The sequence below is a fragment of the Tripterygium wilfordii genome, chromosome 22, assembly GCF_013401445.1.
Source record: "Tripterygium wilfordii isolate XIE 37 chromosome 22, ASM1340144v1, whole genome shotgun sequence".
In the NCBI taxonomy this organism is placed as follows: domain Eukaryota; kingdom Viridiplantae; phylum Streptophyta; class Magnoliopsida; order Celastrales; family Celastraceae; genus Tripterygium; species Tripterygium wilfordii.
In genome coordinates, this window is record NC_052253.1 from 4,991,939 (window position 1) to 5,262,766 (window position 270,828).

Genomic DNA, 270,828 nt, shown 5'->3' on the forward strand with positions numbered 1-270,828 from the left:
AACATATTCTCCACTCTAGATCATGGAATAGCATGAATTTTTTTTCGTGGATTTTGTATTGATTTTTAGGCTCAGAAAATACGCTCTCGTGTGAGAGGTGATAGGAATTTGCTTATATACCACTTAGTTGATTTAATGTCAATCCAACGTGGATATTAATATTGAGAAAGGAGAAAGGAGCAACATGTCATGGTAGGACAGGAGGAAGATATATATATATATAGTGGTGTAGACAGCAAAGGAAACACCCTTGATTAGGATAAGGAGCAACAAATTTTCATGGTAGGACAGGAGGAAGATATACATCATTAGTGCATGTGAAGGATCCTAGATGGCACACATTTCATTTTTTATTTAGATAATTTAACATATAGAGAGAGTTTATTTATTTCATAAGCCAGTACTTCCCAGCCCATTCAACCACTTTTTAAGTATCAAATCAACATCATACAAATTATCGATTTCCAAAGAATTCTACGCTACTATTCATGCATGAAGGAAGCCACAAAGTGTGTGAAACACGAATTATGATTTTGATGCTTAGCTAGTTACAGAAACAATGGATTTAATTCAAATAGGATTTGCTGGAATTTTAAAATCAGTTAGTGAAGCTTAAAGTTCACAAGGGGAAAAAGAAGTGTTCAATATCGGTTTCGACCGATTTTTTTTTACATAAATTTAACCGATCAATCGATCAGTTATGAATGATTTAATCAGTCTTTTCAATAACCAACCAATTAATCAATTTAGCGATCTGTTTGGTTTGACACGGTTTTTTTTGGACAACTCTAAAAAAAACGATCGAACACAACAGAAACCAGGGCCACAAAATGGCCTATGATTGATAAACGTTGAGAAGTCTAATAATTTTTCTTGACATTCTGTACAAAAGCTCTTGGCCAAAACATAAGGCCGTTCGCAAGGGCTATCAAATGTTTGGTCTACAATGAGAATGGGCGAGTTACTAAATACACAAACCCTCAATTGGATCTAAATTCTCAAGGTGTCCTATGCTGTTGAAACTCCACTTCCAAATTATCACTTTAAAGATATAAAACTCTCACCTCAGAAGGAGGCATCAACATGGTGAGAGACGTCCAAATTCCACTTTAACTAACCCGGTTTGAAAGAATTACACCACCTCTGGAGCACCGCATGAGTTACCTCCACCAGAGACACATTGCATAGACGCACCAGAAGCAGAGCTCGAACCACACAATGACTCGGGATTGCATAGTGCAATAATAGTTTGAGGAACTCCAGTATCAGATTCAAGATGCTTTGAAGATTTGACGTCTATCTGAGTCCTCCCAGATATGGAATCCTCATCTGGAGAGAGGGTGTTAGTTTGAGCTGCAACAGGTTCTTTTTCCCGGTCAAGTTCACCACCCACAGGAACTTCAGTCGAATCTAATGTGATGTCCCTGGACCTCTGTGATCCATTTATTCCAGGCTGTAGACAAGATTTTTCGAGGGCAACAGACCCACATGCAATATGGCAATTACCTTCGTGTGTTGGAGGGACAACTGCATCAGGACATTTCATATCATCAATCTTACACGAGCTGCTGTCATGAACTGATGCTGGAGATGCAACTCCTGGTGCTACAGATACATACTGATACTGATAAACTTTGTCACTTTTCATTTCATGGGTGTCAAGCACCTTATCATCAGTGACCTGAAATTCTTGAAAAGCCTGATGATTGGTTATCTTCATGTCCTCTGATAACTTAGCATCTAAATCATGCCCAACAGTAATATCTTCATGAGAATTGCATGAGTCTTTGACAATGCCAACTTCTATTTTCACTTCACAAGCAACACTTTCAGTAGCACCCCTGGAGACACATAGAAATTGTTGTTCGGAATCACCAGCCTTGGTCCTAATATTAGCTACCATGAACGATTTAATTTCCACCTCAGGAACACCAAGCTGCTTTGGACAGGAATCTAATGCTTCAATCCCGTTATGAGGAGGGGGGACACCTGAAACCATAATAGCATTATGTTGTTTGCCAATATCCCCAGCTTGTTCAAAAGCATCACATGCATGACAAAGAGTATTAACAATAGTATCGACTTTCTTCCCAAGATCATCACTCAATTGAACAAGAGATTTTGAATCAGAAGCACAGGGACTAGCTGGTAAATCAATGTTCTCACTTGTTATGTCAGAAGTATCATGCAAGGGGGCAGGACGAAGAAAAGAGTCAGATTCATGTGCAACAGGTTCATTGCATATCTTAGCAGCATCAGGTGTAGTAACCTCACTAGAAACATTCACATCAACTGCCGCTGAAAATCTGTCATCAGAGTTATTAGACTCATTCGTGATTTGATGCTCCTCTAGTTGAGCAGACTTCAAACCTACAAAAACTTGTGTAGGTTAATGGCTAATAGAAATCAGAATGAAATTCAAATACTCTGAATGACCAACTTTATGGCATACCTTCAGCAGCAAGCAATGTTTCTCGAATGCTTGATATCGGTTTCTGTAACATGTCAACACCAGGGAACACCAACATATTTGTATTTCTCACTTTTTGCTTAAGTGATGCTTCAACAGGCTTAAAGCCAAAAACTGAAGTCCACGTTTCCCTCAGCTCTGAGATAGCAGGTATCACCAACTTCTCAACATCTAGGGCACACAGAGCCTGATAATAGACTAGGAATAAGATGCCAAGAAAACAAAAAAAAATTATATAAAATGAGCAGCCCCAGCAGCTTAGTTCTACTTAACTAAATTTCAAGAATTAGCCCCTGATAACAATAAGAACGACTCTGAAAATTTGCAACTTACGGCTTCTGCTTAATCATGAGGGATTCTAAGTTTATAAAAACTGTCAAGCGTGTCGTACGTCAAAGTTCAGACAGCCAGCTTAATTCAATCCTAGGGCAATAGGGAAAGTAGCATGTATCCAAAACAATTGGCTTTAATCAGCTGAATGGAAAAAATCAATGTTATGTAAAAATATAACATCGATTCCCAATCTTGAGTACAGATGTGACTGAGGATAATATTTCTTTTTGATGACTTAATGTGGCATCTTAATACCACAAGAAACATAGGAATTATGAATTTCTTAGAGCTCAGTGATTGGGCCAAAGTACATTTACACGAAAGCAAGAAATTAAAATTTGAAGGTATGATACAATGTTAGTCGGTGGTTTAGGATACAGGTAGATTCAGCAGTTTTGAGAACACAATCATGTAAAATTGCTCCTTAGAATAACTTGGATTTTTATATGAAAATCGTGAAAAGAGAATATCAAGCAATTGACGTAGATTTTTCTTGAGAATAAAACTTAAGGTTGCTTGTGTCACACAATATCACAGCAGAGAATAGCTAATTTTCTCCCTCGGAATGGTTCATTCCTTAATTAGCTCCACAGACATGTAAATTTTAGTTGATCATAGATGAACTCAAAACTCCCGATAAAAGACTAATAGATTAAAGCTACATCAGGAAAACTAACACATTTTACATAAAGAGTAATGAAACAACTAAATCCTAAAAGTCTTGGACAACTGAAGCACAAGTCTAGCTTTTTCAGTCCACTCGGCCCCAAAATATCAAAAAAAACCCAAGCAAATAGGACAAGCAGCATACTTTAAAACCAATTTCAATTTTCTTAATACACTATCCAAAATAAAATAAAAATTGAAACAATCAATTTACTCTTTCCGTAGCACCTCATCCTATACATCATCTGTAATTTTATCATATCAAAAGAAAAGGTCAAGTAATTTCTATTGGTAGAATTAAAGGAGCTCCCATGTTTTCATCTTTGTTCATTTACTTCTACTTATAAGCATATACACAAGTAAACACTTCCTCGCTTGTCCATTTTTTTCTTAGATTGTCATAATATAATTTCGCCTATTACTTTCTCCGATAGTCAAAGACAGAGATTTAATTATGTTTAGATGCACTCATAACTATGACTTCAACAGCAAATCATTAATTTCTATTTAAGAGAAAAGTCCCTTTTGTCTAAATCAAAAAATTTGTCCTTTTACATACTCTTCAAAATAAAAAATAAAAAAAACTCTCAGGAAAAAGAACTTGACGCTCAACAAAGATCATGTCTAGAAACATCTATTAAATGCTGGAAATAATTTGCATTCTTGTAATCTCAATGTAAAATATGTCAATATAACATAGAATTAATCCTGATCATAAATGTATCTGTATTTATGCCTGACAAGGTATCGAATTGGGATCGATCAAGGTAAAGACTGAACAAAAAGGATATAATCAGCTTATTCATTGCACATTTCAGAAACTGCTCCATGTCGTCCATATGCTGACGGATTTAATTGAACCAAATACAGTTGGATATTTTATTTCTTGATATGAGTTCTGTGAAAAAATTTTAAAGCAAAATAAATCTTAAAGTTGTATACATATTAGCAAGAAAACCATACTCGTCTAGAAAAATTTAAAGTGAAAACAATGCATATCTATAAAATTCAATCCACAAACAGAATCAATATAATTATTAAATTATGAACTAGATAAACCCATGTATATTATAACAATGCAAGAAAAGACAAGTAAACAAAACTCATAAAGACATAAGGACAAAAGTAATAGCTAGATTTGCATTCTTCAAAAATTAATATAACTAAAAGCTGCAGACAGGATTCTCATTCATTCGGAGCTAGCCATGTCTATTTTTAAATTGATAGTCAGCCACATCCTACTAATCATATCAGATAGGATCAAAATCCAATCCTCAACAGGAGGCTGTACCTGTGTACCATGATTTTTATGGGATGAACAAATGCATAACAATTGGTCAGTGGCATGCAGATAAATAGCAACATCTACATGCATCATGCTCAACATTAAATCAAGAATAATTTTAAAAAGTTCATTGAAGAAAAAAATAAATAAATATTCCATAGATGGTCTCTCGTATTGGAGCACCAAGATTTTTTTTGGGGTGGGGGGTGGGAATGTTACATAGATAAATAGAATGAAAGGAAAGATCTATCTAATAAGGAGGAATGAATGAAATTATATGTCAAACTGTAGCTAACTTGCATTCAAGAGAATGTATAAACACAGGAAATGAGCGAAAAGGGCATCAGACATTGAACATACATTTTCAACTCCACTTAAAAGCCGGCGGCACATCCCTCGACGTCTATATGAATAGCGAGTCCCAATAAATGGCATCTCTGCTAACTGGTTCCCATGAATCCTATTCAATTAAAAAAATGTAATGTTAGTACCTATGCTCATGCCATGTGTACAGAGACAAATCGAACATCTACCCTCCAAAAAAAGGAAAAAAGCAAGAGCACGAAAAAAGGGTAGAGAAACTCGAGGGTATGAAACCAGGAAACTCTTTAAAAGTAATAATATGACTTGACTTAATATTCAATACATATCTATTGACCTTTATCAAAATAAGTATCATCTCATAGCCCAGAACACGACCATGAAAGAAGCCAAAGGAGAGTAGACATTTCATAGTAACATTCATTAGAACAACTACAATCCATAATATATATATTGGGGGCAAACAACAATGATGCAGATTCATTTTCTTGCATCAAACAAACAAAAGGAGAATCATTTAATGGGTTATTAATGATAATCGGTGCTACAACCATGTATCCTCTAATGCAAGAATGACATTAATACCAAACAAATACATCATGATATGTCACATTCACACAATAATGTCAACTTTTACTAGAGAACATATAAACTATGCATTTTGATATGTTCGTGCCATTAAGGATTTAATCTTGATCCCAAGGGCTGAAAGTAATTTAAGTAACAAATAGTTAGCCAAAAAAAAAAGGCAGGCAATTTTTCAAATAAAAAACTAAAAAAGCAGCCAGTCAGTCAAGAACGCCATCTCCTACAAACAATCTCAGTATGTAAAACCACCTTCCATTTAGCTTTTCGGTTATTCAAATTACAAGGTTAATGACTAATGATGTCGTCCAAGAAACAAAAAGGGTTGACATATTCAAAAAATTTGGAGCTAAAGAAGATATACTAGCATTGGCGGTGCCCCAATATGATTTTGCGAAACAAATGATGAGAATACTTTAATGGGATCTAAGCATAATACTAATTAATGTTGCAAAGTAAAACATGAAATTATTATAAGCAGAAAGATACCTAATGGATGCAGCAGCAACAATCTCATCATCCTTCTCCAAAATTGCAGTAACAAACCCAACATAATTTAGTCGCTTAAAATTAGACCTGCAAAATAAAAGTATAATTTGAGATAATAAGCTTATCGAACTTCAACTAGCACATATGACCAATTAGAGAAAGGCGGAGTCAGATAAGTAGAGAAACCATACAAGCATACAAGCCAAGAAGCAGATAAGCAGAGAAAGCAACAGAGACTAACACTAATGTAACAAGGATCAATAAATTTAAGTGCTTTGGGTATCCTACTATCAAAAGTTGCTAATGAAAAGCTGGTGATATACACACATGGCATGTCGGCCGCGTAAATCTCATTTATGCGTATACGTAACAAACGATAAAAATAAAGTAGGATCAAACAAACTCAAGATTCACATGGCAAACAACCAAACCAAACATGTTGATGCAAAAATAATGGTAAACTTATCAAGGAAGTGAGGCAATGAAATTTTTCTGTGGAAGTTATACATAGATCATTCCTTACCCAAAATGACATGAAAACATGAACAATTGCAGAATATAGATGCTGCAAAGGTATACTTATAAATCCAATTAATTTTTGACTAACGGAAAAATACACATACTTAGCATACTAGTCTATTAAAGGACTTCATTAAAGATTCAGAATGCTACATTTTTTAAGAAATAATTTATATGGGAGAAAGGGTTTAAAGTTACCACTTAACTCATAATATATCGGCCTCTAAAGTTAGGGGGTTCCACTGTTTTCTAAATTTTAGAAAATTTCTCTCCTTAATTTGGATGGAAAGATCAGTTCTGGCAGTCTTATCTCTTCCGCTATTTGTTATGCATCTCCTATATCTCCATCCATATCTCCACTTTAAAGGTTTGATTCTGCATACAATGTGCTTCAATAATCACCAGCATCATCAAATATACTAATTTTTTAATGAATATAAGCATAAAATTATACATGCATGTGTATGCATACATGAACAAGTGTTTTTGTTTAAACTCTTATTATAATATGTAGCTGTATGTGCTCAGCATCCTGAGTCCTTCATACTAATCCAACACGTATGAGAATCTTATAATGTTCGTAGCCATGCACCTACAGTTCCTCAGATTGGTCATAATGCATAAAAGTATTTTGAACACTCCAAGGAGGAAACTAAATAGTGATAAACAATGTCTCCAACCTTGTAATTATTCATTCAATCAAGTACCATAGAAGTCGCTACGTAAATTTTCCATCTTGTCCAAGAGTAAAGTAGACTCAGTTATGTGCATTCCTCATGGCTAAAGTTACCACTTCAAGCAAACCGCTGGTTTAGATGATCCCCTCCTCCCAAATGTGCAAGTTACAACAAAAGGCATATTGTGTTTGAGCCACTCGCAGGGAAAGCAGCAGTAATACAGAAGAGATCTTGACAAAAAGAATGGAAATTACAATAAAGAACTGGGATTTATGCTAACTGCCAATACAGCACATTTTTGAAGGATAAACCACTTGATCTCACTTCTCCTATCTACAAGTCAGCCAGATGCTATTAATGTACAAAGGTTTTCAATGCATTCCAAATTATACAACAAATACAATATTATTCCTTTCCATAAAAGTTGTAAACCTGAATCCCTACCAAAGGCATGTTAGTCACCATAAATCAATCTAGTTTCAAATTAGCAAGTTGGTTTATGCAAAGATTACATAAATCCACTTAATCAAACAAAAAATGTGAGACTCTTTTGTTGAGTGCCCACAATATATGCACGGGTTATGTTGCTCATCCCTGAAATCATATACTACATAGCATAGCATTACAACTAAAGAGAAGGGGAAAAAAAAGTGTCAGCAGTAATTTAAATGAAATTATAATTTGGCTGTCTCTTTTTGGATTGACAATCTCTCAAATCTGAACATCTGCAGAATATTAAGAAGAGCTTTTATGCAATGATCTCCTAAACTGTTTTCAGGTAATCAAGTATGATTCCAAAGGCAACAGGGAATTGCAATTAAACCAAATCTGACACATTCAACAGCATTTATCATAATACTTTATGTAAAAAGATAGAAACTCCTGCCAGTCAATAAAACCACATTTGCAGCAACGTGGCACTAGGAACGACAGCTATAATCATAATAAATTTCTCTTTCATTCAAAAGATAAATGAATGTTTAATGATAGAAAACCTTAGTTTAGTGGTAAAAAGAAGAAGAAGATTAGCAGCCTTTCCTGTTAACCAGTAAGAAGTTCAAGCATCCTTACCCATAATTATAAATAATATTGCGAATCAGATTGACTCCACTTCTGTAGTCAACCATAGGCAAAAAGCACTCATCCATTACATACAGTGCAACAGCTAGCTTTGAATTACATTCAATTTTCTGAGATACATCATCAAGAGACCCATCTGAGTCAACATCATATCGGCGAATGAGACTCCATGAAAAGCCTTCATCAAGATCATGTTTAACACCAAGAAGACTTTGTAGTTTCCCATTCAACTGACAAACCAGAAAACATTGATCAACTCTAGTAAACAAATGCATGTGCTTGCAGACACATACTCATACAATAAAAGGGAAGGGGAAATTACCATGTTCAATTAGGAAAAGAAAAAAGAAGTAAATAATCTTAGCCAACTTGAAGACAATATTTTATCTACATCGCCAACTTTTAATTTTCTTTACTGGCATTTAATGTCCCAAAATATAAACAAATAGCTCTATCCCTTATCTTTGGTTTACTGAATAAAAAAGCAAAATGTTATAATGTTACAGTTCTTAAGATTAAAGAGACATAGTGAAAAATCCTTTTATAATAATCATTTTCTTGTATTAATCGTTATCCTGGCCAACTATGGTACCAGCTCGTTCCTCCTAAAACCTTGTTGATGGCCTTACAAGCCATCATCATCATCAAAGCCTTTAGCCCAAAAGTTTGGGGTCAGCTACATGAATCTACGAGAACATCAAAGGGAAGCCACCACGAGTATTCGTTTTCTCCATTCATTTCTATCGTAGAGCATACATTCATCCACTCCTACTAACTAATTTCATATCGTTTCTTATTACTCCAAGCCATCATGAGCAAAAAATACTACCAGTTATTCCATTCCGAGCTTCACAAGCATTTTCTCCATATCTGATTCAACCACCATTCTTTCTCGTTCACCTCTTCAGTAACTACACAATATATTTCTAACTTGATAACTACTAGTCATCAGCAACCATGAAACATAACTAAAATGTTTCAATTTGAAAATTATTTTGGAAACCAAAAAATCTTAATACATTGCATTCCTTAATATGCGGATGTCCACAGGGCAACAGATTCCGTCGGCTCCCATTTATAATGACACAAATTATTCCACAGATCCAATATTTTTAATTCAAGTACATTACATTTATTGTAATCTCACAGTTCTCTCCTGCCCTACAGTTCTTGCCATAAAATTATATCAATATCATGATAACAAATACTAAACCTAAATTAACAACCACATCTCAGAAAGGTCACGCTGCATAAATCATGAGTATTCCGGGAAATTTTGGCATCGAAAGAAAATCTTTTGTATTTCTCAAATAAGCAATTTTTTCTTTAATATAAATATTTATTAACAGCGATTAACTTGCTTTTGATGTTTAGATATGGATCAAGAAACTGTAAGTTTTAGTCCCTTTAGTCATAGGAAAACACATTTAGATATAGTCAGGGTGAATTCATGCTTTTACATGACAGGGCCCTCAAAATGTAAGTTTCAACAATATAATACCCAAGGACAAGAAAAGTTTTATCATGTCAATATATTGACAGTGACAACTGCAGGCACCAACTTGGTCATATTTTTTTAGGAAATATCGCTGCACAATCAAACAAGATAACAAGATGCCCAAATTCATATTTTAAAGCAGTAGATATAACTCAGATTACTGAAGTGGCCAAAAAATTACCTCTTGGCATTTGTTCCCACAAAAAGACGCACAAGCAGAATCATCATTGCCAACATTCTTTGCCTGAACACAAGAATGGTGATCTACAACAAAAGAGATCTTCCGTCATGTATATAAAACAGTATGGCTTTGATTTGTGAAGTAAATAATACAACTACTATGTAAATGACTAAATGTCCTAGTATGGATATTGTTACAATTATAACTATGACTAAATTTTTTGTTTGAATAATGATAATTAATCTTATTCCTGATGATGATAAATGAGATGGCAACCAAATAAATGAATTCAAATACTGTAAAGATAGAATCAATACATTTCTCCTCGCACAAGTAGCATGTACGAAATAAGGTGGATATGCAAGCAGCATTATTGTCACCCCTCTGACATGTATTCCCACTGGCCATCCCACAAAATTTGCATGAGCAATATAAGCAACACCAGTCACCAGAAGGAAACTTCTGCAAACACAGGGAAAAAAACGTTAATAATGATCCAGAGTAAACGAAAGATTAAACATGTCTAGATCAATAGAAGAATAGATATATCTCTAATGAATGACCCACAACATTAACGGCATTCTTTACATTTAATAATTGCATTTTGTAGAGAATAGTTCAGCAGAATGTTTCTACCATAGGCTCTCACTTCCTTTGTTTCCCCCTTTTGCTATGAATATTTACAACACATTGTGTATAATGTCCAACTTGGTGAATTAAATATACCCTGCAGCTATTATTCAGATCCATATCTGGCCGTAATAAACCAAGGCCATAACGAAAAACACTGCAAGGCTAGAGTACCATTTATTAACGTCAAAGCAATTCCAGGAAAGGTGACCAAATATCAGCCACTGCCCGAGCAAAAAGGAAAGTTCTAAAAAATCTTCAAAAGAAAGAAAGAAGAAGGAAAAAACTAGATACAGTAACAACTTCATATCCTGTAAGAACAGAAAGGGAGGGGAGAGGAAACATTATGATTAGCTGTAAATGCAATTGGAAAAAGTATTTTATGTATACATAGTTACATACATTAATGTCCAAGCAGCTTTGATGGAATGTTGACGGACAACCATCACAACAGATCAGGTCCCCACCATCTCCACAGATACCACACGTATCATCGTTTGGGTCTTCCCCATGAACGTCAACGTAATGGTACCCTCTACGTTCAGACTCATCTTGTTTATTCCACGAGTCTAGCAGACATTGCAAGAGGGAGCATCCAGTCTCCAAGTATATATTTTGAAACGTTTGCGAGCCGTCACCACCGGCATGAGTTTGAAATTGTGATACTGTGAAGATTTTATCACAACAATCACAACAAATGCCATCTTTCATAATTTTACCTTCAAGCATTACTGTTGTCTTTCTAAAGTCAAAGCACCGAACCTTTCTATTGATTGGAACAGCACCCAAGTCTATCATCCAGGCTAGAACAGTTCGCTTCCCATTGTATAGTACATAACCATCACTATCAGATTCTGCCCCCTCCTTGGAATTGCGAACCATCAGAGCACATCGATTTTGATTATGAGTTTCTAGCTGCTTGCGCATTCTGGCCAGCAATGGTTTTCCCCCATGCGATGGACCTGCTGAATTATCTTGAGCATGAGTCAAAATTTTGTTTTTCAGTCTACCCTTGAATGGTGTACCACGTGAACTCACAACAGCATTTAGTTTTTCATTTCGCAGTTTTCTGTTGCCCTGTTTCTTACTAGTAACTCCTTCAGCTGTCTTCCTGATAATCATTTTCTTCCCCTTTCTGCTTACATTTTTATCACATCTTTCTTTAGAAATTACTTTTTTCAGTACACTTAGTTCTTCATCTGGTATAGGAATAAATTTGAAACCTGTCCTACTACTCTCAGAATTACCATTGTCATTACCATTTTCATAAGACTCCTTAAGCGTCCTGTAAGCCAAGGTAACTGACCAATGAGTTTTGCCTTTGGGATTAACATAAACAGCATCACTGTATTCTCTGCCATTTCTCTGTCTGAATTCAATTTTCCAGCCGGCACCGAGAAGCAGTTCCACGATTCGATCTCTCACTGCCTGTTGTATAGCCCTACGCTGTACTCTTCTTTCCGTTCCTCGCACAGGCTCCCCATTACGTTTACTTTCTGAAAATGATCTACTAGTACATGCATCAGTCTCCAAACTATCCCTAGACCTCAAAGCACTCTTGCTATCCCTCATTGTTCCCATCCTGTTTTCCTTCTCACACTCCACCTTCAGAACCCCATCAGTCTGCTGCATTATAGAAGGCCTCCCGGGCTTTCTTCCACGTTTCTGTTTCAACTTCTTCCTAGAATAACCATCAGACTTATCACTTTCTTCAATTTCCACCTCAACCTGCCTCTTGGAAGGTCTCCCACACTTTTTCCTGGGACTTTTTCCCCCTTCATTCCTCAACTGATCAGTAGATTGATCACTCTCTTTCATTTCCACTTCAACCTGCACCTTACGGGGTCTCCCTCGCTTTTTCCCGAAACTTCCTCCCAATTTCTTCCTCATCTCACCATCAGATTGATCACTCTCTTTCGTTTCTGATTCATCCTGCATCTTGGGGTCTCTCCTGCTGTCACCCTTTTGTTTCAAAATCTTCTTTTCCTCACCATCAGATTGATTACTCTTATCAGTTTCAGACTCTGCCCTTTCCTCCTCAGGGTCATCACCACAGCAACTCGTTTTACCAACAGCACCATCTTCCAACTCTCTCCTCTCACCATCACCTCTGGCCCTTTCTTTCTCAGCAGATTGATCACTCACTTTCATTTCCACTTCAACCTGCACCTTCCGGGGTCTCCCTCGCTTTTTCCCACAACTTTCTCCCAAATTCTTCCTCATCTCAACATCAGATTGGTCACTCTCTTTCGCTTCCACTTCAAACCGCGCCTTACGGGGTCTCCCTCGCTTTTTCCCACAACTTTCTCCCAAATTCTTCCTCATCTCAACATCAGATTGGTCACTCTCTTTCGGTTCCACTTCAAACCGCGCCTTACGGGGTCTCCCTCGCTTTTTCCCACAACTTTCTCCCAACTTCTTCCTCATCTCACCATCATATTGATTGCTCTCTTTCGCTTCCACTTGAACCTGCACCTTACGGGGTCTCCCTCGCTTTTTCCGGCAACTTTCTCCCAACTTATTCCTCATCTCACCATCAGATTGGTCACTCTCTTTTGTTTTTGCTTCACCCTGCATCTTGGGGTCTCTCCCACTCTCACCCTTTGGTTTCAAAATCTTACTTATCTCACCATCAGATTGATTACTCTTTTCAGTTTCAGACTCTGCCCTTTCCTTCTCATGGTCATCATCACAGCGACTCATTTTACCAACAACATCATCTTCAAACTTTCTCCTCTCGCCATCACCTCCGGTCCATGATGCTGACCTTAATATCCTACCTGCAGTCTGCATTTTGGTATCTAAACCATCTCCCTTCCCCGCCTTCTTCTTCTTCTTTTCAACACCGCTCTCATCGGAGTTTTTACCTCCATCTAGCTGAGTCCTTTTCCTTGCATTCTCAACAAACTCAAACGCAACTTCACCACCATCCACATTGCAATCTCTATGGCATTCAGCATTCTGTGACCCCTCTTTCTGCTCAAGTTCAACTCCTTCGTTTGGAGAAGATGCATTATTATCTTCTTCAACGCCATCTCCTTCCTTCAGAGACAAGACCATGGTCCCTTTTTCAGGCTTGGAACCACATGAAATCTCTTCTGCGTTTCTCTTTTTGTTCAAATCTTTACCCCGCTGCAAGGCGCTGTCCAGTTTCTTCTCAATCAGCTCCTGAAAATTCGAAGCCTCTTCTTTCTCAGGTTCAATGGCTACCTTTGGAGAAGATCCATTACTTTTTTCTTCCAATTCAACTGCTTCCTCCAGACAAGATACATTGGTCCCCTTTTCAGCCTCCGAACCAGCGTTCCTCTCCTTATTCAAATCAGAACTCTTTTGTCTTGTATTATACACACTCTTTTTAGCCAATGCTGGGCTATTCGAAACCTCATCTTTCTTGGAACGAGCAGCTGAATTACCAGATCTCAGACCCTCTCTCATAGCTCTCCAAAACCCCACAAAACACCAAAATTCAATAGCCCCTCAAAGAAATAACTCCTCTACAGCCAAATCTATATACAAATAAAACCACTTAAAATTTGTATTGCAAAAGTACCAGCTCGATCTCAATAAACCCCAAACAAACCCTAAATTTGAACAACCTACGAAAGAAAAAAAAAAAGAAATTGAAGAAAAAATCAAAGAAATCCTCGATATATTTTCAAAGAAACGTGATGGCAGACAAATCACACCAAAACCGAGAGTGATCGTAGAAGCTCACCAATGCAGTAAACAAGACATGCATATACGATCCGAAAACGTCGTTCGGTATATCAGCCACCAACCTTGGAAGAAACAACCATGGCGTTTCTGATGAATTGGGTTTCAAGCTTTCAGCGAGACAGAAGGAGATGGTTTAGCGAGGGAGAGTGTGATTGGGGGATTTTTAAGGTTTGGGGCTTTTACGTTGTATCTTCGATCGTTCCGTTTTTGTCCTGCTTAATTAGGAATATTAGATAGGATACATATGGGCATTTTTGTCATTACCGATCAGCCGGGATTTTCAATTTCCCTCCATCTATCTCTATATTTTTATTCCTAAATATAAATTTATACAACGAAACCATTATCCAATAAATTTGAATTATATTTTAAAAATGGAGCCTATCAACTTCGATGCCAAACAAAAATGCATTTCTTTCATAAATTGACATGCAATTGTCAATCTCTTTTTGTTCTTCTATTGATAACAATATCATTAGACAAACATGAATTGATGAAATCAAATTTTAGGCAAATCCACATTGTATGAATCATAAATTAGGGATGATTGAAGATTGAAGTGAAAGCAATCTTGCAAATAATGAAAGAGGTTGATATCATAATTTTAGGATTATTGGTGTTTAAAATGATATTGAAAATGCTACATTTCGAGTTAAGTTAAAGTCGTCCATGATTTTGATCATGTCATGATGCATTTCCGCTTTAGCCTTTAGTTCAAAGGAGATTAGTGAGCAATATTCTTATGATCACGCGAAGTGCTTTGATTAAACTTACTCTGTCGTCAGATGAAAAATTTATGTACATATGCGTCTGAGGGTTGAGTTTCAACTCATATAAAATTATAAAATGTTTAAAAGATAGAGATATCGGTTAAAAAAATTTTAACGAGATTAGTGGAAATGCTTCGGTCTGGTCTTGCGGACTAATATGGACCCTTTTCAACAAGTTGTGGGCTAGCTCGTTAGCGCCTAGCGGCACAGTGTACTTTTCAGCCCCGCCGAAGTCTGATGCCATAGCCCCACCTCGGCACCTTCAACGATAGCGTCAATGGCTTATTAAACCTTGGGCTTGTATTTGGTCCTGATATTGCACAACAGTTACCTCCAGGCCCCAGTGTGATAAAAACTAAAAAAGGCCATATCTTGACGTGGATAAAAACTCTATAATATGACACACTCGACTTGCAATTAATCAACGTAGTAAAAGCATAATCAATTTCCTTGAGACCTAGCCAGTGAACTGCATTACCAATTTTTTGTTACTTGTTAATCATTTCAACAGTCAATTAATTACAAGAATTAATTTGTTCTTTTCAGCTTGATTTGGGGGTTTAATATTACATGAATTTTATTTTAAATAAAAATGACGTCGATGTCAGCATAAACTTCAAATTATTGAACCCTCGTTACAATGTCATGCTCTCAAATCTCAATTATATATTTTATGTAAAAACTTCTCTCTAATTGATCATTTTGCATTAAAAAAAAAACTTAAGGTCCATTTCGTTTTCTGTTTTATATTTTCATAAAGGAAAATTTTATCTACACACCACAAAAACACTATGGGTCTGTTTAGAAACAGTTTCCAAAACATTTTTTTGTTTTCAAAAATTGTTTTGGTTTTGAAAATTCGTTTTGGTGGGTGTTTTCAGAAATTATTTTGTAAAACTGAAAATTGTTTTTGTTTTCAAAAACCAAAATTGTTTTTTGATGTTTTATACAATTCTTTCATATTTTCTCTTTTCTCTGTCATTTTTCTCTGCTCAAAATTCTATGTCAAATGAATTTTGTTTTCAGTTTTATTTCTTAAAATCAGTTTTTGAAAACAATAAAACCAAAACCATTTTCAAACAATCCTATCTTTACACCACTTTTTAATTTTTTATAGTTTACATAAATATCCTTGTATACAATGACATATTAACCCTTAAACTAAAAATTTAAAATAAATAATTTTGACATATTTAATTAGAGACTACTAAGTTTACATCAGAATTTTTCAAAGAAAAAAAACAACACATCATTGTCGTTTTTTTGGAAGAAACTGTTTTCTGTTTTTGAAAATTCAAACGGAATTGAAAATTCGATTGGGTGAGTATTTTTAGAAACTGTTTTGTAAAATTGAAAACCGTTTTTGGTTTTTAAAAACTAAAAAACCAAAACTGTTATTTGAAGTTTTGTAAAATTCTTTCATGTTTTCTCTTTCATCTTTCCTCTTTCTCTGTGCAGAATCCTTTATCAAATGAATTTTGTTTTCATCATTATTTCTTAAAATTGTTTTCAAAATCTAATCTTAAAATCAATTTTTGAAAGCAAAAAACCGAAATCATTTCCAAACACACCCAACACATGTTCCTGTCTTTTTTTGGAAGAAAAACAACATGATCCTATCAATTTCTGGAGCGAAAATCAAACCTGGTTTGTTGATTTTCGCTTCAACAGTTTTTAATACAAAGTAAGCACATGGAATACAATTATACTCATCCACTAATGCTATGTAACAATTACTTTACCGATCTTGTTTGATTTTTTTGTTTAGAGATTTTCTGAAGTAATATACATATTAGAGAGATTTACAAATCAAGAGTCTTTCCTCTACTCAATCCCTAACTGTTTGACATTGATATTGAAACTAAGATCCTCATCGGAGCTTGTTGGATGGAACAATGTGAAAAATGAGATATGGACACATGCTATTGGTAGAAAATTTTCTCCAAGCAAATAGATCTCCTTGAGTAAAATTTTATTGAAAATTAGTTTGATCCTCTCTCCTTCCATTACCACATAAGCCCATTGAGATTTGAGAGAGAGATTGAATTGTGGATTAAATATGTATGTAAAATTAACACTAATATTTTTAATATTGTATAAAACAAGGGTAATTTAGTCTTTTCACTATAATTTTGTGGATAGATTTATAATTTTTTGGTGTAAACTTATCATATTCAAAAAGTGGTGTAAAAATGATGTAAAGATAATGTTTTTGTGGTGTGTAGATAAAAATTCTCTTTTATAAATTGTCTCTCTCTTTTCTCTTCTTCTCTTTTTCTTTTCTTTTCTTTTTTTTCCCTGTTTTCAATTGGTTTTGTGTTTTCCGTATTTTCTAAAATGACAGATAAACGTGTTTTCCGACTTGTACCCTAGCATTGTGTGGGTGGGTCACAATGTGCATCGCTGCATTTGCTTGGCAAGTTTTTCAGATTTTACTGCAATTTGCAAGTTTTCTTTTTTCTTTTTTTTTTATACACGTTATCTTGTTTTCTAGATATAAATGATGATGGTCGGGTCCTTCGGGATCCTTATCCATTTTATTGTTGTGTTTCTTATTTGTTAACATTGATTAGACAGGGTCCATGCGGACAACCACCATGAAAATTCGACTTCTTATATTTGGTCTTATTTTTCTCATTAATTTTGAATTGAAAGCGAAAGGAAATATATTAGTCGTTGAAAGAAATCTTATAGAGCCAATGACATTGATTGCACAGCTGGATCCTCATCTACCTCTAGCTATCCATTATTGACATATTAGGTTATTACTTTGTTTTAGACCAGATATAAGGAACATACATAGGTATATAATTCCTACCTTTCACATGTCACTAACCTTCAATATAAAAATAATAATAAGAAGAAGAAATAGAAAAATCAATGCATGATTGTTGACAGTAATAAACTAGCAAAATTTTGAATTAGTAATCATGGTAGGTAGGTGATGATTTATAAAATCCTAAATGAATCCTAATCATTTGAATATTCAAAATATATTAAGTGTGAATGGACAATGGTGTGGTTTGGGAGTTACAATCAAAAGATTAGTTGTCGAACTTAAAAGGGATTGACAGAGTCGGTTCACAACATTTCATGTAAATTCATAGCTACTAGATTTGAAATCTCCTGCTAATACTTTGCGATCACACTCTTGGTAAGAATACCAACCAATTAGCGAATTACCTTAGGAAAACTTTTGAGGATGCAATATACAAGTCCGAAGATTTATTTTACCTAGGTGGGCCCAACGAGCTCTACCACGATTAAAAAAGAAAAAGTAAAAGATTAGTTGTGGGCCTGTGGCATATTTGACTATGAGTACTTGTGTCTTTAAGCTCGACATTTTTATGCCACAATTAGTCTTAATCCTGTTGTGTATTGGTAAAATAATATAAGCAAGAAACTACTACAAGCAAGGTATATCATATGCATATGTGTGTGTTTATATAAGGTATATCATATGCATATGCGTGTGTCTCTATATATATATATATATATATATAACCACTTGGTCTGAAAAGATAAGGTAGAAGAAGGATTCAAAGGATTACCTACCCAATTATTCCCAACATTTGCCTCTCACACTTCCTTGTTCTCAATAAACTCTGTAATTATTTCTATATATCTCGTCACTCTTCCTTTGGAAAACTGGTTGCAAATAATGTGGAATCGTCTAAGTGGTTCCTTCAATGCATCTGCAAAGAAGAAAACGAGAGATGTGGTTATGAAAAGTAATGCTTTGCCTGTTGAAACCTCATTCAAGCTTCCCTCTCCATTACCAACTTGGCCGCCAGGTACTCATCTTCTCATTCAGAATGATTTTCAAAGTTGCTTGGATTTTCCTTCCTCTGAATTCTTGTGGTTGAGTTTGCAACAGGTGAAGGGTTTGCAAGTGGAGTAATTGATTTAGGTGGTGGATTACAAGTGCGGCAAATTTCAACTTTCAACAAAATCTGGACTGTCCAGCAAGGAGGACCTGATGACAAGGGTGCTTCATTCTTTGAACCCTTTCCAATTCCAGAAGGGTTTTCGATGCTAGGCTGTTATGGCCAACCAAACAGTCGACAGCTTTCCGGGTGGGTTCTTGTAGGGAAGGATTATACAGATGATGCTTCGAATGGTGCCTTGAAGAAGCCAGTTGATTACACTCTTGTTTTGAGCAGTGAGTCCTTGAATATCAAAAAAGAAGGCAATGGCTATTTCTGGTTACCTGTGCCTCCTGATGGGTACAGAGCAGTTGGGCTCATCATCACCAATTCCCCTGAAAAGCCGTCTGCGGACAGAGTCCGATGTGTCCGAACCGATCTCACTGATGAATGCCAGACTGAGAGTTTGATATGGGCATCATCAAATGATTCAACTGGAACCAATTTTTCCAGTCTTAGGCCTAGCAATAGAGGAAAACAAGCAATGGGAGTGAAAGTGGGCACATTTGCTTCACAGAATTTAGCATCTATTGTTTGTTTGAAGAATATCAAATCCAATCTCTCTCCCATGCCTAATCAAACACAAATTAAGGCGCTAATGCAGACATACTCTCCATTGATATACATGCATCCTGATGAAAAATACCTTCCGTCTTCAGTAACATGGTACTTCACTAATGGAGCATTACTATACAAAAAAGGTGAGGAGTCAAGCCCAGTGAAAATTGAACCCACAGGCTCAAACCTTCCTCAAGGTGGTTCAAATGATGGCACATACTGGTTGGATCTTCCCCTTGATAAAAAAGCCAAAGAGAGTGTCAAGAAGGGAGATTTGCAGAGCTCACAGGTTTATCTACATGTCAAACCAATGCTAGGAGGAACCTTCACAGACATAGTTATATGGGTCTTCTACCCTTTCAATGGACCTGGAAGGGCAAAAGTTAAATTCTTCAATGTTTCATTAGGCAAAATAGGACAACATATAGGGGATTGGGAGCATTTGACATTAAGGGTCAGCAATTTCAATGGAGAGCTCAAGAGTATCTACTTCTCTCAACACAGTGGAGGAACATGGGTGGATGCTTCTCAGCTTGAGTTTCAAACAGGTAATCCTAACACATACTATTATGATTTGGGTTAATGGTGATTCTCTTGTATAGGCTTTGCCCACTTAATCTATTTATTGCATTACGAAGGTCTATCTATATCAACAAAAGCTGTGGCTTATGCATCTTTAAATGGGCATGCCATGTATGCAAAGCCTGGTTTGGTTTTGCAAGGAGATAATGGAGTAGGGATCAGAAATGACACAGCCAAGAGTGAGATGGTCGTTGATACTGGGTCAAGATACTCATTGATTGCTGCTGAGTATCTGCAGGGTTCTCCATCAGGAGCTATTGTTGAGCCACCATGGTTGAACTACTTAAGGAAATGGGGTCCTAAGATTGATTATAATCTTGCCGATGAGATCAAGGCGGTGCAGAAACTATTGCCTTGGAAACTGAAATTACCAAATGAAGTGACGGGGGAAGACGGACCTACTGGTCCCAAAGTGAAAAGGTACTGGGATGGAGATGAACTCTGAGAGGAGTTTCTCAGATTGTGTGTTGATTCTTACAGAAAAAAAACTGTCGAGTGTAAAGTATAACAAATATTGTGTAATAGTTAAATGAAAATAAAATGTTAATGTGACGCATTCTTTTTCTGTTTTTCTGCTACTTTAATGTGATGCATGCTTTGAGACATTTTGTCGAACACATACAAACATGTGGCTGAGTAGTAAAATTGTAATGATGCAACTAAATGTTACGGGTTTAATTCCTCAAAACATCTTTGTTTGCCATTTACCATCTCCATTTGGTGCGGTAGATTACAACACAATAGTAACTAACCCTACAAAATCACGAAATGCTTCGCAGGACATCAATCTAGCAGTGAAAAGGCTTGATAAATAACACAAACTCAGCGCGTTTTTTCTTTTGCATTCGACACCACAATTACCGCAAATATAATAATAACAAAGGCTTCCACCACAACGCACAAGCATTAAAGCCAGATTAAAAAACACTAACCGAGAATATACTTATATAAAAGAACAATTGCATACTCACAGCGAATTCCACTCCAACTAGTCGTCCCACTAAGAAGAACACAAGTAATCTGGAAAACTTTTCAAGATAGGAAAGTAACAGAACCCCATAAGACTTTCCTTTCAACTTTCAAGGAGATCAGTGGAAATGCCGTCTGGTCCAGTGGACCAATGCGGATCATTTCACCAAGTTTTGGGCTAGCTCGTACTGAAAACGTGGCCCATTTTGACAAGTCCTGGGCTAGCTCTTTATCAGAACAGAACATTTTCAGCCCACCATTGACCGAAGGAAGATAGGTCCATCCCGCAGTTTCAATTATATTCCCAGTGTCCGTGGATAATTTTAAAAATAGCATATATATTGTTTGAAATGTTCATAGTTGTGGATGAGAAAAATGACTCATGTCAAGTGATAAGAAAGCTACGTATTCCTGAAAGTTGTGCGATGAATAAAGAGTTGAGAGAGGATAACTCTCAACTTCCAAGGTATATCCCAGCCACACTCAAGATAATGTCTAAGGACGCCAGGAGATTACGATCAAGGCATTTGATCCTATCATGACACCCCAATAACAATAATGTCAAGGAAATGTTTCGTCTTTATCACCAGTCGACCCTTATATAAAGGAGGCTAAGGTCGACCTAAGTTATGCATGACAATTTACAATCAATTTATTCGAAGTCCTTGAGAGTTTGACATTGACTTGAGCATCGGAGTGTCTCCAAGCCAAGCCACGAATTTATCAATGAGTCTCAAAAATGAAATTGTGTTAAAATTTCAAAATGCTACCCAAAATGACATTGAAATTGTATTGGACTGATGAATAAAGAAAATAATGTTTGATTGGTGAGCAATAAATAGCATATATGCTATTCAAAATGGTATGCCTCAATGTGAAACACTAAATGAAATATAATTAATTTTTACCTGGTTTTTTAGGATTTAGTTAGATAGGTTAATGGTAAACCCTAGCTTCAAATAGTCTCTGGCCACTCAATCAATTTACTGCATTATTCAAATGATTAAATTAAGAAACAATGAACTCCCTCCAAGTTGCATGTTTCAAGTGATTTTAATGTCACATGATTAATGCATGCCAATATATATTGCTATAATCCCTATAACAATGAACTCCTAGAGACCTAACTATGTAGCCCAACACCGAAAACCATATGAATCTCAGCCCATGAAATTTGTTTGTTTTTTAACTAAAACATTCAGGCCTTTCAATAGAAATCCTTACCCTATTATATATACTTGTAAATTCTGGGTGTTCTTGCACAACTGATCATCTGATTCTTTCATTTCCCCTCTTTCACACATAATTAGTTCAATTTTAATTAATATTTAGCGAGAATGGCTTTGAAGAGGGAAGCAGCCGTAGGTCTTGGATTCATGGTTTCTTTGATGGCTCTTTGTGGATCCAGTTATGGTGCCGTTTACAAGGTCGGTGATTCTGCCGGATGGACTGATCAAGGCGGTGTCGATTACAAAAAATGGGCTTCCTCCAAGACCTTCTATGTTGGTGACATTATTGGTAATGTTAATTACCATATTATATTTTAATATTTAGTTTTCGAAATGTAAAATTTCATTTACTCTATTATATATAATATTATGATTTTTTTATCATTAAATCTAAAGTAAATGAAATTTACAAAAAATTATAATTTTTTTAATCATAAGATAATAATTTAAATTTTATTCACTTTAAAATATATTGTAATTTATACTTAAATAAATTATACTTATAAATTTTTTAAATTTATATTTATACTTATGAATATTTAAAAAAAATTACAAACAAAAAACATAAAACATTTTTCACTGTTTATAAATTAGCATGACCTATAAATTGCCGAATACATGACAACTTATTTCACAGTTGATATATTTTACACAGTTTATAAGTTAACTTATTTATCTCCAGGTAATTTATACTAAACGGCGCTTATTAATTTGTTTGTTTGTGCAGTGTTTGAATACGACAGAGGCCATCACAATGTGATTGAAGCATCGCCTGTACGTTTGTTGTCCTGCGACATCTCAAAGCCGCGGAAGACTTACTTTACTGGCGAAGACTACATCACTCTCTACAAGCCAGGCGTCTTTTCCTTCACATGTGGCCTCCCTGGCCACTGCAAAGCAGGCCAAATCCTCACGGTGTTGGTGTTACCACCGCCTTCTATGGGCCCAATTTCAAGGCCAACTCCAACTCCGTCTTGGGCTCCTAGCCCAGACCAATTCATTGGTTCACCTTCTACGGGCCAAATTTCAAGTCCAACTCCAACTCAGTCTTGGGCTCCTTACCAATCCAGCGATTCGACTTCTATGGGCCCAAGCCCAGCCCAATAGAGTGATTCTGCATCTTCGTCAATATCCTCTATAATTAATTAGACTTTGAGCTTCTATTTTAGGTTTTCCTATATGTACTTGTGTTGGGACTTGAGGGAGGCATAAATAAATAGTAATATTTAGTATGATGTTGGGCTTTGAATAAAAGAGTGGGTTATGAAAGAATTGTGATGATTCATTGAAATAAAACCCTAAATTGCTACTTCTTTTTTTTTTCTGAATATATACGTATACTTTTTCTTTTTTTTTTAATCGTGTGAAGAATCAATAAAATGAAAATGAGTTACCAACTTGCAGACGAATTAAAGAATACTCAGCAGATTTTGTTGTTATTCATGAACAACCTAACAAGCATGTTAGGAAGATTCAATATAAAATTCATATAATAGGGGTGGATGCAGAAATTTATGTGAGGGTGGGTAAAATAAAGCGGAAAGTCTGGGGACAACATCCTTAATTTTTTTTTGGATTATTTATTAATTATGCATTCGAAATATAGAAAATAATACTAAAATCATATAATAGCAATAAGTAATAATTGAAAGTTAATTTACAAATATTCTCGACGATTTTTCATATTTTGTCTTTGGTCTTTCTCTGTCTCCTTGTGTGGTTGTGTGAGAGCCTGACAAAGGGGGAAGACCAACTGGTTTTACGAGAGGGGAAGAGAAGAGTGGAAAGGAAATGTTAGGTTGGGTTGGACTAGGCAAAGCATAATAGTGTGGGCAAAAACTAAAATCTAGGGTGGACAAAAATAGTCTAAAAGCCTAAAAAGATTAATCTATGGTCATTTTTTTTTCTTCGAGGGTGGGTTTAGTCCACCCTTGGGTGAGGGATTATCGTCCTTTGTGGACTTTGTGTAAAATCTCAAAAAAAAAATTCAAATATGGTAATTTGTTTTTCAGATATAAAAATAGCGTTTATATGAGGATCTCTAGGTTTAACTTTTAGAGTGTGTTTGGATTGAGAGATTTGGGGAAGGGAAGAGAATGAAAGGGAGAATATATTTCTCTTTATCTTGTTTGGATAGATAAAAAAGAAAGGAAAAAAAAAGTGATTTAATTTACTAATTTATCCTTATTTTTTATGTTTAAGTATCATGAATAAATGTATAATAGGTTTTTAACTTATAAATAACTTAATTAGTTATCTCTTCCCTCCAAATGATTCCATTTTGGAGGAAAAATTTTGACAAAAATTTAATAAAATCTTCCTCCCAAATCCTCCTTTTTAAATTTTTTATAAATTTTCCAAATAAGAGAATTAGAAGTAAACTTACTTTCCATTATCTTCCCTTCCTCCAAAATCCCTAAATCCAAACATACTCTTAAAAGCCAGATGAGAGGAAATAAAACATCACATGTTTCATAAGACCTAAACGCAATAACCATATGAATCTCAGCCCAAGTAATTTGTTTCCAAGACACAATGACCACCTTAGCTTCAAGAACAAGAAAATCAACTTACCCACCTATGTGTTCTAATATTCCAGTATTCAATATTTCTTAATTAGTGTCCTTAATTATAGAATTAGCAAGAAATTAATGGATTTGAAGAGACGAGCAGTAATCCTGGATTTCATGGTTGCTTTGATTGCTCTTTGTGGATCTTGTTCTGGTTCTGTTCACAAGGTTGGTGACTCTATTGGGTGGACGGCCATTGGGATAATTGATATTCTCTTTTACAAGAAGTGGTCTTTCGCCAACACCTTCCATGTCGGAGACACCATTGGTATAAAAACACAACTCCCCCCTGCTCCTTGTGCAATATATATAGTCTGTTTTAATTACTTTGATTCATATAATTTCACTATCAAACTTAGTGCATAATATAATAGAGCCCAAAATTCTTAACTAGCAACAATCGGTTTCCTAGCTAGTTCCGGGAGGACAAAATCGTGCGGATTTCTGTTCAAAACGGATAAATTGTTGCTAGTACGGAGAAACGGGTTGATACCATATAATTGATATATGGGATTGTAAATGTGCAGTTTTTGAATACAACAAACAGTACCACAATGTGATTGAGGTGATCAGCTTCTATGATTTTCACTTCTGCAACACTTCATCTCCGGTGGCCACTTACTCCAGCGGCAATGACTCCATTACCCTCAACAGGTCCGGGGACTTCTACTACACCTGTGCTTCCCCCGGCCACTGCCAAGCAGGCCAAAAGGTCCATATATTTGTCCACTCTGCAACTTCAATGGGCCCAATTGGAAGTCCAACTCCAGGTCCAAGCCCAAGCCCAAGTTTAAGTACTGCTCCTACCCCGTTTTAAGAGCGGCTCATTGGTTGTTCCCTCTTGGAGTCTGGGTATAATTGTTGTATTCACCGATTACCAAATTTTTCCTTTTGAAATGGAAAATGGAGGATTCGAATATTTGTTATCAAGATGATACACACCATTCTTACCACTCTAACTAATGACTTTGGTTTGGCTATGATTACCAGAATAATTTACTTTGATTATTCTGGGGTTCCAATAATTTCAAAAAAAAAAAAAACAGAAGAAGGTTATGTGAATAAATTGTAAATATCCAATAATATTAAATAGACATGTATATTTGGATGTTGACCATTCTTTGTAAAACCTACAAATTCACTTCAATTTCCCTAATTAATATATATGCGTAGTTTTATTATTATTATTATTTTGGATAAATATTATGGAGATTTCATAAAATCAAATGGAGTTACATCATAATTAAAGGACATTCAGGATATGATGGATGTCCTTCTCATGAAAAACAACACTTCATCCTTTGCCCTCACTAGTTGAATCTTTGAAATTTATTTTCACGCGTCGATGCACAGATCTCCATAACATTAGTTTAAGGATGAAAGTGTATTTTTGGTATAAAACTAAAAAGAAATTGAATTACACACTCAAGATTAAGGCGAATATTTTGTATCTAACATGTTGCTCCAACCTTCATCCGTAATTGAAAGCTAGACAGGCTCAACCCCTTTTACTGGAGTCAAAGAATTAGTAGATCTATTATACCCAAAAGGGAAATGGACTAGGGTTATGAACTTATATGATGATCGAGTCGATTCCATGATTATAAGTTCTTCAAACGGAACGAACATAGATAGAATCAGACCGATTCCCTAAATGCCTTTCTGGATATTTCTCTATGTCCCGGCTATTCGCGAAACGTGAGAATGAGATGAATAATCATATGCTTCCGGAAGAAATCAAAATTTTTATTTTTAGGCGGCGGTTTAATTTTGAATCCAATGACTTAATATTTGACTAAAACTCCAATATTTTTATTTATGCAAATCATTGTATGACTATGGACTCTCATAAAAAAAAAGTAGTTGGAAATAAATTTTACTCCATAATAGAATTATCACTATGGACTCTCATAAAAGAAAATTAGTTGGAAATAAAATTTACTCACATAAGGTTGTTAAAAAAAAAACTGCAGAAATAAATCGAATGAATAATCCATCGATTGGTCGGTTATTTTCAAAACAAATAACTGTCAATTGGTTATTTTCGATAGTTATTTGTTTTGAAAATAACCCTAAATTTCTTAAGCACAAAGGATGAAGAAAAGACAAGAAAGTTAGAGATATTTTCGAGAAATTGCAGCTGTAAACTGCTTGACTAGAGAGCAAGATACCCCCTCCACATAGGGCGGCAAAAAACAAAACACAGAATAAACGGGATCAATGATGACATCTCCTAGGCTAGCCAAAAAAATAAAGAAAAAATCACATTTTCCATACCACCCAAACCAATTACAACATGAGTATATCAGACCATACCTGTAACTTGTTTGATTCCAAAAACATTCACCTCTTAATTACATTTTCTTCTTCTTCTCCTCTTTGGGCTTTTCTTTAAGCATTAATGGCTACAACAATTCTGGTGTTCATGGTTTCTCTCATGACTATCTGTGGAATCTCTTATGGTGTTGTCTACAAAGTTGGCGACTCTGATGGTTGGACTTCCACTCCCACTATTGATTACAAGGACTGGGCCTCCACCAAGACCTTCTACGTCGGCGACGTTATCGGTACGTACACATAATAATTAAGCTTCTCTTCAGGGTTCGCCTTAATTATTTTGGTATCCATAACGATACGGTATAATTGTGCCCTATTATAAATAAAAAATCACAAAATAGGACCATGCTCACAAAATTCTTATACCAAAAGTAACTTATTTTTGAATTGGGAGGAGGTAGATAAGAGGGTGAAGACAAAGAAAGTGGTTAGGTTTTTTTTGACACCAGGGACTTGCCACCCTAACAGGTAAAGGGCACTTGCAATGGTGCAAGTGTTAATGTCCCTAACAAAATTAATCATGGGTCCCACCTCTATTACACAAAAAGTTAAGTCAAACACGTATTTTAATACAACCACATCAGCAAAACACAAATTTTTATACACTTTCTCTTCCCATCGACATGGAGGCCAATAACATTTCATTCCTCTATATTATCTACAACAAAACTATACCAAAACACAAAATATCAATACATCCAGATCAGCAAAACACTTCTCCCAATACAACCACATAAACAAAAAACATTTCACAATACAACAACATCAACAAAAGATAACATTTTTGTTGACCCAATAATTACATACCATTGCAAGTGCCCTAATTTTAAGACTAGTTCCTAAGTTGAGAACTTGGAGGGAGCGTCATCGGTTGGAAATCAGAACATTTGCGTAACAAAAATCATTCCTTAAATCACAGTTGCAAAACAACCCATGCCCTTAATAGATTCAAGAATGATGATTTCTTTCAGCTGTGGCATACGCGTCCAAAAAACGCGTTAGTTATGTGAGAGGGTCTAGACCTTTACTTTTATGTCGTTCGGTTGTGTTATGTTAATTCGATGTGGGATAAAGTCTTAACATCGCGGTTGTATATTTTGTATGCAGTTTTCGAATACAAAAAAGAGGATGACAATGTGGTGGAAGTGAGGCACCATGAGTACCGGACCTGCAACACTACATCTGCGGTGGTGACTTACTCCAGCGGTAAAGACTCCATCACATTCAAAATGCCAGGCCACTACTACTACACTAGTGGGTTTCCGGGCCGTTGCCAAGTGGGCCAAAAGGTTAATTTTAGGGTCCTTGCAGGCCAAAGCCCAAATACTCCAAGCCCACCTCTTTCTGGATTACAGCCATCACCATCATCATGCCCATGCAGTAAGAGTGATGCTTCGTCTTCTGTGTATTATTCCTCATTCGGGCCGTGGGCCTTGTATGTTCTTGGGCTTTGGGTTTGTATCTTTGGTTACCAGAACAATTTCTTTAGCTAGTTTTTCGTGGGGTAAAGTCCAAACAAGCCACTAAAGAATGGTGTTTGCAATTAAGTCACTGACTTCAAAACATTTGCAATCGAGTTACTCAATGTTTCAAATTACAACAAATGGATCACTCTAGTCCAATTCTGACCAATCAACCATCAATCAAACATGACATGTCATAGATTTGCCAAGGTGGAAAGGGATGACGTGGAGTGATTATAGTGATCTACTTGTTGAAATTTGGAATATTGAGTAACCCAATTGCAAACATTTTGAAGTCAGTGACCTGATTGTAAACACACGTATCTTTCAGTGACTTATTTAGACTTTACCCGTTTTTCGTGTGGAGAGTCGATACTAGGGGGTATGGAATTTGAATGTGTTGGGAGAAAATTTATAATGAATGAGTTTATGTGGTGCTAATCTATGTAATTTGTATTTTTTTTTTTACTTTCTTAATTTAATTATTGTGTGTTTTCAAGTTTCAATTAACTCAAGACTCATATCGATTTTAAGGGATTGGGGTATGCTGCACCTCCTTTAAGGTATAAAGTGAGTTTTTAAAATCTCAAAAAAAATATGTAAGTCATTGGATCATGTATTCAACTATTAATTTTTTAAAAAATAAAAAAAATGTCCCACATTTTGCACTCGACGGTTTAGAACCATTTAGATTTTACATACATTTTCTTTGATGAAATTGATTTTTTTATTCAACATAAAATAGAAATTATATTCATTATTCAAAATGGTTGATACTTATAACTTTTTTAGACATTTAAATTTTTTTTTATAAGGGTAGAAGAGATTGTATCTAGTGATGAAGTCATGTTATAGTGAGGAGGGTCAGCTGACTCCCCCTTAATTTATTTAAATAAGTCTACTATATATATAGTAATTTATATAAAAGATCGTCTGAATTCTCAATTTAGATCCCATTGTTATAGAAAATCATGTTTACCGTTGAAATAAGAAGACATGTGACAATTATTACTTATCATATTTTATAAATTTTTGTTTTTTAATACTTTCGAATGTATAATTAATATATAATCCAAAAAAATTATGGGGGCAACATCTTTTCTTTGCCCACGCAGACCTAAAATCTTTTGTCCATCCCTGAAACCCCCCTCATATGATGACCTGGCATCGCTATTGCTCGTACCCTGATCCGATTTTGAGTTTATCCTTCCAATTTTCCCACAAATCACTTGAGTACTTTTATTCTACTGATTGATTGATAATTGATTCATTTGGATATTTATTCGTAACATTTACTCTATTCAAACCAAGAACACATAAAGGGTCCTTGTAAAAAAAGACACAAAACGCACATAAAGGGAGTGAAAAGTTACCGGTATGCACATTTCATACCCTTTACACTCATACCAAACCCAACCTTAAAAATAAATAAAACTCATTATTCTTGAAAGAAAAAAAAAAAACAAACCCACCTGTTCTCTCAACTAACGTGTCAACCATGTAATTTGCTAATTTAATTAATTTGGGAAATACTTGTCCATTATGGTAAAGGAGATCAATCACAAAAACTTGTCATAAATCAAAATTTCACAAGGAAATCCCAATAACCCTAGAATTTGAAGAACCCTATACTATATATACATACAAACACTAGTCTCTCCACATTATTTTCACATCGTTTTTTGCTCCTTCAATTCTCTCCCCATTTCTTCCTCTTTTGACATACTATTGCTCTCACATACTTCTTTTACTTAAATCTTTCGGCAATGGCTTTGAAAAGAGGAGTTATCATAGCTTTCATGGTTTCTTTAATGGCTATTTTTGGAGCCTGTTCTGGTGCTGTTTACAGGGTTGGTGACACTGCTGGATGGATTGCCACAGGCGCTGTTGATTACAACAAGTGGGCTTCTACCAAAACCTTCCATGTCGGTGACACCATTGGTATCTATCTTCTTCTCTGTCTATTCCTTTAATTTTTGTTTCTTTAGTCTTTTGCAAACTTTTATAAACGTAGATTCATATACTTATGAATATATATATATTCATGCTGAATATATGCAGTTTTTGATTACAACACACAATTTCACAATGTGAAGCAAGTGAGGCACCAAGATTTCCAGACCTGCAATGTCACATCTCCTATGGCCACTTACTCCAGCGGCAGCGACTCGATCACCCTGAAGAGGTCTAGCCATCTCTACTTCACCTGTGGCTTCCCTGGCCACTGCCAAGCAGGCCAAAAGGTCGACATCAGGGTTCTTCCAGCTTCTATCGCCCTTACCGGAAGCCCAACCTCAAGCCCAAGCCCAAGCCCAAATGATCTTGCTTTTGGTTTTGGGTTACCCTCCATCACAACACCCTCTTCTCCAGCCCAAAATAGCGCTGCCAGGCCCGCTATATCTACTCTCTTCTATTCCTCACTCGGGTCGTTACTTTTGGTCGCTCTTGGATTATGGATGGCTGGGTTTGAACAGTAGTATTTTCTAATTCTTTTTTGTCGATTGGATATTTTCTAATTCTCAAGACTTCGGAATTATGAAGGAAATATAACTTTCATCGCAAAGCCCCCCCTTTTTTTTTTCTTTTCACCTGATTTGTCTGATTTGTCTTATACAAACACTAGTTTATTTTCTTCATGAATCAATACGTATGAGAATCTGAAATCGATTTCAAAGCCTATACAATAACAATATCAAACACATGACAAACCAGGTCAATAATCAAATAAATGTGCCATTCATGGAACTTTATCCAGTTTTTGGAATCAGAGCAACTAATAATAGACTAATGGCCTTATTTTATTGCAGCTATAAGCACACCTGCACAGCCTAACATACAATCTCTCAAAAAACATATTAGATGGTTAAATTTTTTTTAATCAAACTGCTGAATTCATAATAGACAAGAATTTTGAAGGGGTCATTACTCATTACAACCTCAAAGGAAACACAAGACACTACAAGTCTACAACTCTGAGACAATCGAAGAAATCATCTATTATATATTTGCATGACAAAATTCAGTGAGCAAAGCTACGCCCTTTCGAACAATCTTGTCCCTAAACTCAATTATTCCCAGCCTCCATCACGAACCTGGGGGTTACTGGAAAGAAGTAATTTAAAAATTATACTACTGGAAATAATTACTATAAAGTTCAGACCAACATCGTTATCCATTTCAATGAGAGAAGAATACAAAATGTGATTTGTGTTTATGTAAACAATCTGATTAACAGACTATTTTAGTTCCCTTCCAAGCTTGAAAAGTTAAAAGTAACAACCTACTACCACAACAAGAAACCAGTGGGAATTTTGAAATAGGAACAAAGCGCTCCATGCTTCAAATTATGAAAGAGATTATCAAACAGTCACACTTTGTTGAGGTAATAGCCTCCCCTCTTTTTCTCACCTTAAGCAGCAATGTTAATGCACTAGTGCTCTTCTAAATTCACACACAAAATCTATTCAAACTATTCATTTTATCTAGCTTGCTCTTCTCACCTCAATAAAGGACTAATAGAGCTGGGACCAATCATCTTGAGGAACTTAGTCTTAGTGATGTGGAGTAAGCACTGCAAAGAAAAAGCCAAAAAGGGGAATAAGATATTGCGTTATGGAAAAACAACCCAAATTCAAAGCCATATATCTTGAGGAATGCGGGCACCAAATCTCAAAGCATGAAGTAAAGTTAAACGGAAGTTGCAAAGTACGGGAATGATTACAGCTATGAATGGAAGTGATAGAAAGTTCATAGCTCTTTGTGCTGGTGGTGGTGGTCTGACACTGTTTCACATCTTCATCAGAAAATGATTTAAAAGTTCCAACCATACAAGTAATAGACACACAACTCACAGCAAAACAAACAGGTTAAAACATTCAAGGACATCACAACACTAATTGAAACTATTCCAGGAAAAAGTCTCCGGTTAAATTAAAAGGACTTACCTAGTCCTATAATTCTAACGAAATGTCTTGCATTAATTGTTTTTAAAGGAACTCCTGTAGACAAGCAATACCAATTCCTGCTAACTAACGCGATTACGCGAATAACAAAGATCAATGCACATTTACACTAACTCGTATCAGTAACTAGTAAAACTACTACTCAAAATAGGAATTAGAGATGGCACATCGGAATCAATTAATCACCGGAGACAAAATTTTGATTTTCACACTGCGCCAACCAATTGCTTTTAAGCTGATGGGGTGTCCGCATTATTCGTACCCCACTCTTCGTCAGCCTTGTTACCATTAACGAGGACAGCACCATCTGTAGAATCAACATCCACCACAACAGCCTCCTCTTGCCTCTCTTCTCCATTCTGCTCCTCAGCCTCCTGTTCTTCTCCATTCTGTTCTGTCGCCTGTGACGAAAACAATACACAATAATGCCCTTGCAATATATACTATGCATGCCACAAATAACTCTTAAGGGCATGAACTCCTCAAATAACAGGCGAGTCAAATAATTGCATGTCCTCAATTTAGTGCGTTCACCATATGAAGAAAATTGAAAACTGACACCTAACACTAGCTAAAGCTACTGTTCGAACTCATTGGCAGCTTAATGCTGTAGTGGTCAGCTTTATAACATGTAGAAATTCTGTTAGAAAAGGCTTCAAATGAATGCTGCAGCATTTTCGGAAAATGGCTTTCATCCGTTCAAGAAAGTAGCCTTACAATTTCTTCACATTCTTCATGTATGTTAGTTTTCACTTGTTCCACTTATTTCTTCTATTTCCTCTTTCTTGTAAAGTTTTGGTGGCAACCCCTAGGTGCCCTGCAATAAAGTTCTCTTCCGTTAAGAAGAAAAATGTAGACCCTGAATTATCCACCTGTAAAACTAAATCCCCTTTACCTTAACTAGAAGAGAAATGCAAAGTCACTGCACTTAAACAATTTGAAATTGTAATGAGTACAGCCGTACTGTACTGTGTAGGCCAATAGAATTTGAGGTATATCCCCTTCCCCATATACCCATGCCAAAAAAAAATCATATTGGAACTTATACACACCTCATGATCATATTCTCCATTTTCAAGAGGTTCCTCTTCCATCTGCATATTTCTGAAAGCCTCCACAAGGGTCATGTGAGATTTATCAATGTGATTTATGTAGTCCTCGGCAGGCGGAAGCACACCTCTGCAAAGTAATTTTAGAGATAAATAATAAGCAAACATCTACCATTGCCTCACAAGCAGACACTGACATTCATATTTATTGATGCAGCTTGTCATCATAGACTCATAGTGCCAACAACTGAGACAAATCTCATAACATACAACTTTCCACTGACAAGATAAAGGCCAGGCAACTGAAATTTTAAGTAAAAAGAAAAATGTCTGTGAGATTGCGATCTAATTGAAGCGACAAAGAACCCACAAATAAATGCAGACAGATTCAAAGCTATTGTAGTAAGGATGGAAATAATGAGTGTGTATCTAAGTAAATACACGGATGTAAATGTGACTAGTCACTATATCCATATTGATACCTTGTCTCTGCAACTCTAGATTCAACAGAGAGAGCAACTTGCCAGTCTTCGAACAAATTTGGATACTCTTCAGGATCAGCCAATGATTCAGCAGCTTTTGGATTGATCTGTAAAGTTTGGAAAATCAGATAAAATGAATCACAGCATAAAACTCAAATCGGATTAAAGTAACCCTATATAGTTTGAAAACCCATAAAAATGATATCTTGTAATTAAAAAGGATTTCCTACCTGTTAAACTGGGGCTCAAGGAAAATAGACAAGTTAAATCTTTAACTTTAAAACTTTGACCATTCAATGACATGGAAACAAATATATCTAGTCTCATCTAGCTTTTAATTGGTTCATCCAGGGTAGGAGGAACCATTGCTCAAGGAATGTTACAGTGTTACTCAACTCCATCAGATGGAGATTAAAAATGAGGAAAAGAGATCATGTCTCAGTTTACTATATGAACTTCCCCCATAGTTTCTACGAGTAAGGTCCTTTCCTACATCTAGACACTTATTGGGTGAAAATATATTTCTTCTCCACATCAAATATTTTGAGAACACCACACATGTATCATAGAGCATATCTCCAGAGAAGGTTCTTCCTCACTTTCTCTAGAGCATGGCTTGTCCATTCACAATCAGAGGACTATGTAAGATTTAAATGCCATTAAGGTCTGCACTGACCCAAATCAAACTTTACTCAGCCTCTGGGATATGTAACCCAGATATCGAAAGAAATGTTTTATGTATGATTGGTGCCACACTGTGTGATATGACAAACACATCTAACAAAATTTAAAATTTTCCGATACAACAAGGCGATATACACTATCCTCAATTTTGCACAGATGGCGTTATTGTATGATTTTGATAACCACGGTTTCTTGGAAGAAAATATGAACCATGTTGATCATCCCCCACACATGAATGATAGAATAACAATGACATCAATAACGTGTAGGTATATATATTCCTAGATCCATAACCCAAGCTTGAAAGGGAAAATAACAGAAACAAGCTAGTGGATATAAAAAAAAAAGGAAAAAAAAGTGACCTTATTGAGGTCTTTTCTCCAGATTGCCGCTATCTCTGAAACCTTGCTAGGAAGATAAGACCGTGCCATTAGAGCAGCCTCGGGTATCCGATTGCTGAAAAACAAATGCTTTAATATCGAAAACTATAACTGTACGGATTTGTGTTCTTAGATGTCAAGAAATCAGAAAATGATTACCTTTCCACCAACAGCTGGAGGCACTCCTCCAATTTCCCCAACATGAACAAGCAAAGGAATGCAACATTGTTCTTGCCTTGATCTTTTGCAATGGATGCAAGTTTTGATATCCCTTCAGCATCCCCTAATGAAGAATAGAGCAGCAACAAACCACTCAAGTCCATTGCATGTTTCAGACACTCCTCAGCCATTTCCAGCTGCAACATCAATTTTCACAAGAACGATAACCAAGGATAAGCAACTGTAAACATGTACATATTAACAATTTGAATTGAAAAGTTAAACTGCACATCAGTAAAAGCACAATTTTGTAATTTTAGCTGAGTTTTACAAATTATTGCATGAGGCAAAATAAATGGTCATTGGAGTAGGGGAGGAAGGGATGGGATATTTACGGTCAAAAGCTATTATAAGGTGTTAACTGTTAAGAAGTAAATACGAAGGGAATGGTGAAACCAATTCCCCTTGAAGAGATGAAGATAAATAAACAATTTGAGGCAACAAAACACCTTTCCCGTGGACATGGCTAATTCTCCCAACTGCTTCCACTTAGACTCACTCTGCACTTCAGTTGCAATTTCCTGTGCAACCTCTAGTCTACCCAGCTGTATTGCTAGTTCAAATCTGTAATCAGGATCTGTAGCAACTGCAAGAGCTTCCTCAATCATACCACGTGATTCCAAGAACCGAGCCACACTAGCAATAAAACCAAATCACAGAAACCCAAGAAACATCTCAATGCCTAAAATAAAGCATAAAACAAATTTACAAATCTGAAATAATTCACTACAAAAGACAATGCTGCTTGAAGGAACCAATAAAGTGAGGCAAACAACTTTCACAGTTGCAGCTTGCAAGCATGTTATTAACATAGGCATCCGGTAAAGGTTGTCATTATCGAAAAAAACTACAACAAAATGGTAAAAAATAAAAGAAAGGTTCGTCTCATCAAGTTTTCCAATAAGAAAAGGTTTACTGACAATCAATTATGTCTAATAGCATGCAATTCCAAACATACAGTGGCGAGGGTGATTAATTGACCCCACCTCAAAAAAAATTATGTTCATCTTTTATGGCAAACAACCTCTTGTGCACAAAGCTCCCACGTGGGGACAAGCGGTATGTAAGCAGACCTTACCTATTTCCAGAATTTAACCTGTGACCTCTAGGTTGCACCCATGCAACTCTACCATTGGGTCATATGCTCGCTTGTAAAAAAAAGAAAACAACTTTTCTGCACAAGGCTCCCGCAGTGGGCGGGGTTGGGAATATGCAGGGTGTATGGAGACTTTACCCCACATAATTTGTGAAGAGACTATTTCCAAGAATTGAACATGTGACCTCTAGGTTGCACACCTACAAACTCTCCCATTGGGTCACATAATATGTTTATATTTTATCTTAAAGTTTTAACTCTCTCTATAATTAAGTGAAGTAAACTATTTTCTTGACCACCTTAAAAAATCTATTGACCCTCTCAAAAAATTTCTTCCTTATATTTTAATCAAAATTATCAAAGTTTTCAATTATTTCTAATTGTATTTATTTTCATAATTCCATGATATGATATAATCCTTATATATTTCAAATATAGAGATGTATTACTTAACAAGTATGTTGCAATAGAAAATTTAACAAGTATGTTGCACTAAATAAATAAATAATTAATTATAATTATACGTATGACCTCATTGGGAAACAATGCTGGCTTCGCCCCTGCAAATTTCCAATCACTTCATACTACGTTGCAATAGAACAATTTAACAAGTACGTTGCACTACCCTAGATCCTTATGCTAGAAAACATGCAGTAAATTCCCATACCATTCCTTCCAAAAGATCATAGGTAGCATTCCATTTCACTTATTCTATTATATGTACCTATTATGATGCTCTTTGGGAATAGAAGGTAACAGCTCATTAGCGCTCTCCAAGTCTCCACGCATCACAAGAGTTTTGTACTCGATTAAACTGAGAAGTAAAGTGTATCCCATGACGCTGCACGATAATAGAAGATGACAGAAGAATTAATGATATATTGAGATAAATACATCTTTCTACTTTCAAAACAGCGAGTAAAACTGTACTTGAACTGCTTGTCTATCAGATACACCCTACTTTGACTGGCAAGATACCCCAACAGGTACATAGGGCGGTCCAAATGATACATTGTGGTAACCTGAAAACATCACGTTCATAATCAAGAGAAAACCAAAAACTACAAAGATATGGACAGTAGCTAGATATGTTAAACATACAAACTTCATATACCTCACCACCAACACAGTAGTTAAGTCTCCAGGAGGAATTGTTGTAAATGAAACAATCCCCAACCCAAATTCCAGTCCTGACACGCTCATTGGTTTCATGGAGAAGCTCGAATGCATCCTCAACACCTTCTTCATCCACTGGTCTTCCACTATTTAAATGGGAGGAAACTATGTTCCGCTGCAACAGTAAATATAAAACTCAATGATCCAAGCAGGATAAAAACGTAAAATTCAGAACATTTCAGTCAAAATATTATAATACTTAGAGAAATGACCATTATCGATGAGGAACCTCACATTGTATTTCAGAACGTAGAATGATGTATCACTAGCAATTGCCACAAGATCGCCACTGTCAGCCCAGTATACATTCTGTTCCCAAAGCATAAAGTCAACCATCTATGGAAAGCAAAAATGGAATACGATATAATCGTGACTGATAAATTGATTATGAGAATGTTGTTTCTTACTTTCACAGTTACATCAATTCGCCGAATCAACCTGCAGTCAGCCCAATCATAAAAGCAAATGAAATCATTTGAACACATTGCCAATAATGTTCCTCCATAAATATGCTCAGCTGAAAATGTTGGACGGACACTCTTCTTTTCCTGAAATGCATAAGCACCATCAAACTTCAGCATCTTGCCCAAAAAGAATGACAAATACATCTCTATACCAGTCACAATATGACTACAGAGAATGCTAGGATACAGTAGTTTCCATATATTTAGAAGCTGATGACCATGAATGGTACATAATTTAAGGGACACCAAGATAAGATAAATTAACATGCGTGTCTAACACTAGCAAATCAAAATGCTTTTTGAATAATAGCCCAGGACCACTGCCGGATTCACTGGAGCCATATCATCTGATGAGCTGTAAAAGAATTATGAGAATTAATCATTGAAGGCTTTAAGCTCACCCATCTAAGGCTACTGGTGAAGCACTATCCTATACAAGGGAAAATCCTACATGGTTTTTGCCTTCATATTTACGTCATAACATGATTTGGATATATCTTTACATCCAACTTGCATAGTGATATTGTAATTAATTTCTCACATTTGGTTTTGTGTAAGATTCCAACATAAAACTTGGACCGTCACTTAAAAGTGCTGACAAGAATTTAGGACAATGCAATCTAACTTCATACAAAAAATGTATCACATAAAATATGGTACAAACCTGGAAATTTTTACTGAAAATCTTAATCCTTGAGGAACTTTCTCTAACAGCATATTCTCCATCTGAAGACCAAACAAATTCCAATGCCGAACCAAAGGACCTATTCCTCCATGCCAAAGCAGTATATATGATGTACTCACCATCTCCGCATACGACAACAAACCTCCCATTTGGGTTGTGCTTTAAACTCTGAAAGGAAAGCAGCAGACATCGTACCAGTATTAGTTGTAGCCGTAGCATCATACCAGTATTAGTTGTAGCCGTAGCAGCAATACAAACTGCTATGGTAAGCACAATAATACTAACACTAAGATGAATTAAATACGTAAATAAATACAGGAATTGTGAGCCAACCAAAAAGCAGACATGGATGATACATACTTCATGAGATGCTAGGTATAATCATCATTCACATGTTAATGTAGAGGTTGTTAATCTATGTGTCTAGGCTCTAGAAAAGAAGACATCTATGACAATCCAATGAATTCATCTAGCCTTAATTTTCATATTCTTTGGACTCTAGTATAAGTGTACAACTATATTCCAGAGGTTTCACTCAAGTATGAACAATAACCTATAATTGAGGACTCAGAAAAGTTATGGAGAACTTTGATAACAGGAATCACTCCATATAAATTCATAGCAATCATGTTCATAGTCAGCCATCCAACTTAACCATTTCATGGAAAAGTACACCTTCAGGCATGAAGGAAGAAAAATCTAGAATATAAGCTGTCCAGAGGATAACAACCGGAGAGTAAAAGGAATATAAGCAAGCAGGGGGTAAGAGGCAACCTACAGTAGCAAACTAGCGAAATCAACAAATCTTGTCTACTAGGCCATCTCTGTCACGGAGACATGCCAGTTGGACATACTCTTACCAGTCCCTCAGAAAATGCTCATCTAGTCCAGATTATAATATAAGAGGAAATAACAAGCCTCAGATAGAAATACCTGTTAAAAATAAAGGCTATCTAGCTTACAAGTTATACTTAGAGTTAAATTGGATGCATGATTTCCAAAAGGTATATCTTATAGATAGCCTTTGGGATATTTGAAAAGGCCCAACACATACAAACAAACTGGAGTCATGACACGAAAACCTGAAATTAGGCAAGAAGATTTCCAACTCACTTGTGGGTAAAGATCACAGTTTCCCAGTTCCTTTACAGACAAGGGCAATCTTTCCCCATCATTGACCTAATAAGTAAAATCAATTATGAGTCAGCATCAACTGCAGGAGAATACAAGGTAAAAAAAGGGGAAAAAAGTAAAAAGTGTTGAATCAAATGCAAAAGTTTGTGTGATTTAGGTAAACCTCATAATCTGCGCCCACACTCTTAATGTTAACAGTTTGAATTTCGTTATGCTTAGCCCATATTATCTTCCCACTGTTATCCATGCTAGCAACAGGAACTTCACGCCCAATTTTGACCATTATTGTTCCTTCATCATAACCAATAACAATCCTGTACAGAAGGAACTTATTGTTATCAACTTATCGTGCATTCATGCTATTAATTGCAGTGTAGAAAATGAAGACTTAGTAAAAAAGAATTTGAAGGAATATTCCAACAAAGAGTAAGAAAATCTAATTCTTCGGTCCATATGCTACTATACTAAGAAAAAAAAACACAGAGATACTTAAGTTTGGAATGAATGGAGAAGGAGAATACTTGAAGCGGACACCAACTAGTTTTAACTAAATATTAAAATAACCAACTGCAAATATTAGAGGATTAAGGCTCAGAGCCTATGATTGATTAATTAGAAACTTAGTCGTATTACAATGCACGATGATTTATATCGACTCATTCCTCTTGCTGACATGTGACCAATAATATCATCCCATGAGCTGCTTAAAAAATATAAAAAGGTACATGAGACCACCACAACAAGTTGCTAGATCAAAATTGAACAACTCCAAATTCACAAAAAGAATAACATTACATGTAGTTACACGGGAGAATGAAAATGAAGAAACATACCGGCGAGAACCTCTCATGCATCCAAGGGCCCAAACTCTTTCAAAACCATAATTCAACGTGTTCTCAAGCCTGCCAGTCAATAAAATGTAATTAACAAACTTAAAAAGAAAGAACTTGGTGGAGAGGCTCAAAAAACTCAGTGAATTAACTTTAGAAAATTAAAAAGAAATGAAAACTTAAAGATGTTAAAATCAAATATTTACACCCAGACAAGAAAGCAATGTCAGAAAAATACAAACAGGACAAGTCATTCATATATAAGTTCCAACATTTCTTACTGATACCCGGAACCCCAAGAAAATTTTAGATAATCTAAATTACTTGATTTAACCCTTAAACTGTCTAGGACATTAAAGAATTTTCTCAATTTGAACAATATTCACCAATATCATAAGTGACTGAAACGAACATCCCACATGGCCACATCGCTTAGATGTGGGAGTTGTGATCTATTGATAAGGAGGGCAAATGCCTTCCTTAATCAGCCAAGGGTTTTCTGGGTAGTAACCCATTGGGCTTGTTTGGCTACTAGCCAGTGATAGAAACTCCCACATCAGAAAGATAGGGGAGTTAAGTGCTATTTATAAGGAGGGCAAAGACACTCCTTAACATGTCCAATAGGTTTTCACAAGAGCCCATGAAACATTGGCATTGTGGAGGCCCATTGGACTACAGCCAATCCATGGGTGCGTGCACCCATGGATGCGGGCTGGGCCTATTGGACTGTTAGGGTGGGGTTTGGGCCTGGACTCTCCAGAGCCCATGAAACACTGGTATGGAGGATTCCTTATCACCCAGAAAACCTGTTCGCTGATTAAGGAAGGCATTTGCCTTTCTTATCAATAGATCACAACTCCCACATCTAAGCAAAGTGAGATGTTCATATCAGAGAAGCTGCATCTAAGTTTAAATCTTGATTTAACTGGCTTAAAGTAACTGGTTAATTTGTGGTCATTTACAACCAGAGTCAAATTCCGATGATAGCAAAGCAGAGTTGAACCAGACTGGTACTATTGGATAAAAAATACATTGAAACACATAATGCATCAAGTAATCAATCCAAAATTCATGTGAAAAACAGGGGTCCCATGTAGTCTACAAAGGTACTTCAAATCAAAAAATTTGTACACATAGATTACCTGTAAGTGGTTGCATGCCATATACGAACTGTCCCATCCTCAGAACCTGTTATTATTATAGGAAGTTCAGGATGAAAACATGCTGCAGATACATTGTGTGTATGGCCTTCAAGTGTCTGGACACAACTTTTAGTTTGATAGTCCCACACCTGCTCATATAATATTTATACAGTTACAGTAAGCCTTTTGAATAAGCAATAATAACGCTAAAAAATGAGCAGATATTTACAATCCTAAAAGAAAGAAAAATTGCAGATGCACCTTGGCAGTGTGATCATCAGAACCAGTAATCAGGTATGGTTTATCACCACCGGTAAAGTAATCGACACAATTTACCCCTTTCTGATGGGCATCCATAGTAAAATTTGGGTCGGGTGAGCCCAGATTCCATATCTGAGATGGAAAAAAATAAGCACATAACAATAAGCATGATTTGATGAAATGAGGCAAGAAATGCACTGCATAACAAAGGTAAATATCTCCTGTACCTTTATGGTGCGATCAAGAGAAGCACTCGCAAAAGTATTGGTGTCTTTTGGATTAAACGTGACTTGCATCACATAATGAGAATGTCCCTCAAATATTTGAGTACAAGCCCAACCCTTTTCCCAATCCCAAAGTTTTATGAGCATATCATCAGATGATGACAGCACATAAGGGAGGGTAGGATGTACAGCCACACACCTAATGTAATCTGTATGCGCCTCAAATACTTTAATCTTATCCATCGTATTGTAGTTGTATACACGAATAAACATATCATCAGCTCCAGCAACAACCCATTGCTTGCGTGCAATAAACTTGGCTGACCTAACTGCAAGATTAGAAGACAGTATTGACATAATAAAGTATAAAAGGGCAAGAGGAAAAGAAAATGTATTTAATCACTATATACATGGATGAATGAATGTACAATGCATGTGTGTTTTAGACTTTTAGTATGTATGTACATAGGTGCGTGCATATGGTGTACCTGGTAAATCAGTGACCTCAAAACTCTGCGCCATTGTCTGGATAAAGAAAAATAAATTGGGTTAGCATTATTTAGACTTGTCCAAAAGACCAAGAAACCCAAGCAACTGCAATAAAAAGGGGTAATTTTGTTTGGGGTGGGGTTGGGTTGGGGAGGGTTTGGAATTCACTATTCCTCTACCGTTTTGACATAGGAATATATAATAAAGTTTTGGCATGCTTCTACCATATGTGGTTGCTATGAGACTTTGAAGAGGAAAATTCTTGGTATACAGTGCCTAAGACTTTGTTGGAACTCCCATTTATAGTCTGCTCCAAGAGTGCAGCCCTTAATTAACATAAGTTTTCCTTGAAAGTATCTTAGTAATTACCTTTGGGGACTTATGCTACTACTGAAACACATTAGACGAAAGCCTTGGAAACAAGGAGCAACCCTCCCAAGAATGCAAATCAACTATTCATTTCTCCAAGTGCACACTCATTTCATTTTTTTATAATTCAAGCAAGTACCATAATAGTAGAAAAACAGAAGAAGATGCATCAAATTAAAAATTTTATTTCAACGAACTCATACAAAATAACTTGCAAACATCGGAGGTTCAATCCCTAGGAACAACCACTTCACATATTATGTGGGGGTAAGGCCTACGTACATCTTGCATGTCCCTAACCCGCCTTAAAGTGCAAAAAAACCCCCGACTTCATACATATTTGATAGGACTAAAATTATACTGTTCTGTAACGTATTTCTCTAACAATAAACCTTCCTGAAAGTGATAAATCAAAATATATGATAGAGATTATCAAACAAATGATAGTGAATTTTTCATTAATGTCATACATCGAATCTATGAAGCAACTTAAGTAACTCCAACATTGTTAAGTACAATAACTACTATTAGGACGTCCAGTAGAGACCAAGGTTCAAGTAGGTCCAGTTACCATTGAAGCTACATTCTAATCATTCTTAGAAAACACAAGAATACTGAAAATTCCATAAATTATACTCATATGTTTTTAATACATACCTGCGACTGGTAATTCCAGATGCATACAGTTCCTGAATACAGACTTGCCAGAATCCTGCAGTAACGGATATAATGGCCAGATATCAGTGAATCAGACAATGCAGAAAACTAATATAAGGTCCCAACCTTTGAACATAAATTTCATTTTTCCCCTTCGAGAAGCATTAATCAGAATTTCTGGAAAAAAAACTCCAAAATGTACATGAATTCTGTAAAATTACCATGGTTCTGTTGGATGTAGATCCACAGATTTTACTCTCTCCGACCGCTGAGCAAGTTTCCTCTGTCCAATATTCACAACAGGATTTTTTAGTTTTTAAACAACTCCATAAATCACCTGTTGATAACAATATGTGGTCCATAATTCAACCAAATAGGTGAAACGAATAACAAACCTTGATTTCGAGTCTGAGAGGCTGTTAACAAGTGACAGAAACCAAAGAAAATATCATTAGTTCAAACAAGTAAAATCGAAATCGTACATAACTCAAAAACCTCAAACTCCATATAGTTACTAAGAAAACGAATGGAATGAAAAATCAGAATTTCAAGGCAAATGAACATTTCATCAACCAATGTTTCCCCGCAACCAAAGAATCCCGCATTCGAATAAAAACATAGAGAAAGGTTCAGCTGGCGGCGGGAATTCACATGTAACAGATAAAAAAAAAAACAAGATCTACAAACAATTCCAACCCCTATCATACTGTTTAGCAGCTAGTTAAATGTAGACAAAAAAGCATTCTCGAAACTTCAAACCAATCAGAATGGTAGCGATAGATCAAGGACTCACCATTTTCGCGAATTATAGACTTCGACAAACAAGATACGATCGAGATCCCAATTCGCTAGCCCCAGAGATCCAGGTGATCTAGCTTATGGAGAAACAAAGAAGGGGGTCGTGATGTTATGTATTGGCGTGAACTGTGCACATCGGAGAGGAGCTTTGCAGTTAAAAGGCACAAATATACGGAGTTACGGACTACGGAGGCAGACGGGCCATGCCTCCATGGGCCTGTCTTGGTTTCTAGCATCATGGATCCATGGGCTTGTACTTTTTTGGTTGAGTTGGGCCTCCAAAAAGGAGGCGAACAGTTCAACCCTCCATGGGCTTGTGCTAGCATTGATGTGCCAAATATATACATACATTTGCACATCATTTACACATGAGTTCATCCCCCCATTTTGAGTTGTTGATTAAGAGTTGATATTGCCTAAGAAAAGTATATTTGCATATTGTAGGTGCCAAGGCAAGAAAGAGAGGAAAATAGTGCAAAATGAAGATTTGGAGTCCAGAACTGATTTCCGATCGATCGGACCTGCCAAAATACCCAAAAAATCACAGCACGCGCAGTTTCGCGAAAAAGTTCCGAATTCACTTTTTTTAAGCCAAAACGACCCCAACTTGTTTTGAAAACGACATAAGAGTTTGAGGAAGTATAAAAGGGCATAAAATAGGGTTTTGGGGGAGTTCTTGGAGGGTTTTTCATTCTACCACCATTGAAAAGTTTGGAGCCACCATTGAAGCTTGGAGAAGAAGAGGGTCTACAAGGAGGTTTTCTCTCTCCTTTTCTATCCTAGTTTTTATGGTTGATTTCCTAGGGACTTAATGTAACCAAACCTTGAAGATTCAATAAACTTGGTTTCCTTATTTCTTGATCTCTCTTGATTGTCTATGGGTGTGATTAATGCTTTTGAATGTTTGGTCATCATTCAATTGATTTGTTGCCTAGATTGAGACCGGAAGGAGATATCTAGGGTTTGCCTCAAGCCATAGATGACATAGGGTGCATGAACCATAGGAATATAGGTTTGTGACTTATGCAACCGCAAAATGATTTCCATAGTTCTTAATGGGTTTTTGATATATTAATCCGATTGTTAGGAATAACATGGATTTATGTTGAAAATACGTTTGATGTATCTAAGAATAGAACATTGAATAGGTTGGGAAATTGATTGTCATTATAGAGAAAGGAATTGGGGATTAAGGGACCAAGGGAATTGAATTGGATAGGTGAGGTGACGTTAAGTACCCTAGTGCTTTCCATCCTTGATTTCATACTTGTGTTTGATTTGTCTTTGTTCTTTTGCTTTGGTTTAGTTTAAAAACAAGACCAATCTCGAATTCTTTTCCCCAATTTGCATAATTGTAGCTTGTTTGACATTGATTTCTATTGCCAACACATCTCTAGTGGAAACAATAATTTACTCATCTCTATATTACTTGTGCGATTTGTGCGCTTACAATTAAATCCATATCAAGCATCAAAAAACAAGGTCTTATTTCTTAAGCCCAAAATTAAACGAATTGAAAGGAGAAGTATGCGAGGGCCCTTACTTAGAGTCTCACAGAAGCATTCCACTGCTTTGGAGAAAAAGAATCCAAGCTAGAGAGCCGTCTGCTTTGGTCTCCTCCAGTTGGTTCTCTACCGACTATAGCCATGAAGAGGAATGTGATTTTCAAAGCAATATGTGTTGATGGCAAAAGAGGTGCAATTTTTTTAGTAAAAGTCGTGATCTCAAGCACCTGTGTAAGCTTGAGAAATGAGAATGGTTTCTTATGAAAGTTTATTCCAATTTCTTGAAAATTTCCTTCTCTTTACATGCAACGTGATGCTGCCTTTACCACTCAAAGTTAATAATAATAATAATCTTCAATTAATTAAGATTTCTTAACTTTCACGTCAGGTTCCATTGAGAAGCTCATCTTGTTGGATACTTCATATATATGCTCAACAAGATTTACTCTTTTGTGGTGGGTGATGAGGAGTTTTTGCCAATAAAAGAAATGTTTGCTTGCAGAATATTTCAGTTAATTTGATTCATTAGTTATTATACTCGTATCAGTTATTATACTCGTACACAAGAAGAAGGTAAAAGGGGAATTAAAAGAAAATCTTGACATGAGATTTTTCTTGTTATCATAGCAAGAAGTAATACACTTCCAACATTCTATACCTAACCTTATTAAGAACTGATCATTATCTCTTACACAATCTGCTCTCACTACATTCAAACCTATTTAATACTATTCTACAGTTTCTAAATTATATAGATCCAGAGAAAGGGAAAGGAAAAAAAAAAGTTTCCCAACTCTTAGGAAAATATCTTGTAGGTTTTGGCTGCACGAACAATCTCTCTTGCTCCACCTATAGGTGCAAGGATTGCTAACAAAACACCAAGAATGATTGATATCTGCCATCAAAACACCAGAAAAAAAAAAAGAAAAGAAAAGAAAAGGGAGTGCTGAGTCAAATGGGAAAAAAAAAACAGAGGACTCAACAACATTGTATATATAAATGACTAGAAGAGGATTACCCATGATGCAATCCAGTGAAAGCTCCATCTCTTGGGTCGGTGGAGGACGAGCCACATGACGCATGGGAGCTGCAAACCAGTTAGTCAATCAGATGTAAATCAACAATTAATCAATCACAATGTTATGGCAAAAAAGTTTTAAAAAAAATGAGGTGAGGATATGTATGTTTGCTTACAAAATATGAAGTTGATGAGAAGACAAGTCCACCAAAAAACCCTAACAGTCCTCCAAAAAATGGAATGCACATCCCAATAAACCCTGTCAAAGCTGTTCGCAATGTTCTCAACATAAGACTTCATATATATATACGTAGGAAAAGCCAATACAACTTGATTAAATTCTCATTTTTTCCTATAAGCAGGGGTGCTCTGTTCATCTACCCTGTCAAACACTCATAAGTCATATCTATAAGCAATAGCTCCTCTTGTTCTCTTCTTCTTGATCAAAATTTGCGTCAACTCATAACATTTAATCAACTCACCAACATATATACTACGACCGACAAGGCGAAGGGGTAGTCCAGGAGTAAAGTGTAGTTTGTTTAGCATGAATGATTCAATCATATCAAACACTGGCATAGCAAATACCTGCATAAGAAACAGAGTTACAAATTCTAGTATGTATGATTATATGAGTGTTGTGTAATCATATCTACGCATATAATTACCTGATAGCTTCCAAGGACATGAAAAAACACCATGAGATTAGCCGTGGCGATAAGCCAGCGAGGTTTCTCCAAGGAAATTAGAACATCATCCTCAACATCAACACCAAAAGCCCAGTAACCTGACACTGCAACTGTGAAATAGCAGAATGCAACAAGGACATAAGCAACCACAACTCCTTTCCACATTGGTTTCTTTGATGGCTTCTCTGGTGTCGAAGGGATTGTGGCCTGAATCTCCAGTGCCACACTGTGCCCCGCAAATGCAAATGCTATTGTTCCGAGTCCATTTAATGCATCAAACACTATGCTTGCTGTTGTGTGTCCTCTAACCCCATATTTCACTGGATGCTGGTGGTGACCATTGTTTCCCTTTATCACCGATGCCACGAAAGCCACCATTGAGTAACTGAAAATGATCCAGCCATCATTCATTAAATCTAAGACTAATAATAACAATAATTGAGACCGACAATCTTTGCAGAAAGATCCATGTCAATAGTACCAGAAAGACATGACTGCAGCAAGTAAGGAGATTCCTTTCAATGAATTGAAATTGGGTACTTGGGAGAGTATAAGTTGTAAAACAGCAAATATGAGGATGAAGTATGTCTGTCTAACATGAATAATGCTTGAATCAATCAGATATGCAAATTTCTTCAATGACTTCCCTCCTGTGACCATGTAAACTATGTCTGTGGCCACCTGAACAATGGTCTGCTGAGGCATAACCATCCAGTACCCTAGCTTAGGCCCAAATGCATGCTCTCCCAATTCCGGATATCGATCAAAACGCTTTCCAGGCACCACTTCATGTAATTCAACAAGTTGCCACAGTGAATAATAAGTGATCAGCCAAGAAAATATTATTGCCAGGATTCCAGGAGCCCTATACAATTGTAAACAATGAAGAAAAAGAATTGAGTATGTTAACCTAGACCAAAAAAAGATCTTTCACCCTAATTTGGCTCGTATGACCATTCGATGCCTAAGAATGTATCAAGTTATCCGTTTTATGACAGCAAATCATGGTCTAGAAATGACGATCAAATGACACTCTTGTAACTTAGATTCTACTACTATTTCTTGGCAGAGAAAAAATGGTTATAATTTGGCTTCGTCAGATGACAGTATGATGCATAAGAATGTGTGACAGAAAAGTCCATACAACTCTGCTAGTTGGAACGGAGAATACATACCAGCCAAGTTGAGAGAGTGCATAAGGCAATCCTAGAACTCCTGCACCCACCATTGCTGTCACATTGTGGAAAGCTGAGTACCACCATTTCGCCTTTCTTGATGCAGTTATGGGTAGCCAATTATTAAGGTCTGTCGCTTCTTTCCCAGTTACATTGCTTTCCTGAACACAAATTGCATATCAGATAGATATAAGAAATCTCAAATGACGACACCGTCACATATGTAAATTAAATACACAAACACACCACCATTGAAGCCTGTGGATTGCCCATTCTTTCTCTGCCTGAATATTCTGAGAGAGACGAGTCAGTGACTGATGGATTATATAGTTAATGAGGTAATCTAAGAGGATCCGGGATTAGTGGGTCTTGAATTAGTCACTGTAAGAGAAAACTGTGTGTAGATCAGAATGTGGAGGAATAAAATCTAGACAACCTTTTCTTCGGTCAAAATTATGTAAAATGTCCTACATATACTACAACGAGTGTTCTTTTCCTTAGCAGCAATGCCTCAAGGAAGTTGAGAAAGCGAGGTTCACTTCAGGATAAATGTTTATATATGAATGTACAGTTTTGGAAGGTGTCCAGAGATCCTGAGATTGTGGTGCTGAATTGGTCAAAATTAACCAAACTGTAAGTAGAAGGCAATAAATCTGCTAAATTTTGAGAACTTCCAGGAAAACCAGATAACAAACCATAAGATTCTTCCTTGGCTTCATGATTTTTCCCCTAAAAACTCATGTTTCTTGAGGATTTATTGTGCTTCATGTTTCTTGAGGATTTATTGTGCTTGCTAGTATTTATGTCAAATTTACCGACACGTATCCGTATGACCCGCCTCAAATCAGATGGGTCGGGGGCTTGGGAATGGGTATTTGTCGAAATCCAACCCAAAATGTATGCGCCTAAAGGTTTGAAGTTTGCAGGAATTAGTATTAGTATAGCAACCACAGCAACAACAAAAAAGAGTAATAACTAGGCTATTGTTACTGTGAGGTTTGAAGCGGTCATATAGCATAGACATTTTTGAGAAAGTTAAGGAATACTAATATAACATTAATTGTATCATGTCCGTCCATGGGATAGCTAGAATAAAAAATACTATTTGGGATAGTTCAGACAAAAAACACTAATCCCTAAGACTACTCATTGACATATTAGCCCAAGTGCACAATATGACTTCAAAAATTGATGTAGTTTTTGAACTATCGATGTAGAATTTGTGTAGGATTGAGCAACCAAAACCCTAACCCAAAATTTTAAGAATCCATAGAAATTCACAATTCTCAGGTCTAAAATTAGAACAAAATTCTTGAATTTTTTTGAATCAAACAAAAAGTACCTTGAATCTCTTAGGTATGTTGGATAAACTCACCTTCTCCTCTTAGCCTCTCACCGAGCATGTCTAAGGAATCTCTCATATAACAAATTTGTATAAAAACTCTCATTATATTAATTCATGACTTACATCCATATATATAATCTCCTAGTAATCCTAATTACATAAGAAGTTTCCTTCAAATAAAACTAATCTCCTAGTAATCCTAATTACATAAGAAGTTTCCTTCAAATAAAACTAGGATTTCTAAAAGTAAACTAATATATATGACTCCAATTATAACTATGATTTGACTTAGGAAAATAGCCTAATAAAATACTCATAAAACAAATAACTAATACTAAATTCGAAATTCCAGCATAACCTGAAATTCCGACAATACCCTTATTATGAAAACTAAAAGAAATTTAATTAAAATAGACCCGATAATAGACTAACTTATAAAAGAATATATTAATGGTTCCCCTGCATCAGAAATAATTGTACAACTTTTGAGTTAACAGTGAATTATGAAGAAAGAAAGTGGATACATTACAATGCATGTGTATATACATACGAGGCTTCAGCCAAATCACCCTTTTCCTCTATGCACAACACTCCCTGTCCACAAGCAGATGACCAAAAAGAAAATGCGCACAAGATCCTTCCTTTTCACTAAATAGACAACTTTGAAAACAAATTTCACTGCAAAAGAATCTCAAATCTCCACCCAATTTAAGATGATCACCTCGTACCGTTCCATGTCCGCAGGATAGATCATATCACCACTATGTCAGTAAGGAGATTCTCAGTGAGGTGAAATTGCATATGCAAGTCGGGGAAAGAACAAGGTGATGGAGTCGACAACTTCATGACATTATTGTTCGTATTTTCCTCGATTATGTGGCAGAACGTAAACCCTGTCAAAGTTGTTTTTGGTCCCAGACTTCTCAAGACGGGCTTTACGTACAGCGTGTTGAATTTGTCTCTCGTGCTCCTTGAGTAAGTCTTCTATGTTTCCTCCAGGGGGCATCAATGGTCCAGAGTAATGGATTCTGTTTTTCTTAGGAGCATACCCCTGACATGACAAAAATGCTATTCAGAACCCGAGAACTATAGGAAACGAATCACAACTTTTCTAAGCAAAGATGAAATGCAAGGAAAATAGAATGAACTTAAAAATTGAAGGATAGCCTGCAAAGCAATACAAAAATCAGAAAATTGGATTTCTCAACAAGCAAATTACAAACTATGTCAGGCATGCATCTAAACGTGATTACAAAACGAACACATTTATCCGGAAAATTATCCAAGAGACATGGATAGAGACAACGACAAAGGATAGAATTGTGCGGAACTTATTGCTTTGGATGAAGTAGCATTCCTTGAAAGTTGTAAATACTTAATAAAAATAGAGAAGTAAATTGAAAAGGTTAAAATTTATACCCCTGTAGAATCTTTGACGAACAGTCTATCGTCCTTATTGAGAGAGGAGGCAGACAAGTCCACTGCTGCTTGAGGCATTTGATATCTATGAGCTTTCAACTCTGCATTACTTCTTCCCGAGCCTACACTCTTATTCCATGATGATCCAACTACACTGGGATGAATCATTGAATTGGAATGAGAGTAACCATTTTGCAAAGATCCTCTTGGTGGCTCAATTCGGAAGCCAGAACCACTGTCCTGTTGCAGATCATATTTATGACTGGAACTGGTAGTTTTTGGCTGTCCCTGAGCGATGAATTCCGGAGTCGGTACTCCCTTAATATCTCTTGAACCCCTTCTAACAGATTCAGGTCCACGCCCTTTTACAGTTTCTGCTTTACGCCTGAAATCAAATATACAATGCGTAAGTAAAGCCGAAGAAAGGAAAATTTGTTGAGACATACATGTATTCCGATACATCTAGGCACCCGCTGTGTTTGACGGGCCAGTGAATTCAATCCTTTCCTTAGGATTTGTGGATTGGCTAAAAGCTGGAAATCTGACCATGACAGTTGAAAATTAATGTAGTTTCGGAGGGCAAATAATGCCATAAGCAGTTTACCTTTTTGCTTCCTCATCACGAAGCTTCAGGTCTAGTTCCTTGCTTGGAGGATATTTTGGTAAACTTGATGGATCACAAGGAAGGGGCTGGGTTCTGAAGAACTGAAAACAAAATACCATTAGTAAACATGAAGCTCCAATCATAAAGTGGGGGCTCGACAAGTGATTAAACAGTGAACAGTTAAATATAGCATCGTTTACATTATTCGTCAGAACCTGATTTCAGAACTGAGAAAGCTACCACTGGTGTCATGCAGCAGAGGAACAAAATAACTAAAAAATAAGGTGAGGAACACCAATTATCAAAATACTAACAGATAAAGACGACGAGACAATGCGCCATTGTAAAAATGATCATCATCAATTCATCATCGTCAAGCCTTTATCCCAAACAATTTGGGGTCTGGTACATGAATCCAGAAGAGAAAATCAATTAGAATCCAGCAGCTATTTCAAAAACGATTTGGGAAAATTTTAACTTTGAGCGATGGCTCTTATCCAGTTAATACATACATTTGGACATCGGAGTCTGCACATATGTGTGTGTTCGACATGCAGTGTTCATTATCTAATCCAGACTATTTTAAGGTTATTGATAATAAAAAAAAACTAATGAACTTTTGCACCAAAAGGGTAGGTTTTCAGAATCTGCGAAGCAAGAACCTTGTACCTTCTTAAAGCATGCGGAAAACAGAGGGAGAGAATGTTTTCCATTGATATAGAAGTCAGAGTACTCATTTAAAAACATCAAAGGATATTTATGGTTTGCCAAGACCAAAATCTCAATGACGTGATTTCAGCAAGTTGATGAAAAATTTACAAACAAAGATGGTACAAAAAAAATCTAGAAGCCATATGGTACGAAAGGGAAAAAAAACTCGAAAGTACCTCACTTCCAAGTGCCGAAGCAATGGTTCCCCGATTCTCTGGTTCCATTGCAAGGAGTTTATCAACAAGAGCCAATGCTGAGGGAGGAAACTTTTTAAATGTCTCAGCAACACAACGCTTGTAGGGTTGTTGAGGTTTGAAACTAGTTGCATGTGGCAATTTAGTCTTTTGCCAGTATTCCTCTGAGGGCGAACCACAAAGCTTGAATATTTTATGCATTTGCTCCACCTGCAAATAACCAATATAAATGTTACAAAAAACAAAAAAGTATTGCAAAATGGAGGGAGATGTGAGGAAAAGCTAAACTAGGATCTCATTAATAAGCATCCAAATTGAAAATCAACAATGAGATGATTAAAAAGAAACAGAAAATGGTGACTATTTTGGCATATTCTAACTATCCTCGCAATTAAAGCCATATAGGAAGAAAATAAATAGAAAAACACACAAATAGGAAGAAAATGAATTCCTTGACTGTTAGGACCTTGTTTGTTCCCAGGAAACATGGTGAATGGTGAAGGAAGTAACAATTGACGATTGAAGGAATTTGACAACTGTTTTGTCCATATGATAATGCAGTCAGGAAGATATTGAAGCAGTCAATCAAAAGAAAGAACCTCCAAGGAACCATTGCTCAAAAACTAAAATATTGTCATTAAAACGTTTTGCCAGCAGAAGCCCACGAGATGCTTCAGCAACAATAATATGAAAGCGAAAGAAAGTACCTCCGTCCTTCCAGGCATAATAGGCTTCCCAGCAAACAGCTCTGCCAGGATGCAACCAGTGCTCCACAAATCTACAGCAGGTCCATAGTCTGTAGCACCGAGCAAAAGTTCGGGTGGCCTATACCAGAGAGTTACAACGCGGCTAGTCAATGGCTGATTCTGATCAGGCTGATAACAAGTTGCCAGACCAAAGTCTCCAATTTTGAGGACTCCATTGTCGTTAACAAGAAGATTTGAACCCTTGATGTCTCGGTGCAGGACACCACGACTGTGGCAGTGTTCAAGCCCACAAAGTAATTGCTGCATATAACATTTGATCTGCAAACCAAACAAGTGAATACCCTTAATGATAGACCCATATTAGTTAGATGACAACAATACATGAACGAAAAATGCTCAACTTCATTTAATTTAACCTTTGGGTCTTTGTTTACTCATACCTCATTTCTAAACATATGTTGAGGAAAAACCTCATGCTTTGGAAATTGAAATTAAGAGGAGAGAGATGTCAAGGAAAAAGTGGATTCAAGAACTTGAACATAATTAATTATTGTCCCCCAACCCTTCCAAATGCTTTTTTGTTTTTAATCTGTCGAAAATCGACATCTCATTTCTTTTTCTGGCAAACTAATCATAACGAGAGTCAGAAAAATAAAAATAAAAAAACTACGTGATTTATGTATAATGCACCAAGTATATTGTGGTTCATAAACAATTAATTAAACTGAAGATTTCCAGCATTTCATACAAATCTCACTAAAATCCATAGGTTTAACCCCATGCAGAATTAACTCGTAATAAAGAGGGGACCCAAAATGGCATGTGAAGGAGGAAGGACCTGAGCTTCAGTAAACTTGATACCACGGGTTGCCGCAAGTCCAGAAAGGTCATGCTCCATATAGTCAAAGACAAGGTGTAAGCTACCTGACAACCTTGAGGTGACTAGACCCTCCAGCTTCATAACATTCGGATGGTCAAGTTTCCGTAAAATATAGATTTCCCGAGCCATGAAGCGGACACTTTCAGGATCCATATTTACAAACCTCACCTTCTTCATTGCAACAATTTTACCAGTTTCAAGATCGCGAGCCTTATACACACTGCTGTAAGTTCCTTGTCCAATCTGCATATACATCATTCCACATTAGATTTATGCATGAAGTGTCTCAAATTAATCAGCGCCAAGCTATTTTAAAATATATGTCTGTATATTGTCAATCACTTGGGTTCAATTTTTCCCGCCACTAAAACTGATTTTCAAGAAGTCAAAATTCACTGAATGATAGAGAATGATGCAAGCTGTCACACATACATCAACTACATATGCATATCCATACAATAAGTTAATCATAGAACTTCAATGTAATACTACATATGCATATCCAATTATCTATACAATAAGTTAATCATAGAACTACAATGCAATACTATGATATTTCTTCTTCTATTCTACCGGCTCTTAAACCCTTGACATTAAGAATGGTCATTAGCATCCTCTTCCTTCTGATCCCCTTTTCAAACTTAAGGGTGGTCCTAATTCACTGGAGTATTTCACCATAAATGGGACAATGACAGAAAATCGACGCCAGTCATTCATCAAAGCATGAGTATGGTACAATTTAGGACTTTCATTATAATTAGATATCCAAGTAATTGCAGTTAACGATGAACCTAAAAATTCGAGAGAACAAAAGAGTTTATCTCAAACAATAATAATATCCAACACTCAAGACTGTTGGACCATAGGTCCTACATGTATAATTTTGATGATTCACCATCTCATGCTATTTGATTATTTAATGAATTTATAAATATATCAAGCAAGTGAATTGATATGTATTGATAATCATGCTTAATTTTTAAGAATATATTATTTGATCAAGATAATCATGATTCATCATATTTTACGTGACTTGAGTGATTTGGAACCTGATATGTATTGTGCATATAAAACTGCTGAAAAGTTAGTCTGCGCAAGCTAACTTCCAAATGCCATAACTTAGTCATATGAATTCTGATTAATGTGTTTCTTGAACTAGAATTTAATTAATACATAAATGAACACATCTTATGCAGAGTAAATGATCAAATTTCACCTCCTTACTTTTCAATCTTATGTTCGAAGTTGCTGTATCTGTGAAAAACCCGAAACTGTGTTAGTTGAGCTTTCTCTTCTATATTGAATGATCATATGAAGGAATATTACTTTGAAATTTGACATGGACATTCTAATGTACTTATTATGATTTATCATACATAAATTAAAATTTGTTGAATCCAATTTCTATTGATTTACCTAAGTGCAAGGCATGAAGCTTTTACAAGCTTACAAGCCAAAATGAGGTGTCTATACACCAAACTCTTAGTAGGTACAATGTGTTGGGAGTTCAGTCATGACCAGGACTTGGTTCTAAGGAGAAATGTAATCCAGCTACCCAAGAATGGACTTGGTCCTAGGACATTCTGGAGCTGCACATTCAGCTATAAAGGCAAGATTTCAGACCTGGAATTTACAATATTGGTTGAAGTTCAAATTTGTCTTAAATTCAAATGCAAAGAGAATGGAGCTAAAATCTCTTGGAGAAACAGCTGTCATCAACGCCATCTCTATAAATGTGCCAACACCATCAGTAAAGTCCTTGAAGAGGAGATATTTTGGAGCTTATTTCGAGACAAACGGTTATATATTTGAAGGATCAGATTTGATAAGTTTTACATCTTACGGTCTATGATTAAAGCTAAGTTGGAGAGTCCAGATTAAAGAAATGATTATGATCTAAAGGATGAGCTTGTGACAACACATGAATGGAAGAATCATTTTGAAGACTAAGCATGCTCCCAACGGCTATCTTATGGAAGGTCATAATTTAATGATATATTTGTTTCAATGATTCAGATTAGCATGTGAAATTGAAGGCTGAGATTGAAGATTAAGACTAATCCAATGGCTGAGCTAGTAAGAGAAAAGTGCATCAAAAAGGGATTCCTTTTCTTCTCCGGTTGGTAGAAGCAATCATTAAGGTGAAATTTTTTTTCTTCAATCAAAAGGTGTGAAATCCATTTTTAATCGAGAGTGGTCATCATAAAATCTTTAAGCCTCTACTCAAGAGGTAGTGCTGAATTTAGCTATAGATTTGATCATTCATTCTTCAAGCCTTCTTACTTGAAAATCTACTAAAAAAAAGTTTGAGAGCGCCATTTTTCACCTAAATCCTTACCAGTGAGCATTCATTGTTGAAAAATCCTTAAGAGTTCTCTTATTGTGTGATTCTAAACACTTTCTTAAGAGAACCTAGAGCTTAACCACTTATCCTTTCCGTGTGAAAGTTTTTGGGTTTTCTTAAAACCTTAGTGTGGAAGTTTGGGAATTAGCTTGAAATTCCTAGGTTGGGGGTAACCTTGAAGCCCTTGTGTAAGCTTTTGTGGTGAGCTTGTGAAAGCCACATCTTTAGTGGAAGTTGGAAAATCCTAGGTTGGTGAACCTAGGTAGTAGACGTAGGAGAAGGATCTCCGAACTACTATAAATTGTTGTGTCGACTTTCTTGATTGTCTTGCTTGCTTGTTGATTGATTAAGTGTTTAATTGCTTTCTGAACTATTTTTGGTCATTGCAAGACCTTACATTAAAACTGATTTTCTGTCCTTGTGTGGTGATAATTTGTTTAAGGTTGTAAATTGCAGTAGTTAAGGTTTCTCTAAACCATTAGGTTAAGTGTTTTGATTGTAGAATTTTCTGGATCACAAATCTGTCCGTACATTGTTCACATAGCTAGACTTTGAATTTTAATCTGAATTTTTGATATAGTATTTATCAAGGTGTTGTGATATTTCACATAAAATTTCGTTGCATTTCGACATCGTTTGATAAGTGAAATCTGTGTTGCAAAATCTGTGCGCAAGGTGTTATTTAAAAAAAAAAAAATAAAAAAAAAAAAATCTGGTTTTTGGAATTCTTGATTATTTGATATTCAATCATTCAAAATATTGCATCACATTGTGCATTGGATTGAATCTTGATTAGGATAATTATTATAGTCCAAATTGTGTGCTATTTGTTAAATTGAGATTAATTTGATTGAATTTTTAAAGGGGATTCCTAACTTGGAATTTGGGGACACAATTCACCCCCCCTCTTGTGTATGCCTAGGTCCATCAATTGGTATCGGAGCGAGGTTAGCTAAAAGTAGGATTAACATCCGAATTAGCAAATTTGATGGCATACACACCTTCTAGCTCATATTATGAGGTCGAAGGCCTTTCCATGAATAGACCTCCACTCTTCAAAGCGAGAGACTATGGTTTTTGGAAAAATAGGATGAAAATTTTCCTTAGGTCAAATGATTTGAACTTATGGAGGGTTATTGAAAATGGACCATTTATACCTACGAAAATTGAAGAAGGAAAGGTTGTAGAGAAAGATGAAAGTGAGTGGACAAGTGAAGATGATAAGAAAGTATCCATAAATGAAAAGGCTATTAATCTTTTGCATATTGCTTTGATTCGTAGTGAGTATGAACACATTTCCACATGCACAAGTGCACAACAAATTTGGAAGATGCTTGAGTTGAGGCATGAGGGGACCTCCCAAGTAAAGGATTCCAAAATTAACATGCTTGTCACTAAATATGAACTTTTTAAGATGAATGATAATGAGTCAATTAGTGATATGTATGCTAGGCTTACTTGTATTTGTAATGAACTTGCTTCTTTAGGAAAGCCTTATTCGGATAAGGATAAAGTTCAAAAGATCTTGAGAAGTTTGCCTAAGGTATGGAATACAAAGGTCACGGCGATAAAGGAAGCTAAGGATCTTAGAACATTGAAGATAGAGGAGTTGTTAGGAAGTCTAATGACTCATGAGTTAGAGATGATGAATGAAGTGGAAGAAGATGTTCCTAAAAAAAAGGGGATAGCTCTAATGGTTGAAAAGAGTGAGTCTAGTGACTCAGATGATAGTGAAGATAATATGGAAGGGGTTGCCTTTCTAACTAAACAATTTAAGAAGTTCTTAAAAAATAAGAGAGGTGGTTTTAAGAATAGGAAGTTTTCAAAAGACAAGGATAAGGAGAAAGAGAGAAAGAAACCTACTTGTTATAAGTGTGGAGAGGTAGGACACATAATAGCCGAGTGCCCTAAGATGAACAAAAAGAAATTTAAGGGTAAGGATAGGAAAGGAAAGAGTGAGAAGAAGGAGAAGAAAGCTTTTAAGGCTACATGGGATGATTCATCTTCAAATGATTCATCAAGTGAGGAAGAGATGGAGATAAGGGCAAATTTTTGTCTTATGGCAAAAGGAGAAGAATCCTCTTCTCCCACGGATGAAATGGTAACTTCTAACTCTCTTTCCTTTGATGAATTGCAAGATGCTTATGATGAGTTATGTGATTCTTTTGGTGATTTAATGTAAAAATACAAGCTTGCTAAGAAAGAGACATCCAGACTTAAGAAAGTTGAGCATGAGCACTTAAATGATTGTGTTGACATGCATGCAAAACTTTGTAAAATAAATGCTCGGTGTGATGTATCCTTGAAAGAAAATGAAACACTTAGAAATGAATTGAGCATGCTTACTTCAAACATCTCCAATGATGCTGTAAATGTTACAGTAAATGACCTTACATTATCCCTTGATGCCTTGATTGAAGAAAACAAATTTTTAAAAGGGAAAACATGCGTGTTTGATTTTGATGCCTCTGGGACAGATCTGAAATTTTCAAAATTAAATGAATATGATGAGCTTAAAGCTAGGTTGCATGACTTGGAAGAAGAATTAAAGACATGGGATGAACATAAATGCACACTCATGTCTAATGCATTTTCTTTGCACAATGAACTTGATGTTATGAAATCTAAGAACAAGGATCTTGAATTGCAATTTGAGAAATTTTCTATGAGTTCCAAATCTTTGGATATATTGCTTGCTTCTCAAAGACATTATTTGGATAAAAGTGGATTAGGATATGATCCTATGAAGCTACATGAGACTTTGAATGGCACAAATGCCATGGTCAAGGATGTGGCTCTCACGGGTCACACTTCCTTCACTAGGGTCACACACCCTAAGGTCAAGAAAATGAAAGTAAAGAAGTTTTGGGTTCCTATGAATTTAAAATATGAGGAAAAGAGAGCTTATGTAAAAGAAACTTTTGATGTGAATGTTCATTCTTTTGTTGTTGTGCTCACTAACCTTCAAGGATCCAAGGCTTGGATACCTAAGGTATCTTAAATTTACATGTTTAGGTGTGCTTCAAATCACAATTTGAACCATGCAAATGGTACTTGGATAGTGGGTGCTCAAGGCATATGTCCGGGGATGTCTCTCTCTTCACAAATTTGGTGAGAAAGAAAAATGGAGGATATGTCACCTTCGGGGACAATTCTAAAGGTAGGATCCTAGGTATTGGATCCATAGGTAACTCTTCCTACACTCTTGATAAGGTTCTTTATGTTGATAATTTATCATTTAATTTAATGAGTGTTAGTCAACTAGATGATAAAGGTTATGAAATTAATTTCAAAGGCTCTAGATGTGTGATTAAGAACGAAAATGGTGAAGCTATTTTATTTGGTAAAAAATGTGAAAATGTTTATGTGATTGATGTTAAGTCTTCTTGTAGTGAAAATATTCCATGTTTGATTGCATCTAGTGATAGTACTATGTATTGGCATAGGAAATTAGGACACATTGGTATATCTACTTTGCAAAAATTATATGCAAAAGACTTAGTTAGGGGGCTGCCCAAACTAATTTTCAACAAAAATGATATGTGTGATGCTTGTGTTAAAGGAAAGCAATGTAAAGAGTCTTTTAAGTCTAAAGATGTTGTTAGTACCTCTAGGCCTTTACAATTGTTACATCTAGACTTATTTGGACCTAGTAGAATTAAAAGTTTAGGTGGGAAACAATATGCTTTTGTTATTGTAGATGACTTTTCTAGATTTACATGGTGTTTATTTATTGCACATAAAAATGATGCTTTGCATGTTTTTAAAATTTTATTAAAGAAATTGCAAAATGAATTTGACTTGCATATTTCTAAAATTAGGAGTGACCATGGAGGAGAATTTGAAAATCATGGATTTGATGCATTGTGTGACTCATATGGTATATCACATAATTTTAGTGCTCCTAGAACACCTCAACAAAATGGAGTTGTTGAAAGGAAGAATAGGACACTTCAAGAATTGGGTAGAACTATGTTGCTTGAATATAATTTACCTAAATATTTTTGGGCCGAAGCTATTAATAATGCATGCTATGTGTCAAATAGATTATCTATTCGAAAAATATTAAATAAAACTCCTTATGAAATTTTATATGGAAAAAGACCAAAAGTTGATTATTTTAGGGTGTTTGGTTGTAAATGTTTTATTTTAAACACCAAAGATAATCTTGACAAATTTGATGCAAAAAGTGACATTGGCATATTTTTAGGATATTCTTCACATTCTAAAGCATATAGAGTGTTTAACACTAAAACTAAAAATGTTGAAGTAAGTGTGCATGTAAAGTTTGATGATATGACCTTGTCTAGTCCAAATGTGCTTGTAGAAGATGAAATTTCAGGTTTTGAAGGACTTGATCATTCAAAAGAAAAAGAAGACATTGCAGCCCGTGAGGGTCTAGTTGATCAAAATGCTGCACCATTGGTGGAAGGCATGGAAAAGATGAGTATATCACAAAATAAAGCTACTCCAAGTGGTGAAGAATGGATACAACCTATAGAAAGCGATACACCTCAAGAAAATACCAATGATGATCAAGAAGAACCAAGTGTAGGTCTTCATCGGTACAAAGTTATGAAATCTCACCCTAAAGAACAAATCATTGGTGATTTACATGAAGGACGACAACCAAGAGCAAAAAGGGTTTCGACGGTCAACTCTAATCTTAACTCTTTAAATTCTTTTGCTTTAATTTCTTTGGTAGAACCTAAAAATATTAAAGAAGCTTTGTTAGATAATGGTTGGGTATATGCTATGCAAGAGGAACTTGAACAATTTGAAAGAAGTAGGGTTTGGAAACTTGTTCCAAAACCCGAAGACCATACTATTATAGGAACCAAATGGGTATTTAGGAATAAAATGGATGAAAATGGAAAAGTGACTAGGAACAAAGCTAGGTTAGTAGCCCAAGGTTATTGCCAACAAGAAGGAATTGATTATGATGAAACCTTTGCACCGGTTGCAAGGTTGGAGGCCATTAGATTACTACTTGCATTTGCTTGTCATAAAGGTTTTAAATTATTTCAAATGGATGTTAAAAGTGCATTTTTAAATGGTGTGATAAATGAGGAAGTGTATGTGAAACAACCTCCCGGTTTTGAAAATAACAAGTATCCTAATCATGTTTATAAGTTGGATAAAGCCTTATATGGATTAAAACAAGCTCCTCGAGCTTGGTATGAAAGACTATCAAACTTTTTGACTTCTAGAGGTTTTACTTGTGGAAGTATAGATAAGACTTTGTTTGTGAAGTATGATAGTGATGATTTGCTTGTAGTACAAATTTACGTTGATGACATTATATTTGGAGCAACTCGTGAATCTATGTGTAATGAGTTTTCTTCTTGCATGCAAAGTGAATTTGAAATGAGCATGATGGGTGAACTTACTTACTTTCTAGGGTTACAAGTTAGACAAACATCTAAGGGAATTCATATTAGTCAAACAAAGTATACAAATGACTTGCTAAAGAGGTTTGGAATGGAATTATCAAAAGGTTCATCCACACCTATGGGAGTGGGAATCAAACTTGAATATGACCTTGAAGGCATAGAGATAGATCAAAAGTTGTATAGGTCTATGATTGGTTCTTTATTGTACTTGACAGCATCTAGACCAGACATAATGTTTAGTGTTTGCATGTGTGCTAGGTATCAATCTAATCCTAGGGAATCTCACTTAGTGGCTGTAAAAAGGATTCTTAGGTATTTAAAGAACACATCTTCATTAGGGCTTTGGTATAATAAGGAATCTCCATTTGTCTTACATGCTTATGTTGATGCTGATTATGGAGGATGTAGAATAGATAGAAAAAGCACAAGTGGTACTTGCCAATACCTAGGAGAGATGCTTATTTCTTGGTTTTCCAAGAAGCAAACTAGTGTTGCCTTAAGTACTACCGAAGCCGAATATATGGCTATAGGTAGTTGTTGTGCCCAAATATTATGGATCAAGCAACAATTGTTTGATTTCAATATGGCATTTGACCACATTCCTATACATTGTGATAATATAAGTGCCATCCATCTAACTAAAAATCCGGTTTATCATGGAAAGACTAAGCATATAGAAATAAGGCATCACTTCATTAGGGATCATGTGCATAAAGGTGATGTGGTGCTTGAGCATGTAGAAAGTGAACATAATATTGCGGATCTTTTTACTAAACCTTTAGGAAAAGAACGATTTCTCAAATTGAGAGGTGCCTTAGGAATGAGAGAAGCACCATAATTGCATGAGTGTTGGTCTATTCTATATCTTTTCTTGTCATAACCAAAGTTGAGCATGATTCTAAATTGTTTTTACTGCATAAGTCCACCCCTATCTTTCACTCTCCTTTTGATTAATTACAAAAAGGGGGAGAAAGGAAATGATGATAACTTTAAATATGTGTTTAATATGTATAACTTTTGAAATGATGATAACTTTAATATTTATAACTTTTTGAAAGTTAATGGGAGAAAGGAAGTCGTTTCATATGTATAACTTTTGAAATGATGATAACTTTAATATTTATAACTTTTTGAAAGTTAATGGGAGAAAGGAAGTCGTTTCATTTGGTGTCAAAGTTGATTACTTAAGGGGGAGTGCATTACTTGAGGGGGAGTAAATTTTTTATTTAAAAAAAAAAAAAATAATAAAAAAAAAATTAAAAAAAAAAAAAAAAAAAAAAAAAAAGAGTGTGCATTAGATAAATGCATTCATTACATTTGGTATCAAATTCAATTGGTATCGAATAGCTCTTTCATCATTTAGGTTTTGTAAATCATCAAAAAGGGGGAGATTGTTGGACCATAGGTCCTACATGTATAATTTTGATGATTCACCATCTCATGCTATTTGATTATTTAATGAATTTATAAATATATCAAGCAAGTGAATTGATATGTATTGATAATCATGCTTAATTTTTAAGAATATATTATTTGATCAAGATAATCATGATTCATCATATTTTACGTGACTTGAGTGATTTGGAACCTGATATGTATTGTGCATATAAAACTGCTGAAAAGTTAGTCTGCGCAAGCTAACTTCCAAATGCCATAACTTAGTCATATGAATTCTGATTAATGTGTTTCTTGAACTAGAATTTAATTAATACATAAATGAACACATCTTATGCAGAGTAAATGATCAAATTTCACCTCCTTACTTTTCAATCTTATGTTCGAAGTTGCTGTATCTGTGAAAAACCCGAAACTGTGTTAGTTGAGCTTTCTCTTCTATATTGAATGATCATATGAAGGAATATTACTTTGAAATTTGACATGGACATTCTAATGTACTTATTATGATTTATCATACATAAATTAAAATTTGTTGAATCCAATTTCTATTGATTTACCTAAGTGCAAGGCATGAAGCTTTTACAAGCTTACAAGCCAAAATGAGGTGTCTATACACCAAACTCTTAGTAGGTACAATGTGTTGGGAGTTCAGTCATGACCAGGACTTGGTTCTAAGGAGAAATGTAATCCAGCTACCCAAGAATGGACTTGGTCCTAGGACATTCTGGAGCTGCACATTCAGCTATAAAGGCAAGATTTCAGACCTGGAATTTACAATATTGGTTGAAGTTCAAATTTGTCTTAAATTCAAATGCAAAGAGAATGGAGCTAAAATCTCTTGGAGAAACAGCTGTCATCAACGCCATCTCTATAAATGTGCCAACACCATCAGTAAAGTCCTTGAAGAGGAGATATTTTGGAGCTTATTTCGAGACAAACGGTTATATATTTGAAGGATCAGATTTGATAAGTTTTACATCTTACGGTCTATGATTAAAGCTAAGTTGGAGAGTCCAGATTAAAGAAATGATTATGATCTAAAGGATGAGCTTGTGACAACACATGAATGGAAGAATCATTTTGAAGACTAAGCATGCTCCCAACGGCTATCTTATGGAAGGTCATAATTTAATGATATATTTGTTTCAATGATTCAGATTAGCATGTGAAATTGAAGGCTGAGATTGAAGATTAAGACTAATCCAATGGCTGAGCTAGTAAGAGAAAAGTGCATCAAAAAGGGATTCCTTTTCTTCTCCGGTTGGTAGAAGCAATCATTAAGGTGAAATTTTTTTTCTTCAATCAAAAGGTGTGAAATCCATTTTTAATCGAGAGTGGTCATCATAAAATCTTTAAGCCTCTACTCAAGAGGTAGTGCTGAATTTAGCTATAGATTTGATCATTCATTCTTCAAGCCTTCTTACTTGAAAATCTACTAAAAAAAAGTTTGAGAGCGCCATTTTTCACCTAAATCCTTACCAGTGAGCATTCATTGTTGAAAAATCCTTAAGAGTTCTCTTATTGTGTGATTCTAAACACTTTCTTAAGAGAACCTAGAGCTTAACCACTTATCCTTTCCGTGTGAAAGTTTTTGGGTTTTCTTAAAACCTTAGTGTGGAAGTTTGGGAATTAGCTTGAAATTCCTAGGTTGGGGGTAACCTTGAAGCCCTTGTGTAAGCTTTTGTGGTGAGCTTGTGAAAGCCACATCTTTAGTGGAAGTTGGAAAATCCTAGGTTGGTGAACCTAGGTAGTAGACGTAGGAGAAGGATCTCCGAACTACTATAAATTGTTGTGTCGACTTTCTTGATTGTCTTGCTTGCTTGTTGATTGATTAAGTGTTTAATTGCTTTCTGAACTATTTTTGGTCATTGCAAGACCTTACATTAAAACTGATTTTCTGTCCTTGTGTGGTGATAATTTGTTTAAGGTTGTAAATTGCAGTAGTTAAGGTTTCTCTAAACCATTAGGTTAAGTGTTTTGATTGTAGAATTTTCTGGATCACAAATCTGTCCGTACATTGTTCACATAGCTAGACTTTGAATTTTAATCTGAATTTTTGATATAGTATTTATCAAGGTGTTGTGATATTTCACATAAAATTTCGTTGCATTTCGACATCGTTTGATAAGTGAAATCTGTGTTGCAAAATCTGTGCGCAAGGTGTTATTTAAAAAAAAAAAAATAAAAAAAAAAAAATCTGGTTTTTGGAATTCTTGATTATTTGATATTCAATCATTCAAAATATTGCATCACATTGTGCATTGGATTGAATCTTGATTAGGATAATTATTATAGTCCAAATTGTGTGCTATTTGTTAAATTGAGATTAATTTGATTGAATTTTTAAAGGGGATTCCTAACTTGGAATTTGGGGACACAATTCACCCCCCCTCTTGTGTATGCCTAGGTCCATCAAAGACTGCACATGGATGCTAAACGGAAAAGCAATGTAAAGTTGTAAACTGCGGATTAAGATAGCAATCAAAGAAAAATTGACAACCCAAACAAAAATCTGAAAAGACAGAGAACAAAAGTGCAGTGATAAGTTGCAAAGAGCAAGAAGCTGTTGTAAGAACTAACTTTCTCTAATTTCTCAAAGGAATTTGCCCGTCGAGGCACCCACCCTTTGATGGCCTCTCCCGCGACTGAAGTTAACCAAGATGGCCACCCGGCAACGATTTGTTCCCCTTCAGCACCATGTGGCATGCTTACTAATCTAGTCATATGTGCTCGCTCTCCACTTTCTTCCAAATCCATTGTTGCCCGTCTCTGGGGATGGCCTTTCGTAGGCCTATCCACAATTTGTGTTTTCTCCTCTCCCCCTTCCAATGGAGCATGAACAGATCCCTCATTTGCCTTAACCACTGGACGGACAGATCCATGCTTGCTTCCACTCACATTTACTACAAATTCGTCTTCCCTCTTCGAGGAAGCTGGGGCAATCAATTGCACAGAGGACTTGCTTAATTCCTTCCCTCTCTCATTCTCATCGACTACATCATCTTCGGCTGCTCCTTTTGAGCAAATGCAGCCCATAATCTATCCTAGTAATCCCCTATCAGAACAAGCGATCTCCACAAACAACCCTTTGCAAAGTTGCAACCATTAAACAAATGGGTACCCAAGCAGATATCCCGGGAATTCCGGGTTCACCATTCCATCCAATTCGCACAATTAGCATAGCATTTACATTAGAATTCTGAATCTGCACATCCTCTGTTTCAACAAATATCAATCATGATACAATGAAATCAAGATTTTATTTTCCTTTCAGTTCCCAATAAAGGCAACTTTGTACCACAAAGTTCACAACCCCAAGGCCCTTTATATGTCTCCAAAGATTTCAAATTGCAAAAAATATCAAACTTCAACAGAAGGAAGAAATAACTCAATTGTCGAAAACTCTTTCAAAGGATTAGAAAGATGATGACCTTTTATGATAACTAATCGCAGCACCAGTGCACAATTGACGAAAATGCCGTGATAGAATATGGTGAAAAACCCAAAAACCAGACTAAGGATGAGGCAACCAAAAACCCAGACCAGAAATCCTAGCAATTGACATAAATAAGAAAGTGTGAATAAATTTTCTGGGAAAAGAAAAGAAAAACACGTTCTTTAATGCAGGAATTCTGGCCGGCTTTCCTGGGTTACAGGGTTTTTCACTGGTATTTTTATCAATCAAATAATTGGAAAAAAAAAAGGAAAATAATCTTCTAATATTTGTGTTTCTCCTTTATAACGCGAGAGATTAGAAAGTGAAGGACAGACAGGAAATGTTTACAAAGACTATACGTCGTTTAGATGTTGGAATGCTGTGTCGTGGTCATCGTGCTGTGAATAACACGATTTGCGGATCTGTAAGTTGGGCACGACAAACGCGCGATGCCGAAGATTTTTGGGTATTTTGACAAACTGTGCTTTTGCTATGCATTGTCTTTCCTCCCCTTCCTTCCCAACGGATAACCCACTTCCTTCCCCTCTCTCTGTTCCTCTCCCTCTATAGCGCGTAAGAGAGAGACGGTGGGAGGGAGAGAAGTTGCAGGAAATTTTCAAACGGAAGAGAGACTTGGAAAGATTTGAGTAGACGTGCAGTGGTGTTATGTTTTGTGGGTCATCGCCATGTGGCACTACCAAAGTCAAACTTCTTGTCTTCTACTCTTCTTCTCGACATGAAAGAAAACACCTTGAAAACTGAACAACCTCTAACAAGTAACAACCATAAAAAATTAAAAAAAATAGAAAACTTTCATTGATTCTGGTTTGAATTCAGTACCAAAACAATTTTTTATGAGCAGTACGAAAACATTTTGATTGAACCGATATCCCTAATAATTTTATCATTCAAAAGGCTATCAATGATTCAATGTAACTTATGATGAACAGAAGTAATCAGTTTTCACACACCTCTTAACTCTTTAAAAGAACTACCTTCCTCTGTTTTTTCGACGGCTAAGATCAAGCGTAATTCTCTACACTCCTCAAAGTTAGTTTGTGAATTGGGATTTTACTTTTTACTTTAATTACCCAGACCAAAGAAAAGGAAAAACAAAACAAAAGAGACTAAAACCCTAATCCGCCCTCCATTCGTCACTATACCACCTCTGCAAGATCCACGTGTTTTCATATCTTCGATTGCATGCAATCATGGTGTTGATAATTCATCACTATACGTCAAAACCCACACACTTTCTCTTCTTATCTCCTCTTCTTCTACTTCTCTCCTCTGTTTCACTCTGTCTCAAGACGCACTGAGAAAGAACATGGATTTGAGGAAGTCCTTGTTGAACTTGGTGGTGCCTCCGGCGAGTATGGTGATGCTGGCCTGCGCGTGGCCTGCCTTGATTTTCATCAGGAGTTGTGAGTGGATTTACGGTTACTTCAACAATGAGAATATGGAAGATAAGGTCGTGATCATCACTGGTGCTTCCTCTGGCATGGGAGAGGTAATTAAAAAAAAGTTTAATTTCCGGCTAATTGTTTCATTTTGTACTTTTTTTTATTAAATTATCGAATATTTCTGAATCAAAAATGAATTCAGTCCAAGTAGAGAGGAATCAATTTCACATTGTCAAATTACAAGAATGTGGAGGAGAAATGTCAAAATATGACTTTTTAATCTGTTTAACCTTACAAAGTTGATAAAAAAAAGGAATGACCATGAGTATTGGCAATGATGTAGAGTTTCTGCGGTTTGTGAGTGCAGCAAATCGCATACGAATATGCAAAGAGGAAGGCAAAACTTGTATTGGTTGCAAGGAGAGATCAGAGACTTCGATTGATCAGCGAGAATGCGAGTCTTCTGGGTGCAAATCATGTCATGATCGCCGCCGCAGATGTGGTCAAGGAAAATGATTGCCGGAGCTTTGTTACCGAAACCATAAACTACTATGGTTCTGGTATGTCTATCATGTCATGATCTCATACTTGAATGTCAAATTTAACCCCGTATTGTATTTTCGCTTAGTTCGTGGATAATTTTCTCTTCTCAGTTGTGACATTGAAAGATTTAGACTAGACATAGGTTTTGGATTATCTATTTCATGTTCTGATTCTATAATGCTTGTCAACTTTGTTGATCAATGTTATAAATTTTATTGATCAATGCATACAAAATGGTTTGGGGTAAGATTTGATGATGGTTCGGATGATGAATGCATAAAAGCTTAGACAGCAAATCAGCAATGACAATATCCAAAAACTTTGTGGCTGCAATGTTATAGCGATTTCTGCTTCCTCGCAAATGTATATAACATGGTTTTATTGCTGCAGTGGATCATCTCGTGTTGACGACAAGTTTGGGGCACACATTCTACATTGAAGAAGTGACGGACACATCTGTGTTCCCCCATATTCTGGTAAGTCTATAGCATTTTGTGAATCTTTTAATGGATGATATTCGGCATGTTTCATACTACATTGATTTTGTCTTTGATGTGCAGGATATAAATTTTTGGGGAAATGTCTATCCAACTCTGGCTGCTCTTCCATACCTACATCAGAGCAATGGTCGTATCATAGTTAACGCCTCAGTCGAGAACTGGTTACCTCTGCCGAGGATGAGCTTATATGCTGTGAGTATATACAAATCGACAAATTTGCTGCATAACTTGAGTATGTGTTTTAATGTTTATTTCATTAATTGCATGGCTTACTTTTTCCTTGCTCTCTCTCTTTAATTTCTCTTGCAATTTAAAAGAAAGTTATTATACTCGAGGATTGCTAATATGTTTTTGCTTGTATTATGTAATTAATATATATTGGCTAGGCTGCAAAAGCGGCTCTAATAAACTTTTACGAGTCGCTGAGATCTGAGCTGAACGATGAGGTGGGAATAACAATTGCGACGCACGGTTGGGTTGGAATGGAAATGAGTAGAGGCAAGTTCTTGCTTGAGGAGGGTGCAGAGATGCAATGGAAAGAAGAAAGAGAAGTAAGATTCGCAGACATTGAATTGTTTATATTTGTAGCGAAAGTATATGCATGTATCTCAATATTGTATATATTGCTCGGTCTGATCGATTTTCCTCACTTGGGGTATCTATCCTAGGTACATGTGAGCGGTGGACCGGTGGAGGATTATGCAAGGATGATCGTTGATGCAGCTTGTCGTGGAGAGGCATACGTAAAGTTTTCAAACTGGCATGATATATTCCCCCTTTACAGGGCCTTTGTACCGAACCTTCTGAACTGGACACTCCAGCTGCTGATTGCACAAAATGGTACAAGAAGAACCTCTTTGATCGGCACGGGAAGGCCTCTTTTGGAGGGTGCCTCTCCAAGGAAACTCCTTGTAAGCCCTGCTATTTCCCATTACAGTCCCCAGCAGCAACAAAAAATGGAATGAAGAAGCCTTTGGCGAATTATTAAAGAGTCTTTGTAATTTTTTAGTTAGCTTTGTTTTTGAGAAATTGTGTTTTATTGTAGAATGCACTTTTGAGGGATTTTATTTGGCTTGTAATGAGGTTGAGAATAAGTGAAACCTAGGTTGACTAATATGAATTAGTCAAACACAAAAACTTGTTCTTTGCACATCCTAAAACAATGTCAAACGAGTTTGTCCGATTTAGATGTTTCTCTCAATAAAAATTAAATTAAGGATCTTCTGAGTCAAAACGATTTAATTGATTAAGTTTGTCCGATTGCTCTTTGTAGGAATTAAATTAAAGACCTTCCGAGTCAAAATGATTTAACCTCGTAAAGATTCATCGGCTAAGCTATAACGTACTGTGACTGTGCGTCTGTTGGGTCAAGACGTACGAGGACACCTTTGCCTACAAAGAGCCCATATTTTCATAGTCAGAAACATGGAACTAAATTGCAATGATGATATACATTCGGGGGCCCGAACCTGCTTCAGCGATGACGGTGTCGGTGCACCAATGGGTCAAGGGCATAGACTTGTGTGTGTCTAGGTACATTAGTTCAGATGCAGTCCTTTCAAATCACCAGACCTAGTAAAACTAGGTCGGCTAGATCTGTATCCCGTATCTAATAGACTAATACCAATATTATAAGGTCAAAAGTGTGGTAGACCAGTGTAGATCCCCGTCGGTGGGATCGGGTGTGGTCCGTATTGGCGTATTATACTTTCATATCCGATCGAGTCAACAAATTAATTATAGGATCTGAACCAAAACGCTCCACTTGCTCTTGCGTAGAAAATCTTGGATTACAGGATGTTGGACCTACTCACACGTTGTAATAATGGATTAATCAATAAGGCTAACACTTGGGTAAGCACAATGTTAAACCCATCACTTCAGTAGATGTTGTTGGTCTATTTTTGTTCTTGCACACACTCAATGTATACGACGGAAGAACTCTGCCATTCAACATAGTCAATTTGCATCTAGAAAAAATATGATAAAGTGATGTGACACATCTCCCAATCTATTTGATATATAGGCTCCGTTTGATAGAGTAGAAAGTTTGATTTTCAATGTTAACGGAAATGTTGTAGAAAAAAAACTGAGATTAAAGCTGTTAAATATGTTATGAAATGTTTGATGAATTAAAAATAGTCGCTAGCAGAAAAGTTATTGAGTGAAAGTATTATCTTGAATTTAATAATTTTTTAATCATTTTATTATTAAGTTTAATCTAATAAATATTTTAAAATTAAAAATATGATTTTTTTTATGTAATATGAGATTAAAATTTGTTAAGTAAAAAAATAATATAAATATTTTTTTAAGTAAAATTGATAAGGAAATGTTAATAAAAAATTGTTAAGTAAAATAATAATATAAATTTTTTAAGTAAAATTGATAAAGAAATTAATATATGTAATAAATGTATAAAGAAATTAATAAAGAAATTTTTTTAATGCAATATATTAGTAAAGAAAGTATTATAAAGGGCCCCACGATTTAAAAAAAATATTATTTAGGTATAAACAATGGGGTTCTCTGACAACTTTTAAAAAAAGACAAAAGAATTTTAATAATTATGTAGATCCCATGATTTATAAAAATCATAAAAAAAATACAGAATCCGTTGTTCAATAAGCTCCAATATAGAGCTTATTTTAAGCCAACCGACCGTTGCCGTTTGTGCAGTGATTCCGCTACAAACACTAATGCGTTTGGTAAGGCGAAGGTCGCCAATGACAAGCAGAGCGTTTCCGCTGACGCCGCCACCTTACCAAACATGCACTAATTATAGACTTTGAAAAATTGGAGAGCCCACGGCTCCCTCGAATTTACAACGAGTTAAAAGATCACAATTTATATTTCCAGGAAAAGAACATATAATAACTAATAAGAAGTGATGCATAATATCATATATAATGCCTCCATAAATATATATATACCATGATCATACAAAACCCATTACAGATTGATCAGTACTTCTATAGATAGTCTTCAACAGAAATGTTCAAGGCCTCACCACCTTCACTTCCCTGAGCTAACGTCCCTCTATAATCATCATCACCACATAAACCCATCTCCAAACCATGATTAGTCACTCCACCATGACAACTACTACTTCCCTCCTCGACCTTCACTTCCTTCTCTGAGACCATCCGTGCATCAATCGCCATGCCAGCATCAGATGCAGCTCTCTGCACTGACCTTGGAGACATATCCGTCCTAAGACCAGCCGGAATGGTCGTCGGGAAGTTAAGACCGTCGATAGAATCCGGTCCACGTAAGCAAAAGAATGCAATGTCATGTGCCACAGCAGCAGCTTCAGGTGATGAGTATGTGCCTAACCACAGACGTTCTTGACTGCCCGGAACCCGGATTTCCGACACCCATTTGCCCCATTTTCGACGCCGAACTCCCTGGTATTTCTTCTCTCCTCTTGAATTATTGCTTGTGTTGTGGTTCATCTTGTGAAGGTGAAGGTGGTGCAGAGAAAGTGATTGGAAAGAAGGATTTATATAGGTTGAAGATTATTGGAAAGTCAAAGGACAAGACATATGAGAGAATATACATGCATGTGTGGCTTTTAAAGTTATTGACCAACATATTTCAAGTCATAATTTTCAATGGTCCAAGTGGAGAAAATCTAGACCTTCTTTTTATTTATGTGGAACAAGTGGCCGGTGGTTTTGTGAACAATCCAATCCAAGTTGATGAATAGGATTGCCGGCTAGTGGCTACCACTAATTAATAATTATGACCAACTTTTTTGGCCTAATTACAAGTGTTTCACCCCACCAATTTTTAAAAATTGTTTTGGATTAGCTTGTTTAAATGGAGTAATTGGGTCCATTTAGTTTGCCCTGTTTCTATTTTTGGAAAAATTAAAAATGGGTATCTTCCTAGGATTCAAAAAATGGTAAAAATAAATAAATCATGTACCTATAAGATTCTAACAAATTGTACAAACCTTTATTTAAATTGCTTTTAATTAGTTGGATTACAAAAACACATTCTGGGCTAGTGATGTGAATGGTCTTGAGTCTTGACTTTTTTTGAGAATATTTGTTATTGAAACAATCACGTGGTGTAAAACGTGTGTTACTATTATGATATTCCCATTGCATAGTTCAGCTTGCCCTTTCGATTCTCTCAAGGACTAGGGTCTGAGTTGACCAGCCGGTCAACCTGAAATTATTAAAATCCGAAAGTGCAACCCTGTTTTTGCTTTCATGAAAGGACATGCAACAATTACTCGAGTGGTAGTTTAGTAAGTAAATCTCCATGAGGTTAAATTGTATAAACTCGGAGATTTTGAATTTGATTTTCACTTAGAGTAATATCATTATGACCACATATTGAATTTTAACACAACTTACACTATTGTCATCAGGAGAGAAACTTCCGTGTATACTACAAATCTGATATCCAAATTTAGATTCTTATCTGATGTTCAAAGAATAAGCTCGTATGAAACAACCAAGAAAGCCCAAGTTGTAAGATAACTTGGGTTCATGCATTTGCTATTAAATCTCCAAACATTGTGGTTGCCGCTGAAAGTGACTTGATTCATGAACAGGCAGGCATTTGTTAGAATGGGAAAAAAAAAACTTAAAATAGGTACATGGCCGTCAATCCATACTGAAAATAAGTAGAAGACCTTCATTATCATTTGCATCTAAGTTGAAAAACTGAAATTTTATTGTATATAAAGACTAAATAGAGCTATCAAATATACAACATTAGATGATATCAAAAGACTGAAGAGATGGTACAATTCAATGTGTTGCAACTGAACAGAGAAATAATCTTCCGATATTCTTTTCACCAGTGAAGAACCATGATGTCTAATTGAAAGCATTTGAAACAGAGTAAATAAAGTCCAAAAAGCCTGTTCCTTTTAGAAGACCTTTACCAGTCAGAAGCTCGAAATCTATTAATAACAGGAAGCCGATTGCAGCAGCCTTTCCATTTATCAACTCATTTGCTCCGGTGAATCCGAACCCCCCTCCATCCTCATCAACAATCATTTTCACCTACAATATATCATAAATAAAACAAGTCAAAAACAGAAGGAACTCAAAGACATAATTACGATTTTTTATTTCAGCGGCATCCAAACTGATAATGCAGTAGTTACCTCCTCCACATTGACATCAGATGCAGTCATTCCAGGTTGAGCTTTCCCACTGAAGACAATCTCTGCCAATGCATCGGATTTTTCACCTCCTCCCATGCTGATGTAAATATTTTGTTCGTCGGTTTTTATAGGATAAATGTAAAGTGTCCTCAGGGAAGGTGTTAGGGCTCTCAGAACAGGGTTCTTGGGATACCATTCTTTGACTTCTCCAGTTCGAAGATCAAATGTGCTGTCTGTTGACGGGCAGACTATACAGCCATCCTGTCCAGGTTAAAGAAAGCAAAACCATGAGGCTTCCAGCTCTCCAACCATCATCGACAATATTATAAGAAATTGCAATGCACATTATAAAATTCTCTTCTAAAAAATTATGCTTTTGGGTAATAGAGGTTCATAACTCAGCAATCTTGATGAAAATTGACACGGATAATAAAGCTTGGACCGTACTCTAATACTCTGAATAGCCATGGACTCTAACAAGATAACATGTTCTTCTCCATATCAAACATGGAAAGTCAACCTACTTTTTTTAATGAAGATATACTATTAATTTTAATGTTTGTTAATTGAGCAAGTAGGAGATCCGATCCTTCAACCTGTTCGAAATCCTAAGCAGTGGCTACCACTAGACCAAGAGCTCATTGTCCAGATAATGCATTTGAATCCATAATGAGAAAAACTAAAGCGAAATAGTTGTTCTCCGGCCAAGTGGAATTCACTGCACAAGCTAGCCAGCTAGCACATCCATCTACAATTCAATTCCATATTAGGAACTCCTAACATTTAGAGGACACTAGGAATTTAGTCTATTCAACAATTATCAACAGACTAACAGTTAAGCTAACCATGATGCAAACCAGCATCCAAGGCCCAGCCCGCACCCACATACGTATGGGCCGACTGTAACCAAGGCCCAGAACCAAGCCCAATCTCTAGGCTGGCCCGAAAACCTTGGCTGATGGGTTAAGGCAAGCCTCACGCATATATGGCGCAAAGCTTGCTCCCACTCTTCCGATGTGGGATAAGGGAAAGCTCCAGATCACTGCATCATTCCCTCCGTCTTCACAACGACACGTGTCCCACGTGACACGTGTCCCACGTGCAGGATTAACACGCCTGGGCACGTCTCGTGACCCGGGGCGAATCACTCGCCCACCCGCGGGCACACATGCACCCACACACGGAAGCGAGCCTTAGCTCCGATACCAAATTGATGCAAACCAGCATCCAAGGCCCAGCCCGCACCCACATACGTATGGGCCGACTGTAACCAAGGCCCAGAACCAAGCCCAATCTCTAGGCTGGCCCGAAAACCTTGGCTGATGGGTTAAGGCAAGCCTCACGCATATATGGCGCAAAGCTTGCTCCCACTCTTCCGATGTGGGATAAGGGAAAGCTCCAGATCACTGCATCAAACCATGTTAAAGCCACCATTTAAAACATTTCACAATTCCCAGCAGCCAAATCTACACTTGGTCAAACCATTCTACAAAAACAGGACAGCATGCTGGATACTCTCAGAGTCTCTGCCACAGTATTGTATCTGTCTAGATCTTGGTTTCACCGTATTCAGATACCCATTTTGCTCTATTGCTCAAATATTCCGAATAAAAGAGAGAAGTATTCATTTGGTATGCTAAAGAAATTGTTTTCTTAAGAGTTACAGACAAAATGACAACATTAACTAACCTGTGTGAGCTTGGCATTGAGCAATCCTTCAGTGTAAGCACCCTCAGCAGGCGACCGATTCTCAATGGCGAAAACCTGATCCTTGTACCACAGCAACAGTATCTCCTCTCCGTCCTGTATTATCACGCGCCGCTCCCCTCTCGGCAGCGCCGCCAAAGGCACCACGGGGACCCAGTTCAACTCACCACTGCCGCCAGAAGATTGAGACTCTTCATCACTCACAGAAGAAACTTGGGCCGCTTTACAAGTCAATTTGGCCCTCTGGCTATTACTGATGGCCGTCGTCCACGGAGGAGTGCTAAAATGGTGATTTAATGGGAGAGCAGGGAGAGAATGGTAAATTGGGCGGCGATGAGGTGGCAAGAGTTTATGGCTGGTGAATGAGAAGCGTGAAGGGGTAAAAGTGTAATTTTGGGTCAGCGGTGGAGGTGTGGTAGCCATGGTGGTGGAGAAGCAGGGAACGAGAGAATGCGATGAGTTTGGAGGGAGAGAAAAGAAAGGCTTTGATCATGCATGGACGTGTCATGCGCACCACCACCACAGAAAGTGGATAATGGAATGAGAAAAATCAAGGCCCATGTACCTAGACGGCCCATGATCGAGCTAGTCCATGGGCTAGTCTGCGGATCTTGCAGGCCTGTCAATACCCTATGGACTGAAGGCACACTTCAATTCGATGTCTCAAAACAGAGATTAGGAAGAGGTAAGAAGCACAAAAAAAAAAATGTGAGAGAGGTTTGATACAAGGAACCAATATTTACACACGAGTTTGATCTCAATTCTCAATGCACACATGTTTTCTTTAAATATTTTAATTTACCAAATTATTTTTAAATAAAATTACTATAAAACCTATTTATCTTCCTTATTAGTAAAGAGGAATTGATTTTGAAATAAATATTAAATATCTTTTAGTTGTTATCAAAGCAAGTTGAGATATATTGGAGTTGCTTGGCCTAGGCGGGTCTTGCAAGTAGATGTTTAATCCTGTGATTTGTCTGTGGGTATTCCTCCTCCCTAGTATTAAAAAAAAAAAAAGGAGTTGAGATATATATATAGATGGGGAAGGGTAGTTTAGGATTTTAAATGTTATATGATTAATATGTATGAAAGAGTTTTTTAGGAAATTCTATGTGTATCAAAAAACAAGTAGGAGCGTGTTAAATAATTGTGTGCATTGAGTCGAAGCTCGTGTGCAAATATCGGCTCCCTTGATACAATCCAATTTATGAAAGGTATGTTCGCTTTGGGTCAAAGCCCAAAGTAAAAAAAGCCACAAATCCAAATTTGAGAAAAAGGAGTCGGGACTACTTCGGTCCTTGATTTTTCTATAATTTGATGAATTTGAGAGAGATTAGAAAAAGGAGATGAGAAGCATAAAAAGAATGCGAGAGAGGTTTGACACAATCCCAATCCACTAGAGGTACTGTTGGTTTTGGGTTTAAGGTCAAAGACCAAAGTCAAAAAAAAAAGCCACAAGTCCAAGTATGAGAAAAAGGAGTCGGGACTACTTCGGCCCAAAGACTAAACCGGGCCACTGGACCATGGAGGCTCGTTTAAAAGACCTGCAAACCATGTCACTAGAAATGTTAATTTTCCTTTGCTTTGTGCAACCTTCAAAGTTGTATGTTAGTGTTGACATTAGTCGTTAAAAGGAAAGTAGTGTCGGTGTCTAAAAGGCTCTGCTCTTGATTCATTCAGTGAATGACAATGATGACCAAAATGTTTCGGACCCTTTGTAAGTGTCGGAAGACAACAATTGGTGTATTTTTTATTTGCTTCTTCATTTTATAAACCCTAATGTTTTATACTTCAATATTGGATCTTATAAATGCTACTTTTTTTTTTTTTTATGCTGGTTGTGTTATTCATAGCATGAATAGGTGAATAATTTCTGGTAGGGCAAATTGGGTTTTTATAAAAAAAAAATTAGAAGATATTCTTCCTTTTTATTTTGTGACATAACTATATGTGTGTATATATCTCATAGGATAATCCTCCTATACAGACGCACATACATTTTAAAATTTATAGACGTCTCGTCTTAACCGATAAATTTGACAGACGATTAAAATTAAAGATAATTAAAAAAAAAATTAAACACGAAGGTTTATTCATATTTGGATTATACTAGATATGTTGGTTTTCGATGACTATTTCAATTGAAAATTGATTGGGGAAGTTGTGTCTTGTCTAAACGAGTCGAATGGTACCGTCGGTAGTTAAAGGTGGCCTAATTGGCGATAGGAAGAGTTGACGGTGCCATGGATTCAAGCTCAATTTCTCAACATGAATTAAGTTTTGACTAGTCGATAAAGATTTGTGACAGTTGAGAGATTCATTTTGATAGGTGGATGGTGTGAAATTGTGGCCAAACAGTGTTTTTGGTATTGGGATACCAACAGAGACGTATGATGTGTATTTTTATAATTAAATATGTTTATTGTTGAAGCTTAACATGATCCAGCTGTTCTCAAATTAACTCATGATGGTAAATTTGGTTATATGGAATTTTTTTCCCAAGTGTTGGTATCAAAAAGTTGAAAGCTACAGATTTTGACTTTGCGTGGACAGTTTTGTTTTCTTTGTTGGAAATTATTTAATGGGTGCCTGTCACGTGCATCTTGATTGTTGATCTAATCGGACGGATGGGACTCTTCCTGAGAAAAAAAATTTTGATGTAAAAAGAAGAGTTATATTTTAGCTAGAAGACAAAGTAGAGGAGATATAGTGATATACATAAACAAATATAGTATAAAATAATATAGTAGTCAATGCTGACTAGAGACCTAACTGGAGTGGAGAGGCTTACCAATAGGGAATCAAACAATACGCACGTGCAATAAAAGGATATATAAATGATAGAAGAAAACTGCTAGTAAATTCAATTCAAACACATTAAAGTGATATTATCCACACATATTTGTTCTACTATGTCGTCTCTGAAGTACTTAGGTTGGGAAAATGCATTATTTATGTGAGAGGAACTAAACCTTTGCTTATATATATATATCACTTGATTGAAAATTTTTAAGTGGGGGATTCCTCACTTTATTTAAAATGATTGATACATCTAACACCATTTATTATATGTAGGTGTGATCCTCACACGTGATGAGACCTACGTGTGAATGATGTTAAATGGATCCCGTACTTTAAATGAAGTGTGAGATCCCGCACCTGAGAAACCCTTATCACTTGATTATGTTAGAACAATCAAACGTGGAGCTACTTATAAAAACACAAATGGCTATGTATCGATGTCCAGTCCTTCAAGGATTAATTAGAAGAAAACTCATGACTAAATAATTTTTATTACAATTTCCATGTAATTTTTGTACTATCCTTAATTTTGAGAAGCCACAAAGTTAATCTTATTGGGACAACAATCTTTGTCAACCTTTTGGGTCTAACGCGTTCGTGATCATAACATTGAACACCGCATAAGTATATCTTCCATTAATGCATAAGCCCAACACAGAAGAACCGTCTTTTCCCTAAGAAAATCTAAAATCACTTTTCAATAATATAAAAACTAATTGCTCAATCCATTAAAATTCGTTGCCACGTTTCGGTTAGATAAGCAATGGTGCAAATCCACCTCAACACACAACCATAACTGGATCACACTACCAACTCTGGAACCTGTGGAAATCTATCAAAACTATGAATACGAGGTAATAAAACTATGATTGACTCAGCGATAATTATACATTTGTGTATTGCCACACCTAACAAAGATAATTACACTTTCAATGGTAATTTTTTTAAACTTCACGCCTTCAATGACTAATCAAATTGTCTTCTGGTTTACTGGGTTTTTAGATTAAGTTGAGTCGATGAATTAAGCAGAGCAAAAAACAGAGCATCCGAGAAAGTGAGCTTTCAGAGCCATTTCTTCGAACACTTTTTGATCATATTAACAGTGAGATCACATCAGCTTGACTACATTAATCTAAGTTTCAGAGCCAAAAGAAGTATTAATAATTAATTTGCAATAGATTTTGACATGGAGAAGGAACTCTTGCGTATGGATATTGGGTGGGGTCGGAATCTCCTTTGCCTCATTTTCCTTCAAACCGCGTCCCTAAACAGGAAATACAAAGATTTTTTCTTTGATCCAAACAAATTTTGGATGAAAACCAAATTAAATAGATAATCCATAAACACACACTTGTCACTGGGTTGAGTGGGATTTTCCATGAAAACTCACTGAAGAAGAACAAGCGACGAGCATACCTACCAACATCGGCACCTCCCCACGTTTCAATGATCAACAATGGAGCACTATCACAACACTTATATATACACACACACCATACTTAACTTGATCACACTACCTCTCAAAGAAATCTCATTTTCTGTTTTATTTTCATTCATGGAACAACACAACACTAATCTTAGTTATACTCCTCCTCCTCCTCCTCCAAGTAGCGTTGGAGCTGCCACGTCAAGTTACAGGGGAGTCCGGAAGAGGAAATGGGGCAAGTGGGTATCTGAAATACGCGAGCCGGGTAAAAAGACCCGGATTTGGCTTGGATCCTTTGAGACGCCGGAGATGGCGGCGACAGCCTATGACGTGGCGGCATTTCACTTCAGGGGACACCAGGCACGACTTAACTTTCCAGAATTGGTGACCAATGGGGTTTTTCCTATGCCTGCCAGCTCATCCGCAGAGGATATTCGGATGGCGGCGCAAGAAGGCGCATTGAGGATTAGAACCACCACGTCCACCAGTGTTGTGGGTGGTTCAGAAGGTGGTGTTGCACCTGTCACGGTTAGGCTGTCGCCGAGCCAAATTCAGGCGATTAATGAGTCTCCATTGGACTCGCCTACAATGTGGATGGGAATGGCAGAGGAGTCTATGTTGTTCTCTGCCGGTTATGGTGATGAGAATGAATGGGGTTATGTGGAAAATCAAACCGACTCTCTTTGGGTTCCTTAATTTTGATTACCTAATATAATATAGTAATTAATTTACGAAAATTTACTTAATATGTGTTTCCTTGTTTTTTTTTTTTGGGTCATGTTTCGATAAGTAGGTAGGAGAATATTGTGATTTGTGAACATGTAGTCTGTCTCTAAATGAAATTTGATTACTCCTATTTTGTTGGGTGTATTGTGTCATGTGTGGAAACGCCAGAAACTAAATAACAAAGGCTGTTGACATTAATTACTCTCAAACACAATTAAATATGGTGAGGTGTCAAACTCGTGGCAAAAAAAGTAAAGAGGATAATTGTTGCAGGGTCAAAAAAAAAAAAAACATTGGTGACTTCATTTCTGCCAAAGCCCATTAGAGTTAAGGAGCCTATAGTGGTAGTCACTATAGTTTTAGTCACGAATATTCAATCTGTTTATCAGATTGGGGTCACACAATTTTTGAATTTGATAAACAAACTGAATATCTACTATTAAAATTGCATATATGCTATTAAAACTGCAGTCACTTTTACGGCATAGCCTCATCCACGCCCTTCGACCTAACACCGAAATGTGATATGACCTCAACAGACTGAAAATGATCTCCCTCTGCCAACAACAACTAGTAATACAAATAATGTAGATTAAGCTTTTGATAATAACACTCTCATCTTGTTCCAATAACGACGGATGATTCAACAATTCCCAATCCAGCCCAGCCCGGCTCGAAACCAATTTTGTAGATTGCTCTGTCGAGAAAAACAGAGAGAGTACATTGCTGGTCTGAGGAAGGAGAGGATCGGCCATTGTTAAATTAGAAGGAAACCAGAAACTGTACAGCATACTGGTTAGTAGTAAGCAATATTAGTTAGATTCTATATAGGACTGAAAAAAGAGAGGAAGAGACTGTGTGACTCAATCATTAACTTTCGTCTCATACAATAACATAATACCAGAAAATGAAAAAATCTCTGCACTGGAAGTACATTTAAAACTTGTTGGCCAAATCTAGAATACCTACAGAAGGAGAAGGCAATGATACACTACTTGTAACAAGAGAAACTTGTATGCAGTAAACACAACACTATCTTCAACGCATGCAGAACCAAACATTAAGTTCAATAGAATCAATGAAATTGAAAAGAAGCTATAAAAAAAGGTCACAAACTCCAGCAGAAAAATGCTTTTGAGCTCATTCCAAGTAAATTTAAAATCTAAGATTACAAAACTTCAACATTTAGGCCAATGGGGTAATAGTACAGTTTAAATAATCTAAGATGAAAGTCATCCAATATCCTTGGTCAATTCCAAACTGAAACTAGAGAGCCTGCTGTTTAGATCTTTAGCCAAATCTTCCCTGCCTGACTTCTGTAGGTGCTTCAACACTTTTCTATACACACGATAATATGGTCTTACATCTTTATCTATCATTTCATACAAAATATCCAGGGCAGCAACCAGATTTCCTCTTTTGAGATGAAGACTTGCAAGCAAGCTGTAGTTCATATTGCTACAACATTTGTACTTCTTGCTTGAATCAACCACATAATTGTAGGCTTCCTCATATTTTCCTGCTTTGAAATACTCCTTGATAAAGATGGCGTGAGTTGTAAGCCGAGGTTCAACACCCCTCTTCTCCATTTGGTCTAAAAGACGAGATGCAATGTCTAACTTTCCAGCCTCGCAAGAGTGACATATAAAAATCTCAAAGGTTATTGCATCTGGAGGACAAAATCTTTCATCCATGTCTTCAAGCAGTTCAGAAGCCTCACCGAACTTATCATTCTTACATAAACTACTTAGCATGTAATTATAAGTCTGCATGGGTGGAGGACAGTTATCCTGCCTCATCTCATTAAGTATCCCTTTGGCTCCATTGAAATCACACCTTCGACACTTTTCCCTAACCAAAATATTGTAATAGGATACCCTCCTCCCTGCTTCCTTGATAACAGAGAGGGCCATTTCAAAGGAATCCATGGCACTAAGCATCTCGATCAAGGCAACGATCCCCGAAGCTCGAGAAGACCCTCCAACTTTTTCCAACACATCAACCACTATCTCAACAGATTTCTTCAGTGATTCGTTACTTGAGACCAGGACAGGCAAAAACCTAAATGCACTTTTGTTAAGACGAAAACCTTTCATTCTAGTAAAATCATTTAAAAGAGATTGCATTGAACTATAATCTCCTGAGCAACCACAATTATCAATCATTAAACTGCAAACATCAGAATTACTGTAGAATTCCGGCTGCCAATGTCTAATCCAATGAAAGAATCGCAATGCAGACACCTTCTCGGAAGTCAAGACCTGGAAAATCTGAGTCACGGTGGCAATAGATAGATAAACATTCATTGAACTTAATTTGTTCTCTAACTCACTATCACCACTTCTAATCAATTCAATAATCTGGTAAACATGTTTCGAAGTAGCATACATTCTAGTCCGACCAATCCCAACTTCCTTCGATGTAGAACTTCTAATAGAAGATGTTGAATACCATCTAAAGCACGAATCACTGTGAATACTAAAAATACCGGGATTAGAAAAAACTGAAGAAGTTGCCCCATTCGAATGAATCAAGGATAAACCTTTACAACCACTATACCTATAGAAATGTGAAAATTCTAAAGAACGAGGAGATGGGTTTGATTCAGAGAAAATTGCGGAAGAACCAGTTGAGGGATGCGAAGTGTGGTTTGTCTCGGCTTGATCCGTGACGAATATTGCATTAAAGGAGGATCTACGGGAAATTAGAGTTTTTGAAAACGGAAATTGAGAGCAGGGAGAGAAAAGACTGTGACTGCAGTTCCATAAGTACCTGAGCTTCTTCTTGGTGAGGTTTGAGAGTTCCATTTGTGCTACGAAGTTCTCGACGACGGCATCGACAGAAGGGTTTGCAAGGACGACAGAGGCGTTTTCAGTCCTTTGTAGAGTCGATAACAGGAGATTATTTTGTTGGGTTGTGGGCTGGATTTTAAGAGATGGGCTTGGCCTATGATCAAATCGGGCTTGAACCCAATTACTAATAGAGTCGAACTCGAGAACAAACTTGAGCTTCGAATAAGCTAGTTGTTCGGCTCGGCTCGATTACACCGGCGGGTCTCTCTCGAATATTCTAAATTTTGGTGGAGGAAAATAACCCAATATAATAACCGAACGTTAACAGTACGACGTGTAGACGTCTTGAACCAAAAACAACAAAAAAGCAGGAAACAGAGAAAGCAAAGTCGCAAAAGGCGAAGGAAAGAAATGGCGTCGTTCGATCAAGCTCCTCCCGGCGATTCAAAGTCTGGAGAGAAGATCTTCAAGACTAAGTGCGCTCAGTGCCACACCGTCGACAAAGGTGCCGGTCATAAGCAAGGTCCGTATCTTTCCTTCTTTTCTTTTCTTTTCTTTTTTTATTTTTTATTTACGTTGTGGATCCGCAATTCGTTGACTAGATCTGATGTATTGGAACGTTAAACTTCTCATTACCTTTTGTTGTCGAATTATTTGATGATAAATATTGGAGTTAGCGATTATATTGTGTTATTGTCTTGCGTTGTTTGGATCTCTGTTACGTATATCTTTTGTGAGCATTTATGTGCGATTATATTGCGTTATTGGCGTGCCTTGTTTGGATCTCTGTTACGCATATCTTTTGTGAGAATTTATGTGAAGTAATTAGTAGATCCAACCTAATATTAGGGCGATACTTTGGTTTTATGCATACGAGTTCGTGTTTCCCTTTGTAGAATGTATGTAGTTTGATTCGAAAGTGAAAAATGAAGGTTGGAAATATATATTCTAGGTTTGTGCTTCTTTGTATATCAACTGCGAAGAACTTTATTTAATCAAAAGCAAGATGCCTCTGATTTGGTTTTTAAGGAAACATATTACGTAGCTGTTGATGATAAATCTAAGGAAGAGAAAGGCGTCTCTGATATGGTTTAAAGAAGCATATTACATCAAGTAGTTATTGATGATAATACTATAAGAGGTAATGAATAAGCTTGTTTGAATGTTATTTTTTTTGGAAATTTTCCTGCAAGCGATGTTGTAATCACTCATGCATGATCTTTTAGTTTGATATGGTTTAAAGAAGCATATTACATCAAGAAGTTATTGATGATAATAGGTACGGCATAATCGTGACTGAATGTTTCTTTTTTTGGGAATTTTTCTGCAAGCGATGTTGTAATCAGTCTTGCGGTCTTTTAAATTGGATTGAACTTATAACTTCAAGACTAGAAATATTTTTAAATTGGAAACTTCCCGGAGGATTAGGAGTTAAGTGAATGTGTAGGCTTCTCTTTTAATTTGGATTGAACTTGTAACTGGAAATATCTTTAAATTGGAAACTTCCCAGAGGATTAGGAGTTAAGTGAATGTGTAGGCTTCTCTTTGGAAACAACTTTAACAGAGAAAGTAAGAAACAAGGGGACTATTAATAATGATTGAATAGAAACAAGACCAATGATCTCCGAGGTTGAAAAATCTCTCGATATGTATTAATATGAAATGGCTATTTACATAGTCTTAGAAGTCTATATGTATTAAGAGTTGCGGCAGCTCTTTTGAATCACAAGTCACAACTTGATTATTGATGAAATCTAAGCAGTCTTAAGTGATTTAGCCCCGTTAAATTCACATGCTAGTAACATGATTTTGTCGGAATATAACTCTTAACCTAGCCTAAATTAGTGCAAGTTCTTTGGTGGAACTGGATGTTGTAGTAGAAACATGCCACATTTATTAGTAAGAAAATTGGCTCTGAAACCTTTGTGAATTGGCTTTCTGATGTCGATTATTCAAACTTTTGAACTTCAGGACCTAATCTGAATGGCCTGTTTGGAAGGCAGTCTGGCACAACCCCCGGGTATTCTTATTCTGCTGCTAACAAAAACATGGCTGTTAACTGGGAGGAAAAGACGTTGTATGATTATTTGCTGAACCCCAAGAAGGTATGATTCATTGATGTCTTCATTCTCAATGTTATATTTGTAAATTTATGGTGTGCCTGTACTGTTGATTCACTTGTAGCACTGTTGCTACTTGAACATCATGTATAGCAGTGCCTGCAATGACTCACAGTATAACAAGTCAGTGATACATGAACTAGGTTTGACTGTTTGGAGGGTTAATGCATTGTTTTTTTTGTAGTAGTCGTAAATTCGTTTACCTTTATTTGTTTTGAAATGAGGAAAATCAAAAGGATGTTTTGTATTGAGAATCAGTTGTTTATGAAAATTCTAGTCTTGTCTCCTTGAGGGTGCCAAGATGACTTTGCTTGTTTAGTTTGATATCCATGTTTTCGAACCGTGATTGTGTATATGTTGTTCACTCTTAGATGCTTATTCGTGTTGCAAGTGTACGTTGCTAACTGCAATTTTCTTAATGCAGTACATACCTGGAACAAAGATGGTATTCCCTGGATTGAAGAAGCCACAGGACCGTGCTGACCTTATTGCTTATTTGAAGGAATCCACTTCACCTTGAAACAAACCTTTTTGCATATTCGAAGGTATCACTTCACCCTGAAACAAATAAAGGCAAAATTAGACCATCTAGGTCGGCCATGCTCTTTGCACTATGAGGACTCGCTAGTCATTTTTTTTGGAAGAGGTTACTCTTTGGGGAATGTAGCATTTGATTTAACTAGTTAATTGACCTCATGCTTGATGATATGTTGGTGAAGCACCACTTCTTGCCAATGATAAATTCTTTTTTGGATTTTTAATTTTTTAGTCGATGTTTCGTTTTATTGTGATATTATGATGAAAAGGTTGTGTGATGGGGTTCGTCTTTTTTCGCTTCCGAGTAGGCCCGCCCCCGCCCCGGCCCCGGCCCGTTGCCACCCCTAATTTTTAGTCGATGTTTCGTTTTATTGTGATATTATGATGAAAAGGTTGTGTGATGGGTTTCCTCTTTTTTCGCTTCCGAGTAGGCCTGTACAAAGCTGGGGTCAGGCCGTATTTGGGCCAAGCCGAGAGGGAAGTTGAAGCCGTAAATGGGCTGGGTCCGTTTATTGGCAAATCTATTTGCCTAACTCCGGCCCGTGTGTTGATGTGACTTGGGAGTTGAAGTGTTACGAGTCAGAGTTAAGGTAATTGGGCAGAGCGGGCTGCAGAAAGCTAGGGCTGGGCCGGATTTGGGACAGGCCTGGAGAAATGTTGAAGCCATGAATGTGGTATGAGACGGATTGTTGGGCGGATATATTTATCTATGTCCGGCCCATGTATTAATGTGACGGTTAAATTTAATCGGGCCAAGTAGGATGGGCTTGAACAAAGCTTTTGGTATTCGACTCCTGAGTCCTAAACGCTAATCGAGTTTAACCAAATTGGGCCTTGCATCAAACATAAGGTTTTCCTTTATAGAGTCCAGCCCATGGGCCTCATTACCTGTCCAAGCCCCCCAAGAAAGTAGGCCGGGCCAGATAGACCTTGGCTGAAATGTTGCCCCATATTTTCGAGGATTAACCCACCTAGGGGAGGACAACAATTATGTTTTTGCCTTCGGCTGTAACAGGTCATAACTTCCAACGGATGGATTTTGGTTTGCATTCATTTTGAGAAATTTTATGCCAGTTACAACGCAATTTCAGGCCCATGTCGTTCAACCTAGCCAAGGACGCTGCCAAGAATTTGTGTTTCCTTTGGTTTTCCAGTAATACGCCTGAGTTGCGATCCAAATCAATAAGAAAATAGAGGGGCAAAATTAATTCAAATATGGAGCATTAAAGGGATAAGATTTTGGAAAGAATCTGTAGATCCACACTTTGTTCTATTAAAATCAATTGAGAGTTGATATGACCCTAGGGTCATATTGGGTATTTTGGGGTAATTGACACATGTTTGTCACGTGGGTTTGTTTTGCTTTTAAGGGCAAAGTCGGTTTGTAGCGTCTCAGACAGCATTAAATCTATTGCATATTAGGATGACTCATAATTAGTTCCGAGGATTTTCACAATTCTTACTTTCCAAGCATAATAATGCCCGGAGTATGTGTTTACCAGCTTGCGTAGACATGCATATAGCTATAAACAGCAACTGTAATTGTTCTGTTCACGTACATAAACCTTTTGTATTCTAGGATTATGACGAACATAAGCTTTCACGCACGGCCAAGTGCGGTTGAGAATTGGCATTGTTAAGTTCTCTTACAGCGACCTGAGGACGTGGTAACTCAACAAGGTTGAATGGTGAGAGTTGTGATAGGGCCTCAAACATTGAAGATGCTTTTGTGTTCAAGAACAAAATACAACTCCAGAAGGGAAAATTAATCAACTGTAATGATAGCTTTGACATAGCTCCCAAAGCATGATCGCACTATGTAGCACATAGGCACCATTATATGGATGGTGTTGGTAACAAGTAATTATCAAGAACCTAATTCAATTTTGCAATTGTGAAGGCCAGCGTATACCTGGTATCTGCAACATGAAGTCAAGTAGATATTACTACGTTGTATATACTTACCACTTACACGTTAGGTGTTTTTCTGTGCCATATATACAAACCTCAGCTCCATGAGGCCCAATACGGTTGCGTGATATGAAGTTGAGTATCAGTGTTGCAAATTCATCAGGGACGTCTTCCTGCAATCATGTCAGACAACTTCTCAGTATTAAAAAACAGTCATCTTCTAAGTATTGAAAAACAGAGTCAACTTCTAAGTATTAAAAAACAGAGTCAAAGAAATAGGAGTATAGCATGCAGGTATGGACCTGTATAGCATGCCCAGTATGTCTGACAACCACCATTTGAAACTTCCCTTGCATTTGACCAATTGTGAGAGTTCTGATGCAGAAAAAAGTGTGAGCAAAGTTGCAGAATATCAACCCTTCATATCCAATACTATCATCACCAACCTTGACAAGGGCTGATCGTAATGCTTTAAGTGATTGGTAAAATTGAGGAAATCCATTCACTACTTTGTGATTCTGTCTTATAAAATATTGTAGAATGGAGATTACTGAACAGAAGTAGATTCAGTATATTGCTAGCTTTTCCTGTGAAAGGTGTGTTTAACCAAGACTATACTTGATTTAGCATTTTATGGCAGGAATTGACACACATTATTTAAGAAATTATCTGAAACCACCTATGTGATTTCACTTAATGGTTAGAGGCATTGAAGAAGTTCCTGAAACCAATGATTCCACTCCAAAGTTATACCAGTATACAGGCAAAGTTTGGATTGCTAATGCGGTTAAATATTAATATCTTGATCACAATTTTAGACCCCAGTTGATAAAGTTCATCCAAACTTCATAATATCTGTCAGTAAGAATATTATGCTTGTTATCTTACTCCAATTCGTAAAGGTTTCATGCAAGCACAAGTAAAATTTCGTTAGAAGAACAAATCATACCAGAACATATTATGATGACCTTAATTGACCAACAAAATAATATAAATTTTCAATAGACTACTGAAAGCAAGTTCAGAAAATAAAACCTGTCCAGTCTATCTGTCCCTGCTAAAAGCAAGAGCTTTGGCACAGGAGATGATAGAAATTTTTCGGAAAGTCCTTCATACCTGTAAAATAAGCTACTGATCATTATCTGATTGGGTGGCCAAAGCCTTTGTGCGGAAAAAAATTTGCTTGATTCAAAACCATTTTCCTCAACGCCCAAAAAATGTTAAAATAGAAGATGTGGAATAAGTCACTTCCTTCAACAGTTATCAGGATTAGCTTAATATACTCAAGCTAAAACTAGATATAACACCAACTAACCTAGGTCCTAGAACAAAATCAGGTTTAATTAAATGAGGATGTGCAAGAAATAGATCTGAGTGAAGTATCCCAACTATTTAAAAATTGGAAACTTATTCAGAAGTTTTAATTGCAGTAGTAAGTAGTAACAGAGAGATATGCGTTGGTGCCGTTTCACAAAAGAGAGCAAGAGGATAAAAAAGTTAATACCAGCCTTTCCAATATTGTTCAGTTTCTTCCAGCTTTGCCCGGTGAACATAACTACAAGATAAAGTGGGAGTACTATCACTTACTATACAATAATGTCAGTGAGAATTACACAAGACAACTTAAGGGCTGTGAAATGGTTGAAGTTTTTAAGGAGTAACGATATTGATAAAAAGCGCATTGATTCAATTGTATAAACTTAAGATAATTCTGCTTAACATAACAAAAGTAATTACCATTTCTTTGATTCATCATACTTTAATGTTGTAGGAATCGACACACGAGCAGAATCAATGTTGCTTAGAGATCCACTCTTAATGGTCCACTCAATCTGTGTAGAAAATATATTCTATAATGTGTTATGGCTTCAAAAGTTCAAAATGAACACAAGCTTAGCTCATAAATATCAATTCAACATTGCAGCTTCTCACAAATTATCCTAGCTGACGATGATGTATGGTAGAAGGTGCAACATGAAACTTTTAAGTTCACTCCAACTCCATAACGATCAGTAACAAAGTATAATAGAAACTAGATCTTTAGTCATTAGATGTAGCAATTACATATCTGATAAACCATATCCAAGAATCAGCAGCAAACAGAGAAAAACAAACATATGAAGCTTTTGAAGAATGAAGGAGCCACAATATGGGAAGTAAAAATTGATTCAACTGCACCAACGTTTCCTCAAGTCAGTTTGAGCTATGCTATGGTCATGGATATTTTTTTTTCCCAGGGTGGCCAGTTTAATGATTTCCAAATTTAATTGTATGAACGTTAAGACGGAAACTTTAGTACCGCTTTCTCAATGCTAGAAAAGTGCTGCATCTTGCTCGAGAGGATTTTCTGCATATGGCTCAATGACGCCATAGCAGTTCCCTGAAATTCTTAAAGACTGTCAGTGCTCATGTCATTAATATGCAAATCATCAGAGACAACAATGAAAAAGGCTATACTATATATGCCAAACCTCAACAACATCCACAACAACCACTCCTGCCAAGCTCGGCAATTTCTTCATGGCAGCAACATGCACAGCAATTGAGCCACCCATGCTGGTTCACAATAAAGTCAGACAGAAATAGTTTAGACAAAGACAATATTGATTGATACATGTATAATGTGATCTATTAAAACACAACTATAAATCTACGATCCGATCTAATGCAAAAATTTTAAGTGTTCTTGATCTATCAAAACAAAACTACAAATCTATGATCTAATCTAATGCAAATTTTTTAAGTGTTCATCTGCATACTACTTGTTTGCTAAGGTTATTCACTTTGCTACGGTGCTTATTATCCTTTAATTGCTTATCATAAAAAATATCAATAATTGACAGTACTTCCATTTTCCTGTCACCTTTATTGACACCCTACATCAATGCTAGAAAGGCAGTTCACACTCTGAGGTTTATAAAACCATTATAATTCCAAGTCTTCCATTTAATTAGAGATTCACCCCAGGGCTTCATCTACTTCCCCCAACTTACGTTTGGACCAAAGAGTGAGACTGCATCCCTCCAACCCAGGGGTCACAAGATCGAAGTTCAAACCATGAAAAATATTGCTCGGTTAGGTTCCCTAAAATTTCCTTTACACCACCACTGCAGAAGCCTGGTACACTAGGTGTTATAACTTATAATCATTTTACCTAGTTAGGCCCATTTAACCCATTACTCTTCCTCCCGATTTCTAGCAAGGGACAACATAAAGCTAAACCATGAAATCCACCTAAAGAGTACAAAATTGTATTCCGGTGAGATACTGAAATCTAAAGTCCAGTTCAAGACCCAACATAACATTCACTGATTATGATTTAGCCTATGCCTCTGCCAACCACATACCTACAGGGATTTAATTTGGATGCACAAGAAAACTAGAATAAAACCACCGAAACAAAATACGGCTATCATGAAACCATAACACATCATAAAGTTTGGGAACCAACAAAAAATAAAAGTGGTGGTCATAGTCATGGCACAGGAAAAAGCAATCTGGAAGTCACTTAAGCAGAAATCACTCCATAAGAGAAAGAAAGAGACCTAAGTGGTTGGATAATCCACGATGATTGGTGGTTTTGTAGTTATCATCTTAAAAAGAAACCGCGAATGTAATGCAGTATAAAGAAGTTACTAAGGAAAGTAACAGATCAAAAGCACCAGACCTGTGGCCAGCAAGCACAATTGCAGGAGGAGAATCCCCATATATTGCTTTCAGTACAGCGAAAACGTCATTACACATAGTCTGCTCATAAAACACCGGGTATTAGTGACATATCTTTTGAATGTAATTTTAAATGTGGGTTTCAGCAACAGATAGAGCGAAAGCATACTGACAAAAGCTATCAAAACTACCAATGAAGATGCAAGTTCAGCTAAATATGTAAACCATTATCAAGCATAAGTACCTCAACAGATAGGTCAAGATCATTCTCCGTGGTTGACTTTCCATGTCCTCTCAAGTCCATAGAAACAACTCGAGCTTTCTCCTTAATCATTTCGGCTGACAGAGCAAATGAAAGCCTATAAAAGAAAGTAAGCATTGGTTATAATTTCACAATTACAAATACAATTATAGACAAAGTATAGCCTTGCCTCTGTCCATACTGAAAACTTAAGATCTGTTAATTAAACACCAGCAACATTGGATATTCTAGTTCAATGACAGTATTTACCACAGTAGATGGTACAAAAAGTAATGAGTTCGGTAAAAGCACAAAGTAACTGACAATATTAAATGAACAAATTATACCTCCCCCATCTACTATTAATCAAATTTTCACTAAAAAAGGGAATAATAATTAATGCACAGCAAAGAGTATATTAACCTAGTTAAGACTCTTACAAGAAGAACAAATTAATTTCTTGTAAAACATAACCATTCAAGAATAGAGGAATAAGCATCTAACATCAACATCATCCCTAAAGTATTTGTTCTAAAAAATATGTTGGGGTTGGCTACATGAATCTATATGAGACATTAGAAAGAATGCACGACATGAATTTTTGTTCAGCGTTCTTCATTCTTATCAAAAGCTACACTCTCAACTGATCCTATAGAGTCCATGTACTTTATTATCAGGTCCATACGTCTTTTTAGGTTTTCCACTTCACTTTTAAGTATCCCTTACTTGAATTTTTTAAACTCTACACCGGACTACTTTCTTAACACACAAACCATCTAAGCTGATTTCCTCGAATCCTATCTTTGATTGGTACTTCCCCAGAGCTAGATCGAATAGTCACATTTCTCAACCTATCTTCCATTGTTTTTGCAGCATATACAAAGATCTAAATCATATTTATAAAGTACTTGTGGATAGGTTGAGTGCTTGATGATTAGTGAATACATTACTTACCCAGAATAACCACCTCCGTGCAGACAAAACACAACTGGTCCTTCAGTTCCTGCCATATAGACATGAAATACCTATAATGATAAAGGAAATTAGAATAGATTATCTAAATGCAAAACATAGGGAAAGAGAAGCGTATGCGATCATATGAAAACAATCCCCAACTAACATCATTTGTGTCTGGGATTTTAATATCGTCCTCTTGATCAAAGTAGTCCTTCCAATCCAAAGGTGAGTATTTCTGTAAAGAACTCCTGCATTCACGTTTGAAAGAGAAATAGAAGTCACAGTTGGTCCTTCAAAAGCCACAGTATCAGCATGTCCGCATGCATATCCAGTTATCTACATACAAGCGCATCAAACATACTAGAGAAACATAAACGCGTACCAAATCAGAGCGAACATACTATCCAAAAGACAACAATCGTAAGAAAGAAGAAAAAAATAATAGAAATAAAAAATCAGAAAATCGAAATTGAACATGCTTTGATCGAGCAGCACGGAAAGTGAATGCAAGAATTGATAGAGAGAGGTTCCTTTTGGTTCTTTTTAGCGGGAGCGAGCTGAAGACTCACTGAGTGGGAGGGCGACGAGGGACAGAAGCAAAAGCAGAGGCTACTTCTTGTTGTTGCTGTTGGTTGTTTTGTTCTTCCGAACTTTCTTCGGGAAGCGCAGCGAGATTCGACGGCTCCATTACCACGATCGCCTTCTCTCTCTCCCTCTTGGAATTCAGAAATCGAAGACAAAATGTGAACAACGGCGAGCGATCTCTCAACGTTTTTCTCAGATTTCGCCAGTGAAGTTCGTTATTGGATGGGTTAATGGGCCTAGATATCTAAGTTTGCTAGTGATTGGGTTGTGGACCTACGCACACACTAGTCTGACGGTCTGACAGAAGTATACAGATGGGCCTGGGCCTGGTCCTGGGTCAGAGTTCTTTGCACCAGACCAAACAGGTCAGACAATTTTGGCCCGGTCCAACGAGGATTAAGCAGGATTTATTTATTTTGCAAGGGTTTAATTTGAGTTTTAATATACACCCATATAATTTCTATTTATGTCCAAAAATAGAGAAAATATAATTAATCATAGTGCATTTAGGATCAATGCATATAAATAAACCATTTCTCTTTCTCTCCTTTTTTTCTTTTTCCCTTCTTTTTTGTACTTGTTTATTAAGTTGTTGCGCACATAATTTCATGTGCATCATGTATGATATGAGAAACCTGTGAATTCATTTGAATCCTATACATCCAACTCAAAAGTTAGGATAACTGAGATACCGACTGTTGAGATCTTTATCATTTTCGATCATCATTTAGTTGATCACTATGGGTATGGGGTAGCTTCATGTTTTACTTATAGTTATTTGCAACTAGTTGATCCCTATGAGATTTCTATAATATTATTCTTGAAATTTTTAAATGAACTGCTATTATTGTTTTGTATATGGTAATGGGATTAAGGTTAGTAAACGGTAATGGGATTTAAGAATAGGGCATTAAAAAAATCATTATTAGTAGGTAGAGAGTGGAAAAGGATGAGTTGATGATTGAAAAAGAAATGTAGAGAAAAAGAAAGCATATCCACCTCAGGCTTTTGAAATGCGTCCAAATGAACGGCTTAGTGGATATTAGAATTTAGAAGACTTAATTTCCAAACAACTGAATTTTCATTAGCCCAATCAGACACCTAATCACTTCTCTTCTTCCTCTCTCTCTCCCCTTCCATTGTTGCTTTTCTCTTTTCGTTTTATTTCTTCCGTGTAGCAGTTCCTTCCATTTCAGGTTAGTCCCTTCAATACCCAGCAACCATTTGAGGTAGTTTGAAGTCTTAACTTGGAACATTTTTGTATGTATAGTTAGTTTTGAATTTTAAACTGTTTGCATTGATGATAAGTGTAATTCTCAATTTCTCATGGGGAAGTTATCTCTTGACACATGAACAATATCAACTCAAGCAAAATTTGTTTAGTTAAAGCAGAAGAAATACAAGATTACTTGTGCTGCCTAACTGTTTGAAGAAATATCAAAATGAAAGGTGACAACTTTGTCTCAATTCATAATATGCAATCCTTCTTTATTTCTCTGTCATAATTCATAAACTGATATTGTAGGCATGATGGAGAATGGTTTGGAGGAAGAGGTTCAAGAAAAACAAAAACAGCCTTGCTTTTCTTCTATGGATAAGGTATATATGGTATGCTAAATGAATTAGGAAATTATGCTTGAAATCATGTGTCTTATGTAGTGATGCTAAAAGGGTGTTGCAGGTGAAGGGCCTTAAATGATAATCTGGCTTTATGATCTGAAACTAGATTAAAAGAATCAAAATGTGATCTAGTTTTGCGATTTTGGGAAATCCAGTATCGGATTCCTTTCCTGACTCAGTTCCACAATCCTGACCAGTTAGGTGCACCTCTGTAATTATAAAATAAATGCTATGGAGTCAGGAGATTAGAGTCAGTCAGGAGAGCAAAATACAATTGAGCAGAATGATGAATATGAGTTTTCGTTCTGCTAACTTTGAAATTGAAACTCATCAGGTCGATCAAGGGGAACCTGCTTCACTTACCTGGCAAAGGAAGTTGAACGACAATGCAAAGGTCCCTCCGGCTTTCGCTCTCAGTTGGCGAGACACTATGCATTTGGTATGTTTGCTTGCTTCCCCATACGTGCTTTCTCCATTGGTAAAAAAGATAATTCTTATGAGATACTCTCTCACTTCAACATTTCCGGTTTTTCAAAGGCTCCATTAGGCTTCCGGTTGTGGCGTCATACCAAGAAAGAAGAAGCAAAAGGAAGAGTAATACATCTTACACTGAAATATTTACTCTCTTTTTTTCATTGATTGATGTCCTCATTGTTTAAATAATTATTTCTCGTTTGATTAGAAAACATAACACCCATTTCATTTATTTTCTCAGGCGTCAATATTTGATATTTTCAGAAAGCACACAGTCACTGCTGATCATGGCATTCCTTTAGGTGGAATTGGGTAGGTCTTCATTTTGTCAAAAAAAGAAACTTTTTTCCCTTTTGTCACTTCCTTTATGATACCTTAGATATTTGGTATATTGGATTGCTATATCTAGATCCTAGAAAATCTGCATTAATCATCAGATACTACACAGCATCTCTTTATGTTCACAACACATCTCGAGACTTTATCTGGTTCTTCTATTACCTTGAAAGAACGGTTATAGTGCAGGAAGCATTGGAAGAAGCTTCAGAGGGGAGTTTCAACGATTTAAACTGTTCCCCTTGATATGCGAAGATAGCCCAGTTCTGGCAAATCAGTTTTCTGTAAGTTTTATCATTTCTTGGTACATCTAACTAATAAAGCTTCAAACTTTCTCTTAATTTCCTCCATTTTCATAGTCTGGTTACCTCATCTAGGTTTTTGTTACCCGCCCAAACGGTGAAAAGTTCTCAACTGTTTTATGCCCTAAAAGGCCAGAGCTATCCAAGTAGGTCATATTTGTCTATTAATTCAGTTTGCTGCCATTCTCTGTCTTAAAGCCATCGAAGCCGATCAAAACTTACTCAGCTAATTGTGCATCTTTGTACAGAGAAACTACTGGTAGTGGAATTGAATCTTGGGATTGGAATCTGAATGGGGAGAGGTGTAGATACCATGCTCTGTATCCAAGGGCTTGGACAACGTACAATGGTTTTGTCTCTTCCCTAAGACTTAAAATTTGTCACAGATTGGCAAGTTTGTACATTTTGTAATGATTTTTGCCAAAGCAGGTGAACCTGACCCAGAACTTAGAATTGTTTGTCGTCAAATTTCACCTTTTATTCCCCACAATTATAAAGAAAGCAGCTTTCCTGTATCAGCATTTACATTCACGGTACTACAATTCTTGTCAGAAATCTATGTTTTTTGCACTATTAGTCGATCTCCAGCTTGTCTTTTGCCTAAGTTTTGCTATATGCCTCTTTCAGCTATCGAATTTTGGTGAGACTTCTGCGGATGTCACCTTGCTCTTCACTTGGGCTGTGAGTATCAAAAGTCTATATTGCACATTGCATTACAATTTTCCGTATCTGTGTCTCATTTAAGGCAGTTGAAAGGCTAATAATACATGTGATCTATCTTTATGTTATATACTTGAAGATTTTATGCTCTCTGACTGTAATACAGTGGATATGATAACTAAAAGCCTGCACTTAATTTCCATAAATTTTGTAAATGTTCAGAATTCTGTGGGTGGGACATCCGGCTTCTCTGGCGGTCATGTCAACAAAAAAATGATGTAAGGGCGTATTTGTTGGAATCACTTTCTATGAGTTCTTTCATTTGGTAGATTAGTCCATTCTAATTATATGTTGATTTCATTCACATAACAACTTTTTCCCATTACAGGACGAAAGACGGAGTGCGTGGAGTAACTTTGCACCACAAGTAAGTTATTTAATAAACTCAAGACCTTGATTCAAGCTCCTTTGGCTTAAATATGTCCACTATTCCCACTGGATTTTGAAAGCTGTTTCTGGTATTTCTACTGATAACCACAATTTTTTTTCCTTTCAGAACAGCAAATGGACGTCCTCCTATTACATTTGCCATTGCAGCACAGGAAACAACTGATGTTCATGTTTCTGAATGTCCTTGCTTCCTTATATCTGGAAATTCCCAGGATATCACCATCACGGCGAAAGATATGTGGCATGAGATTAAAAAGGTGGATCTTCTCCTCCATTATTGGCTATCCATGAACTTTGAAGTAATTTAGAGTTAATAGTTACTTCTTTTTTCCAAAATTTTGCATCAAGCCTGCCATGAAACCAGCAGTAAATATCTTGGTTTTCTCCGTTCATCTTTCACATGCAAACTATATGGTAACTTCTAGAATCACTTAGATAGAATGATACCAAACAATCAAGAGCATTAAACTCTTTCATGGTTTTTTGAAGTCAGTTTACTTCTCTCTCTAAAATCCATTACAACTCCAGTACTGGAGGCTAGTAAAATAATTTACATAACTATCCATAATTTTGGATACAATGGCTGTGAGGACAGTACTATACCATGCACCATTCATAAAATCTTTGGTTCCAAGGGACTCCACAATCTGATTCTAAAAAAACTGGAATGCATGACCTCACAACTACTATTGATTTCTATCATATATAGTATTATCATCTTGATTCCTTTTTCTCTTCATCGTTGTAGCATGGGTCATTTGACAAACTTGACAGCAATGAAAATTCGCCATCAGATCCTGGATTATCTGTTGGGGCAGCTATAGCAGCATCCCTGACCGTTCCATCTAACTCTGCTCGAACAGTCACATTTTCATTGGCATGGGACTGTCCTGAAGTTAGATTTGGCGAAAGAACCTACCACAGGTGGGTTTTCCCTGTCTCTTAACACTACCATGACTAAATCAGCTTCTAATGTTTTATAACTTTTTACAGGCGCTATGCAAAATTTTACGGTGCTGCTGGAGATGCAGCAATGAATATTGCACATGATGCTATTATTGGTAATGTAAACTAGATATGAGGTTCCTAATTTTAGGGAGATTCTCTACTGGTTCTGCTAATGTAATTTAACATTGTTAGCTTTAGGCCTTAAGCATTCTCAGATATCCATCAAGAATCTGGTCTCATTTTAGCTACAAGATTTAACTTTGGGGAATTCATAAAATATGTTCTGGTATCTGTCCCACTGGGGTATGCTACTTTTCATGCACTAAGAAACAGAGTAAAACCTTTTTATTTTCCATAAAAAATCCCTTACATTTTCATGCTAGTTGAGATTTTAGCTCTTTGAGGGGCTAAATGGTGCCTGGCATCAAATGAGAGACAAACTGACACATTTCAGGAATGGTATATGATTCGTTTAATTGAATATTTTTTCTTTTGATTATCTTTTAACTAGAGAACAATAATTGGGAATCCCAGATAGAAGCGTGGCAAAGACCAGTTCTTGAAGATGGAAGACTTCCGGAATGGTGAGATTAAATGATCAATTTTTGGGCTAGAAGAAAAATATGCTTATGAAGTCTTGTGATATGCTGAATAATGTTTAATGTGAGAATTTTTCTGTAGGTACCGTATTACTCTCTTCAATGAGCTCTACTACCTGAATGCAGGGTCGACTATTTGGACAGGTATTTTTGTAGCCAAACATATATTTGTAGTAAAACCCATCTGTGATATATTGAAGATAATTTTATTTTTCACAGATGGATCACCTCCAAAGCAAAGTTTTATAACAATTGGAGACAGAAAATTTTCCCTTGATAAGTCCAGGTCAGATGTCGGAACTGAGAATGAGGTTGCTTGTAAGGATGGTATTGCTGTGGAAATCCTTGGAAAGATGTCATCTTTACTTGAGCAAGTACATAATCCATCATCATCAGATGCTGCTCTTGGGTCCTATTTACTTTCAAATGGAGAAGAAAACATTGGTCAGTTCCTTTATCTTGAAGGGACTGAATATCTGATGTGGAATACTTACGACGTCCATTTCTACTCATCGTTCACACTGCTGATGCTATTCCCAAAACTTGAACTCAGCATCCAGAGAGACTTTGCAGCAGCAGTGATGATGCACGATCCTGGTAGGAAAAAAATCATGTGCGATGGGAAGTGGGTTCCACGAAAGGTTCTTGGTGCTGTTCCCCATGATATTGGGCTCAATGACCCCTGGTTTGAAGTAAATTCTTATAACCTGTTTAGTACAATAAGGTGGAAAGATTTGAATCCCAAATTCGTTCTTCAAGTCTACAGGGATGTGGTTGCCACAGGTGATAAGGATTTTGCACAAGCTGTTTGGCCCTCGGTTTATGTTGCAATGGCTTATATGGATCAATTTGATAAGGACAAGGATGGGATGATTGAGAATGAGGGGTTCCCTGATCAAACATATGATGCATGGTCCGTTAAAGGTGTGAGTGCCTATTGTGGTGGGCTCTGGGTGGCCGCCCTCCAGGCTACTTCAGCCCTTGCGGGCATAGTTAGCGACAATGAATCTGCCACTTACTTCTGGGTTAAGTACCAAAAGGCAAAATCTGTATATAATACATTATGGAATGGTTCGTACTTCAATTATGATAGCGAGGGTAATAGTACGATTCTGGCTGATCAACTGGCTGGGCAATGGTAAGTAAGCAGATCCTCTGAGCCTTTACATTGCTCTTCATCATTGTGCATATATTTTTTTTACTGCCAAATCATTAAATCATATCAGTTTTGGTATGAGAACTTCTTGTTTACATCAGTAATTCATATGGCGTATTTGAATTCTTTAATGGCATGCTTCCTAGTAATTATACCGATATTAACGTATCATCTCATGTCATCTCATCTTGCATTCTCTTTCGTGAAAATATTTGCGTAGGTGTGATCAGAATTCGTTTAGTTCCTCTTTGTTCACTCTGCAAATTTGACATACGTGACAGGTATGCTAGACTATGTGGCCTAATGCCGATTGCTGATGAAGACAAAGTGAGAAGTGCACTCAAAAAGATTCATCAATTCAATGTCATGAAAGTGAAAGGAGGAAAACGGGGAGCGGTCAATGGCATGTTACCGGACGGAAGAGTAGATATGTCAGCAATGCAATCAAAGGAAATATGGCCTGGGGTCACATATGCACTTGCCGCTTCTATGATACAAGAAGGAATGATGGACATGGGATTTCAGACTGCAAGTGGTATTTATGAGGCAGCCTGGTCCAAAGAAGGTTTAGGGTGAGTCCTCATTTGCTCTGAATACCAATTCATATAATTGGACAGGAAAAGCCACTAATCAATTGCTGGTTCTGTTTGTTCTAGTTATTCTTTTCAGACCCCAGAAGGTTGGAACATAGATGATGAATATCGGTCTCTCTGCTACATGAGGCCGTTAGCGATATGGTCAATGCAGTGGGCTTTGTCAGAGAAGCCTAAGCTCGAAAGGCTCGAAAAGCAAGAAATGAGCCGTGATGTCAATGAACAGGACCCTGCATATTTAAAGCACCATGCAGAATTTACCAAAGTTGCAGACCTATTGGAATTGCCAAAGGAAAATCCTTCCAAGGGCTTCCTGCAGACTGCTTATGATTTCATTTGTAGAAAATTGGGATGTTGTTGTTAATCTTCCATGTCATTGAATGTCTCATGGAATTTTTCTGTTTGTTCTATCGGCTATATGGCTGAAAAAAAATGTCAAGACACATGGAAATTCAGTTTATTTCTAGTTAGTAAGCAAAAAAATAATCACAGTACTTCCGTGATTATGGTGTGGTTGTAATGTTGTTATACTCCAAAGTTTAAATCCAATCTTTGTTATTTTCTTACTTTGCCATGTTGTGGATCAAATTCTTCAACTTATTTTACAGAACTGGGATTTCCTAACCTGTCCAATCCCATATTTATATGGTCTAAATGGGACTAAGAAACCATTGAAATGCAAGAAGAGAGCAGAAAAAATTCAAATGTGAATTGAACGTCCATCTTCTGCGTCCATTTTAGCTTAAGACACTAATTCGCTAAGATGATTTAAGTACCTTTAGTGCTGTCTGGTGCCTGAAATTCATAAAACATATTCAGACAATGGAGGAAATGTCTGCCTTTTATTCGGTAATATTAAAGGCATGTAACAGTGTCTATGACACTGATGCTGAAGAGGTTATCAACATACCCTGCCTCAGAATCACGAATGATTCCTATAAAATCTCTCAGGGATCTCAATCTCTGCAGTTTAGATTGAGATACCAAAACAGCAGTAGTCAAAATAGCACAAGTAGAAAAGACGACCTTGTAACTTCTCACAACTTTCTAAATGAAAATGCCAGGCAAGAAAGTCACTAGATATACCATCTACGATCAAGGAAATACAGAAGCAACGACAAGTTAGTATCATCCAGACAAAAAAACAACGGAGATTCGTCGACAGTCTGAAAATAGACCTAAAAAGTAAAAACCATTGGATAATTTATCAGATACATTAATCACTGGCACAAACTCACCTACAAGCTAAATCAAAATTTTTATTGAGGTGCAGCATACATCTGTGTTGAGTCATACTGAGGATAACCAGGTTGGGGAGACACAGTTTTCCCATAACTAGCAGGCGCATTAGTTGGAACAGCAGCATAACCACCTGATGGTGCAGCAGACTGATCATAACCTGGTTGAGCAGGTGTTGATTGAGCATAAGCTGGCTGCCCGCTTGGTGGCACACTATAGGTTGCTCCAGCAGCACTGCCATAAGCTTGATCTTGTGCCCCTTGATAACCATAGGCTGGAGTGGCTGAGACTGGCTGCTCAGTGTAGCCTTGTTGTGAAGATGGATACTGTCCATAAACCATCTGTCCATATGCAGCTGCCTGCTGTACGGGCTGAGCGTAACTAGAGACTGGTTGTCCCCCCTGCACCGGATAGCCAGGACCAGTTGCAGTAGGTACTTGATTATACCCATCAGCTGCAGGTGCTGAGCCATATGAAGGATATGTTTGCTGCATGGGAGCACTTGATGCATAGGGGTACTGTTGTTGCTGTTGCTGTGGCTGTGGCACATTTGCACCATATGAGTGGGCGGATGGAACAGCACCATGATAAGGCATGTCCCCAGGCCCAGGTTGAGTAGGTCTCTGAGGGACGTGCGCTGGAGGCCCTTGTGATGGCATTGCATATGATGCTGGCTTACTATACTGCTGTTCTGCTGCATAACCTGGTTGACTACTAGTTTGTGGGTAGATTGGCTGAGAACTTCCATGTCCTCCATAAGTATGCTGTGTTGGAGCATAATTGTCATACTTCGGTTCCTCATATCCATGACCATGACCATAGCTTTGCTGTGTATGCGCAGCCTGTGAATAAGGAGCTGGATGACCATATTCCGAATCTCGAGCCTGTCCATAATTGTAATTAGCCTGGGATGGAGGTGGGCCCATGGAAGAGGCAGGGGAATGACCAAAACCATGCATGGGATTCGAAACTTGACTGGGTACTGAATGATCAAATGAGCGGGCTCCCTGTCCGCCATAGTAATCATAGCCACCACCCCGTGGAGGTTGCCCCTGCATGCCAGATGGAGCTCTTTGTTCCCAACCAGAAGCAAAGTTATTTCTTGGTGCCATTTGCTGTGGGGGATAATTGCCATACATTGGATGGGTATACTGTTGATTTTGGGATGGATATGGTCCTCGTTGATGATAATCATATGGCGTTGAGTGGGCAGCATGGGAAGCCCTGGGTCCCCATTGATGCTGAACACTGGGTCCACGTGATCGATAGGCCTGCTGGTTAAAAGTGCTGGAGTGAGGTGATGGTCTCACAGTCTATTCCAAGACAAACAGAAGACAAGGGTGGGTTAGTAGAAGCAATATCATTTATGTATAACAAGAATATGAAAGAGTTCAGGTTGTATGAAACAGATATGTTGCTGACTAAACTCAAGTAAGCACATCCCCTTTTCCAAGCCAAACATTGCAGACATTCCTGGATATCATCTTTACTAAAGGAGAACCAACATTGCAGCAACCCACCCATTATATAACAGTTACACAGTAACATCTCAGAATAAAAAAAAAATCCCACAGCAATAATTAGTTCAAAAAAGATGGTATAACTGTCTGCTACTACTACCACAAAAACAAGAATCACTATTCTACTTGCATGTGGATCCCAGTAACCAAATCATAGCACCAAGACAATACATACATTTATCGTAAGTTGAAGGCTATATTCAATAAGCAAGCAAATATGAGAGAAGATCAAGTGGGGCATTCAAAAAAATGTAGGCAAAAATGTCATCAACATGTTCAATACACAAACAACTGATCTCACCATCACATCTCTTCCCTCCAAACCAAGAAGATCACAAAAGAGGGAAGTTAATCTCAAATTCTAAAGCACATCCCTCATTTCTATCAGCATTAAACTTGAGAGCTGCCTAACTGGTCTTGCACAGTCCAAATGTTGCTTCAGAACTACTTCTACATTTAGACAATACGGTAGATAATCACCTCATACTGCCAGCAACACAAAACGTAGCACACAGATTGCATTAAGAAGTTCCTATATATTTAATAGCCAGTCAAAACTTCAAACAAAAGTGAACAATGTTGCCAATAACCAATACCATGGCTGTTAGTAACCTATAACACCTGAACTGCTTGGTATCTTCCTTTACCAGTCAAATTCAAGATTTTTTAGTCAAGACTATCCAAGTTCAAAACATATGTATACAGAAAAAATGGATATCCAAAACCCCACTCACCTCCAAGGCTCCAACTGGATTGAGGCCAAGAACAAACCATATCAAGGGTTCAAAAGTTCCTGCCTGAAATGATCCTGTTTGTTTTCCTTGGACTAGTTTCTTAGAAAAAAATAACATCGTAACAGGCACTAGAAAACACACTTTTAGCTTACAAAAGAATCTTATACCGGCCTGTCTAGTCCACAACTGATCACCCTCGACGCATCATAAAACAGCAGCAAACCCAAGTCCAAAATTTTTAATGCTACACACTTCAGAAGACAACCAGAGGTGGGGGAGGCCGGTGTTTCTCTTCAATTGTTAATCTCCAGCAACATGTCATTACATCCAAGGATCGAATGACAAAACAAAAGGCTAAATTATTGATCCATGGAACTGGGGCAAAAGATACCAAGTCACTCCCATAGCACAAATCATTTAGTTTCCAGCTCATCTCTGCAGGGCCATGATAATCAAGACAACCTGACAACGTATACAGTAATACAAATCTAAAATTAAGGGAATAAAATTTGGGAACTGAGAGCATTACTGCGATGCCAGCTTGCTAGTCTACATAACTGAATGCCAGCTCCAATTTATACACATTACAATCTTGAAAAATTGCATCTAAAGCATCTAGCAGAAGTGAAATGACTGGAAGTGCAACAAGATGTTTTCAATCTCTAAGGGCAACCGATAACAAGCTTTTGTCGCAATTATGGTGGACCTCTACACAAATCAGATAACATATGCCATACTTTTAAAATGCTTCACTAGCTAAAAAAAGACATGCACTTATATACAGTAACCCCCATATATAATTTTTATACATATGATGCCTTCAGTAGTCATATTACTTCCCCCCAAAACACATCTTATACATGGAACATCTGGTGCTACAAAGCACGAAGCTTAATGCAACATTCTTAACTTTGAAGTCTCAAAGTAGTCTTACCAACTATTAACATCCTTCAATTGCGAGATTTAATGCCTGATACCTCTCTTCGACGGATAACAGTAAAAAGTGGTTGTCTATTGCTACACCATGACAGCAATGCTGACCCCATGGGAAAGGCAAAGGCCAGATCTGCATTTTTAAAGTCAAGCAATTCGAAATCGGCACCTTCAACATAAATAAACCATGGCAACCGACATCTTGGAATGTACATATCATCTTGCTAACAGAATTCAATTGACCTTGGCATGGATGATTTATTATACCACACGATTTTCATAAGTCATGTAGTCCATCTCTAATTCTCATGGCAAAACTATAAAAAGTTTCTTGACATATTGAACGTTGCAGTCATAGAAACAAAAGAAACAGTACTCAGCCAAATAAATATAGTAGAAAAGGCATCTTTTAACCAATCCCAGTAAAAGGCAAGAAAGAAATTTGCGACCACTAGGACCCCAATACATTGTGCCCTAAAATTTTCTCGAGAGATAAAATATTACATTCACAATTTTTTACATTCTCGTGATATGTTCCTGGAAAGTTACATTCTAAATACAACAAATACAATCCTACATATTTTTACGCGCTATCATGCATAATTTTGTAAGAGCAAATGATACTAGAGTAATAGGGTAAAAACCCTTTTTTAAGACTTCTAGACAATAGCAACATGCTAAGCCACGTGATAGAACAACTTATAACTCTTGAACAGATTATTAAAAGTAAGAGCATATAAACCGATTTGTTCAAACAATTGCATAACATGTTCCTAGATATATGATCTAGTGACAGAACACAAAAAATACAATTCACGAAATCCTACACAGGAATTTAAAAGAAAGATAACAACTCAATTCATGCATATACATGGCACAATATTGAAGATATGATTTAATCATAAACTACATTCATGATCATCCTTCACTCCATTCATCGTCTACACAGGGTTCATCGAGCAGTTACAAGGACAACCTTTCAGCAAAATAAACTATTCAAAGTATCCAACAGCAGCAGTTAAATTCAATCACCAAAAAACAATACTTATTGCTCAATAAAAAGAAGCATTAGTCAAAAACAAACCTGATTCATAACTTCCTCTATCATTTCTCTAGCCATCTCAATCTGCCTCTTATCACCAGTCACTCGTACAGTCCTTTCTTTGGAACCATCCCCTTCCGGAAGATGCTGAGGTATCAGCTAAACAAAATCGGACTGTCAGTATTCATGATAACATATTTTAAATAATGAAACAAGGCATTATGCCTTTCAAGCACGAGTTGAATTTAACAAGCAGCGTAGATTGAGGCATATGATATCAACTACCTGGATACGAGCTCCTGATCTGTTCTGCAAACCTTTAATGGTATCCCCACCTCTACCAATGATCAAACCAACCTGAACAAGAAACTTACATAAGGCCTGGATAGAACATGCATAAGCCTGAAACTCGGTAGATGCACTTTTACCTTCTCATTTGGAACTTGAATCTCAATTTGCTCTGTTGGGCCAGCAGTCTGAACACTAGGAAGGCCCCTAGCTACAAGGGAAGGGGAACCCCCAGCATCAGCCTACAAAAGAAAAAATTAAGCAAATGCCAAAATTAAACTGGAAAAGGAAAGGCATATCAGATTCAAGGAAGCAAATTTAATCAGAAATATTTACAAAATATGACAACAAGAAAGTATTTCTTTGGGTGACCAAAATGAAAAACGATGTATCTTTCGGTGATCAAAATGGAAGTATGTTTACTCCGGTGTCCACGTCATCAATTCCGATGACTGAGTGACCTCCGTAATAATTTTTTGTTCATTGAGTGACTAGTTTGGGAGAGAAAAAAAAATCTTCGGGTGACCAAATTGGAAAATGATATATCTTTGGGTGACCAAAATGATAGTTTACTCAGCAAAAACACAAAAGAGGCATGAAGTGAAAGATAATAAACCTCTGCTATAACGGCATTTATAAGCTTTTCAGCCTTTACAATACAGCTCAAAGTCCCTATTAATTCCACAGGCCTTGTTGTCAAGTTTGGATCAGCCTCAGCATCCCTGGTGATTTGGATTTTTGCTCCCGAATTGGTCTGCAGGAACCTTATCGTGTCCCCAGCCTTACCAATAAGAACTCCAACCTGCACCAGCATACTCACAAAATATCAGTCTGATACTCATGTCTGATTTTCCAAACTAAATTTTCAAGGATTTCCAATTATAATCAGCAATAGAGAAATGCAACACAGAAACGCAACAGATTGAGGGGATATAAAACCAACATAGCTACCATTTTTTGGATAAGCAAAACAATGGGACAAAAGGATGAGAAAGAAGCATATTTTCATCTTTGAATAGTAGCTTGCTAATTCTGATAAGTCAACATAAATCACTAATTCACTACTACAATGTTGGGTTAGCAACAAGTCAATTTATTCATAAATAATACGCCATTCTGCTAGTGTTATCTCATGTTAGCAAGAGCATGAATCAGCTTCTTTAAAATTGTTCCAATAAAAAACTCTTACAAATTTGTGCTAACCACCCAAGCGGAGAAAGTATTCACAAGAACTGCTGGCACAGAATCAATGCCTAGATCCACCATGTTTGCAATAGGGCTCAACTTACTAAATCCTGAGACAGACTACTACTCTAAGTATAGGTGAAGGATAGGGAAAAATAGAGCAAAATCTCATTGGGTTTCATGCATTAAAATAGGTTCCTGCGAACTCTCAAATAGGATGGGTTTACCAGCAAAAACAACATTTTCATTATATTACATTTACCAAATGATTTTGAGAATAAAAACAACAAGAATCATGGCAAACACTGTCACAAAAGTGGAGACATTTGCCTTGCGTAAACAGGAAGGAATCCAATGGACAACAACCATATGACAAAGATTGGCATGGTAATATCAAACAGGCTGGTGGCTGCCACAGATCAAGGTATAAACACCAAAATTCTGTAGCAGCATAACTTCCAATATCACCAAGTCTGCAATGGGAAAATTCCAGAAAATTTGCAGATTTTGGAGACAAATGGCATGGAATGCAGATATCTCTAAAAAGATGTGATCATGATTCATGCAGAACAGTCATAATGGCACCTTTTAAGTCACTGGGTATTAGGTAAGCATAAAAAAGGTAAACTCCTTCAGTGCACAATCATACTGAAGTGGGCGGGGTCGGGTATTACGTAACAACAATACCTTGTTATTAGGGACTTCCATTTTGCGTGATGTAGTCTGCCCATCATCATATGTGGGTTGTGCTTGCAGTGCAGAATCATCAACCTCTTGTTCAGGAATCTTTTCAGGGGATTTCTCGGTCTCGGCTTTAGACGATTCAAGAATGTTCTCCTCCTCAGAGCCATCACCAGATACTTTCTGGCTATCTGCAGTCTCATGATCCTCAGCAGCGGGCTGTTCATCATCTATTGTCTCTTGAACTTCCACAGATGTGGGCTCTGTATCCTCCCTCTGCGCACTCACCACATTCGGCTCTACAGCATACTCCTTCACAGGCTTCTCATTACTATCTAATTTGAACCCATTTTCACCAGCTGTAAACAATATGTTACAAAAAAAAAAGTCACGACTCGCCAGCAGCACAAGATAACAATATTTTCCACATAAAAAAGTACTTCACCATCTGAAAACTAAATTCATAGTCCATAGGCCGAAGTTCGCCCTAGAACATACTAAGCAGCAAATTCCAAACTAACAAGTTCAATGGAAAACCAAACAATATTTATTTCTCCTCTTTCATACTGTTTAATAGATTATCTTTCACATGGAAGATATGTGAAGAAAAAAATAATGAATATTAGCCATAGATTTGAAAAAAAAAAAGAGTACTCATTTTAAATTACAACAAAAATAAACCACCACCACTTATATTTTTCTAAAACTTCATATCTAGTATTCAAACATAAAAAAAAATTCCACAAAAATCTTAAATCCACGACGGCATATAAATAGCTAAAGCTGTTTAGTCATTCCTTATTAAAAACTCATGCTCCAATAACAAACAGAAATAAGAGTAAATCAATGTCTAAATATACTGCCCATTAACTTGAAAGCAATCAAAACGTGATAAAATCCGGCTGCAAACGAAGCATCAATAAGAAGCAACAGAAACCCTAAATCATTTAACAAATTCAAAATCAAGCGCAAAAATACCTAAACCATCGGCTTTCTCATCAATCCTAGCGCGCTTGGCCTCGGGAAAATCGGCGCCTGCCTCGACACTGTTTTCTTGCTCATGTTCCTCGGGTTTCTCTTCGGAGTCAGCTTCTGGCGGGTCAGCCACGGGTTCGGTCTGAGTTTCAGGCTCCAGCTCCTCGAGCTTGCGCTTGTGATCTGAAGGCGCGGGGCTGGCCTCTGGAGAGGACACTACCACTTGTTCCTCCGCCATTAAATTAAAAAGCTAAAAGAAAGCAAGGAAGATTAGCGGTTTTGGGGATTTTGGATACTAGATGTGTGTGGCTCTGTGTGTGCGCATTTATCAGGGACGGAAGAGAAGGTTTAAGGCATTATATAGTGTGTGAGATCGCCGTTAGATTGGGTTTCGTTATCGATATTTTAGGTTAGGTTTGGGCCTTTAATTGGGCCAAACCAAGTTTGAGCATCCAGGACCAGCATAAGAGAATATACCCGTACGAGCCCTAAGTGAATCTCGATGGGCTCGACTTGTCAGTTGTCTCCATTTGTCAACATGAATCGTCCATATGAATTGTGAACCAATACCACCAAGACGGTTGTGTTGTGAGCTATCAAAATATGGCCCACAAAATTGTTGGCCTTTAATATCTTTCAGCCCAATAATTGTTAGAAAGAAAATGTCACAAAAGAGCCGAATTTAAATGCAGACCAAATAAAAAGGAGAGCAAGACATCTATTTTTCTGTATTTGCCTACTCCTTCCTCCAAAGTCAGACTGTATCTTATTATTATGTACAATACTAGAAACCCTCAAAATATCATCTCTAAAAGTCCCCTAAATTTATGTGGTTTTAAAATAGTCATCGATTAAAAACACATATGTAGGGCCCACTTCACATCCAACACTCCACGTTAAATGGGAGTATTTTGGGAGTCACTTTTTTAAGAGTTTCAAGCGTTATTCTATTATTACTGACAGACCAGCTTTGGATTTATAGCACATTTTGCCATCAAAAAATGACATATATTTCAATTTGCACATGAAATATATGTTGTGCCAATTTTGATACCCAGAAGTTTGAATTTGTGTCAAATAGACGAGTTGAATGATCAAAAGTATCAAATTCGGACCAGATATGTAATTTGATGCAAATTCATACTTCGAGGTATCAAATTAGCACAAAACATATTTTGATGTGCAAATTAAAATATGGATCATCTTTCGATGATCAAATGTGCTATTAATGTGCTATTAACCCGACCAGCTTTCAAACATGAATAATTTTACATTTTTTTTTCTCCAAAGTTGCTCATTGTTTGTATGTTTCTAACTCCAAAAAATTTCTCTTGCAAGTTCGCTGAATGGATAGCAATGGAGACAAAATGGAAAGCTTCCTATTGGTCGGGTTAACTTTATACATTTAAATTTACACTCTAGTAATGTGGCTGTCAGTTTACAACTCAAAATTATATTTTCCATCCACTTAAAGCTGGGTAAAGACAACCGCTTCACTGTCTACTCAATGTCTTTTATAGCATCCTGCAGCAGAGAAAGGAACTTTGTCAATACAAGAAGAGAAGTTTCCTTACTCACAGAACATATGATTAGTACATTCAAAAAGAAAATAAACACCATACATGAGAGAGTTATCTTAAATATGTGAAAATGCCATCATTTTCTTTTCCAGATGAAGAGACAATACCTAAAATGGATGAATAGTATTCAATAATTCATGGGCAATATTTACAATACCTCACATAAACTAAGAAGGGAGATTGTCATTAAGCTGAACATAGACAAATTCAATCCAAGAAATTCGCATCAACGGGAAATACGGAGGGTTTGACTTACACAGTAACTCCTACATTGAAAAGACTTATCATCGTATCATGGCAGGAGACAGGAGTTCTTGGATAAACTTTTTCTACTATTGCTACTTAGTTCTTCCAAATGAATGTGATTTTTTTTTTCCTTTTCAGAACGGGCTCGGTAACTTTCGATAAGAAAAGACTTTGAAGGTGGAAACTAGTGGCATTACCTTTGCGATCAAATGAGAAAATGATATATTTTTGTGATAAAGAAAGCTACAACCATGGCATTACCTTTGCGAGTCGAGTCACATAAGCTGCAGCCAGTGCTGTGGCTAACAGTCCCAGTCCCAGAGTCAGCAGCTGACCATTACCTCCAGGCAAACCAACATCAGATTCTTCTTGCTGAGGAGGTAAAAGAGAAAAGAATCAGGCAATAAGATAGAATCATTGTCATCATTTATCCATAATCTCACTAATTTGCAGTTGGATACACGAATAAAAAAGGTAAACAACTCCCGCCGGTGACATGCAAGATGTACGTACACCTTACCTCACATAATATGTGGAGAGGCTATTTTCAGTAACTGTTACACCCCTACAACCCTACCACTGGACCTCCTATTCACTTGTGAAGTCCACTACAGGGATTCATTGTTATTCTAGATTATTCTTGCAATCATTAGACACATAGGGAACTAATGGGAACTGGCAACCAAATTCCATGAAGTACATTTTTGTAAGGTATTCATTAAAAGCACCTACAACTACATTTGCAATAAAAGAAAAATAGTTGAACCACTTAAAAGTTAAAAGACATTTATAGTTCACAAATAAAAATAATATAAAACAAAAAATGCAATAACAATGACAATAATATACTCACAATAATTGCTCGCCCAAATGCTCCAGCACTCACATAAGCCCAAGTTCCTGGAAGCATCCCCAACCAACTGCATGATAATCAATTTTCAAATGACTCAAAATACGGAAACCAATTTACAAACTTATTTTTTTTATTCTTTCTTCACAAAAAAAAAAAAGAAGATATAATACGTAGGCAACTCTCTTAAATGATAGCATATAGGTTTATCAATGCAAAAGTCACTAAAATATCACTGCTTTAGGATGTTTTTATATGAACAGGATTCATACTGCACAGAATTTGTTATACCAGATTTTACAAAATCAACATACAGACTCCTTTCCATTGAAATCCAAACAAAAACTTAACAAGTGGAACCCGACTTTCTAAATAATTAAACTACACAGTTTGACTTTGGTACTCAAAAATTTTCAGCCACTTTAAACACTGGTTGACAAGTTTTACTTAGAAATACAACGTTGCTTAATAAGAATATCATATAATTCCATTGGTTAGCAAAATGATCACAAACTTTTACCGCTAATGATATTTGATAACTAGAAGTGTCATACTATAAGCAAGAATTTACCTTCCCAAGACATATGGTACAAACTTTACAGATGTCAATCCATACAAATAATTGCCCAAAGAAAATGGAAGCAACGGACTCAGACGAAGGAGAGTGACAACTCTGAACCCGTTTTCTCCAATTGCCTTGTCAATTGCAAGGAACTTTTTGTTTCCTTCGACTAGCTTGAGAATACGCTCACGAGCAAAGTATCTAGCAATTAAAAAAGCAATGCTTGCTGCCACCTAGAAAGGGTATAAAGAACAATAGAAATCAAGTCACACATGCACTGCCATAATTTTATCTGAAACCCATGATTCACTATAAAGTCCTACTAACCGTCCCACTAATCGAGACTATGATAGTCCCAATTAAGGAGCCAAAAAGAAGACCAGCTGACATAGTCAACGGAATAGCTGGAATCGCAAGGACCTAGCAAACATGCATCATTTAGAATCAATTTCAGCAAGCTTGAAGGACAAAAATTATCTCAAAAAATCTGGAAAAGAAAAACAGTATAGCACTGGTATTGCCAAGCGACATTGTATTGAGTGAAAATATAGAAATTCAATACGTCTCAACTCAAAAGAGCATCAAACACATACCTCCAATCCTGCATAAACCGCTACAAATAAGGCATATCCAGAAGGGCCATAACCTATGCACATAATGAGCAATTTTCTTCAAGAATAAGAATCACTCACAAGTCACAAGAAAAGAAAGAAGAAGCACTACAACTTTACTTAATTATTATTCAAAAAGCATGTCCCAAAAAGTGCTAAAAGGGAGCAAAAAAATTATGGGTAAAATAACATGCTACCAAAACCAGAACAAGTCTAAAGTTTTCTATAAGGATCTTTCCAGCAATGAACCAAGTATTTTACATTTTTGAATGAAGGGAATCCACATTCACAAATACTCCAAGCAATTGCATGGGTTTTCTCTGGTATCTGACAGGAGAAAAGAGAAGCAGATAGAAAGGCAGGTGAAGGATCTTGTCTGAAATGCAAAATATCCAAACAGAGCAAAAATCTGAGCATCGCAAACAATAAAGGAAACTCCTTCAACAAGGTGACAATTTAAGTTCAACCCTTATCAACAATCTCTATGGCCTGTGCTCCGGAATCCAAACAAAACATGAAAAATCTTAAGACTTTGGGCAGCAATATACTACAGCAATTTGAATGACTAATCTCCAACCCAGTCAAATGTAGATAAATCATCAAAGTTGATCCTCATTTAAAATAAGAATTATAATTTTCTTCATTTCTTTGATTGTGATTCTTAAACCATACCAATTTCACTCCTCCCTTGTCTCTAATGAAGAAAAGGAGTTGTCTGACTCTTTTTGGGCCAACTCTGAACCGATAAATTAAACCAATTAAAAGATGCATGCAGACACTAGATGATTCCTTAATTCACGTAACAAAGATTCACAATAAGTAAATTTTCAAGCACCAACCAGCAAATCTCAAGACAGCCTCAAACAGGCCCAAATTCCAGAGAAAAAAACTCAAATTCCAGCATCAAATAGGAAAAGAAATTAGAGTTCCCATCTCATTCGCATTCAAAAAAAAAAAAAACCACCAAATCCCAATAGCAATCATAAAATACATCCAGAAAATTCACTTCAAGAAACAGCCTATCAAGCTCACGAAAAATCACCTTCAATGAATCCCGAGAACTGGGTTAAGAATGCATTGATCTGGTCCTTGTAGACAAAGCCAACAGTTCCAAATCCACCGACAACACCCACAAGCAACACTCCAGCCAAAAGGGTACCTTTCAAAGCAGTTTCTCCATCGAGACCGCCTTCACCATCAACATCTCCCTTACCCTGATCAACACTATCATCATCTTTATCATCATTTCCTTTTGGATTCAACCACTTCAAGCTCTGCGGGGCCCTGCTCTTCTGGAGAGTCTGCTGTTGCTTCTTCGTTTGCTTGAGAGAAGAGCATGGCTTGAGGAAGTGAAAGCGCTTGTTTGTTGTAGGTCTGAAGCTGTAGAGCGATGAGTTGCAATAAAAAGAGGACGGAGAAGGTGATGATGACGACGTCGACGAGGACGACGATGGAAGAGAGAAGATGAAATTGGAGGTGAGGAGGGTGCGCATTTTAAGGGGAGAGACGGGTGTAGGATAAGAGAGGGAGAGGCACCGCCAGTGGAAGTGCTTCTGCTACTGCTAACCAGAACCCGTTGTGGACGATTTGGCCATGTAGAGAGCATGTTTCACTACCGTGAGTATTTGGGAATGTTTTTCTAAGAGGCTTTTCTGTGGTTAAGGTTTCGCTTCGGTGTCTCATTTTTTATGACCAATGGATAATAGATTTAAATAAATAATAAAATCATTATTTTATTTGCTTTATTTTTTGGAAAATCAATTTGATCCAAATAGATTGAAAATGGTAAATTGAAAAAATTGTGACCATTTTGTTGTTCCCATGAAGTGTCACATTAGATTATGTTGAGACTTTTTGAGTTTTATACAAACAAAACTAAATTAGTAGAGTTGATTGACTAAATATCTGCCTCGATTAGTTGACTTGTAAAGTAGGCCATACGTTCCAACAGATTCAAAATACAAACGTGAAATTTTCTTCACCCCTGCAAATTAGAGGTGGAAACCATAATAATAGGATTACGAGGCATGAATAATTTTGGAGGAAGAGAAAATAAATAAGTAAAAGTAGTACAACGGAAATGGGGTGGGTCGAGGGTGGTGGAGGTATTGAAAATTGTAAGGCTTAGTGGCACATATCCTAGAATTTAGATACAAATCCAAAACAAATCCTCCTACGGCCGCATAAGAAACGCAAAAGTAAAATCAGCAAAACTATTTTCCTATTTCCTGTTTTTATTTTTTGTTTTTATTTTCATAATTTTTTGAAGTGATACCAAACAGAACATAAGATTTCAACACTCTACCACAAAGGAAGTAACTTGTGGCCGCATATTAAGTAAAAAAAAAATAGCTCTCAAGTCCCAACCAATATCACCATTCACCATCCTAAATTAACATACACAATGTTGACAAAATTACAAGAAAAAGGGGAGAGAGGAAGAGAGAGAGCTGACAATTAGATCAAAATGAGGGCCAGCATTACGGCCAATTATGATGGGGCACCAAGATAAGAGGCAAGCCTCAATATGTCACTGAAGATGCCACCAGCTGTGACTTGAGCCCCAGCACCAGGCCCTCGGACTATCAGAGGTTGCTTCTGGTACCTAGTGGTTGTGAAAGCTATGATGTTATCAGAACCTGACAGCTGCGCAAATGGGTGATCTTTCTTGTACCTTCGCAGCTCCACACGCCCTTCTTCGTTGATCACGTCCACAACCCCAACATATCTCAACACCTTCGAATAACAAAACAAAGTGAGAGCAGTTATCAGAGTGTTAGATTATAGTTTATTACTAACAAAGTAACAATGACTTGGCCAGGAATTAGCTCAACCGGTCTGGAGGTTGGGTAAGACATTGGAATCAAATGGAACCAAACAGTAGAAAAATACAAAAGAACAAGGATGAGAAAAGATACCACCAACTAGTGGTCAGTCATAAAAACATAGACGAAGTTTCAACCAAATCTAATTCAACTTTCGTCTTTCAAGAAACAGAAACTTAAGTACATTTTTTTATGTTCCATATATGTATGCACTAATAATTTGCTGACTTTAACAGATACTCCCTTTTTTACTTGCTAATTTAGGGAATTAAACAAGAGCCATTATCACAATATGAAGGGAAAAGTTGGTTTATCATTCAGTCCCAAGGTCAAAATTTCTCATGGATGTTTCGTGCAATATGCAAAAACCCTAAGACATTCATTTTCTGCCAGATGTCATAATCTGCCATTGTTATCACCTACCTTGTAATTTAATAATAGTTAAACCATGATCTGATTAATTTTTGCAGGTATCTACGAGGAAGAAGGAAACGGTTGGGTCCCAAGAAATACTCACTTCTCCAGCATCCTCAGCCTCTTGCCTTTGTTTGGACATATCTTTGTCAAATTGTGGTAATTGCTTCATGAATTCTTCGGCAGATGCACTAGCCTGAAAAGGATAATTGGAATAGTTCATCAACTGAAATTTCTAACATCTCCAGGCCAGATTATTATTGACAAAACTGATTCTTACCTGTAATGGTTCTGGCACAAGATTTTGAACAGGGAGATCAGAGAGTTCCAACTTTAAGCCAGATTCTCGTGCAAGAATTATAACCTGCAATTTTTATGGACTCGAAATTATACACTAGCTTCTGGAGACGAACAACGCAATAAAGAAATTAGGAAGCACCAGAGTTAATCACTCATCTTCCATATTCTTACTACATCAACCCTTTTTGTTTTTACATGCAACTATATTCGGTACAAAGGCCAATAAACAAAACCATATGTATAAACCTTTTATTAAAATCACACTATTGCTATTTTCTTCCCCTATAGAAGACTCTACCAAGACTTTTGATTCCATGCACCATAGTTGCCTCATGGCATAATAATAAGAGTCCTCTTGAAAGGCAACTTGAGGAGATGGTCGACCAGGAAATTTCCAACAACTGGGAGCTAACTTATCAGAATGTTAAGTGAGTTAACATGCATGATACCTTTCTGGCAACATCTGTACCAGATAAATCATCCCTAGGATCTGGTTCAGTATAGCCCGACTCTTTTGCCTCCGCAACCACCTCACTGAAAGCTCGTGTACCAATGAAATTGTTGAAAATATAACTCAATGTCCCACTGCAACAACAAATTATAAGAGGAAAAATCATCATGAAAAGATGCATAAGATAACCTCATTCACATATTTCAGTTATTTGAAACTGCAGGTATGCCAATGAGTCAGGTTATATGATACGCAAACATGACTGACCTGAAAATGCCTTCAATGCGCAATATTTTGTCTCCAGTTTCTAGAAGACCTCTTAAAGTACTAACAATTGGAAGGCCAGCTCCAACAGTTGCTTCATAAAAGTAATGTGTATAAGATTTCCGCTGAAGAGCCCTCAGCTTTAAATACTGCACAATTTCCTCACCAAAGACTCAAAGTGAGATACAATGAAACAAAAAAAAAACATATATAATTTATTCTACAGCATGTTTGACAGAATGGTACAGGAAATTGTTTCACCACACTCCGATGAGATTTAATTTGATATTACCTTATCAAGAGGTCCTGAGTTCGCCTTTTTATTTGGAGTGATCACATGAATCCCTCTCCGCAACCAATCATAGTAATAGCTTGCAACACCAGCATCTGCTGTGCAATCTACCAAGACAGTATTTGGAATGAAGTGATTTTCATGCACATTTTTAGTGAATTTCTCCATGTCAGCCACTTCTCCTCTCTCCTTCATAAGTTCTCTCCATCTTGTTAATTCAATTCCTCTATAAACCGAGATAAATGTGCAAGAATTAAAGAACACAGCCATATTCAAGAGTCCCACAAAAAGTAAGAAATGCAGCTAACATTAACTGTCTGTTTCATGACCTAATAACAAAATATAAATATTGTGACAAGGTAGGTTTATACACTCAAGCATGTAAACAATGAGAAATGATGGTCTTAGATAGAGAGAGAGAGAGAGAGAGAGATGGAAGCTGCACCAAGTTGTAGGAGTGACGTTCCTAATGATATAATAATGGTTACACCAGAAAAATGGCCCATGTTGGTGAAAAACATGTCCTGGTAGATATTTTGCATCCCATCACTAATGATGGATAGAACTTCGATATGCACTTTTACCTCTTGGAAAAGGGAGGATAAAAGAGCCGTACATAGAATGCTCAGTTTAAATGAACTTACATGTCACTTAAAAGCATGGTTCTTGAGCCAATCATTCCCATAACACGCAGATCAATGTTAAATTCTTCCTTGAGAACAGCTGCCTGCCGGACAAAATTCCAGTTACAACCTTTAGCAATATCATTCAGTAATAACTGATTTCTCAAAGCATCTTCAACCCTCAAATAGTAAATTGCTGGGCAGAGGCTGACATGTAAACACAATAATGAAACTAATGAGAGATTCTCTGTGATAATGCACCTGATCCCTAAGCTGGTCAAGCAATGTTGCACCAATCAAACCAGGTCCAATAATCCCCATTGCTATTGTGGTCCTTGAAAGAAAAAACTTTGAATGTACAGCCCTTAAAGCCCTCACACAGTCCTCACGTTTGACCACCACAGTAACGTTGTATTCAGAGCAACCTTGAGCTACGGCGCGAACATTGATATTAGCCTGCAGTGAAATTGCTTCAAATTCATTGAGAAAGGGACAAGAAGATTGAGCAAACCACTGCAACAGATAAATGACTTTACCTTGGCCAAAGCATTGAAAAGAGTAGCACTGACCCCAGGAGTACTAGCCATTTTCTGGCCAACTGCTGCTAAAATGCTACAATTTGGAATGACTGCAACCTGAGATGAGTTAAGTTATTTGAAGGAAGTGACTAATACAGGCAAAAATAAATAAATTCAAGAAATATGGCAAATGATGGTCATAGTGATCAAAATTCAAAATATACTTTACAATAAGATGACGGGCTAGGAGGACTTCAATGGCAAGTCAGTGAAGCACAAAGTTCCTTCTGAATGACAGAACATTGTTGCCGAAAAGCAACAAGAAGGAGCTAATCCTTTACAAGCATTTACAGAATAGAGATATCTATCTCATCCAAGCAAAAAGCAATTTACTTCCAAATATTACTTTGAAAACATGATCAAGACATAAGCGAAACTGACAGGTACATCATACATCAAAAATAAAGAGTTCTATGAAATGATATTCTGCATTGTTGGCATCTCCACCTCTCTGTAAAAATGGTATAGACGTTGCACTTTACAACCGATGAAATCACAAAACATGAAAAGGGCAGCCCTCATAAAAAACTTATTGCAACTTCAAAACTTGAGTATGCATTAAGCAACATTAAAGAGAATCGTTTTCCATACCTGACAAGTATCTCATGGAATGATGAACTTTGGGCAACTAGCGCTTTTAATATTCTCATTTTATTACAGATAAGGGTAGCGAGAGAAGTGTATCATAAGCTGTTCAAGCTCTAAGACTCCTATGTAAATTCTTAAAACATTTTCTTTGGCAATGGAAATTACTGTTCATTGGTTCAAGAAACAATATCCTCACTTATCCAAAAAAAAATCCTCCATCAAAATAAACTATCAAGGCCAAGAGTACAATTAAATTGAGGAGAGCACCTGGGAAAGACGACCAGCATCTAAAGCTTGGTGAAACCTAGCCTGTAAAGCCTCGGCAACAGCTTTAACTTCCTTTTCAGGAACGGCAAAGCAAACGGAGTGCTCACTGCTAGCCTACACAATAATCAATCACTAAGCATCCATTTGTACGTAAGAAACCTGCAAAATTGGAATTAGTGGATGCATGTACCTGGGAAATCATAATGACATTGGCTCCTACATCTTTTACAGCACCAAAAATGGCGCTAGCTGTACCGGGAACACCAGCCATTCCAGTTCTGCCAAAAGCGAGGTAATATGAATGGAGAAGTAAAAGGTTCTCAAATGTTCTCTTAACAGACACTGAAGTTAGATGCAAAAGGAGCAGAAAGATTAAGAGGGAGAAACAGAGGCTTACCCTTCAACATTTACAAGAGCCAAATTATCTATTGTTGCAAAACCTTTAACAGGAGTGTCCAACTTCTCATCATCTCCATTTTCATCAATGGAAGGTTGGCAAATCATTGTTCCAGGTGCAGAGAGATCGAAAATATTCCTTATTACTATTGGAATGTCATACCGCATCACTGGAATAATGGTGCGCGGATGTAAAACGTTTGCCCCAAAATATGACTGGAAATTCAGATCAACTCCCCATGAGCGATGTATTTTGCAAATTTATACAATTTCGACAGATAATGGATGAATGCTAAAGCTCACCATTTCCCAAGCCTCTTGGTATGACAGTGTCTTCAGTATCACAGCTTCACTAACTGCAACGAGAAAAGGAAACATGAAACCACAGTTCCAAATACAGAATTCAGAATAAGAGGACAAGCTACAAAGGTCTATGAAATACAAAATTATGAACTCTCAAGATTATGTTCTCAAAGTATTGGAGCTTGCAAGAAACAAAACAAAAGATGAGGCATCAAATATGCCATCATTATTAAAGATCTGGCACAAACCTTTTCTAGGATCTGCACTATAAACCCCATCAACATCAGTCCATATAGTGACCTGACAAGCTCTGACTAGAGCACCCATAATTGCTGCGGAGAAGTCACTTCCATCCCTCTTCAAAGTTGTAGGGATATTTTGAGGTGTGCTGGCGATGAAACCAGTTGCAATAACTGTCTTAGAGGAATTTTGAGAGAACCACTTTTGAAGTCTTCTTTCAGATTCCTCAAAATCAGGATCGACTTGATTAGAACTAGTAGGATTTACAACGATTACATCCCTTGTGTCCATCCATTTGCATTCGAACCCAAGCTGCACCAATAACCAAGTGCATCAGATCAAGTCAAAAAATACCAACTAGAACTATCCTTGACAGATAATGTAATTGATTACTGCACCTTTCTCACAACACCCGATAGCATCTGTGCAGACCACAACTCTCCATGTCCTACAACAAAATCTGAAAAGGATTCTGTTGCATGACCAGCTGAAGAAGAAGAATCACTTTTAGTGTTAGTAAAAATCTCAATAAGACAGTAAACAGACTGGCATCTCTTCTTATAATAAACAAGAAACCGAAGTTTGGTGGTTATATAACAGTTTACTTTGGAATGCATAGACATGCACACCAAAGAATCTTGAGAAAGAGAAAGAGATGTACCTATATATATTGCACGAAGCATTGCTCGAAGGTTATTAACATCATGGTGTAAACGGGACAAAAAACTTGCAAGTTCTTCACCATCTAATAAGTCCATGGCTGTTGATTTGTGCTTTTCGAGCACAGCATCCAGTGCAGTTAAATACAAATCGTCTCGTGATTGAGCCTTGTAAATGAGCTCATACATCATATCGGTCACCTTTGACATTGCCGACACAACGACCAATTTCCCTGCAGAATTATCATTGATGATAATCTCTGCAACATTCTTGATTCTCTGGGAATTTCCCATGCAAGTGCCACCAAACTTATGAACAGACCACGTGTCGCCTTTTGGAAGGTCAACTCTTTCCATTGACTTGTCCAGTGAAACATCTGTTTAGATAATATCAACAAAATTGAAAATCTCAATCTAACAATCAGAAATTAAAAAAACAATTAAGATGGTTTCAGTTTTAAATGACAGAGCAGGTGATGAACCTGTGACTGAAGAAACGACTTGGACACTTGTTGATTCATTCTTTCTCAACTGAGAAACAACACCCAATCTGAAATTAAATTATAAAAAAAAGGTATAAACATTTCAGCAGTTGGCTCCAAACGTAGTTTTATATTTCTATTCAACAATCAGTTTCAAATAAAATATTTATATATGCCACACACAAATAAACACTTTTGCAACTTTATTTGAGCAGGAAAAAAATGCTACTAAGAAAGCAGCTCAAAAAATCATATTCACAACATCATAAGATCACTTGCCAGATCGGCATATATATCCAATATTATACCCTTTATGTCAGATGGATAATCATCAAGAAGGCACTATAAAGGCCACTCCCATAATGATTTCACAAAAAAATAAAAGTATATTGAAACTATGAACTTAATGACTATAATTAAAAATGATGATGATAACAACTACATGAGGGGTGTTTTGTCATTTTCTCTCGGTTTCTTCCCCAGTTTTCTAAGTAGACAGTCATCATCATCATCATCCAAGCCTTGTCCCAATTTGCTTGATTTCTCATTAAATAAGTGAAATGAGTAAAATGAAGGTTAGCATTCGAAGGAATTACTAAGACCAAATAGCTAGGAGCTAAGCTCTCAAAACAAGCTTAAAGGATTTGGAGAGATCAAGAGCAAACTTAGAATTTTCACACTTTTTGTCCTCGTAATTCAATATAGAAGACCAGCAATTTTAGTAGTACTTCCCTTGGTTTCAGAAGCAACAATGTCATACTAAAATCAATAGTTCTTGTGCAATCAATCAAAAAAGGCAAAAGAACAGCAGTAGTCAAGGAGGTACTTCCAAAATGTTAACCAAAGAGCACTTAGGGATGATCCTTATTATCCCGTCCCACAAATTCTAAATCATAACTTTGCACAAATACACCAGGCATTGTATTCCTTGTATATAAAGACAAGTATGCATATCAATGAAAACATAAATACAGCAGCATATCATATAGCATCGATTATATACACAAAGGCTCTCTAATCTTTCCAATTTTTTAAATCTCAACACCACACACAGCATAAAATCAAAATCATTGCATCGTAATTTCTCTTGTCGTTTCTCCCACTCCACTGAGAACACCATCAAGAAAATAATCGAAACAAATGCAGCAATCATCTCAGAGAAAAATTAACGCATTGATTTTAGCTCTTGGAAGCGAAAAGAAAACGAGAAACAAGTGATCATAGCTACGATCCGAAAATTATGTTTCTCAATTCTCGCATACACAACAACAAATAGTAGACATGAAATGAGCAGTACCGGCAAATAGGAGAGTGTGCGATAGTAAGGAGCGGCCCTCCGCAATGAGAAGGAAAGAAACAGATCTTCTTCTCCTGGATGGGCTTAGGCTCGTAGCAGCGAGCAAATGCAGTGGATGAGAGAATGCGCGACGAGGAGTGGGAGATCGCAGCAGAAAACTCCATCACCTCACCTCCTCTTGAACTCAGCTGAGGCGCGGAGAGCAGCAAGAGGTAGAGATATTACGGTGGCTCTTATTTGGCGGCTTAGCACGATGATTAGATGAGTGAGTGTTGTTGGGGGCTTGAGAGGGATTATAATTTATATATTGTTGGAAATATTTTGCTCTACTCGCAGAGTCGCACTGGGCCACTGGCTCTTACGTGTCTTTCAGCTAAAGCTAATTAACATAATGATTAAACGAACTGTTTTTTTAATGTATTTATTTTGTTTTGCTTAGTCATGAAAAGAAACGATTTGGGTGGGGATACCTTCTAGAAGAAATTGATGGGTTGAATACATGTGGACCATATGGTAAATGTGTTTCGGTTTTGTGGGCGCGATTCATGGTGCACTGTCACAAGTGGACCCTGGATGAATTGAAAACCAATAAATTATAGTAAATGTCTTGAAACTAAAAGTTTACTTGGTGTCAATGTTAAGCCCCTATTAAGGAAATATCTATCTTAAGCATACGCATGAAATCACTTCATTTTACTATTATAAGCAAGCAGTATTCCCAAAAGGATTAGCAGATTAGGACATGGTTTTTGCCAGGGACCTACATTTTAAAGAATGAGTTATCTCTGAATAAGAAATTCGAAATTTTCCATTACTTTCGGATTGTGAGTTCTTGATAATAGCTTCCAATGGACTCTGGGATAAAATATATACAAATTGAAACTAATGCAGATCAACATTACATTACACACAGCTCGTCCTTTCGTACTAATAACACTTCATATGTTGTTGATCAGTTCATACAGGCCGACACAACTTTGTCTTCCTTGGCCCAGCAGTACTAATCCATACTAGTTTGATCCCAGTAAAAACATTTGTTACTAATTTGAAATTTTCGTTTATCATATTTTGCACTTCACATATTCCTCCGAACAATGTGGGACAAGAGATTTACGGGGCATTTGGTTGATGTTTTATGGGGGGAATGAGGGTGAGGGTATGATTAAATATTATATTATTTGGTTGAGTTTTGAAGGATAGAATCTCAAACTTATTTCATCCTCTATTCTCCCTTGTGGAGAATAGTCAAGCTCACTGAAATGGCAATAATGACTATTCTCCACAAGGGATAATGAGTTTTGATGTTTAAAAGACTCTTTTATATTTGTTATAAAATATTGTTTTATTTTCTATAAAAAAAGTAATTAGGAAATTGTACTATTTATTCTCATATTCATATTCACTCTTTATTTTATACCAAACATGATCATGCTCACCCCGTACTCACCTCGCACTCATCTGCTCCTCATATCATACTCACCTCACACAATTATGAATCAAATGTCTTGTTAGTCCCATCATCAATCGGTAGTTCGCTCAACACCACCAAACTTGACATTACAGAGGTTGATGGTCTTGCCCACTCGAATTAGGTGCTACACAAAAACTGTCATGCTAACCTGGATCTGATTCTGGCAGGCCCAATTAAGAATTAGGCCTGGCCCATTTTAAATATACTCAGGTTTGGCCCATTTAAAAAATTTTGGCCGTTAACTGAACTTTTGCCGCGAAGTTTCACTGCCTTTCATTTATTTTCACTCTCCCCAGTAAAAGAATTTTGAGCATATACAAAAAAAAAATTAAGCAAAAACATTGATGTTAAACCTTGAACATCCTGATAGGCTGATGTTCAAACCATATAAATAATCTCCACGTAATAAAAATTAATTTTGTCTCTCATAATGATAATGGTGGGGTTAATTCGTGAAAAATTACTCAAGTTCGACTTGTAACGCTACTAATTGTAAGACACATATTGAGCATGATTGAGAGTGCTGTCAATTGCTGTGAAGTGTTGTACGGTACTGTGAGTTATAAAAACTGTGGTGCTGTGAGGTGAGTTGGAATGCAAAAACTGTTTGGCGCATCACTTTTAAAACTGTGGTGCGGTGTTGTGAGGTGCATTTGACGTATATAAATTACGGTTATATTATATTACTAATAATATTAATATAAAACCACTTAACGTTTATATTGTACATTAATCTAAAATAAAATAATTGACCTAATTTGATTACGTGGGACAATTCAACATATATTATAAGCGTTTGGGAGTGTGGTGTGGTGAGGTGAGGTGAGGTGTTGTGAAGTAAAAAGTTGTGGTGCTGTGAGGTGAGTTATGTTATAAAAGCGTTTGACGTGTTACAAAAAACTATGGTGCTATGAGATGAGGTACAACTAAACGCAGTAAAAAGTACTGCCAAACATATACAATTATGTCTACACTATTCGATGTGAGTTTGGTTAATCAATAGTAAATCAGTAACGATATAGATCCCATCAACTGGTATCCAAGTTATTCCAATTATTGAGTTATATATACACACACAAGATTTCATATTCATTATGTGGGACATATAGAGCTTACGAATTCATTTGAATAATTTGCATACAATTCAGCAGCTGAGATATCAACTACTGGGATCTTTATCATTTTCAATAGTAAATATAGCCTAAAAAACAACCCTAAGTTAGCTGGTGATCATATCTGTCGATGCTAGATTTGCACTGAAGTATAAAATACGTATAAAGTAGAAAGCTTTAAGAAAATAAAGACACAAAATTTACGTGGTTCGGCAACTTGTCTATGTCCACGGAGTCTGATCTTTTATTGGAGTAGAGTTTCTAATATTCCCTTACAAATGTGGGAACGATATGTATTTATATGCCTTGGAGGTTTGTCAGTTGATGCAATATTCCAGTACCTAAGACAATTTAACCGCCTCTGATAACCTCCTGTTGTAACTACTCCTGCCTAATTGTAACCGTCGAATAACTAATCTGTTTTGGAATTGCTTGAATTGTCGGATGAACTGCTTCTGGATAAAGCTCTTTTGAATGGAGCTGCCAATATTTTGTAACCGTACTGACATATATACGTAGTGTAATAATTTGCTCCACAAATACCCCAAGCCTTTTATTTACCTAAATAATTTTAGGATAAATTTAAAGGTTTTTCATGTTTATCAGCAAGTAGTCTTCTAGTTGGATTAAGAGAGGGGACTGGGGTCCGACCCCTTTCTCAGATCCCCTAGTCGGAACCCAACTCCCTGGAGGAGCTGGGGGGTTCGGCCCCTTCGGGAGCTCTTACTTCCGAGGGAGCAAGAATCCAACCCCCGAGGGGGCTGGGGGTCCGGTTCTCCTGTCGGACCCCAGCGTGGGGTTCGGCCCCAGAATATTGGCAGCTTCAGCCAAAAGAGCTTTATCCAGAAGCAGTTCATCTGACAATTCAAGCAGTTCCAAAACAGATTAGTTATTCAACGGTTACAATTAGGTAAGAGCAGTTACAACAGGAGGTTACCAGAGGCTGTTCAATTGTCTTAGGAACTGGAATAATTGCATCAACTGACAAACCCCCAATGCATATAAATACATATCGTTCCCACATTTGTAAGAGAATATTGGACACCCTACTCTAATAAAAGATCAGACTCCGTGGACATAGATAAGTTGCCGAACCACATAAATTTTGTGTCTTTATTTTCTTAAAGCTTTCTACTTTATACGTATTTTATACTTCGGTTCAAATATAACATCGACAATATAACGTATATTCTCATGTGACCATATATCATGTAACCTGGTTATTTTTGCCAACTACTTCAGGTAACTCAGCAGGAGGCATTTGGTCATGCAAAAAACTTGGTAGATATATATATCTTGCACCAGAGGCAACGTGGATGATATATATTAGGGTGATGGTGATCAACCTTCTTCGAAATTTTGTATCACATGCATATTAACATATGTTAATCAAGGTTGAGATTCTGAAAACAATTTCCATTAATTAGATAGTTGTAATTGGCAAACGTGGCTATTTACAGTCAATAGCCTTTCATTAGAGAGAATTTTTGTAAGGCAAATTTTGAATACAGGCGTAGAGCTCAGCTGATAGAATGTAAATCGAAAATAATAAAAAATCTCAACAGTTAATATCTTAGTTATCTCAGCTACTGAGTTAGACGCATGTGATCTAAGTGAATTCATGAGCTCCACATGTCGCACATGATACACACTAAATCATGTGCATACAACTCAATAGCTAGGATAGTTAAGATACTAGCTGGTGGATCCTACGGAATGCAATATAAATGGATGTTCAAGAATTGGGTTTGAATTCTTGTATGGAAATTTTTTGTTTTCTTTTTTGAAAGTGTGAATAATGGTGCGGTTTGACAGTGTGTTTGCATTGCGTTTAGATGCATCTCACCTCACAATACCACGGTTTTCTGTAACACGTCAAACGCTTTTTGTCATCAGAACTCACCTCACAGTATCACAATTTTTTACCTCGTAGCATCTCATCTCATCTCACCTCACAGCACCCTCAAACAGACACGACGTGGAAATCTCTTACCAGGATATGGTTTACCAGGTACGCATGCCATGTGGTTCAACTTATTTGGCGACTGCAGGTGTATGTCTCTCTCCCTCATTAAATTCTTATTAAATGAGTTGCATGAGATAGACATAAAGAAAACAAAATTAATTATATCTTTGAATTGAATTGTAGTGATTTCGTTTTCTTTTATGTGGATGTAGTTTAACGTAGCAACATACGTTATTCCCTGTGACCATTGGCATTAATACGCTACAAGTACAACTATCCCATAACCATAACCAAATTGAATGCACTCAGTACTCTTATGTTAGAAATTAATTCACTGATTAACACAATGAATATTAAAAATGTTCAAATATAATTGTATTGTGAATTCTGTTTGATCAAATCCCTTTCAGTTTACTTTGTCCACACAAAGTCCCAAGACTTTATAAAAAAATAAATATCTCAAGCTGCTGTCGTTTTCTGCTCTAATTCTTTCTCGCTCTTTCAACTTACATGTCAAAGTCTCATCTGATGATAGAATGTGAAAAGTCAAAGAATTCGTCCATTAAAACAATGACGATAGCAAATGAAAACAAGCCACGACTTCAAAGTACTATAATTGTCACTACGAAGGGGAGGAGAGGATCAACTACCTTCGTTTGTGGGTTATACCAATAATCAATGCGCCCTTTTTCAGCTTTCCCTGTGTCGTTGCCGTCTTCCTTCCGGTTCATTTTCTCCATTTGCGGGTAGGGTTTTTTTTGATAAACATGGCAGGAGAGGGTGCTAATGAGTTGCAAGACTGGGAACTGCTCCACGATTCGGAACCAATCCTGGTGAACCCGATCAGTTTGAACGAGGGTTCGGACTCGGAATCGGACCTGGTTAAATCGCCAAATTTGGCCGGAGATTTCCGGAGTTTTGAAGGAATCAGGTCTGATTACTTCGCTCTGGACGGTCAGAATATATATGCGAAAGCTGCTGATGTAGAGGCCGATGGGAGTGAATTGGGCTCCGTGGAGTCGGATAATCCGAGTTGGATTGATCCTGTGTTAGAGACTGGATATAATAGAAAGCTCTCGGGTGAGTTCTGGTCGGATTCGGGCAGCGATCGGTCTGATGAGCGGAAATTGAGTGAAAACGAGTTGGGGTTTGTGGAGAAAGCGAGAAGCCAAATGGTTCTTGAAGGGTCGGGAGAAGTGGACACTAACAGTGAAAATTCTGGGAGATTTAATGTTTCTGAAGCAAAAGGTGAGGTTGGCTCTGGTGAAAACGCAAAAGGCGAAGTGGGTTTTGAAGGATTCGGTGAGATTCCAATAAAGGATAAAGATTCAGGCAACTTCTGGTCCGATTCTGGTGGAGATGGATTGGTTTCAATAGAGTTTGGTGATCATACGAAGGCACCAAAAGAGCGCTCTGAGATGCTTGGTGAATCTGATGTTGGAGATGGTTTGATGGCTGCTTCTGAGGGTGGTAATGACGATTCAGATGTCCCAATTGACGAAATGAAAGACAATGTGAAACCAGGCGGTGAGTTGGAGAAGAGGAAGGTGGTGTGGTGGAAGGTTCCATTTGAGGTGTTAAAGTATTGTGCCTTGAGGATTAGCCCTGTTTGGACTTTCTCTATGGCGGCGGCTGTTATGGGATTTGTTATCCTCAGCCGAAGGTTGTACAAGATGAAGCGCAAAAGCAGGAGCTTGGAGATCAAAGTTACCATGGATGATAAGGTCAGTTTATGTATAAGTTTGACTGTCATAGTTGACAATATTTACCATTTCTATTGGATTTTGGTATTGAATTGGTAAATGTGCTCATAATTCTTTTTTGGATGACTTTACTAGTCTCATTTTGCTGTGTAGAGTTTATGTAAATTATAAATTAACGAAGTAACTAACGGTTTATATTTTTGCATGTGGTGCTTTAATTTATTTGCTTTGTCTTTTATGCTTTACTGGAGTTTGAATTACTTGATGGAATAATAAGTGACTTATGATGTGCTCTGGCTACTCCACTGCATGCAAAATGAACTGTTTATTCCTTGTTATTCTTTTGCTTTTTGTTTTCTTTCAATATTCATATAGAATGTGGGTCAATTGAGCTACTAAAATGGCCATATTAGGTTTCTAGCAGTAACTTATTTCAGTTTATCATCTAATTTAGTTTTTTTGTTGGTTTGCAATTGATACATGTATTTTAATTTTTAATGTTAGTCTTCTTCTTTTTGTCTTCCGGTTGTCCTAGATTGTGATTGTTTCCTTTGTTTAATGTTGGATCAATTGCACAACTAAAGCCTGCAGGAAATACTTTTTGGATTAGGTTTTTAAATTTTTGGAGGTCTGAAGGGGAGAGATGAGATGAGAGTAAGGAAGAACTTCTCTTTCTCATGTTTGAGAGGAAAGAGAAATCAGTGACCTTTTCTTATGTGTTGGAAAAGGACAAGCTCTGTAGAAAGACAATCTTGATTGAAGGGATTACTTACTTGAGAAACTTGGCATTTGGATACCAAACCCATCCATTTTAATACTTGCTGAAAGTAATCAATTGAGAAAATCTATGTGCTGTTAAGTAGTATTAGATTAGCTCTGTTACTTAAATGTTCCTTGCAATAAGAGTATTGACGACTGCATTTTCATTTTGTGCCTTCTCCCCTTCGGTTATGCACATTGAGAATGGATGTATGTCTCTGTTTTCAATTTGCTTTATGCAAGTTATAATTGATTTATGTACACTTTTATTATTAATCTCAACAGAAGGTGTCTCAGTTCATGACGCGTGCTGCTCGTCTCAATGAGGCATTTTCAGTCGTGAGAAGGGTCCCCATACTACGGCCTACAATGCCAGCTGCTGGGGTGAATCCATGGCCTGCGATGATTTCACGGTGAAAATATACAGTCGGATATAGACATCAAATGAACAGTTTGTCCACAGGGTCTCACGTCCTAATTAAATATTTGTCTTACTGTGCTCTGTATTGATTATCATATTTGTAGTTTTTCCTGTTTACGGGTTTCTGAACTTGTCCAAATGTGTGTATAAGCACTGTCTGTTTGCCCACAGTTTCATGTTACTACTTCTATTTATAATAACGAAGATGTGTGTCCATTTACCTTGATGTGCTTTGTGATTTCTAATTTCTATACTTGTCATCTTTGACAGTGCATTGACACAGATTGCTTGGTTATAGTCTATTATATTGAATCCTCCTACACATCACACGCGATGTGTATAGGTGGATCTAGATGGTTATTTGCTTGAGATAAATCCGTGAGGGAGGGTAGAAATGACCATATAGGTAGTTCAGAGCGGACAATACCTGGATGCAAACAATACTTCTATCTTTTCAATATTTTTTTAAAATCAGGGTATGGTCGGTCGGTCCGTCCTATCTTCTTTTATAATGAGGGGATATTTCTGGAGTTTGAATACCAAAAATGATGTAAAGAAATGACGAAAGTTCCAGATTGAGAATCTGAATGAAGGAATGCTTGCTGAAAATTTTCAATCAATTGATTATTTAATCAGGAAAAAAAAACAACAGAAACTCGAGACTACAATTCAAAAGCTGATGAATCAATCAAATTGACCAATAACAGCGGAACTAAATTATTTAGAAACAAAACAAAATCCCGCACGACGTCCGTCATGAAACAAAGAGCGAGAGAGATTAACCACCGCGAGCCATGGCCTTGACAATAGCTGCAGCGACAAGGGAGGTATCATGGACCTGCCTGTTCTGGTTCGACAATGGAGACCTTCCTCTAGAAAATCCTCTCTCGCAGGACCTGGCCTCAGTAGCAGCATCGAATGTGCCTTGCTCTGCATACTTATAGTCACCTTTGGAAATAGCTTCAATGGCTTCAGGAACATCTCCTCTCACAATAACCCTGTACCTCTCTGCACAAGAACGCAGTGCCTCTTGCGTGCTCTGGTCCATACCACTCTGAAGAAGTTGTCGGATATGACGGAGTGTGTTGGTGGCTGTGGAATCGAGTTCGTCCACCATGATCTGTGCGAGTTCTTCAATGTTTGCATTGTGGCTTCGTGGGTTTGATCGGAGAGTCGATACACAGAGATCGTAGTAAGGCGTTTGTCTGCAAGTTTGCTCAACTATGTTGCCGCTGTCGATAATACTTGGAATTGAAGAAGAAGAGTGAGCTGGAAATGTGAACAATATGAGAGAAGTGAACAGCACAGACATGACTGTGAGAGTAGTCTTCTTCATCTTGCAAAAGAGCAGCTGCTTCAAGAGTTTGAAGGAAGAAAATTGATTGGATGGATGATTAATTAGCTCTATGTCTCTGCATCGATCGTGATCATCTTTATATAGGTTTTTAGGGCCTCCTTTCCCAGAGATCAAGGCAGAAGAGAAGCAACGACGCCATGACCAAATCGCGTATAGTGTGCTTAGTCAAAGTATGCTGTTAAGCTTGAGACTTGCCTGCAAGTGAGGAATATCTTAACAGTCCTGGTTTGGAATATCTTAACGGGCTATTCTGCTTTTGGGTTCATAAACTGGCCCAATAGGTTGGTTTTGAAACTTGAGCCCATTTTAATTAAAAGCCCATTCAATTTGTTGGCTGATTTGTTGAACGATATACAAGTATACAACCCATTTCAATTATCGCAGCTAGGGGTGAATATCGGGTCGGGTTCCGGGTCACCGGGTCGGTCCGGGTTTTGAAACCCGATGAACACCCCTAATCGCAGCTCATTTCAATTTTTATCAGCCCATTTATTATGAGTCTTACAAGTAGGGCTGGACCGGGTGGTAAAAAATCCGTTCCAAATCGGTTTTGGGTTGGACACATCACGTGTTTACGAAATATTTACGTGTTCAAACCTTAATTCGGATTGGATTTTGTACATACTTAATTTATCAAATCCGGACAATAACATAATCCGGATTAGAGAGGGTCCAGACAAGTAAATTGAAAAATATTTATATATTTGGATCCGGATTAGGTTTTAAATTGAACAAAAATTTGTGTTTCAACCCGAATTTCAGATATATAACTTATGTTCAAATTTAGTTTAATCCGAGTCGAACAAATTCGATCATCCGAACTACGGACCTGACAAAGTATTACCACGCCTACTTATAACCCTTTTTTTGGAAATATATATAAAAAATTTTGTATATTGAGAGGTGCTGGAAAAAGAGAGAGCGAATTTATTTATTTAATGGGAATGGCTAGTAAGGAAGTATATGATATCCACTGACATTTGTTGCTTTCTTGCTACACTTTTTTGCAAGGGCTTAATGGAGGACCACATAGACAATCATTTCCAACAAATGAACTTGCTGGGAATTTCGTTGCTGGCAGCTGCCCACACAAGTGATTAGAACTCACATTCAACTTTTCCAATCCAGTAACCTCTTTAGGTACATTTCCATACACCAAATTCTTCGACAAATCCAAGTGCTTCAGAGTCTTCACAATCCTCAGTTTCCCCATATCGAATTTCAACTGGTTATTTGAAGCCCAGAAGCCAACCAAATAATCGGTCCGGTTCAGCAACGACACCGGACTCCCCGAGATTTCGTTATCGGAGAGATCTATGTAGTCGTAAAAGTATGTCTCTGTCGGCTTCCAGTCATTTAAGTTCAGCTTAAGTCCACAGCCCGCGAGCTTGAGAGAGTAAATAATCGGGGATGTGGCGACCCATGGTGGGATTTGATTCAGATGCAATCGGTTATAAGACAAATCCAGGGACTCGATACCCTTTACATTCATTAAAGGGAATGGATCCACAAGAAGATTACGAGAAAGATCAAGATTGAATATTTTCGTGAGATTTGCAAAACTTTTCGGTACTGTTCCCGATAAACGATTTGATGATAGATCCAACGTGTCTAGTTTCTTGAACTGTCCAAGAAAATCTGGGATTTTTCCTGTCAAGGAATTGTGACCCAGTTCAAGGTAAGTCATTGTGGGTGCTAATGATGAAATTGATGGTGGGATTTGACCGGTAAATTTGTTGTAAGAAATTTTGAGAATCCTAAGTTCGGTAAATGAAGAGAAAAAATCCGGTATGGGGCCAGACAACTGGTTATGGTGGAGATACAATAGGTCCAAGCTTTTGAGATGCTGGATCCCAACTGGTATGGTTCCAGTGAGAAGGTTTTGGCTAAGGTCGAGCTGGGTCAACTGAGTTAATTCGGCAATTGAATTCGGTATTGAACCAGTGAATCGGTTACCGCCTAAACTCAAGGCACCAAGTTGGGCTAGCTTACCGATTTTTTCTGGTATCGGACCCGAAAGCTTACTGTTTCGAATGTATACGAACTGAAGTTTGGGTAGTCCAAATAGGAGATCCGGAAACGTACCCGTCATATTTCTCAAGTCCTGAAAATAAATCCCATCTATATTTTGGACCTTTACTAGAGATGGAGAGATGGTACCCGATAAGAAACTGTTGGGTTTGTCCGGTTGCCCGTATAGAGAGATAGTAGTCACACGGTTTCCAATCCGACATTCGACACCGGCCCATTTGCAGCAGTCAGTACCCGGTTTCCATGAGCTGAGCATGCCAGACGGGTCTTGGGAAATGCCAGATTTGAAACCCAGTAGGCCTGCTTCATCATCCACGTGGCAAGCACCCAATGTGCCTTTGAGACCCTGTAATGTTGCGATAGAGAGGAAGAGGAGGAGGATATGGGAAGATGAAGGGTGGGTGAGAGAGGAAAGATTCATGCTTGTTCCTTCTAGAGTACCGAAAGGAGAAATGGCAATTGCTTTGCATTGCAAGTGTCGATATTTATAGGTTACAAATGACTACAATATGTATTGTTTTGAAGTCCAAGTCAAAAGGAGTGAAGGAGATGCAATTTGGTACTCTGCTTTCATGTTTATATTTTTAGTATATGTGTATTTAATACGTTCAGAGATATAGGAAAAGTGAGATGGCCAAAGTTGGTACGTAGGATTTGTGCGGCAAAGCTGAAGAGGAGGAGACTTGGGTGTACCTCAACTACACATAATAAACTTTAGAGGAGGAGTATTTGCACCCCCACTTAACTAAGCACCCCTCATTCTAAATAAACTCTAACAAAAAATATAACATTTATGAATACACCGCAATTTCATTAATTTTTTCAAATTTAACAATCTACACCCCATAATCTCAGTTGTTGGATCTCATCAACGACTGAGATAAAATAAAATTTTTAAATAATAAAAATAAAATTAGACTTTTATTGCTCTACTCCTTGTTCTTCATCTAAACCCTAACCTTGCATACCTGCTAACCCAACATACATGCGATCTTAACCAACAAACCTTGCAGCCATGACTCAGCCGAGAGACTAAGCCACCTTCACCGTCCAAAGCCGGCTGCACGCCCCATCCCCCAACTTCTGAGCCGTCTCTATGGTTCTCATCTATAATAATCTCGGCTAAAGATTGAACAACTTCATATTTCCTTGAACTTGGAGATTGAAATAGTAAAGTGGAGCAGAGACGAAGGAGGAGAGAAGGAGATAGACTGAGCTCTCGTCTCTGTCTGATGATCATATTACTCCGACGAAGACTTCATGGAAGATGCCGTCATAATTAGGGGTAAACGTCTGTCAGGAGAATGAAGGGAATTAGGACAAAGAATGGAAGAATTAGAGAGATGTGATAGGGAAAATTGTGGTATTTTCAAATTGAGATTTTTTTTTCAATTTTTAAAGTGTATTTAATTAACTTGATGATGCAAATAGTTCTATCATAAACTTAACCAGTCAAAGATCAGGAGGAATGAATGGAGCCACGACCTCACCACGCAATTGGTGAATCGAGGACGCGGTGCGGTGGTCAAGCCTGTCGGCTACGTTTCTAAAGTCAAACCCCCCAGTTGGACACCACTGAGGCACTGCTACATAATAAAAACCTGCCACTTCACCCAATACTATTTATCACCATGTCTATTTTTGCAGTATTTTTTGGACCGCATTAGAATTCGATTGATTGTGATCGAAAGATAACAAGGACCTAAGATGACCCAATATAGAGGGATAGAGACAGAACACTTTCTCTGGTGTGTTCTAAAGTTCCAGTTCCTATATTTCTACTACCTAGACCTAGTCCTTTTATCTTGAAAAACCACTAGGATGTGCATGTGCATCGATGTGAAATTTAGTGATTAACAGTTGATTGGGGATGATTAGATGGGTTTGACATTCTGTTGTGGTGGGATTTTCAACTTTGAAGAATATCTTAGATGGGTCTTTATTAATGAACTGGTTATTGTTGATGAGGGTTTTAGTTCGTCTGTTATCAACGCTTTCGTGCCTCGAACCCTTACACCGAACCCTTACACTCGGTGTAAGGATTCGAGGCACGAAGACATTGATGACATGCGAACTAAAACCCTAATCAACAATTATAACAGCACAATTGGTGTATGATGTGATGCAAAAATAAACATAAGTTTCACTATGGACACCATGGTAGAAAAAATGTAACTTCCTTTCTTGCCTTCATCATTGTTGTTCTTACTGACCGACTCTCTGCATGAGCCTTTTTTCCCCCCCTGCAGGCTCGAGTCCAAATTTATCCATGACATCGTCGAAGAGACATTGGTTAGATTGGGTCAGACATTCTCAATTGCTTCCAAGGAACTAATTGGAATAGATTCCCCATATCAGGGAAATTGATTTGCGTCTAGAAATGGGGCTGGATGGTCTTCGGTTTTTAGGAATCTGTGGGATGAAAAGAACTGCCAAGACAACTGCTGCTCAAGCTGTTTGTGACAGTTTATCTCGTCAATTTGAAGGCAGTACCTTTTCTTTCAAATGTCAGAAGTTTCTGAAAGATTATCTTCCTTCTTTACGGCAACAAATTCTTTCTGAGATCTCCAAGGCAATAAATATGAATATGAGCGTATGGAAAGTCGATGGAGGTTCTTCTGGTTGTTGACGATGTGGAAAATTACTACTAGAAACTTGGCTGGAAACTGCGACTGCCTCTGCGAGGGAAGCAGAGTCATCACAACAGCTAGGGAGGGACATCTGCTGATAAGGCATGGCGTTGATAAAATATACAGTGTTGAGAGTTAAAATCATTGACGATCGATCACTTCCAAGTTGTGACACAGCTTGAGCTAACAAATAAATCAACCGGTAATCGGGAAACAACCAAGTACCCAACTTCTAAGTCAATATCCATCAAAATTGCAGGTTCCAAAAGACACATAACAAGAGTGTAGTAGATGAGCAAAAACAAATCAGCTATTAGGATCTCTTTTCAACATCATAAACATAAGTAGCCTTCACCATAAATGAAGAGAAACACAAAATTAAATAAGCAAAGTACCACTACTAGTCCAATCTAGCTACATGATAAACAACACAGAGGGAGCAAGATACAGCTATCAAAATAATATAATAAAACAATACAACAACCACCATACAATTAGTCTGCCTTGAAAGTTCTATCTCCCGAATTTATATAAGACGTTTCAGTAAGAGGGGTCTGCAATTGACCTATTTATATCATAACGGTCTGAACTAGCATGGGTAATGCTATCCAATGTTGCCCCAAAAACTCTTCGACTGTAATTATTATTATTGGTATCACTGAAAGTTGATCCATAACCATTAGATTGACGTGTGACACCAGCAGGAACTGGCACTGAACCAAAAAAGGAATTGTTTAGCAACTACGAATTGGAAGAGCCAACACTATGACTTCTTATCTATTAAAAGAAGATTACGCATGAGAATAGAATAATGGAAAACAAAAAAAAAAAAAAAAAAAGAGGAAAAGGAAAACAATCACCTTGGGAGTAATTTACAGGGTAAGCTGAAACCCTATATGGTCGTGACAACCTCGAGCCATGAGAATTTTCCATATTCTCAACTGTCACAGGATGAGGCCTTGGTTTGTGTGAAGAATTTGAAGCAGGAGTTGATGTTGTGGGTAAATTTTGTGAGGGCTTGTCTCGACTAGAAATCTGCCAAATCAAAGTCTATCAGAATCAGAAGCTTAGGAACATCAACACCAACCCTTCATGGTATCCATCATGATTGATACGATACAGGAAAAAAGATGGTGCCCCAGACCAGGGTTCTTAAACATTGAATCCCACAAACATAACCTCTTTCCATCTATAGTTGCAAATTGCAAAAGCGATAACCCCACTGAGCAAGAGAAGGCATCTCACCACAGTCAAACGTCACCCACATCATAAGTGATTTATCTCACCGTTTTGATGAAATGACATAAGCAAGTCTTAGCATTTTAAATCATGAGACAGTACATATTGGAAAGGGGTCGGAAGTGGAAGTGTTGAGGAGCAGAATCCTAGCCCTAAAGAGCCCAGTCGAACTAAAAATTAGAGTTCCACAGACACTAACCTTGTAGATAGTATAGCCCCAAATAACTATGTCTAGCTGAAGTTGTATCTTGAGAAGGGTAATCATGTTAAGAATACGAGCAATAAGTTTCAAGTATGAAAACTGTACACTCACTGCAAATTTCAGTGTTCGATTGTAGAGAATCACAAGGCCAGAGAAAAGCCTGACAGCATAATCTGCAATCTCTTCAGTTTCATACTCTGCAAAGGCATAACCTTTAGGCTTATCGGTTTCCTTGTCACGAGGAATATGCAAATCTACAACCCTCCCAGCTTGAATCAAAATATCGTACAAAACCCTGTCAGTCACTCTCTCATCCAAACTTCCTGTGTCAAACATATATTATGATTAGACCAGAACATAGCTCCCTTGAGTCCTTGACCATTTACGTAAATGCACACAACTGAAAATATATGCGTGCAATTTAAAAACATTACAAATAAGATTAAGAAAGAGAACTACTAAGCATCCTCCTCCTATTTGACCCTGGAAGAACAAATGACAACCCCAAACCCACAGTGGTGTAACAAAAAGCAAAGCACTAACATAAAATCAATGGTCCATATGATGTCCCCAAACATTAACTTGAATCATGAAAACCAGTCATAACAACAAATTCATTACCCAGAAACAACCTATCTCCAATAGATTAGAAATAAAGCTTTTCACATAAGATCATGAAATCTACACATGCGAATTAGCTCATCATAGCCACGCACATCAACGAAGATATTCAATATCAAAAACATATTCAGAGAATACTAAGTAAGCAAGTAGAAAGCTATGATTCACTATTTAGAAGAAGTACCCTGTCAACAAATCCTGCCTCTCAAACAAGGAGTCAATTATCAACAAAGAAGTCATTCCCTCTGCTCTGCAGAATACATGAGCATGCCAACAGAAGTACCCCATCAACGCTTCCATGTATCCCATTCCCATATAAAACAAAAAGAAAAAGGAGAAGCAGCTCACAGCAGGAAAAGGAAAAGGAAAAAAAAAAGAAAAAGATCGCATCTTATTCCAAATCTTACATGGATTTTCTAGTAATTTTTTTCTCCAGAAAAAGTAAATTTTACGAAATTTAAAAACGAAGATGGACTATCAACTGCAGGTAGTGTCGAGAACCTCACTTATATGTTTATCAAAAAAAGAACTCACCGACATAAACAGTACAACCAGTGGTTGCAGCCATATTCGCCGTGCTTGGATTGATAACAAAATGAAACCCTAACCAGACACGTCGTCGTTCTTCCACTCGGCCTTCCTCTAAAGAGACCGAGACGGACTATAAGATAAGGCGACGGAGGATATTTACAATTACAGCTACCCCTGACGCCGCTGTAATTTCATTTAAGGGCTTAACAAAAAAAAAATTTAAAAATAATTAACGTGTTTTGATCAGTAGTAGTCAGTACAACAATATATTTTTGTTAAAAAAATGAAAATGTTGTACGGTTAAATATAAATCTGAAATATTCCAGGTATAAACAACTTATACAGATATTCTCGTACATTCCAAATTCTGTGTGCTTGTATGCAATGAGGGTATGCCATTATGTTAAGAATCCGACTATACAAACAAACTTTATAAAATAGGGTAACACCTGAGTCACTAGTTAAGAAGACAAAAATGATATGTATAACCCTAATGATCAGGGATTTAATCCCCTCTACCATTTCAAAAAAGAAAGACTATTAGTAAATATTGCAATCGAAGTACTAAATGCAGTTTTGAGATCGTCACCTTTCACTTCGTAGTTTCATGTTGTTCTACTTTTAGTGGGATTCAAGACATGTTTTGAGAGGAGGTTTTTTATTTTTAATGGTAAGCATCCAACATATCAGCAACAGAGGTCCTTGTGAAAATTATTCCTTTTATCACAGTATTGTTGCAAATCCTTTCAGCTTTTGATTTTGATTTTTGTTTATAGGAGGGGATGGAGATCAGGTCTAGCAGTTCAATGGAATCAGTGAGTACTGGAAATAAACAACCAAATCAAAAGCCAAAATAAAATACAAATATAGACAAGACATTCATTCCAAATCTGGTGCGTAAACGAAAGAAATAGCACAAGTACCTTACCTCCTCTCTCCTCTATGAGAACATATGCTGTTGGTGGAGTAAATGAGCGTGTTGGAGGAGCAGATCAGATGCAGAAAGAGAATAGAGACGTTCCAAGAGAACGGGCACGGGCAGATTAGTGATTTGCATGCTTGCAGGGATGAGGAAAACAACTTCCCATTCTGTTATGGGATGCATTTTCTCTATGATTACATATATTTTCTGTTGACTGACGTTTTGTTTTCTTCAACTGCTATAACATTCCTCGCCCAAACAGTAGAAAATCAACAACACATTTTCCAAAACCTGAGTTTTCATAAAGCGAGCGGAGCCTTAAATGTCTCTTGATTTCTCGACACTAGTTGCATGCTCGCGCTTCGCGCGACACATAATTAATTTAAAAAATAAATATTTTTGATAATTTTTCGATACTTTATTACCATAATGAATAACAAAGCTTGAATTATAGAAAATGAAAATAATTATGAGATGAACAAATAACTACAATACATTTTTCTCAATATGTTAATAAATAATTTTCTAAGAATGAGCAAAAAATTTGATGCATAAAGAAAAAATATGCTCAGAGTTTAACAATTATTTTTTGCGTTGGTTTTTTAAACAAAGTTGTAAAATAACTAAAAACATCTCATAAATTATAAATTCTATAGAAAATATAGCGCACCTTCTTTATCTCATAATTTTTACATCTCATTTATTATTGCTTTTTATGTCAGCAAGCCACAATTTTTCATACTATGTCAATATGCATATATAATATATAATTTGTTGTACTATGTATCTCACATTTGATTAAATTCTTCATTTGTATGATCATCCACTAAGGGATTATCTTATACGGGATCATTGGGATCATCCTCTATGAAATCTCCTAAGAATGCATCCTAAACTGGATCTTTTCCATCATCATTGGTTGTTGTTTGACAACTAATTCCATGATTTGTAGGAACATATCGTTAGGAATTTTGTTGAAATTGTTCATTTTTTCCATGAAGTTTTTGTAGTATGTCTTAGAACTTTATTGTGATATTATATGTTTTTGTGTGTTATTTTATATTTATATTGTGAATATGTTTCATTTAAGCTTTTATCTTTTTGTTTTTATATGCAATTAATAGGTGATAATTGATATGACTATTTATTGTATTATTAAATATCATTTTAAAATTATTTGTATATTATTAATTGTATGTGCTTGTGGGTCTTAAAGTTATTTAATATATTTAATTTTTTCTTTTGTTTTTTGTGTAGGTTTTTTTAGATGCATCCACGTGGCACCAAGGAGAAGCCTTTTGGATCCTCCATTATATATATATAGATTGATATAACTCACAATCTCTCGACCATCATGCCCTAGCAAGGCATTTTCTACCAAGACTTCTATTCATAAGCTTACTTTTGGGACAAGTACAAAATTAAAAAAGAAACTCTTACACTGAGAGAGGAAAACTTGGATTCTTAATTAATACTTAGTGATACAACTCATACAAGGACCTAACCCTCTTTAGGTCAGCAATGGAACTTACTCTTCTACTTGCAACAAATCAAAAGAGAAGAGGAAAGAATCACTTTTCTTAGGATACAACAAAAAATTAGCAGATAAAGACTAATGAACTCGATTTTCAAACTTCTACTAAACAACCCCTATTCATAAGCTATCTAACGATCAAAGAAACCAGGACCTGCCCTTGAAAGAAGTTCCTTTCCAGCATCCTTTCCAATCAAAATCATATCTTCAAGAGCATAAGGGCCTTTTCTAGAAGTTTCAAGGACTGTTCCCAACCAGAAAATATATAGATCAGTCTCTCAGAAGTTGGTTATGGTAATGGAATGGATAATGAGATGGAAGAAGATCAGAATTAAGTGGGTTGCACAAAACATACCACTGGTTCCATCAGGGGATGCGATCAACCCTCTGAATATGCAATTCCCATCCTCATTTTTGCACGCATATCCAGCAATGGGCGTGCGACAAGACCCATCTAAGGTCTCAAGGAAAGCCCTCTCGCAGGCAACCGCTAATCTTGTGTCCTCATGATTCAATGAAGCTATGTAATCGGCCTGCAAAGAGAGAATCAACAGGACCAGAATGTAAATGCTTGTGAGTCCAAAGAACTTGCAGAAAAACTTGGTTAAGCCCAATCCTTCAAAAATGAAAAACAAAGTTCAAAGCAGAGACAAAAAAACATTAATCCACACGATCAACTCAGCACATTGACAATATTTAAGCCCAACTCACACTGCATGAGCCTGTGATAATTCACTAATGCTCTGCTGTCTGACCTAAGAGCTAGGGAACAAAAGTTGAAGACACTCATGTAAAGATGTTTGAAAGAATCTTTCAACAATACAAATCCTCTTTTAACCCTCTGGCATATAAATCAATAATGGGATCAATCATTAAAGCCCCATCAGAAAAAATGAGACTCAAGTCAGCCAACCCACTTCTAATTCAATATCAACTGCCAGTTCACAAACTCAACAAAAGTAACCAAGTTCAAGAATCACCAAACATGCAGTAGCAAAAAAATTGGAGTCAGATTATTTCACTAATTACTTCATATCAATATAAGCATCTTATATTCAATTTAGAGAGTGACCTAAACAAAAAGTAAAACAAACCATTTTATTGTCGTTGCTTCTACAGGCAATTCCAATTGCCCCTTGAGCAACAGCCGGAAGCATCTCATCAATCGATAGAATGGAAGTCACATTCTCCGTCATGTTTAGGCGCTTTAGTCCAGCTAATGCCAAAAGCGTCGCTTGGACCACACCTTCATTGAGTTTTCTCAACCGTGTCTGGACATTGCCCCGAAAGTTCTCCACCACCTGTTTAGAAATGTGGCAAAGGGATTATAACAATATATACAGCTCAAATGTCAATTAATGCGCACTGCCAGTAATTTGTTGTAAAACATAGCATGCAGTATAGTAACTCACACTAAGTGATGGAAATCTATGAAGTATTTGCGACTTTCTCCTGAGCGAAGCTGTCCCAACAATGCTGCTAGCAGGAAGCTCAGCAAGAGAAACAGCACTCAAGGAAATAAACGCATCGCGGACATCCTCGCGCTCAAGATTGCAAGGTAAAATTGTTTTTTCGGGCAAATAAGTGGGAACATCTTTCATTGAATGGACCGCAATGTCAATATCACCATTGATCAGTGCCTCATCAATTTCTTTAGTGAATAGGCCCTTCCCACCAATATCTGCCAGAGGTTGAGACAAGATCTTATCTCCCGTAGTCTTTATTATTACAATTTGAATTGCCCCCTCTTCGGCTAAGTCTGAATGTGTAGCAATGAGCTTATTCCGAGTCTCATGAGCCTGAGCTAGCGCTAGTGGGCTGCCCTAATAAGAATAGGATCAGTGAACAAAACAAAGTATCCGAATAATTTTATGGACATATGAATTGATGCTGCAACTTTGGTTGTCTTAGTCTCACACAAGAACCATTGATAAGTAAGTTCGATAACCAGCAGATTTTTGGTAACTCATTGGCTCTTCTTCTCCATTTTGATCATAATTTACTGATAATATGTCAGCTAAATCCTTTGTACATAAAAACAAGACTTTAAGACAACTATAAACCGTTTGATGAGTTGCTTTAGAGAGAACTGTGTGTAATATAAAGATTGGGTTCACAATAACCAAAGCACCAATCTTTCCAAATATAAAGATACTTCCAACCTGAAAGGCTGAAAGTTTATTGAAAAGAATATTTTGAAAAAAAAAATCACTTTGCAACAGATAAAAGAGTTTCATGATTAAAAAGTGAGAAATGAATGGATTCAGAAGTAAGAAAGCATTTGGTCAACTGAAAAAGAAGCTAAATCTGCTGGATTGGTGCATCACAGCACACCCAATACACGAATTTCGGCGAATATACAACAGATACAAATGTTCATTAGCTCCTAAAGAGAGAGCAAGATACGAAAGGAACAAAAACAAATACACAAAGAGACCTTCCACGAGTGCCAATTCTGATGATAGCGACTTTGGATTTCTGGGTTTGCTGTTGAACAGCTACAGAGGCCTTTGTGACACCTAACCCCCGTTTCCTGCTGGGAGAAGCTTGGGTCTTTATGCGTGGAAGAGAAAACCCAAAACCGGTGCGGAAAAAGTTGACCGGGCAAGGAGAACGCAATGTAGAGTGACTTCTATAGGGAGAAGATGAAATCTCCATCGAAAAGAGCGGAGAGAGAAAGGGAGACGGAGACTCGTATCGGGGAGGCGATTGATAAAATGGCCTTTTCGAATCTGGATGGATTGTGGATATACTTCCTATCCTATAGGTTGGTAAGGTCGTTTTTACGATTTTTTTACAGCACTAACTAAATTTCGTCCCTGTCTAGGTTTTCTTTTTTCTCTTCTTTTCCTCTTATTATATTCTGCTTGCAGAAAGATTTTCATTAAATATTTTTCATTTTTTACTTAAAGGTTTATTTAGTCATTATCACACTACTTGTTCATCCATTATGTATTTATAGGTGGTCAATAATTATTTAATTTTAAGCCAAAAAGAGAAACATAAAAACTCAGATCCTCCGATTGATCGTAATATCTCCCACGTATTAGGGTCGAAATCACGGGTTTATTTTTGTTACCCTACTGCTTATATGAATGAGAGCTATTTACAATTGCAAGTATTTAATTCTATTGGCAATATGCAATTAACATGTCTTAATTTTTCAAGGTTGGCACCGTTTGTGTTGCCTATATACGCATGCATATGGCTGTTTATTCCGATTGCTATAAAGAAAAAATCAAACATTTCAACGAGATGAATCATCCTATGGTGACTGCTCATCCTTTTGCCATAAAAAATAATAAAAATAATATCAAATTTAAAAAATGCCGTGAATTATACAGACTTACAGAGTGAACCAATACGAATTGGAATCTCTACTTACAAGAGAGACGCATGTGGAGATGTATGACAAGCAAAAGAATGTACCAAACGTCAAATAGTATTATATTAACAGTAAGCAAATCTATGTAATTGGGACGTATACAAGCAAATATGCTGCAACATCCAAAAACTGTAGAAAGAAAATGAGGAAAATAAAAATAAACATAGCTATTAAATGGAAGAAAGATATGGTAGCTACCAAACGAAAAAAAAAAAAAGTAAATGGAAAAATATGATGAGTAGATTTAAAGAAGCTCTCGAATCCAAAGTTCCGAGTCTCCTGACATCCACGCACGCTAAGAAAAAACAAAACTGATTTACGAAACCATATTCTTATGTACGCACGTCTCCATTCTCTTTCTACAAATTTTAGTGTTAAATTTACGAAAACAAAATGCTCCAATCATGATGTGGGCTCAAGACCGAATGCACCCACCAAAAATGCAGTAGTACTTACTTGTCAAGCAAAACCTGTCAATAATCTAAAAATATTTGGAACCAGATTGTGGTGGTGTAGGCGCTACTCGATTAGGAGTACGACGGCTGCTGGGGTTTGATCTAGATCTCTTATCACTGTTCTGTACTGCATCACTGTAACCATTGGATGAAGCCGTAGATGAATCACCATAAGAATTGTAATCAACAGAACCATTTGCAGCTGCATCAAATGCAGATCTCCAGTCGTCACCTGTAGCAGTACTGCTAGTCCTTGGGCTACTTTCTGCAATATAAGGTGATCCAAAGATTTAAACCACTGAAGAAAAGAAGAAATGTAGAAATATATAACCAGACGCCTTTGAAACACCAATATCTACAGATTCAAAGGTAGGGGGAAAAAACACTAAGGGCTTGCTTCTTTATAACCACTCATGAAATTTGATGACCTTCGACCAATGACTAAGCTCAGTGAAATAACCATGGACAAAAAGTACAGGATAGGGTTATAACCTAGTATACATACAGTCAAAGACAATATTTTTTCTTACTAAGCCATCAATCCTTTTCCCACTGATACAAAACAAATGGTTACCATAACCAAGCAAATAACAAGTTACCACAACAATGATCAATACAAGACTACCAGTATAGAAAACCTAAATATATTAAAATAAAAAAATTTCATATATTTTCAAAAAAAACACCATAAAGAAAAGATCCATCCTAGCGTCATACGTGAATGAGCACATACAAAAAGCTATAGCATCAAACCTAGTCTCCATTTCTGTCTTTAAACATACAGTACATTTCCAACTGAAATTTTTTTACACGAAAACAACTAGTTTCAGTTTGTTTTGTGGAAAGCAGTTCGTTGCTTTCAATATTCCCTGAAAAGATATTTAATAATCTAAAATTTTGAATGATAAGTCCAAAGTTTAGTTCGGCAATTAGCTTTTTCTTTTTTCGGTAGACAGGGCTGTGTCTGTGTGCATGTGCAAGATGGTGACTCGTTATCGAAACTAGAAAACATGATATAAGCGGAAATTCATCTGCCAGGATGTGAGTAAGCCTATCAATTATGGAATAAAAAATAATAATTTTGAAGCTCCCTTATTGATTCATGATACAATGAGGCTTTTTATGTAAAAAAAAGGTTTTCAGTATGTTAGCTGGCAAATAAACTGTTATACCATACTAAATAGAAGTCAACATCATATCAAGTGCAAAAGGCTCCCGCTAACAATGCGACATCTAAGAATGACCTATATATGCAGCCTTACCATATGGAGAGGATGTTTCCATGAATAAACCAGTGCCAACTATTTTGTAGTTTAGCAACTTCTCCACTACTACACAATTAAGTAAATAATGGCAACCTTCTCATTGAGCAAGGTTTATCTTAAATAAACACTTTCTGGCTACATACCTGATCCAACACTACCATTAGACCAGCCAGATACAGCAGCGGCTCGGTTATCATGAATGCTGAGTTGGCGTGTCAGTTTTGATAGGAGAGAGGACTGCTTGGCATAACGTTCCCTCCTTCGCTTCACATTATGGTCCTCTTGAAGCAACTCTTCAATCCTTTGTGTGCTTTGAGCACTAAAAAGGTCAAATATGTAAGCTATGATTATAAAGTTCTTTTTGATTGGCTTGTTACATGAATCTTAACACAAGAAGGGATGTACAACACATTTTATATTTCAATTGCTAACATGTAGCACATTGATGGCCAATCAAAGTAGCATAGAGAAATTAATGATCCGGAAAGTAAGAAGCCCATCTGGGCTGCCTGTGCAGTGACAGGACTTGGTTCAGATATGTAACAAGAAAAAACAAATGTTTATATTATGAAAATTGTGGTGAACCTGATAGAGCTGTATAATTGGTTTAACATGTCTTCCTTAGCCTTCTCAACCTGACAAAGGACAACTGCCTGCTCACCAAATTATAAAGTGTGTAAGAAACTATATACCAGTAGCTAACTGTAATGATGAATGGGAACACATTGAAGCAAACATACTTTTGGAACATTAGCTGCCAAACTATTCAAAACTGCTTCAACGTAACCACGTACTTCTTGTGACATCCATCGAAGTTCTTCTTCAGGGTCAACAGGTCTTCGAGCCATTGTGTCCTGCCCATAAACCAGCACAAAAGCAGATCCATCAATTGCAAGATTAAATTAACTCAATATACATCCCAGGTATATCAGAAAGTCATAAACTCCAATAAAGCACGTGAAAACTGATGTTTAATGAAACTCCACATAATAGAGAAGTATAGTTAATATTTCGTTTTCATATTTTGAAGATAAGAAATATAGCCAATCCAACCTACAACAGCTGCTGAGTCAAATAGTAGATGCACCAAGATAAGGTATCAAGACAATACATCTCGAAAATCATCTCAAACATTTAACTGACAGCAATCAATACATCAGAACCATAGAAGAATACACACACAACTGGGGGAAAACAAAAGGCATAAAATCAGAAAACTCACAAGAGATCCATCAGAAAGACTCTGTCGCAAGGGAGGACCCCCTTCAGACTTCATCTGTCCTTTTGAAGGTTGAATAACATTTCTTATCTTACTCAACCATTCAACCTTGTCAGTTGCACTCTCAGCCTTCAAAACAACAGCACTGTGGGCTGCAGGATCAATAGAGATTGAGTTGAAAATGTACAGTATTGTTCAACCAGAATTCAATGTGAAAGTATCTGCCAGATAAGCTTTAACAGTTACCTTTAAGAACGGTTTTATAAGGAACCTTGCTCGTTATCTTGAACACAAGACTAGGTGCTTTCTCAGTCCCATTTGCCTTCTTGTCCTTTGAACTTTTTGAGGGCGGTTCTTCATCATCCAAAGCTTCTTCAATGTTACATTCCTGCAAGTAAATAGATGACATGGGAGATCAGCCTCTGTTACCATTTCCTGTTATAATTTCAAACTAGCTTTCTTAAGGATGTGCAAGCATGATTGCATGGGAGGTGTATGTGTGTGTGTCAATTGATAATGGAGAGAGCCCTCTCAATAGTAGGGAGAGGGAGATAGCCAGATAGGACAAACACTTGTCTTATCAACGTAAATCCCAGTGAAATTTGGATAAAGATCCACAAAGGCCCAAGACATCAGCAATAAATTGAGAATTCCAGGCTCAGGAATAAAACAATGATGCTTCACCATACCTCCAAAGCAATAACACCACGAAAAAGTCTTTCCTCCTGCTTTTCAGTGTAGCCAAGCTGCGAAAAAAAAACATAAGGGAGATCCCTAATGTACAAAAACAACTGATGGCGACATATTCTATTAGTAAAAATCTTATACTTAATGGTTTAACCTTCGAAAATTGAGTATGGGTTTGTTTGAATCAAATTCAATAGAAGGCATAATCGAGTGAAGCCACTGGAATTTCTGGAATATTTTGTTTAGAAGTTATGTCATAAGATCTAAATAATCAAAATGCTTGTGGCTGATTGCTGTCACGGTCTCTATGCTTTGGGAAATATGAAAATATGTCTGGTTCTTAGTAACTATGAAAAAGCAAAGAGAATAGTAAGTAGTGAAATCAAAATAGTGAAAAAAAAAAACAAAAAAGAGAATTTTTCAATGCAGAAAGAAAAACCTGCAACCAGTGAAGACTTGGAGAAAATAAATCTTAGAGATAAGCCACAAAATAGAAAAATGTAATTTAGTATCATATCCATATTGTGTCAGCCGAAATCTCGACTTGTAGTGTGAATTTAAAATTCAAAAACTTGATACAAGAAGTACAAACCTTTCTTGTCTTCTCATTCAAAACAAACCATCGCCTGACCCATCCATTAGTTTTCGCACTTTTCTTTAACAGAAAACCTGCATATGAAGAATTTGATAGTGTGTTAAATATCAATCAAGAATAATAGTCTAAAGGGAATCAAGGAATCAAATTCCTCTGTGGCCCATGATCAAAGGGACCCCCAAGTCAGCTTTTTATTTGGTCTTTGCCCCCGTCCTAACAAATTTACACTGCTAAAAACAATTTTAAGTCAATAAGATTAAATAATACACATCTCCCGGTAATTACACTTTATTTAGAACATGGATCAAAGAAACTCACTTAATAGGAGGGTGGATGGGGTAGAGAGGAAGAGATAAGAGACTCCTATGGAGTTACCACCCACTGAAGTGAAGATGGAGAAACGACACAGGACTTGGGAAAGAATTGAATACCATATCTCATAACGACATGATAATGAAAACCAAAAGGTCCTTCGATCCTTTTCTTAGAAGATTACACCAATAAGGAAACTGCTATCATCCAACGGAGGACGGCTGAGAATAGCATTTCCCAATTCCCATATCAATGACTGAGAATGGCAAGCCAACTTAATAAAGAGCGGAGCAATTCCAAATCTTCAGAAGCTCATGGATCTCTCAATTTTCTTATGAAGCAAAGATGGATAGCTTCTTCAACAACCATGAAACACTATTTGAGTTGTCAATTTATATGCCCTAAATAAAAACTAACCGTATTTGAAAAACGACACATAGGACTCATCTTCGAAAAACTCATTATTAGAAAACCCAGCAACATAGCATACATGGATTATCAACACGAACCTGCCGTTATCTCTCCTTCAGGACCAGCAGTCTTTAAAGTTGAGCCTTCCTTTTCTTCTTTCTCTGCCTGACCCGATTTATCCTTCATCGATTTCAAGCTTCCTCCAGTTTGCTGACCAGCAGTTTGAGGGCTTGTAGCCTAAATTGAGGATGGAACACGTTATAGGGCAAGGAAAAGAAATCAATAGTAAAGAATTATAGGCAACAAAGCTAGTATATACACAATGCACTCATCTTCCAAAGTCACTCCAATTTACAACAAATGAAAAGACTGCATACCCTGTTCAATGTAGCTTGCTCCATCTCTTGTCCTTTCTTGGAGGATCGGTTCTTCAGCTCTTCTTCTCGCCTTTGCCTTTCCATCCTTAATATACCCAATAAATAAAATATAAGATTATATGCTGAGAATAAACTTCCGCAAAACCATCAGTATGATAAAGCTAAAACAAGCTAGAAAGATCTCTCTTGTCATTCTGTGGAGAACTTGGACGGAAAGGAATTCAAGGGCCTTCGAAAGAATTGAAAACCAAGTTCAAAAATCTAGGGATATACTGTTTCATTCTTCGGCTACTTGTCCAATTGTGTCAAATATGAATGAACATCTGTTCTTGAAACTAGTTATCTCTGACATACCCAGGCGGCACTCCCTTGGTGTCTTTCTAATACATATTCTTCAAAATAAAGAAACAAAAACAAATAGACAAATGGCACACCCCACCCTCCCAGAGAGTGACGTAGACAGACATAAATAAATTTCCTTTTAGCTTTTGAAAAAGAAAAGTACCTCCTTTGCACCAGACGTATGAAGTGTTGTGGAGGCACAAAAGCTCGCTCCATGTCAACCAATGCAACAACCATTTTCTTTGCTTCATTCTTAAATTCATCTAGAGCAGCACTTGCAATGGCAACAACCTTTTATGAAATCAAAACCACTTGAGCAGTTATACTTTATCATCAGAAGATAATTCAAAACAAGGACAGTATCTAATTAGTGAAGTAGACAACAAAAAAAAAACTGAGACAACAAAGATGTACAGAATATGTAGGCATCATACCTCTCTTTTGAAAGGTGGGTATCTTCCCAAACCTGGAGTTGCATTTGCAGAAGCAGAAACTATATCTACCAGGACCCGGTGTACCTGTTTTATCAGTCAGCTTTACCTCTATGAATGGCACGTTATAGACCCAAGAGTTCACAAATAAATTTCCAAGCACAACTATCCGCATTCCGCACAGCAAAATAATATAGCAAATTATCAATTGTTTTCGAATGCCGCAGATTATTAACATTTATAAATTCATAGGCTAGTTCATGGTTGAAAAGGAATGAATGCTCAGAAGTCTTAAATACAGAACTGCAAAGTTCAAACTCAAACAATATAATAGGAATATATTGACAGCTTTACCTCATCAACGCAAAGACGAGATGGATCTTTTGCCAGCTCCAGCACACCTTTAATTAAAGATCTTAAACCCTTCTCAGGGGAAATAAGGTATGGCTGATAACCATCTGCTTCTAACACAATCTAATAGTTCATGAATAACAAAAAGGGTCATAGGAGATACAAAATCTTTGAAGCAGCAACAGCTGTGCCACAGGAACAGAATTGCTGAAAAGAACCATGCGGAACATACTCTCTTGACGTTATTTATATCAAAATGTCGGTCCAAAGGCAGCTGCTTAATCCTATTTGGAAAATTTCCCTCAAAGCTGGCAACAATTTTCCACCCAGCACCCTGCAATAGAAAATCATTATTGCCATGGAATCTGAAACAAGACCATTCTCAAGCCCCATCACAATTTCATCAATAGAATGCACCCATGAATAGTTTCAGTTACTCTCAAACGGTAAAAGAAACAAATGACAGCAAATTCAAACAGGACACAAGCAAAAAAATATGTAAGTATTAAAAGAGGAGATTATTTCAGTTCTGGTGCTGATCAGTACTTGAATGCCGACTTATTGTACACAAGCCTTTTTTATCATCGTACTTCCAGACTTGAATCTTTGACTTTTATCCTAGGAAGCATCTTTAAGTTTGTTATGATTAGTTAATTTGCCATTTAACCCAATAAAGTTAACTTGTTGGATTGAGTTCACATCATTTAAGCCCCTCACGTGTAGGCTTGGCTATCCGACGACCCAACACGTGCACAACAAACGAGGCCAACACGTGGGCTACTCTCACACAAGGCCCTCACTTGGGGCAACAACAAACACAAACAAAGGCCCACACTCGGCGCAATAAAAAAAAAGGGGTTTAAATTGCGCAAACTAAAGTTTGAATCCAAAACCTCTTGCTCTAATCTATGTTAAGATTAGTTACTATAAGTTAACTTGTTGGGTAGGGACATTTCACGTCATTTATACATATTCTACCAAAGTTCAATTAAGAATAGGATTAGTATGATAGGGGAATACTGTGTTTAACACATATTAGAGCCCATATAGAATACTGAGAGGGATTCATTCATATCATTCTCTATTATATCTTAATTTGAGTTCTCTTCCTTCAACATTGAACATTTGTAACCATATAGCTTCAGATTGGCTTTGAGACAACAAAAATGCAAGCAAAAAGACTTGTGAATTTTAGAGGCCAAAGAGCAGAATTGAAAAAGTAACTGTCTCACCTCACCGGTTGCAATATGCTGAAGAAATCTATCCTCAAATTCACGGCAAAGTTCCAAAGCTATGGCTCTTGTGCCCTCAGCACTATGCACCATTTGCTCACCAAGCCTTACTAACTCATCCTGAACTATTTGAGATTTCCCTTGTAACCTACATGAGCATACATTGATGAAAATGGTAGGAAATTAGACTTTTTAAAGAATGCAAAATCACTCTAAATTTGCTTGCAAGCTGGTCTACCATAATTCCGGAAGAGGTTGAAGGTCAATTGATAATAAATATGGCACTTTTCATGATGGTTCAATTTTTAGATTTCATTAATCAAAAGTCTCCAAGATTTAGCCCAGCAAGATCAAATTAATGAATAATCTTAACGAATTAGTTAAATTTTGGCATGTAATTGTCTTCATGGCGTCAATGCTTTCAATTAGCAAAACAGATAATAGCAGGCAAGAAAGGGGACAAGGAAATGGAAGCTAAAGTAAAATAAGCATTCAGATAAATTGATAAATGTCAAGACAGAAATTTAGAAACCATTACCCAGAAAGGAGGTTGGGAAGCCGCACTTTCATGCGCTTGCGTATCTGCTGCGCCAGAACCTCAACCAATGCTAATCTGCCAAGCTTGCTTTGAGGTGCTCCAGTAAGTATAGATTTCAGGCTTTCACTCTCTGCCCTCCATGCAGTTTCCAAAGAGCTTTCAGATCCAGGTTGTGCAGAAGCTATTGCAACTGATTGACCAATTAGAGCAACAAATGGTATATCTGTTGTTTTTGATGGCCCCTGATTTAAAAGGAGAGCCTGTACAGCTGCAAGAGCTTTCTGATCTGAAGCAGCTTGATCTATCTTACTAATTATGCCTATAGTTCTGGTACCTGAAGATGATTCGATGCCCATATCATCATTAAGAGAGAGGAGCAAATAACAAAAATGAAGACAAGATAATACAATACTATCATTTATTTAATGCATTCCTCTTCAGGGACCTCATCACATGTTATCCATATAATGAGTAGTTATGATATAGCATTCCATTAACTGAGTAGTGCTAAAGGCATCTAATGAAGGTACTAAGTTAGACGAAACAAACGTGAGAGACATAATCAATGGTTCAATCCACATTTCAAGACAAACACATGTTAATCTCGTGCTTATGTTTTTGCATGTTATTCCCTTTAAATAAGCAAAAAATGGTTCAGAGACAAATTTTCTTGTAAGTTGTAACGCTATTTTTGCATTGACTTTGTCATTGATAGCTACGACATAGCATACACTAGGCAAGTAGTAAATGATTATATCTCCCAGTTCGTTCATCTGTCACAAATGACATCTCTCAATTCTTGCATATTTACAATATGACATAAAATGTTAAAAATTAAGAAAGCTAAAGGGTACCCTCCACTCCTACCTCCCCACCCACCTAAAGAAAACAGAGTAAATACAATACAAGATCAATAGTCATTTACCTTCTCCATCGTATTCCTTTGCAACTTTGAGGGCTCGAGAAGAAGCAATTTCAGATGCTTGGGCCGCAGGAATTATAACTAGCAAAATGGCATCGTTGTGCTCAGCATATTCGCTAACCTATGCAAGGAGGTCAAAAAGACACTACTTAATACTTTCATTTACCAAAGTGACAAAATTAAAGGAAAAGAAAACCTGATTGAGCCACATATAATTTTCATTATGCATTATGAAAACAACACCCACAGGAACAATAACATCTGTTACAACAGATTTCAAAAGTAAGTAAAGCTATGAAACACTCCAAAACTTACCACCGATTCATCCATGAAACGTTGATCCAGTCCAGGTAAATCAATTAGCTTTAGTGGAGGTGCTGGAAAAAAAAATCACATCAGACAACAATGCGAGATGCACGATGAAAAAATTCACTTTTCAACTGCTCAAGTTTTCCACGAAAATGATGGAAAAAAAACAGGTTTGACTCCAATGTTCAAGAGACTTGAAGACTATCATTCATGAATGAACCTGTGCTAGTACGAAGCTTCAAATATATTTCATCACGGCCTTTGATTGAGCCACCTTTACTTAGCCTATCCTGTAAAGAATGCCGTAAAGCACCTGCACCACAGCATCAAATCTTAAAATAGCACATCAAAAGGATCTTATTGAGAACATAGCATAAGTAGCTTAACAAACCATTCCACGCATCGTAGCTTAGTTGCTGATGCCACAGCCAGCCTCATTGAGTTTAGAAATGAACTATGGAAATATTATTTTTGCTAAATATACTTTTTCATCCCAAAAAGGCATTAACCAGTTGAAAAGCTTTTTAGATCACCGGGATTAACTAGCTTCTCCAAGTGATAGGTTTTGATGTAGCTTAGATTGATGCCTTTTAATTCCATTGAGTTCTCCACTTTCTTCACTTGTCTCAATTTCTACACCTAGGATTGCATCAGGTTTGATGGACACTGGCATCACAAAGTTGCACCGTGGGGAAATTAATAGTAGCATTAATTAAGGCAGGCATTGCATTGTTTATGATTTAATGGTTTCTAGAGTTGGTCTTATTAATATTAATCTAAATCCAAAAGAAACTTAAAACGAACTATAAGTAATACACAGAAAACAGTGGTTACTGACTTGCAGAAACTTGTTGTGATTTGTTGTCAATTTGCAGTATAATGGATTTGCTGCTCAGAGAGCCATCCTTCTGTAGACCAATGCTTATGGGAAGCCGAGTAGCACCATTTTCACCAGTTGGCTAAGTTCAAAATTGTTAGCACATTTAGGAATTCAGATCAAACTCTTGTTGAGTTAAACCAAAAGGAAGGTACCACTCAAGAAAATAGGTGAAGCTTAGTACAATCAACTTACCAGGATAGGATGCCCAATTAAACTGTTCAAAACTGCAGATTTACCAGCACCCTAACGAAATTTCAACAAATAGGAGAAATGAAAATCAAGATCTCCAAACAAACAAAAAATTATCAGAAAACAACATAATCACTTCAAACCGATGTAAAAATAAAAACAACAGGTCCGTTTAGATCTTTTTAACAAATATGGATTACAATAATTTTTACAACTACTGAGGAAAAAAGTGTGTGCGCATCACTTTCACTTAGAACAGCTGAACCACAGTAGAACACAAGAAAAATCAAACAAACTGAATACAATCTATAGGTACACAAAACAGTAACATATATATATATATATATATATATAATACAAACATGATTACAAATACGAGTATATGAAGCAAAAGGAAGGTAAATGTGACATACAACGTTGCCAAGGGAAACAACATTGAGGAAAGTGGAGGAGCGCCTAGAAGTGGAGGAGCTGGATTTTTCATCAACATCTTCGTCGGCCAGCAACGCCGCCGCTTGCCGCATCGACTCTGACAGCTGAGTCAACTCCTCGATCGCCTCCATTTCTTGTTACAACAATCAGAGGATCCGATCAATTAGAAACCGATCGAGTATACAGAGAAAGTTGAGCGGGAGATCGATTGATCCGAGTCGAAAACCCTAAAATTCGAGCTCTCACGGGATCGATGAGATCTGCAGCACTTATTAAAATCTTAGAGATTAAGTTTCAACGATTTGAAATACGAGAGAAAGGAAATGTAGTACTAGAAGAAGACGGCAAGACGCTGCTCCTTCTCTTTCTCCACTTCTCTCCACTTTCTCTCGGGTTTGAACTTTGAAATTACCAGAAGTATTGTATTACCTGACATGACTAATTCAAAGTGGACATGGACGCATGGTTAGGCGTATGCCGCGTATGACTCTGTTAAAAGTTAAAACATAACTTGACATTGGGCTAACTAATTCAAATCAGGACCGACCTGCTTTCCTTAGTGGACTCTGTAAACAGTTGGAATCTGAGGCCCAAAATCCCACGATCAAATTTATTTATCACATTTTCTTTTTTCCTCTTAAGTGAAAATGCTTTGATAAAATTAAATAAAGGAGTTTAAGACTATGTTACAAGTTAACTATTACGGCAGTGCTACGTATCTCTAACAAATTCAGTTATAATCAGCCATAACATGTAATTAGACAACGTAATAACGAAAGTCAAGGTAATTAGACAACATAATAACGTAATTTAATGTAATTAGATAAGATAATATTGTTATGGGCGATTATGAAATAAATTGTTAGGGATACAAAGAGTTTTCGTAACTATTATTATTATTATTATGAACTTGAAATTTCTCCACCGCAAACTACAAAGTCAAAAATATATACAACTTAACAATTTAATAATCAAAACGACTTGCCTTAAAAAGAAAACAAAATTCTCTGTAAACCAAAACCTCTCAACTCTCATATTCAACAATAATAGAGGACGAGAGATCCGACTCTTCTCCTCCTCCTCCTCCCCCATAGGATAAGATAGATATGCACATTTTTGTTATCTAGATATATTTTTCTTTTATGTTTGTGTGTTATTTTACAAGATTTCTCTTCTCTAGCTCTAAATCTTCTTCATCCGTCACGGATCTTCAATCATCGTCGGCGTTTCAAGATTGCTCTGACGACATATATTTGGTTTCTAGTAATGAGATTCTCAGATCTGAGAGAGATTGACCTCTCTTGTTGAAGGAGATGTCAAAATCATTGATGTAGACAAAAAAAAAATGTAAATTATGCGATTTTTTTTGTTGAGTTTTTATAAACCGGTGGAGTGCTAAATTGTTCAGCGATGTCCGGTGATCCGGGTGTAATACGGTATTATAAATTCATCATGGTCGTCTTTTTTTTTTTAGTTCTTTTAATTGTAGATTAATACTTTGGTAGTTTAATACAATTTAAAAAAAGAAAAGAAAAGAAAAAGATAAACTATGATGTCTCTGTGCAGTTCTGCCGAGCCAGTAGCCACCGCCATTTTCCTCTTTCGAACCTTCCAACACCAAATACCGGACAGAGCGTCGCAGACGAAAAAGAAGAGTAAAGATTATATATCTGTTTTCATTAAATTTATATAGACATAAAAGGAAAACGCAAAAAATGTTCAAAAAGGCGGTGGAGGCTAAATCCCACCGGAGGCTGTCAGGTGCGGACAGGAAGAAGCTCCAAAGAACGATCAGCGAGAGTTTCCTAGAGCCTCTGATGCCGACATCGACGCGTTATTGCCGCCTAAGGTGCCTTTTTCATTTATTTTATTCAGTGTTTTGATCCTGTACATGTGAAGATTAGATTGTTTTGGTTTATGAATATCGGTGTTTTGACTGTGATATGCGGGACATTGCTTTTGGTTTGGCTATATGATGTTTTTTGTACTTGGTATTTGAATTTGGATGTTGCCAAGGGAAATTCAATTATTTTGTTATGTATTGTGTGGAAGGAGCATATTCTGATAAGATCTTAGGTTGTTATCTGGGTGTTACCGCATAATTTCTTTGCGAAACTGTACTTTGATATACGAATGTTGATGGGTGTACAGCTAACAAGCTTGTTTTTGGGATGGTCATTACTTGTCTGAGTTTTGGTAATTTAACAGAAGAAGTTGAAGACCATGTACGCAGATCATGTTTTCTTTGTTTGGTGGGAATCTGTGACTTAGGCTGCGTTTGGTGCACAATATATTGCATTTGAACCATATATTGCATTACACAAACAAACAGCAATTTTGTGGTACAAATTTCAAAGCAATTTAAACACAATAAATGATTCTTTTTGGAATTGTGATATTTTCTACCATTTCAAGACAATTTCTTCCCTTGCTAATGTAACTACCCTAATGAAGTCATAAAATTACACAATATGCCACAATACTCAATTCACACGAGACTTTTCTCTGCTCTTGTAAACCCTTCATTTCTTCAATTTTCATCTCTGATATCAAGCTGCGGCAGACCAGCAACGGCGCAGTGTCTTCAATCGAGTTTTGCGACGAAGCTTCACACATCGGTAATCCCCTCATCTTCTCCTCAATCCTAGATTAGTTCGGTCTCTCTTTGTTTTCTTCGTTTAGAGCTTCTGGGTTTTGATCTCTTTTATGGGTTTGTTCCAAGAATCATTTGTAGATAAAATTTTTGGGTTAATTTTTGTAGTCAATATTTTGTTTGTGTAAAATCTGGATGCTGGAGATTGGGGCAGTGTCTTCGATTATTACGATGGGATTTATATGCTTTGTTTATGCTGGATTTGTTTTCATTCCAATATTAGGAGGTTTTGGTATTTATGATTGTCTTGGAAGTTCATTTAGCTGGGTATCAATCTGGTTTTTACTTGCTACTGCTTCCCCCAGCTGAAACACTAAATCTGGTTTTGAATGTAATGTGCAATTTTCTGTAGTAATCACGCTTTATGAAAATGAGTGTGCAATGCTGAAGTGTTATCTGTATAACAATAGATATTACCAAATATTGAACTTTGACTTTGAGTCTGTAGAGTGTAAAAGGAACCAAGACTCATCAGTGCAACTTTTTTATACATATCACAGATTCAACATTAGTCTAGTTTAATGTATTGATCAGTCTTCTTTGTTAAACAGGACGAGAATCATATCTCATTCAATGTATTGATCACCCTTTATATGTCCAACGTGTTTCAATGATTGAATTTCCAAATGTTTTATTCTATGACTGGTTTTTTTGCTCACCATCTAATTGCATAGCTCATCTTGGTTGTGATATGTTCATTTTAACTTACATTTGACAGCAATATTCTCTCATTGTTACTAGTTTAGGAAATGAGTAAGAAAGGGAAAGAAAGTTTGATAGAGGGAGATGCACAATTTAAATGGGATATTCAAACCACCAAAATATTCCTAGATATGTTGTATGAGTGGAGAAAGAAAAATGCTGGTCAAATGAAGTGGGATAAGATTGTTGATGAATTTAAGGTTGTAAGTGGTAAAAATTGTACCATGCAAAAATTGAAAACGAAGCACGACAACATGAAACAGAATTGGCAGTTGTTCAATAGACTGATGACTGTTGAGACAGGTTTGGGGTTCAATTTTGAGACTGGAAAGGTTGAGGCCACTGAAGATTGGTGGGCAGCTAGAATTCAGGTGGCTGTCATTTATGTATGATTATTTATTTCATAATGTCAATCTAAAAATATGTAATGCGATCCTAATTTATATGTCCAATTTGCAGGAGAATATCAACTTTAAGAAGTTTAAGAATGGAGGCTTTTAACTCCGTGGGGAGCAAGACAAGCTTTGGGGGGGTAGCTCTGCCAATGGTGAGAACTGTGTATCTCCACATATCGTATTAGACAATGACTTCATACAGTCATTTGGAGCTGATTGTTACACTCCAAGTCCAGTAGACTCAAGCTATGATAGGTTTGTTGATGAGTTCTCCACTGGTTCATCACCAGTGAAGGCTAGCACACCCACCCCTGGATCTACTAATACTGGGGGAAGCAGGAAGAGGAAGAGAATGACACAAGATACCATAGATCCTAAGTTTGACAAGTTGTTCCAGCAATTGCAAATGGTTTCTGAGAAGCAATTTTCTTATTTATCTACAAAACAAGAATATTATGATGTGAAGAAAGAAGTTGCAAAGAAAGTTGAAAATGTGCATCCTATCCCAGTTGTGCAACCTGTCCAGCCATTGATGCCCGTGGATCCTTCATATGATGCCTCTATTAAGGCCCTGGTTGATATGAACATAGCTGCTGAAAATCCAGCACTATTTTACTTTGCTGTCCAGCTGTTTAATACCAACAGTCAGAGACAACTTTTCCTTGCATTACCAGAGAGCGCACGACTTGGTTATATTGAGCTACTATTCAAGCAGCATGATGGAAAAGCTCCAATTGGATGATGTATTCTGGGTTGAGATCAATTATTTATACATGTAATTTAGTTGGTTAGATGAACTTGTTAATGTCATTGAAGACAAATTTCGATTTTCAATTTATGTATTGGACAAATGCAGTTATTTTATGTTATGTGAACTGTGATGATTTTATTCATCATTTAAGTACTAGATGATTTTATTTACATCTTACTTGGTAATGAAATGACTTCATATGACATCTTACATTAATTTCTATTTTTCCACGTCGCAGCGATGAATTCAAGTTCAAGTTCTAGTGATGATGATGACGGTGTTAACCTATCACAGATTTTGTTACTTCATTTCCTCAAGCGCCAGTTTGAGGATAGAGGGTCGATTTCCCGGTCACGAAGAAATATGCAATGTAGAACCTGTACCTTAACAGGCCGTGATTGGGTGGCAGATGTACTTCAAGGTCATCCAGTTCGTTGTCATGAAGCATTTCGAATGCCGGTTGAGGTATTCCATGCTTTATGTGGAGTTTTACGGGATGATTACGGATTGATTGGGTCTGATAATGTTGGCATTCTGGAGATGGTAGCGATGTTCGTATCAATCTTGGGTCATGCTCAAGCAAATAGGGATATACAAGAGAGGTTTCAACACTCGGGGGAGACAATCAGTCGCCTTTTCCACAAGGTATTGCTAGCAGTATTGAAACTATCTAAGGATATCATTCAACCTAGGGGCAACTCATTGCATGAAACGCCAAGGTATATAAGGGAGCATTCCAAAATTTCATATCGTATATGTTTCAAGGATTGCATTGGGGCACTGGATGGCACTCATATTTCGGCAATGGTCGGACCAGAAAATAGACAAAGATATATTGGGAGAAAAGGAGTTGCCACCCAGAATGTTTTAGCTGTGTGTGATTTCGACATGATGTACACTTATATATCGGCAGGATGGGAGGGATCGGCTCATGATAGTAGGGTACTGGAACATTCTTTGCGTGTTGAGCGTATGAAGTTCCCAAAACCGCCACGAGGTGAGAATTACGTGTGATAAGTTGTAAACTTTATTTTATCACAAGGATATTTATAATTTTTTTTTAGGAAAATATTACTTGGTTGATGCCGGATATGCAAACAAGACAGGCTTCCTTGCACCATACAAGGGCGAGAGGTATCATGTTCCTGTATTTCAGAATGGAGCACCCGCTTCAGGACCACGTGAAGTATTCAATAAGGCACATGCTCGGCTATGGAATGTCATCGAACGAACATTCGGAGTGACAAAGAAGAAATGGCGGATCCTGAATGCAATGACTTCGTATGACATTAAGGTACAGGCGATGATTGTGATAGCATGCATGGCACTTCACAATTTTATACGCATCCATGCTGTCAATGACGTTGATTTCAATGACATTGGTTCTACGTCTACTGGGGGCGATCATTCGGTGTCGGATCCTGTCCATGAAGTTACGGATAATGGAGTTGATGAATATTTGGTCATTGATGATGCTAACATGGCTCAGTTTCGTGATATGCTTGCCGATCAACTATCTAGCGCAATATGAATAATTAATATATTAATTGTATTAATATGATCGTAAAGGGTGTGAATTTGGACATGTATTTATCATCAATATATATGAGACTGCAATGTTGAATGAGTTATGGTATTTTTAAAAAATTTTTTTTTTATGAAAAAAAGTTTTTATTATTTTTAATTAATTATGCAGTGTTTATAACTTATTTTATGATTTTTTTATTACTATTATATAGCTTGAAATAGTTATGCCCCTCCATGTAATTTACAAGACAATATTAAGACTTTATATTGTTTCAGCAAAAGTGTAACCAAACACCTAACAACATTTCAATAACCATTTATACTACCATATATTACAATCATTTATTATCTACAATATATGCTACCATATATGCTAATGACAAAATTGTGCACCAAACGGAGCCTTAGTTATTTAAAATTGTACATGATCTTATTATATTGAGCCATTGCATGCCATTAAAGTGGAAGCTATATCTTTCATAGTGTTTGAGTTGAGATATGTGCAATCATGCTTACTGAACTGAAAAAAAAAACATTGGGAATGATGAAATTTATTTCTGAAATTTGATTCATTGGCCCCGTTTGGAGGAGTATTTTTTGTAGCATTTATACTACTTGCTAGTATAAATGCTACTGCCTTACCAAACGGGTTTTTTTGACACGTAATCCGAGACATTTTTACTCAGCATTTTATGCTACTTTTGACATGCTACTTGTATGAAGCATTTTAGTAGCATTTCACCGTCAAAAGTCAATATTATCCCCATTAATTTTTTTATTCCATTTATACCCTCACTTCATGTGTTATTATAAATTAATTAATAAATAAATAAATTTATTGATATTATAAAATATTTATCATTTAATATATGCTACTCAGCAAAAATGTTACCAGTAAAAGTTCAACCAAACACCACACAACATTCGATCAGCATTTCTGCTACTAAAATTCTCCAACATTTCTGCTACCACCATTTCTACTAGTATATCTGCTATTTTCAAAATGCCTTACCAAACTAGGCCATTATGCTTTTCTTTCAATTGAAAGGGTCAGCAGAATTAAAATTAGTGTTCCGGGAGAAGAAAAGAAAATTAAGTGTCCGTTTGGTTAACCATTTTTGACAACAATTTATTGTCGTTGTAACATATATTGTTTAAGGACACCAAAAGGCAATTTTGGGGCACAAAATCCAAGACTATTTTCAGACAATTTTATTACACTTTGAAAATTGTTCTCGTTTGAACCATTTTGGAACAAATGCAATTTTCTTCCCCGATATATCCTTGGTTTGTTTTGTAACTGACGATATTACCCCCTTATCACCAATGCCACTGACGATATTATAAGTATTTATATTTATGTGTAAAAAATATATGAAATTGTTAATTATAATTATTATATTAGTTTAAATGATTAATCTTAATTTTCTAAATTATTTATTATTTACTTCAATATTTATTTACATATCTTACAACTTAAACATATAATACCCCTATAAATAATTTGTCACTACAATTTCAACAGTTTTATGCTACCACCATAATTGCAACCAAACACTATCAACATTTTAGGCACCATATAATCTACCACCATATATACTACCACAATATATGCTACCATATATGCTACTCCCAAAATTGTTTACCAAACGGACCCAATGTCCAGTGTTTCCTGAATTTATACTTTGTTTTGCATTAGCTTCTCATCATAACGTTGGCATGTCCCTTTGTTTTACTAGTGATTGTTTGTATTCAGCATAAGTTTTGGGATCTTTAGTTAGTAATATAGAGATGAGACTAAATCTTTTAAGTGGTTAAATTGTTATCAGGAAACTTCAAACTTTAGGCTCGTTAAATTTGATCCGTCATTGTTGATATGGAATTCATGAGACGTGCTTCGGAAGTAGAATTGATTATGATTTGCTAGCCAACCATCTATATCCTGCTTCTCATAAATAAACAGGGCATCGCAAATTGTTGGATAGACTTCTCATTGAGATTGTAATGAATTCCATGTTGGTTTCACCACAATTCATATCCTTGAAGTTGAGACAGAGTTTGTTGCATTAAAATGCAAAATACAGAACCCAAAAGATATTTGCTTTCAGTTTTTAGTTTTTACTTGCTGATCATGACAATAAACAATTTTTGTACAACCTTTGATGAAATTTGATCAAACATGAATTTGTATATATTGTTTCATTTTAAATAAAATTTCTGCTATGTCATTCAGTTTTTGCTCTCCGGAAGGCCCCTGAACCCCTCCCTTCTTTTGTGCTGAAGGGAGGTGAGGTTTCTCGATTTGTCATTGGAGGCATATTTAATGTTCCCTGGAATGTGGACTTGCTGAAGGTTTGCCTTAATTTGTAGCTGGGGAACCATGGTCTGTAAAAGTTCCTGGCAATCCTGCACCCATTGCAGTAAGCTTCCATGGAAGTCCCAATCCTACTTTTTTCTTTTTTTAACTATTTCGTTTATGCTCTTGGCACTAGAATATTTGATATCACTTGTGCCTTCAGATGTGATGATGTAAGGTACATTAACATTCAGCTGGCACTTATGAACATTGACTGATCATTTATTGCAGGTTGGGTCTACTACTCTGATCAGTGCTGAAGCATTGAAAGCCTGTTTGCATGGAAAGGCTTTAAGGATAACTCACTATTATGGCGACTTCTTGTGGCAAGTGAAAATATCGTGAAAATGGTAAATGACTGGTTGATTGACTATAAAATGCTCCGGACATTGGCATGCATGTGGAACATTTTGTAGGGTGTCAGCTGAGGAACGGTGTGTGCCAAATGCAGGCTTTTTTGAGGACGTTGTCTTTGAGGATCCTTCTTTGTTGTCATCAAGTCAAGCTTTTGAGCTTTTGATTTACTTGAAGGTTCTGGTCATGCTTCCGTTGGTCAACAAAGTAACATCAGCAGTGAAGAAGTTGATGAATCTATAGATGTAAAAGATGCCATTGGTGAACCGAATCTGGCTTCCACAACACAACTCGAGCCCAAGAATGTTGCTGCGGGACAAACAGTGAAGGATAAAAAGCTTCCAATGCCAGGAAGGAAGTACACTATGGTAAGATATTTAAGTGTTTTATGGATTATTCTCCTGAAATCTTTGTATGCTCCCAGTTTGTTGCTGTCCTTACTTACGTGCTCAATTACAACATTAAATCTTGGTTTTTTTTTTTTTTTTTTCTGGTGCATAAGAAAACATTCATTGCTTATAAATTTCTGCACACAATTTCTTTTGGTGAACAAGGAAACATTCATTCCAAACAAATTTGTGCCTGAAAATTATTTGTATCATTAAATGAATACAAAGCAAAACATGTATAAGAAACCGGATGGAGCGATCTCAACTAGTTTTAGAATTTGTTAATAGAATTATTGAAGTCTACGGAGTCTACACTCAATCCCTCTGCAGCGTAGAAGTCAATAATTCTAATCCTTCTAGAATTTAACCCTTTGTGGAAAAATTAGGAAAACTAGACTCTTGAGGCATTTAGCCATCCTAAAAGACCCATGATGGGGAAGTACTAAATATACCCTTAGTCATCTAAATAAAAAAACACTTTTTATATATAAGTTCATACTTGAATATCTAAGTCGTGGTTTAGGTCTTCACTGTATTCTTGTACGAACGTAGCTTCTACTTGCCTGATTGATGAACCGCTTCATCTCCTAGTCTCCTTCGCTGGTGCAAGTGTGTAATCGTGTCGTTGTTGCTTCGTAAGCCTAAATGTCTAATCAGCTAATTTCAATAATTTATGTTGTCAATTAAATAGGTATAATATTGTAAATAGTCACAAAAAAAAAAATCAAGGGCGCTACCCCCGAATATCCATCAACTTTTAATAGTTCCCAACATTAATACACATCAACAATATTATCCGTTTTGGATTATCCGATTTTTGTGGATACATCGGACGCGCACGGCTTTATCTTCTCAGAAGATGACTCATTCTAATAATGCTCTTGTAAAAATACATTTAATTGTGAAGTTATTATGTGATATTATCTTAAAAAATGCGTTGTTAAGGGTGAAGAATTGAACTTATATATATATTAACAACTAAAATATTGGTTAGATCACATCATTCTTTTGAAACTTGAAAGTTGTGGTGTTGGATTTTGCTTTTTACACAAACAACAGGAGTAGCTGTCTTTTATTGCTTTCAAGGCAGAACACCTTTGACTACAGATATTTATATTCTTTTTCTTTTGACTACAGATATTTGTATTTATAAATGCATGCAGTTGATGATGTAGATCTGTTGGACTTTTTTTTATCGACAATTCAATATAAAAACAGACGAAATTGGTGAGGCTTGAATCACGTTGATATTTTCATACTCATCTATGTTTTCATCATTAATTTAAAATATGCAGAATTCAAAATAATTGATTTTATTTGTCTTTTCACTCATTCACATCCTTAAAAAATGATGCGTATTTTAAATACACATATGAGAATTCATATATATATATATATATAGTCTACCGATTTTTGAAATATTTTTTAGGCTGAATTGAAGCTTTGACTGGGGAAATTTAATACTAGGATTGAATATTCTTGTGTAGTCGCCCTGTGTATTCATGGAATGCACATGTACAAAAGTTGTTTAGACAAAACTTCGGTCTTCTCTTACTAAAATTTGTCAGAATGGGCCTGTATAATTCTATGTAGGCATAATTATACGGTTAGGTATCTGAAATCATTCATAAAGTTACATAATCTATAAGAGATATTCATTAAGAAAAATGATATCACAATTTTTTTAATTTTTATTTTTTCTTAAACAAAAATTAAAAATATTTTATCGCTCAAAATGCATGTTAAATTTCAAAAAAAAAATTACATATTTAGATTCAACACACGTAAAACTCTTTCCAAAAAGACACATTGTTGATAGGTTTAACATGAACATTCTTAATTACATTGTTTTATTATATGTTAAATTTTAAAAAAAAAATTACATATTCAGATTCAGCATGTAAAACTCTTTTCAAAAAGATCCATTGTTGATAGGTTTAACATGAACATTCTAATTACATTATTTTTGAAACAGTGTATAAAAATCTACAACACTTAAAATTGTTTTATTACATTATTTTTGAAACAGTGTATAAAAATCTACAAACACTTAAAACATTGTAATTATGTACTGAAAAGTGTAATAAGAGATTGTGTTAATAAAAAACAATGTAATAAGAGATTGTGTTAAAACAATATAATTGTCACATGATTATGGACGATTATTTATGAAAAATCCTATATATATATATATATATATACATTCATTCTTAATATTAATTGTTCTTGGGAGGATTCATCCTAAGGAGTTAATATAATAAATCTAATACAGTGTGGTAAAACTTTGACTGTGATAATTTATTGATTCAAAGTTATTGAAGTGTTTCCACAAATTTAATATTTTTATTCAATTGATTTGAATTATAGAATATAGCCAAGAATAACATATTTTAAAATTTAAAAAAAAAAATTATAAGCTACAGAGCTAGCGTTAATATGAAATGCTCTGATTTGGGTTTCTTATGGGGAGTGTCTTTATTCTGGTGGTTGTATTGTTGCTCCCCTTATGGTTCTTTCAGTGATCCAAGTTCTTTGAGAAATTATTCGAGTTGTTTGAGTTCTATTAATGATTGCTGCTTCTGGTTCTTTCAGTGGTTCAGGTTATCATGAGAAATTCTTAGAGTTGTTTGAGTTCTAGTATGGCTGCTGCCAATCACTGTCATGCGCCATCTTCCTTATGCCAAATAGTCTAATAGTCAAGAGAAAAAAACAATAGTTTAATAATCAAATTAATTAATTAGCAAACTTGACTAATTGTTTATTTATTTTAGCATGGAAATATTGAGATCATATATAATAATATATAGAAACATTAATTAATTCTTACACATGATCTTGATATATCTTAAGAGTAGGTGGGAGGGAATGAAGCTTAATTATGTCTTGAGAATTTATTAATATTTAATAAAGACTAAACCAAAACTTGCAACAAGCTAGTAACACAAAACTTTGAAGATCGAGGTCATTTGATTTTAACTTATAGTTTTCAAAGTATGAAATTATCTAGTAATTATTTAGTGTTCTGGACACACTACGCCATACCATATATTGATGTGGTGTATCAAAATCAATGTAATGACGTTGACATGGTGTATCAGAACCATTAAATAATTTGTCGAAATCATCTCCCCAATGTTGAAAATAATTTACGCAAAAGTTGAAAGGATAAGGTTATATCTTTATAAAAGAAAAATGGCAAAAGGATATTTTTCATCTCTTAACTATTGGTTGGATTTCATTTTCGTATCTTAGCTTCTTTTTTCCTCTTTTTTTCGTCCCCCAACTATGAGAAAGTACCCCGTTTGTTCATCGAATAAATCCGGCGACGGAAAAATCCAACGCGACATCCTATTGTTCGTTAGATCAGATTTCTCCGGCGTGCCACGTAAGCATTTTCCGACACCAATCTCATTTGAAAGATGAAAATGATACTTTCCAATAGTTAAGAGAGGAAAAATATCTTTTTACCAAAGAAAAATCGTCTGTCCATGCAATAGTTTTGAAAATTCAAAAGATGATGATAGAATTCCATATTCACATGAGCATAAAAATTCTCTAGTCATCAACGTTTTGGTATAGCTGGTTTAGACTAGCTTCCCATATTGGTTAACTTCTGTTTCAACAAAAACATTATTAATCACATCATCTAATAATAATCCATGCAATACCCAATTTTGATTTTAATAGTTTATTTAAAAAATATTCATATTCTGTAGAAAAAATATGGTAGACCATTTTAAAGAATTAGCATATAGATTACTTATTCAATGTCATATATTAATATAAACCATCATGTGGAGCGCGATGCAATTAATAAACCATCTTAATCACTTATTCAATGTCATACATTAATAAAAATGAACATTTCTTTTTTCTCTCTCTCTCTTGAAAAATAAGAAAATTAAAAATAATCAAGAGATGGAGACTGAAGATTGAGTATAATATTGACTTGTTGAAATTGAACAATACAGAAAGTATCTTACTTATACAGACCAAAGACAGCTGGTGTACAGCTGGTAAACTAATAGCAAAAAGTATCTTACTTCTACAGACCAAAGACAGCTGGTGTACAGCTGGTAAACTAATAGCAAGTATACACAGTAAATACAGATTATAAGATAATATATCTAATACACCCCCTCAATCTGGACAGGGCGGAGTAATGGACAGATTGGAACGCAGATATTCAAAACGAGATGAAGCAAGTCCCTTGGTAAATATGTCAGCAAGTTGATCCCGAGACGGAAGATATTGGACGAGAATGTCTCGTTGCAAGATCCTCTCACGAACAAAGTGATAATCAACATCAATATGTTTGGTGCGTTCATGAAGGATAGGATTGGTTGTGAGATAAGTGGCACTGATGTTATCACATAAAACCTTGACTGGAGATACAAGGGGAATGCCCAAATCACATAGAAGATGTCGTATCCAGATTGTTTCAGCCACTGCATAGGCCAAGGCTCGATATTCAGACTCAGTCGAGGAGCGAGACACAGTTGGTTGCTTCTTCGCTTTCCAAGAAATCAAATTAGGACCAAAGAAAATAGCATACCCACTGGTAGAGCGTCGACTGTCCTGACAACCAGCCCAATCCGCATCAGTGTAAGCAGTGAGAGAAGGATTTTTGAAGGAACGCAAGAATAAACCATAATGCTGAGTGCCTTTGAGATATCGATAAATCCTTTTGACTGCCTGCAAATGTGCGGTCCGCGGAGCATGCATAAACTGAGAAACAAGATTAACTGAATAAGCAATGTCAGGCCGTGTCATGGTTAAGTATTGAAGAGCTCCAACCATGCTTCTATATTCAGTAGGCTCACAAAGTAACTCACCATCCAATAGAGATAGAGGAATCTTGCTAAACATGGGAGTTTTGACAGCCTTGGCGGAAGCTAAACAAAAACGATCCAGAAGCGTAGCCAAATATTTTTGTTGACAAAGAAAAATACCTTCAGCTTTACGAGTGGCTTGAATACCTAAAAAGAAATGAAGATCACCAAGATCTTTCATGGAGAATTGAGTGGACAGTGTGGTAATGAATTTTTGAATGAGAATGGGATTATTGCCAGTTAAAATAATATCGTCAACATATAAGAGTAGAACCAACACATCAGAAGAGGAACGGAAGATGAACATAGAAGTGTCAGACTTGCTACAAGTAAAGCCATGACGCAAGAGAAAAGTGCTGAACCGATGAAACCAAGCTCGAGGAGCTTGTTTAAGACCATAAAGAGCTTTCCGCAATTTACAAATGTGATTTGGAAATTGGGAATTTTGAAAACCAGGAGGTTGTTTCATGTAAACATCCTCAGAAAGATGACCATGTAAGAAGGCATTTTTGACATCTAATTGACGAATAGTCCAATTTGCCGATAAGGCAATAGAGAGAACAAGTCGAATGGTAGTGGGTTTGACAACAGGACTAAACGTTTCATGAAAATCGATGCCAGGACGTTGATGAAAACCTTGAGCTACCAAGCGAGCTTTGTATCGTTCAATGGAACCATCAGAGTTATATTTAATGCGGAAAATCCACTTACAGCCCACAAGATTTTTAGTAGCATCAAATGGAACAAGAGACCATGTGTCATTAGCTAGTAAGGCATTAAATTCATCAACCATAGCATGATGCCACTTAGGATCTTTAATTGCTTGACTATAACAAGTTGGCTCAACAGTGTTAATTGTAGCAGCAAGGGAGGGAATGAATTTGGGTTTGGAGATACCAGACTTGGAACGAGTTATCATGGAATGAACAGAAGAATGAGAGGAATTGAATGAAGTGACTGGAATATTGAGAGAAGAACCAGAAGATGAAGAAATGGTAGGTGGCAGTGAAGATTGAGGTTCAGAGGATGTGGAAGTAGGAAAATCTGAGGTGATGGGAAGGGGGAAAGGAGGTTCAGAAGATGGAGAAGTGGTATGTGTCAATGAGGAAGGGATTGTCTTGTTCTGGACAGATGAGTTTGTAGAAGATAGAGGTAAGGCTGATGGAGGAGAGAAAGGGATGTGTTGTGGAGGAGGATCCTGGAAGGAAAAGGTATAGGTTGAGGTGAGACATGGTGGTTCAGATGTGATATTGGAGGAAGGAGAAGAGACCAAGGTAGAATAGGGAAAATCATTTTCATAAAAAATGACATGTCTACTGATATGGACTTTACGAGTGAGAGGATCCCAACATCGATAACCCTTATAGTTGGTTGCATATCCCAAGAAAATACATGGTATTGATCTTGGGGATAGTTTGTGGGAAGTAGTAGCACTTAGATTGGGAAAACATGCACAACCAAAGGGTTTGAGGAAGGCATAATTTGGTTGGGTGTTAAAGAGCTTGTGAAATGGGGATAGATTTTGTAGGAGGGGGGTAGGAAGCCGATTTATGAGATAGATGGAAGTAGAGACAGCATCTGCCCAAAATTGATGAGGAAGGTTTGAATCAATAAGCAATGTTCGAGCCATTTCAATGACATGGCGATGTTTCCGTTCAGCCAACCCATTTTGTTGAGGGGTGTGGGGACAAGATTTTCTAAAAAGAATGCCAGAGGAGGTAAAATGATTATGGAACATATGATTGTCAAATTCTTTGCCTCCATCACTTTGAAAAATTTTAATTTTTCGACTGAACAGATTCTCAACTAGCAGCTGAAAAGCACGAAAGCATTGAAAAACTTCAGACTTGAATTTCATAAAATAAAGCCAAGAGTAACGAGAGAAATCATCCACAAAAATTACATAGTATCGATATCCCAAAAATGAGGCAACAGGGGACTGCCAAACATCTGAATGAACAAGCTCTAGAGGGGCAACAGTACAATGTTCAACTGAATGAAAAGGGAGACGTTTAGATTTCCCTAAACAACATGAAGTACATTGGGTCAAAAATTTGGGAATGCCTAAATAAGAGCATGATTGCCGGATAATGTCAAGAACAGCAGAGTTGGGATGGCCGAGTCGACGATGCCATGAAGTACCAAGAGTAGTAGTGGCAGCTAGAGCAGAAGCATAAGGTTGAACAAAATGAGAGCTGATTGGGTAAAGGTCTCTGTCACTGGTGCACTTGAGGAGAGGAATCCCCGTGATCTTGTCCTTGACACAAAAAAGAGAACCATCAAAATAGACAACACAATTATTGTCTTGACAGAGGCGTTTTATGGAGAGAAGATTATAAGAAAGATGAGGAACATGATAAACATTAGTGAGACGTAATGGTTTGACAGGTGTGTGAAGTGTGGTTGTGCCAATTTTATGTATGTCAAGCAATTGTCCATTACCAACTAAAACCTTTTGTGAGCCATGGTAAGGGAAGGAATTTGTGAAAATACCTTCATTGGGGGTCATATGAGTGGAAGCGCCAGAATCAGGATACCAAACAGACTCAGACGGATCACCAAATGACATAGCAGCAAAAGAACGAGGGAGGTCCGCAGATGTATAGGCAGAGTTATAACGATGATGACACTGAATTGCTTTATGACCAGGAATCTCACAAATTTGACACACATCAACACGAGGAGAAGATCCCAAAATACCAGTTGGAGAAGGTGAGTTACCTGAAGGTCTCTGAAAATGAGCAGGGGGAACATAACCTGAGTATCCATGGCCAGAGTTAAAATTGTTGTGATTTCGGCCACCAGGAGAGTATGTACGACCAGAATAAGAGGTGCCATAACTGCGGCCACGACGGCCACGACCACCACGCCTATAATTTCCACGACCACGGTAGGACTGTGGTGGATCCGAGGAGGTGGTGTTGGCAGCAAGAGCTTTGTGGTCTGGAGTAGTTGATGAGGTGATGTCCTCCATGCGTACACGACGATCTTCATAAGCAATCAATCGACGACGAAAGTCTTCATACAAGAGATCACTGTCAAGATTAGAGATCATAGTGACAAAATCTTTGTAGGCAAGATCCAGCCCAGCTAAACCCTGAGCAATAATATCTGTGTCAGTGACAGAAATGTCGAGGTCACGTAGTTGATCAGCAAGGATTTTGAGTTCCCTGCAGTAGACATCGGCTGTTTTGATGTCTTTGCGAAAAGTGTGAAATTTTTGGCGAAGCTCCAATTTACGAGCCATAGATATGTCACGATAGCGGCGGTGAAGAATGACCCATAAGTCTCGTGCGGTGGAAAGCATATGAACATCGGCAAGAACAGATCGAGAGAGTGTAGCATGGATCCAATTGCGAACAGTCTGATCCATTCGTTGCCATACAGAATAAGAGGGGTTTGGCAAAACCTGGTTGTTAAAGGAAGTTAAAGTTGCTGAGGGACAAGGAATGGTCCCTTCAATGAAACCCAGAAGATCGTGTTGAATAAGTAGTCCACGAATTTGAGTTCGCCATAGTGAGTAGTCATCTGATGTTTCTAATTTGGTGGAGACAATGTGAGTGACATTAGGAGAAGAAGTAGAAGAGGGAATATAGGATGAAGTAGTGTCAAATGGAGGTACGGAAGTAGTGGTGGGAAATAGAGAAGGAAAACCAGGAGATGGGGCTGAGAGAGGTGAAGATAAGTACCCAAGAGGAGATCGAGTAAGCGACGGCAAGGAGAAGGATGAAGAAAAAGGTGGAGGGAGAGTAGTAGAGAAAGGTGGAGGGGGAGTAGATCGAGTCAAATTGGGACTTCCAATGTCTGTAGTAGTTAGAGAAGGTGATCCCGTTGAAGAAGACGAGATCTGAGAGGCGGCGGAAGCCATAGTTATAGGAACCCTAATGAACCTCTGATACCATGAAGATTGAGTATAATATTGACTTGTTGAAATTGAACAATACAGAAAGTATCTTACTTATACAGACCAAAGACAGCTGGTGTACAGCTGGTAAACTAATAGCAAAAAGTATCTTACTTCTACAGACCAAAGACAGCTGGTGTACAGCTGGTAAACTAATAGCAAGTATACACAGTAAATACAGATTATAAGATAATATATCTAATAGAGACACTAGTATATATAAAAACAAATATTTTATACATATTTAATTTGAGTGTGAATTAAATTGCCAATATGTATTCTCTATTTAGTTTCTATTTTTTCCATTTATTTTTCTCAAACGAGAAATGACTTTTTTGGCATCCAATAATTTCAATAGCGTGCATATATTACGACGGCGATAGCTATATTAATTATTTCAATACTTATTCCTTCCGTGCGATAGTTAAGTTCATTTAAAGAATGAAATGGGGGATAAGTTTCTTAAAGTCAACTTGAGATTGTATTTTCCAAATGACATCGATCTTCATCGTGAATAGTTGAATATCAATGGTAAACTTTGGACTACATAAATATATATATTATCATATAAAGGTCTAATGTTATTGTGTAAAATATAAATTACGTTTCAATGGTCTGCATCGATGACTATGTGTCATTAATGAATTTTTTTTAATTTATCATTAATTTGACCAAGTTAACTTGACTAAACGATTATTTATTTATTTATCATTTGCGATTGGAACTGGGTAAACGATTCACTTATATATAGGAGCTTCTCTACTAGTTCATTCCTCGTAACGAACACAAGCTCTCCTCGATCTCCTTGTGATAATTAACCATGGAAACCCTTCACTACTTGGGTCTCTTACTCTCTTTTGTTATTGTCACCTACAAACTGCTCTTCCAAAACAAGAATGGTAAGCAGTACAAGAACCTCCCTCCGAGCCCTCCCGGTGCACTTCCCATAATAGGCCATTTTCTCACTTTGAAGAAACCCGTCCACGAGGGTTTATACAATCTCTGCACCAAATATGGGCCTATACTCTATCTCCGATTAGGTCCACGACCGGCTCTTGTCGTCGGTAGCCATGAGGTCATCGAGGAATGCCTGACCAAGCATGACCTCAATTTTGCCACACGTCCCATCTTTCTCTCCAAAAAGCTTGTCACCTACGACTTCACCACCCTCGGTTACACCCCCTACGGCCAGCACTGGCGCAATCTCCGCCGCCTCACCACCCTCGAAATATTGTCTAATACTCGTATGCAGATGACTTCCTATATCCGGGTGGAGGAGGTCCGGAAGCTTACCAAGAATCTGTATGATAACTTCCTCAAAGCGGGTGTTTCAAAGGCCAACATGAAGTCTTTCTTTTACATGTTCACGTTTAATACTGTGATAAAGATGCTATCAGGGGAGAGATATTTTGGTGAGGATGACATGGGTTCTGCGAAAGGGAAGGGTAGATTGGAGGATCTAATGAAGATATTCTGTTCGAGTGAGGGCATCAACTTGAGTGATTTCTTCCCAATGTTGAGGTGGTTGCCGTTTTACAGAGTGGAGAAGAAGATGATGAAAGACCACAAAAAGAGGGATGCTTTCTTGCAGGGATTCGTTGAGGATCAAAGGAAGATGAGAGCAGCTAATCCTAATCGGGTCACTGTTAAGGACAAGAGACCAATCATCGATGTCTTGTTGTCGTTGCAAGAAACAGATCCTGAATTCTGCACCGACGAGGTCATCAAGGGGATTATACTGGTATAATTGATTTACGACTTCTTTCTGTTTGTCTTGCGAATATATATGATAAATATCATAGCGATTGGTATTTCAGTTATCTTCGTGAGCTCCACATAATATACATAAAATTTTATACGTATAACTCAACAGTTGGAATACCAGCTTATGAAATTCCTATCATTACTGTTTTATTCCTCAAATTTGAAATTTGGTGTAGGTAATGTTAACGGCAGGAACAGACACGACAGCTCAGGCAGCAACGTACGCAGCGCAAGATCTGGTAGCTCATCCAGAGTGCTTGAAGAAGGCAAGGGAAGAGATCGACTCTGTTGTCGGAACATCTCGTCTCATCGAAGACGCGGATCTTAACAAACTCCCATACCTAAACTGCTTGGTGAACGAGTCACTTAGATTGGGTCCCGCAGCTCCGATGCCACTCCCACATCTCAACATGGAGGATTGCACAGTCGGAGGCTACGACGTTCCTAAAGGCACCATGTTATTTGTGAACATATGGGCTTTGCACAGAGATCCTAGTCTGTGGGAGGACCCTTACGCCTTCAAGCCAGAGAGATTCCTTGGATACGAAGGTGATCAGAAAGCAGGGCTAAAGTTTATACCATTTGGAGCAGGAAGAAGACAGTGCCCAGGCATCACTATGGGGACAAGAGTCATGGCCATCGCTTTGGGGACACTGATCCAGTGCTTCGATTGGGAAAAGCCACAAGGAGAATACGCCAACGAAATTATATTCACTCCTCGTCAGCCTCTCACCGCTGCACTTTCCCACCTATGAATGAAGAGAATCGAAGTAAACTATATATATATATCATATCTATCTGCGTGTGTGTGCACACTGCACACTAGCTAGTTTAATATAATGCATCTGCAAATAATGCAAATAAATATGTATAATTATCTTTGAATTATTTCCGCGTGCTCATAATAATACGTCATTTTTTGTTGTTGTAAAGGTTTGGATTCCTAAATAAGGCCAAAAAAAGTAGGAGGTTGGCCTAAAAAGGTAACAATCTAGAAAGCACGGATACTAGATATGACACGAATATTTCGACACAGGAATTTCAAAATTCATAAAAAACATACATGGACAAGGCAAAGAGCCCGTTTGGGTACAATTTCAATCAATAATTTGTTGTCCCATTCGAGACAATTTTTAGACACTTTTACAATATTTTTTCATTTCTACCCTTATTTTTTATTGAACTGACCAAATTGTCCATCTATTATTTCTCTCTCTCCTCTTCTTTCACATCTTCTCTCTCCTCACCATTATCTCTCTGTCCCGCTGTACTCTCTCTCATATTTCTCTCATCCTCTCCAACAGTGCACGGTGCACCCACTGTCTGGTTCATTATCCCGGCCTCGCCGCCTTCAATTTCCGTTCCGATCTCCGTTTCCAGTAACCGCCACTGACACCACTCCTTTTTGCCAAGCAAGATTCAACATCGAACAAAACCAAGCAAAGGCAGTAGCTGCACGAACATAACCATTGCAAACTCAGGCTGTTGTCGTTGGTGGACGATTTGATGGGAATATGAAGGGGTGATTGTTGATGAGAATGGATTGGATGCCATTTGCCATTTACTGGAAAATCTTGAATTGGATAGTCATAGGAATTATTAATCTTAAAATAAATCTATTAATAAAATACATTAAATCTTACAATTAATTATTTATTTTAATTTTAATTTATTTTAATATGTTACCACTAAAATGTATAATACTATTACACGTAATTTACACAACAATTAACATCATATATATGTTATTATTTATTATCATCATTTATTATCTACAATATATGTTATTGTCAAAATTATTTACCAAATGAATCCAAAAACACGCATTAATATATATGTAATTAAAACAAGTACTGAACTGAAGACCCAGTTACTCGAAAGTTCAGGCTCACGTGCCTTCAATGGGCCCGTTTGTCCACGCTTTTTTGCCCAAAAATATCCACCGAGTCTGCTTTAGTTTGGACGCGTTTGGGCTATAGCCGTTTGGCTGCCCGTTTGGGTTGGGTCATACCCCACCGTAGCCCATCTCAAGTGGAAGTTGTGGAAAGGTGCTTTAACATGTGAATCACTTTTTGTATGAACTGTGTTACGAAAACAAGATGCGGGCCTAATTACTCGCTTATCCCCATATTAATTCACTAATACCAACTATGCCCTTTGTACCACATAACCTAACTCATTCTCTCCATGAACTTCCCCTGCTGCGCCGCTCTCTCTCTCACTCGTAGACCACTAATCTAGGTTTTTCTCTACTCTTCATGCAGTTTTCTCTATCAATTGCATTCATATGCACAAAAGTTCACCATTTACCTAACTTCTGCAGGTCTTCACGATTTGGGTGATTTCATCTTCTTGTGTTGGCGCAAGCTTTTGATTTCGAGACTGGCGAAGGTTAGTCTCCAGTTCAAATTAAACCTCTTTCTCAATGTTCAATGCTGCAAGTATTTATATTTTTGACTCTGTTTATGAAATCCTATTTAAGCAGCTATTGCTTCTCTTCTTCGTTAGAGATTCCCTGTAGAAATATTCTTAGAATTTCCTCCTTTAAAAGGTACCTCCTCTTATGCTCGATAACCACTACAAGTGGTATTTTTAACATTAGGTTGTGCTTGTCAAAAAAAAAAAAAAAAAAAAAACATTAGGTTGTGGCCACCCAGATCGATTGTAGAATAACTTATATATCCTTGAGTCTATCTAACGAAATGACTTTCAAGTTTTATTTGACATGATCATTATTCATTGGTGTCATATTAAGTGCCAAGATGGCCCTTCAAATGTTAAATTGTCACGAGCTTTCCATGAGCTTCACTTTGTTCCCTGTGATATTTGTCTTGTGTCTATGGGCATAATATGTTTTTGTTTATGTCCTGTATGGTATATATAATTTAGGTTATGAATGTCTATTCCTGAATTAATGTGTTATATTGAATATCTTTGTATGCATATCTTATTGGTTGTGCAAACTGTTTTAGAAAAATGAGTCTACCAAGTGAACAAATAACTGGAGACAAGGCAAACTGGGATGCCACTTTGACAAAAACTTTTATCGACGTCTGTGTCAAACGTCAAAAAGCGGGTGATAGGCCAAACACGCATTTTAGTCGAGAGGGTTGGAAGAATGTCATTGCAGATTTTAAAGCAAAAACTGGTAGGTCCTATGATCAAGTTCAATTGAAAAACAAGTGGGATAACTTGAAGAAAGAGTGGAGATTGTGGGAGAAGTTGATTTTTGGCGAGACAGGGCTTGGATGGGATGACCAACGTCACACTGTGTTGGCAGATAACGAATGGTGGGAGAGGAAAATCAAGGTAATTCTTATTATAGAAGTGTGTTCTTAGTGCAACAAAAACAATTCATCATTGCTTTTTTTTTATTCCAACGCATGACGTTAATGTACATCAATTTCTGTTACAGGAGGATCGAAAGTGTGCTAAATTTCGCAACCAGGGTATTGAGAATAGAGAAGAATTGCAGTTCCTATTTGGAGGGCAAGCTGCCACTGGACAGCATGCATTCATGCCTTCTGCCACAATTTTCCCTCAAGCTATTAATGATGAGACAGCTCCCACAGAAGAAGATGAGCATCATAGGGGGGTTGAAGAGCAGCTACTGTCCGGAGATGATGATTCAACCGATCCAGAGTATGACGCAAATGCGGACATTACTGCTGATGTCCATAGCTCTCCCACTCCACCACCTCGTGCTAGTAGGAGGTCTACTACCCCTGGTACTCGTGTTAGACGCAAGAGGAAGGCTAGTGATGTCCGAGATGAGATAAACAACTCTCTAGGACAGTTGGTCACTGCAGTACAGAGTAGAAGTTCAACTGTTGGATCTGTATACAATTCTGGGAATATAGATGAAGTTATGCTCATGTTGGAAGAATTTCCTCAAACTGCAGCTGGTGGACCTCTATTAAGGTTTGCTCTGACGTTATTCGAGAAGAGAGAAAATCGAGAGTGGTTTCTGGGGATAGGGAGGAAGAATTGGCAGATGGAGTAGTTACAAGCCAAGTATGATGAGGCAATTGGTGGGGGATCTTCAGGATCTCATTAGTGCTTGGTTCAATTGATTATGTTTAGCATATGTTTCGATTTCGACTATTTTAAACTTCTTATGGTTATGTTGTTTTTATTTGTTTAAATTCTCGGATTTATGGATGATATTCTGCATCTGCTTGATTTTAATTATGGAATATGTATGGATAATTTGAATCTGCAATTTCAATTATATGTTTGGTTTTAACAAATCTGGTAACTCAAATTAATTTGTTTATATTTCAATAATGATACTTATATTGTATCTCTAACAGGTAATGGCGAATGATGATAATTGGGATGAAGATGAGTTCATTACAGATGCATGCATTTTAGGTGCTGTGGTAGCCATTAGTGAACTGACATATGCCGTGCCACGTCAAAAGTGTTGGACTTCTCAATTGTCTGGTCATAAATGGATAACAGATTTACTTCGAGGTAATCGAATCAAATCGTTATCTATATTGAGGATGGAAAAACGTGTCTTCCTTGATTTGTGTAATGAATTGTCAACAAAGTACGGATTAGTGGCATCACGTAACGTTGGATTGAGAGAGATGGTTGCCATGTTCATATATATCATTGCACAAGGGGTTAGTACTAGGGCAGTGCAAGATCGCTTTCAACATTCCGGTGAGACAATTCATCGTCAATTTCACAAAGTGTTGGAAAGCATAATAAGAATGTCCAGGGATATTATAAAGCCTAGAGATCCCGAGTTTAGTGCCACTCCTCGGCAAATCGCAGAAATGACAAGTTTAATCCTTTTTTTAAAGATTGCATTGGGGCAATTGATGGTACACACATAGCTGCAGTTGTGCCTCCTGAAGAACGTATTCCATATATTGGGAGGAAAGGAGTGACGACCCAGAATGTTATGGCAGTATGTGATTTCGACATGCTATTCACGTTTGTGTGTGGTGGATGGGAAGGGTCGGCGCATGATTCACGGATATTCAATAAAGTTTTAACAGATGTACATAGCAATTTCCCTCACCCTCCCACAGGTAAACTTTATGCATTTGTTATTTTTATTAATATGTTTTTTACCACTAACTATAAATTTGATTAATGTAGGGAAGTACTACTTAGTTGATGCCGGATATCCAAATCAGAGGGGATACCTTGCGCCATATAAAGGGCAGAGATACCACCTAGAGGTCTTTCGTAATGGCCCACAAGCATCAGGCCCCCGAGAAGCATTCAATCATGCGCATTCTTCCCTACGAAGTGTGATTGAGCGTACATTTGGTGTATTAAAGAAGAAATGGTTGATCTTAACTCGGATGCCGTCATATAAATTTGACACTCAGATAAAGATTGTTGTTGCATGCATGGCAATACACAACTTTATTCGAATGAACGTAATTGAAGATGAAGATTTCCTCGCATATGGTAATGAATCGGTGGTCATTGGAAATGACGACGACTTTGGTACTCCGATGGAAAATGGGGATCCCTTACAGTTGAATGAAGATTTAGAGATGACCACTTTACGCGATATGATTGCAGTCGAGTTATATGATTTGTAATGCAACATAAGCAAATTTGTATTTCGTTTTTAAGTAGATTATATATAAATTAGATCTAAAGAACCTCCCAATTTGATATTATTATTAAAAAAATAACATCATAAAAAATACTCCTTAACAAATATAATAGTCAAACATAAAAAATGATTCATTAGAATTTATAACATAAATAATTATTTATTACAATTTATATCAACTCACCTCACAACATTTTTGTTCATCCAAACACTAAACTGCACCTCACCTCACCTCACCACAGTTTTTTTAGTAACACGTCCAAAAGCTTTTTCTCAATAGAACTCACCTCACAGTACCACAACTTTTTACTTGACAGCACCTCACCTCACAGCATAAAAATACACCACACTCCCAAACGGACCCAATGATTGCCCAATGGCCCCAATCACACTAAAAAGTCTTAAACATACTTGCCCAGCCCAATCACTAGACATTTCAAAATTTTGGGCTTTGAAGGAAATACCGGAGGCCCAATTACTCAAGAGTTTAGGCTCGATATTTTTAAAGCCCTTATCATTTGTAAGTCTTACCAGATGTCACCATCCATTTTTTCATTTAAGCAGGTAGCAGCGCAGCACACCAGTGAAGCACTGCAAAACAGAGAATAATCTCACCTGCAAACCCTAGAAATTGGCCGTTCACATGGGAAGCCCAGTCTCAAATTTATGAATAAAAAAAAAACACAAGCATATAAACTACGAAAAAAAATAGTTTCATTATAACACTAGGCCATATATAAATAAGCATTTCTGATGTAGCACAACAAGCTTAAGATTGCTCTTCCTGGAACGAACGCTCGAGGAAGTTTGGGTGTTGAATGAGACAGATTATCTTTCCTCGAGCGGGATATTAGGAAGCTCAAGTGGGAATGTGTATTTTCTTTTGATAATTTTGTTTTAATTTGTATTTCTTTTTATTTAACTAGGATTACTTAAGGTTTCGTTTTGGTCTACCATTTACGGTTGTAAACTCTCATTAGAGAAAAGTTTTGTCAAACTTAATAAAAATCAGAGATTCTTCTCTAGCCCTACTTTGTTCAATTCTTGTTGGATTGATCTAGTAGAACCATATCTTTGATTTTGAATTCGCTTTGTTCTACCATGTTTTGTGTCAGTTGATATCAGAGTTTTGCATGTTCCTAGTCATGTCGCCAAAGAGATAAGCTGCCAAAAAACATGTGATTTTGGAGGAGGTGTATGCAAGGGAGGATGCAGATCTGGATAAACCCTTCGAGCCGTTCAAACGAATGATGGAAGGTCGAATAACGAGGTAGCTGAAGTTGATCGCGCAATGGTTGGAGGCCACGTTGCATCTCCACCAACAAACCCACCATCGAATCTGTAGGAGACAGATGAGTCCGAATCTGATGAAGACTTCGTTAACCCTTTTTGGCATCCAAGGGGTGCAAGGGGAAGAAGACAAGTCAGAAATCCTGATCTAAGGTGGTGGGAGTTAGGATTGCGAATTGGGTTCCTAAGCTCCAATGGGCCAGTCAACTAGAGGAATTCTTGGATTGAGTGACTACTGAAGAGGAGGAAAGATTGGATGAATTATCAACACATATCTTTGATAAATAGGAAGAAGACGTGGCAAAGTTAAACAGACCCTTGGTAAAGTTGAGGATAAACAAGATGAGGAATTATTGCAACCAATCTTTGATGATTATCTAGATGAAGGAGATCTGTTGCTGTAAGAAGAGATCAATTAAGAACTAATGGAGGAGAACTCTGACAACATTCAAGACCATGTTATGGTGTCTATTGAATTTGTTGATTTTGTTATTCCATATTGATTTCACAACGTAAAGAATTCTTCGGTCTCTTTTGTATTGAAGTTTAGAGTTTAAGGAGGCGTTGGTCATAGACATATTTTTTTGTATCAATGATGTTATCTCTGATAAAATTTCTACTACTACAACTCGTAAAAACTCGAGGTCGAGTTTTCTCCAACAAGAGGAGGTTGATGCAGCACAACCATATTACTCTTCCTGGATCGGGCGCATGAGGAAGATTGGGTGCTGAACGAGGCAGATTGCCCTTCCCGGAGTGGGCGTTGGAGGAAGCTTAGGTGCTGAATGAGACATATTTCCCTTCCTTGAGTGGGATATCGAGAAGTTCTAGTGGGAATGCGTATTTTTGTTTTAATTTTATTTAATTAGGGTTTCATTTTTGTTTACTATTTAAGGTTGTAAATTCTCATTAGAGATGAGTTTTTGTCGAATTTAATAAAAATCAGAGATTTTTCTCTAATTATACTTTGTTCAATTCTTGGTGACTTGATCTAGTAAAACCATATCTTTTATTTCGAATTCGTTTTGTTCTACCACGCTCTGCATCAATTTCCCTTCCCGGGGGAAAAAACTAAGTACTTTCTGAAAAGATAAGAAGCTTTTGATTGGTTGCAGGTGGGATTAGATGACTTATTAACATGATAATAATATTGGTAATTAAGAAGTAGAAAGACGCGTTTTACCTAATCCTTGATAAACGTGGCTGTAGCAACTTATCAGTAGGTCCTCCATCGATTAATTCCTTCTTTTTTCACAATCGAACCACTCAATTCTTTGTTATCTCTTCTTTTTTCACAACGTCGATCTCTGGGAAATTAAAATAGAAAATGTGGATCGTGGGTCATATTCAATATTACTGTATAACACCATCCATGCATCAACATGCAAGGGACAAATAACATACTGTCAAGTGCAATATTTTGAAAAGATTTCCTTACGTAAAGTATTTTATTATTCTTATTTAAAAAATTCATCAATCTTATGAAAAAAATTCATCATTATATATAGTAGGGAATTGAATGATATTTATATTTTCACTTATTGGTATATAATTAATTCGATATAACATTTTTCGCAATTCTTAACTAGACAGAACTCATAAATAATTGAATGATTATGAATAAGAATTTCACACTAGCTTCTTAATGAGTTCTCAAATGATTAAAATTCTCAAGTAATTATATAGATATGGATATTTTGTGTGTGTGTGTGTGAAAGAACATTACATTTATGATTTTAACGGAAAGATTTATCTATATTACATTCTTTCTCTGGTCACGTACGTATCTAGGAACAATTATCAAACATATTTTTTAATATTTTAAATTAAAATATTTGATCGTTAGGTAACATAATTCATAAAATTCATAAACAAAAAGAAGATAATTTAGTTTAACTTAAATTAAAAGACTTTTACTATCATGCAAAAATACACGTAGAAACTGCAAGAAAAGACAAAAGCCTAAGTAGAGTTTTTAGATAGTTGTTTGTGCATGAAATTTTTGATTTCGGTGATGAGCAAGGCTGATTCGGGTAGATCCGGGAAGCAATAAAAGGCGTGGATTGCATTGGGGTATTCAATCAAATCCACTTCCTTGCCGCTTTTCTTCAAGCCTTGATGGTACTTTCTCTGCCAGTCTTGCAATGGATCAAACCCTCCGATTATAAGCAGCGTTGAGGGAAACCCAACAGCACCAGATATATCCACTGCGTTTGGCCCGAACACGTTCACTGATGGATGGTTACGATCAGACCCATCTGGCAAGAACGCTTTCCACATCCACTCCGTTCGTTCCTCCGTTATCAATGAACCTCCCTTTATCCTTTTCTCTGACTCCGTCTCCTCTTCGCCTCCGAAAAATGGTTGTATTGCTATCAGTCCTACTATTTTTACTTTCTCGAAGCTATACTCGCCGGCGGCTTTGAGCGCCACGTGGTGGGCCAGGTTCCCTCCTGCGCTATCTCCTGCTATGAAGCAACGGCTGAGATCCACATTCGCTTTGAACGATCCGAAATCCATGCTCTCCAGGAATTTCAAAGCCTCGAAGCCGTCCTCATACTGGGAGGGACACCGGTGTTCCGGAGCCAGACGGTAATTCACTGAGAGGACGACGGCGGGGATCTCACGAGCGAGTCTGCGGCATAAACCGTCGTAGTTTTTGGAGTTGGCGCCCATGAAAGAGAAGCCTCCGCCGTGGAAGTAAACTACCACAGGTAAGCTGACGTCATCATTAACACCATCTCCTGGTGACGTAGCACTAGTAGAAGTAGTAGTAGTGGGATTGTATAGGCGGAGCCAAAGTTTGGTGTCGCTGTTGATAGTGACGTCGAAGGAGGAGACGTCGTTGATAGGTTTGGAGGAGGGAGGGGATTTGGGGTCGAAAACCTTGACAAGGCCCCGGTTGACGGTAAGATTTGATCTTCGAGCTGCGTCAACGGAGAAGACGTGGGCGGAGAGAAGGAGGCGGACCTTCAGCGGAAGATTGGGAGTCGTTTTTGACATTTCTTGCTAGCTTTCTTTCTTTCCTTGAAGGCTTGAACTAGATTTACCATAATCTGCACAAACACACACTATATATAAATAAAACATGTGAGGATCATGTTTGCTAATATTGATGAATTTACTATATACGCCTCTATAATGTTGGTGGGAGATCCGATATTTACGTTTGTACGTGTATATTAATTTTAAAAAATGTTCTAAAACAAGGAAAAGGAAATACGTTTGCTCTAATTCCTTTGTAATAATACCGAATGAATCACACACACACACACATATATATTTCATATAGAAATCACATATTATTGGCCAAATTTTTTTTAATTATAGTACCGTGACATTGTGATGTAATTAATTATACTGCAAGTAAAGGCTGCCGAAACCAATGAGAAGTGGCTCTGTTGACAATCGATTGAGTTAGGTATATATGTGTTAGGTTTGATTCCAATAAGAAATATATTTCTAGCCTTATTTAAAAAAAAAGAAAAAGTAAAGGCTGCAGAATATATATTCCTAAATAGGCTTTTCATTTCACCGGGATTTACAAAAGTGATCAAACAAAATATTTCTAATTCACATATGTTGCTGAGGGATTTGAGGGTTCCGCAATTCCTTATATTTTACAATTCACATCTAATGGTGGAGAAAAAAATCGGACAAGTTTTAAAAATAGAAAAACAAAATTGTGTTGTGATGTAACATACCTCTCAAATTATTGGATTCAAATTGTAAACTCTGCAATTTTAAACGAATTGTGGAGTTTTCATATGTGTTGGTGATATCTTTATCATTTTTCAAAAACAAATGTTGCTTGTTTGTGCATTAATTGTATGGCCGTGGCCAGCATTAAGTGGACCCAAGTATTTGAACCGATTGAAAAAACGGGCCCACAGAGATGTGAGTTACGGTTACCCTTAACGACAATTCACGTGTTGGGGTAGCTTTTCATGTTCGTCGAACGGTCAAAGTGAAGTAGTTGGTCCCGGAAACTGGTCATTTGTCGATTATGGGTGCGTGGCCAACTGAAGCATATATAGGAGAATTCAATGCATGCTGGACTCGTATTCGATGTAATATTAATGTCGAAATCTTGAGCGAAACCTGCTAAGGTTTTATGCATGGCACTCAAACTATTCATGAACCTTTTTACCGGTGCTAGCGGGCTCTCTTAAGGCAGGCCAAACGCTACAATATCTGAACAGCAAGCATAATACAAAGTACTGTCGTAGCTAGCTACATAGATGTTTATGGACTCAGTGAATAATTTCTACCTTATTAGGGAAGTTGTGTTTGTGTGTCAAATGATAATATGACATGCCACATGTTATAGGTGGCATAATGCAATATCAGTGTGCCTTTAACTTATGAGGACACAAGGGAAATAAAAGCAGAGATGATGTGGCAGAAAGAGAATCATGCAGATGGATGCATGATGGGAATGAAGTACTGAGCTGGGAGTGGGGGCGCATAGAAACTTATCGAAATTGAGAGCCCCACCCCCATGGATATAAAGCTGTGAGACAGGCATGTGTATGAATTGGTTACATAATGTACCCTCTCTTCCTTCTCTGCCCTATTCTTTACACAGAAGATGCATGGTCATTGGTCACAGTGTGTGTGTAAAGAGTGAGAGAGAGTGGATATTTGATGTTAACTTTATTTCTTGGTCAAAGAAGTTGGAGACAGCTGCCCCAATATGCCAGTTAAGACCTTTTCTTTTCTTTTTCTTTGTATAATCCTGTCCGTTTGGTTGGTCCCGCTTTTTATCACAGCCATGTGATCTTCTTCATATAACTATTAATCTTCCGGTGAAAAAAATCAAGAAGGATCGGATTAATATACTGATAATACCAAAAGTAACCTCCACTAATAACATGCCACGTGTCCTAACATCTGACATAGAATGGAGAGCATACCAGATGATGAACATCTAAGAGGGCAAGGAGAAAAGTTCCATGGCATGACTAGAGGACCACCCTCGGTACCTCGTCGAGCAAACATGCTCAGTTCCATAGAACGACCTATCCCGATGCTATGCTCCATAAGAAAAAAGATTACTAGAAGAGTAATCGACAGATCCACATCCTCACCCATGATCTTCCACAACCGCTTGTAACTACCACTTCCTAACCAATATAAAAGGGGACCCTCCACCATAGGTAAATGTTACATGCTACTTTTCTTACTCTTGCACATTTGAGAGAAGAGAGTTCCGAATACTGAGCACTCTCTCTTTTTGTCTAAGTACTGACTTGAGCGTCAGAGAGGTCCCCCAAACGCAAACTCAAGCTCCCATAGCTTACGCACTTCCTTGTGTTGAGCAAACTTGACATAGTGTAACAAGACTTGGCACAACCTAGCACAACCTAGCATAGCACAACATAACACCTCTTGACCGGTGACGTAATCAGAACAAGAGAAAGTTTTATACGTCATCATATACAAAATTCAACTCCAAATTCTTTTTTGAGTTTAAAAGAAGGGAACAACCCCTGATCATGGAAATAAATGTGTTGTTAAACAAATCATGATTTCACTAAAGAGCCGCCCACATTGCGAGACAATTAAACTTCAGTCGTCCATTATTTTTGTCGCCCTTAATGTACGAGGACGTTAATTTGTATTTGAGGGTTAGGTTTGGCTTAATTATAGGAAGTCCAATCTTTAGCCGCCAACAACGACAATTTTAAGATGGAAGTGTAGTATAATATATATATATATAGATTCAAACATTGAATCATTAAAATGTCCTCATTCTTTAAAAAAAAATCATTCGAATGTTAAAAAAGCCAAAAAGGTACTTCCCTTAGACAGAAAGAGAGAGGGAGAGGCAAATCGACTAATGAAGCTTCGAGTCTTGACCGTGGACCTCCCGCGTGAGTTCATCCTCCATTCCCTCCCTTGTTTTACAAAAATTTCCCCCCGTTCCGTTTCTGCCACTAAGTGTGTGTTACTAACTTTCCATCGGTACTGCTTCGCGGTAGTTCCGTAATTAGAAGAAGGCAAGGTGTATCAAGTGGCCATTCCATTATCCATATAATCAAAAGACGGACATCATAATGGCCCATAAACCCAATCTCCACACTCCACTGTAGCGCGTGAAAACTTCAAAACCAGTGAGGATTAGAGAATTTAATGCTAGGCGAAATGATGGCGCGTGGAACAAGTGAAATGTAAGGGAGGAGCACTGGGGCCTGAGGGTGAGGGGCTGCCTGCCGGAGTCTCCTGCTTTGTTGTGTATATATAATTGACGTGTGTATTATGAGAGGGTCTTTCTTTTCTCTTTTTTATTTTAATAAAAAATATATATTTTGGTGCTGCTGCTGGGGTTGGGGTTGGGTACAAGTACTTTTGCTTTCTCTTCCCTCTCTTGCTTTTGATCTCTGTCTGACTCTGACCTAATTGTCTCTCTCTGTCTGTGTCTCGTCTGGCACTCGTATTCACTTCCTAAGTCCGTCAAGATATAGCAGAAGATCCAACTAATTAGTAATTCTGGTCTTATCTTGGATTCTCCTTCGTTCATTGAGGAAGGAAGATAGAGATCGAGGTCGATCATTTAACTACTCAAGAGATCGCGCGAGATCATATATAGAGAGAGACAAAGAGGCTGCTAGCTGGAAGAGATGGGAAGTGGTGGTAATACACAACATATTGCAGGAGGAGGAGGAGGGCATCAGTTCGGAGACACAACATACACAAAGGTGTTTGTGGGAGGGTTGGCTTGGGAAACCGAGAAGGAGACCATGAAGAACTACTTTGAGCAGTTTGGTGAGATCTTGGAGGCAGTTGTCATCACTGACAAGGCCACCGGAAGATCCAAGGGTTACGGATTCGTATGTGATCTCTCTCTTATCTTTTTTACTTTTCTTTATTTCTTGATCATGGATATATCATCATCATCTTCTGTGATCGATCGATCGATGGATCTTGTATATTGAAAAGAATAAGTGCTGATCCAGGTAACATTCCGCGAGGCAGAAGCGGCGATGAGGGCATGTGTAGATGCAGCTCCAGTGATTGATGGGAGAAGGGCTAACTGCAATCTTGCTTCGTTGGGTGTTCAGCGATCCAAGCCTTCCACACCTAAGCACGGTACCCACCACATCCACCTTTTTTTTTTCCTTTCTTTTATTCATATATAATTAATTAATTAATTATATTGAGGTTTTTCCTTAGGAAATATTTTTCAGATCTGGCAAAAAGTTACATGAAATCTTCCATTTTCTGAGGTGTAAAGTTTGTGTTCAAGATGCTTGCTCAAATATTTTTTATGTTGTCTGTTTGATCGATGCTGAATATATATTATGATCATACAAGTGTTATTTATGGATATTCGTGCCTTCTTAATTAGAAAAAAAAATCTATATATCTATATATATCTCTATATATATAATTTAATTAACTTGCTTGAAGGAATTTAATTGAGGGTCCAAAAATATTCTCGAAACAACTAACATTTGAACTACAGTAGTCAAGTGTAGCGTGAATATTCCTCCCCCATTTATGTTTTAGTTTTATTTACTCTACAACAGGTATCATGAAGGAGTGAATTAATTAAGTTTAAATAAGTAATGTTAAGAAAAACAAAAAATGAATATGTATTAATATATTATGGATGGCAGGAGGAGGAGGAGGAAGGAACTTGAGGGTAATGAGCGCATTTCAGACAGGATTTGGAGGAGCAGCTGCAACTTTTGCTTCAGCTGCAACCTTCCCTCATTATGGCTTCCAACAAGGCATTCCTTATAATCTTTATGGGTATATATATTCATTGCTTTCCTCTCTCTCTCTCTCTCTCGTGCATGCACGTGCTTGCCAACTCATGCACACACACCCATTCCAACCCCTACCTAGGCTTATATTCTCCATCTGATCTCTCTCTATCTCTCTTACAAAGTTGACACCCTCCTTTATTGGATTTGGATGTATATATATATATATATATATATATATATATATATATGGTACAGACGGATGAGAGAGCACCAGAACCCTTCATTTGCTTGCTACCTAAATACATGTGTGGACCATGCCTTGAATGAATGAGTTATGCAAATAATGCAAGTGCACATGCCTATGTATATATCGTATTTTTCTCCCTCTCTCATCCTGTATCTTCACACTCTTTTCGGCCTTTTTTACTAATAATAATCATAGTAATTACATGTGTATGATTTTACTTTGGTGGTGCAATGCAATGTATGTATAATTATGTCATGCTTACGTTGTTTTTTAAGGAATAATCTTCAAAACCTCGCTGCGTGTTTTTTTTTTTTTTTTTGTGATTTAACAAAAACTATATATTTCAGGTACCCTCCATACTCCACGGATTACACTTACCCAACGGTAATTGTATTCTTCTCTTCTTATATATATATGCTTTCATTAATTAATACCCGCCATCCATCTTAGGATTCCATCCCAATTTGCATGCCCTTTATAACTTTTGGGAGACAATCACCTTTTACTGCAGCTATTTCCACCTATTTTAAAAAAGAACTTGTCGGTTTGTTGACAAATAATGGTCTCTAGCAATTTCTTAATTAGCAGAGAGAGAAAATAGAAATATGACTGTGGGTGATTGTGCTTGCCTTGATCCTAAACTTAACATAGCTTCCTATACTTGAGTTTTTTAACTGTTGAGAGTTGACTCCGTTAATAATCGATTGGACAATTGCATCCAAAATTCGATTTCAGCCAGCAGCATTTTTTTGGTGGCCACATGCATATGGGCTTTTGACCTGAATGTGAGGGTTTGTTAGTGGGTCTTCGTGTGTAATGGGCCTCAACTCAAGATTACCTTGTTAGCATGTGAGAAACTTTATACGCATTGGCCTGTCAACCTAAGATTTACGTTCACTTAATTATCCAAAAGACATGTTGGGCTTGGTGGTCCTCCATTAAAAAAAAAGTTACTTTATTTTTTAATCCTAAGCTATTTTGGGTTTTTCAAAATTTTTGACTGTGCTTGGCTTAATGGGTTTGGGCACGTTTGGCATCCAAAGGACGGCTGCCAAACAAATATGACTTTACTTTATTTTCTCGTGGTCCGGTCCGCAGCTGCATGCTTAATTTGTAACATGGGCAAACATGGAAAATTCACCCGATTAGTCAACTCTTTAATTTTCTGGTTTGACCAATTTGATTGAACTAATCTGCTAGAATGCCCACCAATACATCAAGCCAACATCATGGTTTCTTACCAATATTATATTATAATTATACAACATTGATACATGTATGTGAAACAATATTGTTAATTATGAAGCTTACTTGTGTGTAAATGAATATGCCTGGTTGGTTCAGAGCTACTATAATATGTATGGAGGAGCAGCTGCAGGAGCACAGTATCCCATGTATGGTACAGGGATGATGACCGGATTTTACCCCTATCTTCAGTTCGGGGAAGGGAGCGGAGGAGCAGCAACCACCACCGGGTATGCCTCGGGCGGCCAAGGCTACGGTGTGCAATACCCACACCACCACCTACTTCAGTATTCATCCATCAACTCCACAACAGCAGCAGCAGGGGGTTACCCACACCATTATGGCCATGGTGCACCCTTGTCCCTTGCCTCTACACCAGCTTTGCAATCAGGTAATTTATATATACAGCGTTCTGTAAACTATTATATTCATATATACACGTAACTGCACACATGCATTTAAAATTACATCTCTCTCTCTCTCTCTCTCTCTCTCTCTATATATATATATATATATATATATATATATGTGTGTGTGTGTGTGTGTGTGTGTGTGTGTGTGTGTGTGTGTATACATGTTGTGTAGAAAGAAGTACTAATATCTTTGACAGTGTGTTTTGCTGTGCCACAGGCGTAACAATGGCCCTGCAAGCTCCTCCAATTCCTCATCGCTAGAGATCTCCGTCAAGACTCATCATCCCAAGAAGCTATGTAGCTCTCTCTACATTTCTAAATCTCTTTGAACCTTCGCCCTAACCATGGTTTTTCATTCTTTCTAACACAAGCCCATGCATGCATGTTTCGCATAGTTGGGAAATATGGCTCCCCGTAGGGGCTCAACCATCATCTCCAAAATTGGAGAATCATCATGCATCTCTTTTTCTTCTTCTTTCAGGGAAAGAAAACAAAGGTTCCTTGAAGAGAAGAACCAAATTGAGTTTTTTTTTTTGGTCCAATCTTCATTAGCCCTGGAAAGGCGCTACTTGAAAAATAACCCATTTTGTAATCTTTAATTAGCCTAGGAAAGGCTGATCATTTGATTTTCAGGGAAAAAAATGGCTTGCGAAAATGTAATATAAACAAACAAGATTAGCAGGCCCAAATCAGTTTAAAATGTATTATAGCTACCTAATCCCTCCAACTAAATCCATGGGGGCGTGTGGGATGCCCCCATTTTTTGTCAAGCTAGCTAGTCTTAGGGTTCTAGTAAGTAGGACTTGTATAATCTAATCTTTCTAGGTTTTTATTTAGAACTAGGATATATGAACATGGAGTCAGTAATTGTCCTTTTTGATTAATTATAAATGTTTTGTTTCAGATGAATCACATTCCCTTTGGGATAAAGGGAGAAAATCTTGATTAGTTAACTCATCTCGTTATTTTCTCTTTGTAAATTCCTTCTGTGGAGCTAAAATTTGGATATTTAGCTCCCAACTATTAGGAGACATTTGTTTTTCTAGCTAGGGTATTCAGTACTACTTAATTTGTTTAGGACGTACATTTCATCAGACCTCCATTAATGGATGTGGAGATGGTGAAAATATATATAGCATCTGCATGTAACCCTTGGGAGATATTTTGGGTTCCTTTGGGTTTCCACTTCCCTCTAACAACCATGGTTAGGACTTAGGTTATCCATTCCTCCCACGCTTTCCTCTCTCTCTCTCGCTCTCTCTTTCTCTCTCCCCCTCTGTGGAACTTCTTCATGGAGATGCAACGTATTGCGCATGCTACTCTTATATATATGATAAACCTGCTGCTGTCTGGACTGTAAGTAGGATTATATTCAACTTAATTAGGGCAAGATATCTCTTCTTCACCGTAAGGATGGTTGGAGATGGGTATCTGTCTGCTTACTATTATGCTTTTTTGATTAATTCCAAGACTTCTTATATTCATGCTTACTTCTGCTAATGCTTTGTTCATCATATCATAAAACCAAATTCATATGATATATATTCTCATATGCTCCAAATTTGTTTTCTTGCTTCACACCTTTTGGCCTGATTATTTTTTTTTTTTTTTGTCTTGGGGCTTATCCAAGGAAATTCCTTTTACTGCTCAAGTTCTCTGTTATGTTTTTTTTTTAATTTTTGAATTGATGCTTGTTCTTATCAAAGATGAGTTTTTTCCTATAATAACACTTTTATAATACATGATACTAATAGGGAGGCCAGTGGCGTACCGAGTCTCTGAGGGCCTTGGACAAACTTCAAATAAGGAACCTCTTAAAAAAATTTAAATATCATATATGTTACTTACATATGACATCATGTAGCATTTTTAGATGCAAAATCACTAATTATGTTGGTATAATTAATTTTTTCTATCAAATCACTAGACAATATAGCTTACTCATTTAATAATAGTTCTTATGACTACTATATACTATTAATAATTTAATTTTTTTCAAAAATATGGGGCTCTGGGCTACCCTCCGTCTAGCCCGCCCTCAGGAACGCCCCTGAGGAAGGCTCATGTATCTAACTCTAACAAGACCAGGAATAAGTTTTTCAATTCATGAAAAAATGTACTGACCAACAGATAAATGCATCCAATAGAATTCTTAAATATCTAAAAGGAGACGTCGAAAAGGGGAACTGTTCTATCCTAGCACTAACAATCTGCAGGTACAAACATATTATAATGCGAATTGGGCAGAATGCATTGATAGTAGACGATCAGTAGTAATAGGCTAGCTATTGCATAAAACTGGGTAATTCCATAATATCTTAGAAATCAAAGAAGCAAAGTTTAGTGTCTAGGTCACCGGCAGAAGCAGAAGCAGATCGAGCACAGAGCAATTGCAGCTACAGCAAGTGAGCTGAGAGCTGGATATCAAGTCTATTCATAGAATTAAACATGCATCCAGAAGGAATACCCTATGACCATACACTGTGACAACTAAGCATCAATTTACATAGAAAAACAATCTGGTTATTAGGGCTTGCTTTATTCTAAGGCTTTTCTAACTTGGGCTTACATCCTACATGGGCTATGTTATGTCAGTTGGGCCTGGTATTCATTTCCTAGCCCACATTCGTTATTCAACCAAACGGATCATTTCAATGTAATTTGAATTATATTACGTCATTCAAATTTGTCCCAACACTACCTCTCAGTGCTGTCAAATTACTATTGTATATATATATACTCCTACTGGATTTGTAGTCGTAGTAGTAAGATTGCACATTCAATGAGGATTTCTTGTTCTCTTCACCCTTCTTCTTCTCCTTCATCTCTTCACCAGTCTTGATTTGGTGCTTATAAAAAAAAATAGCATGCATGTAGGATGTAAGCCCAAGTTCGTGTACTGAACCAACTCAACAGATTTTAGCTGCTTCACGAGATCATGAGCAGGGTTTGGATTATCCATTTGTTGCTTACTTTCACCCAGGAATAAAGATTCGTCTCCCCAGTGGATTGTAAAACTCTGATAGCTAATCAATGTCCTACGTGCTCAAATAGTTTTCACCCAAACAAATGGAGCGCAAGTAGTCTACCATAAGAAAGGATTAGATTAGATTGTTGCAGGCCTTGAAATCTCTCGGTGAGATCAATGTACATTAATGCATTCAAAGTTTTCGAGTACATTCGGGACACGAAAAATTACAGGGTAGGAGCTCTTTCAGCAGTTCCAGCAATGACAGTAAGCAAGTTGTTGCCAAAAGGATCGCTGAGATGCTTCGCGAGGTTCTCGACAGGACCTTCTCCTGTTACATAAGCCTGAATGAAGAAACCTAGCATAGCAAACATCGCGAGCCTACCATTCTTGATCTCCTTCACCTTTAACAAAGCAGCCTGGTCTGGATCCTTTGCAAGCCCCAGTGGGTCAAAAGGGCCACCTGGGTGGAGCTTGTCCTCCAAGTCCTATGTCAGAAGGCAAATCAGAAAACATAATGAGACCGTGCTAAAAAAAAGATATAAACCATGAGCATACCACATACTAAGATTTGTTTTTGATATGCCCGATCCCGCTCACTATTGAGAACCTTGTGCATGGGAGTTGTTTACATTTTTACCATTAAGATTTTTTGTTTTCGAAAGTTCTAATAGCATATATATCCAGAAAGGACAGCATTTTTAATCTGTTTCCCCCTCACAGATCTTGGTCCCCTGCAATATTGCAAGGGATCATTTTCCCCGTTTTGTTTAAAAAGCTTGTCTGCCTCAATTGGGACTGGTAATGCACAGAGACAATATGAACTATCTATTGGATTTTCCCTTCTAATTAGTTAGATAGAGTAGTTTTAAATGAATCTGTGTTGCTTAAGCAGATTCAGTAACAGATACAGGATGTATATACACTATGATCAGTTTATCATTCGCTATCAATTGATTGTAAAACAAGAGGGAAGCATTTCTAAGGGTTAAAAGAGAGGACCAATAACCTATATGCTAGTCGGGTCGTGCCAATGACCAAAGATAAGATTTAGAAATGTATAGCATACCAAGCCATTAATAATTCTGTAGTACTCGGCACCACCAACAAGAACAATCTCAGCAATGACAGCAGCAATGAGGTTGATGGGGATGGGCTTTCCAAAGTAATTCAATGTGTTTCCATCAAGGAGAAGAGCTCCTGTCTGCATTCATGCCAAGCAAACAAACAAAAAAAAAAAGTGTCACAAGCTCTAAGCTTGTCTAATTTTACAGCAATATCATTTGCGACTTCGAGAAGCAGAAATGAAAATGAAGTTGCAGACCTTGAACCATACTGCTTCGGGGCCACAGTTGGCACCGTACTTGTTGAAGGCTTCGGGGATGATGAAACCAGCTGCACCAAGCATTGCCCATCTTCCGTGAATCAACTCATATGCCTGATACCTGCAACCCATAAATATATATAATTGGTTAGCTTAATTTGCTGAATTTGCGCAAATTCTAATGCAATCATAAAGAGAGTTGTGCTTAATTACTTTTCGAAGTCTTGGGGCTTCTTACTGAGACCGAAAGGATCATAACCATAACTGCAGGTATGCAATTGCCAATCAACAATGTTACCAACTAATTAATCAGAGACTCCTTCAAGGTCCAACAAACAGTTAAAAGTTCCAAAACCCAGAAAAAGAAACGAAAGAAAAGAGAAAAAAGAGCAACACATTCTTACTCTCCAGGAACTTCTCCGGTCAGGTACTCTGGAATCTCAGACCGGTCCAACAGTCCGTCCGGCAAGAAAATCCTCCTGTCAGGACCTGAAACAACATGCATCCACAAAAATTTTATCATGAACATATGAACAAGCATCCAAATTTAACACACACACACACACACATATATATGCATATAGAGGCATCCACTTACCATACCACTTGGCAAGCTCTTCGTCAGCCGGTGAGACAGCAGCAGGCTTGGATTTTGGAGCTGCCTTCTTCTTAGAAAAGAGTGCGACAGTCTTGAAAGTTACCGGGTTTGATCCAGCTGCTGCAGAACGGGAGGCACCACTAAAATTGAGGGGGTTGCCGAGCATTTCAGAGACTCCGAGAGAGGCAGCCATCCTTTCTTGCTGGAGCGAGCGAGTTCAAAGATGGGATACTGGGACAGCAGAAGTTACAAGTAGAGAAGGATTATGGAGCTGGAGATGGAGAGGGGAGACGAGTACTGAGATACTATAAGCTTGAGCTGGTGGATGTGGAGATGCCACATAGGATTGATCATGGGTTAAGATTGGTTGGTGTGAGATGATCCGTAATCTGATGCGGAGCTTTGATTGGGTGAAATTGCTCATGTGGCAGATGACGGTGCTACTGTGAAATCCTCTCCCAACTTATGGATTGATTACATTTGGATAACTAATTTTGCTTGCCCTGTCCGCAATTATTTAAAATTTGAGTATCCACGCTTTGAAGAATTTAATGGTTTGGAAGATGTATCACATCATACCGTTGCATCACATTAAACCCCATTTTTGTTTTTCCAATATCAATAGGCATTCCGGTATTTAGTTCATCAGTAGGCATTCACAGCCACGTCTTTTGCACAAATAACATCACCTAATATATATACACACACACACATATATATATATTCATCACTTACGAGATACATAACCAATGTGATGCATAATTCTTTAATACGCAAATGAAACAAGTTAAATCTTATACAGTAGTGGATTCATATGAAAAACAGCTTGAGAACAGCATTTAGAAGTTCTAATCTAAAGCAAATGAACAACAAGATTCACAAATGAACTCATCTCCTCCATTTCTCCATTTCTCTGGAAGTTGCTTTGACTAGCTTCTTGGTATTAGTGACAAGTTCATCAATTAGAGAACTGATCTCATCCCTAATAATGCCAAGAAAGTTCATGTAAAAAATTTAAGCACCATATAGAATTATATACCTACCAACATAAGTTCAAGCTCATACAAGGAAACTTGACAAGCATATAGTGGATCAATCAAGGAAGCAACAATGCGAATTCACGAGCATGTTAAAGAGAAGTCATAGGCAATGTTCAGACCATATGCAGCAGTTTAGATATTAAAACAGTTACTCGATTTACCTTATAAAAGATATCGATTTGAGTATCAAAGTTGAAGAGAGAGTTCATTCATTTGCTTGATCATAATTAAATCTACAGGTTATACAGATCTTTCTAAGCGTTCACTTGCAAAAATGTTTATGAGGTAGCTAAGCCTTTTTGATCAAGAAGTTGGTTAAATTTTCAACATCCATTTCCATTTTGCAACCCCAATGTGCTCTAAGCTTCCCGTTCAACGCATTTACTTGGAAACTTGGTGAATATGGAATTAAGAATTCACAGCTGGTCATTCATAAATTTTATAAATTAAGGATTTTGAGTAGTTTCAATGCTTCTCATTGCTAACTCTGCCTTACAGAGGTTAAACTTAAACAAGCATATTTTTCCTTCCTGTTTTTCATCAAGATATATATTGCTAATATTCTGAAGCAGGGAGGCTAATAAGAAACACAAAAATTAAGCTTATGAGAAATAATTCAGTGCATCTAATCTACCAAAAATTACTGAGAGCTGTACTTACTGAGAAGGAAAATTTCTTTGACCATGAAAAAGCTTCCCAACATTAGAATAAGTTCGGTTATCATCATGAGCAATGCCCCGACCTGCGCCATACCCAAATCCTAAGCCAATACCACATCCAGCACCTATCCCAAAACCAAATTGTAGGCCAGGAATCCCAGGTCCAATTCCTGCACCTTTACATGTATATATACTATAAGAAAATATTTTTTTTTCCCATTGAAGAGGCTAAGATCTTCATTAAATAAACGTAAACATCAGTAGCAACATATCATTGATGGAAGCAACATTATCAATGACCATATCAAATTCAGCCACTGCACCAAAAAGGAGAAAATTTTGAGCAACACCATTAGAGGACAAGGATCGCATAGAATTGGCGTTCTGGAGAAAACATCAGCAATCAACATTACCATATACATAGACCTTTTGACAAAATATCTGGTGCAGACAAGTAAAACAAAAGAAATTTTACAAGTATACTCGCAGCCCACTTTTCAATATGAACCCATAACACATATTGGTAGCCCCAATTTGATTCATGTAAGTGGTAATCCCCCGAATCTGTATCCATGGAGATATCTAGGGGAGAAAACAGAACTGACAAGAGGGCTGTTGAGCACTGCAACTGTGATAGACATGAAACTGAGTACTCTCTCATTTGCTTTTGTTTTTGTTTTTTTTTCCTTATTTATCAACTGTTTTAGCCAGTATATGAGGCAAGAAAAAGAAAGAAGGAAAGAGGGGGCGTCTCTATTTTATTGTGTGTTCGCTAGAGGGGAAGAAAATGTAAAACTTTTATTCTAAAGTCAAGTCTAATTTTTCAAGGATTGCACCACTCATCTGATCCTCTCTCTCTCTCTCTCTCTCTCTCTGTCTTTTTGGGGGCAGAATTTAATGAATTTGGAATGGAGGATAGTTCATTCCCTTACAGCCAAATAGCAGAATAAATCCCCCCTCCCTCCCTCTCCTTTTCCCCCCTTCTATGTCACCACTTTGCCTCCATGAAACATTTCTTTACCCCACCAGCAAAAAGAAAATTCTATGTTCCAACATAGGGGATCGACAGAGAATTATTAATGATTCTAATAACCCAGAAACTGAAATGCCAAAAAACCCAATAAAAGAAATCACAAACATGGTCATATCAAGAAAAAAAGTCAATCCCAGAAAAAAAAAAAATCTTCACCTCCCATAATTCCGAGACCGAAGCCAACACCGCAACCGGCGCCAAAGCCGAAGCCGGGGCCGACCTTCCCAATCTCCTTCAATTTCAGCTCCGGAAGCTTCCATATCAACCCCTTCTCCTGCTCATCATCTTCATCGCTTCTGCCGCCTCCTCTCCTCCGGTTATTGTAGTTGTTCATCTCGCTCGCTTAAGGGGAATTCTCCTAGACCAATTTTAAGTTTTCCCCTTAAAATCGAACACCAAAGGATATATATGTCTTCTCTGCAATTGGCGGCTATAATGTTTGCCAGTTTGCCTTTTCGTTCCCTTTCACCACTCGGGGAATCAATCAGCTCGTGGAAAAAGAAGCGTACCTGGGTAAGTTTGTATTTTGCCTCCTCGTTTGAAAGGGACACATGGACAGATCACAGATGGACTCATAAGTCATAAGAGCGTGGGGGTTTTCATTTTTCAATGGGTTAGTTATATTTCTTACGAATTAGTAGTTATTAAAATTTTTATTATAAAGTAATCATAATATTTCAAAATAAGACAATTTAATCCTCGGATCAACAAATTTTGGTCAAAAAATGATAATATGGCTTTCAGATTAACAAATGCTTATGTGTTATTAATATATATAAAAAAAATTAAACTGATTTGGCAATATATAAGATTTTTCTTTAACAAAATAATATTTAAGAAATTGCTGATCCATGGCCATGCCTGAAGCAGGCGGTGGGCATGAGCACCATCAATTCGACGTCGCTGATGGAACTCAGACGTGGGCATGCAGATTTGGGCTCGTTCTGGTCTTGCCGGAGGCTAAAAGGGCTGACTTTGGTTTTGAGTATAAATGAGCACTAAATCCAATCCAACTTCAACACCAGCGTCCGCAACAATTTCACACTAATTCCATCGCCAATTAATTGGGACCGCTACTGTCAAGGTACATTTCATTTCAAGGCAAATTCAAGGCAGATATTCACATTTTGACATCTAGGTCTAATAAAAAACACTTAATTACCTTTCTATTCCTATCATTCTTCTTCTTGTTCCTCCTCTTTCTTCCTCATTTTTCGCTTCTCTTTCTTTTCTTCTCTCTATCTCTAGATTTGTTCTTTCGTTCAAATGTAGATCTTCAAATGTTGAATTTTCGTTTAGAAGCTCTTGAAATCTTATGAGTGTTAAATTTGAAAATAATCCGTACATGTGATTTCTTTCTCCTCTCTATGAAGGGTATCATTGCCAAAACAGTGTCAAAATCTATTTGTAGTCCAAATACTTGTTTTTATGAAGTATTTGGATTCCTTGTTTTTGTATATATCCTAATTCCAATATTGCATTTTTTTTCTTTAGTTCATACCAATCACTGTAAAGCAATAGGATTTCAATTACCATTGCAATACTTGACCAATCAAACGGACCCTTAGTATAAACACTTTCCTTTTTCAACCCACTCAATATACGATCACATTGAATCTTGTTCTACATGATAAACTCCGCGTACATGACTCTCCCAATCCCATGCACCTCAGGAAATTGCAAGACCTTTTGCCTATAGAAATGGTTCCAAAGAAGCTCACACGAAAAAAAAAAACATTTCTCTTATCCCAAGTTGCAGGGCTTTTTAAAATGAGTAGTTGCATGAATCTTTAATCTTTAGATAAGAACCTAAAAATTTCATCCATAAAGAAAGTTGAGTAATTTCAAACCATCAAAGTGTATCGTTATACTCTATTTGTCGTTATTAAATGTCTAAAATAATAGCTTATCTTCCATAGAACATTTCATACCAAAAGATGAACAAAGACCAAATTTTTAATAAATTGGACAAAAACGTAAAAGGGTTGAACAATTCCAAACTAATATGTTATGCCAAAGGAGTTATAAACTTATATGTTGTGCAAAAGGAGTTATAGTCAAAGTCGATCGTTAAACGATTTAAAGAGTTCAAACTGTAATTTGGAACTACTTTGCCACTACAGGGCTTGACAAAGTTTATTACAAAAGCTAGTGAAACAAAATACCATAATAATTGCCAGAAATGCAATTTGAAACTTCACAGTCCACAACCAAGGAACCAGCTCCGAGCAGGACAATGCTGACACTAATAATCAATATCAGTAGTCATCTCCCCTGGATATAACCTCTTTGCAGGTCGGTCGCAGTAAGATGGTATGCTCAAACTGCGAAACATAACTGCCTTTGACGTCACACAGAGGAGGATAAGGCTGCAAAAAAATTATCAGGGAATGAATATCTCCATCTGTCCGGATACAATAGTCATACTGAAGAGAGAACTTTGGCATACATATCACAGTTTGAGACTTTGCAGAAACTATATCACCTACGCATATTATTGACTACCAGTTTCCCATGCACTTCATAGAGATTTTATTGTGGCCCAGCTGCTATAGCTAAAACTTTCACCATTTCGTTTAAGCAGAACATGAACTAGAATGCAACTCACTCCTAGAAAACAACACACAGCAATCTTTTTTTCTTTTGTTTTTCTCTTTTGAGCTAAGCACTGCACGTGACAAATATCGGTCCGCTTATATGGTAAGCTACTCAGGAAATCCACTTAGACATTTGAGTTATCAGAAAAATTACTAGCAAGCACCAGTCCTAAAGGAGCACATCTAGCGTGTCCCTGGCCCGCTCATAGCGGAAGTTTTGTGCACAAGGAGTTTAGTCACATGCATGCAGCAACTGATGCCGTGCAAGTTACTTCACAGTTGGATGCTTCATTTCTAAGTAACAGCGCCTAATGCATTTACATCCTCAGGATTATAAAGTCAACCTCCCAAGTATTGGTAGAGCAATCACTAAATTAACAAACCCAATTTGGACTATAACAAACCAACACACATGCATGGCATCTGTCAGGCACTTGGTATTAGTTTATGAACTCTTCCTCAGATAATTAAAACTATAGGTCCAGGTGGCCTGCAAATGCAATTCTGATAACATGCAATTAAAACTCACTGTTTGAAGGTTTAAATACCCAATTATCCATTTCTTCTTCCAACCAAATTAGTAGCCAAATAACTGCACTATTACTAAAGGAGATCTGGAATCTCTCTAATATCCCTCCAGATTGTGTGGAACTTAATTTAAGTGAGGTGAAAACCTATCGTATGAAAGTTGCAATGACATGCTCAAAACAGACTCGGTCGAAGTTTTAAAGTATCAGTAATAATTATGCAAGCAAACAAGAGAGAAATACCTGAACAACGCCACTATCACACAAATTCTTCAGTGCCATTAAATATTTAGTCTCCCCAAGGCGGTCTAGATACCGCCTGCAGAAAGCCAACGTGGAAAAGTTCTTGTCAATTGTTGCTAGCAGCTGCTTTGCTCTGGGCATCCTCAAAGGAACGTAACCCACTTCAAAATTTTTCATGTAATGACTGCACTCTAGATCTTCTCTAACGTATCCTTTTCCTGCATAAAGCAAAATACAGCTAATATAATGAAATGTAACAAAAGACATTACCTGTTGTCTCTCACAACAAGGGTCAATCCCCCATCAAATGGAAAACACATTACCCGTTGATGCAAAAGTTTCAATGGCAAAAAATTCTCCCTCCTCCATCTTTGTTTGCTCCCCTCCTTTGACAATGGGAACAGACTTTCCAGCATGAATCTGGTAGCGCCCAATGCTATGTCCATTCAAGTTTCTAATACTTTTAACTGCAAATGACATTTTGAGTCCACAATCAGGCAGATATATATATATATCTACATATATAAAAAGACTAAGAAAAATTAGGCTGTGAAAAAACAATTTGTTTTGAAATTGGTCGCAGTTTATATGAAGCATTCACAAGGGAATGAAACCCTCAGATAATCAATGTCCTGTTTTGGCCATTTCTACAGCTGGGGTCAGACATTTGGCAAACTGAGTCCAGCCAGCATGCCAAAACGATGACCACTTTAAGCTTGCAAGTGTAAAGGTTATTAGAAAGTCATCACTTCTAGAGAAGAAAGAAAGAGAAAAGATATAAAAATAAGGGAAAACAAAATTTCACATTGGATTATGAGTCATTTTTGGATTCCATATGCATGGAAGATATTCCTACGTTCTACCATTTGAGTATCATTCTCTAACCCCCCACCCCCCAACGGCCCAACCCACCCACCCGAAGAGATAGGGCTGCCTGCGTTTCTTGAACCGATTGCTTCTTCTCACCAACCTAGCCTCCTGTGTTTCAACAGGCTTCTAAACATTAGATTGACAACATTATATCCATAGGAAAGCCACCAAGGGTATTTGGTTGGCAGCAAATATAGAAGGCGAAGTAGTATATAATTGCATTTGCATCCCTTTCATTAACATCTCACACGACTTATCCAAAACATAATCATTCATGATCTAATTATTGCACATTGTCATTTCTCAGTAAGAGGTTAGCTTATGATGTAATTGGAAGCCACCCCTTCTCAGTTTACCAACCTTACAACCATCACATCAGCCAACACTTGTGTGGCCCTCAACCTCTACCACACCTCTCTCCACCTGTAGCGTCATAACTAGTTAACTACCCTCCTCAACCTCCACCATACCACATTACTACCTTACTACCATCCTCCAGCTCAAGCTCCACCTCTACCGAACTATCTCAAGTCTCAACCCCCTGCCAGCTGCTCTACCACCATCTCAACAACTGCCTCCCAACACAGAGTCATCAACCTACATCCACAAAGTTTCCGTCATCCCTTTTTGATGCTGTCTTAGAACCCCAACATGAAGAGGCAATAAGATTAATAGTCATGTCCCACACTCCCACGAAACCAACACAATTCTTCTCCTCCTCTCTCAATCCATCAGAAGGTAACAATATTGGTATCGACCGAAAGGAAATCTTTTGACCTGGTTGTTGAAGCACAAAAAACAGAGCTCCTGTGCATCACACAGAGATCTTAAAGTACCAGAAGATATATACCTTGAAACACCTTTCCATTAATTTCGACCTCATAAGATTCCATGACCTCCTGGATTGCAGCACCAACATCGCAAAGGCGCACATCGATCCCACATTCCTAAAAATTAAAATGACTATCAGCGGCAGTCTTTTTCAAGTTTAAGGTGTCAATAAAATTAGTTGATTCCAACTAAATTAAAAGAGCCAGTGAAAGTCGAAACTTAAATAAAAAAATTCTGAGCATCAAGCAGCATTTAAAGTAGATTCTTGAAATCTCCGAAAGGCAGCTGTATATTTTTAAAAATTGTTTTCACAAGACCCTTATCCAGTCTCTCCTTGAGAGAGAAAAAAAGTGGCCTTTATGAACATGAAACACCATGCTGCAGACGCATAAACGTTGCCTAAGACAGACTTTTTAGTTCGCGTTGTGAGATAGAAACTTGGAGCTCATTTAGCTGTTGCATTTTGATTGGGATATTAAAGGCTAAAGATTGACCAAATAGTTGTTTAACCAAAAAAAAAAAAAAAAAAAGGAAACAAGAGGATGGAACTTGGAGCTCATTTAGCTGTTGCATTTTGATTGTAATATTAAAGACTAAAGATTGACCAAATAGTTATTTAAAAAAAAAAAGGAAACAAGAGGATGCAAGAATTTCTACTTATTACACAGGCCACAGCACAAGTTAAAAAATGTGAAACCGGAATATTGGAAGAACGCTTTTCACCATATAAATGGACCATTTCAAAAAACCAAAAGGGCAGATATCATATATTACATAGGCCTATAAACAAGTTTTAAGAGTCTTCAAATAATCCAATGGAAATCTCAATAATACTGTCAACAATTAGATCAGATAGCTTTAACTGTAAAAGACCAAATTCCAGCTACCTTGATACCCGTATTGGTGGCTTCACGTGAAGCTTCAAGCAATGGATCAAACATAGGGTTAAATGCCACCGTAAATGCACAATCAACTATATATCCTGTAATTAACAAACCAATAAAGAGTCACAACTCCAGCCAAAAAAGATAATGCCGATAGATAACACCCCTTAACCTTAGATACAACAGCCCGGAATACCAAGATTATGAGTTTACTGCAGACATGTGGTTTTAAATGAAATGAAATGAAATTGTCATAACGATGGATGAACTACAACTGTACAAGGCTATTACCATCAATTTGAGTTCCGAAGTCCAGCTTCATAACATCATCATACTGAAGCACAGTCTTATCTCCTGTATTTGGGGTCCAATGAGCAGCAACCCTGTCATTAAAAACTGATCCACATAAATTCATTATCAAACAAAAGAACAAAAAAAAAAAATTCTATAAATTCAAGGTTTACCAGTTCAAAGAGCATCCGGTAGGGAATGCAATGCCTGCTTGCAAACCATTCTCAGATATTAACTTGCGAACTGTATTCTCCAGGGTCTCACATAGGTCAATCATTAACATTCCAGGCTTCAAAATGCTTTTAATATACTTTCGAACCTACTTGAAAAGCCAAGATTATGAATCTCATGCTCCAAAACTAAAAAATAACATGTCATTTAACAAACGATTATTTAGAACACAAGACCAAATAGTAACCTGCCGATGAACTTCTGCCGCTTGGCGAATTGAATTATATAGCGGCTTCTGAAGGCGCTCCAACTCTCTCTTTTCTTCAGAAGTGATTCTCCATAAATTACTAAATTATGAAAAGAATAGCTCTCATTATTCAAACTTTCAAGGATTCCTACAGAAAGACAATAGAGAACACAAACAAGCACAAATATATGGAAATTTTGAATCAACCTTCAAACATATCTTCTGCGATTGTATCAATTTAGGAACTAAAAGATAATGCATTCATTTTCATTTGCACTTTCGGTTTCAAGCGTCAACCCAAACCCGCTACAGAAATATGTTGACTGCTAGACCAGCCTGAGAACAGATTAGAGCATCCTAATGGATCGATCAGTTGCTCCAAGTAAACACAAAAAGGCAGGAACTGACAATGGTCACTGCTGGAGTTGGGTTTCCTTTAGGTTCAAGTTTCCTACATGTGATAATTTCCTAGTTTCCTTTTGCCTTAAGTCATAGGCTATATATGTACTGGTAAACCTAAAGTTTGATAAGGTTGTGAATAAAACACTATTTATATTATCTACTACTCCTCTCTCTGCCACTGTTATGGTGCATAGATACCTGTCTTTGATTTCAACTGTCACCATAATGTTTCTGCTCATTGTTATATTAAGAAACAACAACAACAACAATAATAATAAATAAACAAAGATAAAGTCCATTCTCATTCCTTTAATCAGCGAACTTAGTTGCTTATTACAAGTAGTAACCCACAGCCATTGATCACTACTTTCAAAATATTGTTAATATCATTTTGCATGCATATTTCTGTTAATTGTTGAACCTGTAAGGTACCAGAAATAAACAAAAAGAGGCTACCATTTCCAAAATAAAATATATGATGGTAAGCAAGTCTAGTTATAAGTAATGTACTCACTCATCTTTGTACTGTTGAATTTCACCTTCAGGAAACTCCCCAGATGGGTAAAGCTCGGTAACAGGAATAGATGGTGGATCAGTCTGCTGCAGCACCTCCTTTTTCCTGGGAATTTCTAAGAGATGTTATAACACTTTCAAAAGATGCTAAACCCAAAGAGAGGACTATTGTGTACAGACGAGTTCCTCACTTGCTTTTACTTTTCTTCTTTTTCTTCTTGGAAACTTCTGTAAGAAACAGATGTTTGATGAAAAGAAGCACATAAAATAGAGAAATACGATTATCAATAAAATGATAAATCACAAGTGCACCACTTTTTGAATTTGTTTAGTTCTTTTTTGGCAGAAAGAGGATTCAAATCTGCAACTAGAATATTAACAAATTCACACAACTCTCAGTCAACAAAAGACAAATAGACAACTCTCAGTCAACAAAAAACAAATAGACATATACACAATGATTCAGGCCGGTTCAGGGCCAGAAAATCTCAGCAGGAAAAATAAATAAATTTGAGCACACTCTTCACTGTAACAGACACAAAAGAAAAGGTCTTCACCATCTTCCTGAGGATCCAAGTTATGCACTCCAATTGCCAACACAAAACATGTTCTTCTTTAGTAGGAAAATTTTGAAATTTTTGCCACAGCATCAAGCTACTAAGAAGTAAAACCATTAGAGGAGTTAACATCACCTTTGCCCACATCTTCAACATTTTCTAAAGTTGAAGCAAGTTCACTTGACTCTTCATTGCCTTTTGAATGCTTTGACACCACATTCTCTCCAACAACAGGAATTTCTGTTTTCAAATTTTCCTCCGCCATTATCAACAGCCTGCTACCGTAACCTTTTTCGAGTCAGATTTATGCAATACACTAGCAATGAACCACAAAACTTCAAATTCAAGGATGAGAACATACATCATGTAGTTGAAAAGGCGAGGACAATATAATTTAGAAAATATCTAATGCAAAATAGATATACTTAAATAATTGATAGAGAGCTGGAATTTACATAGAATAACGTATGGTTAAAAAAGCAAATTACTAGGTTCTGGGAAATCTGGACAATAGTTTGTTCTTCAGGAACTTGACAGGAGAGAGAAGAACACAAGCGAAAAATTAAAATAGAAGAGAGAGAGGTCCCATGAATTGACATAACCATACCTGGGCTGGTATCTTGAGAATCGCGGTTGGTTTGAGCCTGCAATCGGTCGATGCTTTCTTCCGATAGGGTTTTGCCTTGGGAGAAAAAAAAGTAGTGCGATGTCTCTCGACTTTCGACTTTAAAATCGTTCTGCTCTTGGTTTTAAAGCTAAATAACTTCGTGGCTACTGAGTAGTGGCTAGCGGCGGCTGCTGCCTTTAACTTTACTGGGCCTATACTTCTATGGCCCACACTTGGAATTTCTGCTGCCTCCAGTTTACGTAAAATTAAAGTCCAGTCCATCAAAAATATTTACAATTTAGTATAAAAATAAAAATATTTATTTTGTCAATCGGTTTAGTTTATGGGGCTTTTACAGTAAGCACCACAATTTGTACACATTGACTCCATCAGCATAGTACAAGGAGATTGCCTTCTTTACCCTTGGATCGATCTTGCTTTATCTGACATGATAATAAACCGGACATCCAAAGACCCTTAGTAAACTGTAATCTACATGCTCGCCTGATCACATCTTTGTAAGAGTCTTGCACTCTATTGTTGTCGACGACAATCTGTTAACTAGGTAACACACTATCTTCTTCAACAAGACATGTTGTTCTTTCCAATAAATTTATGTTCATTCGTTCAGCCGCTCTATTACGTTGCAATGTATATCTAACCATGAAAAACTCTTGGAACATACCATTTGTACCCACCCTTGTTTTCAGTTCTCAACCGCTTAACTTTCCTTCCAATCTATTTCTCAAGCAATACTTTCCACTTCTTAAGCTTTTCTCTCACGTCACAAACTCCTCAAAATTGAGGGGTTACAAAATAAGAGCGTTTGGTTTGTTTTCTCTTCTCTTTTTCCCGTGTTTTCTCATCTTGTTTCCGTGTTTTTCTAAATTGTACAACCACACGTGTTTTATGGTTGTTTTTCTGTTTCCCCTGTTTTATAAAATGAGCAACCAAACATGTTTTATGATTGTTTTCCTGTGTTTTCCGAAAATGAAAATAGAAAATAGGTGGAGAACAAGTACACCAAACAGACCAGTATCTGAAATGTGTTTTGTCCTAATGGAGAACGATCAAAGATGTCAAGTACCATTGACTGGCACACGAAATATACCTTCTTGCTCGTTCCAGTAGTTTGGCGCTTGCTGAAGTCCGCAAAAGGCATCTAGTTGGCCTTTTAGAGTGTAGACACAGAATGACACCGTATGCTTACCAACCACAGACAAGCAACCGGCCAGTCATTTTAGAAGAAAATTTTGAAAAATGGCAGCAGGAAGGATATGTTGTCAGTAAGGATAGTTCCAGCCATTCTGGAGAATGAACGTCCACACTCCATTTTGCCAATGTCATCACCATTGTATCTGTTTTATCTCAACAATCATCTAGTGTCCAACAAAATTTAAAAGCAAGGGAACAAATTCACAAGCTAGCTAGACAAACCTTTAATTTGTAAACACATTCATTCAAGCTTCATGACTTGCGCAAAGTTTGACACATAAAATTTAAGACTGTATGACTGCGTATCTTCAAAAATAAAAAAGGAAAAAGGAAAGGGAAACATTCATAGAAATCCACAGCCAGCTTCACAAAGAGGAAATACCAATGGCATTGGTATTTTCACTTATGTCTTAGCGTACAATTGATCAGACGCCTTGCTTGTGTTTTCTTGCTCAATTTTCACACTGGGTTCATCAATTGCCATGGGGTCCTCATTTAATGCCTACAAATATCAATGTCGAAGAATGAGCTGAAAATAAATAGGACGGGGGAAGCATGCTTTCAACATATATCCAAGTTTAGTTCATGTTCACCTTTGCACTTGCAGTCTCATCAGCTGTTGCATCAACACCTCTGGTTTGCTCAGAATTGCCTTTCTGGCTCTCCTAATGGACACAAAGACCAAGAAGCTAAATCAATGAGGTAGAATAAATTAAATATTGGAATAACATGGGGTGCTGCAGAGTCTTAATCCGATACTCCATAGGTTCTTGCATGAAAATGAAGAAAATGTACTATAACACTACCAGAAGGCAACTAACACAACAGTAAAAGAAACATGATTAGCAACTACAGTATAATTATCTAGGAAACAGCTTCTCCACATATTATTTGCGGGTAAGGTCTGCGTACATCCTTCTCATCCCGATCCTAATCCCAGCGGGAGCCTTGTGCACTGAGTTGCTTACCTTTTACCATATCTAAAATGTCACACATTTTTGTATACAAAAGGGAAGCTGTACTGCAGTGTATGGCGACATAAATTAGAAAAGCTATCTAAGCTTGAAAGTAGAACAATAGATATAAACAGGCTGTGATAGAATACCAATAAAAGTGCACTAATGGGAGAGTAAAGAGGTAGAAAGTGCTGCATGAAACATGGATAGCATTCATAAGCATTATTGTATTGCCGGCGTCAGTTCTTGCAATGAAGATACTGTAAAATAGACTAACAGCATAATCCTAAACTTCTGTGCTCTTTTTGGCAGCACCAACCATATGAGAGTAGGATGGTTTGCGAGACAGCCAACAAATTGTCATCTTTTGGGTAAAACCTGCAGCAAACTTGCAATTTCAGGGCTTTAATGTTTGGAGAAGGACAACTAGCATAACTGGGATTGACGCAACTTGGTTGGTGGGAAAGTATATGGAAATTGTAGAAAATATAGACACCAGACAATAAATCAGATTGTTGGAATCATTGTTAGAGAGCATTACTGTATGAGAGCTTATGCTATAGCAAAGGGTTGGGTTGGGATTGATTACAGAATTAAAATCAGGCAATGTACAGTGATATGGATTATGGAATAGAAAATCTTGAATCTCCTATATATGTAAGATTCTGATGAGAGTCATTGTATATGTACTACCTCAACTATGAAGAGTAGTAGGGTTAATAGAGAATAAAAATTGATGATTTGCAGCCTGCAAGTCATTTTCTCTCTCCCTTTGGCTAAGAGCCGTTTCTTCTCTCTCCCTCATCTTGGCTTCTTCTGTCTTCCCTCGGCTTAACTCTCATCTTTTGGCTTATTTTTATCTCTAAATTCACTTGCTGCTAAACTCCCTAATATAGAGTTTATTCTCGAGCAAAACATATTGAAGTACGTGCAAATACAATATGTTTCGAATGAATTGGTATATTTTTTAAAGATCCTACATCTTTAGATGCAAATATTGCCATGGAATTCCCTATGGACGAAGAGGTCACAATCGTGAAGGACACTACGGGACAAGAAAATTCTATCATTCCATCTGAAGAAGCGAAAGTCCAAGATGAGAGTCCGATTGAACTTCAGGACTATTTGGATTCCAAAAAATTGACTTAGTTATTCCCCATGGGTTCAATGACAAAAAAAAGGTTGAAGACCCTAAATTTGGTTATTTGTAGGCTGTGTGATGTTTTCTCTCTTCCCTTGGCTGAGAAAGCCCTTCTTCTTTCTCTCCTACTTGGCTTCTGCTTACTTCTCTCAGCATATAACTCTTCTCACTTGGTTTATTTTTCTCTCTAAATTCACTTTCTGTTAAGTTTTGAATTGTGTACTACATAACATAGTATCCAGTGTCAATAGCTTCATGAACTCGTGTGTAAATTTTGGCTTTATTTGTTGAATGGAACTTCAGTGCAGAAAGGTTAGGACCATTCCAATGGAACTAAAAGAAGTTCATAGTCGAACGCAAGTTGAAACTTGGAGAGTTACAATATAGAAAGAAAAAGGCAATGAAACCCACAATATATTTTCTACACATTCAGATTTCGATAGATGGATTTGTCAACATGTATTAATGAAACTATTGTTTGTATGACTTTCCTGTGGAGCATTAAAAAACCGAAGTGACTAGTTCCAGTGCCAATAAAATAAAAAACATAATCAAGCATACCAGTACTTTTGGTTCAGGTTCAATTATTTCTCTCTTTACCCTGCTTGGTAGAGGCTTACTGCAAAAAAAAAGTAAGTTACTGAAATGCAAAGATGAAAATTGAAGAAAAACAACTAACTGGCACATGGAATTGAAAAATGTACCGGTCATCTTCATCCATGTCAGAATCTGGATCCCATCTCTCATCTGCATCCACTTGATCTTCATCATCCTGAATATTTCCACAATCAAATGGGATGTTATAATGAGTATGGAGCTAGTTTAATTTCAATTACAGGTCACATAAAAAGCTAGAACTAGATTATGGCATACTAGCGGCAATATGCATGATGTTGAAAACAATTTACAAAAAATAGGATCACTGCTGCTCGCCCGACAACGGGGCATAGTGTTACATTATTTTCTCTCTTACCCTCCATTCAAAAAGGAATATGTTGCCTCCCCGATAAACAATATCATGGTCACAAGATGAGTTACATAATTACATGCCTACATCTACAGAGGATCTAAAGAGGAAAAGTACAGCCGTCCCATTGCCATCCTCATAAACCCATTGCCAGAAACAATCAAACAAATGAAAAATGTGAACTTGCAGGCCGCCAATGAAATGTTAAATGACTACAAATTAGCTTCCCTGTGCTGGACCTGTATTTGGCAACTAAAGAGGCTTTTAGAAGTGAAGTTGTTGGGTCATCAAGAAACAATCCCGAAAACATAGGAAAAATACATATCATACTTACTTCGTTTCATCCCACCTAAAAGGATATTCTTCATAAGATGCTACGATGCTAACAACACAAATCCTTTTTAAGTAAATTGGCCAAGACATATTTCCCCCATCTTTTATCCTTTTTTGCTCCTTCCACCTGAGTAATAGAGCTTGTATTGTCCAAAAGTTCATGTAGCACGAGCCCAAATCATCTTAGACACCCCATGGTGGAAAAATAAATTTTCTTCAAAACCACATAATATAAATATTCATACAGTATTCAACATCTTATTTGAATCATCTTTTATTGAGTGCACGGATCAATGTAAGGAGACTGTATGAATAAAGAAACATGTTTGCACCCTAAGTAAACAAAAAAATAAAAAGCAAATAAAAACTAGCCAAAATACCTCAGGAAGCTTTGTGTCAGGTGGTCTTTCTTGGAATTGGACACTCGGTGCATGCTGAAGCTTTGAAAGATTATTGAGAAGCTCGTCACGTATTTCTTCAAGTAATTGGCGTGAATTTTTATTTTCCATGTTACTAGGGGCAACATGAAGAGTATAGTCCGGACCAAAATATTCATAGTATTCATGTTGGGGCATATTGTCTTCAATTTCCTTTCCGAGAGCAACCCCTGTCTGACTTACATATAGGAGGAAACAGCTAAATAATTAATTAAAATTCAAGACAAATTTTCCAGAAATTGAGTATAAAATAATCCACAAAACGAGTAACAATGTGAAATATAGCAGCAATTCAATGAATTTAAGTTGATAAACCACATCTTCCCTTGCAATTATCAGGCTCACCTTGGACCATATAAATATTCAATGATTTGTGACACATATTTATGGGAAACAAAGATGGAAAGAAAATGAACACCTAAACCAGGTAGCTGACAAAGCTGTTGTATTATTAGCAATACAGTAACATGATCCCAAGGCATATATTGGCAACAACAGAACTAGTACAGTTCATAGATATCACTATTCCATTCCCAACAATCACCCTAGTTTCTAATAAAAGGACATTGGACAACGACGACAGAAAACATTTGTGCCACTTCTACCACAAATGGTAAAGCCTTTAAACCGGCATCATATGACCAAAAATATCCGAAATTTGTTGTCAGTAACAGCCTTCTGATTAGTCGAATTTACAATAGTGATAGAAAACTATACCTCATAGCACCAACAACGAGCAACATTCCGGATTGTATATCCACCACCGCCTACCAGCAGCAATGGCACATTGAATGATCTCATAAATTTGACACACTCTGCATGGCCTTTGATTGAAAGATTGAAGCACCCTAACCTATCACCAGACAAGGAATCAGCCCCACACTGGAGAACAACAGCACCAGGCCTGAAAACTTCCATAACTTTTCCAATGATTGGTTTAAACAAGAAATGATAACTCTCATCATCAATCCCATCATCCAATGGAACATTAAGGGAATAGTATTTCCCTTTCCCATATCCAATGTCACGCACATCGCCTGTACCAGGAAAATAATCCCCAAATTTGTGGAATGAAACTGTCATGACTCTGTCAGTAGTGTAAAATGCCTCCTCTACTCCGTCTCCATGGTGGATATCAATATCCACATACAAAACACGCTGCAAAACAAATCAGGTAAGCATGAACCATCGCAATATACATCAGCTAGTGTTGTCACAGAACTCAAAATTAAAATAAACAGATGAAAGGGGGAATGTTTCTCTTTAACCTAGCACTGAAATCCATTTATCAAGTAACATGAAACTAAACCGCAAAAATCAGAAGTAAAATGAGAGAGAGAGAGCAATAGAAGACCTCGTGTTGCTTGAGTAGCTCCAGAATGGCGAGGACAATATCATTTACATAGCAGAATCCAGAAGCCTCACACTTCTTGGCATGATGAAGGCCACCGGCCCAATTGATGGCGATATCGCAGCCATGGTTGAGCTTGACGGCACCACCAACAGAGCCGCCAGCATAAGTTTGACAGAAGGAGTAGAGGCCATCGAAGACAGGGCAATCCTCGCCGACATTAAATCGCTTGAGCTGGCGGAGCAGATCCTGCTGGGTTTCGGGGGTAATCGTACGAAGGAAAGAGATATAATCGTCGGCGTGAAAGCGACAGAGGTCTCGGTCCTTAGCAGGAAAGGGCTTGAGAACCTGCATGTCTTGGAGGAGTCCGTAGTGGGCGAGGAGGGCGTGGGTCATACGGATGCGGTGGGGCTTCATAGGGTGGCCCTGGCCGTAATAGTAGTTTCCAACTTCTGGGTCGTAGAAATAGCACACCTTTCTCTTCACCCCATCTGGTCCCGAGGGCAGAGAATTACCTCCGGTATCCATCGATTTCAACCTAGGAAACTAAGGAGGAGACGGCGAACAACCTAGAAAAACTCAACTGGCTGAAAAGCAAAACTTCACCAAATCAAACAGAAACAGAAGTAATTGCAAAGCTCTAACCTTTGAATAACAATGTTCGCTCCAACAAACAACCACTCAACCGATCAGTGGAAGAAGAAGACCTCCCTTCCGTCCCGAGTTTTGGGCATCCGCGTTGCCTACTTGTTACCAGGTCAATTTTGCTTCGTTAAACAACTGCTGCTCCTACCAATGGATTTAACAAGCAGCCCATGGGAAAAAAATGTGGGCTTAACTCAAGAATGGGCTAAGAAAGTGGTGGAAGGCCCAATGCTGTCTGCTTAGGGTCATATGTGTCGTGTCAAACATTGATTTTTCAAAACTCACGACTTTAAAACGTAATTTTTTTTAAAAAAAAAGTCAGAATGAATTCTTAGAACGTCATTCAAAGTTCAAACTACCTTGTAAGCCAAAATTTACACATGGAGGAACATGACAAGAGAACCCCACACAATACGAAAATAAATCTTTGAAGAGTAAACAACAACCATTTAACACGAAACACACTATGAAACTACAAGCAAAGAACAAAAACATTCCGAGTCTTGAACTGTTATTACCTTCATCAAAAAAATCAGCTTCTTCCTCAACCAAATACTTGGATTATCCAACTTCAAAGCTTCCTAATCCAAAGAGTGAGCTATAGCATCACCATGACAACGTGTATGCACCTAAACCATTTAAAACGCGTCTTATTAAGTCAAGAAAACCATGAACTTATAACACACGTCTACTAGATCTTTATTTTAATGATGGGAGACTTTCTTATTTATTTATTTTAACGATGTGAGACTTTTTAGTTCTTTATTTTAACGATGTAAGACTATTTAGATATTCATTTTAGCGATGTGAAAATTTTTCACAACAATATAAGATGCTAACTAGGTGATGAGGACTTGTTGACATCGAACTTACAGCTGTGAGCATGTAATAGCTAAGAAGGGTGAGATTTTAATATGCCGACTGTGATGCTGGATTTCATTTCATTGTTCATACACATCTCTTCAAACCAAGCAATCTCAACCAAACATGCACCACATTTCGAGTGCCATGGCATGAATTTTCCATGTATGAAAATGCAATAGAGGAAGAGAGTATTCAACGATTGAAGGAATTAGGTTACTTGCTACCCTTACCCTCCTTTAAGGAGCCAGTTAAAAGCACACAAGTCATTGGTTTCCTGACCAACCAGTATAACTTAGTAGAAGGCATGCTGCCTTCATGCGGGCTGAGAATTTTGAATCATATAGGCCAACACTGCCAATGGGCCAAACTTTCCCTCAACTGCTTCTAGATGTTAGGGCATGCACAACATAAATAATAATACAAAAAAATCAAAGAGCAAATACAAAAGCCGATAATATGTAAGGTTACATTCAAAGGAATTTTTCTCAAAAAATATGATAACAGAATTTCATACATATGGTTCATCAAAGTCACAAATACAAAAGCCAACAGCACTGCTAACATCCTACTTGGTGGCCTGCGCAATTATGTTACTTATGGAACTGGCTTGCTCTTTTGCAGTCTCAACCAAAGAATCCTACAGAAGAACAATACAATGCGCTAAGTAGAACTGGAGGAGAAAAAAAAACAACTGCCGCAAAGGAACATCGAGAACATAAATGAACTATACCTGTGCAGCTATTAGCCGTGCAACAGTTTTCTTGCTAGACTCTTGTAGTTCACCAGCAATTAATAGCTCGTCCAGTATATAGTATGCCTTCCATCCATGAAGTAGCAAAATAAAGTAAAGAAAAGTACTTTGTGACACTAAAATACTAAAGAACTATTCGAATGATAAGAAAACTTGCTCAGTTTCAATCCTTCTAAACCTGTATAGAAAATTGAAACCCTAACAAACATCAAAAGATGCAAAATTGGCATACCTTGTGGAAGTTGAAAATCAAGTCCAACTCGCAAACCTGGAAGCATAAATAAATAATCAATGTTTAATAACTTCAATGAAATTTTTTTATGCTCTAGTAGCATGTATATCTTCACAAAAAAGTCACGGATTAAGTTCACTTACACTGCCAAAGTATCGGTCCAAAATCTCAACGAAATGATGTATTATTTCTAGAACCTCTAGTTCGTTATCATCCTGATCAATGCACATGCAGAAATACAGACTAGCATATCTGCAAAGTACAAAATTGGAATCAAATTTGTTCATAATTTCATATGAAGCTTTCATGGACAATTATTTCCAGAGGACAAGCCCTTCAGTGAGATACCTTTTATAAACAACTTTGTACCCTCTCCACTCCACAAAATTACATAGCTTCGGCCCTCGGCTTAGAATTACTCCACTGAGCTCACGAATAACCTTCTCAAAATGTATTAGGCACATTGTCATGTACAGAAAGATATCATAGTTGCAATAAAGCGGCATGAGTTTCAGAAATCAAAACAAGACCACGATTAGAAAGTAGTCTTGGGCATACTCATCGAGTTAAAAAAAAAGGGCAACTCAAGTCAGGCTAAGAATTGAGAAGTAAAGGCCTTACCTTAGTTCTTTCCTTCTGAGAATAAGGTGAATACCATTTTGTCAACCTAACTTTCCCTTGTCGGCTAATAAGGAGCACAAAATGAATCTGAAAATTTTGCAAAATCGTGAAATGAGGACCTTGAAGTCATCTTCATTTTATAGCTGGTGACACAAATGATGAGACAGGATGTGCTCTAGTACTACACCCTGTTATCGTGATCTTAGAGGCAATTAATGTCGTACAAAGTATAAAGTACAAAGTGCTACTCAAGAATACACTTGCACAAGGTGCAATGTTCAATTCCCCCACCCTAAAAGAAATAAGAATGTAACCCACTAACCCCATACTTATCTACAAAAGGAAAAAGAAAAGGTGCAAGTGTGCAACTCAAGAAGTCGTACATAACTACTACTAGATATAGAAAGAACATCACCTTCTTCATTATTCCAGAAAGATATTATATCTACTACAAGAAAAGTATATATCCATATGCATACTGCACATAACCCAAAACTTAAAGCGGGGGATCCTTAAACAAAGTAAACATTTTCCCAATGCCTACTACAGACTAGATCACCATCTGCAACAAGATCTTCGAGACACAAGCACCATATAGTATCAAGCAGCTCATTAGCTCAACCAAGCTGAGCAGGAATATGGTGCGGCTTTGGTTCAAGTAACAATGGTCAGGTCTTAATGAATCAAGCCCATCTATCCAATTATCAAGCATCTTCTTAATTGAAAACAGTGTTGTTGTTTTTTTAGCAGAGTTTTGAAAATAATAGACGAAACTCTTATGACAGATAAAGCCATTGCCTAAAATGATGTTAAAATTATAGTTAAGAACAAAAAATGAGTGATCTTGTCCTCTGTGAGCTATAAACAGTTTTCAGACAAAGAGTTTGAGATCCATGGATATGTGAATAGATTCAATTACGTCCAAAAAAATAAAATAAAGATCTGAATCGAAGATCAAAAGAAGAACCGAACCAAAAAACCAATATATCGAACAAAAGGCCATTGGATTGAAACAGATCCTCTATAAGCTAACACTTGATATAAAGAAAAAGCCTAATTAATGCGGATAATTCAAAAAGGATGACCAATAAAACGAAATCAAATAAATTACGAAAAAAATCCTCAATCTACGAATCAATTGATACAGAGCAAACGCAACGCATATCAGATCCACGTTCATATGATTAGATCGAACCAAGACGGACATACCATAGTTGATCACTTGATCGCTGCTGGGTGCGCTTCCTCCTATTTGGAAATGCTCTCGCGCAGTTCACAATCTGCAAATTATAGTACAAAGATTGATCGATAGAGGTTAATGGTATATAACTGGGCCTTTTCTTCTTTGGGCTTGAACTTGTTTCTGCTGGGCTGTTGCTTGGGCTCCTTGCTCTTGGCCCACACTTTGATTTAGCATTTTATATTTTTATGGATGCAAAGACCCTCATCAACCAACAAATTAAGAATCTTGTATATCAACAGTCAGTCTGTAAGAAATTTGATATGTAAAGAATCCCAGATTTGGCGTGGCCATAAGGGTAGGGCTATTAGGGTTGGGCTGCCGATCTCCATGAAGCAAACATCAAGAGTTTGGCAAGGGGCTGGACAATGGCCTTCACTTGCCAGCCAAAATTTAAGAGATGACAAAAGACAATTAAGTTTCTCCTCTTCTTCATTAGAAATAGCTCCTTCTCCCATCATAAAAATATAGCCTTTCAAATCATCTGAACATCCTGCAAAATCTGGATCCCTATATCCCGACACTGAGCTAAGGTATTGTGTGCTTTGGCCCTAAGCTTGGCAACCTTTATGCAAATCATCTTAACATCCTGCAAAATCTGGATCCCTATATCCCAACACTAAGCTAAGGTATTGTGCGCTTTGGCCCTAAGCTTAGCAACCTTTGTGTCCCGCACGTATTTATTTTAGGACAATGCCTGCCTCCCCCACTCAAATCCATCACCAAGTCCGTCTTTGGATACACTATTATTTACAAGTCCTTTCATCCTATCGAATAGGCACTGAAACTTTCCAGAGTCCACAGTGAATCTGAAGCTCAACAGTGTCTATAAACCCAGAATGATATAGTAAACTCCGTCAGTCCTAGTTACAACAAATTAGATTATCTTCAACTAGGGAAACCCCTACAAGAGAAATTAGGTAGACTTCATACAGATGAACAACCAAAGAAGCAAGCAAAAGGCCAAGCTCATATTCCTTACAGCCTCCTAGAAGAATACAAAACTATAGAGGATCAGCAAAACAAATAGCTGCCAGCATATGAATCATGTTTCCTAGTGTTGAACTACTGATTTTATACGACACAAGAATGTATATTGATCAGCTCCCTGATACTAGTTAAGAAGGGGAATTTTCCCTATGCGTGCTTTCCCATCAACATATCGTTGGGCTAGTTTCACACTCTGGGTACTAGCCTATGATTTTTTTCCCTGCATTAGCAATCAAGGAATAATCACTGATATGCAGCTGAAGACAGGACCGGAAATGACATCACTATCAATATCATCTTGCAAGAACTATCACCCAAAAACTCAGCTTACTGAAATGCTTCACATGCACTTCTAATAACACAAGTAAGCTTCTTGCTCTCCTTCCTATGGACACCCACAAGAACTCCATAATATATGCTCACTCACACAACTAGCATTGTTCTGCTACAAGTTCTATTCTCTTATCATTTTTACTACTACTACCTTACTGTAACCACCTATACTCATACCATATTGCTGCAACCATTTTACCACCTAGCATTTCTTACCATCACTCAGCTCGTAAAAAAGACATCACATATACCAGCTAGTATAGGTTTGATTCCAACACCAGGCTCGCCACAAACCAGTAATGACCATTTAGTATTTTTTACAAGCAGTTAACATGCCAGCTTTTTTGGTAATGAATTTTTTGACAAGGGAGAGAAGGGTGAGGGAAAGAAACTACCAAAAATGATTGTGTGAAGGTAGATGGAAAAACTGCTTCAAGGAAGAACTAACAGAAAGTAGCCTGTAGGAGTAACAAGTATAGTTCAACATAAAGGCTATTCCCAATGAGGTCTTATCACAGGGTCAACTATCAACTATGTTATGAAATAATCTTCCCACAGTTGGATACGTATAACTTAACTATCCCAAGTAAATGGTATGAATGGGATAGTCCATGTCGTAGTATACTTAACATACTCAAAAAGAAACAAGAAATCATTTTCTAAAAACTTAAAAAGGCTAGCTATAAAAACTTCACACCAATAAAACATAGCAAGGAATGAACTGTAACTGCATTATTAAAAAGAAATCAGAACCAAGAGAGAGAATAGCATGACATGCCATACTGAAGATAACGGGAACATTCCTCAATTGCTCACAACACAATACGATGACCAGCATCTTCTCGGCAGCCAGAGAGCCGTGATTCTTAAGAAACGAGCTTACATATATGAAGTTGGAGAAACTGTTCTCCAGTTGTGATATATAAGCATTAAAAAGTTTAAACCTTGATCATCATCATCACCCAAAGTTTGCTCACAAAGCTACTTACGTCCATTTTCTATGAGCCAAGAAGAAACTAAAATGGTTTCCGTGAGGTCTTCTTCCCAAAGATTGCTTCCCTCACAGTGTTCGAAAATGGTGCATTTTTATCCAAGAATTCTCTAACATGTTTGTCATTAACAAAGAAACCCTTCCCCCTTAAGGTTTCAATAACTCTCTGGGCTTCTTCAACACCCTTCTCTCTACATAACCCATCAACCAAACCCACGAAAGTGGTGACATTGGGAGAATTTCCAGCCTCTATCATTTCTAAGCAGAATTGAACAGCATCATCCAAGCAATTGCATTTATACAGTCCTTGAATCAAGACCGAGTAAGAGAAAGCATTAGGAGTGATGCCATTGTTCTGCATCTTTCGGAAAATCCTCTTGGCATCGTCAAGCTTATGGGCCTTGCAGAAGCCCTCAACTACAGCGGTGTAAATGACAACTTCTGGAATTGTACCTTTCTCGCGAATAAGCCCAAAAAGCTTCATGGCTTCTTGAACGAGGCCATCCTTGCAGAGGCCATCGAGCATGGCAACCGCATTTGGAATTAAACCGGTCTCCTTCATCTTCTTAAAAATCTCAGCTGCCTCCTCCGGAGGTTCTTGCTGTTCCTGTTGATGATGTTTTTGACGACTACGGGGAGGAGGTTGTGCTTGAGGATTCGCAAGCTTGAATTTTTCAAGGAAAGAACGGTCTGATTCCTGTTCATCCCTGTTCCGAGGGAAATTGGAAGTTTGGGGAATCTGTACTTGACGATCAGAAGTGGGAGGTTGAGGTCGAGATGTGTTGGGTTTTTCAGAAGCAGAGTGACGGCGAAAAGGCCTCTCGGCCCTCAGAGGCCTGTTGGGAATGGGATCCGGTGGAGTCACAGGAGTTCCGTAGCTGTCATCTCCTGCATCTAGCGAGCTGAAACGGCGTATTTTTGATGTAATAATCGGCGATGAAGGGTGACAGTGATGGGGAAGGAGTTTCTTCCACGCCCCAGTGAGCATAATGCGAGGCATGACGATACCAACTGCTTCTGAATCACGCTGCGGGGTTTAGGTGGAGAGAGGTTAGGGTTTTTCAGTCTTTCAGATACTACAGAGGCTACATTGGTCATTTAAAAATGTTCACAAGGGCAATTGAGAAAAAAGTTCAGCGCTTCCGCTGCCACTGCAGATAAGGCCCTGATAAGCTAAACCTTCTATCCATATACTAATCCTCAACCCACAAAAGCGAGCAGAATGTCTTGTTCTATATGCCGATGGTGAAACTGGAATAAGAGGGATTTAGGCTTCGACAGCAGGTAACAGGTCTCTTCTTCCATCTATTTTCGATTGATGATCTCTTCCGGCTTTTCTTTGGATACTTTTCTTCCAGCATTTCAATCATGTTCTGTGTTGTAAATGAATCTTTTCTTCTAGTTTTTTCGGCCTAATTATTCAAATAATTATCGCGAACTCTTCATTTCCTGCACTACTAGCTAGTTGTGTTTAGATACAGAAACCTCATTGAAAGAAACCAAACAGCGAGATAACCCCATATGGGGTATTTCATGTCTTCAGATGCCTTTCTTGCTGCTCTCTGTTTTATTCATCCAATGTGTCTCGATGATATTCCACTGCCTTTTATATGGCATAAAGGAGAAGATTATGCCTGTAATTGCAATGCTTTGTTACTTGGGTACTTCTACAGTTTATGCATTTCTGTATTATTGAAGTGCACAGTGCACTCGGGCTTGATATGGTCGATTACTCTCAGGAATATGGACATCAGCTCCGGTCAAAGAAGTAGTAACATCACGTGGTTCTTCAGGGACCGAGGTTTCGACGAGAAAAGTATTCATGAAATGTTCAGAAAGTGCAAGCGCCTGGAGGGTGCACAAAGTGATAGAGCCTCTGAAAATTGGGCTTACTTGGGAAGCATTGGCATTCCAGAAAGAAAGCTCCCATATGTTGTTTTGAAGTGTCCCAAAATCCTTACACTTGGTCTGAACGAGAAGCTTGTTCCGATGGTTGAGTGCCTCAATACACTCGGAACAAAACCAAAAGAAGTTGCTTCTGCTATAGCCAAATTTCCTCACATACTCTCGCATAGCGTGGAAGAGAAACTTTGTCCACTTTTGGCATTTCTTCAGACTCTTGGGGTCCCTGAAAAGCAACTCGGCAAACTAATCTTGCTCAACCCAAGACTTATCAGCTATAGCATTGAATCTAAGCTGTCAGAAATTGTCAACTTCCTTGTCAATCTTGGCCTCACAATAGATGGGATGGTTGGTAAAGTTATAGTGAAACACCCATTTATAATGGGTTACAGTGTTGACAAAAGGCTACGTCCTACATCAGAGTTTTTGAGATCGGTTGGCGTGACAGAACTGGATCTTCAAACTGTAGTAATGAACTTCCCCGAAATTCTTTGTAGGGATGTGAACAAGATCCTGAGACCCAACTTCGCTTATCTAAGGAAGTGTGGGTTTAAAGATGGAAAGATAGCAGCTTTAGTGACCGGTTACCCCCCTATTTTGTTCAAGAGCATCCAGAATTCTTTAGAACCGAGGATCAGGTTTCTTGTGGAGGTGATGGGAAGACACATTGATGAAGTTGCTGATTGTCCTGACTTTTTTCGACATGGTTTGAGGAAGACAATAGAGGTGCGGTACAAACTTTTGAAACAGAGGAATATTGATTGTAGCTTGAGTGAAATGCTAGACTCTGATCAAAAGAAGTTCCTGATGAAGTTTGGTTAGATTGAAGGATTTGCTTGACATGACAGTGTTCCCGTCTTATGTTCCTTTTTTATGTATTTAGCTCGAGTAAATCTTTTGTTTTAGCATTTCTCCTCGACATTAGACTGATTCAAGCTGTATATTGTCCCGGGAAGATCAATTGAGAAAAGCTTTATGAATTCAATATCTTCTGTCGAAAATTTTGGATAACCTGTGATGAAAAGTGTCTCCATCTTCCAGTTTGAATAATTTCCCAGAGCAAGTAATACTTTGTATGCTTACAAAGGTAGGATGCTCAAGTGATGGATGCAATGCCATATGTTGTATTCAATGCTTTTAATGACATGTTTCCTATTATTCTTTGAAAATCGATGAGTCAGGAAATATAAAGAGTAGCTGAATTTCACAAATAAAAGCTTTTGTGCTTCATTAATACTGTATTAAAATCATTCTGGAGCCGCGCATCAACAGCTTCCTCAATGCAAATCCAATCAACCAAGGAATAGAGATGCAGATGCTGGTTATGGTGGATCTTGGCCCTGGAGTTTCTGCCACAAACGACCTCCGGCACCACTGCCCCAAAGCCGAACACATCAGATTCTGGGGTAGCCCTTCCTGTGTGGAAGCAAAAGCTAAATACCGTAGAGAATATATATAACTCCAGAGACAGCTATGTAGCAGGTGCCTATGTATACTTGAACATTATGTTCGAAACAAAATGAGTGATTATAGGAATGCTATGCTTCAGATTCCTTACACAACCAGGACCTAAAATCTGGAATTTGTGTCAGGCTATTGAACAATCTTCCTGAATGCTGAATAATGGAATGGGATCATGATTTTTGGCATGTTTTCTGCAGATGATGATATTATAAAACTTCACTGGTTAACTTTGAAGGTGCAGGAGGCCCAATGGACGGAAAATTTGAAGAGTGGAAGATTTTTTGGTCAATATTGGAAGCAGCATCTTATTCTAGCAGTCCTAACAGGTGCCATGATCATCTTAGTACGATCATCCACAATTAGTGACTCAGTCCTTTAAGCAAAACAATTCAGTAATATGATCAACCATGTACACCTTGAGCGTTTTGGATACTCCATCATATTGGACCCAGACAATGTAGTTGGTTCCTTCTTCTGGTTATATGGTGATGTTATTATAGTCATCAAGAGGGATGGTTTTGTTCGATTTGACGGAATTGATGTTGAGCCCTATGTGATTGTCATCTGGATCGAAAAGATGTTGCTTTTCAGTGTTGAATTCAATTGCTATGATCCTGTTTGTGGGCTTACCATCAGTGGTTGCATTGGTGATCAGGCCAAGCCATTGCTTCAGGTATGCTGAGAGTGCTATGAGAAATGCAAAGCATCCCAGTTAGCTTCTCTATAAATGTTAATGAAAAAGGTTGATGTGAAGGAGGCCAAAACATCATCTTCATCATTATCAGAAGACAGCCAGAGCCTGAATGGTATTACTATCTACTCATTTCTTCTTTGTTTATATCCCAAGGAATGCGATATAAGTTGAAGTTTCAAAAAGTCAGAAAAATTGGCCTTATATGGTCAAATATTTCTAGTTAGCATAAACCAAGTCCTTTTGTGATACTTATGAACAGAAGTTTCTGTGCAAGATGCCTTTAGTTTACCAAGAAGACGACCTTCCCATGCGACCAAGTTTGAGGAGTTCTTTGTTTCTAAACCAGAATCATCAGACTGAGAATATGTGTGAAATGGGTTTATATTCAAAAGAAAATAAACCCAAGCTCAAGAAAGATGGTAGAAAATACAAAGAAAACCTTTTTCATATACCTGAAGTTTGCCTAGCTTGCAGTGGAAGATGTTGAGGAAGACAGGCGTCAACTTAGTTGGTCCAATATATTTTTGACCTTTTCAGCTGCCATACATAAAATACAGAAATACACACACACACAAACACACAATCAAGCAAAATATACAATCATATTTTTGATATTCCTATAGGGATTCATTGTTGATATTTGTTACTTTGAGACTCGGCTTCTCTGAAGTTGGAGTTCATGGTGCATTATGCACTAACTAAATTAATAAAGCATACTTTCTTGTTTTTCCAGCTACCTCCAGTTACTTGGATATGAACCCACCAATCACTGCTGCAATTATGGCTGTAGGATCTCCTAGGATTGCAGAGATGATCATCTGAACAGCACTACCAGCCATCTGACAACACTTGCTCACCTTTCCCTCCTTTCGTCCATGATGGTGTTCCATTGTTGCCCTTAAGCTTGGGATCCTGGTCTGCATCTCCCTAACCTTGTTCTTATCCACATTGAGATACATGGCTTCCCAGCTCTCCACAAGCAACTCCTTGACGCAAGACACATGAAGATTATAGGTCTTGCACTGAGACCTGTATGACCAACCAAGTCCCTTTCTTCCACACCGATGACATGAACTCGAGAGCTTGAGACACAAGTAGAGATTTTGGTCCCCGTCATTGAGGACTCGAGGAAGATTTGCACAGCAAGGGTGGAGATCAAAGCCACATTTCTTGCAATGGTAGACATAGCCCAAGACATCTTTTCTACAGGCATCACAAATCCTCAACACTTTTCCCGGAGGCTCATAGCAGAACTGGAACTCACATTTTTTGTACAAGGGATGAGTAATGGTTGGAGTTTTCTCGCCGCATGCCTTGTGCAGATCAAAGTCACAATATTTCTGGCAACTGTATTTGAGGCCAATCCCAGCTTCCTTGCACCCATCACAGTTGAATGGTGTTTCTGTATATTCAAGCTTTAGGTTATGTTTTGGGTGTATTGGGTCATAGAGTTCCTTGTCAATGATCTTCATGGGCTTTTCCTTCTGTTTTCTTGTTTTCTAAGCAGATGCAGGGATTGTTTTATATTGTCTTTCAATAGCTAAAAAGGGAAAATTGAACCATGTCTTAGGTAGATACTTTGCTTAAGGTTCTATAAGTAAAGAATAACTTGGTTATGTAATTATGTTGATCCAATAATTAAAAGGACAGGATCAAGAAAGCAATAGTACTCCTGGAATCTTGAAAGCATTATTATTGTCTTAACATTCCTACTGCTCAAGTCATGATAGTTCATCAAACCGCTCCGCTCCGCTAGTTACTGTATATCAATGAAGAAGTAGCTATACAGCGCTCACTCATTTCTTTACAATGTACTATAAAGAGAATAAAGGAGCCAAATCTTCTTTGGAATCAGTTGACTGACCAAAAAAAATAAACATAAACCCCTTCAAGTAACCTGGTTTTTATTCATACATGCAGATCCCTTTAATAAATAAAGGAACCAGTTAACTTTGGAAAAAGCTGCAGCCTGGATTATTATTCTGATGGGGCCATGGAGGGTTGATACTTTAACCTGGAAAAGCAAGAGAGCTAGCACAAAGAATTTTAAGCCCAGATTTTTGTTTGTAAATTATCTAATGCTGTGAGAAAAGCAAAATATTGACATGTAGCAAGTGAACTGATCATAGTGAAGGGTTGAAAAACAATCTAGGGCTGTCAAAAATGACCGTCAAACCGACCGATTGATCGGTTATTATAAAATTTATGTTAGTGAGGATCGATCGAAAAATCAACCCAAAATCCGAAAAATCGACCAAACCGTCAATAACCGACCGAATGGTCGGTTAAATCCTACAATCAATACATCAGTCTATCATCTGTTTTGGTCTAAATATTTTGGAGGAAGCTGTCATGAAACAAGTGTAAAGTAAGAAAAAGAGCATGAAACTAGACATGGTACGGAAGACAAAAGGTTGGGTCAAATTAGGGGTTGAGCAAGCATATTGATACAGGACTGCCGCTGCATAACAATTCATGTTTTGATTTATTCCCATCATGAACCTAAATTCTTTTTCCTTTTATTAACAGATCATGAACCTAATTTGTTTCTTCTTCACACTTCCTCCTCTTTTAGAATATAGTTCTTTTCCTCTGTGTTTCTTTTTTTTTTTCCCTTTTTTAATTCATTTTAATTTATTTATTTTGACCCCTTGATAGATGATAACCTTGTAGAGGGAATAAAGTATTAAAGAGAGATTTTGTCTTAAGGGTAACTGCAATGGTGCTCTATTTGTTGGATCAACAAAAATGTTGACCCGATCTCACCTCTATTACACAGAAAGTCAAGCCAATCACGTCTTTCAATACAACTACATCAGCAAAACACAAATTTTTATACATTATCCCTTCTCACCTAATATGGAAGCCAACAATATTTCATGCCTCCATGTTGTCTCTAACAAAACTACACCAAAACACACAATCCCAATACAGCCACATCAGCAAAACACGTCTCTCAATACAGTTATATCAGCAAAACACATTTTCCAATACAACCACATCAATAAAAGACAACATCTTTGTTGGTCCAACAACAATTTAGGGCACTTGCAAAAGTCACATCAGCAAAACATATCTTTCAATACAGCCACATCAGCAAAACACAAATTTATATAAACTTTCTCTTCCCACCGAACGTAGAGGCCAACAACATTTCATTCCTCCATATTATCCATAACAAAACTACACCAAAACACAAAATACCAATACATCCACATCAGCAAAACACTTCTCCCAATACAACCACATAAGCAAAACACGTTTCACAATACAACCACATCAGCAAAAGACAACATCTTTGTTGGTCCAATAACATTTTACCATTGCAAGTGCCCTAATATCACATTCTTTTATAGAGGTGGCAAACATAAGATATATGTCCGACCCAGATTAAATCAAGTTTGGACATAAATTATATGTCCGAAATCCGAGTCCAAACATAAAATTTTTGTCCAGTTCCAAACACATAAATCTTGTTCGATTTATTTGTCCGGATTTAAACCAATCTAAGTTTGGTCAATTTAAGTACGTCCGAAATCCAATCCGAGTTCCGAACATGTAAATATTTCATGAACACATGTTGTTGTTCGACCTGAAACCAACCCATAATCGATTTTTTTCCACCCCTACTTTTTGAGAAATTTTATTTACACACCAAAAAGTGTTAAATTTACGTCACAAAATTTCATTTTATAAGTAGTTTATACCAATTTATTATAAATTTACCCCAAATTAAGAATGATTAACCCAAAAAAATTAGCCAGAGACCCTCTAAGCACACCATTTTTTACAAAATTGTGCTTCTCCATCTCGTCCCCCACAAAGCCCACAAAAATTTAATATTCTAAGTCCTACCTTATATAACAACTCATTCAAGGCCCTTATTGCTCATGAGAGAAGCTATTCAGAATATAAAAGTTCATCAGAGAAGTATGTAATTAAGCAGAGTCAATTCGTTGGTTGCACAAATGCCTACAAATGCCATTGTAATCCCTTTTGAAACCTATTATTTGTATGTTATTGATTATTTGTTATCAAGTTTTCCATTGCAAGACTAGAGAAGATTATTATTATGCCAAGTTACACTGAAGTGAAAAAGTTCTTCAAAAATAAAGACCAGTGGTCTCATCTAATCCAGGTGCCATAAATTTCTCTGTATTTATCAACCAACAAAGAAGCCAATCAAAATTAACTTCAACCATGATGAAGAAGAGGAAATGAATGAAGGATTTTGTCGAAACGATCGAGGAATTAGAGCAAATGATAAGGTAGCTAGTAATACATATTTTTAATTTTTATTTATAGGGATATTTAAGGGGTATTAGTTATTTTATATAGAGATATGGATATAAATAAAAACAAAATAAAAAATAGTGTGAATTTAAAATTTTTCTCTTAAATGAGAATACCTAAAAAACGAAGGGAGATGGTGAGTAACTGCGACTGCGAGACTGCTTCTCTGCCCTATGGCTCTGGCTCTGGGAAATCGCTGTTTGTGTTATAAAGTTGAAATTTCTGTCTCTCGCGACACATGATCGGATCCCGGAAGCTGGTATCCCTCTGAAAGTGTTAGGTCAGTTCCTATTGTGCCTTTCTATTTGAACTTTTCTGCTCGGTTTTGATAATTCCTTCAAAGGTAGTGTCTTTCGCTTCTATATGCCATTTCATTGTCTGTCATGTTTATTAGTAGATCTTGACCTACTATCTGCTATCTGTAATCTACCATCTGTTGCCTCTATCTTTTCCTTCTATTTTCTTAAAACATTGTTGGTGATTCTCAAACCTTTAGATGGTTTGACTAATAGAAATTATATAAAAGTCAGAAGCTTTCTTTAGCTCCAAAATTTGGGAACCCAATGATCTATTTTCCTGTTTGTTCTCTCTAAACCCAGTAATACTTCCATAAACATTAAAATTTCAGCAATCAAGCATAATTGGATGTTCTAAATAATGCCAAGACTTTGTTGGTATTAATTTATTAGGCGAAATTATAGGGTTCTTTGTATATTTTTTCCTGATTTTCCTTGCTTCTCCGTATCCGCATCCATTGCTTAGAGATCAGCCGGTTTTGTCATATTTTTTCTTCAGCAACAAAGTCAAGGTGCTGCATGAGTTTATACATGTTTAATGAGAGCATTCACACTGACAATTCATAACATAGATAGACTCTGGGTGACTTTGAAGCCTGCTTATTTGAGATACTTGTGCTTATTGTTTGGTGAAAGTTTTATAAACAGCTTACGACAAAGTGCTTCTGCCTATTTTTAGGTGCTTTTAAAAGCTGATAGGCTTTGGTTTTAAAAGCTACCTTTTGTTTATTTCATTAACACTATGAAAATTATCCTTGAAGTATTAAAAATCTAAATTATACTTCATTCTGTTATGCTTTCAAAATGTTATAGCATTATGTGTCCATTTTGGCCTTTTGAATAGGTTGAAGTGCTTCAAAATGTTAAGCACTTTCCTATAAGCACCATCAACACCAAAAGGGCCTTAACTATTGTAGGATTTATATCACTGTCTTTCTAATTCTTAGTTCACTATTTTCTTCTTCTTCTCCTCATTATTATTATTAATGTCATTATTGTCACTTTTTGGCTTGGCTGTAAAGTTTTCTTGCAGTTATGAGTGGTAGCAGTCAGAGGACTCTTGGGGGTGGGGTTCAGCATGTATTGGACTATCTAAGGCGAATGCAGGCTGAGAACCCTGCTTTCATTTATGCAGTGCAGGGTGATAATGACCACTCTAGTGGAAACATATTCTGGGCAGATGCAACAGCCAGGATGAACTACAGTTACTTTGGCGACACTGTTACACTTGACACGACGTACAGGACAAACCGATACAGGATACCATTGGCCTCATTCACAGGATTAAATCACCATGGACAACCTGTATTGTTTGGCTGTGCACTAATCCTTAATGAGTCCGAGTCCTCTTTCATTTGGCTATTCCAAACTTGGCTTCATGCAATGTCTGGAAGTAGTCCTGTCTCTATCACAACCGACCCAGATGGGCTCCTACAGGTTGCTGTTGCACAAGCTCTTCCTGATACCCGCCACCGTTTCTGTAAGTGGGCCATGTTTAGAGAAACACAAGAAAAACTTGCTCATATATATCACTCACAGCCTACTTTCGAAACTGAGTTTAAAAAATGTGTCAATGAGACTGAGACAATTGATGAGTTTGAGACATCTTGGAAATCACTTTTGGCAAAATACTATTCAATGGATAATGAATGGCTTCAGTCAATCTACAATGCTCGAAAACAGTGGGTCCCTGTGTTTATGCGAGGCACGTTTTTCGGAGAGTTGTCTGCAAAGGATGACAGTGGAGGTCTGAACTTATTCTTTGATGGCCACGTGAATGCAGCAACCACATTACAGATGCTGATGAAACAGTATGAGAAAGCTGTCTCTAGTTGGCATGAAAAGGAACTGAAAGCAGACTATGACACCGCTAACGACACCCCAGTTCTGAAGACACCTTCTCCTATGGAGAAACAGGCTGCAGACCTTTACACTAGAAGAATATTCATGAAATTCCAAGTGGAATTGGTTGAGACCCTAGCTAATCCTGCAACAAAAGTGGATGACTCAGGAACCATCACAATATATAGTGTGGCCAAATTTGGGGAGGAACAGAAGGCTCACTCTGTTAGTTTCAAGGCTAAAGAGATGACAGCTACATGCAGCTGTCAAATGTTTGAATACGTGGGCATAATTTGTAGGCATATATTGGCAGTTTTTAGAGCAAAAAATGTTCTTACACTTCCTTCTCAATATGTTTTGAAACGATGGACAAGAAATGCCAAGAGTGGAGCTGTCCTGGATGAACATGCTTCTGAGTTGCAGAACAATTCTCGAGAGTCTGTTACTGTTCGGTATAACAATCTGCGCCAGGAAGCAATTAAATATGTAGAAGAAGGGGCAAAATCTATTCATGTTTATAATGTAGCGATGGATGCTTTACGAGATGCTTCCAGGAAGGTTGCTGCTGTAAAGAATCTGGGGTCAGGGGCTACATTGGGGAGCACTCTGACCAATGGAGATAGTCACGAGTTGCATGGAGCTGGAGGGAATCAAATGTCTGCATTGCAATCGACAGTAAGTTTGTCTTGCCTTTGACTGCATTTAGTTTTAAGGGTTCCCATTTTCCTTTAGTAGTTCTAGATTTTTACTTCTTAATGGTTTCTTTGATTTCTAAAATGTCTCTCTTTTTAAGCATCCTATGCTCTTATAGTTGTTTGAATTGGGAATTTTTTGGTGTAGGGTAAATCTTTAAAGTTATAACATCCAACATGAGAGGTTTTTATGGATGGTTTATTAAGGAAGATTCTACAATTACAAACCGTATGAAGATAGCTCATTTTGATTCCCTAAAGAAGTTTTTTTAAAGAAAAAAAGACATTTGAGGGGGAGGATAAAGAAAAGAAAAGGTCAACAGGTGTTCTGGTTGAGAAGTTATTCGAAAATGAAAGGTTTTACTGGCAACATTTTCAGTAATTGTTTTATGTCCTTCCAAGGGATGAACATTGACCTAACATTAGAGTTACTTCACCCAAGCTAGAGGTCTTGGGTTCAATTCATGCAAACACCCTCTCCACTATGCAAGGGTAGGATGCGGTACATCTATCCCTTCCCAACCCTTCCTCTTCCATGGGAACCTTGAGCAGAGGGTTGGTGTATCTAATTTTTTTTCTGTTTTATTAGCAAATCAATAATTGCTGATTGTTTTCTTCATGGTGCTTGTACTCTGAAAACTCTAACCTAGAAAGAAGTAAATCTAAAATGTTGCCAAAGAAAATTAATCCCAATTACCAAGACCGTTTACTATTAGCAATATTCTCAAAGGGAAAGATTGAAAAATGACCTTGGCTACTTGATAAGTTATTCCTGTTCTAGCACATGCTATCTTAAATTCCAGCTTTAGATGGGATCGAACATTACAATACAAGGATTTTTTAAGTAACTATAAAAACATATTCTATTATTTTGTTATGATTTATATTTTCCTTGCTGATGCACATTGGTTCTTGTTAGGTTATTCACGGTGCCTGTGGTAGCATCCTCCTTAGGACATGATTCGAATCTCATCTTTTGCTAATAATAAAAATTATAGAAAACATGGTAAAAAAAGGTAACCAACTCCCGTGCACAAGGCTCCCGCAGTGGGTGGGGTCGGGGACATACATGATATACTCAAACTTTAATTCCACATAATATGTGGAGAGGCTGTTTCCACGAATTAAACATGTGATCTCTAGGTTGCACATTTGTAATTCTCTCACTGGGCCACATATTCTCTTGTAAACCCTAACCTAAAAAAAGTAAATCTAAAATGTGGCCAAAGAAAACTAAACCCAACTGCCAAGAGTGTATATTAATTCCTATATTCTCAAAGGAAAATGTTGAAAAATGATATTGGCTATTGATAAATTATACCTACTCTAGCATATGTTATCTTAAATTTCTGCTTTAGATGGGATCTAACATTACAATATGAGAATTTTTTTTATATAACTATAAAAGCATATCTTATTATTTTGTTATGATTATGTTTCCTTGATGGTCATCACAAGACACGGTGGTTCTTATTCTACAGGATGAGAAAAAAAAGAAGATTCAGGAATTGACAGCAGAGTTGGAAAGTACAAATCAACGTTGTGATGTTTATCGAGCAAATTTACTAGCGGTTCTGAGAGATATGGAAGAACAGAAGTTAAATTTATCGGTCAAAGTTCAAAATGCGAGGCTTAGTTTGAAAGAATGAATGCCTTTAGCCGGATCAGTACTTGCTGTTCTGCATTTCTTTGCTGGTACGAGTAGCTGGGTGTAATATGACGTTCCAAAGCTGCCGCGACTGAGTGTGGATGGAGAGTTTTGTATAAAAGATGGTAAGGCATCGAGGGAATGAGCTCAGGCTAGAGGATGGAGGGTTTTAAATGTCAATGTAGTCCTAGTACTTTCCAAACCATGCAGTTTGAATGTATTAGATCTGTTGCCTTTCCTGCAACCTTGTCGTGCCTTCCAACAAAGTGATATGCCTCGGTATCCCTCAGCGTATCAATAATTTGATTTCTGATATACATATGTGGTTTAATCTTTGTATTACCTTGGAGTAGTGTAGGGTTTAGGATTGGGAAGAGTTATTAATCCATAGGATTTTTTTTTATGGCAGCTAGAATTTCAATGAAAGTGAGCTCCTAGAATTGAGCAGAAGCTGATCCTGATTCTCAAAACTGTATTAAGAATGATGCGAGATAGGGAAGCTGGACATTCTGCGAAAGTGGTGTTCCATAACTGGCCACTATACCACCACCCAGATCAATGGCAGCAAAAGAAATTCATCAAGAAATGAAAGCACCTATTGAACAAATTGGCATGTCTGCTGATTGACTGATTCTATCATCATCTCAGTCCACTGGATTTTGCTTACTTCTTACTGAACTGAAAACATAAAATCTGTCTTCCCCTTTTGCCTGTCATCATCTAAATCTGTCTTGGTTTGAGCATAGGAGTTTTGCAGAGAGTCTATGAGCAAGTCATCAACAAATTTCTTGATATGTTTACAACCAAAGGACCCATAACCCATTACCATTGAACTTGAAAAGACACAGAGTAACTGCAATTTCATTAAAAGCATCTAGTACACTGTACAACAAAACAGAAATTGAAAAGCCCCCTATTTCTACACCATCCAAAGATTGACAAACAGCCTTGTTCATAAAAACTATCTTCAAGTATATATAGGCTTGGCCCTGGTTAGAGGGGGAAGGTGGCATGGAGGAAGACACTAGAGTGACAAGGCCATTAAGCACCTTTAGAAGCCATCTTTCATACTAATTTTTATGTTCTGTACTTTGATGGACAATTGTAGCTTATGATCCTCAATGTCTTTCAAAGTTGAAAGGAGGTTAGCCCGATAAACTTCACACTTCCGATTGGCAAACTCCAATTCATTGGTAAGCTCCCGAATCTTCTTGTCCATTTCATCCTGGTAAATAAACATAAGTTTAAACATGTTACATTCAATTGATTGAACATCAGTATAGGCCAAGAGGCAACTGGCAATGCATTACAAAGAGCAGCAGCATAAAAACATTCTGCCAGACTAAAAGAAAATGAAATTACAATATGATGTCGGCAACCCAAGAAAGCCACAAAGAAATGCATTCACTTCTGAAATGTTCATACAAAATTAGAAAGTAAAAACAAAAATATGCACTCTAGAACCAAATCACTCATGCTGCGCAACTTGCAACTTGCAACTTGAACAGAGAAAAATATCTCATGAATCCATGGTACATTGGTACCATTTGGAAAACTTTCAAGAACCCATTGGTTACAATGTGACATAAAATTGAACAACCAATATGATTGTGTCATGTCCAATGCACCATCATAAACAAATTCAGCAGCCATGCCTGACTACCAAGTACATAAAAAAACTTCTAGGCCCTAGAATCCATAACCAGGAATGTCATCAAAGACATTAGTATATTTTAAGTTAGAGAATTGTTTTACCTAATGGATGCGAAGAATAATAAGACCATAACAATTAACTCATGCTATGAGTTTTATTCAAGGACAGTATGAAACTAACCATTAGACACAGGTTGAGTTAAAATGCCCTTTTCCACCATTTTGCGTATGTGTACACAGTGAGAAATTACCACAATGATCACTTTCCTAATAATGTTGAAAAGATAAAAGGGCCAGAGCTGCAGTTGCAGAAACTGAAAGCGCAACAGATTAATTATGTAAAAATCAACTTGTATATTTTTCATCACCAAAAAAACCGAACAAAAGAGACAAGCAAGACAAAAACTTCTATTAAGAAATTCACAGATCAATATAGTAGAAGTAACTGCCAATCATCATTTCTCCCCCCCCCCCCCCGGCAGAGTATGTTCCAATTTTCTTTTGGTTGGGGTCGGGGGTGCCACTGGCCAGGGATATATGAGATGTCAATAACATCATGTGAAAATGGAGGACCACAATCGGTTTTTTTAAATAATAAAGATTCTAACCTCATATAAATGTTGGCTAGAGATTCCCAGATGATCCCCACTAGTATTCTTGGCTCGAGTTCCATCAGTTGAAGAGTCCCCCTTAATACGTCCATTGATGGCAATTCTACCCTCGTTCTTTGTTGCGAGAACGACTCTTTTTGCAGCCTCTTGCAGAGCAGCCATTGCAATATCATAAGTTTCAAAAGACTTTGCACTCTCTTCTACAAATTTGAAGGCCTCATGACGTAAGGTATTGTATCGAACAGTGTGAGATTCTAGATAACTTGTATATACATCCGAAGTACGTTCTTCCAATATAACACTGCTCTTAGCATTTCTGGTCCACCGTTTTAAAATGTAATGAGACGGGAGAGTAAGCACGTTGGTCACTCTAAAGACCGCCAATATATGTCTGCAAAGAAGACCTGAAAATTCGAACATCTGGCAAGTACAAGTTGCCTTCATCTCCAAAACAATGAACTTAACATGGTAAGCTTTATGATCCTCCCCAAATTTCGCTACTTCATATGCAATGGTGCCCCCATCATCATCAGCCTTAGATGCCATAAATGTTAGTGTCCCCACTAGCTCATCTTGAAATCTTGTGAACAGTTTTCTTGTATAAAATTCAGATGCTTGTTTCTCCATAGGAGAAGGAGTCTTTAAAACCGGAGAAGTGTTCATTGTATCATAATCAGCTTTCACTTCTTTCTCATTTCGACTCTCTAAGGCTTTCTCGTAAAGCTTAAAGAACTGATTTAAATTGGTTGAAGCATTCACGTACCCATCAAAGTATGAGTTCATACTATCACTTCTCTGGGTTATGGACATTTCGGCAAAGAAGGTATCTCGTAAATATACAGGGACCCACTGCCTGCGATCTAAGTACATTGCTTGAAGCCACTCATGCTCCCTGAGTTCATATCTATCAACCAACGACAACCAATGGGATTCAAAATCCTCAATTGAATCGGTCAAGTTAACACATTTGTGGAAGTCAGCTTCAAAAGTTGGATGTCTAAGAAAGACATGGGACAACTTCTCCTGGCATTTTTTAAAGATGTGCCATTTGCAGAACCGGTGACGAGTTTGTGGGAAAACTTGGGTTACGGCTGATCTTATTATTGAATCATGATCAGTGGTGATAGACACAGGAGCGCGACCAGACATAGCCATCAGCCAAGTATTAAAGAGCCAAACAAATGATGTTTCCGATTCATTTATTAAGAAGGCACAACCAAACAACACAGGCTGTCCATGATGATTCACTCCAGTGAATGGGGCAAAAGGTAAGCGGTACCTGTTTGATCGATAAGTAGTGTCGAAGGTCACTGTGTCTCCGAAGTAAGTATAGTTGATCATGGCCCTAGGATCAGCCCAAAAAACATTGCTCATACACTGATCCTCATCACCTTGCACAGCATAGAAGAAATTGGGGTTATCTGCATTCATTTGTCTCAAGTAATCCAAGAGGAGCTGAATGTCCCCTTCTAAACTCTTCTGCCGATTATTTCGCATGTAATTCCTGCAATCAACCTCTGTAAAGCCAACTTTACTAATCCCACCATATTCCTTAATCAACGCAGACATGATCCTACGAGGCCCCATTCCAGCAGCCTGCAAGGTATCAATCAAGGTCTTCGCAGGCCCTGAGATTTGCCTATGAGACCGAAGGCAATGAACCTGATCAGGAGGAACCAACTCATGGTTATGCCCTCTGACGAATCCGGAGACAATCCATTTCCCAGAATCCTGCATCTTCACGGACAAGGAGGCTTTGCAACCAACTCGAGTGATCGTCCTAGGACGCTTGATCTCTCTGTCCTTGGTCCGCTTCTCATTCAAATTCCTAAACCCCTCCTTGGCACAGACGAATTGTCTCTGTATGATAGCACCGTCACGCCTTGATCGGCGGGAAGAGCTGACGCGAGTACTGAAGCCGACACGGCGAGCATATGAATTGTAGAAGGCTTTAGCGGCTTCTTCCGACTCAAATTCCATCCCTTCATAAGGTTCTAGATCCAACAGGTCCCCTTCAGGAAGGTAGATTTCGCCACCGCCACCGTTACAATAAGCAGAAGCATCAAAAATACCAGAAGTCGCAGTAGACGGAAGTGGGCTATCAGCCATGTCGTCGTCATCGACCGGGTGCTCAATGTCAAACGCATCATCACCTCCATCGCGGCCACTGTTACCTCCTCCGCCCAAACCTGTATCAAATTCGATCACCTCGTTATCCATCCCCAAGACGACAGCAACTATCTAGGTCAGGCAGAGAAAAGAAGACCCGAACTTCATAGACGTTTGGTAGTTCTAGGGTTTCTTTCAAATGAGAAATCCTAGCAAAAGGAGATGCCTTTGATGTACGTTTTTGTTCGGAGAACAATTAGAAGCACAATCTTACTGGAGAAGGCACAAAGACAGACTCTGCGCGCGGGAGGGGGGAGTGTGAGTCGATAAGGCGGGGGTTCCGGCGAGGAGGGAGGGGGCTCGGCTCTTCTACACCTGTTTCGCAGTCTCTATGGACTCCTTCAAACTATTGTTGCTTTTCTACCATCCGATTTCATCATAATGTTTAATCCCTTTTTTGTTCTTATCTATCATCCAAACCCTATCTCAGTAATCAGTAGTCGGTGCGCACTGGGCTTTACACTACAATTGCTTTTGCTTATTACGACAAGGGAAAATATGAATGAGCCCCTCTTTTGTTGTCCATCCCTGTAGAAATTTTCTAAATCCCACTCAAAAAATGGATGGGATCCTATCCATTTTTTTCTCTTCAAGGGATATTAATATAGGATAATGTTTGAGACCCCAAAAAGTGATCCCAAAAGACCCTCATTTAATGCGGAGTATTGAATGTGAAGTAGACCCTACATGTGTGTTTTTAATCAATGATTATTTTAATGCCACATAGATTTGGGGGACTTTTGGGGATCAAATTTTGGGAGTCTCTAACATTGTCCATTAATATATTAACACTCCAATGATCTTTGTTAAAATTAACGATTGTGAAGGGGTGGGACTTGGAACGGTCTTCATTCTTCGTGGTAGATATATTAACGTTGTACTCATATTACAATTTTTAAGTACCATTATGATGAAGTCCAAAATCATATGGGTTCCTCGATTGCTCAATCATACCGATTCCATAAATTGCGGAATCAACAAAGTGTTGAATCCTCGAACTTGGTATTCATGATTCGAATTAACATGTTTAAGTAGAAAGTTTCTTTCATCACACTGTCCTGCATGAGTTGGTATCGGAGCCTTTGCTCAATTCATTTAGTATGCCGCAAAAGAGACGTATCGATAGGGACATGTATGTAGAGGACTTTTTCATCAGGATGAAATGGTTCGTGTGCAATAGCATTTGGATGTATTGACATAGTAGAGGGTGGAGATGACGACCATGTTTTCGCAATAGAACCATAGGCCGAACCGGCAAGCCAATCAAGGAGCGGATTTGCCACCCACGGATGATGAGGCATTAGAAGAGAGTGATGATTGGAATAACCCTCTTTTCAACCACACCCTCACGATCGTTGGCCTGGGAATAATCGTGATCCGAGAAGGTGGAAGAGTGGGTTAAAGATTGATATCTCATAATTTGTGGGAGGATTGCATACTAAGGAATTATTGGACTGGGTTAATGCTATGGAGGAGGTCCTTGAATTCAAGGAAGTACCCGACAAATAAGCTAGTATCCATGTTATCGACAAGACTTCGTAGACACGTTGTAGCTTGGTGGCAACAATTAGGACTGGGCATAGGTCGGTTTTATCCGTTAACCAACCCATTACCAATATGTTTTTCATGGCCAATAATCAACCATTAATCGACCCACCAAAGTCGGGCCAACAATTCCACTAGACCCATGTAGAGATGGGTCGGTTGATAGTTATAAAAATACTTGAAAGTCGCTTGACCAATATTACCCAACCAACCGACTATTATAAAATTTGGGCCAAAAGCCCATAAACATTACAAATTAATAAGTTACAATAATAAAATTTACATTTTAGTATTTTACAAATCATAAATCGTCTCCCAATAGTCAATCCCCATATCGTCTTCTACTCTTCTTTCGATCGTCTTCTCTGTGTCCCCCTACAGACACAATGCTACTCAAAACAGAGATTATTGATGACCCAGGAAACCGTCTTTCTTAATTGGAAGAGGCTCTACTGAAGATGTGAAAGTTTGACTAATATCAAGACCTTAGTTCACATTAGTTATTCTCTTGTTTTGTTCTTCCAAGAGACTTGAAAAAGTCCTTTATCGCCGGTAGCTTCTACGCAATCAAGAGAAGGGCTCAACACTTTTGTCATGTTGGGAGACAAAGAAGGCCGAAAAAGCCAGCATTGAAGAATCCAAAATCTTTTTTCTTTCTTCAGTCGCAACTCCGGCACTAATTAGCTCTTCTTTTGAGACGAGTCCAAAGAGGAGGACACAAAAACAAAACAGAATAAGACCGGCCCACTAAAGGCCCTCAATTTGTCAGGAAGCCTGGATTCTCATATACGCCTTTTGTAGAATTTCATTTGGACTTGGCCCAAGGTTAGGGGTGGAAAAAAAATCGATTTTGGGTTCAACAAATATCGGATAGAGTTTTGTCACCTCTATCCAAGGTACCAAATCAAACGAACCAAAGAGGAAGTAATGATGTTCAGTGAACCTCAAAATAGAAGAAAAACAAAATTTTATATAAACAATTCAAAATCTACTATAAGAGTTCAATTTTATATCAAAACTTCTAGTCTAATCATAATCTTGAGGATCCAAAATTGATGAGAGAAAACAATATATAAATAATGATAATGAGACAATGATATCCTTCAAAGGAACAAGAGAGCCAACGGGGTGGTGTTGCCCTTGTCACGAATGCCACCACCACCAAAACCAACATAGTCAGAGCCTTCAGCATTGCAATTCCCATTCCCATTTCCATTTCCATTCTCGTTGTTGTTGTTGCTATTGCCATTGGTGGTGATGCTATTGTTATTGTTATGATGGCTAGTGGAGAAATAGAGATTGTGGGTGGATTCATCAAGAGTTCCTTCTCTATAAACAAACACACTGTCATCTTCTTCCATCCTACGGAACCTCCTATTCTTGTCCTTTACTCTATGAAGAGCCATTCCCCTACAAAAACATAACCAAATACAATAAAAAGGGGTTCTAGTAAACAAAATCATACCGGTTCATCATTTGCTCAATCGTATCGGTTCCATAATTTGTGGAATCAACAAAGTGGTGATTCCTCGAACTTGGTATTCGTGATTCGAATTAAGATGTTCAAGTAGAAAGTTTCTTTCATCACACTATCCTGCATGAGTTGGTATCGGAGTTTTACTCAATTCATTTAGTATGCCGCAAAATAGATGTGTTGATAGGGTCATATTTGTGGAGGACCTTTTCATCGGGATGAAATGGTTCGTGTGCAACATCATTTGGATGTATTGACAAAGTAGAGGGTGGAGATGACGACCATGTTTGTGCAACAAAACCATAGGTAGAACCGGCAAGCTAATCAAGGAGCGGATTTGCCACCCACGGATGATGAGGTGTTAGAAGAGAGTGATGATTGGAATAACCCTTTTTTCAACCACACTCTCACGATCGTTGGCCGGGGAATAATCGTGATCCGAGAAGGTGGAAGAGTGGGTTAAAGATTGATATCTCATAATTTGTGGGAGGATTGCATACTAAGGAATTATTGGACTGAGTTAATGCTATGGAAGAGGTCCTTGAATTCAAGAAAGTACCCGACAAATAAGCTAGTATCCCTGTTATTGACAAGATTTCATAGACGCGCTGTAGCCTGGTCGCAGCAATTAAGGTTGGGCATAGGTCGATTTTATCCGTCAACCGACCCATTACCAACATGTTTTTCATGGCCAATAATCAACTATTAACCAACCCACCAAAGTCGGACCAATAATTCCACCAGACCCATGTAGACTTTTGTAGAGATAGGTTGGTTGATAGTTATATAAGTACTCAAAAGTCACTTGACCAATATTACCCAACCAACCAACTATTATAAAATTTGGGCCAAAAGCCCATAAACATTACAAATTAATAAATTACAATAATAAAATTTACATTTTAGTATTTTACAAATCCTAAATCGTCTCCCAATAGTCAATCCCCAGATCGTCTTCTACTCTTCTTTCGATTGTCTTCTCTGTGTCCCCCTATAGACACAATGCTACTCAAAACAGAGATTATTGATGACCCTGGAAGCCATCTTTCTTGATTAGAAGAGGCTCTACTAAAGATGTGAAAGTTTGACTAATAACAAGACCTTAGTTTACATTAGTTATTCTCTTGTTTTGTTCTTCCAAGAGACTTGAAAAGGTCCTTTATTGCTGCTAGCTTCTACATAATCAAGAGAAGGGCTCAACGCTTTTGTCATGTTGGGAGACAGGGAAGGCCAAAAAAGCCAGCATTGAAGAATCCAAAATCTTTTTTCTTTCTCCAGTCGCAACTCCAACACTAATTAGCTCTTCTTTTGAGACGAGGCCAAAGAGGAGGACACAAAAACAAAACAGAATAAGACCGGCCCACTAAAGGCCCTCAATTTGTCGGGAAGCCCAGATTCTCATATGCGCCTTTTGTAGAATTTCATTTGGACTTGGCCCAAGGTTAGGGGTGGAAAAAAAATCGATTCCGGATCCAACAAATATCGGACGAAGTTTTACCACCCCTATCCAAGGTACCAAATCAAACGAACCAAAGAGGAAGTAACCATGTTCAGTGAGCCTCAAAACAGAAGAAAAACAAAATTTTATATAAACAATTCAAAATCTCCTATAAGAGTTCAATTTTATATCAAAACTTCTAGTCTAATAATAATCCTGAGGATCCAAAATTGATGAGAAAAAATAAGACATAAATAATGATCATGAGACAATGATATCCTTCAAAGGAACAAGGGAGCCAACGGGGGTGGTGTTGCCCTTGTCACGAATGCCACCACCACCAAAACCAACATAGTCAGAGCCTTTAGCATTGCAATTCTCATTCCCATTTCCATTCTCGTTGTTGCTATTGCCATTGGTGGTGATGCTATTGTTATTGTTATTATGGCTAGTGGAGAGATAGAGATTGTGGGTGGATTCATCAAGAGTTCCTTCTCTATAAACAAACACACTGTCATCTTCCTCCATCCTACGGAACCTCCTATTCTTGTCCTGTACTCTATGAAGAGCCATTCCCCTATCAACAACATAACCAAATACAATAAAAAAAATCAGTTCTAGTAAACAATCATCATATATGTAAAACCCTAAACTCTTGTTTAAGATTTTACTATGCTATCCTGCATTTTTTTTTCAATTTGTCAGCAGAGATTCTTCTATGCTGCCTGAGGGTTTAAATATTTGAACCACAATCAGTCTCTTGACAACTCTTAATGTCTAATCTACCTGCAGATTTATATATATATATATTCTCCCAACACAACATTTGTTGCCAGTGGCGTGGCGGATCCACATCCAAACTCACTTGGGACACAATTATGTATTTGGGGTTCGGGGTGGGGCAGCGTTCACGAAATTTTTTTTTTAATTTATACAGCAATGTTCATAGGAGACATAAACACTATTTATTTAATCATCATCAGAAGTGACATCATGACTCATGAGATATTTATGCATTTGGAATCTCAATTCCATTTGAAATTTTAATTACTGCAAATTAAACTTAATTCAAGAAAATTGTTTTCCGAGTTCATTCAAAAACGCAAATTGAATTCCAATTCTACTCCCCGACAGACCTTCCGCGATTATTTCTTCGAAGAAAACTAAGATGCCAAACTCAAATTGATTTACTAATTAAAAGAAGGAAAAAAATAATAATAAAATGAGTGGAGCTGGTTACCGGACATGGAAGAGATCGGAGATATCCGGAATCTGAAGGTAGAAATTGAGGGCGTCAAGGAAAGCGCGGTAAGTGTAGATATGGAGTCCGTCTACTCTCGGATAAGGCAGCCTGGGCCGAGGGGGCAACGACGATGATGAAGATTTGGTGGAGCGGGCGGTGTAGAGGTACTCTTTCCAGGCGGGGACGGTGGATGACGGAGGAAGACCGACGAAGCCCAAGCCGAGAATAATGGGCTCCAGATCATCATGGCTCATAATAGGCTTAAAAGTCTTGGTTTCCCACAGACTCAGCTTTCTCAGGCACTCTTCCATTGATTGATTTACAAAACAGAAGAGAAGAAAAAGGAGAGCGGATGGATCGATTCAGAGAGCGGAGAGATGGAAAGAGGACGAGATTTTTGGAGGGTGGAGTTTGAAACGGTTAGTGTTTGACATTTGAGTTTCCTGTATTTACTAGACATCTTATGGAAAGCAATCCAACATTGTTTGGAAACTTTTTTAAAGTCCAATGACCAAAAGGAAAGTCAGCCTTAATTTTCAAATTTTGAATATTCTTCTTCAAGTGGAGATACACTGTGGTGGCAAAACTCTGTCCAATCTGAATGATAGAATTTGTCCGACCTAAATTAAACAAAGTTTGGAGAGAAGTTTTATGTCTAAAATCTGGGACCAAACAATAAGATTTTGTTCGATTTAAAACCGAGTTCAGGTCCAAACACACTGGTTTGCTTGTCTAAACCCTAATCCGAATTAGTTTATTGTTTGGATTTAAACCAATCTGGGTATGACAATTAGGTATGCCCGAAATTTAATCCGAATTAAGGTCCGGACATGTAAATATTTCGTAAAGACATGTTGTTCTCCAACTTGAAACCGACCTGAAATCGATTTTTTGTTGCCACTCCTAAGATACTGGTAAACTTTTAAGAAAATGAATTCATATGAATCCGATTAAAAATTTTAAATGAGAAAGCAGGAAAAGAAAAAAAAAATAAGACAAGATTATCACAATTATTAAATTGACAACCTAGAAATCAAATCGTTTATATCATCTATTTTTCCGTTTAAACTTGGGACTTTTTTTTTTGGGGAGTTGGGAGCAATTACTTAAGAAAGAAAACTTACCTTTTTAAATTTAATTTAATTCATTGAATATTCCCCACTTGGGCTTAAATTAATGATAGTCTCTATCTAGTAAGCAAGAAGCGAAGTATGGCCCACTCAACAGAGCCCAAACAAGCCCACTTGAAATGAGGAGGTTCTTCAAACTGTATGAAGAACCTAATAAAGCAATAATATTCACCAAAGAGAGTCGGATTTTTCTCCCGATGGTCATGGATTTTTGAACATGATTATGACATTTATGGTAGACAAAATTCGTCGGGATTTGTAGAGTTTTATTCATATCTCTTTGTAATGATGAGGACTAGTTACACTTCTGAATTAACTAAGTGCACCTCAAAAACTCAAAAACCCTCAATCTTTCAACACTTCAATTGACCCTATCAATTCTCCTTTTTCAGGTCTCCTTCTCTCCTTCTCCCTCTCCCATTCTCTGTCTCTTTCTCCAATTCTCCTCCTTCTCTCCTTATGTGTCTACGATTTCCCGCAACCAAATTGAAAGCAAACCAGTCAATCCTTATATCAAAATCAAACAATTAAAGAAAATAGCAGCGGCGATGGACTTCCGATTGGAAGAAATAGAAGCTACGAGCTCAGAAAAACCTAAACAGAGTGAGAGAAGCAGAGAGGGAAAGAGAACAAGAATCACTACTGGGTTTAGTTTTATTTTTTTTTTAATTTTCTTTAATCTCAGCCATCGGTGAGATCCAACGGTTGAAATTATGGGGTGTAGACTGTAAAATTGGAAAAAAATTGAAATTGGGGTGTATTCATAAATGTTTTATTTTTTATTGTGGTTTATTTAGAATGTGGTGTGCTTAGTTAAGTAGGGGGTGCAAATAATCCTCATCATTTATAATTCTTTTGGGACCAGTCGCATCATGAATGATGGTCAGACGATAAATATGGGTCAGTTTGATAAAGCATTTGCAAAGTAGCAGATATACTAACAGAAATGGTGGTTATAAATGTTGGACAATTTTAGTAGCATATATGCTGCCTAAATGCTGAAGTAGGTGTTTGGTTGAACTTTTACTGTTAATATTTGTGATGTGTAGCATATTGTGATAAATTACATGTAGGGGTATTATGCATATTAGTTGTATATCCATATCTAAACTTACAACTTAATTAATTTAATTAATCTAATCAATTATCAATTTAATTTAATTTATTAATTTGTTTATAAATTAATATAGTTGTATCCAAATATAAAAATTACTTTATTATAAATTAATAAATTAATTTATTTAGTGAGGGTATAATCGAAATAAAGTAAAATTATGGGGATAAAATAGACTTTGTTTACTCAAATGCTAGTGAAATGCTTTCATTCTGTAGCATTTCCAAAATAATATAAAATGTTGAAAAAATGATCTTGTATTACGTGCCCGAAAATTATTGTTTGGATGGCTTCAAACATTTATATTAATAAATAGTAAAAAAATATTTATAAAAAAGCTATTCCAAATGGAGCCTATGTCATATGGGCAGCGATGAGCTTTAAGTGATGAGAAAAAAGCGGAAGGTTATTTGTATCGTAGTAAATAGAGCTGGAGATAAAAGATTCCTTTTTAATTGATGCTTATATGTGATGTTGACTCAATATGCCACATTTTCCCTCACTCTCCACGAGAAAGGTCATAAAGACTCTTTCTTTGCAAATTGCAATCCTAAATACATATAAAACGAAGGAAAAAATCAAACCCATTGCCTGTTTTGTGATTCGACGACAAGAGAAGGAACAAAAATGGAAAGTGCGTCGGAGTTGGTACCGTTTCCGTTGCTGATGACGCCGATCGAATCCAACTACAGGGCTTGTACCATCCCCTACAGATTCCCTTCCGATAATCCCAAGAAGCCAACCCCAACTGAGCTATCCTGGATCGACCTCTTCCTCCTTTCCATCCCCTCTTTCAAGTACCCTGCTCCCCTCTCCCTCTCTCTCTCTCTCTCTTCACATATGTAAGTTGATTCTAATGTTTAAATCTTATGTCGCAGGAAAAGAGCTGAGAGTGATCCTACGGTTCCTGATGCTCCTGCCAAAGCTGAAAAGTTTGCTCAAAGGTTAGTTCTTTTCATGTTGTTTAGTGTTTATTTGTTGTCTGATGTTGTTTTCTTAGGGTTTCATTTCATGATTCTTTGTTAGTTGATTACCATTTCACCACATGTATTCAGCATTCTTTTTGATTCTTTGTTTCAAGGTATGCTGAGATACTCGAGGACTTGAAGAAAGACCCTGAAAGTCACGGTGGCCCCCCGGATTGCGTCGTGAGTCTCAATTCCCACCTTGTCAAGCTCATAAAATTCACCATTTCTGACCATGGGGAACTCATTTTTGAATTTCGATATATGTATTTGTGTGTATTTTGTTTGGGATGTTGTAGCTTCTCTGCAGACTGCGTGAGCAAATACTCAGAGAATTGGGATTTCGTGATATATTCAAGAAAGTCAAGGTAAGTGGTAGCTAGATTCTATTTTGCTACATTCTCTTGTATGCCAAAATCATTGGCTTCACATTCTAGTCACCCTTGATAACAACATAAAGTATACGCATCTTGTGACTGACATGGGAATATCTTGGAAGTCCTAACAGATCTCTTTTTCATTGGTAAACCTGTTAGAACAACAACCAAAACCTGTTAGATATCAAGGCTATTTTGGCACAAGAATATTGAAATAGCTTTGAGTAAATATTAGACTTCCATTGATTTATAATGTGGTTCGTTTTTTTTTTTTTTTTGTCGACTCATTGCAATAGGATGAAGAAAATGCAAAGGCTATATCCTTATTTGATGGTGTAGTTCATCTTAATGATTCTATTGAAGATGAAGGTAAGCGATTGGAGAATCTGGTTCGAGGAATTTTTGCTGGAAATATATTTGATCTTGGTTCTGCACAGGTTAGTCAACTTTTGATCAACATACTTTCAAATCTTTGCCCGATAATCTGTGCTCCTGACACATCACAATGTGTATTTATTCCAATAGCAATGAATTTATTACTTGATATTCAACAAATTATTATATGTCAGCCACTGGTTGTCTTTCACTTGACACCTTTTTGGTTTGAAAGTAGTTGAGTAAAGCTACTTGAATCCAAGCTCATCATCTATCTTTCTCCAGAATCATATTTCCCTGGTTGAAACGTGAATCATCCCCTATAATCTTGCTCTATCTGCCAAGGTCTTAACAGGCCTTGTTTGAGTCTTCTTAATCTTGAAGGACAAGTTGCCTTGTGGTGTGTTAGTGTCTTTGTTTTGGGTCCATCATATCTACTGATTAATTGTCCTTGAACAATTATGTCCTGATGTGAATTTATAAGGAATTAAGAAGATACTAAAAAAACAGGAAGAGGCAAGACAAAGAAGACATGGATGGAAGTAATTATGAAAGGATCCATACTCTACAGTTTTAGTTGAGAGTGCAGATTTATGGACTATAGGCGAAAAGACTCAACATAGTTGCTTCATGCTTATTTCTCTTATATTTTCATATAGCCTACCATGAAGTTTTTGGGATAAAGGCTTTGATAGTGATGATTTGTACCTTTATTTTCTTGTTATGCACGTACTTCTTTAGTGCTATTTGAATGTGCTAAGGGGAAGCGAACTCTTAATACAAGTACTAATGGTTTTCATTTCCCCATTTCATGAAGCTTGCAGAGGTTTTCTCAAGAGATGGAATGTCCTTTTTGGCTAGTTGTCAAAACCTTGTTCCTCGCCCATGGGTTATCGATGACTTGGACGCCTTCAAGGCAAAATGGACCAAGAAATCTTGGAAAAAGGCAAGCTCTTAGTTGTGGGCAGGGTTGTTGCTATCATGTAGATGTATCTTGCCCTGACCACGTCTTTTGTCATGACAGGCCGTTATTTTTGTTGACAATTCTGGTGCAGATATAATATTGGGTATCTTACCATTTGCAAGAGAGTTACTAAGACATGGAACACAGGTTAATTTCTTGATCTAATGTCTTTTCTATGCAGATCAGCAGATGAAGTATGCATCAAAATATCAAGATCTTTTTGATGATATTTTTTGGTTAAAATTTAATGGCCTCTTTTGTTATATTTGGTTGGTAGAATTTTTGTTTTGCCTAGTTATGAGGAAGTTTAAGCACTACTGACTTTGATATTACTATGCATATGCACCTGTAAGGAAGTTGGCGAAATTAAAGCATATTTCTCATAAAAATTTACACGAATCATTTGCTACTTAAGTTGCATTATATTTTGGACATCTGTGTGTTTGTGTTTTTAAGCATGAAAACCTATTAGCTATACATTTGACCAGAAACTCAATATTAGTCCCATCTTTATTTTGTCCACAACTGGCTCTCGCCTCCCTCACTTTGTTGTTTTGTGGACTCTTCACATTTGAAATTTGAATCCATGTTTCATCTTAAAGCCTGCATCTCAATTGTGATAGAGATTGTTTGTGTTTTTCTGCCCCAAATGCTGTTAAGAAGTTTGGCTGAATTACTGTGTTCTTGCAAAGCGAAGATAGTTGTATGAGTATCCAGTGGTTCTTGTTGGAGTGTTGAGTTTGTTTTTTCTTTTCTTTTTTTCATTCTTTGCAGGTTGTGTTGGCCGCAAATGACTTGCCTTCCATCAATGATGTAACTTACCCTGAACTGATTGAGATTATATCAAAGGTAATGATAAGAAAATTATGGCATTTAAGATTGCATTACAAATTGGTGGACTGATTTTATATGTGGAAATTTACCAGTTGAAGGATGAAAACGGGAAGCTCATTGGAGTGGACACTTCAAATCTTTTAATTGCCAATTCTGGCAACGACTTGCCAGTAAGAAATGAAAAATCCAACTTTCATTTATGGCACTGGTTGAGCAGAAGTATTCCCGTATTTTCTGTGGTTATACTAACAAGGTCTTCCATTTTCTGTTCCTTGCAGGTTATTGATCTCACGAGTGTCTCTCAAGAACTTGCCTATCTGGCAAGTGATGCAGATCTAGTTATCTTGGAAGGCATGGTAAGTTCTTACCATTTTGAGATTCTACTGAAGTTTTAAAAGTAATTGTAATGGTTTAGCGTTCTTTTTGAACTCTATCTCGTATTAATACAAGCATTTGAAAAATTAACTGAACTAAACAGTATCTGGACATGAACTTGGTCGAGTTACCATATATTTTCTGATATAATAGGGCATGCATTTAGCCATTTATTGATGAAGACTTTTTTCCTTTGTTTCCTGCTGGATGCAATTTGGGGATGACATTACTGAAATGGAAGGCAAGGGAAAACTATAGTTGAAAATTGCGGATGATATTAATTTCAGTTTTGCCTATGAATTCTTTCCATCGGTTTGGTATATTCTTCATGTACTAAGGAGTCCCTATATTTTTATCTTTACCTCCTTTAGAAAGCATATTAGCGAATAATGTGGATCATGAGAGAGAAATTTCTGTTCAAAAGGACAACGAGAAAGAAGTTATAGTTGTTTCACCGATTAATGCTGAATGTTCCAGCAGAGTGAATAATTTTCAATGCCTCTGACAGGGTCGTGGAATAGAGACGAATCTTTATGCTCAATTAAAGTGTGATTCTCTCAAGATTGGAATGGTAACGATTAAATTTGTAACATTTTTGCTACTTCAGCATCACCTTTTCCTTAGCTTCATTAATTTACGCCATATGTTTTATGCTTTCTTGTAACAGGTGAAACACCCAGAGGTTGCCCAGTTTCTTGGAGGGCGGCTTTATGATTGTGTCTTTAAATACAATGAAGTTTTGAGTTAGTTACACCGATTCCTTCTAACCCATTTGTCAATTATCGGATGCTCGCACAGGATTAGATTTTAATGCCATATGTAGACTTTAGAAGTTATCTTCTATGATGAATAAATCATAGGGAAAGTTGTTATGTATCAGATTTTAATTAATTTAAAGGTCGGTGCATGGTAGCTTTTCCATACAAAATCATTCTCAAACATGAGCTTCTTATTTGATGTATTCGAATCTATGATGCCATTCATATATGTAAGAGTGTTTGCGCGCGCACGTTGGATGGCTTTAGCCTTTATGCAATTTTTTCATTCATGTGTATGTATTTGTGTTTTGTTGATGTGGCTGTATTGGAAAACGTATTTTGCTAATGTGGCTGTATTGAGAGACGTGTTTTGCTGATATGGTTGTATTGAGATTTTGTGTTTTGGTGTAATTTTGTTGGGGACAACATGGAGACATGTAATGTAATGTTGTTGGCCTCCATACCGGGTGAGAAAGGATAATGTATAAGAATTTGTGTTTTGTTGATATGGTTGTATTAAGATACGTGTTCGCCTTGACTTTTTGTGTAACACAAGTGAGATTTTTATTGATGTAGCAAAAATGTCCTATTGCATTTGCTCTTAGATCACATGGGTGGTCTTGGATCAAACACCAAGACACCAAATGAATAAAATAATATAGGTGTAGGAAGTAAAAGATAGTAAAGTGTGTTAGATAGGGTGTGGGAAGTAAAATATAGGGTGCATAAAGAATTACTCTTAAAATACACACCACTTCTTAGGGGTGTGAATGAGTGAAATGATAAGTAGGATCCATTGCTATGGACCCCACATGTTTCATAACAATGGTGAAAATACAAGTGTGTATTTTAAAAACCTATTTTACCCTTGTACATAATACCTAAACATAAAAAGTAAGGATAAATTAATAAATTAAATCACTTTTCATTCCTTTTTTTAATATATCCAAACTTGAGAGAAGAAAATGTATTTTCCTTTCCATTCTCTTCCTTTCCATTCCCCCCAAATCCCTCAATCCAAACACACTCTAAATTCATTGTTTGAATAGTTTAGAAAAAGAATTAAGGGAAGGGATTTTGGAGGAATTGAGGGGAATATTTCATTAAACTCTTACCAAAATACTTCCCCCCAAAAATGGATAACAATCAGCTTTGCAATGCCATATCTATTTCACTGCAGAAGTACCAGGTAACAATCAGCAAAGCAACAAAACATCTTAATACCAAGGCCAATAGTTACGCGTATACTACCTCAGCATCCTCTCCCGCATCAACCTTTGCAATGCCGTTTGTCTTCTGAGCATCTTCTGTTTCAATAAGAAAACAATGCTTGGAAGAAAGAACAGTCACTATGCCAAGATCAACGGTGTTAACGGTAGTGCTTGCTCTAGCTCCAGCTGCTACATTCGAAAAAGAATAGCCAGAGATCTTTATACACTAACAGACGGAATAGAATCCGAGACCTACGATTTCAATTCAGTTAAGTCAATTGGCCCTTAGCCGCTCGCCAGGTCAAAGCCAAGCTTGAGTTAAGCGAGTATAAAAGGAGAAAAAGAAAGAGCTGCAATCAGTACAGCCGTACTGAGATACCGTAGCTACTGTTATACCGTTGAAAAAGGTAACCGACCTCTAAGATATTTACGTTTGGACCTTAACCCGAATTGAATTTCGAACGTACGTAATTGATTAAACCCGGATTGATTTAAATCCGAACAACTAAATCGGACAATTATTTAATTCAGGTTAGGATCTAGACAACTAAAATTGTTGTGTTTGAACTCAGACCTCGTTTTATACCGGATAAAATTTTTTGCGTTTGAACTTGGATTTCGGACATATAATTTATGTCCAAATTTGGTTTATTCTAAGTTGGATAAATTCGGTCATCTACACTGCATAGAGTTTTGCCCTTCGTGCTTAGGCCGACGGGGAAAATCGGATCCAAATACTCTCATTTAACACCAGTACCCTGGTAAAATAATCGTAGGGTTCATATTTATCTTGTACAACAGAATCAATGAAATTAGCGTTTAATTCTTACAGTCTTGAACTAGTTGTGATAAAAATTACATGTACATTTCTTTCTATTCTTCCTTTGGAATTGGTAATTTCACAATAACCTTCTCAAAGTGGAAAGAAAATCTCAGCACAATAGCCTTTACATTGACAATGCCATAAAAAAAAAGAGTGGGCAAATACACACCGAGGCATGGAGGAAATCGTTGCTACCTTTGCAGCTTCCCAACTGAGTGCAGATAAACTGAAACTGAGACAACACTGGGAACAAAAAAAAAACATTACTGTTACATTATAAAAATGGCGAGAAATTTCATCACTATCCCTTCCCTCCAAAGCACACATACACATGTAACCAGAAAAGGGGAGAAAGCGCGTATGCATCTTTGTGTTTGGATCGTACGAAATTACATATGATAAGGTGCAGTATGTTTCCATCAAAACCATTTTTTTTGAACTCTTGATCCATTGCAGTTTGTATCATTTGATTTAAAGGTCTTAACTATCCTGTGTAGGACAGTGAATGTGCAGGACTAAACAATTAGCTAACTTACGTTGAGCCAAGGAAGAAGGCCAGTGAAAGATGAAAGCCAAAAAGAAATACAGAAACCACTGCTGTGAGAAGCATTGCCACTGAAGTAGAATACACCTGCAAAACATTTGGTAACTAATCAGTATCCAAAATATCCATTCACAAATACGGAGAATGCTGAATGCATGGTCTTCCATTTATACACACTGCACCTGAAATAGGTCAGAAACACCAGCATTTAAATTTTGACAATTTTTTTTTTTCGGAAAAGATGAGGAAAAAGGAAAAAGAAAGAGAAGGACAAAACAAGAGTAATTGTCAAATCAATAAAGCAAGTAACACAGGATTAAACCTTATATGTCACTACTAACTACTCTTCAGCCAAAGATGATCCTGATTCGCCACCAATATCACAGCATTGGAACATTATAACATTGTACATGAACCCAGAATAAGGAAATTAACAGCTATTTGATACTGTAGCAGACAAATCAATGCAGCAGATTAATTTTCAAGTTCACAGCCAATTCTTTTAAATCAAGCGTGAGATCTCCATTGTGCGTTCACCAATTAACTGACGAGAAAAGTATTTAATTGAGGAACACGTCTGGGCCTAATAATAAAAGATCAAACTGCTCCAAGCAAATGCAGATCGCTAAATTTCAGACCAGAAGTAAATTGACAATTCATTTACCTTTACAATATTGTCTGCATACTTCATCACCATAGATACAGCAATTCCACTGCAAAGAAGCACATTATGATTAGACATTGTGTGAGCACAATAATTTTCTCATTTCTAAAAAACAACAAGACGGAACAATATTGTCAAACAAGAAAATCCTGAATCAAACAAAACGATATTCTATTTCATCTAGTGATTCCGTCCACTAAACTTCAAAGGATTCTCAAAACATATTGATGCATACTCTATCACAATATAGGAAACAAGGCTTGCGATAAACTAAGTACATTCATCATCCCAGAAGAAATATGCGTCACATACCTGAGCGCATGGTTAAGAATCATGAGAACTGTTATGAATGAATATCCATGAAAGAACCCCCTGACAATAAAATACCAACCGTGAACATGATAGCAGACATGGAAGGTCTCAAAGGTATGGAAGAATTGATCTCTCAAAAGTCACCAGAAGATATCAAGAATAAAAAACTGTCAGGAAAGAACAGAAATGCTCTAGTTACTTGTTCATGACAGCATCAAAATCTTGAAACAGTATTGCAACAGCATTGAAGGCCATCCCAAAGACATACAACCAAAAGTTTTGAACATTTATGTTTCTTGAAGGACGTTTTTTCATTATAGCCTGCCAAAAGTAGAACCAATATTAGAAACTATAATCAATTCAAGGCTACAAAACTCAAGAGTTTCTTTGTATGTACTCATCAGAGCTCTGCACATCCTCAATCAAGCAATTCAAATCCTTTCATAATAAACATTAAGACAGAGAATTCAACTCAATTTTAAAAAGCCATGTCACCCGAAAATTTATATGAATGCTGATATTGTTTGAAACACAAACCATGCTTCAAGGAATTTTGGGTAAAATACTAAAATGTGAGGTTAAATAATCACCTCAGTATACACTCCAGCGAACCCACTTAAAAGTGCCATCACCTGCAAAACAATTATTGACTGTTAGGAGAACTAACATATATGATATAGAAAGGTCTTTACAAATTTTTGTTTCACAGGATAACTCTTCTGAATAATTGTTGTCAATACTCACAATGGCCATTATCCAACCTTGAAAAGGTGTCTGAAGAACACGATCAGAGCTGCAAAACAATGTCAGAATGTTAATTACATCATACTACATTCACTGAATTAAAACAAATATTAGGTTCAATCCTTATACAAAGACACTATTTTCGTACATGGCCTCATCCATGAAATATAAGTTGAGTTTCTGTCAAAGTTTTTTTTGTTTTTTTGAAAGGTTATGTTTTTTATATTCATTATTAGCTTGAGAGGAGGCTCGAACTTGGGACCTTTTCTTCATTCCTTGGTTCAAATCCTAAGGAGTAGGCTACCACCAGGCCAAGAGATCTTTTTTCTGTTCAAGTTGTTATATTTGTGCTCATACATAAAGTAAAATTCTTCATCTAAAACTTGACCACGTGTTAGGTTGTCTACAAATACAAGCAGCTTCAGCGTCTATCACTTTGAACACATATGATAAATGTTGGGGGATCCAAAAATGAATGTGTAAATAGAAAAAGAAGTGACAAGACAAGACAAGACAAGCTTCAGATGAGTCCAATCAAAAGAGGTATTTGATAACGTTTTTGAAAGCCCTTACTTAGAGTTCAGTTGTGCAGTGGTACAGCCAGCACATAGTAGAATGAAAGCTGCCCATTGGATCTCTCTTAACCTGAAATTAAAATTGGTTAGAACAGAATGCCAGAAAACAATCTTGCAGGTGTTTTCTCATTTCAAAGGGCATCGGACTTTTTGCTCATCCAAAGAGATCGTTTGCCTCTCCACTTTGGCTACAGAGCATAGCAACAGCTGAGCACCAATTTTATCATATCTTTGCTTAGCTTCTTATAATTGCAATGAAGAACTTTACATTTTAAAATATCTAGATGGAAGAAACAGAGAAGGAATGTATCAAAGACACTTCATTTATCTTTCTCCGCCAACCTTTGAATTAATTAAAGTGTGACCAAGTTCATGAAACAGAACACTCGGAACATATGGATCAATAAATTTCATTCATTTACAATGTTATCATGGTTCCTGATAACATATATTCAATAGAGTGACATCCAAAAAACAAAGGAAGGAGAGCTCACTTTTTCTTGAGTATTATACGGTATAGAACACCTGTGCTAATAATATTCAGGTTCTTCAGTATCTGATATCCCGGAGCATCCACATAGGCAAAGATGTAATACTGCCATATGATATTGCAAAACATATGCAATCACAACCGAAGAAAGAAGAGAATGTTATTGCTACAATGATATAGTCACAAAACGGTTAAAACCCACCTGAAGTAGATTCTTAACAAGGTAAAGTGCTGCAGGAATGGGGTAGACACTGACTTCGTCAAATGTCGTACTAAGCCTGGTGGCATGAATATAGGTGAGAGAGCAATGTGTTACAAACCATGAGATATTAGAGCTAAGCGAATCGAAATAGCTGAGCATAAGGTATTAAACTTATAATAGTATCTTAGCACAAAACCGAATTGAAATAACCTGGTATCTTCAGTAACACCTTCATTTCTCCATATCCTAATTAGAGCTAAAAGTGACAACGCACACTTCAAAGTCTCCACCTAATTCCATTATATTTGATAAATGGCCAAGCTTAACTGCATGAAAAAACTAGCAATTGGAGCAATGAAAATTTGGATTACCATAAAATTTGCTGTGGTAACACTGTACTCATACTTGCCAGCCCTCTTGGACCAGACAATGAGTATTGCTTGTGAACTTGTAAGAAGAGTCAATGCAAAGGTAACACTTGTCCTGATCCAATGATGGAGGAAAATGCCATAACAAAACCATAATGTATGGAGCTTATAGCAATGAAAACAAAAATGCACAACAATCTTACTTGCGCATCCACCGGGACCTCTCAGATGCCTCCATGTTCACCAGCCGAGCTGCGAAGGAAAAACATAAAATTGGTCTCTAGAAGTATCAAAAGCTGGGGAGGAGTTAGGTTTTTCTTGATTAAAAACCTGAAAGGGGTTTGCCTCCTGAGCTCTCAACGTCATCAGTTAAAGGAGCCGCATCTTTATCCTGCAAATTTAATAGTCACGTCGCAACAATGGATCAAAAGACAAATTCAGTTCGGCAAGCAAAGGAATTAACCAGTGTTGTTGGGAAAAGAGTTCATTCAAGCTCCGAAATCAAAAGGAAAGAATAAGAAGAATATACCTCGTCCTTAATCTTCCTGTACTCCATTGTATAGCATAAATGGAGATTTCTTTCGCTGCCTCCTTTGTCTGTGATCTTCTATTTGTTGCGGAGCAGGAGGATATCTCTGTTACAGTCCTCGCCGACTGAAGCCATGGCCATGAATGAGAAGCCACTAAGCCAGCGAGTTGAGATGAATTATTGGGCCGTTGGGGTCAGCCAATTGGGCTAATATTTGTAACCCTCAACAATGCAAAACCCAGGATGGGGAGCCCATTCACCAGTCACTACTCAATACTGTTTATGTTTATAAATTAAAGACAGATCTAGACATTACAACCGACGCCCGATGGTGGTCCCATACGGGATAGGGGGCTAGAATGATTCCAGCAATTCCACCTGATGTCCACCATTCAATGCAATTATGCATTGGATTTGACAATATTACACCCAATACATTAGATGATGGAGATCATGTGGAATTGCTGAAATCATTCTAACAAATCATTTTCCGTCCCACACCGGTCAACACGGTTTCCTATCTTCTTGAATTATTATTTTTAGGTTTCATACTGATAATAAACTAGGTGCATGTTAGTTTTCATGTGCCATCATTTGGGAGCAACAAGATATTTGATTGGACACAAAAATTTCGCAAAAACATGAATTTGTTTCTATATTATATAGATGTAATAGATAGATAGTTACAATTTTTCTGACATATGTGGTTTGTGAGCTATTGTGAAGGTTCGATTTATTCACTGTACATCCGAATAGTAGTGGTTACGATCTTTATCGAGAAAAAACATATTTATTCACTATTACTTTGAATAGCAAATTCAGCATTTCTGTTACCATCATTTCTGCTACTTTGAAAAAGCTTTACCAAAACTAGGCCTAAGTGTACCCGATTTTTGTCGACTTTGCTTCGACTTTGTCTTTTTTAAGGACCTATGCTCTTTACACCCCACCCCCTTACCATCTTTTTATTCTTCCTCACGAGCACCCACGGTCAACCATGGTGTCATCGCTATCCGAGCACCAATTCGGTAACCACAACCACCAAATTGAAGTCCAAGCCATCACAAACTAAACCCGACCAACCTCGATGAGTTTCATCCATTGTAATCGTCGAAATCACGTTCGAAAGTCTATGGCTACCGCGATAAAAGTCGTCCGATCTAAACAATTTGGCCACTGTTGGAGGAAACCGATACCACCTTTGGACTCCTCGTGTCAAGGCGCTTCCATTCCACCTATTTTCCGGTCAAGACGCTGTCGGAAATTGACTACCTGAGTTTGATCCCAAACAAGGCATTTTTGGATGATTTTGTTCTCGAATACCGACTCTGGGATAACTACGAGCTTGAATTTCACTTTTTCGACAAGCTTCAACTCGAGAATGACCCCAATAGACGACAATATGATCAGCAATGACAGATTTGATTACTGGGTATATTTGTTAATGTCTCTGATTTATGTAGTTTGAGATTATTTATAAAAGTTTAGAGTTTTCATGAATTACTATTAATTGGATATATTTAATAAATATTGAGGTATGACTAAAGCTCTCCAAATACAAAAACCGGGATGAGGAGCCCATTCACTACTCGATATCGTATATATTTATAAATTAAAACAGATCTAGACATTACAACCGACGGCCGATACCAAATAGTGGTCCCACACTGGTCAACACGGTTACCTCTCTTCTTGAATTATTATTTTTGGGTTTCATAGTAATAATAAAACTAGTTGCATGCTAGTTTTCATGTGCCAGCATTTCGGAGCAACAATATATCGATGTGCACGCACAAAATTTCGCTAAGACATGAATTTGTTTCTATATTTTTTTGATGTAATAGATAGATAGTTACAATTTTTTTTGACATATGTGGTTTGTGAGTTATTGAGTAGGTTCGATTTATTCACTGTGCATCTGAATAGTGGTGGTTACAATCCTCACCGGGGAAAAAATGGAAATGACATATATTCATAGGGTTTTTCATACATAATCGTCCAAAATCACGTGATAATTATATTGTTTTAACGCAATCTCTTATTACATTGTTTCTGACTAACAACAGTCTCTTATTACACTTTTCTGCACATAAATACATTGTTTTTAGGTGTTACAGATTTTTATACAATGTTTCAAAAACAATGTAATGAAGAACACTCATGTTAAATCTATCAACAATGGATCTTTTTTGAAAGAGTTTTACATATTGAATCCGAATACGTAATTTAACTTTTTTAAAATCTAACATGTATTTTGAGAAACAAAACATTTTGAAATTTTGTTTAAGAAATAAAAAATAAAAAGTTGTGAAGTCATCTTACTTAGTAAACATGTCACATAGATTACGGACACTTATGAATGATTTCATTATGAATACATAGCGTTGTCGAAAAAAAACATTATGAGAATCAAATTAATCGATACCTATATTAAGTTAATGTTAATTAGTGTTAATTAGAGATTTTAGAACGCAAAATCCCAAAATTTTAGGAAAAAGTGGTGGACTATAAAAATGAATTGTACCCCACCAGCCATCATCATCAATCCACATAATCCCACCAAAAAAAAAAAAGGAATAAAACAGGCTGTGATTATTGTGAACACAACATTTCACCTCCCTGGCTCTTTCCTCTTTCCACTGCATATCTTTCCTCCATCGCCATTGCCATTGCTCTCTCAACTAGCGTAGCTTCTTTCTTTCTTTCTCCCTAGCTAGAAATTATTCTAAACAACAACCATGAGTTCCATCGTCCAAACATTCCAAAGAAGAACCGACGCGCTTCCGGTCTCTCATCAGCAGCAGCAAGCACAAGATCAGGAACAGCAAACGCTTCGCAGAAGGCTGTCCTCGTTGTCACTCAAGATCCAGCCTGGTGCAGAACTGATCATGTCGTCCTCGTCTTCAGTGTTGAGTAGATTTCCTCGGTCCAAGTCGATGTCGTCGATAAAGGAATGGTTTGACTGGGGATGGACATGGATCCTGTCGAGGAAGCCCACCTTCGCGGAAGATCTGGAGATGAACGAGGAGGAAACGAGGGCTCTTGGTTTCAACAACAAGGGAAGCTGGAGACACGTTTTCTACAAGTTTAAATCCGAGATCCATCGCCTTGTCGGTTCCGACGAAAACATTGGAGTCCTTCCTCAAACTTGTAAGTAGACTGTGGATCGATCGTGGAATTGTTGGAATAATTAAGCGCACCAGATGAAGCATATGATATTCTTATTCGTGATTTCCTATCAATCATTTCTTGTATGGTTTCTTTTCTTCTTTTTTTCCCATTAATTTCATTTGTATGATCAATATTTAGATATATATATATAGAGAGAGATTTAATATTTGTTTGTATGAAGGTTATTATTATTTGTTATGTTTTGTTGGAGAATCAATTGTGAGTACTTGTACAATATTATGCTAAGTTGTTCTTTTCTTAATAGCCACGTATCTTCTTCTTTACATTTTTTAAAATTTCTATGTTTAATTTATTGGTGTGATATTATTATGTGTATATATATCATGTGTGTGTGTGTTCCTGGAGAATTGATTAATGTGTTGCGAAACCTGTTAACCTGAGTTGGAGAATTTGGAGGGTCTGAACTCTGAATCGGATCTGGGGGTTCCATGGAAACAGCTTGGAAGTGTCGGTAAGAAAGATTGACAGATGTCAGAACTTTCCAGTTGAGATGGTAGGGTCAGATGGTCAGCCATGGGATTGATGCCATTTGTCTAGCGTTAAGAGCAATTGTAACAATGTAAATCTAAGGGGACACGGATGAGAAAAAAGTAAATTTTAATGGGTCATGAAAAAAAAAATCTACAATAACGTCATTTTGTTGGATTCTTTTTGTTGGCCTCATGATGAGAATCTCATATCGAAAGATGGATTGGAAGTCTAACTTATAAAGGAGGACAAATCTCCTATTGTCAACTTGAGTTTTCAATAGAGAGTTAGACCCAAATTTGTCATGATAGACTTAGGCTCCTATCTCGTGTGACGGGTATTCATTATTGGTACTTTCATTGAGATTGCACGTTGATACTATCGTAGGCGGGCCTATCCTAGAGCCTATTCATTGTCGAGTTGGGTTAACAGACAGTGGACCAAATCCATTGTGGGCGGGCGTTCAAATAACTAGGAAAGCCTTGATCCACTGGATTGACAAGGCATGTGATCCCGACTCACAAGTTTGGGGTGGTAAGGCTCGTGGCTGATACTATCGTAGGTGGGCCTATCCTAGATTCCATTCCTTGTCGAGTTGGGTTAGCAGACAGTGGACCAAATCCATTGGGGGAGGGGAGTTTAAATAACTAGGAAAGTCTTGATCCACTAGATTGACAAGACTGTGATCCTAGCTCACAAGTTTGGCGTGGTAAATGGGTTGACGGTCGAAGTGTTCCAACCCTAGCCATGCACGAGGATGTGCATACTCTCAGAGAAGAGGATTGATGAGAATCCTACATTGAAAGATTGGCAAAGCTTTGTGATCCTGACTCACAAGTTTGAGGCGGTAAATGAGTTGATGGACATTGGAAGATTGGCAAAGCTATGTGATCCCAACTCACAAGTTTGGGGTAGTAAATGGGCTGACGGTCGAAGTGTTCCAACCCTAACCATGCACGAGGACGTGCATACTCTCGGGGAAGAGGAGTTACGAGAATCCCACATCGAAAGATAGTAGATTTGGAGTCTATCTTATAAGGGATGACAAATCTCCTATTGTCAACCTGAAATTTCAATAGAGAGTTAGACTTAAATTTGTGATGTTAGACTTAGACCTGGTTGGTATTCATCACAAACTCTCGACATCTGTAAAAAAAAAATCACCATTGCGGTTATTCAACCGGTTAACCCTACTTGGCGTGTCGGTGCAAAATAAATAAACGGATCAGAACTTTCGCGGTGAGATGGGTAGGGTCAGATGTTCAGCCATGGGGATTGATGCCATTTGTCTAACGTTTAACCAGTTGAATATTACTTGGCGTGTCGGTGCAAAATAAATAAACATTTGTTTTTAGAAAATATTTTGACTTTTCTTTTGTTTTTAATGGAGAATGGTAATTACCAAACGAAACTTGTGATGGAGGCACGTGGACTCCTGCTGGCAGCTACAGCTCACCACGAATTGACTTTTCTGCCCTTCTATCTCAACCATCAAAAACTATACAAACAAAAACAAACACCGCCGGTGTGACAAAAAAACACGTAACGAAAACTTCAAACTCAGTTTTTGCGTAAATTTAATCAGGGAATTAGGGATAACACCGGTTCGTGAGTCGGTGACTCTGTTAAAAGAACTAGCGGGTCCATACCTTCCTCAATCAACCATTACCCATACACGAGACGGTTGTAACATATTGATTGATTAAGGAACACATTTGTCATCCTTATCAATATATCACAAACTCCCACATTTAAGTGATGTGGGATGTTTATATCAGCCTCTACAATTGCTATTACATTATAAAGCATGCGTGGATGGAGGTATCATTACTGTTTCCAAGTAGGAGAAAGAAACCTCCTTATTATTAGGAATAAACTACGAGTTTTGGAGCAAGAACATGGATGCATAAGTTACTAGAGAAAAACACTACATTGGCAATCGGAGATTCGGAGCAAGAGTCGACTCCAACCCTTCAAAGTATTGGCATCTCCGAGAACCTTTGAGTACACTTGATCAGAACCACAGGCAGTCGAGGAGTAATTTTTTCCTAAAGCCATTACAATCCATCCATTCACGTCTTATTTTCAATCTAATAGTTTTTTGTTTTTATTGATTACTGCTACAAACGTTGGATTTAGCATTATAGCTGCGAACTATCCTACTTCACAACAATAAAAGGCTCCCCATGGCCACATACACGGGACGTGAAAATAACCTACCATTGCGCTCACCACGCTTGCAAAAGCAAAAAAAAACTAATATAGTGGTCTTCTTATGAACAATATCACAAGTTCATAACATCTTCTTCTAATTTTTTACTTCAAAATCAATACGAATCTTCAAATAAAGCACCGCACCGAGTAATTAACTTAGAAACTTGGAGGATAACTCTTGACAATTAACACTAAAGTTTTACCAACTCTCAAGTACATATTTTTCAGCAAAAGCTCGAGTGGAAAGCCCTCAGGAGGTCCAAAACTGCTTCTTCTGGCTTTCGTGCTAAGCAGCATCCTCAGAAGGCTTTGCTGTCAACCTGTCAGCGTTTGGAGTCAGATATTAAAGCTCAATAATCACATAATAAGATAGGAATTAATTTAATACGAGACACAAAAAGCAATGAAGCATCATTAGCATGATATTCAGAAAATAAATTGAGGTCAGCTTCGAATGGCTAAATCCATATTGAAATTTACATTCGTCTTCACAACAAATCAAACACGCAACCTGTTAACTTTTTTTCTTTTTCGCAGAACGATCAAAATCCAGTTTGTCTCATCTGATGTTTCCTAATCATTCAGTAGAAAATTTAGAGAATCCTACATAATTTATCACTGTAAATAAGCATCAAATTATCAGTTTTACCAGTATATTTGCTAGTCTTTTACTATGTAGCATGGACACGTGATTTTTCAAAAAAGTAGGATACGGACACGTTGAATAATTTTTTTTTATATAGTTTATATATATATACATATATTTCATTTCAATCAATATAGTTCAAATCAATTTTAATAGCACCTGCATCTTTTTTGATCTTGCCTTTCAATCTTAAATATCAAAAATGTGAGGCCAGTTAGAAATTATTCTACAACAGGAAAGTAAGCACCAGTTTTTACCGAAATTTCATAGTAAAGGGGATAATTGTAATATAAAAAAAAAGCAAACAATACCTGTACACAATGTCCATAATCGGCAGCTAATGAGCACCTGGTGCATCTATCATTGTCATGCTCAGACTGCTTCGCATAGTTCGTCTACCAATACCAGCATTTCCTTTTTGCATCATCGCAACAAATTCCCCATAGTCAATCCTTCCATCCTAAGAAAAAAAAAGTTGATCAACAACAAATGAAAATGAGAAATAACGCAAGAAAGACCAACATTTATGTTATATAAATTTCCATCAGAATTTAGATAGGATCATCATGCATCATCCACTCACACACAAAGACATATACAGATGCATACACACTAGTATGACACCCACTGCCTGAACCATAGGCATTATCGGCCAATAGAAAGGGCCAATGTGGATGGCAAGGCACTAGAGAACAAGAAGCATCCAGCGCATTTCCTTAAAATAGGTGTAGATAGGAAGGCAGATGTTACTTAAGATATTGAGACCAAGTTTAGATGACTAACATTATCTTGATCAACCTCTCTGATGATATCCTCAAGTAATTCGTCAGGCATGTTATGTTCATGACACGCCGCCTGAAGCTCATCAACTGTGATATAGCCGCTTCCATCCTTGTCAAAGTATTGAAATGCTGCAACTAGATGTTCCTCACGTTCGAGTTTGTTAAGATGGAAGGTTGCAGCGATAAATTCCCCATAGTCTATGGTCCCACTGTTGTCCACATCAGCCTGAAAACAAATACAAAAAATTAGCTGAGTGAGGAAAATCTACAACTGAACTATAAAATTAGCAAGTACAACTCATTTTTTAATATCCTTCCAATCTCAGAAAATTTGCAATAAACAAGCATTGCCCAACAAAAACTAGAAACACAATGAATTTTTTGAGAGAGAAATAACTTTAAAAAAGGAGTCACGCGCAGTTTAAAGCTCCCGCAGTGGTGGGAGGTCTGAAAATTAACTAATGAAAAGGTAACTGAAAATTAGACATCCTTAACAAAAACAGGCGATATTCCTTTCTTTCTTTCTTCCTCCCTTTTTTTTTTTTTTTTTTTTTTTAAACTTTTTTCCTTGCTTGAAAGAACACAGAAGACATAATTGTAAGTCTTGAAGCAATTTTCTTACTGCATCCATAAGGCTTCGTATCTCTGTATCGTTCATTTGTGAGCCGTATTTTCGTAAACCAGCTTTAAGTTCATCGAATGTGATTGCACCACTGTTATCAGTATCCATCGCCTTAAACATTTCTCTCAATCCAGCAATCTCTTCCTCAGAAAGGCTTTCCGCTATTACCTATGGTAAAAATAGGCAAAAGTCCTCATCAGAATTAGTTCAAGTTTTTAGCTTTGGAAAGGAGCATACTAGTCAACATCAACTATATGCATTTTAAATAGAAAGGCAATTTCGAAACAAAATATAGTAAAACAGCTTTATCAACATGCAAAGTGCAAACATCATTCCCAAGTACCTACCCGCAAAGCCATCTTCTTTAATTTGTTCATAGCAGAGAATGTTTTCAGACGAGAAAGCACAGCTGGATCTAGTGCTCTGTCAGGAGCAACTCCATTTTCACAAATCCAAGGATGACCTACATGTACATAACAAATATGTTGAGTACTCAGTGGAGCAGAATCTTTCTGGAGGTCAATTCCTAGAAGCACAAAAAGTTCTTAGAAGGGAATCATATTTATTACAAAACTATTTAACAAGATCGTGGACCTGCCATTATTAAAAAACAAATATTTGCTCCTACATCACTCAGTCATGTCAAGTTGGCTTATGTATTTTTTATTTTCAGTACATGCAAGCTACCATCGACTGCAATGCGTATCAATCAGAAAGCACGTAAAAAAGACATCCTAAGTTTTGCATACAGATCGCACCCCCACTTGTATTATGTCAGTTCTATATACATTAATAATTAGGTTATTGCCGGGCATCATGTGTGTGGTAATAAATAAGGAAAATAAATGGTAAATTTGGAGAGTAGCTTCTTAAATCCCAACCACAACAGATAAGTTCTCTAGAATATCCAGGAAAAGGTTAAACATACATAGCACTTCATGAGCAGTCAGACGTCCTGAAGGCTGAGAGCATAGCATCTTCCTTATAAGGTCCTTTGCACTGTCAGATATAAGGGGCCATGGGTCGGAATCAAAGTCGATATGTCCCTTCAAAACAGCATCAAATATTCCCTGCTGTGTTTCTGAACAACATGCAAATAAGGCTTTTAGCATAATAAAGATAAAACAAAAATCTCATTCTTGTTATGGAAGTACAAGCAAAAATAAACAAATTTTGCATACCTGCCCAAAAAGGTGGTACACCACTGAGCAATATATACAAAATCACCCCTGCCGTCCACACATCTGCTTCTGGCCCATAATGCTTGAGAAGTACTTCCGGAGCAACGTAATAAGGACTACCCACCACATCAGTGAAAACTTGACCTGAAATGATAAAGGCTTTAGAAGTTGAAAAAAATACCGCAGTTCAATATGAAATTCTTTCCTTTAATAAAACTAGCAATATAAACACGTGTAGATAAATTAACGTGGGTGCATTAGGCAATATCCAGTCTTGTATGCACTTAGATTCAAACACAAACTACCCAACACCTACATTCATATAGATATCCATATAATCAAACCTACCAGAAAAATAGGAAAAGTGTTAAGTACCTGGTTTGAAGAATACAGACAGCCCAAAATCAATGGCTTTGAGAGAGAAATCATCATCTTTGTTAACCAACAAAAAATTCTCTGGCTTCAAATCCCTATGCATAACCCCAAGGGAATGACAAGCCTCAACAACCCCAACAATGATATTTGTCAACTCAGCTGCCTTCCTCTCACTGTAGTGGCCCCTCTGGATAATTCTATCAAACAATTCGCCACCCCCACAAAGTTCCATCACAATATGCACATACAATGGATCCTCATATGCTCCTTTAATTGTCACAATGTTCTTGTGACCAGCCAAATGGTGCATTATCTGAATCTCCCTTCTGACATCGTCCACATCCTCTCTGGAGATCAATTTCCTCTTGGAGATAGACTTACAAGCAAACTCAATGCCCGTGGCATTCTCGGTGCATAAGTAAGTAGTACCAAACTGTCCTTGTCCTAGCTTATGACCTAGTGTGTAAAGATCACGAATGTTGGCAGTCTTATGGCCAATAACATAGTAAGCCTGGGTATCAGGATTCCGTCTCATGATGGTATCTTTCTTAGTGGGGCTAATGGCAGGTAAATGGTTCTCTCTTTTGGACTTATCTTTGGAGAAATCACTGGCAGTGGCGAGGCTGGAAGCGGAATGATTGGAATTGGAGCGGTCAGAGGAATTTGTGTTGCCCTTGGAGGTATATTGATCCTCGGGCTGAGTACCCTGATATAATTTCCCTCTGAAAGATCCACTGCATGTGTTGCCCATGAAACAGTCTCTGTTCCCCTATGTTATTGTTATTATTACCACTCTTCATTCACTGCCTTTTCCTCATCAAAAAAGCGTCATCAATTACACTAATTCATACGAATGAAAAATGTTGCATAAGCATATTAGTCCAAACCCAGAAAAAGAAACCTCAAGATCAAACAGCAAAAAGTTGCAGCAATATCCCCTAATCCACGCAAAATCAAAAGCAACCCATCTCAGATCAGACCCTAAATCAGTATTTACTTCAGAAAAACTTAATTACTTGTGTCAAAACTATAGAAAGAGAAAGACAACTACTTTACCAATATTCGCAAAAGAAAACTACAATCAGACAACAATAAAAACCAAACCTTGAGAGAAACCCACAAAATAATAAAGTAAATAGATCAAGATATAGATTGATACCAGCATATAAATAAATAAATTAACTAATAAAGTAAATAGATCAAGATATAGATTGATACCAGCATATAAATAAATAAATTAACTAAAAGTGAGAAAGAGATGGATCCTGTACCAGGTGATATATGCAGATGAATGGAGCAATGAATCGAGCAGCCGTCAAGAAAGAAACAAAGGAGCTGAAGATGATAAAAGTGGCATCAGAAACAAACTAGCAGCAGTCTACTCGAAGTTCCCAAAATCTTGAAATGGATTATGAATTGATGAATGTTTATTTTAGGGTTGATGCTGTTGCTGGGAAACATTATCGGACGAGCGTGCTCTGACCAGCTAACCTCCCCCTCTCTTCTCTTACTCCGCCTTTTTAATTCCTGAAAATCAGCATCAATAATAAAAAAATACCAAAAAAAAAAACACTTCCTCTCCTTCCCTTTCTTTTTTTTTTTCCTCCTCTTTTTTAATTTGGATAATAATTATTACACTACAAAATGAAAATGAAGAGGCATAAAAAAAGGGAAAAAAATATTAAGGAGAAGCACAGATTCGCCGTTGACCGGTTGACCCTTATGGGTGAGGAAGAGAGTAAATCTGGGAATGTAAATGATCCAATAGATTTTTGGCTTCACTGGTGGGTGTTTGGTCAAATCTTTACAGCCTAGGCTTAAAGAGGATGCACCTAAATTTAGAAGGCCAAGTCTCTCATTTGGCCATTACAGAAGTTTCCTATTCACTTCTTCTTCTTCTTTTTTAGTATTTTTGTTGAAAAAAAAACTTCTTTAAGTTGTTGATTAAAAGTCATTTTCTGTGATAAGTACCACTCACAAACCAAAACCCAAAACCCAATTACACCAGTATTCCCTCAAAAACACTCTTGTCTCTCCAAGTTTACAAACACTCTCTCACTACTCAAATTCTCACTACGAACTTGTGCTCTCTCTCAAACTTGGATGTATCTCACTTCTTGTTGTGTGTCTTGCACTTGGCTGCAATCTCTCCAAGTCGAAATATGAATAGTATTGTCAACATGAGAATAATGATCATATCCCATGCATTTAAACCATATATGGAAGACCCCTACACTAATATCAATTAAGGAACAAAATGAA

At 37.2% G+C, this 270,828-nt stretch overlaps 48 protein-coding genes across 69 annotated transcripts; 20 read left to right on the forward strand and 28 right to left on the reverse strand.

The window, feature by feature from the left end:
• Positions 1–808: 808 nt before the first annotated feature.
• LOC119991094 lies at positions 809–14,624 on the reverse strand. 4 transcript variants are annotated; one of them, XM_038837296.1, is made up of 10 exons: positions 14,450–14,624; positions 11,137–14,330; positions 10,422–10,566; positions 10,105–10,187; positions 8,417–8,655; positions 6,150–6,236; positions 5,115–5,214; positions 2,453–2,657; positions 2,167–2,370; positions 809–1,989 (listed from the first exon to the last, which is right to left on the reverse strand). In XM_038837296.1, the coding sequence occupies exons 2-10, from the start codon at positions 14,167–14,169 to the stop codon at positions 1,133–1,135; spliced, it is 4,953 nt and encodes a 1,650-aa protein (XP_038693224.1). In that variant the 5' UTR covers positions 14,170–14,330; positions 14,450–14,624; the 3' UTR covers positions 809–1,132. The 4 variants fall into 4 exon arrangements, with proteins under 4 accessions (XP_038693224.1, XP_038693222.1, XP_038693223.1 ...); XM_038837294.1 differs by having other exon boundaries at positions 809–2,370; positions 11,137–14,240; XM_038837295.1 differs by having other exon boundaries at positions 809–2,370; positions 10,422–10,563.
• A 4,110-nt stretch (positions 14,625–18,734) lies between these two features.
• LOC119991838 lies at positions 18,735–20,865 on the forward strand. 2 transcript variants are annotated; one of them, XM_038838325.1, is made up of 3 exons: positions 18,735–19,015; positions 19,099–20,253; positions 20,344–20,865. In XM_038838325.1, the coding sequence occupies exons 1-3, from the start codon at positions 18,883–18,885 to the stop codon at positions 20,730–20,732; spliced, it is 1,677 nt and encodes a 558-aa protein (XP_038694253.1). In that variant the 5' UTR covers positions 18,735–18,882; the 3' UTR covers positions 20,733–20,865. The 2 variants fall into 2 exon arrangements, with proteins under 2 accessions (XP_038694253.1, XP_038694252.1); XM_038838324.1 differs by having other exon boundaries at positions 18,736–19,015; positions 19,099–20,257; positions 20,356–20,674.
• Positions 20,866–22,561: 1,696 nt separating this feature from the next.
• Positions 22,562–23,592, forward strand: LOC119991423 (mavicyanin-like). The gene is made up of 2 exons (XM_038837777.1): positions 22,562–22,774; positions 23,213–23,592. Exons 1-2 carry the CDS (start codon positions 22,594–22,596, stop codon positions 23,590–23,592), a joined length of 561 nt encoding a protein of 186 aa, XP_038693705.1. The 5' UTR covers positions 22,562–22,593.
• Positions 23,593–25,136: 1,544 nt separating this feature from the next.
• LOC119991424 (mavicyanin-like) lies at positions 25,137–25,872 on the forward strand. Its single transcript, XM_038837779.1, has 2 exons — positions 25,137–25,323; positions 25,583–25,872. The coding sequence occupies exons 1-2, from the start codon at positions 25,137–25,139 to the stop codon at positions 25,870–25,872; spliced, it is 477 nt and encodes a 158-aa protein (XP_038693707.1).
• Positions 25,873–27,456: 1,584 nt separating this feature from the next.
• Positions 27,457–29,710, forward strand: LOC119991425 (mavicyanin-like). The gene is made up of 4 exons (XM_038837780.1): positions 27,457–27,622; positions 28,500–28,846; positions 29,390–29,418; positions 29,671–29,710. Exons 1-4 carry the CDS (start codon positions 27,457–27,459, stop codon positions 29,708–29,710), a joined length of 582 nt encoding a protein of 193 aa, XP_038693708.1.
• A 911-nt stretch (positions 29,711–30,621) lies between these two features.
• On the forward strand, positions 30,622–31,332 carry LOC119991426 (mavicyanin-like). Its single transcript, XM_038837781.1, has 2 exons — positions 30,622–30,796; positions 30,917–31,332. The coding sequence occupies exons 1-2, from the start codon at positions 30,622–30,624 to the stop codon at positions 31,330–31,332; spliced, it is 591 nt and encodes a 196-aa protein (XP_038693709.1).
• Positions 31,333–31,626: 294 nt separating this feature from the next.
• Positions 31,627–45,101, reverse strand: LOC119991332 (coatomer subunit beta'-2-like). Of its 4 annotated transcripts, none has more exons than XR_005466211.1 (25): positions 44,952–45,101; positions 44,554–44,574; positions 44,380–44,441; positions 44,159–44,213; positions 43,132–43,168; positions 42,647–42,972; positions 42,420–42,551; positions 42,159–42,307; positions 41,020–41,088; positions 40,350–40,500; positions 40,166–40,231; positions 39,032–39,220; positions 38,311–38,451; positions 38,138–38,212; positions 37,842–38,018; positions 37,658–37,749; positions 37,452–37,568; positions 36,081–36,267; positions 35,572–35,768; positions 35,395–35,488; positions 34,349–34,455; positions 33,870–33,996; positions 33,080–33,218; positions 32,356–32,426; positions 31,627–31,957 (listed from the first exon to the last, which is right to left on the reverse strand). XR_005466211.1 is itself a non-coding variant. In XM_038837685.1 (24 exons), exons 1-24 carry the CDS (start codon positions 44,952–44,954, stop codon positions 32,407–32,409), a joined length of 2,733 nt encoding a protein of 910 aa, XP_038693613.1. In that variant the 5' UTR covers positions 44,955–45,101; the 3' UTR covers positions 32,004–32,406. The 4 variants fall into 4 exon arrangements, 2 of the variants coding, with proteins under 2 accessions (XP_038693613.1, XP_038693611.1); XR_005466210.1 differs by having other exon boundaries at positions 33,004–33,218; XM_038837685.1 differs by lacking the exon at positions 31,627–31,957 and having other exon boundaries at positions 32,004–32,426.
• Positions 45,102–47,257: 2,156 nt separating this feature from the next.
• On the reverse strand, positions 47,258–49,510 carry LOC119992228 (lysine histidine transporter-like 5). Its single transcript, XM_038838910.1, has 7 exons — positions 49,344–49,510; positions 48,650–49,033; positions 48,148–48,553; positions 47,962–48,067; positions 47,656–47,747; positions 47,480–47,548; positions 47,258–47,356 (listed from the first exon to the last, which is right to left on the reverse strand). Exons 1-7 carry the CDS (start codon positions 49,394–49,396, stop codon positions 47,258–47,260), a joined length of 1,209 nt encoding a protein of 402 aa, XP_038694838.1. The 5' UTR covers positions 49,397–49,510.
• A 1,730-nt stretch (positions 49,511–51,240) lies between these two features.
• LOC119990831 (probable serine/threonine-protein kinase At1g09600) lies at positions 51,241–67,567 on the reverse strand. Its single transcript, XM_038836956.1, has 7 exons — positions 66,919–67,567; positions 55,162–55,446; positions 54,324–54,641; positions 53,599–53,826; positions 52,712–52,812; positions 52,108–52,492; positions 51,241–51,739 (listed from the first exon to the last, which is right to left on the reverse strand). Exons 1-7 carry the CDS (start codon positions 67,372–67,374, stop codon positions 51,539–51,541), a joined length of 1,974 nt encoding a protein of 657 aa, XP_038692884.1. The 5' UTR covers positions 67,375–67,567; the 3' UTR covers positions 51,241–51,538.
• A 1,267-nt stretch (positions 67,568–68,834) lies between these two features.
• On the forward strand, positions 68,835–71,399 carry LOC119990832 (11-beta-hydroxysteroid dehydrogenase B-like). The gene is made up of 6 exons (XM_038836957.1): positions 68,835–69,284; positions 69,545–69,737; positions 70,111–70,196; positions 70,281–70,412; positions 70,607–70,771; positions 70,889–71,399. Exons 1-6 carry the CDS (start codon positions 69,102–69,104, stop codon positions 71,183–71,185), a joined length of 1,056 nt encoding a protein of 351 aa, XP_038692885.1. The 5' UTR covers positions 68,835–69,101; the 3' UTR covers positions 71,186–71,399.
• A 1,651-nt stretch (positions 71,400–73,050) lies between these two features.
• LOC119990833 (ethylene-responsive transcription factor ERF019-like) lies at positions 73,051–73,707 on the reverse strand. The gene has a single exon (XM_038836958.1). The coding sequence runs from the start codon at positions 73,673–73,675 to the stop codon at positions 73,193–73,195; it is 483 nt and encodes a 160-aa protein (XP_038692886.1). The 5' UTR covers positions 73,676–73,707; the 3' UTR covers positions 73,051–73,192.
• Positions 73,708–74,891: 1,184 nt separating this feature from the next.
• Positions 74,892–77,558, reverse strand: LOC119991896. The gene is made up of 3 exons (XM_038838432.1): positions 77,038–77,558; positions 75,349–75,609; positions 74,892–75,244 (listed from the first exon to the last, which is right to left on the reverse strand). Exons 1-3 carry the CDS (start codon positions 77,476–77,478, stop codon positions 75,056–75,058), a joined length of 891 nt encoding a protein of 296 aa, XP_038694360.1. The 5' UTR covers positions 77,479–77,558; the 3' UTR covers positions 74,892–75,055.
• Positions 77,559–81,061: 3,503 nt separating this feature from the next.
• LOC119990423 (ethylene-responsive transcription factor ERF021-like) lies at positions 81,062–82,099 on the forward strand. The gene has a single exon (XM_038836325.1). The coding sequence runs from the start codon at positions 81,317–81,319 to the stop codon at positions 81,980–81,982; it is 666 nt and encodes a 221-aa protein (XP_038692253.1). The 5' UTR covers positions 81,062–81,316; the 3' UTR covers positions 81,983–82,099.
• Positions 82,100–83,244: 1,145 nt separating this feature from the next.
• LOC119991427 (pentatricopeptide repeat-containing protein At1g18900-like) lies at positions 83,245–84,819 on the reverse strand. The gene has a single exon (XM_038837783.1). The coding sequence runs from the start codon at positions 84,817–84,819 to the stop codon at positions 83,245–83,247; it is 1,575 nt and encodes a 524-aa protein (XP_038693711.1).
• A 313-nt stretch (positions 84,820–85,132) lies between these two features.
• LOC119990424 (cytochrome c) lies at positions 85,133–87,685 on the forward strand. 2 transcript variants are annotated; one of them, XM_038836327.1, is made up of 3 exons: positions 85,133–85,327; positions 86,776–86,913; positions 87,349–87,407. In XM_038836327.1, exons 1-3 carry the CDS (start codon positions 85,216–85,218, stop codon positions 87,405–87,407), a joined length of 309 nt encoding a protein of 102 aa, XP_038692255.1. In that variant the 5' UTR covers positions 85,133–85,215. The 2 variants fall into 2 exon arrangements, with proteins under 2 accessions (XP_038692255.1, XP_038692254.1); XM_038836326.1 differs by having other exon boundaries at positions 85,138–85,327; positions 86,776–86,909; positions 87,349–87,685.
• A 1,357-nt stretch (positions 87,686–89,042) lies between these two features.
• On the reverse strand, positions 89,043–95,017 carry LOC119990422 (protein phosphatase methylesterase 1-like). The gene is made up of 13 exons (XM_038836324.1): positions 94,806–95,017; positions 94,400–94,484; positions 94,234–94,304; positions 93,283–93,397; positions 93,040–93,119; positions 91,844–91,928; positions 91,672–91,752; positions 91,110–91,204; positions 90,877–90,927; positions 90,408–90,488; positions 89,675–89,747; positions 89,468–89,545; positions 89,043–89,380 (listed from the first exon to the last, which is right to left on the reverse strand). The coding sequence occupies exons 1-13, from the start codon at positions 94,922–94,924 to the stop codon at positions 89,342–89,344; spliced, it is 1,053 nt and encodes a 350-aa protein (XP_038692252.1). The 5' UTR covers positions 94,925–95,017; the 3' UTR covers positions 89,043–89,341.
• An 868-nt stretch (positions 95,018–95,885) lies between these two features.
• On the forward strand, positions 95,886–102,525 carry LOC119990420 (non-lysosomal glucosylceramidase-like). Of its 3 annotated transcripts, none has more exons than XM_038836320.1 (20): positions 95,886–96,017; positions 96,347–96,420; positions 96,776–96,880; positions 96,979–97,035; positions 97,157–97,227; positions 97,436–97,535; positions 97,629–97,699; positions 97,802–97,902; positions 97,983–98,086; positions 98,181–98,234; positions 98,436–98,491; positions 98,602–98,640; positions 98,770–98,920; positions 99,412–99,587; positions 99,657–99,724; positions 100,123–100,195; positions 100,293–100,354; positions 100,430–101,348; positions 101,648–101,938; positions 102,023–102,525. In XM_038836320.1, the coding sequence occupies exons 2-20, from the start codon at positions 96,349–96,351 to the stop codon at positions 102,321–102,323; spliced, it is 2,871 nt and encodes a 956-aa protein (XP_038692248.1). In that variant the 5' UTR covers positions 95,886–96,017; positions 96,347–96,348; the 3' UTR covers positions 102,324–102,525. The 3 variants fall into 3 exon arrangements, with proteins under 3 accessions (XP_038692248.1, XP_038692247.1, XP_038692249.1); XM_038836319.1 differs by having other exon boundaries at positions 95,891–96,017; positions 96,347–96,429; XM_038836321.1 differs by lacking the exon at positions 95,886–96,017 and adding an exon at positions 96,029–96,050.
• A 496-nt stretch (positions 102,526–103,021) lies between these two features.
• LOC119990421 (far upstream element-binding protein 2-like) lies at positions 103,022–110,891 on the reverse strand. Of its 2 annotated transcripts, none has more exons than XM_038836323.1 (7): positions 110,560–110,891; positions 109,588–109,940; positions 108,332–108,517; positions 107,856–107,957; positions 107,713–107,784; positions 107,470–107,586; positions 103,022–104,511 (listed from the first exon to the last, which is right to left on the reverse strand). In XM_038836323.1, exons 1-7 carry the CDS (start codon positions 110,792–110,794, stop codon positions 103,219–103,221), a joined length of 2,358 nt encoding a protein of 785 aa, XP_038692251.1. In that variant the 5' UTR covers positions 110,795–110,891; the 3' UTR covers positions 103,022–103,218. The 2 variants fall into 2 exon arrangements, with proteins under 2 accessions (XP_038692251.1, XP_038692250.1); XM_038836322.1 differs by having other exon boundaries at positions 107,710–107,784.
• Positions 110,892–111,913: 1,022 nt separating this feature from the next.
• Positions 111,914–116,051, reverse strand: LOC119990688 (TVP38/TMEM64 family membrane protein slr0305-like). Its single transcript, XM_038836743.1, has 7 exons — positions 115,448–116,051; positions 114,388–114,440; positions 114,122–114,214; positions 113,804–114,027; positions 113,236–113,302; positions 112,644–112,754; positions 111,914–112,080 (listed from the first exon to the last, which is right to left on the reverse strand). The coding sequence occupies exons 1-7, from the start codon at positions 115,896–115,898 to the stop codon at positions 112,057–112,059; spliced, it is 1,023 nt and encodes a 340-aa protein (XP_038692671.1). The 5' UTR covers positions 115,899–116,051; the 3' UTR covers positions 111,914–112,056.
• A 645-nt stretch (positions 116,052–116,696) lies between these two features.
• On the reverse strand, positions 116,697–124,677 carry LOC119992294 (bifunctional aspartokinase/homoserine dehydrogenase 1, chloroplastic-like). The gene is made up of 18 exons (XM_038839000.1): positions 124,385–124,677; positions 123,088–123,155; positions 122,608–122,982; positions 122,345–122,433; positions 121,955–122,258; positions 121,707–121,759; positions 121,405–121,619; positions 121,198–121,285; positions 121,008–121,121; positions 120,111–120,209; positions 119,836–120,030; positions 119,596–119,678; positions 118,952–119,177; positions 118,663–118,808; positions 118,394–118,529; positions 117,925–118,008; positions 117,748–117,840; positions 116,697–117,141 (listed from the first exon to the last, which is right to left on the reverse strand). Exons 1-18 carry the CDS (start codon positions 124,546–124,548, stop codon positions 116,896–116,898), a joined length of 2,778 nt encoding a protein of 925 aa, XP_038694928.1. The 5' UTR covers positions 124,549–124,677; the 3' UTR covers positions 116,697–116,895.
• A 4,882-nt stretch (positions 124,678–129,559) lies between these two features.
• Positions 129,560–132,042, forward strand: LOC119991960. Its single transcript, XM_038838521.1, has 2 exons — positions 129,560–130,657; positions 131,681–132,042. The coding sequence occupies exons 1-2, from the start codon at positions 129,701–129,703 to the stop codon at positions 131,810–131,812; spliced, it is 1,089 nt and encodes a 362-aa protein (XP_038694449.1). The 5' UTR covers positions 129,560–129,700; the 3' UTR covers positions 131,813–132,042.
• A 331-nt stretch (positions 132,043–132,373) lies between these two features.
• LOC119992130 (cell wall / vacuolar inhibitor of fructosidase 1-like) lies at positions 132,374–133,331 on the reverse strand. Its single transcript, XM_038838777.1, has one exon. It carries the CDS (start codon positions 133,150–133,152, stop codon positions 132,595–132,597), a length of 558 nt encoding a protein of 185 aa, XP_038694705.1. The 5' UTR covers positions 133,153–133,331; the 3' UTR covers positions 132,374–132,594.
• A 746-nt stretch (positions 133,332–134,077) lies between these two features.
• LOC119992126 (LRR receptor-like serine/threonine-protein kinase FLS2) lies at positions 134,078–135,771 on the reverse strand. The gene has a single exon (XM_038838770.1). The coding sequence runs from the start codon at positions 135,623–135,625 to the stop codon at positions 134,168–134,170; it is 1,458 nt and encodes a 485-aa protein (XP_038694698.1). The 5' UTR covers positions 135,626–135,771; the 3' UTR covers positions 134,078–134,167.
• Positions 135,772–138,126: 2,355 nt separating this feature from the next.
• On the reverse strand, positions 138,127–140,606 carry LOC119992178 (RNA-binding protein 7-like). The gene is made up of 4 exons (XM_038838841.1): positions 140,431–140,606; positions 139,387–139,598; positions 138,695–138,869; positions 138,127–138,547 (listed from the first exon to the last, which is right to left on the reverse strand). The coding sequence occupies exons 1-4, from the start codon at positions 140,462–140,464 to the stop codon at positions 138,375–138,377; spliced, it is 594 nt and encodes a 197-aa protein (XP_038694769.1). The 5' UTR covers positions 140,465–140,606; the 3' UTR covers positions 138,127–138,374.
• Positions 140,607–142,770: 2,164 nt separating this feature from the next.
• LOC119992177 (porphobilinogen deaminase, chloroplastic-like) lies at positions 142,771–145,613 on the reverse strand. The gene is made up of 5 exons (XM_038838840.1): positions 145,321–145,613; positions 144,296–144,701; positions 143,978–144,184; positions 143,239–143,416; positions 142,771–143,127 (listed from the first exon to the last, which is right to left on the reverse strand). The coding sequence occupies exons 1-5, from the start codon at positions 145,539–145,541 to the stop codon at positions 143,015–143,017; spliced, it is 1,125 nt and encodes a 374-aa protein (XP_038694768.1). The 5' UTR covers positions 145,542–145,613; the 3' UTR covers positions 142,771–143,014.
• Positions 145,614–146,417: 804 nt separating this feature from the next.
• LOC119992176 (dynamin-2A-like) lies at positions 146,418–157,658 on the reverse strand. The gene is made up of 22 exons (XM_038838839.1): positions 157,197–157,658; positions 156,787–156,837; positions 156,553–156,673; positions 155,935–156,027; positions 155,721–155,782; positions 155,409–155,526; positions 154,484–154,817; positions 153,946–154,093; positions 152,946–153,047; positions 152,717–152,836; positions 152,366–152,449; positions 152,095–152,222; positions 151,590–151,674; positions 151,311–151,449; positions 150,487–150,563; positions 149,897–149,953; positions 149,454–149,595; positions 149,211–149,359; positions 148,729–148,842; positions 148,574–148,641; positions 148,132–148,307; positions 146,418–146,988 (listed from the first exon to the last, which is right to left on the reverse strand). Exons 1-22 carry the CDS (start codon positions 157,344–157,346, stop codon positions 146,750–146,752), a joined length of 2,757 nt encoding a protein of 918 aa, XP_038694767.1. The 5' UTR covers positions 157,347–157,658; the 3' UTR covers positions 146,418–146,749.
• A 3,108-nt stretch (positions 157,659–160,766) lies between these two features.
• On the forward strand, positions 160,767–161,852 carry LOC119990866. Its single transcript, XM_038836993.1, has 2 exons — positions 160,767–160,941; positions 161,030–161,852. The coding sequence occupies exon 2, from the start codon at positions 161,318–161,320 to the stop codon at positions 161,705–161,707; it is 390 nt and encodes a 129-aa protein (XP_038692921.1). The 5' UTR covers positions 160,767–160,941; positions 161,030–161,317; the 3' UTR covers positions 161,708–161,852.
• A 104-nt stretch (positions 161,853–161,956) lies between these two features.
• Positions 161,957–163,247, forward strand: LOC119991428 (protein ALP1-like). The gene is made up of 2 exons (XM_038837784.1): positions 161,957–162,713; positions 162,781–163,247. The coding sequence occupies exons 1-2, from the start codon at positions 161,957–161,959 to the stop codon at positions 163,245–163,247; spliced, it is 1,224 nt and encodes a 407-aa protein (XP_038693712.1).
• A 12,602-nt stretch (positions 163,248–175,849) lies between these two features.
• Positions 175,850–177,769, forward strand: LOC119991782 (cytochrome P450 81Q32-like). Its single transcript, XM_038838235.1, has 2 exons — positions 175,850–176,819; positions 177,019–177,769. The coding sequence occupies exons 1-2, from the start codon at positions 175,899–175,901 to the stop codon at positions 177,595–177,597; spliced, it is 1,500 nt and encodes a 499-aa protein (XP_038694163.1). The 5' UTR covers positions 175,850–175,898; the 3' UTR covers positions 177,598–177,769.
• A 1,224-nt stretch (positions 177,770–178,993) lies between these two features.
• On the forward strand, positions 178,994–181,070 carry LOC119991786 (L10-interacting MYB domain-containing protein-like). The gene is made up of 4 exons (XM_038838244.1): positions 178,994–179,083; positions 179,166–179,233; positions 179,815–180,151; positions 180,258–181,070. Exons 3-4 carry the CDS (start codon positions 179,819–179,821, stop codon positions 180,843–180,845), a joined length of 921 nt encoding a protein of 306 aa, XP_038694172.1. The 5' UTR covers positions 178,994–179,083; positions 179,166–179,233; positions 179,815–179,818; the 3' UTR covers positions 180,846–181,070.
• Positions 181,071–181,158: 88 nt separating this feature from the next.
• On the forward strand, positions 181,159–182,466 carry LOC119991789. The gene is made up of 2 exons (XM_038838249.1): positions 181,159–181,887; positions 181,958–182,466. The coding sequence occupies exons 1-2, from the start codon at positions 181,758–181,760 to the stop codon at positions 182,410–182,412; spliced, it is 585 nt and encodes a 194-aa protein (XP_038694177.1). The 5' UTR covers positions 181,159–181,757; the 3' UTR covers positions 182,413–182,466.
• Positions 182,467–185,605: 3,139 nt separating this feature from the next.
• Positions 185,606–186,791, reverse strand: LOC119991785 (probable carboxylesterase 18). The gene has a single exon (XM_038838243.1). The coding sequence runs from the start codon at positions 186,720–186,722 to the stop codon at positions 185,682–185,684; it is 1,041 nt and encodes a 346-aa protein (XP_038694171.1). The 5' UTR covers positions 186,723–186,791; the 3' UTR covers positions 185,606–185,681.
• Positions 186,792–190,050: 3,259 nt separating this feature from the next.
• Positions 190,051–194,902, forward strand: LOC119991787 (RNA-binding protein 24-A-like). Of its 2 annotated transcripts, none has more exons than XM_038838245.1 (6): positions 190,051–190,552; positions 190,679–190,811; positions 191,342–191,477; positions 192,029–192,065; positions 193,026–193,317; positions 193,557–194,902. In XM_038838245.1, exons 1-6 carry the CDS (start codon positions 190,343–190,345, stop codon positions 193,598–193,600), a joined length of 852 nt encoding a protein of 283 aa, XP_038694173.1. In that variant the 5' UTR covers positions 190,051–190,342; the 3' UTR covers positions 193,601–194,902. The 2 variants fall into 2 exon arrangements, with proteins under 2 accessions (XP_038694173.1, XP_038694175.1); XM_038838247.1 differs by having other exon boundaries at positions 190,055–190,552; positions 193,537–194,902.
• A 1,523-nt stretch (positions 194,903–196,425) lies between these two features.
• On the reverse strand, positions 196,426–198,501 carry LOC119991788 (chlorophyll a-b binding protein CP26, chloroplastic). The gene is made up of 6 exons (XM_038838248.1): positions 198,230–198,501; positions 198,036–198,120; positions 197,845–197,895; positions 197,632–197,752; positions 197,377–197,511; positions 196,426–196,795 (listed from the first exon to the last, which is right to left on the reverse strand). The coding sequence occupies exons 1-6, from the start codon at positions 198,420–198,422 to the stop codon at positions 196,535–196,537; spliced, it is 846 nt and encodes a 281-aa protein (XP_038694176.1). The 5' UTR covers positions 198,423–198,501; the 3' UTR covers positions 196,426–196,534.
• Positions 198,502–198,591: 90 nt separating this feature from the next.
• LOC119991790 (keratin-3, type I cytoskeletal 51 kDa-like) lies at positions 198,592–201,491 on the reverse strand. 3 transcript variants are annotated; one of them, XM_038838253.1, is made up of 3 exons: positions 201,118–201,487; positions 199,930–200,104; positions 198,592–198,732 (listed from the first exon to the last, which is right to left on the reverse strand). In XM_038838253.1, the coding sequence occupies exons 1-3, from the start codon at positions 201,293–201,295 to the stop codon at positions 198,693–198,695; spliced, it is 393 nt and encodes a 130-aa protein (XP_038694181.1). In that variant the 5' UTR covers positions 201,296–201,487; the 3' UTR covers positions 198,592–198,692. The 3 variants fall into 3 exon arrangements, with proteins under 3 accessions (XP_038694181.1, XP_038694180.1, XP_038694178.1); XM_038838252.1 differs by lacking the exon at positions 198,592–198,732 and adding an exon at positions 198,922–199,211 and having other exon boundaries at positions 199,930–200,098; positions 201,118–201,491; XM_038838250.1 differs by lacking the exon at positions 198,592–198,732 and adding an exon at positions 198,969–199,211 and having other exon boundaries at positions 201,118–201,476.
• Positions 201,492–202,962: 1,471 nt separating this feature from the next.
• LOC119991784 (methionine aminopeptidase 2B-like) lies at positions 202,963–209,864 on the reverse strand. 4 transcript variants are annotated; one of them, XM_038838239.1, is made up of 12 exons: positions 209,702–209,864; positions 209,230–209,369; positions 208,729–208,765; positions 208,539–208,643; positions 207,623–207,722; positions 207,378–207,523; positions 207,205–207,296; positions 206,917–207,011; positions 206,049–206,145; positions 204,652–204,795; positions 204,329–204,546; positions 202,963–203,330 (listed from the first exon to the last, which is right to left on the reverse strand). In XM_038838239.1, the coding sequence occupies exons 2-12, from the start codon at positions 209,357–209,359 to the stop codon at positions 203,220–203,222; spliced, it is 1,275 nt and encodes a 424-aa protein (XP_038694167.1). In that variant the 5' UTR covers positions 209,360–209,369; positions 209,702–209,864; the 3' UTR covers positions 202,963–203,219. The 4 variants fall into 4 exon arrangements, with proteins under 4 accessions (XP_038694167.1, XP_038694168.1, XP_038694170.1 ...); XM_038838240.1 differs by having other exon boundaries at positions 209,230–209,372; positions 209,702–209,855; XM_038838242.1 differs by having other exon boundaries at positions 209,230–209,382; positions 209,702–209,840.
• A 1,252-nt stretch (positions 209,865–211,116) lies between these two features.
• LOC119991783 (histone deacetylase 19) lies at positions 211,117–216,882 on the reverse strand. Of its 2 annotated transcripts, none has more exons than XM_038838237.1 (8): positions 216,747–216,882; positions 216,105–216,647; positions 215,468–215,908; positions 214,694–214,924; positions 213,718–213,785; positions 213,575–213,632; positions 211,510–211,581; positions 211,117–211,418 (listed from the first exon to the last, which is right to left on the reverse strand). In XM_038838237.1, exons 2-8 carry the CDS (start codon positions 216,627–216,629, stop codon positions 211,320–211,322), a joined length of 1,494 nt encoding a protein of 497 aa, XP_038694165.1. In that variant the 5' UTR covers positions 216,630–216,647; positions 216,747–216,882; the 3' UTR covers positions 211,117–211,319. The 2 variants fall into 2 exon arrangements, with proteins under 2 accessions (XP_038694165.1, XP_038694164.1); XM_038838236.1 differs by having other exon boundaries at positions 216,105–216,670.
• A 1,143-nt stretch (positions 216,883–218,025) lies between these two features.
• Positions 218,026–220,571, reverse strand: LOC119991301 (AP-1 complex subunit sigma-2). Its single transcript, XM_038837635.1, has 7 exons — positions 220,424–220,571; positions 219,215–219,301; positions 218,942–219,033; positions 218,737–218,845; positions 218,594–218,629; positions 218,341–218,427; positions 218,026–218,247 (listed from the first exon to the last, which is right to left on the reverse strand). The coding sequence occupies exons 1-7, from the start codon at positions 220,424–220,426 to the stop codon at positions 218,176–218,178; spliced, it is 486 nt and encodes a 161-aa protein (XP_038693563.1). The 5' UTR covers positions 220,427–220,571; the 3' UTR covers positions 218,026–218,175.
• A 1,906-nt stretch (positions 220,572–222,477) lies between these two features.
• On the reverse strand, positions 222,478–223,783 carry LOC119991298 (pentatricopeptide repeat-containing protein At4g38150). Its single transcript, XM_038837633.1, has one exon. It carries the CDS (start codon positions 223,766–223,768, stop codon positions 222,794–222,796), a length of 975 nt encoding a protein of 324 aa, XP_038693561.1. The 5' UTR covers positions 223,769–223,783; the 3' UTR covers positions 222,478–222,793.
• Positions 223,784–223,903: 120 nt separating this feature from the next.
• On the forward strand, positions 223,904–225,681 carry LOC119991297 (transcription termination factor MTERF6, chloroplastic/mitochondrial). 2 transcript variants are annotated; one of them, XM_038837631.1, is made up of 2 exons: positions 223,904–224,052; positions 224,508–225,681. In XM_038837631.1, exon 2 carries the CDS (start codon positions 224,512–224,514, stop codon positions 225,490–225,492), a length of 981 nt encoding a protein of 326 aa, XP_038693559.1. In that variant the 5' UTR covers positions 223,904–224,052; positions 224,508–224,511; the 3' UTR covers positions 225,493–225,681. The 2 variants fall into 2 exon arrangements, with proteins under 2 accessions (XP_038693559.1, XP_038693560.1); XM_038837632.1 differs by having other exon boundaries at positions 223,924–224,059.
• Positions 225,682–227,414: 1,733 nt separating this feature from the next.
• LOC119991300 lies at positions 227,415–228,442 on the reverse strand. Its single transcript, XM_038837634.1, has one exon. It carries the CDS (start codon positions 228,298–228,300, stop codon positions 227,572–227,574), a length of 729 nt encoding a protein of 242 aa, XP_038693562.1. The 5' UTR covers positions 228,301–228,442; the 3' UTR covers positions 227,415–227,571.
• Positions 228,443–231,237: 2,795 nt separating this feature from the next.
• LOC119990318 (protein FAR1-RELATED SEQUENCE 9) lies at positions 231,238–236,049 on the forward strand. 2 transcript variants are annotated; one of them, XM_038836171.1, is made up of 3 exons: positions 231,238–231,401; positions 232,440–233,934; positions 235,433–236,049. In XM_038836171.1, exons 2-3 carry the CDS (start codon positions 232,453–232,455, stop codon positions 235,598–235,600), a joined length of 1,650 nt encoding a protein of 549 aa, XP_038692099.1. In that variant the 5' UTR covers positions 231,238–231,401; positions 232,440–232,452; the 3' UTR covers positions 235,601–236,049. The 2 variants fall into 2 exon arrangements, with proteins under 2 accessions (XP_038692099.1, XP_038692100.1); XM_038836172.1 differs by having other exon boundaries at positions 231,248–231,401; positions 232,451–233,934.
• Positions 236,050–236,364: 315 nt separating this feature from the next.
• On the reverse strand, positions 236,365–240,526 carry LOC119990317 (protein FAR1-RELATED SEQUENCE 5-like). The gene is made up of 2 exons (XM_038836170.1): positions 237,861–240,526; positions 236,365–236,824 (listed from the first exon to the last, which is right to left on the reverse strand). The coding sequence occupies exons 1-2, from the start codon at positions 240,081–240,083 to the stop codon at positions 236,651–236,653; spliced, it is 2,397 nt and encodes a 798-aa protein (XP_038692098.1). The 5' UTR covers positions 240,084–240,526; the 3' UTR covers positions 236,365–236,650.
• A 4,093-nt stretch (positions 240,527–244,619) lies between these two features.
• LOC119991926 (homeobox protein 3) lies at positions 244,620–246,194 on the reverse strand. Its single transcript, XM_038838470.1, has 2 exons — positions 245,730–246,194; positions 244,620–245,066 (listed from the first exon to the last, which is right to left on the reverse strand). Exons 1-2 carry the CDS (start codon positions 246,041–246,043, stop codon positions 244,751–244,753), a joined length of 630 nt encoding a protein of 209 aa, XP_038694398.1. The 5' UTR covers positions 246,044–246,194; the 3' UTR covers positions 244,620–244,750.
• Positions 246,195–248,523: 2,329 nt separating this feature from the next.
• On the forward strand, positions 248,524–252,897 carry LOC119990615 (damage-control phosphatase At2g17340). The gene is made up of 12 exons (XM_038836615.1): positions 248,524–248,773; positions 248,855–248,920; positions 249,058–249,124; positions 249,241–249,309; positions 249,615–249,755; positions 250,511–250,639; positions 250,718–250,804; positions 251,432–251,506; positions 251,584–251,661; positions 251,770–251,847; positions 252,375–252,437; positions 252,534–252,897. Exons 1-12 carry the CDS (start codon positions 248,604–248,606, stop codon positions 252,612–252,614), a joined length of 1,104 nt encoding a protein of 367 aa, XP_038692543.1. The 5' UTR covers positions 248,524–248,603; the 3' UTR covers positions 252,615–252,897.
• A 1,697-nt stretch (positions 252,898–254,594) lies between these two features.
• Positions 254,595–259,254, reverse strand: LOC119990666 (CMP-sialic acid transporter 4-like). Its single transcript, XM_038836685.1, has 15 exons — positions 259,087–259,254; positions 258,888–258,948; positions 258,761–258,809; positions 258,561–258,672; positions 258,400–258,479; positions 258,190–258,265; positions 257,992–258,092; positions 257,496–257,567; positions 256,923–256,971; positions 256,769–256,810; positions 256,378–256,499; positions 256,179–256,238; positions 255,867–255,915; positions 255,195–255,289; positions 254,595–254,901 (listed from the first exon to the last, which is right to left on the reverse strand). The coding sequence occupies exons 1-15, from the start codon at positions 259,111–259,113 to the stop codon at positions 254,850–254,852; spliced, it is 1,047 nt and encodes a 348-aa protein (XP_038692613.1). The 5' UTR covers positions 259,114–259,254; the 3' UTR covers positions 254,595–254,849.
• Positions 259,255–261,675: 2,421 nt separating this feature from the next.
• LOC119990667 lies at positions 261,676–262,525 on the forward strand. Its single transcript, XM_038836686.1, has one exon. It carries the CDS (start codon positions 261,825–261,827, stop codon positions 262,242–262,244), a length of 420 nt encoding a protein of 139 aa, XP_038692614.1. The 5' UTR covers positions 261,676–261,824; the 3' UTR covers positions 262,245–262,525.
• Positions 262,526–264,995: 2,470 nt separating this feature from the next.
• LOC119990665 (calcium-dependent protein kinase 26-like) lies at positions 264,996–270,347 on the reverse strand. Of its 2 annotated transcripts, none has more exons than XM_038836684.1 (9): positions 269,838–270,347; positions 268,567–269,373; positions 268,192–268,335; positions 267,939–268,091; positions 267,358–267,473; positions 267,011–267,178; positions 266,390–266,614; positions 265,918–266,066; positions 264,996–265,280 (listed from the first exon to the last, which is right to left on the reverse strand). In XM_038836684.1, the coding sequence occupies exons 2-8, from the start codon at positions 269,315–269,317 to the stop codon at positions 265,944–265,946; spliced, it is 1,680 nt and encodes a 559-aa protein (XP_038692612.1). In that variant the 5' UTR covers positions 269,318–269,373; positions 269,838–270,347; the 3' UTR covers positions 264,996–265,280; positions 265,918–265,943. The 2 variants fall into 2 exon arrangements, with proteins under 2 accessions (XP_038692612.1, XP_038692611.1); XM_038836683.1 differs by having other exon boundaries at positions 268,567–269,406; positions 269,838–270,339.
• Positions 270,348–270,828: the final 481 nt, after the last annotated feature.

Excerpts from the sequence above, each read along its gene's own strand:
- LOC119991094 (XM_038837294.1), bottom strand. The coding sequence starts at position 14,169 with ATGAGAGAGGGTCTGAGATCTGGTAATTCAGCTGCTCGTTCCAAGAAA. Across the intron at positions 10,567-11,136 it reads AAAGCTGCTTGGACATTAAT|AAGTTTCCTTCTGGTGACTG; the intron begins GTATGTAACTAT and ends CTGTGTTTGCAG. Across the intron at positions 10,188-10,421 it reads CTACTTGTGCGAGGAGAAAT|ATCACCATTCTTGTGTTCAG; the intron begins GTATTGATTCTA and ends CTTTTGTTGTAG.
- LOC119991838 (XM_038838325.1), top strand. The coding sequence starts at position 18,883 with ATGTGGAATCGTCTAAGTGGTTCCTTCAATGCATCTGCAAAGAAGAAA. Across the intron at positions 19,016-19,098 it reads ATTACCAACTTGGCCGCCAG|GTGAAGGGTTTGCAAGTGGA; the intron begins GTACTCATCTTC and ends AGTTTGCAACAG. Across the intron at positions 20,254-20,343 it reads TCAGCTTGAGTTTCAAACAG|GTCTATCTATATCAACAAAA; the intron begins GTAATCCTAACA and ends TGCATTACGAAG.
- LOC119991423 (XM_038837777.1), top strand. The coding sequence starts at position 22,594 with ATGGCTTTGAAGAGGGAAGCAGCCGTAGGTCTTGGATTCATGGTTTCT. Across the intron at positions 22,775-23,212 it reads CTATGTTGGTGACATTATTG|TGTTTGAATACGACAGAGGC; the intron begins GTAATGTTAATT and ends TTGTTTGTGCAG.
- LOC119991424 (XM_038837779.1), top strand. The coding sequence starts at position 25,137 with ATGGATTTGAAGAGACGAGCAGTAATCCTGGATTTCATGGTTGCTTTG. Across the intron at positions 25,324-25,582 it reads CCATGTCGGAGACACCATTG|TTTTTGAATACAACAAACAG; the intron begins GTATAAAAACAC and ends GTAAATGTGCAG.
- LOC119991425 (XM_038837780.1), top strand. The coding sequence starts at position 27,457 with ATGGCTACAACAATTCTGGTGTTCATGGTTTCTCTCATGACTATCTGT. Across the intron at positions 28,847-29,389 it reads TGTATGTTCTTGGGCTTTGG|GGATTGGGGTATGCTGCACC; the intron begins GTTTGTATCTTT and ends ATCGATTTTAAG. Across the intron at positions 29,419-29,670 it reads TATGCTGCACCTCCTTTAAG|GGTAGAAGAGATTGTATCTA; the intron begins GTATAAAGTGAG and ends TTTTTTTATAAG.
- LOC119991426 (XM_038837781.1), top strand. The coding sequence starts at position 30,622 with ATGGCTTTGAAAAGAGGAGTTATCATAGCTTTCATGGTTTCTTTAATG. Across the intron at positions 30,797-30,916 it reads CCATGTCGGTGACACCATTG|TTTTTGATTACAACACACAA; the intron begins GTATCTATCTTC and ends GAATATATGCAG.
- LOC119991332 (XM_038837683.1), bottom strand. Across the intron at positions 39,221-40,165 it reads ACTGTGATCTTTACCCACAA|AGTTTAAAGCACAACCCAAA; the intron begins GTGAGTTGGAAA and ends CTTTCCTTTCAG. Across the intron at positions 33,219-33,869 it reads ATGGAGAATATGATCATGAG|GCGACAGAACAGAATGGAGA; the intron begins GTGTGTATAAGT and ends TTTTCGTCACAG.
- LOC119992228 (XM_038838910.1), bottom strand. The coding sequence starts at position 49,396 with ATGGTGGGTGCAGGAGTTCTAGGATTGCCTTATGCACTCTCTCAACTT. Across the intron at positions 49,034-49,343 it reads GCACTCTCTCAACTTGGCTG|GGCTCCTGGAATCCTGGCAA; the intron begins GTATGTATTCTC and ends ACAATTGTATAG. Across the intron at positions 48,554-48,649 it reads GCTGCAGTCATGTCTTTCTG|TTACTCAATGGTGGCTTTCG; the intron begins GTACTATTGACA and ends GATCATTTTCAG.
- LOC119990831 (XM_038836956.1), bottom strand. The coding sequence starts at position 67,374 with ATGGGCTGCATTTGCTCAAAAGGAGCAGCCGAAGATGATGTAGTCGAT. Across the intron at positions 54,642-55,161 it reads TCAAGTTTACTGAAGCTCAG|ATCAAATGTTATATGCAGCA; the intron begins GTCCTTCCTCCT and ends TTTGGTTTGCAG. Across the intron at positions 53,827-54,323 it reads TTATGCCTGGAAGGACGGAG|GTGGAGCAAATGCATAAAAT; the intron begins GTACTTTCTTTC and ends GGTTATTTGCAG.
- LOC119990832 (XM_038836957.1), top strand. The coding sequence starts at position 69,102 with ATGGATTTGAGGAAGTCCTTGTTGAACTTGGTGGTGCCTCCGGCGAGT. Across the intron at positions 69,285-69,544 it reads CTTCCTCTGGCATGGGAGAG|CAAATCGCATACGAATATGC; the intron begins GTAATTAAAAAA and ends TTGTGAGTGCAG. Across the intron at positions 69,738-70,110 it reads CATAAACTACTATGGTTCTG|TGGATCATCTCGTGTTGACG; the intron begins GTATGTCTATCA and ends TTATTGCTGCAG.
- LOC119990833 (XM_038836958.1), bottom strand. The coding sequence starts at position 73,675 with ATGAACCACAACACAAGCAATAATTCAAGAGGAGAGAAGAAATACCAG.
- LOC119991896 (XM_038838432.1), bottom strand. The coding sequence starts at position 77,478 with ATGGCTACCACACCTCCACCGCTGACCCAAAATTACACTTTTACCCCT. Across the intron at positions 75,610-77,037 it reads TCAATGCCAAGCTCACACAG|GATGGCTGTATAGTCTGCCC; the intron begins GTTAGTTAATGT and ends TAACCTGGACAG. Across the intron at positions 75,245-75,348 it reads CTGATGTCAATGTGGAGGAG|GTGAAAATGATTGTTGATGA; the intron begins GTAACTACTGCA and ends GATATATTGTAG.
- LOC119990423 (XM_038836325.1), top strand. The coding sequence starts at position 81,317 with ATGGAGCACTATCACAACACTTATATATACACACACACCATACTTAAC.
- LOC119991427 (XM_038837783.1), bottom strand. The coding sequence starts at position 84,819 with ATGGAACTCTCAAACCTCACCAAGAAGAAGCTCAGGTACTTATGGAAC.
- LOC119990424 (XM_038836326.1), top strand. The coding sequence starts at position 85,216 with ATGGCGTCGTTCGATCAAGCTCCTCCCGGCGATTCAAAGTCTGGAGAG. Across the intron at positions 85,328-86,775 it reads AGGTGCCGGTCATAAGCAAG|GACCTAATCTGAATGGCCTG; the intron begins GTCCGTATCTTT and ends TTTGAACTTCAG. Across the intron at positions 86,910-87,348 it reads ATTTGCTGAACCCCAAGAAG|TACATACCTGGAACAAAGAT; the intron begins GTATGATTCATT and ends TTCTTAATGCAG.
- LOC119990422 (XM_038836324.1), bottom strand. The coding sequence starts at position 94,924 with ATGGAGCCGTCGAATCTCGCTGCGCTTCCCGAAGAAAGTTCGGAAGAA. Across the intron at positions 94,485-94,805 it reads CCTCGTCGCCCTCCCACTCA|GAGTTCTTTACAGAAATACT; the intron begins GTGAGTCTTCAG and ends ACGTGAATGCAG. Across the intron at positions 89,381-89,467 it reads TTGGGCCTCATGGAGCTGAG|ATACCAGGTATACGCTGGCC; the intron begins GTTTGTATATAT and ends TTCATGTTGCAG.
- LOC119990420 (XM_038836319.1), top strand. The coding sequence starts at position 96,349 with ATGATGGAGAATGGTTTGGAGGAAGAGGTTCAAGAAAAACAAAAACAG. Across the intron at positions 96,881-96,978 it reads GGCGAGACACTATGCATTTG|GCTCCATTAGGCTTCCGGTT; the intron begins GTATGTTTGCTT and ends GGTTTTTCAAAG. Across the intron at positions 100,355-100,429 it reads AGGGTCGACTATTTGGACAG|ATGGATCACCTCCAAAGCAA; the intron begins GTATTTTTGTAG and ends TATTTTTCACAG.
- LOC119990421 (XM_038836322.1), bottom strand. The coding sequence starts at position 110,794 with ATGGCGGAGGAACAAGTGGTAGTGTCCTCTCCAGAGGCCAGCCCCGCG. Across the intron at positions 109,941-110,559 it reads TGAGAAAGCCGATGGTTTAG|CTGGTGAAAATGGGTTCAAA; the intron begins GTATTTTTGCGC and ends TATTGTTTACAG. Across the intron at positions 107,587-107,709 it reads CAGGAGCTCGTATCCAGGTA|CTGATACCTCAGCATCTTCC; the intron begins GTTGATATCATA and ends GATTTTGTTTAG.
- LOC119990688 (XM_038836743.1), bottom strand. The coding sequence starts at position 115,898 with ATGCGCACCCTCCTCACCTCCAATTTCATCTTCTCTCTTCCATCGTCG. Across the intron at positions 114,215-114,387 it reads CGGTTTATGCAGGATTGGAG|GTCCTTGCGATTCCAGCTAT; the intron begins GTATGTGTTTGA and ends CATGTTTGCTAG. Across the intron at positions 114,028-114,121 it reads TAGTCTCGATTAGTGGGACG|GTGGCAGCAAGCATTGCTTT; the intron begins GTTAGTAGGACT and ends TACCCTTTCTAG.
- LOC119992294 (XM_038839000.1), bottom strand. The coding sequence starts at position 124,548 with ATGGAGTTTTCTGCTGCGATCTCCCACTCCTCGTCGCGCATTCTCTCA. Across the intron at positions 122,983-123,087 it reads AGTCGTTTCTTCAGTCACAG|ATGTTTCACTGGACAAGTCA; the intron begins GTTCATCACCTG and ends TTATCTAAACAG. Across the intron at positions 120,031-120,110 it reads TTTTCAATGCTTTGGCCAAG|GCTAATATCAATGTTCGCGC; the intron begins GTAAAGTCATTT and ends ATTTCACTGCAG.
- LOC119991960 (XM_038838521.1), top strand. The coding sequence starts at position 129,701 with ATGGCAGGAGAGGGTGCTAATGAGTTGCAAGACTGGGAACTGCTCCAC. Across the intron at positions 130,658-131,680 it reads AAGTTACCATGGATGATAAG|AAGGTGTCTCAGTTCATGAC; the intron begins GTCAGTTTATGT and ends TAATCTCAACAG.
- LOC119992130 (XM_038838777.1), bottom strand. The coding sequence starts at position 133,152 with ATGAAGAAGACTACTCTCACAGTCATGTCTGTGCTGTTCACTTCTCTC.
- LOC119992126 (XM_038838770.1), bottom strand. The coding sequence starts at position 135,625 with ATGAATCTTTCCTCTCTCACCCACCCTTCATCTTCCCATATCCTCCTC.
- LOC119992178 (XM_038838841.1), bottom strand. The coding sequence starts at position 140,464 with ATGGCTGCAACCACTGGTTGTACTGTTTATGTCG. Across the intron at positions 139,599-140,430 it reads TGGTTGTACTGTTTATGTCG|GAAGTTTGGATGAGAGAGTG; the intron begins GTGAGTTCTTTT and ends TGTTTGACACAG. Across the intron at positions 138,548-138,694 it reads CCCTGTAAATTACTCCCAAG|TGCCAGTTCCTGCTGGTGTC; the intron begins GTGATTGTTTTC and ends TTTTTGGTTCAG.
- LOC119992177 (XM_038838840.1), bottom strand. The coding sequence starts at position 145,541 with ATGGAGATTTCATCTTCTCCCTATAGAAGTCACTCTACATTGCGTTCT. Across the intron at positions 143,417-143,977 it reads GAAGCAACGACAATAAAATG|GCCGATTACATAGCTTCATT; the intron begins GTTTGTTTTACT and ends CTCTCTTTGCAG. Across the intron at positions 143,128-143,238 it reads ATCCCCTGATGGAACCAGTG|TCCTTGAAACTTCTAGAAAA; the intron begins GTATGTTTTGTG and ends GGTTGGGAACAG.
- LOC119992176 (XM_038838839.1), bottom strand. The coding sequence starts at position 157,346 with ATGGAGGCGATCGAGGAGTTGACTCAGCTGTCAGAGTCGATGCGGCAA. Across the intron at positions 154,818-155,408 it reads AAAGGAATACGATGGAGAAG|GTACCAGAACTATAGGCATA; the intron begins GTAAATGACTAT and ends AATCATCTTCAG. Across the intron at positions 146,989-148,131 it reads TAATGGTAGTGTTGGATCAG|AAAGTAGCCCAAGGACTAGC; the intron begins GTATGTAGCCAG and ends CTTATATTGCAG.
- LOC119990866 (XM_038836993.1), top strand. The coding sequence starts at position 161,318 with ATGACACAAGATACCATAGATCCTAAGTTTGACAAGTTGTTCCAGCAA.
- LOC119991428 (XM_038837784.1), top strand. The coding sequence starts at position 161,957 with ATGAATTCAAGTTCAAGTTCTAGTGATGATGATGACGGTGTTAACCTA. Across the intron at positions 162,714-162,780 it reads GTTCCCAAAACCGCCACGAG|GAAAATATTACTTGGTTGAT; the intron begins GTGAGAATTACG and ends ATTTTTTTTTAG.
- LOC119991782 (XM_038838235.1), top strand. The coding sequence starts at position 175,899 with ATGGAAACCCTTCACTACTTGGGTCTCTTACTCTCTTTTGTTATTGTC. Across the intron at positions 176,820-177,018 it reads TCATCAAGGGGATTATACTG|GTAATGTTAACGGCAGGAAC; the intron begins GTATAATTGATT and ends AATTTGGTGTAG.
- LOC119991786 (XM_038838244.1), top strand. The coding sequence starts at position 179,819 with ATGAGTCTACCAAGTGAACAAATAACTGGAGACAAGGCAAACTGGGAT. Across the intron at positions 180,152-180,257 it reads GGTGGGAGAGGAAAATCAAG|GAGGATCGAAAGTGTGCTAA; the intron begins GTAATTCTTATT and ends TTTCTGTTACAG.
- LOC119991789 (XM_038838249.1), top strand. The coding sequence starts at position 181,758 with ATGGCAGTATGTGATTTCGACATGCTATTCACGTTTGTGTGTGGTGGA. Across the intron at positions 181,888-181,957 it reads TTTCCCTCACCCTCCCACAG|GGAAGTACTACTTAGTTGAT; the intron begins GTAAACTTTATG and ends TGATTAATGTAG.
- LOC119991785 (XM_038838243.1), bottom strand. The coding sequence starts at position 186,722 with ATGTCAAAAACGACTCCCAATCTTCCGCTGAAGGTCCGCCTCCTTCTC.
- LOC119991787 (XM_038838245.1), top strand. The coding sequence starts at position 190,343 with ATGGGAAGTGGTGGTAATACACAACATATTGCAGGAGGAGGAGGAGGG. Across the intron at positions 192,066-193,025 it reads CGGATTACACTTACCCAACG|AGCTACTATAATATGTATGG; the intron begins GTAATTGTATTC and ends TGGTTGGTTCAG. Across the intron at positions 193,318-193,556 it reads TACACCAGCTTTGCAATCAG|GCGTAACAATGGCCCTGCAA; the intron begins GTAATTTATATA and ends GCTGTGCCACAG.
- LOC119991788 (XM_038838248.1), bottom strand. The coding sequence starts at position 198,422 with ATGGCTGCCTCTCTCGGAGTCTCTGAAATGCTCGGCAACCCCCTCAAT. Across the intron at positions 198,121-198,229 it reads AGAGCTTGCCAAGTGGTATG|GTCCTGACAGGAGGATTTTC; the intron begins GTAAGTGGATGC and ends ATGTTGTTTCAG. Across the intron at positions 197,896-198,035 it reads ACCGGAGAAGTTCCTGGAGA|TTATGGTTATGATCCTTTCG; the intron begins GTAAGAATGTGT and ends GCATACCTGCAG.
- LOC119991790 (XM_038838250.1), bottom strand. The coding sequence starts at position 201,295 with ATGAACAACTACAATAACCGGAGGAGAGGAGGCGGCAGAAGCGATGAA. Across the intron at positions 200,105-201,117 it reads CGGTCTCGGAATTATGGGAG|GTGCAGGAATTGGACCTGGG; the intron begins GTGAAGATTTTT and ends ATACATGTAAAG. Across the intron at positions 199,212-199,929 it reads CAAAGAAATTTTCCTTCTCA|GGATGAGATCAGTTCTCTAA; the intron begins GTAAGTACAGCT and ends TGGCATTATTAG.
- LOC119991784 (XM_038838239.1), bottom strand. The coding sequence starts at position 209,359 with ATGGCGGAGGAAAATTTGAAAACAGAAATTCCTGTTGTTGGAGAGAAT. Across the intron at positions 207,723-208,538 it reads ATTCAACAGTACAAAGATGA|TAATTTATGGAGAATCACTT; the intron begins GTGAGTACATTA and ends TTCATAATTTAG. Across the intron at positions 207,524-207,622 it reads CGGCAGAAGTTCATCGGCAG|GTTCGAAAGTATATTAAAAG; the intron begins GTTACTATTTGG and ends CTTTTCAAGTAG.
- LOC119991783 (XM_038838237.1), bottom strand. The coding sequence starts at position 216,629 with ATGGATACCGGAGGTAATTCTCTGCCCTCGGGACCAGATGGGGTGAAG. Across the intron at positions 213,786-214,693 it reads CTGACACAAAGCTTCCTGAG|GATGATGAAGATCAAGTGGA; the intron begins GTATTTTGGCTA and ends GGAAATATTCAG. Across the intron at positions 213,633-213,717 it reads GACATGGATGAAGATGACCG|TAAGCCTCTACCAAGCAGGG; the intron begins GTACATTTTTCA and ends TTTTTTTTGCAG.
- LOC119991301 (XM_038837635.1), bottom strand. Across the intron at positions 218,630-218,736 it reads TGGACCGATACTTTGGCAGT|GTTTGCGAGTTGGACTTGAT; the intron begins GTAAGTGAACTT and ends TTATGCTTCCAG. Across the intron at positions 218,248-218,340 it reads CACGGCTAATAGCTGCACAG|GATTCTTTGGTTGAGACTGC; the intron begins GTATAGTTCATT and ends GTTCTTCTGTAG.
- LOC119991298 (XM_038837633.1), bottom strand. The coding sequence starts at position 223,768 with ATGCCTCGCATTATGCTCACTGGGGCGTGGAAGAAACTCCTTCCCCAT.
- LOC119991297 (XM_038837631.1), top strand. The coding sequence starts at position 224,512 with ATGGACATCAGCTCCGGTCAAAGAAGTAGTAACATCACGTGGTTCTTC.
- LOC119991300 (XM_038837634.1), bottom strand. The coding sequence starts at position 228,300 with ATGAAGATCATTGACAAGGAACTCTATGACCCAATACACCCAAAACAT.
- LOC119990318 (XM_038836171.1), top strand. The coding sequence starts at position 232,453 with ATGAGTGGTAGCAGTCAGAGGACTCTTGGGGGTGGGGTTCAGCATGTA. Across the intron at positions 233,935-235,432 it reads TGTCTGCATTGCAATCGACA|GATGAGAAAAAAAAGAAGAT; the intron begins GTAAGTTTGTCT and ends CTTATTCTACAG.
- LOC119990317 (XM_038836170.1), bottom strand. The coding sequence starts at position 240,083 with ATGGATAACGAGGTGATCGAATTTGATACAGGTTTGGGCGGAGGAGGT. Across the intron at positions 236,825-237,860 it reads CTAGCCAACATTTATATGAG|GATGAAATGGACAAGAAGAT; the intron begins GTTAGAATCTTT and ends TTTATTTACCAG.
- LOC119991926 (XM_038838470.1), bottom strand. The coding sequence starts at position 246,043 with ATGGAAGAGTGCCTGAGAAAGCTGAGTCTGTGGGAAACCAAGACTTTT. Across the intron at positions 245,067-245,729 it reads TCCGATCTCTTCCATGTCCG|GGGAATGGCTCTTCATAGAG; the intron begins GTAACCAGCTCC and ends TGTTGTTGATAG.
- LOC119990615 (XM_038836615.1), top strand. The coding sequence starts at position 248,604 with ATGGAAAGTGCGTCGGAGTTGGTACCGTTTCCGTTGCTGATGACGCCG. Across the intron at positions 249,756-250,510 it reads TTGATCTTGGTTCTGCACAG|CTTGCAGAGGTTTTCTCAAG; the intron begins GTTAGTCAACTT and ends CATTTCATGAAG. Across the intron at positions 251,848-252,374 it reads TAGTTATCTTGGAAGGCATG|GGTCGTGGAATAGAGACGAA; the intron begins GTAAGTTCTTAC and ends TGCCTCTGACAG.
- LOC119990666 (XM_038836685.1), bottom strand. The coding sequence starts at position 259,113 with ATGGAGTACAGGAAGATTAAGGACGAG. Across the intron at positions 258,673-258,760 it reads AGGTCCCGGTGGATGCGCAA|GACAAGTGTTACCTTTGCAT; the intron begins GTAAGATTGTTG and ends TCATTGGATCAG. Across the intron at positions 254,902-255,194 it reads GCCTTCTTCCTTGGCTCAAC|TGTTGTCTCAGTTTCAGTTT; the intron begins GTAAGTTAGCTA and ends TTTTGTTCCCAG.
- LOC119990667 (XM_038836686.1), top strand. The coding sequence starts at position 261,825 with ATGAGTTCCATCGTCCAAACATTCCAAAGAAGAACCGACGCGCTTCCG.
- LOC119990665 (XM_038836684.1), bottom strand. The coding sequence starts at position 269,317 with ATGGGCAACACATGCAGTGGATCTTTCAGAGGGAAATTATATCAGGGT. Across the intron at positions 268,092-268,191 it reads TGTACCACCTTTTTGGGCAG|AAACACAGCAGGGAATATTT; the intron begins GTATGCAAAATT and ends CATGTTGTTCAG. Across the intron at positions 266,615-267,010 it reads TACGAAGCCTTATGGATGCA|GCTGATGTGGACAACAGTGG; the intron begins GTAAGAAAATTG and ends ATTTGTTTTCAG.